The 277,232-nt window shown below is 47.2% G+C and overlaps 7 protein-coding genes, 2 long non-coding RNA genes, 1 other non-coding gene and 1 pseudogene across 20 annotated transcripts in view; 4 read left to right on the forward strand and 7 right to left on the reverse strand.

Moving 5' to 3' along the window:
* Positions 1-6,404, reverse strand: part of OSER1 (oxidative stress responsive serine rich 1) — a 14,786-nt gene extending 8,382 nt beyond the window's left edge. The window contains exons 1-2 of the mRNA XM_012467224.3: positions 6,300-6,404; positions 2,032-2,140 (exon numbers count right to left, since the gene is read on the reverse strand). Of these exons, the coding sequence (XP_012322647.2) occupies positions 2,032-2,108 (77 nt within the window). The 5' untranslated portion in view covers positions 2,109-2,140; positions 6,300-6,404. The remainder of the gene's footprint in view (positions 1-2,031; positions 2,141-6,299) is intronic.
* Positions 6,405-39,248: 32,844 nt separating this feature from the next.
* GDAP1L1 (ganglioside induced differentiation associated protein 1 like 1) lies at positions 39,249-69,702 on the forward strand. 3 transcript variants are annotated; one of them, XR_001109770.2, is made up of 7 exons: positions 39,250-39,467; positions 48,316-48,508; positions 49,655-49,828; positions 54,421-54,518; positions 55,638-55,752; positions 68,306-68,968; positions 69,070-69,702. XR_001109770.2 is itself a non-coding variant. In XM_012467225.2 (6 exons), exons 1-6 carry the CDS (start codon positions 39,288-39,290, stop codon positions 68,647-68,649), a joined length of 1,104 nt encoding a protein of 367 aa, XP_012322648.1. In that variant the 5' UTR covers positions 39,250-39,287; the 3' UTR covers positions 68,650-69,702. The 3 variants fall into 3 exon arrangements, 2 of the variants coding, with proteins under 2 accessions (XP_012322649.1, XP_012322648.1); XM_012467225.2 differs by having other exon boundaries at positions 68,306-69,702; XM_012467226.2 differs by lacking the exon at positions 49,655-49,828 and having other exon boundaries at positions 39,249-39,467; positions 68,306-69,702.
* Positions 69,703-79,911: 10,209 nt separating this feature from the next.
* On the reverse strand, positions 79,912-87,817 carry FITM2 (fat storage inducing transmembrane protein 2). 2 transcript variants are annotated; one of them, XM_012467232.3, is made up of 2 exons: positions 87,620-87,817; positions 79,912-83,988 (listed from the first exon to the last, which is right to left on the reverse strand). In XM_012467232.3, exons 1-2 carry the CDS (start codon positions 87,790-87,792, stop codon positions 83,373-83,375), a joined length of 789 nt encoding a protein of 262 aa, XP_012322655.2. In that variant the 5' UTR covers positions 87,793-87,817; the 3' UTR covers positions 79,912-83,372. The 2 variants fall into 2 exon arrangements, with proteins under 2 accessions (XP_012322655.2, XP_012322656.2); XM_012467233.3 differs by lacking the exon at positions 87,620-87,817 and adding an exon at positions 86,475-87,436 and having other exon boundaries at positions 79,912-84,065.
* A 70-nt stretch (positions 87,818-87,887) lies between these two features.
* R3HDML (R3H domain containing like) lies at positions 87,888-101,874 on the forward strand. The gene is given in 7 exon segments (XM_064382899.1): positions 87,888-88,068; positions 94,110-94,177; positions 95,263-95,381; positions 98,657-98,789; positions 100,923-101,038; positions 101,677-101,729; positions 101,732-101,874. Coding segments are annotated over 7 exon segments (813 nt in total).
* On the reverse strand, positions 98,043-98,161 carry LOC135277037 (5S ribosomal RNA; annotated as a pseudogene).
* Positions 101,875-105,674: 3,800 nt separating the features above from the next.
* LOC135276971 (uncharacterized) lies at positions 105,675-143,486 on the reverse strand. Its single transcript, XR_010344548.1, has 4 exons — positions 143,140-143,486; positions 111,668-111,890; positions 106,817-110,137; positions 105,675-106,551 (listed from the first exon to the last, which is right to left on the reverse strand). It is a non-coding gene; the product is annotated as an uncharacterized LOC135276971 (long non-coding RNA).
* HNF4A (hepatocyte nuclear factor 4 alpha) lies at positions 106,165-180,182 on the forward strand. 8 transcript variants are annotated; one of them, XM_021669094.2, is made up of 10 exons: positions 106,165-106,541; positions 154,616-154,790; positions 155,907-156,001; positions 162,915-163,021; positions 163,727-163,882; positions 167,572-167,659; positions 168,878-169,033; positions 171,993-172,229; positions 175,729-175,911; positions 176,867-180,182. In XM_021669094.2, exons 1-10 carry the CDS (start codon positions 106,493-106,495, stop codon positions 177,007-177,009), a joined length of 1,389 nt encoding a protein of 462 aa, XP_021524769.1. In that variant the 5' UTR covers positions 106,165-106,492; the 3' UTR covers positions 177,010-180,182. The 8 variants fall into 8 exon arrangements, with proteins under 8 accessions (XP_021524769.1, XP_064238531.1, XP_064238532.1 ...); XM_064382461.1 differs by having other exon boundaries at positions 106,300-106,541; positions 175,729-175,881; XM_064382462.1 differs by having other exon boundaries at positions 106,303-106,541; positions 175,729-175,851.
* Positions 180,183-195,293: 15,111 nt separating this feature from the next.
* LOC105727417 (uncharacterized) lies at positions 195,294-196,613 on the reverse strand. Its single transcript, XR_001109768.1, has 2 exons — positions 196,481-196,613; positions 195,294-195,576 (listed from the first exon to the last, which is right to left on the reverse strand). It is a non-coding gene; the product is annotated as an uncharacterized LOC105727417 (long non-coding RNA).
* A 12,657-nt stretch (positions 196,614-209,270) lies between these two features.
* LOC105727396 (uncharacterized) lies at positions 209,271-213,376 on the reverse strand. The gene is made up of 2 exons (XR_002478266.2): positions 212,946-213,376; positions 209,271-209,777 (listed from the first exon to the last, which is right to left on the reverse strand). It is a non-coding gene; the product is annotated as an uncharacterized LOC105727396 (transcript).
* A 10,808-nt stretch (positions 213,377-224,184) lies between these two features.
* On the forward strand, positions 224,185-244,518 carry TTPAL (alpha tocopherol transfer protein like). The gene is made up of 5 exons (XM_012467236.2): positions 224,185-224,261; positions 228,490-228,949; positions 233,156-233,349; positions 235,700-235,810; positions 238,362-244,518. The coding sequence occupies exons 2-5, from the start codon at positions 228,505-228,507 to the stop codon at positions 238,638-238,640; spliced, it is 1,029 nt and encodes a 342-aa protein (XP_012322659.2). The 5' UTR covers positions 224,185-224,261; positions 228,490-228,504; the 3' UTR covers positions 238,641-244,518.
* A 1,731-nt stretch (positions 244,519-246,249) lies between these two features.
* Positions 246,250-270,344, reverse strand: SERINC3 (serine incorporator 3). Its single transcript, XM_012467237.3, has 10 exons — positions 270,168-270,344; positions 260,937-261,098; positions 260,156-260,349; positions 258,627-258,706; positions 257,239-257,376; positions 254,148-254,317; positions 252,972-253,062; positions 251,932-252,112; positions 249,534-249,761; positions 246,250-248,884 (listed from the first exon to the last, which is right to left on the reverse strand). The coding sequence occupies exons 1-10, from the start codon at positions 270,204-270,206 to the stop codon at positions 248,746-248,748; spliced, it is 1,422 nt and encodes a 473-aa protein (XP_012322660.1). The 5' UTR covers positions 270,207-270,344; the 3' UTR covers positions 246,250-248,745.
* Positions 270,345-277,232: the final 6,888 nt, after the last annotated feature.

Genomic DNA, 277,232 nt, shown 5'->3' on the forward strand with positions numbered 1-277,232 from the left:
TATAATTTTTTTTAATTTCAGCTTTTATTTTAGATACAGGTGATATATGTGTAGGATTGTTCATGAGTGTACTGGACTCAGGTCGTGAACACAATACCCAATAGGAAGGTTTTCAACCCACATTCCGCTCCCGCCCTCCCCACTCCAGTACTCAGCAGGGTCTATTGTTCCCATGTTTATGTCCATGTGTGCTCAATATTTAGCTCCCACTTCTAAGTGAGAACATGCAGCATTTGGTTTTACAAATATATAATTTTTGACGATATATTTTAAAAATTTAAAAAACAATGTTTCAAGTAATTCTTAGGGATACCAAAATGACTTATTTTTACTTTTTTTGTTTGTTTTTTTTGAGACAGGGTCTCACTCTGTTGCCCAGGGTGGAGTGCTGTGGCATGAGCTCAGCTTACTCCAACCTCCACCTCCTGGGCTCAAGTGATCCTCCCGCCTCAGCCTACAGAGCAGCTGGGACTACGGCATGCACTACCACGACTAGCTAATTTTTTGTTTTTTTTCTGTAGAAAAGGGTTTTTGCCATGTTGCCCATGCTGGTTTTGAACTCCTGGGCTCAAGTGATCTGCCCACCTTGGCCTCCCAAAGTGCTGGAATTATAGGCCTGAGGCATCACGCCCAGCCTGGCTTAATTTTCTATTTCAACCTCTTAAAACATCAAGAAAAGTCCGTGTATTAAGAGTTACTTATGTAAATTTACACACTAAAAGATTTATATGTATAATTGTGTGTATACATGTCTAGTATTTTCCTGATTTAAAAAATCATTCCTATATAAGAAATCACAAAGGATATGCTGCAGCCACAATCTGCAACAATCTGCTTCTCTGCTTTGCTTCCATTTCCCAAGACAATTTATCAAAGTATTGATATGAACTGGCAAGATGACCATATTAGAAAACTATCAGGAGAAAAGGTATGTTTTTGAAGTATCATGAAAGCAAACATGAGCATCTATAACATCTACTGCGCAAATCTATCAGCAAAAAGCCGATACACCAAAAACAGTACCGCAATAGGCAAGTGGCTATAACAACAACTAAAATCTATTTAATTTTTACTTTGTGCTAGGTACTGCGTGCATTTCTTCATATTGTCTTCAAGGTACCACATAAAGGATGGTTAAGAGCGCAAGTTCTGCAGACAGGCTGTCTAGGTTCAAATCCTGGCTCTGCAACTTCTTACCAATGTGACTTTTAGCAAGTAATTTAATTTGTGTGAGTCTCATCTGCAAACTGAAATGACAAAAGTATCCATCTCCTAGGGTGGTAGTGAGGATTTAATAATGTCCACAAAGTACTTAACCCAGTGTTGAAGACAAAGTGAATAAGAAACATTAATGATTATTATTATAACTTGTGGGGTGTTCTACTTTGAGCTTTCAGTGTTTAGTTTCCATTCATGAAAAGAAAAATTCTTATATCCATTAAAAATGTTAGTATTTCTTTTGGCCTGGGAGAAAAAACTGGGGTGAGAAGAGTCTTACACAGAACATTTTGCAAAGGGTGAAACATTAATATTCAGACAGCAGCTGGTATGCAGGTGCTCTAATTAGTTTGGCCAAAGGGTCCAAGATTATTGATCTCTGTGACAGAACCCTACTGAATAGAGGTTTCCATAGTGATAGGCTAAGCAATCACAGACCATGAAATCTACAATGTCTTCGTACATTTCTATTGAGCCAACCACTTTAGTGAAAAATACTATGATTCCTTTGAGACACATGATAAAATCCCTGATGGGATACTGCTTGATAATCTTTGATTAAAAAACCCTCCTCAAAGTTAACAACAAAAAAAAAAACACCCAACTTAGGAGGGCAAATGAACTGCTACTTTTCAAATTTAACCAAAGGGTTTTTTATTAAAGTAAAACAATACTGTGCAGAATCTGGAAGATGTCACACTATTAGCATTTACATCTTCTTTGAATGAGAAATATTAAAAGAAGAGCTTTTTAGGGAAAAGTGACTATCTAAAATGTGTAAATAATTCCAAATAATAATACATATTTAGTTACCCTGATGCATCCACTCTTAATTTCTTGAAAGCAGTCTGTAGACTCTCCTCCTCTCCATCTTTGGCTTCGAATTTCATTGTGCAAGTTTTTACACTACTTATCGATGTTCCTGTTAACATTAAAAAAGAAAATAAAGTGAGCAAAGTAAAAACAGGTGGGATCAAAAGGATATCTTTTGTTAAAAATTTATATTCCTGTTACCATTACTGTTAGAAGAAAAAAAGCAAATTTGTATTTCTAAAAGGAAGTTTCAGTGTAGATAATTGAAGACTATAGGTTTCATTTATTAAGGGGAAACAAACGAAATAATACCAAAAAAATGGGTATGTACTATGACAGAATAGAAACTGTTCAAACACTTGATGCCAATATCCTATTACACAATTTTGGAAACCAGATGACCTAAAATCTATGCTTCAGTACACATACTTTTTAACAGGGGAATCTCCCCAGTTGGTCTAGAAACCTATGGACAAAATGATATCAGAAATAAAAGAGAATAGCTCAAACCATAGCACTCCGATTCTTTAAAATGACACTATTTGTCTGGCCTAACCCTAGTTGAGTATAACTTCATGACACATGATAGCATTTCTCTAAAGCAATCCTGACCCAGACAGCTATGTTCAGGAAGACATGTTTTAGAGAACAAGATGTTACCACTGTTAAAGCAGAATTAGAAATATACTCTACCAATAAGGTTGATACTTCCATTTGTGGTTTTTTTTTCCTCCATAGCCTGGAGTAGTGTAATTGTTAAACAATTAATGAACTACACTCGTGGCCCCCCAAAAAATTCATTGTGCACATGAGTGAAAAAGTTTCTTTAGCCAAAAGAAAGGTTGAAAGAAAAAAAATATAAGCTACTATTGTGTAGATGCACCATTAAATGATCTCTTAACTAGTGTGATTAACCAAAGTCCTCCATATTTTCTACCTGATTTTTATCTTTAAACAAAGAAAGGGAGAAGAATAATCAACCAAAGCAACAAGAAATGCAACAGAGAAGTCTGCTAATAAACCCTTGAATCTAGTCTCCAAATTATTTTTTTCACTCAGGGTTATTAGTACCAAATCCTGAATAAAAATTAAGCAAACCAGCATCTGTGAACATTATCAGGGAGAATCAGAAAGAAAAAGTACAACAAAAAAATAGAAATGAGTTTTTTTTTTTGTTTTTTTTTTTTTGAGACAAGAATCTTGCTCTGTCACCCAGGCTGGAGTGCAGTGGCACAATCTCAGCTCACTGCAACCTCCACCTCCCAAGTTCAAGGGATTCTCCTGCCTCAGCCTCCTCAGTAGCTGGACTAAAGGCGTGCGCCACCATGCCCAGCTAATTTTTGTATTTTTAGTAGAGACAGGGTTTCACCATTTCTAAGCTGTTACCCCCCACCCCTCACCCCACCCCGATTAGGCATTCTTAGAGGGAGCAATGCCTCTCCACTGGCCCTTGGGTCCTCTCTGATTCATATGTGCTGGTTTCTCAGGGTGGCTCCTAAGTTATTGTGAGACCGCTAATATTCCAAAGGTCAAGGTGTCATAATGTTTGATATAATGTAATCATGTAGTACCAGCAGCAAAATAAAGAGGCAAGGAATCAGGACTTCTCACTTATTTATTTGCAGAAGTTAAGGTATTGTAGGCAGAGCTCTCTGGGGAACACTGAAAATAGTCTCAAAATAATTCAGTTACAAAAAAAAAAAAAAAATCACCCAGCCTGCACCTCAACTTCTCAGGACAAAAAAAAAAATAAATACATAAATAAATACACTCTCCACATACATTTTGCTGGTTTATTTAAGCACATGAACATGAAGAAACACTATCCACACAATTCCATGCTTCACTAGTCTCTCATTCTCAATTTAGGGCAGGATCCCCCCTAAATACACAATACACTCCTATATACCTGGGGGGAGAGGTGAGCAATCACTTATTCCAGTATTTTCAAAGCTTCACATCATCTAAAAAAAGTACTATGGTAGGTTGTGGCCGGGCGCGGTGGCTCAAGCCTGTAATCCCAGCACTTTGGGAGGCCGAGGCGGGTGGATCACGAGGTCAAGAGATCGAGACCATCCTGGTCACCATGGTGAAACCCCGTCTCTACTAATACAAAAAATTAGCTGGGCACGGTGGCGCGTGCCTGTAATCCCAGCTACTCAGGAGGCTGAGGCAGGAGAATTGCCTGAACACAGGAGGCGGAGATTGCGGTGAGCCGAGATCGCGCCATTGCGCTCCAGCCTGGGTATCAAGAGCGAAACTCCGTCTCAAAAAAAAAAAAAAAAAAAAAAAAAAGTACTATGGTAGGTTGTAAACAAATTATTCCTGCTGGTAGAACTAAATTGAAGTTTGACTTACAGTGTTCAATTACCTTATGACCCCTTAGTCGATGTTCAGCCCTTACAGAGTTGGTAACTGTCATCTGAGCCAATCTCCCCAACTCGCAGACCCCACATAAAAGTCCTCTTTAACACTCTCTGGAAATCAGTCAACATATTTACGTACACATCAAATTTAAGTATACACTCCTGAATACTACAGGCAGAAATTCATTTCTTCCACAAATATTTACAGAATTCCTACCACGTGCATGATACTAAACTGAATGCTAGGGACAGAAGCCTAAACTCCATTTCTGTAAGTCCTAGAATCTCATTCCTGCCCTCCAAGAGCTTACAATGTAACACTGCGCTAAGAGGCTCTGAACCCATATATGTAACTTCTAATTATACCATGCTGACTAATAGCATGGCAGGTGATCACACTAGATGTTAATACAAACTTTAAATTCCTGTTGACACACTAAGAAAATCTATCATCTAAAAAGCAAAACAGGCCAAAATTACAATCTGGCTACAGACTAAACTTCAGGAATTAAATTCTGTCTAAATGATTTTCAGACTTTCAGCATTTTTGACTACTCGCCTTTTTTCTGTTATTTTAGCCCAGAGCAAAGGTGTTAGGCGTAACTTTAAGAGCTAGAGGAGAGCATGTTTGTAATTATAAAAAGCTCACTATGCCTCTTTGCATCCCCAGATCCCCATTCACTCAAAGCAAGGGCTGTACAACTAACTCTGGACAACAGATATAACTGGCTTGCCCTTCTTCATTAATACTAAATTCGTGGGAGACAGTCTTGGCGTTTTTACTGCAGTGAACTCTTCAAGTTGAACAATCTCCAAAGAGATGAATCTTTAAAGCCTATTGCAAGTTACTTTGTGTTAACTCAAATCACACCAGGCAATTTAACTGTGCCTCGGATTTTCCACCTTACGAAAATTACAAAGTTCTTCGAAGTTTCTCCACCAAAAGGACAAATTTCTGGTTTTTCTCTTTCAACGAAAGAAATGCGTCACAATCTTATTTGTATCTTGTCGTTTTAACCAAGACCTCCTTGAATCTCAAGTCTAGGTGTACATTTCCAGGCCTCTGAGAAGACCAGAGAACGATTAATAAGGGATGCGCGGGTAAGCGCTGTCATCACAACGTTAAAGATTTCGAAACTCCCAGACCACCAGGAAGCGTAGGGTACGGGAAAGAAAACCCTGCCCAGCAACTCGAAGAAGCAAACTAGACCGGGAGAAAACAATCGGCCCCCAAGACAAAAAACACATTCACACCTCCCTGTGCAAACTACTCATCCCTTTACACTCGCAGTGCTGCAACCAAAACACAAAGTTATTTCTTTTCACCCGGAGTCTGGGCCTGTCGCGGTTAAACATGAACAGAGGAAAATTCCTGGTCAGAACCCGGGGGGAGAGGGGGGGCGGAGAGGACCGGGCTGTCCAGGGGCTCCGCCCGCCCGGGGTCTCCAGCTGGAAAGTTGCGCTCCTCGGGAGATTCCCGGGGTCAGAACGAGGCTGGAGTCGGAGCGAGGCACAAGGGATGCGGGAGAAGAAACGAGTGGGACCGAAGAGGCAGCCAACAAGAACGGGGCTATGAGGAGGGCGGGAAAGGGCGGGAAGGGGCAAAGGGCGGCCAAGAAGGGCGAAAAGGGGAAGCTGCCGCTGGGCGGGAGACGGCGGAGGAGCGAGACGGGGCGGTGCCGCGGGAGGATAGGAAGGCGGGAAGGGGAGAGAGCGCGGAACTCGGAGCTCCAGCAGGTACAGGCCGCGGCAGAGGAGGGGGCGCGGAGAGGCCCAGGCCTAGCCCAGAGAGACGACGCGACCCGAGGCGGGCGGGCCCGGGGAAAGCCGACCGCGGTCCGGCCGGCTGTGGAGGCCGAGACGCGGTACCGCAGCCCCTCTCCGTCACATCAGGGCACTTACCTCCTCGCAGCTGGGACACTCGAGTGATCCGGCACCGTCAGTTTCAGAGCGTTTCTCCCGAATCTCAGCGCCCGACTGACCCGGATCCAAACTCGCCAAGGGGGCGGCCCGCGCCTCAGGAGTTGCACTGAGCCTGCGCATTCCCGCATGCGCCCCGCCCCCCTACTCATGCTCCTCCCACCCCAGTGAGTCGGCAGCGCGGCAGGCGACGGCTGCGCAGGCGCAGGGCGGCGCCCGCGCCTCTCTAATACCCCGCATCCGCCCCCTTCGGTAGCACGTGCGCCTTACATCATTTCCTGTTATTCTTCGGTTTTTCTCCTCCCAGTGGCGTGCGTTTGCTCCCAGCCTGCTTTTGGGGCGTGCCTGCTTCCTACTCTCTGTCAGGTGAGCGAGTAGGTGCCAGGCAACGCAGTCGCCCTCTGCCTCCACCGCCCTGGGCTCCTTGTGCTTGGTCCTCTACTTGAAGTCACCTATGCAGCGGCATTCCGCGGAGCGGGGACGAGGACAGGGTGCGGGGGTCTTTATGGCAGCGGATCCCCGGCTGAGCGCTTGGCCAGTATCTCAGTGATGCTAGAATCTGGACTGCCTGCGACCTTTCCTGGGCTCGGACACCAGCCTTCGCCTCCTGGTGATCTTTGAGGGCCTGCAGAGAAGCGAAGAGGTATTGAACGTGGCCAGGGCCATTCGTGAGAAGCCGGAATTATAATTGAATTGAATTGAAATGCCTTCGCTTTTGATACCGCTGCTGCTGTTTGTCTTGAGCCAATTGCTTTTCCTTCTCTGAGCCTCAGTTTTCCGTCTAGTAAGTGAGGAAGTTGGACCTTATCGGTGAATTGTTTTTTCAGATGTAGACTCCTTGGAGAATCTAGTGAGAACTGTAGACCCTCTTGCCAAAGAAATGCACCTACACGCCAAATTTTGCAGAAAGATTTAGGCAGTTCACCTAAGGAGATGAATTTTGGGGCTCTTTACATTTTTCTGATTCTGAATGTTGCTCAGGTGGCAAGCGGAAAACCTGATTTGTGCAACAGCTGCCACCCGCTCCATCACCAGGACTGGTTCTGCTGAGCTAGCTGTGCCTCTCCTCGCCTGCCAGTCCCTGGCTCCACGTCTGCACTTAACGCTTCATGAGAGCGGATTAATTTGCTCAATAGAGTCGGCTGGCGTTGATTGTCGCCCACCCCTAGAGTGACGGTTTTTCCCTGAACCAAACTGGCCCCTTCCACCATCATTCATTCCCCAATACTTTAGTCGTAGTCAGCTAACTAGATTGGCTGCCGAAGATGGTTTAACTGTGTCCAGCCTAACTACAGCCAGGCTTTGGAATGCCTGGCCTATGTCTGTAAATGAAATTTAGCTATTTATTGTATAAAGTTGTTAAACACGAAGCATGTAGTTGGCCCTGGGTAAAATATTTTAAATTCTCATCGTTCATACCAGAGGCTCAGTAACTGACGGGATGAAAGAAAACTGTTCATTGTATTCATTGTAACCTAATGAGGCTAATTAGATAGTATTAGATGACATTAGAGATTAGATAACTTGTTCTAGCTGCCTTTGTCCTTTGTCACATAGTTCTAGTAAGTCAGGATTTAAACTGCCTTTCTCAACATCTCTTGGAAAAGAAAAAGCGGGAAATATGAAGCATTTTTTTCTCAGACCTTGCCAAGTGAAATGTATCAGTACCAAATATGTGTTTTTAAGCTGCCACTTCAAAATATAGCTTCAGATAAAATCTCGTATATCCTTGAGAAGGCTGGGTGCGGTGGCTCATGCCTGTAATCCCAACACTTTGGGAGGCGGAGGCGGGTGGATCACTTGAGGTCAGGAGTTTGAGACCAGCCTGGCCCACGTGGCAAAACCCCGTCTCTACTAATAATACAAAAAAAATTAGCCGGGCATGGTGGGGCATGCACTTGTAATCCTAGCTACTCAGGAGGCTGAGGCAGAAGAATCTCTTAAAGCTCCTAGGTGGAGGTTGCAGTGAGCCAAGATCGTGCCACTGCACTCCAGCCTGGGCAACAGAGCAAAACTGTCTAAAACAACAAACACACACACACACACACACACACACACACACACACACACACACCCTCGTATATCCTTGAGGGGAAAGAATTGTCTGGATCACGATTGAATTCCCAGAGCTTAGCACAGTTCCTGGGGGTTAGTAGATGCTCAATACTGTTTTGGTGAATTTTTATTTTACCTGATTTCCGTCCCTAATGATATTAAATACTAAAAACTAAAAAGTTACAGCATTTCATTTTATCTAGGCACATGTCCATCATAAAGAGATTGATGCTTTCCAGGAATGTGATGCATTACTAAGGAGTACCTGGAAGATGAGAACCTCTTGTGAATACTGAAGTCTGTCAACTCACACACCTGACGTGGCCTGAAGTTTCAAGTCGTTATACATAGGACTGGCTCACAGTGTGGTACGTCATGACTCGGAATGACACAGAAAAGCTACAAAATGGGATCTGAGTGAACAAAAAGCCAGACTGGTGTCCTATACCAGCAATTCAGGGTCTTTTTTAATCATGGGGAAAAAGCCTGAACTTGTGTGTGGACTTGATATTCAAGAAATCAACTTTGTATTAATGTACATGGTAATGCCATTTAATTAAAAAGTTGTGGTAGATGTAAAATTCCTCTTAACAATGCTTCCTTCTTGTTACAAGTGTCCTGTACATGCTTTAGTAAGAGAAACTTAATTCTGAATTTATACTGCAAGAACAGTTTATATAGGAAGAAAACTTTGGAGAAGCCAAGTCCAAAGTAATAAAGAAAATTATTTCCCTAAGATTGTGGCTGCCATTATACCAGTTGGTAATCTGGAAAATATTCTGTTCTTATGTTTTAAGACTCAAATAAATTAATTTATTCCTTACTTCAATATAATTTTTAAAAATTATTTTGGGTAGGCCGGGCCCGGTGGATCACACCTGTATTCCCAGCACTTTAGGAGGCTGAGGCGGGTGGATCACCTGAAGTTAGGAGTTCAAGACCAGCCTGGCCAACGTGATGAAACCCCATCTACATATATATACATATATATATATACAAAAAAAAAAATTAGCTGGGAATGGTGGCACATGCCTATAATCCCAGCTACTTGGGAAACTGAGGCATAAGAATATCTGAACCCAGGCGGTGGAGGTTGCAGTGAGCCAAGATCATGCCACTGCACTCCAGCCTAGGCTACAGATCAAGACCCTGTCTCAAAAAAATAAAATAAAATGGCTTTGGGATAGAAGGTAGTGATAATGATTATTTGTCTTGATTTACAAGTTGTTAGCTCATGTAATCTTCATAACCAATTTGTGAAATGTACCTTTATGATGTCTGTTTTACAGCTGAGAAAACCAGGCTCAGAATAGTTAGATCACTTGTCCAAGGTTACATAACTTGTAAATGGCAGAACAGGGATTCCAGTCTAGGCAGTCTGACTATACCACCCTGCTGATCGATGAGTTACCCTGCTTTTCTTAGCCTCCCTACCTTCACTTCCTGTATGTACCCAGCTAGACCAGGAATACCTGCTTTCACCTGGAAAATACCACTGGGCTTGAGGAAATTAGCTGGCCCAGGGCCTAGGGCCGTTCAAGCCACACTTTCTTTGCACATATTTGAACCCAGCAGGCATACTTCCCTCTCAGGTCTTTTGTATTTGATGTTTCCCCTCCTGGAGCATTGTTTATCCACAGCTCATCTCTTAATCAAAGTCTCTCCTCATATCAGCTCCCCAGGGGGCTCTTTCTTGGCTACCCAAGTTCCCCCTTCACTCTGTGTCCCTTTACCCTGTTTGATGATAGCACTTATCACTACCTGACAATGTATCTTTATTTTTTGGTCCCCTCACTAGAATAGAAGCTACCTGAGGACAGGGATGTTGTGTCTTTTTTTAGTCACTATTTTTATTGAATTGAAGATGCACATTTTCCCACAATTTACTAATAGCAGTCTGAAAATCTGGATGTATCTTATAATCACCAGTGTGTGTTGGTTTAATTGGTAGTATTTTTTTTTCTCCTTTCTTACTTGTACCTACAATAAATGTTGAGTCTTTAAACTGATGGTATCTTAGAACTGATGAAAATACAGTGTATCCCCAGGGTCTAAACTCTTAATGTGGCAGGTATTTGGCTCTCAGTAATTACTTGTTAGAGGAAGGCATTGAGTGTTGTGTGCCAGAAACTATTGAAACTTTTTTTTTTTGAGGTCTCGCTCTGTTGCCCAGCCTGGAGTGAAGTGGCACGATCTTGGCTCACTGTATCCTCCGCTACCCAGGTTCAACTGATTCTCGTGCCTCAGCCTCCCGAGTAGCTGGGATTACAGGCGAGCACCACCATGCTCTTCTAATTTTTGTATTTTTAGTAGCAGTTTATATCATTCTAGCAGACTCTTAGAAAGTAGATGGGGAGGGTGGGGAATGTAAGAGAGACCAGTTAGATGATACTCGAGATCACCTGAGGGAAGGCTAGAATGGGAACCATGCCCATGGATGGTGAGACCAGCAGGGCTCCGCAGCCTGCTAAGCTATGTCGGGCCTGAGCCAAGCCAGTAGGTGGCACCCTTCACTAAAGAAGGGAATCCAAGAAGCTGGCTAGGTTTGGGGAGTTGGGAGGATTTGGTTTTGAATATAAAATTTCAAGTGCAGATGAAAGCAGGTATCAGGTCCCAAAGGCTTCGATGAGGGATTTATCCTGAGGTTTCTCCTAAGAACTGTGGGAGCTATGGAAGAGAAATGACCGGATTTTGGAAAGATGACTGGTTTCAGTGTGAGCCGGCATGGTGACCCAGGCCTGAGGTGATGGTGATCGAAGGGGCAGATGACTGTAAGCGTGGAGAACAAGCGAGCCGACTGGAGAGTTGTGTAGATAGGCTTCGGTGAGAGATTGACTATGAACAGGATGGGCAGTGAGACAAAGCTGACAATGATACTTTGCTTTCCAGTTCGAGCAACTGAATGGATATTGGTGCCCGTCTCAGTTAAACTCTGTTGAACACAGCTGACAGTGAGCAGAGGAAGAACTTTTAAATTGAGGATAATAGTTACTAACAGCTAATACATACTTTCTTTTATTCTTTCTTTTTTCTTTTTTGAGACAGAATCGCACTCTGTTGCCCAGGCTGGGGTGCAGTGGTACAATCTCGGCTCACTGCAACCTCCACTTCCTAATTCAAGTGATTCTCCTGCCTCAGTCACCCACGTGTGTTGCCATGCCCGGATAATTTTTTTTTTTTTTTTTGTAGGGACAGGGTTTTGCCATGTTAGCCAGGCTGGTCTCAGACTACTGGGCCTCAAGTGATCTGCCTGCCTCGGCCTCCCAAAGTGCTGGGATTGCAAATATAAGCCACCATGCCTAGCCTATGAGAGCTGATACTTTCATAGCTCTTCCTGTATGTCAGAAGACTCATTTTAGTTCTCGCCACAATCCTATGAGATTACCATTATCACCTTCATCTTCCAGATGAGGAAACTGAAGCAAAGAGAAGTTAAGTAACTCGCCTGAGGTCACACAGCTAATAAGAGGCAGAGCTAGAATTTGGACCTAGGCAGCCTGGTAGAGTCTGCTGTCACTGCCTCTCTGTGCTGAGATTTCTCTAAATGAGTTCAGTTTGGACAGAGTGAACCTGAGAGATGCGTGGGGCAGCCGTGTGGAGGTGTCCAGCAGGCAGGAAGATAGATGGTTCTGAAGCTCAAGTGGGAGGTAGGGACTGGAAATGAAGACTGTGGAGTCTGCATACCGGTGGCCATTGAAGCCACAGGAAAGGACAGGACCCTTAAGGAGAGGGTGGGAAATAACCGGAGGAAAGAAACAGTGGAGTCCTGGAAGGCAAACACAAGCATTCCAGTTGTGGGCAGGACATCATCCCTTCTGCACGCTAAGACACTGCACCTGGCCTCTAGATCTTCAGCTAATAGATAGTGAGTCCATCCCCCTGAATTTGTTTGGCTCTGGGTACCCTGACAAAGTAGAGTTTCTGGACCCACAACCCTACGGACCTGCCTCAGCGGTGGTGATCCCCACTCTCTTCTACAAGAGTCCACTTGGGGGCCTGTTGGCTTCTCTAGGCATCTGCTTTTTGCCCCTCCCACAACTAAAGAGCCTCCAGCTCCCCTGTCTACCACTGGTCAGCTTTGTCAGGTCAGGGCCCCTGCCTGTCGGGACCACAATAACACTTCACCTGGAGCTTCCTCGGATGCCTCCTGAACTTATGTTCAGCCCTTTACCCATACATTTCTTGTGTCACCTGCTAGCTTCTAAATTTCTGGAGGACAAGAAGAACCTGTTAGGTTGACTCTCTCTCCCCCCACCCCTGCTCCCCTGTGTGGGTTAAATGGCCCTAGGCCATTGTCCCATGGCACTTCACATGCAGGCCACCAGAATAGGAGCTGCATTTTGTGTCTCTGTACCTAGCACAGGAGCCAGTGAGTCCATCAGTCAGTCAGTCAGTCATCTCAGCAATTAATTCCAGTTGTCTACTGGCTTTCTAGAAACATGACTGGGACTGCTGACGCCTTTGACAGTTGATTTGAGCAGCAGAGCCTTTCACAACAGTCTCTCGTTTTTGTGGGAGGGGAATAGGCAAGGGTTAGGAAGTGGGAATTCACTGCTCTTTCTTGTCATTCTTTTCATAGCCCCCACGCTACTGTGGTCTGTTATTTTGATAGTTGCTTTCCTGAAATGTTGGGGAACAAGATGGAGAGTGAAGGAGGACTTTGTGATACCTTGGTAAATGACCCAGCCATGTGCTTGTGTGCCGATTCCCATGAAGCCTGCACCAATTTGAGTTCCAAGACTCCGGTCAATCAATCCTCAGAGCTCCAGGAGGGGAGGGGCAGTTTTTCCTGGTAGCTGCTGATCACCAGCAGAGGGAGCCCTAGGACTCTTTTCCTTACTAATGGTAAACCCTTCACTGTGGCTTCAAAGCTGTGGAGGACCCGGGATTTGTGGATCACTTGTCTTTAGAATGGAATCAAGAAGTAAAGCTACAGAAGAAAAGAATCTGTACATGGTGAGGATTGGAAGGGAGTGTTGAGGGGGCTTCTGGGGTGCTGGTAATATTGTTCCTTGATCCGATGTTGGTTATAGGAGTGTGTGCTGTAATGTAGTATATGTACATTTTTCTGTGTGTATAATTAAACTTCAATTAAAACTTTTTAAAACTTAAAATAAACCTCTGTACGTATACCACAAAATAGGTATTGGGTTAGGGTGAGCTGTTGTTCTTTTCCTTACAATTCTTAACCTTATCTGCATCACAAGACAGTCCCTTCCCCCGAGAAAGCCACAAACCATTGGGTAAGGACTTTGGCAGCAGCAGCCGAATAGAGAAAGTGAGCAAAGGACATGAATGGAGGGTTCACAGCAAAAGAAATACAAATAGCTCTTGAACGTGTGACAAGATGCTCAGCCTCAATTTTCAAAGAGAAATCCTTATTAAAAGTATACAGAGATACCATTTTTAACCTGTGAGATTGGCAGAAATCCCAAAGCTTGACGGCAGGCCCTGTGGATGGGGCTGGAGGTGGGGGAGTCAGGGGAACACATAGCAGGCCCTTTAATACGTTGCAAGTAGGACTGTGAAATTGACAGCCCTGTTGATTTGGGCACTATCTACCAAAATTACAAGTCTAAGAATTACCCTGTAGATGAATTTGTACATATGTATAATAATTTATGTAAAAGGTGATCCATTGCAACATTGGCTGCAATAGCAAAAGGCTGGACGCAATCAAGTCTCTCCGTAGAGGACTGGTCCAAAACCTGGTGCATCCATAAAGCAAAATACTGTATAATTGGGGAAAAGTCTGAGGAAGCTCTATGTGTGCCGAGGAAAGATCTCTAAGATATATGTGGAAAAAAGCAAGACATATGGCTAAGGATGTATGTTTGTATTGCTTCTATCTTCAGAAAGAAAAACTGATTAGTTACACAAGAAACGAGAAGTGTTTCAGGAGATGGTTGGGGGCCAGCAGGAGGGACCTGGCTTCTGAGTGTATACCTTGTGTTCTGATTTTTGAAATGTTAGTGTATTACCTGTGCAAAACAAAGCAAAAAGTTTAGAGTCCCTGCTCTAAGGCCGCTGAGCTAAGTTAGGCATTCATAAATTATTACACCTGCCCAATTGTAGAACAGCCAGGTCTGGTTTTTTAGTTTGCACCCAGCTGTGTCTTGGTAAGAGTCTTCAACTTACTCCACACTAGAACACAATTCAGGAAAATGTAGTGCAGTTTCCTGGTTCAGCCTAACTCTCAAGAATTCCTTCTTTCCCCTCCATGTGCTTGAAACCAATCTTGCCCCTCAAGTGTTGACACTCAGCTAGTTATCATTTTTCAAAGTATTTCATTTTCCACTTAAACATTCATGAGCATCTAACCTGCCTGAGGGGAAAAATAAAACGTTTTTACCAGAAAAGTACAATGTGTCTTCAGAAACCAATAGATGTGAAATCTTACTTTCTGTCCCTTATCTTTGCCTGTCTCTCTAGCCATCCTTTCCCCTTTCCCTCCCTGTGGATAAAAGCAATCCCACTTGAACACTGGTTCCCATCTCTCCTCCCTTCTCAGGAAACTCAGTTTCTTCCGTATATGCAAATACGCATCATGTCTTCTGTCATATTAAAACCAAAAACAAAATGAAAACAAAAAACAAACCCCAAACCCACACAGCCCCCTTCTACCCAGGTTCCCCCTAAAGCTCCTGTCCTTTTCTTCCCGTTGGTTGGAGCCTTAGCTAGTGGCTCTGCTTTTTCCCTTCTCCACCCACCCTCCTTAGCTCTCTCTCCCTCCTCCCTCTCCCCCTACCTCCACTCTACTGCAACCAGACTTCCATCCCACTAAAATGTTCCTTGCCAAGGTCATGGATAACCTCCTTGTTGCTGAATCCACCGGTCCTAGTTCCGACCCTGCCCGACACTGAACACAGCCACCTCCTCCACTCGCTGTCCTGTCCGCCCCTGTGGCCACTGCTCCCAGGGGCAGCCTCTCAGCCCCTCCTTTTCCATCTCCTCTGCAGGCTCCTCTTTTCTCATTGGTCTGCTGACCCTCAGGGGCCATACCTTGGCTCTCTTCTCATCTCACATTCACTTCCTGGATGATCCCGGGTTGGAGAATATGGAAAGGAAATCTGACTTGCTTGAGTGAAAAGTGAATCCACTGGAAGAATGTATCAGAAAGCTCACCCAACAAAAGCAAAAGCTGAACAGCCAGGCCTTATCAGCCTGGGAGCCAGACCGACCCTTTCCCAGGTGCCAGGAATCTCTAAGCATTGCCTCCAGGTGATTCAGTTCCACATATTTTTCTTCCTGAAACTGATACATCTCTCCGCATAAGATTCAGATTCCCAGGAAAGAAACTGCTTTCGTGGCAGGGTTATATCTGGCTCACTCCAACTCAGAGGGGGCAAAAACTACAACTTCCTCTATATTTTCTTTTCTTTTTTCTTTCTTTCTTTTCTTTTTTTTTTTTTTTTTTTGGAGATGGAGTCTCACTTTGTCGCCCAGGCTGGATGGAGTGCAATGGCAAAATCTCTGCTCACTATAACCTCCACCTCCCAGGTTCGAGCTATCCTCCTGCCTCAGCCTCCCGAGTAGCTGAAACTACAGGTGTGAGCCACCATTCCTGGCTAATTTTTGTATTTTTTAGCAGAGATGGGGTTTCACTATGTTGGCCAGGCTGGTCTCAAACTCCTGACCTCAAGTGATCCACCCACCTGGACCTCCCAAAGTGCTAGGATTACAGGCATGAGCCACCACACCCGGCCCTGTATTTTCATCTAATCTCATTTTCATCTCAAACTTCCATTCTCCCAACTTGAGGGGATACTTCAGTCTCTTCTGGTTCACAGCCCTCTCTTTTGCAGATACTCAATATTCAGGCTCCTCCTGTCTCCCATCTACTTCCATTCTCCCGGGGTGGCATCTGGGTATAAGGTCGCAGTTAGTGAGCTTTATGGCTTAGATGCTGTTCCCTGCCTGTTGCTGGTCTTCACTGCCATGTGGTCGCTCTGGACTTGTCCCTGGGCGTTATGGATTATGGTGGAACTTACCAAAATGGGGTGGGCCTCATTTAATTCCTAAGCATTACATAGACCTGCTTAGGAAATTGCACCTGTCTATAGCCATGAGGTCCTCGTGTGCCACAACCCTCACAGCTTGTCACCTGGCCTCTCTTTGTCCTTCAGTCTACTTAGCACATCACTGGGGCATGTGGACACGTCTGGATCACCTACATGGCACCCACAGGTCAAGGGAGTATGGGCTGCTGTTATCCACATGCTGCCTCACAGGGCCCCTGTGACAGCTTCGGTGCCAGCTTAGTGCTGTGGCGTGGTCAAGGGCGGGGGGGCTTCTCTGCCTGGGCTGTGCTTGGGAAAGTGGGATACTAGTGTCCCCCAAACCTGTCCAGATGCTTCTTAGTCCTACACAGGAGGAGGGTGGACCATAACACTTGCACCTGAACTCTTTCCTGCTTTTTCTCCTTGGCAGCACCGGAAGGCTCTTGTCCCCTCTTGCTGTACAGGAACTTGTCTTCACCTTATACTGTGTCATTTCCACACTGTGGTATATAGAACATCTCTATCCTCTCGTCCCCAGGTTGTCCTCTTGCTCTGTAAAAGGAAGATTTGGGAAGTTAGGAAAACTTTTTTTGCCTCAACGAAGTCACATTTTAACACTAATGTCTCACACTGTGGACTCAAGAAAATCTAACTTAAAACAGGGCCAAGCAATGGTCCCCATTGACTGAATGGCTGGAGGGAGCTGCTGGCTAACTGGGAATTAGGAATTATCCACAACAAAAGTGCATTTGGTTTTATCTCAAGAAATATCCTCCTTTACACCTGTCTTGGCAGATGTGCCCACTGCTTGGGTGGCAGGACACTGTGATTGTCTCACCAAGGCTGCATAGAAAGGGGTGAGTGCTTCTCCAAGGGAAAAATAGGCTGCTGTCACCCACAAAAGGGGTAGAGGGGAAGGGCAGTCAGAAACAGTAAATGTCTCCAGCTTCAGGTTAAGTCTGCCTGCTGCTGACACCACGTCCGGATCCGCGGCCCGTGTGTCTCCTCGATGCCAGGCCTCTGTCCACCGTCTTCCGAGTCAGTCATCTACGTGGATGTCCCTTTGACACCTGGTGAAACATGATGTGTTTCTAATTGAGCAGGTTATCTTTCCTCCTAAACCTAGTCTCCTGACCTTTCCCCAGCCCCTTCCAGTTTAACTGAATCAAATTGAATGTGATTCACCTCCTCCCATCCGTCTGGCTTCCATCTGTCTGGTGGTAATTATTTAATTACCACCCTCCCAACTTTGGAAATATTTTAATGTGTTAATATATTTTTCAATAAAAATAATTTTAACAAAAGAAAAATATACCTCTATAGAAAATTTAGAAAATATAAAGACTCAGGAACCTTATATTTTTTACCCCCTGGTTAGCCCTGGGAGGCAGGCAGTATTAGTTATCCCCATTTTACAGATGAGGAAACTGAGGCTCAGAGAGGAAAATGGCTCGCTGCTTTCACACAGGTCAGAAGGAGCTATGCAGGATTTGAGCCCAGGTCTTTCTGGTTGCGAGCTGGAGGCGGTCTTGTCTTTGGGACACTCAGTTGAGGGGCTTGGCCTTTGCCTCGGAACCACTTGACTTGTCCCCCCCGTCAAGGATGTCCCCTGGAAGCGTTTGATCATGGTGTTGCAGAGCGCCTAGGAGCCATGCTGACACTGAGAAGCCCTGCCTCACACACCCACCCCTCTGTGTGGCCGTGGGCACACTGCCCAAGCCTCTGAAAAATGGGGATAATGGCCGGGTGCGGTGGCTCATGCCTGTGATCCCAGCACTTTGGGAGACAAGGCGGGTGGATCACAAGGTCAGGAGTTGGAGACCAGCCTGGCCAATATGGTGAAACCCTGTCTCTACTAAAGATGCAAAACTTAGCCGGGCGTGGTGGCATGTGCCTGTAATCCCAGCTACTTGGGAGGCTGAAGCAGGAGAATCAGTTGAACCTGGGAGGCGGAGGTTGCAGTGAACTGAGATCACACCATTGCACTCCAGCCTGGGCAACAAGAGCAAAACTCCGTCTCAAAAAAGAAAAAACATGGGGATAATGATAGTACTCATAGGACTTACCTTAGAGGGCTAGGAGAGAATGAAATGACTAATGTGGTAGAACACTGCCTGGCTCATAGCATCCGATATGGTTTAGATATTTGTCCCCTCAGAATCTCAGGTCAAATGTGACCCCTAGTGTTGGAGGTGGGGCCTGATGGGAGGTGTTTGGGTCATGGGGGTGGATCCCCCAGGAATAATGAGCTCCCGTGGTAGTGAGTTCACCCCAGGCCCAGTAGTTAGAAAGAGCCTGGTGCCTCCCGCCTACTGTCTCGTGCTTCCCTCTCTGGCCGTGTTATCTGCGCAGGCCAGCTTCGCCTCGCATCCTGCCATGAGTGGAAGCAGCCTGAGGCTCTCACTAGAAGCCAAGCAGGTGCCGGTGCCATGCTTGTACAGCCTGCAGAACTGTGACCCAAGCAAACCTCTCTTCTGTATACATTACCCAGTCTCAGATATTCCCTTATAGCATCGCAAAACAGACTAATACAGCATCCAGCAACATTAGCTACTGCTACTATTATCATCGTATTTTAAGTGTGTGCACTTTTAATTGCTGGTAAACTGTGTGAGCTGGTTCGGATGTCTGTTCCCTCCAAATCTCATGCCGAACTGTAATCTCCAGTGTTGGAGGTGGGGCCTGGTTTGAAGTGTTTGGATGATGGGGCAGATCCCTCATGCTCGGCTTAGTGCCATCCCCGTGGTGATGAGCGAGTTCATGGGAGATCTGGGTGTTTAATGGTGTGTGGCACTTCCCCCATCTCTTTTTCCTGCTCTTGCCATGTGACACACGGGCTCCCCTTTGCCTTCTGCCATGACTGTAAATTCCCTATGGCCTCACCAGAAGCAGATGCCAGCACCCCACGTCCTGTACCGTCTGAAGAACCAAGAGTCAGTTAAACTTGTTTTCTTTATGAAGACACAGACTCGGGTATTTATTTATATCGATGCATGAACAGCCTAATACGCTGGGTATATGTGTTATATCCTGCTTTTTTTCAATTTACTATTATGAGCATTTTTATGTCACAAAATATTTCTAAAAACATTTTAATGACTGTATAATAGTCCATCATTTAAATGTATTCTTTTTTTTTCTGTAGTTAACCATTCACCTGTTTCTGGACCATTAGGGGTGTGTGTGTGTGTGTGTGTGTGTGTGTGTGTGTTTATTGTAATAAAAAACTCTAAGCCAAAAATCCTTGTCTGATTCTTTTCTTAGAATAGAATTTTACACCTGGAACTCCTGGGTGAGAGGGTATAAACCCTTTAAAGTCTCCAGCGACACACTAATAAATTGCTTAAAAGGGAAGTTCTCAACCGTTTACTCTCTCAGCAGTGTGTAATAGGGCCCTCCTTACCACACCCTTTCAAGCAGCGAGGTGAGCTTTTTTAAAGTCCACCTTTGTTGCTATTTCTTTACAAGGCAGGTTTTACTACATTTCTCCAGGATGGTGGGAATTGGTCCCATGCCCTAGATGCTTTTACCTATGTTGCCTGTTATATTGTTAATAAATTAGCTAACAGTCCCATAAACCCTGGGTGGACATAGTCACCTGTTTCCTTCCTCGTCTGTTTTCCTATGGGTGGAAATATTTTTCTTTTTCTTTTTTTTTTTTTTTTGAGACAGAGTCTTGCTGTGTCACCCAGGCTGGAGTTCAGTGGCTCCATATTGGCTCACTGCAACCTCAGCCTCCCGGGTTCAAGGAAGTCCCCTGCCTCAGCCTCCCAAGTAGCTGGGATTACAGGCATGCATCACCATGCCCAGCTAACTTTTTTGTCTTTTATGTAGTGACAGGGTTTCACCATGTTGGCCAGGCTGGTATCAAACTCCTGACCTCAAGTGATCCACCTGCCTCAACCTCCCAAAGTGTTGGGATTACAGGTGTGAGCCACCATGCCTAGCCAATACATTGTTTTTTGTTTCTCTGTTGCCCCTACCCTAAGATGTTTAGCATGTGGCATCCCTCCCTGGTGACAGCACAGTCCCAAAGCCCAGTAATAGATTCTAAAGAAATCCAACTCAGGTAAGGTACGAGCTTAGCTGGACTGACCCATTATCTGAAATCTGTGTGTGGCCTTCCCAACTTACATTGCCAATACTTGTGCCTGTTTCAACTTCAGATTTCTGTTCAGTGTAATCTCCCTTGAAGTTACCCTACTAGTGGTATCCTAACCTCCCAGAAAGAGAGCTAGAGTTTTATTTTGTTAAAGTAAAATCGATATTCCTCAGTGCTCTGTATTTTACAAAATGCATTCACATATGATTGCCTTGATCCTCAGAATGATTGGGAGTTAGGTATGTTTAGCTCCATTTTGCAGATGAGGCCCAGAGAGCTGAAGCCACTTGAGCTGGAGAGTGACAGATCTCAAGTCCCTGCTCTTTCTAAAGCATGCTGCCTTCAGAAAAGAGCCAGAAGGACGAAAATTACTTTAGAAAGAGGAATACCACCTTTGAAGGAATAAAAGCCAACAAGGAATTGAAGGAGCAGAGGCACAAGTTTGAACAGAGTTGTATGACTGGCCCTTGATTGTAAACGCCCATTCCTGCACCTGCTTCTGTTACTTGGGGAGTTGCAGCAGAAGGAACAGCAGCCTGGGACTCCAGAGAGCTGGGTTCCCCCTTAACCCTCCAGGGTCACCACTTCCTATGGGCCCTTGGGCAAGTCACTGCATTTTCTGAGTCTGTTTCCCCATTTTCAGAATGGAAATAACTACCCCTGTCTACCAACTTAGAAGAATTGATCTGAGGATCCGATAAGGTGGTGTGGATGCTGCTGCCATGAAGGCTGTAAAGTGTGGAGCTCAAGGAACCCCTTAAGTTGGGCTTGCTTACTCCAGGGGTGGGCAGAACAGGATTCCAATCAGAGCTCTTTTCTTTTTCCCCTTTTTTTCTTTTCCTAGCTCTTATTTTTATCCTTATTTTACAATGTCCTTGTAAGATGAAACGAGTGATGCTGAAATACTTTTTTAACTTTTATTTTAGAATTGGGGTACATGTGCAGGTTTGTTATACAGGTATATTGTGGGATGCTAAGGTTTGGGATACAAATGAATTAGTCACCCCAGTGGTGAGCATAGTGCCCGATAAATGGGATTTTTCAGCCCTTATTCCCTTCCCTCTTCAAAGTATTCCCCAGTGTCCGTTGTTCCCATTTTTATGACCATGTGTACTCAATGATTAGCTCCCACTTAGGAGTAAGAACACGCAAGGTTTGGTTTTCTGTTTCTCTGTTAATTCGTTTAGGATAATGGCCTCCAGCTGCATCCACGTTGCTACAAAAGACACAGTTTCATTCTTTTATATGGCTGCCTGATATTCCATGGTGTATATGTACCATATTTTCTTGATCAAATCCGCTGTTGATGGACACCTGGGTTGATTTCATGTCTGTGCTATTGTGAATAGCACTGCAATGAACACACGGGTGCATGTGTCTCTGTGGTAGAATGATTTCTTTTCCTTTGAGTATATACCCATTATTGGGATGGTGCTGAAATATTTAAAGTAGAAATGAAAATTCTCATGTGCTCCCCCTGCCCCTCCATTCTACTCTGCAGAGAGACAGCCGCTGTGTGTGGTTTATAATACCTCCTTCCAGGCTTTAAATAAACGAAGCCCATGCATATTTCTCCGAGTGTACTTTCTCAGTACATGTACACGTGCACTTGTTCATACAGTTTGTTCTTTAAATTTTATTAAAATGTCCTCTATACTGCATCTCGATTTTTTCCCTCATAATTTTAAGACCTTGCTGAATCAGCTACTTTTCTATTCTAGAAAGAAAGACATAGAAACTCTTTTCAATGCCTGGGAATTTTACAGGTATATATATTTAATGTATTATTTAATTTGGGTTATTATCAATTTTTATTATTTTAGTTAATTAGTTTATTTATTTATTTTAAAACAGAATCTCACTGTCACCCAGGCTGGAGTGCATTAGTGCGATCTCGGCTCACTGCAATTTCTGCCTCCCAGGTTCAAGTGATTCTCCTGCCTCAGCCTCCCGTGTAGCTAGGATTACAGTCATGCACCACCAAGCCTGGCTAATTTTTGTTATTTTTTAGTAGAGATGAGTTTTCAACCTGTTGGCCAGGCTAGTCTCAAACTCCTGACCTCAGGTGATCACCTGCTTCAACTTCCCAAAGTGCTGAGATTACAGGCATGAGCCACCATGCCCAGCCTCGTTATTATCGATGTTTAAAATATTACCAATGGTGCTGCATTAAAATGCTTGTCAAACAAATTTGTACTCTTGTAAATGTATTTTGAATGAAGTTGCGGGTAACAGATTGTAATATTTGGTAGACAGGCAGAATTCCCGGATTCCACTCCCACCAGTGGTGTTTGGGGCGCCCATTGGCCTACGGTGGTTCTCCGACAGAGGTGCTTCTTCCCCTGAGGTTCTGCCCCTGAGGGGACATTTGGCAATGCCTGGAGACATTTTTGGCTGTCACAACCTGGGGGATGGTGATGGAGATGCTACTGATATCTAGTGGATAGAAGCCACTAGATACTGCTTGACACCTTACAATAAACAGGAGAGTGCCCCACAACAAAGAATTATGTCAGTGGTTCCAAGGTTGAGAAACCCTGGCCTCCACCAAGATTGCCAGTGATGGACAGTGTCCTTCTTTCCAATCTTGCCAACCTGGTAGTTTGCAAAATGATAATTTATTCTGTACCTCTTCTGGATAATAGAGAGATCTCTATTTCTTCCTTTGTATATTACTTGAATTTGATATCATGAACATGTGTGATTTCTGTAATTCTTCTGAAAAGCCATTGAGGATTTTTTAAAAATCTACACCTCTTGGACCATTAACTGTTGACTGGCTTTGCCAGCTTGTTTTTCCCTGCTAAGGTATAGAAGAAGTCCTCAGTGTGGGCCTTGAGAAGCCACTGGTGCTTCAGGTTCCAGTCTCCCATACCCTGGCCTTCAGAATTCCTCTATTGCTCTTCCAAACCATTTTCACCTGGTGGACACCCAGACCCAGGGGCCATCTCCCAAGAATCATCTTGGCCCAGAGAGACTCCTTACCACTGATCAGGCCTCCAAAACAGAATGTACCTTGCGGCTGACCCTAGGAAACCCAGCACACACACCATGGACTCATCTGCCCAGGCGCTCATTTCACGCTCACACTCATGCTCATTTCCTAGCTTTGAAACCTGAGATCTATTTGCCCAGTGAACTTCTAGGGCTGTCAGAGCTGAGCCAAACTCCCTGGTGCTGCTGTGGAGCTGGAGCTGGGGCTGCTGGCATAGGCGCTGGTGGAGTTCACATTCCCTCCTCGTCTCCACTAGGTCCTATCAGAGTGGAAATGGAATGGAGCCCAGTCTTACCCTTGCCTGGCATGGCAGGGACTCCCGGAGCAGTGCCACACTCCTTCCACGTGGTGCAGAGTGAGCTAGAGTCAGCCTGGAGGAAGTATGCATGGGGAACTTGTTGGTATCACTTGGATATTCCCAAGAAAATGTCTCACGTGGTAGAAGTGGCATAGACTTGCCTGCAGCCATTGTGAATCGTGTGGAGCGGGCTCCTCCAATAGCTGACTTCCAGAGTAGGCAAACAGCTCCTGGCCCTGGTGCCGGGCACAGGGCTTCTGCCAGCATTTCTGAATGTTTGGTCTGCAGCCCAGTGTGGTGTTCCAGTAAAGCAAAGGCATATGTGGAGGCTGCCGGGTCTAACATCTCCACTCTCTAGAATCCACACAAGTCATATCAGAGGCATGGAGTGTCCAAGCTGCGAGGCCATGAATTCCTGAGACACTCGGCCATTGCTGACTTAGAGAGACAGAATCCACACAAGTCATATCAGAGGCATGGAGTGTCCAAGCTGCAAGGCCGTGAATTCCTGAGACACCCGGCCATTGCTGACTTAGAGAGACAGCAGGAAGAGAATCATGGTAGGAGGGGAGGGGAGGAGAAGACATAAGGAGATGGGCCTAAGTTCTCCGCCTGCCCTGCTGCCAAGATAAATCACCAGACCTCTTGGGCCTCAGCTTCCTCATTAACTAGTTATTGGAAGCATTCACCCTCTTTCAATCTGAAGTTTTCTCAGAAACACTGCCAATTAGGTAAAGCTGGCTAAAATGAACTAGAGATTTAAAGTAGAGTTGAGATTAAGTCCAGCTCCTGTCTCTTATTCTAAAGTAAGCAATGCTCAGAACAGAAAGGAAAAAAAAAAGAGAGAGAGATACAGTCAAGCAAAAAGTAATTCATAAAAAACGCCCATAATTCCACCCACCCAGAGGCCATGGCGTCCTGGTGGAAGCCTTCTAGATATGTGGTTCTTTTTTGTTTGTTTTATTGAAATGCCGTCTGGCTCTGTTGCCTAGGCTGGAGTGCAGTGGTGAAATCTTGGCTCACTGCAACCTCCACCTCTGGGGTTCAAGCAATTCTCCTGCCTCAGCCTCCTGGGTAGCTGGGATTACAGGCACCTGCCACCACACCTGGCTAATTTTTTTGTCTTTTTAGTAGAGAGGGTTTCACCATGTTGGCCAGGCTGGTCTCGAACTCTTGACCTTGAGTGATCCACCCGCCTCGGCCTCCCAAAGTGCTGGGATTACAGGCATGAGCCAGAACACCTGGTCGAAATGGGATTCTTAACTTGGATTAGTAGCCTGCTTTGGAGGAAGGGAGCCCCTGAACTCACTAAAGTTGTGTGTTTGGGTTCAAGTTTCTACCTCTCATTTAATTCAGAGAGGTTCTTGACTCATCGAAACAAGAACCAGTGTTTTAAGTATTTTCTTGACATATATATTTAAAATACCTTTCATGAGATCTGACCATACAGGCTATTTTGCAATTTGCTGTTGTCCCTTACTACTTTTTTTTCTTTTTCTTTTTTTTTTTTTTCTTTGAGACGGAGTTTTGCTCTTGTTACCCAGGCTGGAGTGCAATGGCGCGATCTTGGCTCACCACAACCTCCGCCTCCTGGGTTCAGGCAATTCTCCTGCCTCAGCCTCCTGAGTAGCTGGGATTACAGGCACGCGCCACCATGCCCAGCTAATTTTTTGCATTTTTTGTAGAGACGGGGTTTCACCATGTTGACCAGGATGGTCTTGATCTCTTGACCTCGTGATCCACCCGCCTCGGCCTCCCAAAGTGCTGGGATTACAGGCATGAGCCACCGCGCCCGGCCTACTTTTTTTTTTTCAATTTGCAATCTGCTATTTTGCAATTTGCTATTGTCCCTTACTAATAAACTGAGCTTGATTTAACAAACCCTCGTTTGTGGGCCCTTTAGGATATTCTAGTTGTATGGCTATTACAATGAGTACAGTGCATATATAAGCTGGGTGAAGAAGAATTAGAACATAATGAGAAATCAAGGAAAAAACATAAAATTTGAATGGCTGACAAAAGTGCTCTAAAGGGCATGAAAGGATGCCAAATTATCCTACAGTGATAAAAATTACCAATAAGAAACATGCAAGGGGCTGGGTGCAGCGGCTTACACCTGTAATCCCAGCACTTTGGGAAGCTGAGGTGGGCGGATCACCTGAGCTCGAATTCAAGACCAGCCTGGCCAACATGGTAAACAACCTCGTCTCTACTAAAAATATAAAAATGAGCCAGGCATGGTGATGGACACCTGTAATCTCAGCTACTCAGGAGGCTGAGGCAGGAGAATCACTTGAACCCAGGAGGCAGAGGTTACAGTGAGCTGAGATCATGCCATTGTACTCCAGCCTAGGCAACAAGAGTGAAACAACATCTCAAAAAAGAAAAACACCCAACGGGCCAGGCGGTGGCTCATGCCTGTAATCCCAGCTACTTGGGAGGCTAAGGCAGGAGAGTCGCTTGAACCTGGGAGGCAGAGGTTGCAGTGAACTGAGATCGAGCCGCTGCACTCCAGCCTGGGCAACAGAGTGAGACTCGGTTTCAAAAAAAAAAAAGAAAGAAGAAAGAGAGAGAGAGAAAGAGAGAAAGAGAAAGCAAGCCAGCCAGGGACTAATATTTTCAACCAATTCTATTTAAGTCAACAAATATTTATTGGGCAGATGCTATGAATATTATCAGCCAGACCTTCTGCCAGGTGTGCAGACTCAATAGGTAGCTGTCACTGACCTTACTGAGTGTACAAACTAGCAGAGACCAACACGGAAGTTATTTCACACTCAGTTTGTGTTTAACCAAACTGCCTTCATGCCCCGTGACCTCTGCCACAGCCCCTTCATTATAGAAACTGTCGGGAGGTCTGGGCATAGGCGTGTTTTGATGAATCAACGTTGGCAGGGAAGGACACAGAGGAACCCCGAATCATCTTGCTCCTGATGCTCTTGTCCTGCTGTGACCCGGCCTCCCTGAACGTTCCAGCCCTGAGTGGAGGCCCCCTTCAAGCTCACAACCAATCCACAGGTTCTCCCTGAAAGAAGGTCATTCAACCCCCCGTGTTCTTTTCAGAAACAGAACTGCCCTCTGTCTCAGCCCCTTCCTGCTTGTTTGAACCTTTTCCTTATATTGGAGTGCAACAGCCCTCCCTATAACTTCCTCTGATGGGTCCCAGAACCTCATAGAACAAGTTTGTCATTCTCTCCAACCTGCAGATGTAAAGACCTTTAGATCTTTGGGTGAAGCAGGCAATCCCATGGTCTGCTCCTTGAGTGGATGCCCAGGGTCTGTGATGCTCTTTCCTGGCGGGAAGGGCCTGTGAACCCCTGCTGATTCATCAGACTGCACATGCCCAGACCTTCCTACAGAGTATCCATGAACAGATGGCCACAGCATGGGGCAGCAAGGGCCAGATATTTGGGGACCAGCTATGCTGATGACACTGAAAAAACTTTTGCAGCTTCAAGAGCTGGGTGGGGAAGGAAGAGAAGATGGGCCAGCCCTGATTGGAGGATCTAATCTACTGTCCTCCCAAAAGGAGCCTGTGCACCTTACAGCAGAGCTTCTCACAGTTAAAGTGCATGTCCAGAGGCCAGGTGCGGTGGCTCACGCCTGTAATCCCAGCACTTTGGGAGGCCGAGGCGGTTGGATCACGAGGTCAAGAGATCTAGACCATCCTGGTCAACATGGTGAAACCCCATCTCTACTAAAAATACAAAAAATTAGCTGGGCATGGTGGCGCGTGCCTGTAATCCCAGCTACTCAGGAGGCTGAGGCAGAAGAATTGCCTGAACCCAGGAGGCGGAGGTTGTGGTGAGCCGAGATCGCGCCATTGCACTCCAGCCTGGGTAACAAGAGCGAAACTCCATCTCAAAAAAAAAAAAAGTGCATGTCCATCTCCTGGGAGTCTGCTGAACTGTGGGCTTAGGGCAGGGCTTGAGACTCTGCATTTCTTACAAGCTCCCAGTGATGTGTGCTGATGCTTCATACCATGCTTCAAGCAGCAAGACCGTGGGGCAGAGGGGTAATCACAGTCCTCTGGGAGACCTTTAAAAATAGGGAAAGTAGCTGGGCACGGTGGCTCACGCCTGTAATCTCAGCACTTTGGGAGGCCGAGGTAGGTGAATCACCTGACATCAGGAGTTCGAGACCAGCCTGCCCAACATGGAGAAACCCTGTCTCTACTAAAAATACAAAATTAGCCGGGCATGGAGGCGCACGGCTGTAATCCCAACTATTTGGGAGGCTGAGGCAGGAGAATTGCTTGAACCCAGGAAGCAGTGGTTGCAGAGAGCCAAGATCACACCACTGCACTCCAGCCTGGGGGACACAGTGAGACTTGGTCTCAAAAATAAATAAATAGGCCAGGTGCAGTGGCTCATGCCTGTAATCCCAGCATTTTGGGAGGCCAAGGCAGGCAGATCACTTGAGATCAGGAGTTTAAGACCAGCCTGGCCAACATGGTGAAACCCTGTCTCTACTAAAAATACAAAAATTAGCTTGTCGTTGTGGCAGGTGTCTGTAATCCCAGCTACTCAGGGAGGCTGAGGCAGGAAAATCGCTTAAACCCAAGAGGCAAAGGTTGCAGTGAGCTGAGGTCACACCACCGTACTCCAGCCTGGGCAACAGAGTGAGACTCTGTCTTAAAAATAAATAATAAATAAATAAATGTGGATTTTCAGGCTGTACCATAAACCAATTAAATCAGAATCTCTAGGGCTGGGTTCCTGGCATAGCTACTTTATAAAAGGCTTTAGTTAGTTGTAATGTGCACACAGGGTAAAACATCACTGATTGACACCCCTTCACTTCCTGCCACCTTCTCTTTCACTGCTTTAGTATGAAATCTCCACTGGGTGAGACTGATAACCAGACCAGTTTGGTTTGGAGCAGAAACAGTGGGCCGCAGAATCACCTGGGAGCTTTATAAAATGTTGATGTCAGGGTTCCTGCCCCAGACCAACTGATTCAGAATTTCAAGGTGTCAGGGCCAAGAGATTCTTGTTTCACAAAGATGGTGCTAAGGTTCCATTACCGTTGTAGAGCCTAATATAAGAATCATCTAGGATTACCACATTCTTTCCCAAACATTCAGATTCAAGGTCTGAAGCGAGGACCTAGATGTTTAACAAGTGCCACAGGTGATTCTCATGAGATACAAGGTTGAGAAACACAGATGGAGGAAAGATCCCTGGATTGGAGTCAGAAAGATAGGGCTCCTGGCTGTGTGATTGCTCACAGATCACTTACCCTCTCTGAGATTCATCTCTTCATCTGTGAACTAGAGATGATGATAACTGCATGAGGCAGAGACGGATCACTGTCGCCCACAGATCTGTGTTCTCAGTCCATAGGATGCAGTAGGTGTTGGAAAGTGACTGCCACTTGCCAGTGACTGCCTTTCCCAGCTCCGCTTTGCGTTGAGGTGGGGCGACCACATGACTGAGCTGTGGCCAATGAATGTGGTAGAAGTGAGGAATGCAGCTGCCCACAAAACCCCCATGATCCTCCACTCTCTCTTCCCATCTGCCCACTGGATATCAATGCCTACAGGAACTTGAAAGCCCCAAGGGAAGGTTGATAGAACTCCTTGTTCCTCCCCACACCTGCTGCCAACTGGACTTTATATGAGTGAAAAATAAACTTCTATTGTGTGAAGCCACTGGAGTTTGTATGTGTTACAGCAACGAGTGCTATGTTACCAAACATACTGTCTCTGGGAGTGTGGCAATAATTAAATGTGCTAATATGGAGGCTGCAAAGCGACAATGTATGGGCTTGAACCCACCCTGCAGATATGCTCTGTTATGCCTGCCCCAGTGTTCTTTTTCATATAAGTTTATCAATAAATTTTTTAAATTTATTTATTTTAGATGGTGTCTCCCTCTGTCTCCCCGGCTGGAGTGCAGTGGTGCTATCTCAGCTCACTGCAACTTTCACCTCCCGAGTTCAAGCAATTCTCCTGTTTCAGCCTCCCGAGTAGCTGGGATTACAGCCATACAGCACCATGCCTGGCTATTTTTTAAATTTTTGGTAGCGACGGGGTTTCACCATATTGGCCAGGCTGGTCTCGAACTCCTGACCTCAGGTGATCCACCCGCCTTAGTCTCCCAAAGTCCTGGGATTACAGGCGTGAGCCACTGTGCCTAGCCGAATTTATCAATAAATTTTTTAATGAGTAAATCCACACAAACATCCGGATTTCTAGATTCGTGAAAACCCGGAATCGGTGGCACCTGGGTTTGCGTTCCAGTGGCTGGAGCGGGAGCGGCTGTCCTGTTAGGTGGAACTTGTGCTCCGCAGCTTGCCACAGTCTCCACCATACACCGTTGCTTTAAGCCTGGTTTGCCTCACATTCATGGTGCTTCTCCCACGGCTGCAGCTTCTCGAGTCAGGAAACCCCGATGCAATAGATGTAGAAGTTCCGCGTTAGCTGTTAAGATTTTTTACAACGAAATTCAAGTGACTTCTTACTCTCAGGAAAGTCATTCTTGCCCAGAAGTTGGAAGCAAAATCTCCTGGGTACTCTTTACAGGCTGAAGGATGTTCCCCATCTCTACTGTACCCATATCTGTGGCGATTTCAGCATCCACTATATGGAGGCAGAGGTGTGAGATGGGACTAGCTCAGCTGGATTTGGGGATCAGATAGCTCTGGGTCCCAACGCCAGCTATGCTTGCTTCCTGGCTGGGGATTTGGGGTCAGGCATTTCTTGTTTTCTTTCTCTATTTATTTATTTAGAGACGGAGTTTTGCTCTTGTTGCCCAGGCTGGAGTGCAATGGCGTGATCTTGGCTCACTGCAACCTCTGCCTCCCAGATTCAAGCAATTCTCCTGCCCCAGCCTCCGAGTAGCTGGGATTATAGGCACTCACAACCATGCCCAGCTAAATTTTGTATTTTTACTAGAGATGGGGTTTCACCATGTTGGTCAGGTTGGTCTTGAACTCCTGACCTCTGGTGATTCGCCTGCCTTGGCCTCCAAAAGTGCTGGGATTACAGGCATGAGCCACTGCCCCAGGCTGGTATTTGTTGTTTTCTGAGTTGCTGTTTCCGTCCGTCAAATGTGGACATTAAGGCTCTTTCCACGAGATTTTGGTAACAGGTCTAGCTCAGAAGGACACTCAAGCAATGTGAATTTCCTTCCCTTTTGCTGCAGTGTGAGGACCAGGACTGGCTGCCTTCAGTGGTCACAGGGAAATTAAGCAGTATCTTTTTTTTTTCCTAAACAAGTTTGATTTAAAAAAAATTTTTAAAGATGCAACAAGGCACGTCTACCAAAAGTGTATTAGTCAGCTTGGGCTACCATAACAAAATATCACATACCAGGTGGTTTACTAAATCAAAGAAGTAGACACACACAAAAATCAGAAACTCATTTTCTCACAGTTGTGGAAGCTGCAAGTCCAAGATCAAGGTGCCAGCAGGGTTGGTTTCTGTTGAGGCCTCCCTTGCTGACTTGCAGATGGCGACCTTCTCACTGTGTCCTCGCAGGGCCTTTCTTGCGTGAGCACTCCTGTGTCTCTTCCTCTTAGAAGAACAAGAGTCCTGCTGAATTACAGCTTCACCCTTATGACCTAATCTAACCTTTATTATGTCCTCAAAGGCCCTATCTTCATATATAACCACATTAGGGATTACTTCAACATATCAATTTTGGGATGCACAATTAAGTCCATAACAGAAGGAAAACCAGAAACTCCAAATTAAGAAAAATAAACAACAGGCCAGGCTCAGTGGCTCATGCCTATAATCTCAACACTTTGGGAGGCCAAGGAGGGTGGATCATATGAGGTCAGGAGTTCATGATCAGCCTGGCCAACATGGTGAAACCCCGTCTGTACTAAAAATACAAAAATTAGCCAGGCGTGGTGACACATGCTCGTAATCCCAGCTACTTGGGAAGCTGAGGCAGGAGAACTGCTTGAACCCAGGAGGTGGAGGTTGCAGTGAGCAGAGATTGTGCCACTCTACTCCAGCCTGGGTGACAGAGTGAGACTCCATCTCAAAGAAAGAAAGAAAGAAAGAGAGAGAGAGAGAGAGAAAAAGAAAGACAACAAAAAACCCCACTCATGATCTCTTCTAACTCTCGTCTCCACCCATCTCAATATAACCACGTGACTCCTATTAAACTTTAATAACTGCTCTTCTACAATTTATGTCTTAAAATTTTGAATTGTATATACTTTTTTGGTAACCTGATTTTTCTCCTCTTTACATTTGGAAGATTGTAATAACCTAAACTAAACAGAGTTTTTAAAGTGCCTTATATAATCAATACCTGTTCTTAAAATTTAAACGTACCATTAAATCCTTCCTCGTATTTAGTGGATATAAATTATTCCATGGCCAAGCACGATGGCTCACACCTGTAGTCCCAACAATTTGGGAGGCCTAGACAGGCAGATCGCTAGAGGTCAGTAGTTCAAGACCAGCCTTGGCAACATGGTGAAACCTCATCTCTACGAAAAGTACAAAAATTAGCTGGGTACGGTGGCACATGTCTGTTGTCCCAACTACTCAAGAGGCTGAAGTGGGAGGATCACCTGAGCTCATGGAGGTCGAGGCTGCAGTAAGCCATGATTGTGTCACTGCACTGAAGCCTGGGCAACACGAGACCCTGTCTCAATCAATCCATCCATCCATCCGTGTTAGAGATATACTCTAATTTTTAAGTCAAATCCCCTATCATCTGGACACTCTAAAGTTCATTTTCTATGGACTTAGTGTTCATTGGCTCTTGACTTTGGGCTACTAACACTCATATCCAGATGAGCGTCAGTTTCCTGATGCATATTATCAGGATAATAACAATGTCTGTCTCAAGATACTGTCTGTAAAGTGCTTGGCACACTATCTGGCACATGGAAAACCCTAATAGCTGTTATTATGATTACTATAAATTTGTATAACCTTGTATACCTAGCCAACGGTTTCTATAGGACAAATTCCTAAAAGTTAAGCACATGTGATAGATTTCTGTTAAATTTCACCGAATTTTCTTCCCGAAAGGCTAGGCAAATCCACAATCTCTTATCGGAAATGAATTTTTGAATTCGGCTTTTGTGGGATTTTAGAAAGGTAATGTACTGCTATATTATATATCATGTGAAATTCCCAGTGGGAGCTGGGGCAGCACCTCATAATCAAATACATTAATATTTCTTCAGCGAGAGAGAAATAAAGATCATAGTCTCACATCAGTTCAGTGCAGATGTTGCCACTAAATGAGTTTGTCTTAAACTTGTAACTTGTAGTAAGGATAGAGAGAGAAAACTTCTGATTTTATAACTTTGGACTTTAAAATTGCAGTTAGGGAATGATTGGCTTTCACAACTGGCAAGTTTAGTGGGCCGGAGCTGTAGGGTTGTTTAAGGTTGCAACTCAGTTATTTCATCCAGAGGCCATTTGCTTCCACCTCAGTACCCTGTCACTTGGTGTCAGTTTCATTCAAGTCTGGCTCCCCTCAAGGATGGCTGCTGGGAGCAGTGGAGGTTACAAGCTTCCTGGCCAATGTCTAACAAAAGAGCAGCCACATCCCATGGCCTGGCACGGTGGCTCATGCATGTAATCCCAGCACTTTGGGAGGCTGAGGTTGGCAGATCACCTGAGGTCAGGAGTTTGAAACCAGCCTGGCCAACATGGTGTAATCTGATCTCTACTAAAAATACAAAAGTTAGCCAGGTGTGGTGGTGCATGCCTGTAATCCCAGATACTTGGAGGCTGAGGCAGGAGAAACACTTGAACCCGGAAGGCAGAGGTTGCAGTGAGCCAAGATCACACCACTACATCCAGCCTGGGCAACAGAGTGAGACTTCGTCTTAAAAAAAAAAAAAAAAAAAAAAAGCAGACACATCCCACAAGCACTGCACAAAAACCTGAACATTGCTCAAACAGGACCACCCCTGGACCACCAGCGAAATGCTCCAGGCTGACTGGCTCAGGTATTAGAAACAATCACTGGAACAAGGGAGGATGGGATTAATCTGATTGGCTTTGACCACTGGGGCAGGAGTCAAAGTAAGCCCCACCCCACTCCCTTGGCTGCAACATGAGGGGGTGGGATCAGGGACCATCTGCAACAGATGGATGTAGAATAGATGATGGACAAATAACCAGAGTGTCCACTGCAGATTTTAGTATGAATTGCTTGTTTCTAATTTTAACTACTACTTATTGATTTGTAGGACCTCTTTATATATGATGAATATTATGTCTTGATATGGTTTGGCTGTGTCCCCACCAAACTCTTACCTTAAATTATAGCTCATAATCCCCACATGTCCTGGGAGGAAATTGGTGGGAAGTAATTGAATCATGGGGGTGGGTTTTCACATGCTGTTCTCGTGATAGTGAGTAAGTCTCATGAGATCCGATGGTTTTATAAAGGGCACTTCCCCTGCACACACTCTCTTGCCTGCTGCCAAGAGAGTACATGTAAGACATGTCCTTGCTCCTCCTTCACCTTCCACCGTGATTGTGAGGCCTCCTCAGCCATTAAACCTCTTTTTCTTTATAAATTACCCAGTCTCAGGTATTTCTTCATAGCAGTATGAAAATGGACTAATACATGTTTTTATGTAAATTGTGAATATTTCTCCCAGTCTATTGCTTATTTTTAACGTTATTTTGTAATTTTTGTGGTACAAAATTTTTTAAGCTTTGTGTGTCAAATCTGTCAGCACTTCCCCTACTCTTTTAGTCCAAGCAGGATTTGAAGTGTTTTAGGGGGGATGGGAAAATGGTGGGGAGCAGCACTGCCCTTCAAAGACCTTGGAAATAACGTCACCCCTGGGAATTAAAACGACACCCAGGGAATGAGATTAGTGTTCTGGAAAAGAGAATTGAGAGACTGCGTAAAAGTGTGGTACGGAGACTTGAGGGTCACGACAAACTTCTATCAGGCTGACCGGAGGCCACCACTGGGAGCAGGCCAGGGGTCATTCATTGATTGACTTATTTGTTTAATACTGGGCACATACTTTGTGTCGGGCTCTGGGCCAGGAGCTGAAGGCAGAGGTGATCATTACCAAGTCTTTACCCTATGGAGCTTATATCCCTATTGGGGAAATAAATAATAACTATATGGCAGGCCAGGTGTGGTGGCTCATGCCTGTAATCTCAGCACTTTGGGAAGCTGAGGTGGGCAGATCACTTGAGGTCAGGAGTTCAAGACCAGCCTGACCAACATGGAGAAACCCTGTCTCCAATAAAAAAAAACAAAATTAGCTGGGCAAGGTGGCGCACACCTGTAATCCCAGCTATTTGGGAGGCTGAGGCAGGAGGATCATTTGAACCCAGGAGGCAGAGGTTGTGGTGAGCCGAGATCAAGCCATCACTCCAGCCTGGGTGACAAGAGCGAAACTCCATCTCAAAACAAAACAAACAAACAAAAAACTGCATGGCAGACTCCTGCTGGTAGAAAAATAGTCACAGAAAAGAGTGCTGGGTCAGAGTAGCTACCTCTTTTACGTGGGCAGTCAGGAAAAGTTCAGCTCATTCTAAGGTGGCATTTATACATGAGCAGAGATATGAAGGTGGTGAGGGAGAGAGCTTGGGGGAAAAAACAAACAGAAAAGAGCATGGCAGACAGTGGGAACAGCAAGTGAAGAGACCCTTAGCAAGGTGGAGGGGGCACCCGCTGCCTCTAGGGAAGAGTCAGGAGGCTGATGGGCTGAGGCAGTGGACGAGGGAGGGCGGAAGGAGATGGGGAGGTGTGACGGAGGCCAGATCCAGTAGCACCTTTAAGTCATTAGGACTTTGGTTTTCCTCTGCGTGAGATGAGACATCACTGGAGGACTGGCTGTGAGTCACTAAACATCCCTGAGATCTTTGTACTAAACCCTGCCTGGAGAAAGACAGGAGACAGATAGAGTCAGTGAAAAACTTGAAAAGGCAGCCCCAGAGAGCCCGAAGTCAGCCGTGTGTCCTAGCCAGGTTCAGGGAGGAGAGACACTGGCTGAGGAATCCCAGAGTGGGCCACCTGAGCCATCCATCCCCACATCAAGGTGATCGCAGTATCCACCTCAATGAGATGATGACAGCGTGGTGCTTAGCGGGGTATTGGGCACATGGAACATGGTCCCGGCTGTTATTATGTCATGATAACATAGGATCATATATGCTATCAGACTTTTTAAATACACAGTCTGCAAGTATAGGTCCAGGTGAGATGTTCCCCAGGGCGCCCCATCTCATTGTGCCCTGGGTTCACATTCAACAGCAACCTCTTGGTGGCTGAGTCCATTTCTAGGCCTCATGGAAGAAGGGGAGGAATAGTCCACCCTGTGAGGAACACGGATCTCAGGCCTTTTTGGATTTCTGACACCCAAACTAGACAATTATTTCCCTGCTTAAAATTCTCTAGGGGGCCAAGTGTGGTGGCTCACACCTGTAATCCCAGCACTTTGGGAGGCTGAGATAGGCAGATCACCTGAGGTCAGGAGTTCAAGACCAGCCTAGCCAACATCGTGAAACCCTGTCTCTACTAAAAATACAATACTAAATACTAAAAACACAAAATTAGCCAGGTGTGGTGGCATGTACCTTTAATACCAGCTATTTGGGAGGCTGAGGCAGGAGAATCTTTTGAACCCAGGAGGTGGAGGTTGCAGTGAACCAAGATGGTACCATTGCCTGGGTAACAGAGTGAGACTCCATCTCAAAAAACAAACAAACAAAAAAACACTCTTCAGGGACTTCCCAGTGCCCTTGGCACAAGGTGATGACTCCTACAGGTGTCCTAAGTGGCCTGGCAGGACCACCCAGTCTCACATCTCCACTCTGCCTCCAGCAGATAGGTGGCCATCAGCCCGTCAAGCACCTCTGGGCCTGTGTCTCTACCTGGAGTGTGCATCCTTTCCACCTCCTGCCCAGCTGGTTATGTCCCCCTCAACCCACAAGCCTCTGCTTCAAGTCTCTGAGCAGCTGACCCCCTAGCTGGCAGCACCCATGTTTATTGCCTGAGGGCTTTCTGTGGCCACTGGGACCCACTCTGCCAACTGCAGGGCAGGCCTGAAGTGCCAGGAAATTAAAACTTCTCTCAAGAAGCAGCCCTCAAACAATGACTGACAGGACTTGGTGTATAAATACCCCGACTGTCTCCCTCCTTGGGCAGCATAATGCTGAGGGCCTTCATGAGACTCGCAAAATTTGCCTGTGGGATTAAGCCCTGGTCACCCACAGTGGTAACTTGCTTGGCAGTACACCTTCTTTGGCTGTCTTTCCTGTCTCCTGTACTCGCCTCCCAAGATGTCCTTTTTCTCCAAAGTTAACTATGTGCCCTTGAATACGAATACCTGTCTCGGGGTCTGCTTGGGAGGAACCCGTACTGAGAGCCATTGCCCTGAATAGCCTTCCCTGGCATGACCAGTGCCTAGACAGGGGATCTAGATGTCCCCTTCTGGCTGTACCACACCCCTTTCACATCCCAGTCACAGCATTCCAGGTCCCCACAGAAACACAGACGATTCACTAGGAAAGAAGTTTAGTTGGCTTTTATTTGTTTGTTTGTTTTGAGACGTGTGTCACTCCAGTTGCCCAAGCTGGAGTGCAGTGGCACAATCTTAACTCACTGCAATCCTCCCATCTCACCCTCCCCCGTAGTTGGGACTACAGGTGCATGACACAACCCCTGGCTAATTTTTTGTATTTTTAGTAGAGATGGGGTTTTGGCATGTTTCCCAGGCTGGTCTCCAACTCTTGATCCCAAACAATCCACCCACCTCAGCCTCCTGAAGTGCTGGGATAACAGGTGTGAGCCATCACACCCAGCCTAGTTTTTAAACAGTTAAAGGAATGGTGAACTTCACTCATTTTTTTTTTTTTTTTTTTTTTTTTTGAGACGGAGTTTCGCTCTTGTTACCCAGGCTAGAGTGCAATGGCGCGATCTTGGCTCACCGCAACCTCCGCCTCCTGGGTTCAGGCAATTCTCCTGCCTCAGCCTCCTAAGTAGCTGGGATTACAGGCACGCACCACCGTGCTCAGCTAATTTTTTTGTATTTTTAGTAGAGATGGGGTTTCACTATGTTGACCAGAAGGTCTCGATCTCTTGATCTCGTGATCCACCCGCCTCGGCCTCCCAAAGTGCTGGGATTACCGGCGTGAGCCACCGCGCCCGGCCCCTAATTTCCTTTTTTTTTTTTTTTTTTTGAGACAGGGTCTCTCTCTGTTGCCCAGGCTGTAGTGCAGTGGCATGATCTCAGCTCACTGCCACCTCTGCCTCCCAGGCTCAAGCAATCCTCCCGCCTCAACCTCCTGAGTATCCAGGACTACAGGCACATGTCACCACACCCCATGGGCCATAGAGCATTTGTTACCTGGTAGAAAGAGGAACACCAGTTTCTTCTGAGCCAGGCTTACAGCCTGGGGGATGATATACCCAGGAGTCCTTAGTAGCATGATGGATGGGGGTGGGCAGTGGGGGGTAAGAGGGAGGACTGAGCTTATCTTCCTAGTACATCTATTTGCATCTGTTTTCTGCTTCTGTATTTCCTCAACGGTAAATGAATTAAAACACCGTATTTGTAGTAATAGAAGCATAGGTGTATTAAGGAACTTTCCTGAAGTTTCCATGAATGTTTAGGACAGACTTTGTGACAGCAAAGGCTTTCTTTGGGCTCATCTGGTTGTGCCTTGGTAGAAGATGTGACCTTGAACCAATGACTTGACATTTCTGAGCCTCGCCTTCCTCATCTGTGAAAAATGATTATTGTGCAGATGAAATGGGATGATGCATGTAAGAGGCTGGGTTGATAAACGGTTGCTGTGCTGTTGTTCATGGTGTTGTCATATTATCATGACCTTATGGCTAAGAGCACAGACTCTGGAGCCAGACTGCCTGTGTTCACATCAGCACCACCACCTAGGAGCTCGATGACCTTGGGCAAGGTCACTTAGCCTCTCTGTGCCTCAGTTTCCTTCTCTGTAAAATGAAGCTAATAGGACTATTGTGAGAGCTAAATGAGCTGATAGTTGTAAAGCCCTTAAAACAGTGGCTGAGCATAGAGTAAGTGTTATGGAAGTGTCTGTTAAATAAATCATAGTCTTTTCCCTCTGCCCTTCGAGGCCCTTCAAGGGAAAAGTTAGAAGATAACAGTTTCAAAGTGAGACAAGCAATTTTCAGATACTAATTTCTAAATGAATATATCTCTAGAATCCCAGTTAAGAGGTATTTGCTGCTTAGTGGACTGAGAGGCAGGAAAGCGTTGATGATGGTGGAATCTTTGGCAGGTGCCTGGACGATATGCTGAGCTGTTTGGGGGGCACGGCCCACTTCCTCGGGCTCCTTCCTCTCTTGTGGGGAGCCTGACACTGAGGGCTGGCGGCTTTTCTGGCGGGCCAGGGGGAGGAGGAGGAAGGAGCTCCCGGGATCCCCTCGCCCCCTCCCCCACCTGCCCGGTGAGTAATGACATTCACGGAGCGAGGAGGGAGGGAGGAGAGGGGCAGGCTCGGGGAAGCCATGTGATGCTGGGCGAGAGAGAGCCGCCGCGCCGGAGCCTCCTTCTTTCCTGCCTCTGATTCCGGGCTGTCATGGCGACCCCCAATAACCTGACCCCCACCAACTGCAGCTGGTGGCCCATCTCCGCGCTGGAGAGTGATGCGGCCAAGCCGGCCGAGGCCCCCGACGCGCCCGAGGCAGCCAGCCCCGCCCATTGGCCCAGGGAGAGCCTGGTTCTGTACCACTGGACCCAGTCCTTCAGCTCGCAGAAGGTAGAGCCCGGCCGGGAGCCGCCTGCGCCGGTGGCCGGGAGGCTTGGGGAGGGGAGCACCAGGGCTTGAGGGGTCTGAGCGCGGCGAGAGACTGGAGTGGGGAACCTGGGGTTTGGGGGTCCCAGAGGTCGGGGAACCAGGGGTTCCTTCCAGGGCTGGTCACCTGGAAGGCGACCAGCCCTGCCAGGGCCCCAGGAGCACAGTTCTCAATTTAGGAGCATCCTTTCTGCCTCTTTCCCTCCCAGAAATAGCCAGTCTGTTGGGGTGCGGGGTGGGGGGAGCTGAGAAGAGAGACAAAGGCAAGGGGAAGGGAATGGGCACTGCTGGGAAGGCGGCCTGGTGGGGTGGGAGTGCTGCTGCTGCGGGGAGGGAGAAGCGCTTCCTGGGGTCCAGCCCCGGCAGCCCCCCTCAGTCCCTCCCTGCCATCCCGGATACTGCAGCTCCCCCCCAACCCCCAACACACACACAGGTCACAGTTCCTCTGCCCCTCTGTCCCGGCTGCGGGCCTTCCTCTGGCTGGGGCTTGGAAGGTCTGTCCCCAGTCGTCGCCCGCCCCTAATTCCGTGTCTTGAGCTGAGAAGGAAGGAGTTAAACCATCCCCTTACTCACACCAGCTCGGCTCAGCCCTGAGCCATTTTAGGGGCTGGGGCCACTCTGTTCCTTTAAGAGCAAAACAGAGACCTGTTTTGCTTTTAAAGGCACAGAGTAGCCCCTAAAATGCTTCTAGAACTAGAGGAGCTGAGGGGTCGTTGGAAATCCAGTCTTACGCTGGAGTCTCAGGGTTCCCGCTTCCTGGGGGTGAGGCTTTGAACTGCACCCCTCAAACAAGGGCGCCTCTAGGGGCGCAATCTCCCACCCAGGGCGGCTGGCCAGTGTCTGGGACATGGATTCAGCACCATGGCCAGGGCCCAGAGGTGGGTCCTGCGGTACCGCTGCCTATCCCTCTGACTCCTCTTCTTCCTGGAAGACCCTTTTGTTCCATTCGCTCATTTTCCAGATGGAAAAACAGATTCCATGAAGAGAAGGGGCCTTGGAACCCAAAGACTTGGGTTTGAGTCTTGGTCTAGGCTCATTTCATCATCTGGAAAGCGGGATAATGATAATAACAACAGCTACTTCCAATCCCAACCCCTTCTCAGGGTTGCTGATAAGGTTGTTGAAGAAGGGGTATAACTTAGGAACTCAGTGTTACAGACTGGCACTACTCAAACTTGAGCGTGCATAAGAATCCCTGGATGATGCTGGTTAAAATCCAGGCTGCTGGATTCTACCCCAAGGGTTCTGGTCCAGTGGGTCTGGAATGGGGTCCAAGATGCTGCTTTTCCAACAAGCGACCAGGTGATGCTTTTGAAGCTGGCCCACCAATCATATTGCCCACTGACTCACTGTGGAGCTGTGGATAGGTTACTTTACCTCTCCAAAGCCTCAGCTTTATAATCTGTAAGATAGGGTAAATGCAGTAACTTCCTTGGAGGGCTATTGTGAGAGTGAAATGCTATATGATGCACAAAAAGTACGGACGGCAGTGCCTGGTGAGGGGTCAAGGCTCTGTTAATAATGCGTGTTATGATTTTTTTTTTTGAGACAGAGTCTTGCCCTGTCGCCCAGGCGTGTTATGATTTTTTTTTTTGAGACAGAGTCTTGCCCTGTCGCCCAGGCTGGAGTACAGTGGCACAATACTGGCTCACTGCAACCTCTGCCTCCCAGCTTCAAGCAGTTCTCCTGCCTCAGCCTCTCAAGTAGCTAGGACTACAGGCGCACACCACCACACTGGCTATTTTTTAAATATTTTTGGTAGAGACAGTGTTTCACTATGTTGGCCAGGCTGGTCTCAAACTCCTGATCTCAAGTGATCCACCCACCTCAGCCTCCCAAAGTGCTGGGATTACAGGTGTGAGCCACCACCCATGGCTGTTATGATGGTATTAAAACACGAGGGAAAGGAGGGGCCAGTTAATCCAGGTCATACTGGAATCATCCACAAATTCTGCACATGCTTACAGAGTACCTACTGCATCCCAGGCCTCATGCAAGAAGCCTGGGGATGGGGGCTTTGGAGATGAAGCAGACTGCCCTTCAGATTCTAGAACCTCCTCCAGTCTAGAACCTCAGGAAGCAGGCTCCAGTGGGTGGGACCAAACAGGGGGTAGGAGGGTGGCACCTCCCATAACCATATCATGAGGGACCCTCCTGTTCTTTATGACATGAAATACTTCCTACATGGCCTGAGCTCAGAGCTGAGGTGGCCTCATTGTCAGAGATGAGACTATCTGCTGCAGCCCCACTTTTGACCAAGTCTCTGGCCAAGGTAACCTGGGCATCCTTCTGTCTCCCATGCCAGGGTCTTTCCCGTACCCAGGGGCCCATGGTGGATTCTAGAAACAGTGTAGCTTGGCAGAAAGGGCATGGGCTCTGCAGTCATATAGTCCTGGGTTCAATTCTCATCTTGGCTACTTACTGGCTGAGTGACCTTGGACAAGTCACTTTACCTCTCTGTGCCTCTATGTCCTCATCTGGGAATGGGGATTTTACATCCTACCCTGCAGAATTCCTGGACTCTTTAGAAGACATAGGCATATGTTAACTGCCTGGCATGTCGTAAGAGCTTAGGAGGTGAGTTTTCTTCCCTCTTGCCAATCCTGAGGGGCCTTAATTGTATAGAGGGCAGTCCCCATTGTCAAGCCTCTAAATAGCCTGGGCCATTAATGGCATGTGAACTATTAATGAAGAAAAATAGCCCACCTCTAGGAGTGATGGTGGTTTCACTGGGCATCTGCAGATCATTCCAGACCCAGAGGGCAGCAGGACAGTGTGTGGGCCCAGGGCCCAGATTCTATGGCCAGACTGCCCAGGCTTCCATCTCAGCTCTACCACTGGCCAGCTGGGTAATCCCGTGCAAGCTGCTTAACTTCTCATGCCTCAGTTATCCACACCTGTAAATTGAGAACATTGGTGCCTCCCCAACAGGGTCATTGCAAGGATTCAGCAAATGTATTCATGTCAATCACCTAGAATAGCACCTGGTACATAGAAAGTGCTCTGTTAAGTGCTGGGTGCTGTTATAAAGGGATGGATTTTGGAATCAACCAGACATGTGATGAAACCCCAACTTTGCCATTTCCAGCTATGTGACTTTGTACAAGTATCTTCTTTACCTCTCTAAGGCAACTTTCTCATATATTTGGGGGAGAGGGCTGGGAAGATTGAGTGATATCATGCATGTTCCCACATTAGCACAACGCCTTTAACAATTGCCTGCTAATAGTGAGTTTTCAAGCACTATCGTAGGTCATGGTTTGGGGCCACAGAGTTTGGAGAAAGGTGTAAATGCATAGAGTTAATTGTAGGATGCTTCTGAAGCTGTCCCTGCCTCCAGCCTCCTTCTCCTTTGTGGGGAGGAGTGAGGCCAGGAGGGACAAAAACGCAGGGAGTCAGAAGACCAAGGTTCTAGTGCTGGCAGTCCCACTAACTGGCTGTGTGACCTGACCCTCACTGGTCCTCAGTTTTCCTAACAGGGAAATGAACTAGATGTTTGATACAACCTGCCTCCCTCCTCCTTCCCCAGGCAGGAAGAACTGCCTTGCCTCTCAGTGCCTCCTGCCTTTGGGGAATCCATCTGTCCTCTACCCGCCACTTTTCAGAAACCAATATTGCTACTTCCTAGCTGTGTGACTGGGCAAGTTACTTACAATCTCTGTGCCTGATTTCTCTTCTTAAAAGTGAGGGTACTGGAAGGTACTAGGACCTATCTCATTGGAATTCATAGGGATTAAGGTCTAATGCATGTAAAGCTCTACAAGAGTGCCTGGCACAGAGGTGATGCTAATAATTGGCTGTTGTTACTGCTGTTATTTCCACCAGAGTGAGTCTCTGAGGGTCATCCCTGGCTCCTTGCAGCAAGCCTGGTTCATGGTTCCCTTACTGCCTCCTCTCAGGGTCTGCCCTGTCTTAGATGTACCTCTGGAGAGCCCCCGGCCCAGCCTTCAGTTCCCAGGGACAAGAGACCCAAGTCTGGGGCCTGCCAGAGGCCAGTTCTGACACCCAGGCATGGCAGGAGACATGCAAGGGGTGAAGGATGAGCTCTCTCCCACCCTGCCCTTGCCTTTCAAACTCTTAGGCCTGGACCCCCAACTTGTCCATGCTGCACTTGACCATGTACTGCCTCCCCCTACCTAAGAGGAGGCCCATAGATGAGAGATGATGGGGACAGTAACAAGATACATCTCCCCACTTCTCTGCTCAGAAGGCTGCAGTGGCTCCTAGGTCCCTCCAGGAAAACGCCAGATTCCTCACAATGGCCTCAGGCCATTGCATCTCTCCTGCCACGCCGGGGTGTCAAACTGGCCTCTGGCAGGCCCCAGACTTGGGTCTTGACTCAAGCGAGGTTAGGTTAGCAGGGTCCTAACCTTACTTGAGTCAAGACCCAAGTTTCGGGGAAGCCTATGGGCACTTCTCAGAATAACGTTTTTAATAAAATAAAATAAAATCATAGGATTTTTAGGTTAGAATGAAAACCAATCATATTGAAGTACGGCGTTATATAATAATATTTATGTTTCCGTATTAACCCCTTATATAACACGGCCTGGTGGCTGGTCCCATAACAACTGTCATGTTGGAATCGTGATGAGTGTGCATGATATTTTGAGGCAACTGTAACAACTGTGAAGTGATGAAAATATCTGATTCCTAGTGGTGACAATATTGCAGGCGCTGCTAAATGCTACCCTACTTTATCGCCTACATTCATAATTGAAGAAAATGCTAACTGTCAGTTTGAGATTACTGAAAATAAACATGTAATTTTCCCATCCTAGTTCAAGGACTCCTTGAATTAATTCATGGACCCCTTGGCCTGGGAGTGTGGATTCAAAGATCCTGTGGATAAGCTGGCCAGGCACAGTGGCTCACATCTGTAATCCCAGCACTTTGGGAGGCCAAGGTGGGCGGATCACCTGAAGTAAGGAGTTCACCTGGCCAACAGGTGAAACCCTGTCTCTTTTAAAAATACAGGCCAGGCATGGTGGCTCATGCCTGTAATCCCAGCACTTTGGGAGGCCAAGGCAGTGGATCACCTGAGGTCTCGAGTTCGAGACCAGCCTGACCAACATGCTGAAACCCTGTCTTTTGCTAAAAATGCAAAAATTAGTTGGGCATGGTGGCCTGCACCTGTACTCCCAGTTACTCGGGAGGCTGAGGCAAGAGAATCGCTTGAACCTGGGAGGCGGAGGTTGCAGTGAGCTGAGATTGTGCCACTGCACTCCAGCCTGGAACACAAGAGTGAAACTCCAGCTCAAAAAAACCCAAAAACGAAAAACAAAAATTAACCAGACAAGGTGGTGCATGCCTGTAGTCCCAGCTACTTGGGAAACTGAGGTAGGAAAATCGCTTGAACCTGGGAGGTGGAGGTTGCAGTGAGCCAAGACTGCACCACTGAACTCCAGCCTGGGCAACAGAGTGAGACCCTGTCTCAAAAAGAAAAAAAAAAAAATACTGTGCACAACCCTTTCTGCTCCTACCGTCCTTGTCTACTCCTGACCACCCTGCTCCAGACACACTGGCTTCCTTGCTGTCTTTTGAGTATATCCGACATGCTTAGAGCCTTAGCACTGGCTGTTTCCTCTGCCCGAAGCTCTCTTCCCCAGGTTCCTGTGTGGACCACTCCCTCACTTCTTCCAAGCCTTTGCTCAAATGCCACCTTCTCGAGAGGCCTATCCTAATAGTCCACCTTATTTAAAATTGCCACCTGTCTCCCTGACACCCTGGTGCCCCGATTCCCCATCCCTGCTCTATTTTCTCTTTTTTGGGGAGCACTCATGATCTTTTGACAAACCAAATTGCTTATCATCTGTCTGCCCCCACTTACATGTCAGTTCCCTAGGTCAGGGATCTTTGTTTTGTTCACTGCTGTGTTTCCAATAAGATCTGGAACGTAGTAGGCACTCAGTAAAAAGTGGTGAAAAGCGATGGATTTGCAAGCTGTGAGGTGTTATGTTCAAAAGTCATTTGACTCTGTAAACGTAAAGCTGCTCTAAAAATAAAGCCTATTAATTAAAAAATAATAATAACGTGAAATAAACTGAGCTCAGAGATGCTGAGTGTCTTTTACAAAGTCACACCGCAACTAAATGACTAATCTGAGGCACCAACACAGGCCGTCACATAAACAAGGGCCTGGGTGAGGAAAGGCAGTGCCTGACCCACGACAGTGAGGCACCAGTGGGTGGTTTTCAGGCACCCGCAGGGAAGCTCGTTCACCCAGAGATGGTTGATGTCTGATCACGCTAAGTGGTGACCATGCAGGTCTGGCCCAGCCTCCAGGGGGCACAGATGGTTGATGGCCTTGGTAGCTGCATGCCCTTCCCCTAGGTTTGGCTTCCTCTCTGGGTCCCCCTCCCCGACAGGGTGACACATGGCTCCGGCCTGTAGCTTAGCTAAAGGTGAAAGTCTCCTTGGCCGCCTGCCAGGGTGACCCCAAAGCAGCTCCAAGCAGGATTATCATGCCTCTAAAGATAGTCCCCTCCCCAAATAGCAGTCCTATCTGACACCTTCATGGGAGACCCAGGACAGGGCATGGGAGCAGCTCCTGGAGGCAGGTGCCCTGCCAAGATGGAAAGCCAACTGTCTGGCCCTACCAAGGGCAAAGGCCTGGTTCAGGCTCTGTTTCCCCTGAGTCAGAGGTCCCAGCTTGGCCTGAAGGATGGAGGGCCAGGTAAAGGCAAGAGAAGGGGGCTGTCTGCTCCAGCCAAACTCCAGTCTCCACTACTCTGGGCTTCTCCAGGTCACAGGCCACCCATGAACTCAAGTATACACATGCATACCTGCTCCCACTCATGCACACTCACACTGACACATGCACACACACAAGGCACACACTCACATGTGCACACATGCACAGTCTCACATCCATGCTCACAGGCCTTGAATACTCACACTTATACACTCATCCATGCACACCCACACTCACACACACAGACACGTGCACACATTTGCTCACTCATACGCATGCACTCACACACACAGACCCAAACAGATGCCGCCCAGGGCTGCTCACTCTCTGCGACAGTCTTTCTCCCTCTCTCAGACAGAACCAGCAGCTCCCTCCCACTGCCGAGGAGGGCGGCAGAGCCAGCCCTGTCTCCTGCCTCCTGCATGGTTGTGAATGTAGTAGTGTCACTTGCAGCAGGGCTGCGGGGCACTCCGTGAACACTGAATCCAGCCCCCTTGTTTTGCTGATGAGAAAAAGGAGGCTCAGAAAGGGGGAGCGATAGCTCTAAGGTCACACAGCATTGCTATGGCAGATCCAAGATGAGGACTTGAATCCCTGCGTCCCGGTCCAGGGCCTCTACCTGCACCGTGTGCTCCAGCTATAGGACCTGTTCTTAGCTAGTGGAGCAAATAAGACTGTGAATGGATGTTGGGTATTTCAGGGTAAGCTACCTTTCCCTTCCCATGATCCACCAAGCAGGAGGAGGTGTTTCTGTTCACTGTGAGGGTGGGGCATGAAGTACTCTAGGACCCCCCCGTGTGTGTATGTGGTGTGTGTGTGTAATAAGTGATGTTAGAACTCATGTATTAACCTTCTATGCTGGGGCTCTCTCCACAACACCGCATTTCAACCTCAAGCTTGCATTCCTCACTTCACAGAAGCTAGAAATCAGAGAGAGCAAGTGACTTGTTCAAGGTCACACAGCAAATAAGCAGTAGAGCTAGGCTTCCAGGTCAAGGTCTGTCTGCCTCCAAAACCTGCCCTCATACCAGCAGCTAAGACACATTACCCCTACTGTGTTCCAGGCACCATTCCACAGGAACTAATGCATTTAATCCTCACAATGGGCCTCCGAGGCAATTGCTATAGGACTCCCATTGGACAGGAGGGGAAGCTGAAGCACAAAGAAGTAAAGCTGGCCAGGCGCGGTGGCTCACGCCTGCAACCCCACATTTTGGGAGGCCAAGGTGGGTGGATCACTTGAGGTCAGGAGTTCAAGACCAGCCTGGCCAATATGATGAAACCCCATCTTTACTAAAAATACAAAAATTAGCCGGGTGTGGTACCATGTGCCTGTAATTCCAGCTACTCGGGAGGCTGAGGCAGGAGAATCGCTTGAACCCAGGAGGAGGAGGTTGTGGTGAACCGAGATCATGCCATTGCACTCCAGCCTGGACAACAAGATCAAAACTCTGTCTCAAAAAAAAAAAAATTAGCTGGGCATGGTGGCAGGAGCCTGTAGTCTCAAATACTTGGGAGACTGAGCCAGGAGAATTGCTTAAGCCCAGGAGGCGGAGGTTGCAGTGAGCCGAGATCGTGCCATTGCACTCCAGCCTGGTCAATAGAGTAAGACTCTGTCTCAAAAAAAAAAAAAAAAAAAAAAAAAGTTTCTGTGACTTTCCTGGCCAGACCCGCTCCTAGGGGCCAGGCTCAGAATTCAACGGTGATAACGATGACCACAAAGTAAGTGCCAACTATTAGTCCCAGACACTGTGTTGGTACTGTTAATACTCCCATTTTTAAAATAAGGAAACTGAGACTCAGAAAGTTGAAGGACTTTGTCCACACTCACACAGCCAGAAATCCTATTCCGGGTGTGTCCAGCTGTCAAATCCAGCCCCTCAGCCACCAGGCAGCACTGCCCCTTGTCCCCCAAGCAGAACTGTGTTCCTCCCTCCACCAGGAACATGCCCCTGGGAGATATCCCCCCAAATCCAGGTGCCCAAGAATGGGCTGAAAACAACCGTGTCCCCTCCTGTGTGTGACCTCTGACCTCCCTCCCCGCACACCCCCACCCCACCTGGGCAGAGTGTCCCCTGTGTCCGCCCGCCTTCCCCGCTCTGACCCTGGCGCCTGCAGGTGCGGCTGGTGATTGCCGAGAAGGGCCTGGTGTGTGAGGAGCGGGACGTGAGCCTGCCACAGAGCGAGCATAAGGAGCCCTGGTTCATGCGGCTCAACCTGGGCGAGGAGGTACCTGTCATCATCCACCGCGACAACATCATCAGCGACTACGACCAGATCATTGACTACGTGGAGCGCACCTTCACAGGAGGTACGGCTGCCTCCCCACCCGGGACCCGCTCCACACCACAGATCCTCAGGGGCCCACACAGGCTGACAGGGTCCCAGAACTTTGGAAAGTCTGGGAACTTCACTGGGGCTATGGGCAAGGCCCAGTCTCCCCAAAAGGGAGCCACAGAGCCACAGGCAGGGTTCAGATGCCCCCAAGACCCCCAGAGCCATGGGCATGCTACTGGTCCATAAGGACCCCAGAGACCTCCCCCTCCGCTGGTACTGTAAGGGCGCAGCCCAGACAGCACCCGAGAAACGGTGGGGCTACAGCCCCTTCTCCAGAGCTATGCAGTCACAGACACGGCCCCTTCAGCACAAGCGGCCCCAGAACACCCTCTAGGTCCCCACAGACAGGGTCCAGATCCCCCAGGGGGATCCAGAGCAAGGGCAGGGCCCAGCTCCCTCTGGAACATAGATTCCCTAGGAACCTAGAGACATGGTCCCAGATACCCCAGAACCCTGAGACAGGGGAGGGCCCAGATATCCCAGGACCCCACAGGCAGGGGAGGGCCCAGATACCCCAGCACCCCATGGATAGGGGAGGATCCAGATACTCCAGAACCCTGAGACAGGGGAGGGCCCAGACACCCCAGAACCCTGAGACAGGAGAGGGCCAGATACCCCAGAACCCCACAGACAGGGGAGGGCCCAGCACCCCAGAACCCTGCAGAGCCCTCCGTCCGTTCCCCACTTAGGCCCTCTTCAGGCTCAGGAGCTCACTGCCCATCGCAGAGGCTCAGATAGCCATTGAGAGGTCATCAGGGCCCAGGTGTGCACTCTTTTAAAAGAATGTGAATCGATTGCCACGTTTAAAAGTCAAGGGGACCCAAGTGTTGCACACCTAGGTTGCAGCTTCTCTTGAATCCCACAACACTGGGCCTAGACCCCCACCTGGCAGCAAGTCTGGAGCTGAGAGGAGCTACCCCTTAGGAACAGCTTGGCAGAGCCCAGTGAGGAGAGGTGGCTGGGCCACCACTAGGATCCCCTGTCAGGCAGCAGCCGAGCCCGAGCATGGGTGGGCCTGGGGCCTCTGGACAGAGACATCCTGGGGCTCAGGGATGCTGGGGGCAGGTGGCCGGGGCAGGGACCTCTGGGTGCCCTGCCCAGCCCCTGGCGGTGCCCACAGAGCACGTGGTGGCCCTGATGCCCGAGGTGGGCAGCCCGCAGCACGCGCGGGTGCTGCAGTACCGGGAGCTGCTGGACGCACTGCCCATGGATGCCTACACGCACGGCTGCATCCTGCATCCCGAGCTCACCACCGACTCCATGATCCCCAAGTATGCCACAGCCGAGATCCGCAGTGAGTGCCGGGGGCGAGACAGCCCCTTTGCTTCGCCCTTCACTGCCCCTCCTTTTTCCAAAGGAAGCCCTCCCTCTCCTCGGCCTCCTTCCGTCCTCCCTCCGTCCTCCCCTTCTTCCTTTCTCTTGTATTATCCGTTTGTCCTCTTGCACTCTCCATTTGTCCCTGCTTCTCTCTGAGTGCTTTATGTTGGTTCCTGACTCTGCTGGTCTTTCTCTCTCACTCTTGCTGTCTCTCTCTGCCTCTTGCTTGCGGGCCCCGTCACCCCCGCCTTCCCAGCCTTCCATCTCATTCACCCAGTTTCTAACAGAATATGTCTCTCTCCCTCTCTGCCAGTCTCTCTCCCATCCCCCTCCCCTGCCCCCTCCTCTTGCCCTGCCCTCCCATACAGAGACTACGGGGCTGTCTGTCCCCACAAGGTTTGTTCTCCCCACATGAGTTTCAGCCTTAGACAGTCAGGGCTGTGCTTGGTGGCCAAGGACATCGAGTGAACTCAGGGTTAGGATTAGCAAGGAAGGCTGCCCAGATGTGGCAAGGCCCCCAGTGGGGTCTCGGATTGAAGGTCTGACACCCGGTGAATGGGTGTTGGATTAAATCAGATAATCCCTCAGCAGCTGTTTACAGACCACAGCCTAGGCTTTGAATAATCACCACGGGGTCCTATAGCCAAAAGACACCTGAAGATTCTTAGTAGATAATAGATGCTCGGTAAACAGTCCTGTCCTTCCCCTCAAAGGAACGTGGCTAACGTTCAAAGGCAGGGTTGCGGGAGGTGTCAGGTTGTAGAACTCAACCTGTCCCTTGAGAACCATTGCCACTGAACAAGAATCAGAATTTTTTCTTTCTTTTTCTTTATTTTGGTGAGACAGAGTCTCCGTCTGTCATCCAGGCTGGAGTGCAGTGGTGCAGTCTTGACTCACTGCAACCGCCTCCTCCCAGTCTCAAGTGATTCTCTGAGCCTCCCAAGTCGCTGGGACCACAGGCACATGCTACCACGCCTGGCTAATTTTTTGTATTTTTGGTAGAGATGGGGTTTTGCCATATTGCCCAGGCTGGTCTTGAACTTCTGACCTCAGGTGATCTGCCCGCCTCAGTCTCCCAAAGTGCTGGGATGAGCCACTGTGTGTGACCAAGAGTCAGGATTTATCTACACAGCCGGCTCCCAGCAACAGCCCCCTCAACAACATTTAAAGGACCCTGGGCGGGGGACTGGGGACAAACAGGAATAAATACAGCTTCTGCCATCCCAGGGTCAAGTTCCATGGAGGGAAAGACAAGTCACCAGGCAGTGGCAGTGCAGGACTAACTGATTTTACACAAGCTCTCAGGAAGGCAGCCTGGCACTCTATGTCAAACAAAACATAGCCCCCATCTTGGCGATTGCCCTGCAGTTACACTTGAACATGTGCACCAAGAAGTATGTGCAAAGGCAGTCACTGCAGCATAGTTGGCAAGAGCAAGAATATCGCTGGAAATAACCCAGCTGTCATGAATTGGGAACCGCGTAAATAAATTATGGGTACTTCCATACAATGGAATACTGTGCAGATGTTTTTAAAAATTAATAGGTGTATGGAATGCTCCCTAAGATAGATTAGTGAGTGGAAAAAAGTGAAGGTCAAAAAAAAAAAATCTAGTGTGCTATCATTAGTACTCAGAAGGGGGTTAAATGGACACACAGATGCTTGCACTGCAAGGAGTATTTCTGGAAGGATACACAGAAGCTGCCAATAGTATTTGTCTTTGGGGAATAGAACTAAGAGACTGCCGCTGGAGAGGACAGAGATTTACTTTTATAGTATCCTCTTCAATATTCTTTGAATTTTAACAATATATATGTATAACCTGTTCAAAAATGAATTCATTTAAAAATGTTTAATCTGGTGCCAAACTGTGTTGTGAGCAGGAGATCAGGGAGGTTGTGGACATACATGTGCTGGCCCCAGCCTCTGGGGCCACAGAAGGCTTCCAAAATGCAGCAATGACCAAGTATGTGTAGCAAGTAGAAGGGAAGGAAGAGGGAGAATTATTTCACGTTCTGGAGTAGGATAGGGTGTGGTGTGTTTGGGGAGCTGGGGGAAGTTCAGTGTAGTGCAAGTGTAGCCCAAGGTGGGGTGGAAATGGTCATGGTGTGTGTCTGGGGAGGAGGTCTGGCAGAATTTGGATTTTATCCAAAGAGCAGTGGAGAGACAGTGATGGGAAGTGACATAGTCAGATCTGTATTTTAGGAAGATCACTCCTCTGAGGGAAGAGTGAACGGGGCAGGCCCTGGCTATTGGTAGGTGGAGACTGACTGAGGGCTGGAGGCAGTCCCCAAGTGCTTCTGGGGGCTAGGACTACTCCCTCAATCTTGCCGTGAGCCATTTGAAGGTGCCTAGAAGGCAGTGGGAGTCCAGAGGAGACCCAGCCCACTCCCTCCCTCCCCGTCTTTCTCTGAGGAGGCAGAGAGGATCTCAGGGCTCCAGCCCAGCTGGGGGATGAAGGGAGGGAGGTCCCAGAGTGCAGAAGGAGTAGAAGCCAGCCTGCAGTGACCCCCTAATCAGCTTCAGGTCTTCTCTTGGGCTGGCTTGCCCTCCTGGAGTCTAAAGCCAGCCACATGGGCATCACTACATGGCAGGCAAGAAAGAAGATGCTGTCCTTGACCTTCACATTCATAAAACATCAAAGAGCCTTAATATAACCCTGAACCTGAAAGAGCTGGGAGTGTGTTTACTGGGATTTGTGCCAGGATAGGAGATGGGCGGTGGGTGGTGAAATCTCAGAGGACAGAAGCTAAATAACCTAAGTCACTCACTCATTTCATTCATTCATTCATTCATTCACTCATTTATTCATTCATTCAACACACTGAGCTCCTACTCTGTGACAGGTCTGTGCTGGGTTTTAAGGGAACAAAGATGAATCTGACATAGCCACTGCTCTCCAGAAGCTCAAGTGTTAGAGGGAGACATATATATTCAGCGATAACTACATTAGCACCAAAATCTCCATGTACAGCAAGCAACTGCACAAGTCCAGGAGGGCTCTTTTCATATAGACAGCAAGATTAACGGAGCTGTGAATGGCAGCTCTGATTAGTGTATTTGCATTCCCCGGCAGAAGTCTGTAGGGTATAAACTGGGAAGCAAAGGCATTGAGTGGGCAGACCTCCTAGAGGATCAGGAAGGGCTTCATGGAGGAGGTGATCTTCTGCTGGATCTAGAAGGAGGCTTTCAGGAAAGGAGGATAAGGCTATTTTAGGAAGAAGCAGTAGTATGAAAAGCCTGGAGGTGTGGAGTGGTCTGGCAGACTCAGGGAACAGCAAGCATGTGGAGTGGCTGAAATTTACATCTTAGGACAGGGACAGTTGAGGAAACTCAATGAAAGATGGAGCAGGTGAGAGGGAGAGGAAGCGGATCCTGAAGGCTCTTCAAAGGCAAGTTGAGGAAATACGATATTATCTGAGGGCAGTGAGGAGCCAGGGATGGGTTTTAAACAGGGAGTGGCATGGTCAAGTGTGTGAAGAAGGTATCTCTGGCAGGGGTGGGGAGAAGGGCTTGTAAGGGAGAGAGGGGAGATGGCAGAGGGTGGGTTGAATCACCCAGGTAAGACGTTAATGGGGTCTAAACTAAGAGATAGTCAGAGGGTTAAACAGAGGACGTTAAACGTGAGAAAATATGAGAAAGATGGAGGAGGATGAATCAACAGGACCTGGGACTGACTTGATGTGGGGTGAGGTGGCGGGAGGAGCTGGGAGTGAATCCCAGGCATCTGGCTGGGCTTTATGTGGGGGAGGGGATGCTGTAATTAGGGAAGAATGCAGGGGAGAAGCAGGGAGGCAGGGAAGATGACCAGGTCTAGGGTGGGGTCTATCGATTTCTGGCATCTCCTACTCGTCCTCAAGCGTACAGTCTCCTCCTCTGTGAGGCCTCTCAGCCCCTTGTGCCCCAGGCAGGCAGCCCCTGGGTCCCTCTGCCTTGTGTCCATTCTTCCCTACAGATTAATCATGCTGTGCCATAGAGTTTTTTTTTTTATTTTTATGTTTAAAAAATGTGTATTTTATAATATTGCTGATGTGTATTATTTATTTATTTTAGTATTTTTTTAGAGTCGGGGTCTCATTCTGTTGCCCAGGCTGGAGTGCAGTGGTACAGTCATAGCTCACTGCAGCCTCAACCTCCCAGGCTCAAGCGATCCTCTGCCTCAGCCTCCTGAATAGCTGGGACTAGAGTGTGCACCATCACACCTGGCTAACTTTTTTTTTTTTAAAAAAGAAGGGGTCTTGCTATTTTTCCCAAGCTGGTCTTGAACTCCTGGGCTCAAGTGATCCTCCCACTTCCGCCTCCCAAAGTGTTAAGATTACAGGAATGAGGCACTGTGCCTGGCCGAGATTTCTTTATGTGTCTGTCTCTTTCACCAGCCTGAGCTCAGGGCAGGATGACATCTCATCCATCACTACGGCACAGCCTGCAGTGCTCCCTAAGTGTTGGCTGTTGACAGTATTACTTCTCTGACCAATGTTTGGATGGAGCCTACTTCAACTTGTGTGAGGGAAGTGATGGGGAAGCAACCCAGGTATCAGAGGAATAGGACCTTTCCTATTCTCTCCCCAGGACATTTAGCCAATGCCACCACGGACCTCATGAAACTGGACCATGAAGAGGAGCCCCAGCTCTCCGAGCCCTACCTTTCCAAACAGAAAAAGCTCATGGTGAGTGCCCCTAGGCCTGCTGAGTCCCTTCCCTACCATCTCTTCCATGGAAATGAACAACAGGAGAAGCTAAGTAGAAGATCAGCAGTTCTAAGTAGAAGATCAGCTGATGATGTGAAATGGAAAAACCCCTGACTTGCTTTTCCAATCCTGTCTCCTGCCATTTACTAGCTGTTTGACCTTGGGTAAGCAACTGCTGACCTGGGGCCTCACTTTCCTCATGTCTTAGGGTGTGTCTTTAAAAGCAGGGCATTGGCCAGGCATGGTGGCTCATGCCTGTAATCCCAGCACTTTGGGAGGCTGAGGCGGGCAGATCACTTGTCAGAAGTTCAAGACCAGCCTGGCCAACATGGCAAAACCCCATCTCTACTAAAAATACAAAAATTAGCCAGCCATCATGGTGGGCACCTGTAGTCCCAGCTACTTGGGAGGCTGAGGCAGGAGAATTGCTTGAACCTGGTTGGTGGAGGTTGCAGTGAGCTGAGATCGGGCCACTACACTCCAGCCTGGATAACAGAATGAGACAGTCTCAAAAAGTAGTAGTAATAATAAATAAATAAATAAAAATAAATGCAAAGCACTAAATAGGGGTTCTTGGGAAAGGAGGAATTGAAGGAGTGCTCTGAGGGGGACCGCAGAGGGATGGGAGGGATAAGGAAGAACAAGCTGCAAAGCCTCATTTGATTCCACAGGAAGCTCTGGAGCAGAAATGGCACCACAAAAGTGGTTAACATTGAGGCAAGGAGTCAGCTTTTTATCTCCTCATCTCAGTGGGACATTGGCTACAGATTGTTGGAGGGAGGGGTGCAGACAGTAACCTCTCAAGTATTTGTGGGCAATGCAGCTCCTTATTGGCTGAGAAAAGGCGCAGCTGTGAGCCACTAGCAGCCAGCCCTCCAGCATCTGGGTGTATGAATATACCGATCTAGGCAGGACAGCCAAGCTCGCAGGACTGTTGTAGGCACCAGATGAGGGTACTTCATAACAGGAGGGGCATCCTATATACTTAGGGGGTATTTGGAGGTTTGCAGAAGGAGGTTAGCAAAGCTCCTTCCATCCCTGGACATGCTGGCTCTATTGAGGCCAACTCAACTTTTCTTGGCCCTGTCCTGCCCGCAGGCCAAGATCTTGGAGCATGATGACGTGAGCTACCTGAAGAAGATCCTTGGGGAACTGGCCATGGTGCTGGATCAGATCGAGGCCGAGCTGGAGAAGAGGAAGCTGGAGAACCAGGGTGGGTGTCAACCCCGGAGGGCGGGGGGTGGGGGGTGGGAAGGGGGCTGCAGCCCACCAGCCTACTCTGGCTCTGCCCAATCTCAGCCTCTTTTTTCCCCAAAGGTCTCAGAGGACCTCCCCGGTGGTTAGAAGCATGGGCTATGGCCAGGCGCAGTGGCTCACGTCTGTAATCCCAGCACTTTGGGAGGCCGAGGCGTGTGGATCATGAGGTCAGAAGTTCAAGACCAGCCTGGCCAAGACAGTGAAACCCCATCTCTATTAAAAATACAAAAATTAGCTGGGCATGGTGGCAGACACCTGTAATCCCAGCTACACAGGAGGCTGATACGGGAGAATTGCTTGAACCCGGGTGGCAGAGGTTGCAGTGAGCCGAGATCATGCCACTGCACTCCAACCTGGGCGATAGAGTGAGACTCCATCTCAAAAAAAAAAAAGAAAAGAAACACCGGCTATGGAGTAAGATTAAGGTTCAAGTCAGAACTTGGTCACTTCCTAGCTAAGTAACTGTGGTCAGATTCTCCCCTCTCTGAGCTTGAGTTTCCCATCTGTAATAGTAAGACCTACCTCAAGGAGCTGTTGAGACATTGTGTGAAATAATATACGTACAGTGCTTCGATTAGGGCTTAGCACATAGTAGGTATTTAGTAAAGGGAGGTGAAGATGATGATGAGAGTGATAATGGCCACTACCCACCACACCATCCCACTTGCCCTGCCCAAGAATGCATTATGGCTCCTTCATGCTCCAGCCAGACATCATCCACCCAGACTCTCCTTGACCTTGCCTCTTCCTGTTCCCAGCTGGGCCTCTGGACTTTGACATGCCAACTTTATTCAAATTCTACACTTTTGCTCCCACAGCCCCTCCCTAGAGTACCCTTCTGCCAGCACTCCACTCCATTTTGCCTGTTACACACCATCTTTGACACGGCCCTTCTTCAAATCTCATTCTGAGCCTTCCCTTCTTGCTCTGTTTAAGACCTATGAGTCTTGTCTTCTGAATAATTTGAATTTATGGAGCATTTGCAACAGCTTCCTGCATATGCATGGCTTTGTGTATGGGAAGGCTGTAGAGCCCAGGGTCTAAACAGACAGGGTCTAAGAACATCTCAAATTAGAGTTCCAGCTTTGCTGCCTGAACTATGTAAGCCTGGACAAGTTGCTTTCCCTATTGGAGCCTCAGTTTCCTCATCTATAAGATGGGATGTAATAATACAACTTAATCCTGTCTTGTTGGACTCCTGTGAAAATTCAACATGCTGAGTACTGCCTGTCTCATTACGAGCTTAATAGATATGACAGCTAAAGTCACACACATTCTCCAGATGAGAAAACTGAGGCTCAGAGAGATAAAGTGAGTTGCCCAAGGTCAGGCAGCTCATAGATGTCATCGTTAGGGCCAGAACTGGTTAATTCTCAATGAGTCCAGTGCTGTTTCCAGCATCTCACAACTGACACCACTAGCACAAGACACACATGGAGACCTTATGTCCCAAACAGGAACATCATCATGCATCCTGAAGCCAGCTGCCTAAATCCTTTCTAGAAACAAAGCCTGGTATGACTAAGTGAGTAAAAAATAATAATACACCTCAAAGAGGAACTTTTGGCTGGGCGCAATGGCTCACGCCTGTAACCCCAGCACTTTGAGAGGTCAAGGTGAGTGGATCACCTGCAGTCAGGAGTTCGAGACCAGCCTGACCAACATGGAGAAACCCATCTCTACTAAAAATACAAAAATTATCCAGGTGTGGTGGCACATGCCTATAATCCCAAAAAAGCCCTGATTCCAAATACACTCTCAAAAAAAATTCTGAGATTCTAGTGCAGGGGTGTCCAATCTTTTGGCTTCCTTGGGCCACATTGGAAGAAGAAGAATTGTCTTGGGCCACACAGAAAATATGTTAATGCTGATGATAGCTGATGAGCTTAAAAAAAAAAATCACAAAAAAATCTCAAAATGTTTTAAGAAAGTTTATGAATTTGTGTTGGGCCACATTAAAAGCCATCCTGGGCTGCATGTGGCCCACAGGCTGCAGGTTGGACAAGCTTGTTCTAAGGCTTAGGGCTTCAACATGTGAATTTTGTAAGAGTCACAATCCAGCCCAGAAAAATCTATATCTTTAATAGACCTTACTGTGTGTCAGGCACTGTTCTAAGTGTTTCACAGATTTCAACTCACTTAATCCCCATAACAACCCCAGGAGGTGAGTCATATTGGCGATCCTGTTTAACAGATGAGGAAACTAAGGCACAGAAAGACTCAATGACTTTCCTGAGGCCACACAGATAGCAATGGTGGAGCCTGGATTCAAACTTTGGCTCCTGGAATCTGAGTTCTTAAGCACTAGCTCTGGGTTCTTTCCTGTTCTATAAAAGGGTGATAGGCTGGGGCGTGGTGGCTCACGCCTGTAATCCCAGCACTTTAAGAAGTTGAGGTGGGTGGATCACTTGAGGTCAGGAGTTTGAGACCAGCCTGGCCAACATGGCAAAACCCCTTCTCTACTAAAAATTCAAAAAAATTAGCTGGGCATGGTGGTGGGCACCTGTAATCTCAGTTATTTGGGAAGCTGAGGCAGGAGAATCACCCGAAACTGGGAGGCAGAGGTTGCAGTGAGCCGAAATTGTGCCACTGCACTCCAACGTAGGCAGCAGAGCAAGACTCCATCTCAAAGAAAAAGAAAAGCAGGGTGTGGGGGTGTGAATGAGGGGAGAGCTGGAGCAGGTGAGGTGAGATCACAGGCCTCAGAGCCTACATTTACAAGTTTGGATTTTATACTAAGTACAGTGGGAAGCCCCTGGATGACTTTGAGAAGGGGCCTGTATCAGTTAGTTTCTGCTGCATAACAAACCATTCCAAATCTGAGTGACTTAAAAAGAAGGGCCTTTTATTTGTTCATGATATGTAGCTTGGCGGTGTGGGCTAAGCTCAGCTGGGACGGTTTGCCTCTCCCATGTGGGGAATGGCTGACCTCATTCCTGCATTTGGAGCCAGCAAATTTAAGACAGTACATCTTGAGTACTTTGCACAGTGCCTGGCTCAAAGTGACATATTCTTTTTTTTTTTGGAGACAAGTCTTGCTCTTCTCCCCACGCTGGAGTGCAATGGTGTGATCTCAGGTTCAAACAATTCTCCTGTCTCAGCCTCCCAAGTAGCTAGGAATACAGGTGCCTGTCACCATGCTGGCTAATTTTTGTATTTTTAGTAAAGACGGGGTTTCACCATGTTGGCCAGGCTGGTCTTGAACTCCTGACCTCAGGTGATCTGACTGCCTCAGCCTCCCAAAGTGCTGGGATTACAGGCATAAGCCACCGTACCTGGCTGACATGTTCTAAAAATTATTATTATTACCATTCTTTTTCATTCATTTATTCAAATATTTATTGAATATCTCCTAGATGCCAGGTCCTCGGGATAAATTAATGAGCAAAATCCAGACCTCGTTCTTGCTCTCATGGAGTTTGCGGTCTTAGAGAGGAAAAAGAAAACCATGAGTCTTAGCTGGCAGGAGCAGCAAAGCTATCAAGAGGCACACATTGCAAAGTGGCATGCATACAGGAACGGAAGGAATGCATGGCCCTGTTTGCAGTCTCCATAGGGCTGAGTTGTTCCAGTTTGAGAGGATTCCAACTGCTGTGTAAAAATGAACTTCAAGGGAGATCGAGGGGAGGCCGGTGCAGCAGCCCAGGGGAGAGATGATGTTGGCATGGACTGAGAGGGTTGCAGTGGAGATGGTGAGGTGTGAATGGACTTGAGAAGTATTTTGAAGATAAAATGAACAGGAACTTGCAGGGAGGTTAGGAGTGAGGTAAAAGACAATCAAAGGCAATTCTTGGGGCTTGGACCAAGCTACCTAATGGTACCATTTCCTGATATGGGCAAGGGGGACCTGAGAGATCAGTTTAGGAGACAGTGAGTTTGAGACACCTGAGAGAGGATGTCACAGAGGCCATTAGACATTCCAGCCTGACTCTCAAAGGAGAGGTCAGAATTTGGAGATTCAGGAGTCCTCAGCCAATACATGGTGTTTAAAGCTATAGAATTGGATGTTTCCATTGAAGAAGAGAGTGGAGAGAGACAAAAAGAGGAATCGGGACTGCTGTATTAGTTCTCTATTGTGGCATAAGAAATTGCTGTCCACCTTAGTGTCTTAAATTTAAAATTTTTTTTTTGAGATGGAGTTTCGCTCTTGTTGCCCAGGCTGGAGTGCAGTGGTGCCATCTCAGCTCACTGGAACCTCCTCCTCCTGGGTTCAATTGATTCTCCTGCCTCAGCTGGGATTATAGGCACCTGCCACCACATCCGGCTTATTTTTTGTATAGTTTAGTAGAAATGGGGTTTCACCATGTTGGCCAGGCTGGTCTTGAACTCCTGACCTCAGGTGATCCACCTGCCTCAGTCTCCCAAAGTGCTGGAATTACAGGCGTGAGCCATCACTCCTGGCTTAAAATCATTTACTATGTCCCACATTTACTGTGGATCTGGAGTTCTGGAGCAGCTGGGCTGGGCAGCTCTGAATCAGGGTTGCATGATGCGAGTTGCCTTCAAGTTGTCAGCTGGGGCTGCAGTGATTTGAAGGCTTGACTGGGGCTGGAAGATCCACTTCCAAGCTGGCTTATTCACGTGGTTCTTAGCTAGAGGCCTTTGTTCCCTGCTGGCTGTTGGCAGGAGACTTTAGTTCCTCACCATATGGGCCTTTCAATAGGCTGCTCAGTTTCCTTTACAGCATGGCCACTGGCTTTCTCTGAGCAAGTGATCCCAGAGAAAGGGAAAAAGCAGAAGCCACAATGTCTTTTATGATCTACCACTGGAAGTCACTGCCCCATCATTCATTAGAAGTCATAAAATATGGCCGGGCACAGTGACTCACGCCTATAATCCCAGCACTTTGAAAGGCCAAAGTGGGCGGATCACCTGAGGTTGGGAGTTCAAGACCAGCCTGACCAACATGGAGAAACTCCATCTCTATTAAAAACACAAAATTAGCCGGGCATAGTGATACATGCCTGTAATCCCAGTTACTCGGGAGGCTGAGGCAGGAGAATTGCTTGAACCTGGGAGGCAGAGGTTGCGGTGAGCCAAGATTGTGCCATTGCACTCCAGCCTGGGTGACAGAGTGAGACTCTATCTCAAAAAAAAAAAAAAAAAAAGAAGTCATAAAATGTAGCCCCTATTCAAGGGGATGAGAATTGGGCTCCACTGAAGTGGGGAGTAGATCAAGTAATTTGTGGGTGTACTTTAAAATTACCACACCTGGGCCAGGCATGGTCATGTACGCTTGTAATTCCAGCTACTTGGGAGGCTGAGGCAGGAGGATCACTTGATCCCAGGAGTCTGACACTAGTCTGAGCAACATGGTAAGACTCTGTCTCCACAAAAAAAAAAAAATACAAAAATTAGCTGAGTGAGGTAGTATGTGCCTATAGTCTCAGCTACTCAGGAGGCTGAGGCAAGAGGATTGCTTGAGCCTGGGAGATTGAGGCTTCAGTGAGCCGTCTTCTGGGAGACAGAGTGAGACCCTGTCTCAAATAGTAATAGTAATAATCATCATAATCATAACTACCACATCTGTGCAGAGGTTCTCCCACACTGAGTGGGGATCAGGGCAGAGGAGCCAGCAAAGTCCACTGAGGAGTGGCCAGTGAGGTAGGAGGACCCTCGTGTTAGGAGGAACTGCGGGAGGATGGGGTTTTAAGGAGGCAGAATGGTGTCAGTCCTGCTGGAGCTTGAGCAAGCCAGGATAGGAAAGCATGCCCTCAGCTTTCTACCATGGATGTCAGTGGTGACCTTGCCAAAAGCATTTTACTGAAACCTGGGCAAAAGCCAGATTGGAATGGGCTGAAGAGTACATGGGAGGCAAGGAATGAAGGCGGTGAGCACAGATACCTCTTTTGAGAAGGGTAGAGGCCAACAGAGAAGGGGATGGTGGCTGAAGAAGGACATGAGGTGACAGGAGGAATTGTTTTTAGGCAGGAGATGTACAAACGTGTTCTCATGCTGGTGGAAACAGTGCAGTGGAAAGGAGGACAGTGACGCAGAGGCCACAAAGACAAGAGGAGTGTGGTTCAGGCAGGGGCCTGGTAGAAAACAAAGGACTTCTGCAAACAGGGGAAATGGAAGAGGGCTCAAGAGAGGGGCTGTTTACCAAGGCACAGTCAGGATGCAGGGACACCCCAAGGCAGAGAGAGGAGTACCTCAGGCCTGAAATCTTGAGATCACGGGGTCAAGAAAGCAGATTCAGATACCTGGACAGAGGTGGTCGCTGCTAGCCCGTGGTGACTTGCAGAGAGGAGCTGAGGGAAGTCAGTCCGATGTCACTGTTGCCCTCCTGCCTCTCCCGCCCCTGCTTCCTACTTGCCTAACTTTCCAGAACCAGAGGGCATGAGCCCCAGGGGGTGTAGCCAGCAAATCAGTTTCCTAGGGTGCAGAACAACATAGAGAAGGGGGAGGAGGACCTAGAAAGGCAACCTGAAGAGATGCGGAGACGTGCTGCGGAACAGGTGCAAAGGACCCGTGGAGGGCTTGGCTGCGGGGTAGGAGGCGCCCTGCATTGTGTCCGCATCGGCAGCATGGACGTCTGCAAACCAGGGAGATGGAAGATTGCTCCATAGAGGGACTGTTGACCAAGGCACAGGCAGGATTCAGGGACACCCCAAGGCAGAGAGGAGTACCCAGGCCTGGAGTCTTGAGATCACGGGGTCATGAGCATCGAGGTGGGGAGCGTCGGCTTTCACGTCTGAAAGCTGCTATCTTCTGAAGGAAGCATGAGGTGATGTCATTGGCTGAGAGGGACAGGGTGTGAGAAGCATGAGAAGAGAGGGTGAAAAAATGCAATTGTCTCCACAGGGAGCAGGAAGCACTCAAGAAATATAATAGGACCCTGGAGAGCACTGAGTGCCCTCCTGAGCTTTGTGGTCCTGACTTTAAAGTGTAACCCGTTGGCCTCATTGTGAGATGATCGCCTCCAGCTGGCAGACCCAGGGAAGTGCAGTTGGGGCTCACCCAGGCCTGGGGTTTGCAAAGGGAACACACAACTGGAAGAGAAGGGAGGGGGGCAGAGAAGGGGTCACATGTCAGATCACTTCCCACACACAAACATGGACCCACATAGAAGGCCATCAGCATTTGCCTGCAAACATAAACACAGGCATGAACATAACAGTGAACATGTCTGCGGCAAACATCCAGATGCGCCTGGGCTTACACTGCAATCACACGTGTGGTAATCCCACAACACATGGACACAGATGCCCATGGGAGTGGATATCCACATGCATATCTGCTTACCCTCCTCAGCCCTCCAGCCACCTCCCCCACATCCTCACTCACAACCGATCACTTTAGATTAGTGCAAAAATATTAAAAGCAATGGCAATACGTCACTGAGAAAATCAAAGCATTAGAAAGAGATCTTCACAGCTCTGTAACTCATCAATTCTGAGATGCATCTTTGTTAGACCACATCTTAGCATCTCTGAAATTGGAATGTTTCTTACAGTCATAGTTTAGTTCTCCTTTCTTACTTTTGGGTAGTGTCTTACATTTAATAGTAACTTAGATTGGATGAAACATGGTAGCACATCTGCCCTCTTGTTACCAAGGAGGCACTGTTCTTGTCCTTGTCCAAGGATGGAGGGGATTGTCCTTTAAGACCAGTCCCTTCCCTAGTGCACTAGATCCCATCCACTCTCATCCCTGTAAGAACACCACATCCGTAATTCTATCCACTCTTCCCCGTAGAATCTTTTCCCCTCTCTGCAGCATCAGCTCCAAACACATGCTGTTTTATTCCTCCCAGCTTATGAAAATGCTCTTGACTTGTCTCTCCCCATTGGCCCATCCTCCCCATTCTAGCAAAACTCCTTGGAGGAGTGATCTTTGTTCACCATGTCCAATTCCTCTCTTCTCTTTCTCTTTGAACTCCCTCCAAGCTGGCTCTTAAGTCAGCATTCTATTCCAGCTGCCTTGCCAGGGTCGCCAGTCAGTTTGCCAGTCAAACCAGTTCTCAGGCCTCCTATTTGACCTCAATGCTGCATTTGAACACAGCAGAGCACTGTCTCCTCTTCAGAACCCTGTCCTAAGTTGGCTTCCTGGACATCACTCTCCTGGTTCTTCGCCTGCCTCAAAGATGACTCCTTCTTATCTGTGCTGGTTTCTCTTGGTGTCAAGGGAGGCCTCGGGTTCAGTCCCTTCCCCTATTCCCAAGTCTGTCTACACTGATACTGTGTACTCTCCCGGCTTTAAATACCACGTCCATACTGACGGTGCTTCCCTGAGCCTGGAACCTGCATCACTAACTCCCAACTCATTATCTCTCCTCAAGGGCCCATCAGGTGTCTTGTTTGTTTGTTTGTTTTTGGTTTTTGAGACAGGGTCTCACTCTATCACCCAGGCTGGAGTGCAGTGGTGTGAACGAGCCTCACTGCAAACTTGACCTTCTGGGTTCAAGCCATCCTCCTGCTTCAGCCTTCCTAATAGCTGGGACCGCAGGCACACATATTCGGCACACACGCTACCATATTCGGCTATGTTTTAAATTTTTTGTAGAGAAGGGGGTCTCGCCATGTTGCCCAGACTGATCTCAAACTCCTACGTTCAAGCAATCCTCCTGCCTTAGCCTCCCAAAGTAAAGGAGAGAGATGTGAGCCACTGTGCCTGGCTTCATCAGGTGCCTTGAAGGTTACCTATTCAAGGATAAACTTCTGATGAGAGCCTTCATTACACTTTGCCCCCTAGCCCCATGACTGTGAGCCTCTTGAGGGGAGACACTGTTGTGTCACGTCTTCATGCCCAGTACGCACTGCCAGGTAACCACTTGCTGAATGAATGAATCAGTGACCAAGAAGATGCCGAGCAGAAGGAGGGGGCTCAGGTTTTGAGGGTGGGAAGCACTGTATTCATGGAGTTTCTGAACTGAAAGGAGCAGCCTGTTCAAAGGTGCAGAGGCAAGCTCCCCAGGAAAGCAGCCCTCACAGGAAGTGAAAGGAGAGGAGAGCATTCTGGGCATGGGGTACAGCAGGGACAAAGGCCCGGAGGCTGAAGTGGGCAGCTTGTTGGGGAAAACAGTGGACCAATGGGCAGTTCACAAGAAGTCAAGATTAGAGACATATATTAGAGCTAAGCTGACGCTTGAAAGGGCTTGACAGCTCGGCACAGAAACTTGGACATAGAGGTGTAGTCAGTGGGGAGAATTAAAGATTTTTGAGCAAACAGGCAACGTAGGAGAGCAAAGGCACTCCAGAATTTCAGGTCAAAGCAACTGGGAGGAAATATTGCACAAACAAGTGTTTCCTAAAAGTGCACACTAATTTTTTCCTTCTTAATCCCAAATGTGACAGTCAGGCTAAATTTAGATGACACAGAGGGAGGTGGAGGCTAAAAAATAAAAATAAAAAAATAAATTTAGATGACACAAAAACTGGTGATAAGTAATATAAAACCACATTGTGAGAGTTATCCTATTTTGATTACATCAAAGAGTATTAGTAAGATGTTAGTGCTTAACCCCTTTATAATATGTATTTAATATCTGCCCCTTTCTTAAAAACAAAATGAGGCCAGGTGTGGTGGCTCACGCCTGTAATCCCAGCACTTTGGGAGGCCGAGGCAGGCAGCTCGTCTAAGGTCAGGAGTTTGAGAGCAGCCAAAGTGGCAAAACCCCATCTCTAGTAAAAATACCAAAAACAGGCGTGGTGGTGCACACCTGCAGTCCCAGCTACTCAGGAGGCTGAGGCAGGAGAATCATTTGAACCCTGGAGGTGGAGGATGCAGTGAGCCGAGACTGTGCCACTGCACTCCAGGGTGACAGAGCAAGACTCTGTCCAGAAAGAGAGAGAAAGAAACAGAGAGAGAAGAAGGAAGGAAGAAGGGAGGGAGGGAGGAAGGGAGCGAGGGAAGGAAGGAAGAAAGAAAAGAAATAAACCAGTCTTGGGCACAGAGACTTTGATGGGCAGTAGTATCCAGCTGGAATTTAATCGCATTTGTTTTGTTTTTGTTACGTTTACTTTTACCATTATAGATAGTTTGTAGCAAATCGTTTAATGCTACTGTTAATGATACAGTTTAGTTTTTTATTCATCAATCATTCAGTAAGGATTTACTGAGCACCTATTGTATGCCAGGCACAGTTCTAGATGCAGAGGATATAGCCACAAACAAGACAGACCAAAATCCCTGCCCTCATGGAGTTTCCACTCTTGTAGAGGACAACAGACAATAAACAAAATGAGTACGTCAAGTAGATGGTGCAATGTGGCGCTACGTTCCGTGGAGGAAAGCAAAGCAGGGAGGGGAAAGTGACTGCCGGGGTAAGGTCTTCCTCCATCTCCTTCGCATCTTCACTCACGTGCCATCTTCTCCTGGGCTTCACAGCTACCAATTTACCATTGCCATTTAAAACTTCCATTTTAGCCAGGCACGGTGGCTCACACATGTAATCCCAGCACCTTGGGAGCCCGAGTCCAGCAGATTACAAGGTCAGAAGTTCATGACCAACCTGGCCAATATGGTAAAACCCTGTCTCTACTACAAATACAAGAAAAATTAGCCGAGCATGGTGGCACATGCCTGTAGTCCCAGACAGAATGAGACTGTCTCAAAAACAAACAAACAAACAAAAAACCTTCCATTTTATTCTTTTATTTTTATTTATGTATTTATTTTGGGACGGAGTTTCATTCTTGTTGCCCAGGCTGGAGTGCAATGGCTCAATCTCAGCTCACTGCAACCTCTACCTCCCAGGTTCAAGCAATTCTCCTGCCTCAGCTTCCCAAGAAGCTGGGATTACAAGTGCCCGCCACCACGCCTGGCTAATTTTTGTATTTTTAGTAGAACCACTTAGGCCTCCCAAAGTGCTGGAATTACAGGCGTGAGCCACAGCACCCGACCAAAACTTTCATTTTAAATCGGTGGTCTGGGAAGCCCAGGAGAAGATGGCAAATGAACAAAGATGTGAAGGAGGCAGAGGAATGAGCTCCGTGGCTACACAGAAGACTGTTCCAGGCAGAGGGAACAGCAAGGGCAAAGGCCCTGTGGTAGGAATGTGCCTGATGGGAGGAGCTGCAGGAGGCCACTGTGGCTGGAGAAGAGTGAGGAAGGGGGAAGGAAGCAGAATCTAAAGTCTGAAAGGGACCTGGAGGCCAGATCACAGAGGGCCTTACAGGGCATGGAAGGGCTTCTGCTTTTCCTCTGGCACAATGGTGCATCATCAGAGGGTTTTGAGAAGGGAGAAGTGACATTATCCGGCACTTAAATTTTAACATGACCACTTTGGCTGCTGTGCTAAGAATAGACTCCAGGGGACAAGGGCAGAAACAGGGAGACCTTTTTAAAGGACATTGTGGTAACTTAGAAGATAACGGTTGTTTGGACAAGGACAGTAAAGGTAGAGGCGGTATCAGATTCTGGATGTATTTGAAGATAACACTGATGGAAATTGCTGACAAATTGTATGTGGGGATGGAAGAGAATTCATGGTGGGGCTTGATGCAGTAGGTCTCGCCTGCAATCCCAGCACTTTGGGAGGCCGAGGCAGGCGGATCACCTGAGGTCAGGAGTTCAAGACCAGCCTGGCCAACATGGTGAAACCTCATCTCTACAAAAAATACAAAAATTAGCTGGACATGGTGACGGACGCCTGTAATCCTAGCTACTAGGGTGGCTAAAGCAGGAGAATCGCTTGAACCCAGGAGGTGGAAGTTGCAGTGAGCTGAGATCGTGCCACTGCACTCCAGCCTGGGTGACAGAGCAAGACTCCATCTCAAAATAAAAGGAAAAGAATGCATGGTGGCACCAAGGCTTTTGGGCAGAGCAACTGCAAGGGTGGAGGTTCCATTACTGAGATGGGGATGAGCATGGTGGCTCTGGGGGTGACAATCAGGAATTCCATATTCAATTTGAAATGCAGAGTGGACACCAAGTGGAACTGTCAAAGGGGTAGTTGTATATGTGTCCAGAGTTTTAAGACACATATTTGCGCTTTATTTATGTATTTATTTATTTGGGATGGAGTCTCACTCTGTTCTCCAGGGTGGAGTGCAGTGGCACAGTCTCTGTTCACTGCAACCTCCATCTCCCAGGTTCAAGCAATTCTCATGCCTCAGCCTCATGAGTAGCTGGGATTACAGGTGTGCACCACCATGCCCAGCTAATTTTTATATTTTTAGTAGAGATGGGGTTTCACCATTATGGTCAGGCTGGTCTTGAACTCCTGACCTCAAAAGATCCACTCCCCTCAGCCTCCCAAAGTGCTGGGATTACAGGTGTGAGCCACCACGCCGGCCACACATTTGCACTTTAAAAGTCAGCTGATGTATCAGGTGTAAAATGAGAATAAGAAAAAAAAACAAGGAAAAAAAAAAGTCGATTTAAAGAAAAAAATAATAATAGAAGTAGTATGAGTATACGGCAAAAATCACTGAAGCTGTACAGGAATTAGTAACCCTCGGGAAATCCTCGGGCAGGCATGCAAAAGCCAGAGGAGCTCATGGAGAGAAGTAAGCATGTGTGTTAGGGGAGGTTGATCCCCTTGCCTCCTCTCTCTTCATCTCTAGGGCAGAAATGCGAGCTGTGGCTCTGTGGCTGTGCCTTCACCCTTGCTGATGTCCTCCTGGGAGCCACGCTGCACCGCCTCAAGTTCCTGGGACTGTCCAAGAAATACTGGGAAGATGGCAGCCGGCCCAACCTGCAGTCCTTCTTTGAGAGGGTCCAGAGACGCTTTGCCTTCCGGAAAGTCCTGGGTGACATCCACACCACCCTGCTGTCGGCCGTCATCCCCAATGCTTTCCGGCTGGTCAAGAGGAAACCTCCATCCTTCTTCGGGGCATCCTTCCTCATGGGCTCCCTGGGCGGGATGGGCTACTTTGCCTACTGGTACCTCAAGAAAAAATACATCTAGGGCCAGGCCTGGGGCTTGGTGTCTGACTGTCAGTGTCTCTGTGCTGTGTGATTCCCCATGAGCTCTCAGTAACTCACTGTCTCATGAACACTTGGACAGCCCTCCCCGCCCTTCATTCTGAGTAATAATATCATCAGTGTGAAAACCTTCCATAGTTTAGAAGTAGACATTGCCGATACCGTGACTCAAGGCCACGGCTCTACTAAAAGAGAGAGAGGAAGCAAGAGAGAGAGAACAAAAACCAGAAACAAAACACGAATGCCTTTTCTTTCGATTCAAGGTCTCAAGACGGAATTGTGGGGACTGGTTAGGAACTGAGGTGAGTCCCAGGAGGTTTCATCCACCAGGGCCCAGATTCTGGGAGGTGCTGGGGGCTCAGAGGGCCTGACCCTCGCTCGCCTCCCCTTCCCTCTTGCCCAGGGAACTCTTCCACAGGACAAAGCCAACATCAAGACTCAACTCCTCTAACCGGTACCTCTGAATGGGGCTGGAGAACCGGAGACCCCATGGGAGGTCCCTGAAGATCAGAAGGGGCTTCACGCTTCTCCTGGACATGGACTGAGACAGCACTGGCTTGAGCCAAGGCAGTGACACCCAAAAACCAGGCCATGGTGGGGACGGACACCATGAGCACACCCTCTCATTGCCCTTCTGATTTGGCCCGTGTGTTGGGTTTGGCTTTAATAGAAACCTCTGAAAGCAGCAGCCACCATCCTCTTCCTACCTTGAGTTTTTCCACCCTGTGAGGTGAGACTTTCACTAAAAGCCATGTTGACCTTCTCTCAGAGGGTCAGTCCAGCCCAAGTGCAGGGGCGGATCTGGAGGGGACAAACCTAGGTCCCCCTCCCAGCCTCTGCCCAAGTCATCTCCTTCAATACCCACCCTTCCCGTCACTCCCGGGGCTGCAGTCTCTACATCCACGCCACCCGCCCTGGTCCGGTCTCACTTTCCTGTGCCTTTTGCATGTTGGGAAAGGGTCTTGGTGTCACTGCTGCTCATGCATAGAAACCACCGAAAGTCCCAATAAAGCATCCAGGAGGAGCAGTTGCTTTTCATTTCTAAACCTGTGTTGTCCATCCAGTTCTCACTGCCAAGGGCTGGAGCCGGCAGGATACAGATGTGAGGTCTCAGTCTCAGTTCTTCACAAGAGCCAGCAAGAGTTGACTCCCGGTCTCAAGCTGCTGGGTCTGGGGCTGGCTTCCACATTGACTTTCCAGGGCTCTGACCTTGACATTAACCCAGCTCATTCAGGACAGCATTTCACAGGTTACGGGGCATGCCTACAACCATTTGCTCTCATTAACCTGTGCAAGGGACAGGTGTAGTGACTCACCTCTATAATCCAGTGCTTTGGGAGGCTAAGGTGGGAGAATTGCTCCAGGCCAGGAGTTCAAGACAAGCTTGGGCAACATAGTGAGACCTCATCTCTAGAAAATAAAATAAACCTATATATGGACCTCGGGGGTATTCAGGGCACTTGCCCCCCAACCCAATTTCCCAGAGAGAAAAGTATGTTTAAAATGCCCAAAGAACATTAAATCAGGAGTATAATGTACAGAATATAGGGGATAGTTTTATTTACTTTGCAAAAAAAGTAATAAGAATTTGCACATCTTTTTTCATCAAGGTAAAAAGAAAGCTTAGTCATCTAGGGTCAAGACAGGGCGAAAGTGGAACTTAGACACCATGAACACTGTCGGGCACCATCCATTTCCTCGGCTAATCAAACATTCACACAGATCCTGCCCACGCTACATTCAACTTCCACTCAAGAACATCATATTCAATCCTAACAGGATCTACTGCCTTTCTGGAATGAGAACATGCTAAGCCTTTCTCCAAAAATGAGACTCACAAAGCCCCATCGGCCAGTAACATCACTCTAGATCACGCTGGATTCTCTTCTCATTCCTCCTCTAGCTCCAGAGATCACACCCATACCTCAATCTACTATAATACACCAATGAAAACATAAATTTGACCATCACTAGCATTCCTTATATTCAATTACACACACACACACCCCCCAAGCAAAGAAGAAAATACTCATAGCGGCTATAGGTCTCATTTCTGTAATTGATTCCAAGGCCACCGTTGATATTTATAATTTCTCTTTATTCACTAGCTATTCTAGGTTCTCTTTGCCCTCAGCCAGCATCTCAGTTAGTTGGGGTGTTTTACCTGGTGACGTGACTCAGACTCTGGTGGTCCTTGGATTGCTACAGTCTTCCATTACTATTGGATGTGGAAGTATGAGGGGGCACCGCAGACAATCCCCTATTCTTCCATGCTATCACTGTGCAGGAGCAACCCACTTTACCCCTTGTAATCAGCTCAATCATCCCAGCATGTAGAGAAACACACTACTTTGCCTGTAGTTTCAAGGGTATGAGGAGCTCAAAATGGCCAACAGCAGTTTCAACTTCTAACTTCACTGAATTGTTCCCCAATAGATGTACTCCGCTCTTAGGAGCTATAATTTCTTCCTCTTCTCTGTGATGGAAGGGGTTCAGTGGGATCCATCTGCCATGGATAGCCGGTTCCTATGGCGAATTGTGTCATACTAGGAACTGCGCACACTGGGCATTCAGCAGTGGTATTCACTAAATCAGCCTTGATTCGCTAAATCAGAGGAAATCCGAGTTGTTGTATCTATCTATAACCTCTAGCTCAATTACTGTGGCCCTTTTGTACATAAGCCTATTGAGCAAGCACTAGAGTGGCTGGGGAAAGAGAACGACAGACAAGCTACAGAACAAGGCATCTTGTCTATAGGTTTATTGAGCAATGGTTTCTTCCACAGTGGGTACTTTCTGGGGAAACATGCATCGGACACAAATATCCTCTCATTCTGTGTCCACTGTTAGGGGCCCATCCACATTCCTTCTCCCACAGAGCTCCTTGCTACCAGTCTTCCAATCTTCTTTCCATGTTCATGAGCATCCAGCCAAACCATCCGTCCCATGCATATGTACAGATTTGTATTCCTGGACTTCTGTCTCTATCTTGGTGAGGCAGACAAGCAGACATACCGCTTGCAATTCTGTTCACTGCGAGGATTTGCCTTCTGCAATGTCTTTCAGGGCATTCCTGTAGTGCTGCAACCATCCACTTCCAGGTGGCGTCAGGCATGAGTTTTTTCTTCCTCTGTCAACTGATCATAGGGAATTTGCCATGAGGACTCTGGTGTTGACTGAGGAAGAGGCAGCAATGTGGTGGAATAGATGCCATTGTCTGAGCTATATCACTTTCACTTGATGATAGAATGTTGCTGTATATGCTTAGCTTTATGGCTTGATGGATCAGATGATACCCAGTTCATGATGAGGAGAGCAGGTTGTATAGTCACCTGGTGTCTCACGGTCAGGTGTGCAGTCTCTATCAAGGCCCAGTAGAAAGCCAGATACTATATCTTGGCCTAGCATAGTGGCTCATGGCTGTAATCCTAGCACTTTGGGAGACCAAGGAGAATGGATCACCTGAGGTCGGGAGTTCGAGACCGGCCTGGCCAACATGGTAAAACCCCATTTCTATTAAAAATACAAAAGTTAGCCAGGCATGGTAGTGCACACCTGTAATCCCAGGAGGCTGAGGCAGGAGAATTGCTTGAACCTGGAAGGCAGAGGTTGTGGTGAGCCGAGATGGCGCCATTGCACTCCAGCCTGGGCAACAAGAGCGGAACTCTGTCTCAAAAAGAGAGAGAGAGAGAGAGGGTAAAAGTTCAGTTATCTTGGGGAGGTTGAGGCAGGAGGATCGCTTGAGCCCAGGAGTTCAAATCCAGCCTGGGCAACAAAGTGAGACCCTATCACTAAAATCTTTAAAAGGAGTGGGGGGAATTCAGTTATCTCTCATTGACAAGCTCAGTGGTGCAGACTGGCCAGTGTCTCCATTCACTGCCTTCATTCTTTCCAACTGTTACTTCACCTTCCAGTGCATTGTCTTCATCTGCATGGTCAAAACTTGGTCATGAGAAGCCTGGGTTTATGTGTTAGGACAGGAGAGGAAGGAGGAACACATGCCCAATAGTTTAAGACCTAGACTGGAAAGAATGACATATCACTTCTGCTCACAGTCCACCTGTAAGAATGGAGGGCCATACCCTGCTGCAAAGGAGGCTGGGAAATGTAGTCTCTGGTTGGGTAGCCTATCGCTAAGGAAGAAGAGAACAGATTTTGGTGGACGACCAGCAGCTTCTGGCTTAAGGAATAACTGTGAATGAGAAGAGGATCAGGTAGGCCGCTGGAGAAAAAGGCAGACTCTGGCCAGGCTTGGTGGCTCACGCCTGTAATCACAGCACATTGGGAGGCCAAGGTGGGTGAATCATCTGAGGTCAGGAGTTTGAGACCAGCCTGGCCAACATGGTAAAACCCCGTCTCTATTAAAAATACAAAAGTTAGCCAGGCGTGGTGGTGCATGCCTGTAATTCCAGCTACTAGGGGGAGGCTGAAGCAGGACAATTGCTTGAACTGGGAGGCAGAGGTTACAGTGAGCCAAGATCATGACACTGCACTCCAGCCTGGACAACAGAGTGAGACTCTGAGAGAGAGAGAGGAGATAAAGAGAGAGAAAGGAAGGAAGGAAGGAAGGAAGGAAGGAAGGAAGGAGGGAGGGAGGGAGGGAGGGAAGGGAAGGAAGGAAAGAAAGAAAGAAGGAAGGAAGGGAAATGGTAGTCTCAGTCTGGACTGGAAGACATTAGAAACCCTCACTCACCTGTTCTACATTTGGGATACCAAGGCCCTGCATGGGGTGATGTCTGGTTTGGTCAGGATCCCATTGTAAGAGGGCTAGAGCCCCAAGAGTCCTTTCCCTGGTCCCATTATCCTCATTTTTATTTTTTTAAAGACAGAGTCTCGTTCTGTTGTTGCCCAGGCTGGTGTGCGGTGGTGAGATCATAGCTCACTGCAGCGTCAAACTCCTGGGCTCAAGTGATCCCCCCACCTCATCCTCCTGAGTTGCTGGAACTATAGGCGTGCACCACCATGCCTGGCTTCTGGTCCCATTCTGTCTCTCAGAACATCATGGAGAAAATCTAGAGTGGGAGACAGGAAGTGTCAATACACAAGCATTTACTCAGAAATCCGTCAGCTGCCTAGCCTTCTGAGTTGCCATCAGGGGCTTCAGAAATGAAGAACACGGGGCTATCAGAGTTCAGTAGTCAGGAAGACAGACAACATTGCCAAGACTGTGGTAGTGGGCATCCCCACAATTTAGACTGTTAAGAAAGGTCTCCGTCATTGCAGAAGAATTCCTTCAGGGGAGGACGGTAAGGGATTCTAAAGGGCATATTTTCTTTAGCTCATTGGTTCTTCACTGCCAAAGTCACAGACTTCATCACTCAGATCCCATCAGCCTAGCTCCAAAAACCTGTTTGGTTTCTTTCTAGCAACCTACATTACCTAAAGGCCTTAGTTTTCTCATCTCTGAAATGGAGCTGACAATAATAGCTTCCATTCGTTGACTACTAACTATGCAGTCTGAAATTTATGTAAATTATTTCTTACCCTGAGAAGTGTAGTTTTTATGTTTCATGGATGAGAAAACTGAGGCTTAAAGAGTTCAAGTACTCAAGGTAAAAGTAGTAGCTTAGACTATTCATGTTCCCCAACTGGATTATACATCCTGGCCTTTGACATGAAATTTTGCAGGACCCCTCACTGTCAGTAGAGTTTGTTCCCTGCTCCATTGATGGGGCGCTTGTTCATGTGACCTTCTTGGACCCATAGAATGTTAGATGAAGGATGTGACAGGAGCAGAGTATTTATTTATTTACTTATTTATTTATTTATTGAGACAGTTTTGCTCTTGTTGCTCAGGCTTGAGTGCAGTGGCATGATCTTGGCTCACTGCAGCCTCTGCCTCCCTGGTTCAAGCGATTCTTCTACTGAGTAGCTGAGATTACAGGTGCATGACACCACATCCAGTTAATTTTTTGTATTTTTAGTAGAGATGGGGTTTCACCAATGTTGGTTCAAGACAGGGTGGTCTCAAACTCCTGGCCTCAAGTGATCTGCCCACCTTGGCCTCCCAAAGTGCTGGGATTACAGGCATGAGCCAGCGCGCCCAGCCAAGCAGAGGCTTTAAATGTGCTGTATGGTTTGGCCAAGGCTTCGGTGCCCCAGTGGCCATCATGAGAAGAGCATGCCCCATGTAGTTGCTGTCCTTTAAGTCTGGACACAAGAATGAAACAAGTGGAACAGCAGAGCCAAGTTTGTGGCCTGGAGCCAAGCGCAGCCAACAGGCAGCCTGATGCAGAACTCACAAGCTGAAGATAGCCCATACCAGCAGAGCTGCAACTGATCTGTGAGCATTTGTAAGCCCATGAATTTGGGGGTGGCTTGTTACAAAGCATTACTGTAACCCAGTTATAAAAATTACCTGGGCATGGTGGCACACACCTGTAATCACAATGGGTTCACCTTACCCACACCTAGACAAAGCCGATTTATCAAGACAGAGGAATTAAATTAAGAAAGAGTAATTCATGCACAGCCAGCTGTGCAGGAGACCGAAGTTTTATTATTACTCAAATCAGTCTCTCAAGCTCAAATCAGTCTCTCCAAGCATTCAGGGATCGAAGTTTTTAAAAATAATTTGGGCCGAGTGCAGTGACTCACACCTGTAATCCCAGCACTTCGGGAGGCCGAGGCGGGCAGATCACCAGCTCAGAAGATGGAGACCATCTTGGCCAACACGGTGAAACCTGGTCTCTACTAAAAATACAAAAATTAGCTGGGTATGGTGGCATGTGCCTGTAGTCCCAGTTACTTGTGAGGCTAAAAGCAGGAGAATCGCTGGAACCTGGGAGGTGGAGGTTGCAGTGAGCTGAGATAGTACCACTGTACTCCAGCCTGGTGACAGAGGGAGATCCCATCTCAAAAATAATAATAATAATAATTGGCTTGCCAGGCACGGTGGTTCACGCCTGTAATCCTGCCCTTTGGGAGGCCGAGGTGGGTGGATCACCTGAGGTCAGGAGTTCAAGACCAGCCTGGCCAACATGGTGAAACCCCATCACTACTAAAAATACAAAAAACTGGCCGGACGCGGTGGCTCACATGGGAGGCCAAGGCGGGTGGATCACAAAGTCAGGAGTTTGAGACCAGCCTGGCCAACATAGTGAAACCCTATCTCTATATTTAAAAAAAAAATCAGCTGGGTGTGGTGGCATATGCCTGTAATCCCAGCTACATGGGAGGCTAAGACAGGAGAATTGCTTGAACCTAAGAGGCAGAGGTTGCAGTGGATGACAGAGCGAGACTCCATCTCAAAAAAATAAAATAAAAAATAAATAAGAAAAATAAAAATAACTTGGCAGGCAGGGGCTTGGGAAGTAGGGAGTGCTGATTGTCTCAGGTTAGAGATGGAATCATAGGGGACTGAAGTAAGGTTTTCTTGCTATCTTCTATTCCTGGGTGGGACAGCAGAATTTGTTGGGCCAGATCACCTGTCTGGGGGGTGTCAGCAGAATGTCTCAAGCACTGATCTTAGGTTTTACAACAGTGTTGTTGTCAACAGGAGCAATTTGGGGAGGCTCAGACTCTTGGAGACAAAGGCTGCATGACCCCTTAACTGTAATTTCTAATCTTATAGTGAATTTGTTAGTCCTGCAAAGGCAGACTGGTCCCCAGGCAAGAAGATGGTCTTTTCGGGAAAGGGCTATTATCAATTTTGTTTCAGAGTCAAACCAGGAACTGAATTCCTTCCCAAAGTTTGGCCTATGCCCAAGAATGAACAAGGACAGCTTAAAGGTTAAAAGCAAGATGGAGTCAGTTAGGTCTGATTTCTTTCACTGTCATAATTTCCTGTTATAATATTGCAAAGGCGGTTTTATTATTACAGCAATCTCTGACTCATACAATGGCAGAGCTAGGATATGAAGCATCAGATGTGTTAGGAGCCAAAGACTTTGCTATTTTCTCTATGGTCTAGGTTGTTGGTAACTACAGGTGAGAAAATACAGTAAAAATGTCAGACACTAAATTAAAAAATCTAGAACAAATGCTAGTTATTAATATTATTCATTGTTGCTTTCTTTATTATTATATTGATGATACTAGTCATTTCAGGGTTGTTGGGGGATATTTAGGAGCTATAGTGCCCAGGCTTCTGAGAGAGACATCCTTACGCAAAACTATAATATTATGTAGCCCCCAGAGGTGCTGAGGTGCTTACATTTTCCAACCCGTGACTTCATTAAGACAGTTGAAGACTAGTGCAGCAGAAAGTATTATTCTCACTTCGTAGTTGAGTAACCAGCTCAGAAAAATGAAGTGATTGGCCCAAGATCGCACAGCTGAGTCGCTGATCGGCAGAACTGGAACACAGTCTGCCTGGCTCCAGGTCAAGTGCTTCTAATAACTCCAGATGAGAGTCCACTTTGTCCCCAACCATTCACCCACAGCACTCCCCAGCAGCTCAGGGGGGTTCTGGCACATGCAGCATGATCAGGAAATGCAGGCAGAAGGCAGGAAGGGGTGAGAGGAGTGGAGGGTGGGAAATTAGCTACGGCAGCTTCTTAGGGCAGGGCCCCAATAACTTTTTTTTTTGAGATGAAGTCTCACTCTATCACCCAGGCTACACTGCAGTGGCACCATCTTGGCTTATGGCAACTTCCACCTCCTGGGTTCAAGCAATTCTCCTGCCTCAGCCTCCTGAGTAGCTGCGATTACAGGCGCACACCACCACACCTGGCTACTTTTTGTATTTTTAGTAGAGACAGGGTTTCACCATATTGGCCAGGCTGGTCTCGAACTCCTGACCTCAACTGATCCACCCACCTTGGCCTCCCAAAATACTGGGATTACAGGCGTGAGCCACCGTGCCTGGCCTACTAGTAGGTCACCATCTAAACAGATGGTAACAACTTACCTCCCTTTCTCCTAAGGTATGAAAACACCTGTTTTCTGTACTGTGTGTTCAACTTTAAAACTCCCCAGAGACTATATTCAAGGTTTTTGGGACGGTTTCTAAAGGTGTTTAAACTGTGAAGGGTTTCTCCTAACAGAACCTACCTTCTTGACAGCTATCAAAAATGTTTTAATTTTGGAGATTTTGAGATGCTAAGGTGGGTGAATCACCTGAGGTCAGGAGTTTGAGACCAGCCTGGCCAACATGGTGAAACCCTGTCTCTACTAAAAATACAAAAGTTAGCCAGGCGTGGTGGCGCGCATCTGTAATCCCAGCTACTCGGGAGGCTGAGGCATGAGAATCTCTTGAACAAGGAGGCGGAGGTTGCAGTGAGCTGAGATTGTGCCACTGTGCTCCAGCCTAGGTGACAGAGCAAGACTCTGCTCAAAAAATCAAATAAATACTAAAAATAAATACATACATACATAAATAAAAGGCCTCTGCAGTTTATTCCTCTGGGAATTAGGTCCAGCTCCCCATGTCCAGTAAACCCATGTGAATGTGTGCAACCAGACCTGGCCTGCATTTGTGTGTTGATGCAGAGAAAAAGGAGGCAGGGCTGCAACGAAGTACACCCAGAGGTCTGCTCCCCCATCACTCACCAGGAAACCAGCTGCCACCTCAGCTCTGAGTGGGAGTTTCTTTTCATGCTGTTTCCAAAAATAAAAGCTACAGTCAGCTTGGGAAGAACTTTTCATCAAGCGGAACAGAGAAACCAAGTAGAAAAGATTCAAAAGAGTTGGTGAGATTATCCAGTCCACCCCCATCGTTCATTACAGGAGGAAATTGAAACCCAGAGATGTTGAGTAACTAGTTCAAGGTCACACCACCGAAGAGTGGAAAAACCAGCAGCAGAACTCAGCTCAAACCCAGCTCGAAGCCAGGTGCTCTAACTTCTAGCTGAGCGTCTTAGTCCTCTTCTTCTATAACAGAAGACCATAGACTGGATAACTTATAAAAAACAGTGACTTACTGCTTACAGTTCTGGAGGCTGGGAAGTGCAAGATCAAGGGACTGGCATTTGGCAAGGGCCTTCTGGCTACATCATCCTGTGGTGGAAGGCAAAAGGGCTAAAGGTTTTGCGGGATAGGAGGACAAACTCATCCTTTATAAGGATGCTCTTCTCAAGGTAATAAACCCATTCCCAAAATAATGGCGTTAATTCTGATTAATCCTCATAACGTGACTACCTCTTAATGGTCCCATCTCTCAATGCTGTTGCACTGGGGATTAAGTTTCCAGGACATGAACTTTGGAAAATACATTTAAACCACAGCACTGAGTGCTCTTTATGTTATAGCAGGGAGTATCTATGATCTCCACTCACAGTCCTTTAAGACTGCCTTTCTTCCTATCTCGGTTGATTTTTAAAATGATGGAAAAGTGAGGCTTCTTGAAAAATGGATGTCTGCATAAAAATCATGGTAACATATCTATGTGCCTTTGTGTGTGCTGTCCCCACTGCCTTGGATTCCCTTCTCTGCCTAACTGCTTGAACTCCTCCTTATCCATCAAAACCCCAAAGAATTGCTGCCTTCTGTGAAAATATTCCCTGGCTCTCCAGGGCCGCTGGTTGTTCCCTGCTCTATGTTCTTGGCCCTGACCTTGCCCCAGCACTCAGAACACTTTATGGTGGAACTGGGTCTTCTCCACGAGAGTGAAAACTCTACAATGGCAGAGATGTACCAAATTCACCAGCACACAGCTTAAGCTACAAAACGATGGACTTTGAACCACAGTCTCCATGAGGGAGGGAATTTATCGTTCCACCCCAGCTCCCAGCTCACAGTGTGAGCCCAAGGAGGGTTAGTTATTACTGAAGGACTCTGAACAGGGACGTTCTACAACGGGAGGAGATTCTAATCCTGGAGCCACGGAGCTTTCGACAGACACTTCCTGGACATGCCAAGCAGGTCAGGCTGACAAATGACTGAGCACTAAAAGGCACAAGAAGCTCTCACATGTGTATAGGCCTCCAGGGCTACAAAGCACTGGCAAAGGGGACCTCATCTGAGTCAACTCTGAAAGTGCTCTTCAGCGCTGCTTCCCTGAGGCCTACTTCACCTTCTGCCAAGGGACCACTGCTCCCAAGTCTGGCTGACCCTGACCTCAGGACTGTAAGACACGAAGGGGCACAGAGGGAAGGAGTAAGTCAAGCTAAAAATACATGACTGAACATGCATTTATATTACAAGACTTAAGGGGAAAAATAGGAGCAACTCCAGCCGTAAAGTAACCTGTATACGATAAGTTAAATTGAGAAAGAATTACCTACTTTCACAAAGTGGGCTGCGGTTTACTGGGCTCTGCACTTCCTTAAGAGCATTAGAAAAGAACACACAAAACACCGAAGTGTGGGATTTCGTTATCTCCAGTTTACTTTAATTTGCTTGTTTACACATATGATCTGTGTATACATAACAGCGGCAAGAGCCATTCTCTAAATACAATCTGGTACCCAGACCATGACAGATGCACGTGGAAAATGAGGCGTCAGTGAACTGATCTCAACATAGGTAAAATAAGCACGGCAGTATTCTATGATCACAGATGCTCCCAGAGCCTCTTGTTCAGCAACTGGGGGTGACAGACACTTTTCAACACAATACAGGACAATTTTAACAAAAGACCCAGACTCCAAATGGCGCCCAGAATATATTCATTTCTCTGCCTTCTCTAAAGGAGGTGGAAAGTTCTAAAGGCTTACTCAAGAGAAAGGAGGCAGGAAGACTATCGCCTGCCAAGCAGATGCTGAGCACTGTACAGGCACCATTTCCCTTCATCATCTCCACTTGACGGGCGATGAAAACGAGGTTTGCCATGATCACACAGCCAACAGGAGTGTTGCCAAGATATGAACCCACATCTCACGTCTGCTTGAGCCCAAATCCTTTCTCTATGTCAGTCATGCTGTCTCACATAGGAATAGAAGGCACACTCCCAAGGAAGAGGGAAGGGTGCTCAGCATGGACAAGTGGCGGAAGTCTCATCGATACAGAAGGCTCTGCAACTGACACTTTCCACAGAGTTAATTTAGTGCAGAGCCCGAATCAGACCCACATGTGATAAATATCTGGAGATTTAAGTGTCACAAATGAACTTCTGGAGTCACCTTTGCCTATTCCCTTTTGGTGTTGAACATGACACTTAGAAGACCTTTTTGGGTTTTTTGTTGTTGTTTTTGAGATGGAGTCTCACTCTGTCACTCAGGCTGGAGTGTAGTGACATGATCTTGATGATTTCAGCTTACTGCAACCTGTGTGCTCCCGGGTTCAAGCGATTCTCCTGCCTCAGCCTCCCACGTAGCTGGGATTACAGGTGTGCACCACCACACCCAGCTAATTTTTGTATTTTTAGTAGAGACGGGGTTTCACCATGTTGATCAGGCTGGCCAGGCCTCAAGTGATCCTCCCACTTTGGCCTCCCAAAGTGCTGGGATTACAGGTGTGAGCCACCATGCCTGGCTTAGGAGAGCTTTCAATCCCTTCAACAAGCCCCTGCCACCTACTCCGAGGCCACTCCCACCACTGGCTTATGAATGTAAGCAACAGAGGGTCACATTGTGCCAATGCCTCCAAAGCACCATGGCGCCACCTCTCATATCTCATCGCCTGTGTTTCTGCCCCTTTTGGGTGCAACGTATCATGACACATTGTGATCGACAAAGTTAACCTGCAACTTGATGGGATATGAAATATTTAAAATATATCTTCATAAAAAACTTTACATCGAAGATTCACCCTCAACCAGCCAGTCAGGTGTAGTGCTTCTCAGTTATTGCTACTATCAGGCTTGACTGGAGAGAGGGGCAGCAAGGCAGCTTGAAGGGTGATTACCCCAACAGCAAGGGGCTTGGTTTGAAAGGCTTAAGGAGATAGTCTGGGAAAGAACAGGAGACATCTTATCACAGGGCATGAAACTGCTTTTGTGGATGGAGGCGACAGGATTTCTAACCCTTCCCTGCACTGTCACAGCAAAGGCCACAGAATGACAAAGCTGGAAACTGAAAAATGCTGCGAAGGGGAAAGAAACAGTAAACTGTTTTCAAGGCCAGTTGAACAGGCCCAGGTATGATTTGGTTTGGTTGGTGATGCAAATTAACAGGAGGGAGGGGCCACGGTCATGCCACCTTTTAATAAGGGTGATTTTGCAAACAGGTTGGCTTTTTGCCATCTGAGGGAGGCATTTTACTTCACGTCTGAATTATCATAATCTTGTCCAAAAGGTACAGATGCCCTGGGCCACAGCAAAGTGATCAACATACTCAGCACATGATCCTATAGCAAACTGTTCAGTCTGTGCCACTGATATGTGGTCAGAGGAGTTTCAGTGCAAGCATGCATTCTGCAAAGTCACCCTGACTCACCTTAAAATTCAGCAGGCTGTTACCAAAATGCCTGCTTTCTGGTTTTATTATCGTATTTATTTATTTTTATTATAGAAACGGGGGTCTCACTATGTTGGTCAGGCTGGTCTCAAACTCCTGGGCTCCAGTAATCCACCCACAGCAGCCTCCCAAAGTGCCAGGATTACAGGTGTGAGCCACTGCACCTGGCCCAGCTTTCACTGTTAACAGAGAAAACAGCCCCATGAGGTGGAATTTACGACTATCAGCCCAGAGTTTGGTTTATAACAAGTAAATTAGTGTTCTAAACCAACCAGCCAATCCTCAAAACAATCTACGTGCCAGAGTGCAGCACTGGAGTTGTGAGTTATTTTCAGGAGTTTTACCAACAAAGAACAAATGCCATAGTTCTTATCAAAAACTGTAAAGGATTCAAACAGAAAAAAAGATAATCTTATTGCTCCAAAAAACCAGCATATAGTAATAGAAAACACGGACAGAAAATGATCATAGTCCATTACATACGAATTCATCCAATACTCGGTCGGAGAGGCACTGCATGTTAAAGGGCCTGTTTCAGTAGCTAATCACAAGCCAGTTGCAATATTTAAACATTTCATGGATGAAACAAATACTATAACCAGAGAGTGTCCTTCAGGCATCAGAGTGTTTTATAAAGAACCCTGCCTGAAACAGATGCCCATGCAAAATTGACCAGAGGGAAATACTGTTTTTTTTTGTTTGTTTGTTTTTGGAGATAGAGTCTTGCTCTGTCGCCCAGGCTGGAGTACAGTGGTACAATCCTGGCTCACTGCAACCTCCACCTCCCAGGTTCAAGCAATTCTCCTGCCTCAGCCTCCTGAGTAGCTGGGATTACAGGCGCATGCCACTATACCCAGCTAATTTTTGTATTTTTAGTAGAGACGAGGTTTCGCCATGTTGGCCAGGCTGGTCTCCAACTCCTGACCTCAGGTGATCCGCTTGCCTCAGCCTCCCAAAGTGCTGGGATTACAGGTGTGAGCCACTGCGCCTGGCCAGAAATACTGTTAAGTAACAGCAGTAAGAGCCATTAAAATCTAAAGACAACTAGAACCTGGGAGAAGGCAGCAAAGGAGCCCCAAGGCTCTGGCCTCCCTTTTAGCCACACCATAGAGGCTTTCCTGATTCTGCCCTTTTGCTGAGCCTTAGCTCCCCACCCTAGGGACAAAAGGAGTGTTCCAGACAAAGGTCAAGCCTTGCCAGGGACAAAAAGTGCCTAACTGGGAATGGTGGTGCTTACGACACTGGTGATGTTGCCAAGAATAGTCTGAGGACTAAACTCACTCCCCAGACTTCAGCACCACCCACCAAAACTGCCTGGTACACTTTCCCTCTGAAGTAGGATCAATAATTTAGCCAAATAACTAAGCAAAATATATTTTAAAAAAAATAGATTCGTCATTGTCCTTCTGTCCCCACTTTTGTTACTCTTTTACTTCTTGTAACTGTCTTGCTTCAAATTCAAACTACAGCTCTGGGGAGGAAGTCCTGGGGAGAAGGCTTTCAGATACCAATACCCATATGTCCCGTACCAGCCCAGCAAACCGAACAAGGTGCCAAACACCTTCTGGGACAAGTTGTGGAAATAAACAGCTGTGCACAGAAACATCAACACCCAGATGAAAGTCAGAACGCCTAGGGCCACCACCAGGGTGGTGATGGCGGTGTGGAGGCAGTGGCTTCGGTCCGTCTTCACCTCATGCATCACAGACATCTCTTCCACAATCATGAGGGCGCAGAAGGTCAGCAGGAAGGAGTGACCTGAGATGTCAAAGCCATGCCAAAAGCCCCCTTCCCGGTGGCACTGCTGCTTGCTCTGGTGCTCCTTTCTGACCCCCTCTAGGGCCGGGGACTGGTAGCAGGTACCCGTGTAGTGTTCAACGTTGGAGAAGATGGAGGTGCAGACGTACCAGATGGCCGTGCCCACAAGCAGGGTGCTCAGCCGCCGCAGGACCAGGCCAGCCTTGCCGGTCAGGTGGTAGTTGGTGAGGGCAATGAAAGGCAGGAGGAGACAGAACGTCCAGGCCCAGGCCATTTTGACAAAATACCTGACAGAGGAGGAAAGCGGAAGTGAAGAGAGGAAACACGGCGGAGAGGACACCATGTCAGGACTCAGGTCTCTAGACTGCCAAGGGAGGGAAAATGAGAAAACTCATCAAAGCTACAGATCACAGCAACTATCATGTTTTAAATACTTACCATATGCTTCACTTACTAAGTACTTTTTTTTTTGAGATGGAGTCTTGCTCTGTCACCCAGGCCAGAGTGCAATGGTGCGATCTCAGCTCACTGCAACCTCTACCTCCTGGATTCAAACAGTTCTCTACCTCAGCCTCCTGCATAACTGGGATTACTGGCACGGCCACCACACTCAGCTAATTTTTGTATTTTTAGTAGACACAGGGTTTCTCTATCTCGGCCAGGCTGGTCTTGAACTCCTGACCTCGTGATCCACCCGCCTCAGCCTCCCAAAGTGCTGGGATTATAGGCGTGAGCCACCGCGCCCGGCCTAAGTACTTTATTTTTAATTATTATTATTATTTTTTTGAGACAAGAGTCTCGCTCTGTCGCCCATGCTGGAGTGCAGTGACGCAATCTTAGCTCACTGCAACCTCTACCTCCTGGGTTCAAGCGATTCTTCTGCCGAGTAGCTGGGATTACAGGTGCACATCACCACACCTGGCTAATTTTTGTATTTTTAGTAGAGACAGAGTTTCACCATGTTGGCCAGGCTGGTCTCGAACTCCTGGCCTCAACTGATCCAGCTGCCTCAGTCTCCCAAAGTGCTGGGATTACAGGCATGAGCCACCACAACCAAACCACCCCACAACCCCTGTGTAAGTACTTTAAATGTATTAACCAGTTAATTTGTAAACGACTCTATGAGGTAAGTACTGTTATTATCCGCATTTAACAGAAAAGAAAACTAAGACACAGGGAAGTGCCAAACCCAAAGTGGAGGAGCCGGGATTCAAATCCAGGACCTGTGGTCTTAAGCACTATGTTATTTACTTAGGAAAATAATAATAATTCAGCATCTACCAAATGCCAGGAGCTTTCACACACATTCACTTTCCCACAGAGCACTCTCATTTACCCTGGGAAGAAGGTACCATTGTTGCATTTTATAGACAAGAAATCTAAGGCTCAGAAAACTAGTACCTTGCCAGGGTCACACTCATATAACCAGCAAGCACAGATTCAACCACGATTTGGACAGCCCCAAAGTCCACATTATTTCTCCCATACCATGTGTTTTTTTTCTTTTTCTTTTTCTTTTTTTTTTTTTGAGACAGGGTCTCACTCTGTCACCCAGGCTTACATGCAGTGGCACAATCATACCTCACTGCAGACTCAAACTCCTGGGCTCAAGTAATCCTCCCGCCTCAGCCTCACAAATAGATGGGACTACAGGTTTGTGCCAATGTGCCTGGCTAATTGTCTGTGTGTGTGTGTGTGTGTGCCCGCACGCACATGCGCACGCACAGGCAGAGATGAAGCCTTGCTATGTTGCCCAAGCTGGTCTTGAACTCCAAACCTCAAGCAATTATCCTGCCTCAGCCTCCCAAAGTGCTGGGATTACAGGCATGAACCACTACACCCAGCCTGGTTCTTTCCCAATAGCACAGTCTTGTAACAATGAGCTTTACTTTAAGCCAAAGACCTGGGTTTAAATCTTGACTCTGACTTATTATACCTCCTACCTCTTCAGCCCTCAGTTTCTTCAGCTATGAAACAGAGCTGGGGACCAAATGATTTTTTTATTTTTGAGACAGAGTTTCACTCTTGTCACCCAGGCTGGAGTACAATGGCACGATCTCGGCTCATTGCAACCTCCGCCTCCTAGGTTAAAGCGATTCTCCTGCCTCAGCCTCCCAGGTAGCTGGGATTATAGGTACCTACCACCACACCCGGCTAATTTTTCTATTTTTATTTATTTTTATTTATTTATTTTGAGATGGAGTCTCACTCTGTCACCCAGGCTGGAGTGCAGTGGCACAATCTCAGCTCACTGCAGCCCCCACCTCCCAGGTTCAAGCAATTCTCCTGCCTCAGCCCTCCGAGTGGCTGGGATTACAGGCATGCACCACCACACCCAGCTAATTTTTGTATTTTTAGTAGAAATGGGGTTTCTCCATGTTGGCCAGTCTCGAACTCCTGACCTCAGGTGATCCGCCCGCCTAGGCCTCCCGAAGTGCTTGGATTACACGTATGAGCCACTACGCCTGCTATGGCTCTTTCCTAATGGCAGAAACAGTCCTGTAACAAAGTTTTACTTTAAGCCAAAAGACCTGGGTTCAAAGCTTGACTCTGACTTAACTTACTATACCTCCAACCTCTCCAGACCTCAGTTTTTCAGCTATTAAACAGAGCTGGGAGGACCAAATGATTTTTAAGATCCCTTCTAGATTTAGATTCACTAGTTCCCTCTCATTAATCAGCACAGAGGCTTGGAACAAAACTCCAGGATCCATGGCTACCCCCAAAACAGCAGGGGCGTGTTGTCAGCCAGGCCACTTGGCTCCCAGCTTACCTAGGCCAGAGGAAGCAGCAGCTGCCTTGTCCGCCTCCCCTGTGCTCATGAAGGGTGCTGACCTAAACGCGGGACAGAAACCTGGGGCCACTACCACCCTCATGACCTATTCTTAGCCCAGTCTCTCAGGGTGGGTGAGGAAGGACGGTGGGCCAAGGACAGAAGGACTCTTTTCTAGGTTCCAGTGGCTTCTAGGGCACCACTCCAGGGCCTGTCACTAAAATCTTCACTGGGACTGATAAGGAAGATCTCGCCAGAGCCAAGACCCGTCAGGCATTTGAGGGAGCTGCCTGTGAGAGAAACCAGGGTTTTAAGCAGATAACCAAAGTTGGGCTGACTTTCAGGACACGCTGGAGACACTTATTCTGGAAGACACTTAGGCTCACGTCAAGGGAGCAGTTTTATCTTTCAGAATTCCCCTTTATGTCTGGAACAGTTTTTGTGCAATAAACTTACTGGCCGGGAGTTTTGAAAAAAGAAGGCAAGCAAGCAAAGGAGTGGATGGGTGGAGCTAAGGCGCTGTCTCAAAGCCCCGGCTGGGATTGCTTTTCTGGGCCACTGCCATGCATTCTGAGTGGCGGAGATAATCCAAGGAGATTCAGGGGAAAGGGCACAGACTAGGGGGTTCCACTCCTCTGTGAGTATCTCGGAGCGGGGGCTCTGTCTGTCACAGGCTAGGGCGAAGCTCTTCCACAGGTGGTGATGGGATTCTGCCACACGCCGCAGGGATCTGATTTGGCGCAGGGTGGGGTCTGTGCGGGGTCTGACACAGGCAGGCAGGACAGTGAGGTGGCATCTCCCAAACAGGTCAGGGGCCAGCTCCTAACTCCAAGGGAAGGCGAGGGAATGGCGACATGGGCTGTTTCATCCCCACCCCACTGCACACCCTACACTCAGAGACACACACGACCCCGCTCGCCACCGCCTGCCCAGTCAAGCTCAGGCTGCCCAACGTGAGTCTGCAAACACGAACTGCTAGTGACACCCGCTACCCCGGGCCCCCCAGGAGCGACACGCGTGCAGATGCTGCTGTCACGGCTGGGAGGGGGACCTCCCCTCCAATGACTCGTCCACCACGGCCTGGCTGCGCGAGGCGACAACGGGCCGGCTCTGGCTGGGACAGCAGAAGACCGGGGTGCACTCACATGTTGAGGACGTTGCGCTTGTTGCTGAGGTAGCTCTCGGGCAGCGGGGACAACTCCTTGAGGAGGGAGCCCGCCAGCATGGAGGCCACCAGCGCCCAGGGCAGATAGCGCCGCACGGCCGCCCGCACCAGCGTCCCCCGGAGGAACCACGCACAGCGCTCCAGATGCTCCATTCCCTATCTTGTCGGCCACCGTCCGCTTCCTTGTGCCCTCTCGGCCACCGTATTGCCCTTCGCCCGGACCAGCGCCTCCGCCTTCCTTCGGACGCATGCGCGCCGCCCCCGAGTCCCACCCCTTGCGACGTGTTAGGACTCCGGAGCCCGCGCGCTCCCCCTCGTGGCCGCTAACTGCCTCTGCAGCGTGCCGGTCCCCGAACTCCTGGCTCCTCTCTGCTCTCTCCTGGCCGCCCCCGCGCCCCCAGGCCACACACTGGAGTCTTGCAGGTTCCAGTAAGCCTCTGTGTCTTGCTCTGGTCTGGGAAAAAGCGCTTGTGAAAGTATTTGCTGGAGGCTGGAGGAGGATGAATGTAGCCCTGGAGATTTGGAACAGTCGTCACAGCATCATTAAGTCTTTCTTGGAGCAAAATCTTTGGGCAAAGAGTTTTTTAAATTTGACCCTGAAAGTACAGGCAAGAAAAGCAAAAACAGGCAAAGGGGATTACATAAAAATGAAAACCAGTCCCGGTGTGGTGGCTCACGCCTGTAATTCCAGAACTTTGGGAGGCCAAGGCAGGAGGATCACCTGAGGTCAGGAGTTGGAGACCACCCAGGCCAATATGATGAAACTCTGTCTCTACTAAAAATACAAAAATTAGCCGGGCGTGGTGGCGGGCACCTGTAATCCTGGCTACTGAGGAGGCTGAGGCAGGAAAATCACTTGAATCTGGAAGGCAGAAGTTGCAGTGAGCTGAGATCCCCCCACTGCACTCCAGCCTGGGCGACAGAGCAAGACTCCGTCTCAAAAAAAAAAAAAAAAAAAAAAAAAAGACAAAAGATAAGTGTTGGTGAGGATGTGAAGAAAAGACAGCGCTTGTACTCTGTTGGTGGGAGTATAAATTAGTACCGCCGTTATGGAAAACTGTACCGAGGTTCCTAAAAAAACTAAAAACAGGATTACCATATGATCCAGCAATTCCATAAGAGCTGAAATCAGTATGTCAAATAGATGTGTGCACTCCCAAGTACATTGCAGCACTATTCACGGCAGCCAAGTTACAGAATCAGCCCAAGCGTCCATCACTGAGTGGATGGATGGATAAAGAAAATGTGGTATATACACCCGCTGAAATATTATTCAGCCTTAAAAAAAGGAAATAAATTCTGTCATTTGTGGCAATGCGGATGGAATTGGAGAACATTATACATAGTGAAATAATGTATAGGGACACAGAGACAAATACTTCGTGGACAAAGGCAATACTTATATGTAGAATCTAAAACAATCAAACACATAGGAGCAAAGAACAGAATGGTGGTTACCAAAGGCTAGGGGGTGAAGTGGGAATGGGGAGATGATGGTAATCGGGCCAAAGCCTTAGACAGGAGGAATAAGTTTTGTTTTGTTTTGTTTTGAGGGCTATTGCATGGCATGATGAATGTAGTGCATTATAGTGTACTATGTTTTGCTTTTTTTTTTTTTTTTTGAGACCGAGTCTCACTCTGTTGCCAGGCGGAGTGCAGTGGCGCGATCTTGGCTCACTGCAACCTCCACCTCCTGAATTCAAGTGATTCTCCTGCCTCAGCCTCCCGAGTAGCTGGGATTACAGGCGCCCACCACCATGCCCGGCTAATTTTTGTATTTTTAGTAGAAACGGGGTTTCACCACATTAGCCAGGCTCCTGACCTCGTGATCTACCAGGGTGCACTCATGTGTTGAGGACGTTGCGCTTGTTGCTGAAGGAGCTCTCGGGCAGCGGGGACATGAATTCAGCTGGGCGTGGTAGCTCACGCCTATAATCCCAGCGCTTTGGGAGGCTGAGGTGGGCGGATCACAAGGTCAGGAATTTGAGACCAGCCTGACCAACATGGTGAAACCCCATTTCTACTAAAAATACAAAAATTAGCTGGGCATGGTGGTGGGTGTCTGTAATCCCAGCTACTCAGGAGGCTGAGGCAGGAGAACCGCTTGAACCTGGGAGGTGAAGGTTGCAGTGAACCAAGATCACGCCATTGCACTCCAGTCTGGGTGAGACAGGGTAAGACTCCGTCAAAAAAAAAAAAAAAAAAAAAAAATCCATGGGTCTATAGTGGTACTTGGAAAAACTAATGGCCACTTTCAGAGGAACTAACTCATTATTTTGAAAACTAGTAAACAAAAGTAAAGAATCAAGCATTTTTTTTTTCTGTCTTTCCTATGTGAACTAAACCACTGAGCAACCAAGCAGTGGCAGTAGGTGAGTTTCTTTTTACAGAAATATCTCAATAAATGAAGAAGGAATGATAGAATGTCACCATATGTAACATGCAAGTAAAATTTAAGTTTGTGATAGTGGTGAGTCACAGTCATTAAAGAAGAGTGCGTTGCAGATATTCATAAACAGAAAACTCTTTTTTTGTTTTTGTATTTGTTTGTTTGTTTGTTTTTAGATAGGGTCTTGCTCTGTCATCCAGGCTGGAGTGCAGTGGCAAGATCTTGGCTTACTGTAACCTCTACCTCCTGGGCTCAAGTGATCCTCCCACCATCATGCGCCACCCCACATGGCTAATTTTCAAAGCTTTTTTTTTTTTTTTTTTTTTTTTTGTAGAGACAAGGTCTTACTATGTTGTCTGGGCTGGTCTCGAACTCCTGGGTTCAAGCAATCCTCTTGTCTCAGCCTCCCAAAATACTGGAATTACAGGTACAAGCCAATGCACCTGGCTGAGAAAAATTTAATAAATTAATTTCAGCAGCACTTACTAAATCTCTAAAAATTCACCTTAAGGCCAGGCGTGGTGGCTCACGCCTGTAATCCCAGCACTTTGGGAGGCCAAGATGGGTTGATAACCTGAGGTCAGGAGTTCGAGACCAGCCTGGCCAACATGGTGACACTTCATCTCTTTTTTAAAAAAAAAAAGAAAAGAAAAGAAAAAGAATTCACCTTATAAGTTTTAAATTTTAAAAATCAGATCATCAGAATTTTGATCTTTGCTCAAAATTTTATATTTTAGTCTTCTTAGCGTTGGATTTTGCAGAAGCCCCGTGGCTTCACATTTACTGTGGAAATGAACTGTAACCAAAAAATCCATCTGCCTCAGAAAAGTAACACATTCTTTTTTTTTTAGATGGGGTTTCACCATGATGGCCAGGCTGGTCTTGAACTCCTGACCTCAGGTGATCCACCCACCTTGGCCTCCCAAAGTTCTAGGCATGGTGAGCCACCACACCTGGCCGAAAAGTAACACTTTCCTATTGCTAACTGTAATTTCGAACTCCATATATATGTCACTTGTTTTGCAAGAGTAGACTCTGAGTCTCTCTTAAGCAAATAAATACTCTTTGAGTTTTTAAAAACTCTCACTTGTCTCTTTATTGTGATGGCAGTTTGAGTTTTTGAAAAACATAAAATCACTAACTTTGTGGAATTGTTACATGGAAATCATCTGAGGCTATGATTGTGCTTTGGCCACGTTGGACATATATATATATATAATATTAGGTATTATCAATATATTAATATATAATATATTAATTAGTATGTGTGTGTATATATAAAGATTAAAGTAAAAGGAAATTTAAGTTTAAAATGCCTTCTCATAAAGAATTTTTCTCGCCGGGCGTGGTGGCTCACACCTGTAATCCAAGCACTTTGGAGGCCAAGGCGGGCGGATCACCTGAAGTTGGGAGTTCAAGACCAGCCTGACCAAAATGGTGAAACCCCCGTCTTTAAAAAAAAATAAAAAGAAAAAGAATTTTTCTCTTTTTTTCCCTTAACTCAAAGGAGCATATCATAAAGAATTTTGGGGCTGGGTGTGGTGGCTCACACCTGTAACCCTAGCACTTTGGCAGGCCAAAGTGGAAGGACTGGCTTGGACCTAGGAATTTGAGACCAGCCTGGGCAACATAGCCAGACCTCATCTCTCTCTCTTTTTTTTCTCGAGTTGGAGTCTCCATCTGTCACCCAGGCTGGAGTGCAGTGACACAATCTTGGCTTACTGCAACCTCTGCCTCCCAGGGTCAAGTGATCTCTTAAAAAAAAAAATTAGGCTGAGTGAAGTAGCTCACACCTGTAATCCCAGCACTTTGGGAGGCCGAGGCGGGAGAGCACTTGAGGTCAGGAATTCGAGACCAGCCTGGCCGATACAGTGAAACCCAATCTCTACTAAAAATACAAAAATTAACTGAGCATGGTGGTGCACACCTGTAGGCCCAGCTACTCAGAAGGCTGAGGCATGAGAATCACTTGAACTCAGGAGGCAGAGGTTGCGGTGAGCTGAGATCACATCACTGCACTCCAGCCAGAGTGACAGAGTGAGACTTTGTCTCAAAAACAAAACAAAGCAAGACAACAACAAAATTAGTCAAAGGGGTGTCATAGATGCCTCGCTACTTGGGAAGCTGAGGCCAGAGGATCACGTGAGCCTGGGCGGTCCAGGCTGCAGTGAGCTGTGATTGCCCCACTGTGTCTTGCATGGGTGACAAAGTGACACCTTGTCTCAAAAAAAAATTGTTCTTTATATCTATATTAGGTTAAAATGCCAGTGATTCATAAGGGGATTAAATTCTGCTAGGGCAGAATACTAAAAAATAAGGGTGTTTATTTCCATTTTAAAGTAAATTGGTGGCCGGGTGAGATGATGCACGCCTGTAATCCCAGCACTTTGGGAGGCTGAGGTGGGCGGATCACTTGAAGTGAGGAGTTTGAGACCAGCCTGGCCAACATAGTGAAACCCCATCTCTACTAAAAATAAAAAAATTAGCTGGGCATGGTGGCATGTGCCTGTAGTCCGAGCTACTTGGGAGGCTGAGGTACGAGACAGAATCGCTTGAACCTGGGAGACAGAGGTTGCAGTGAGCCAAGATTGCACCACTGCACTCCAGTCTGGGTGACAGAGTGAGATGCTGTCTCAAAAATGAAAAATAAAGTAAATTGGTTACAGGAAGCTATGATTCCACCATGCACTCCAGCCTGGGCAACAGGGCAAGACCTTGTCTCTAAAATACATAAACAGACAAACAAACAAATAAATAAATAAAGTAAACTGGCTTGTATCACTTGGTTAAATGGCAAAATGTAGGAGTTCTTTATGGGTTAGGAGTATCCATCAAAGATTCCATTTAAAATATCCTTTAGGCTGCACGCGGTGGCTCACACCTGTAATCCCAGCACTTTGGGAGGCCGAGGCGGGTGGATCACGAGGTCAAGAGATTGAGACCATCCTGGTCAACATGGTCAACATGGTGAAACCCTGTCTCAAAAATATGTATATATATATCCTTTATAATGTACTTGTTCGTGTATCTTGTTTCTGTCTCCCCTAGAATGTCTGTCTTGCTCATTGATGCATCCCAAGTGTCTAGAACTGTGTCTGGCAACCACTAAGCACTCCAAACGTGATTTTGTCGTTGAATAAATTAAAGAATCATTATTAACACAGTGATCTAAAGGAACTCGTTTTTAAATTTAGATTGCTTCTTTACAACCAGAAGAGAAACAATGGAAAATAATAAAAATTATGAAATTATTATTTTGGGGTGATGCAAAAGAAAAAGAAATTATTGAAGAAGGAAAAAAATAAATGATTATGAAGAAGAAAAAATATTTTTTTTAAAAAAGAAATTATCATTGTTTCAATCTTAAGGTGTTCCCAAGATTATACATCTCTGGGAAGGGGGTTTTCTGGTCTATCACGTCTGAAAGATGCTGTGATAAAATGACAATGGGTTAAGTAGAGGGTGCCTGGGGTCAGGGAAGAGTTCTTGGAAGGGATGATTTCTATCTAAGCCGAGATCTGAAGGACTGGCCAGGGGAACAGTGGGAAGTGGTCATTCCAGGAAAAGCAACCAGCAGGTGCCTTTTGTTGGCTGGTGTGCATGAAATAATTCACTCTGGGTTGGGAGCCAGGGGCGGCAGCCCAGGAATTCTCCCAGTGGGAGGCCCTCTTTGTCCACAGCTACTGGCCAGTGAGCAGGAGGATTCATCTCCAGCACCAACTCCTTCCTTCTGCGCTCTCCTCTGCAATGCTTCCCCCTCTGTTAACCTCTAGCCACCTTTCCTTTTGCCTGGAAGGGACGACTAGCCACTCCCTGGGGTGAGGCAGCTGAGCAAAGCTGGTGTCTGCCAGAGCCCAGGCTGCCTGACTGCCCCACTGGGAGGGGCTTGTCTCCACTGGCTGTTCCCTGAAACACACACAAGCCCAGGCTACCCATCATCTGGGCCCATCAGGGGCACAGGCTCAGCAGGGCTGGTGGCTTTACTCAGCTGCAGGGTGAGTGGCAGGGGGTCTCCTGGGACCCTACACATCCCTGGCAGCCTAAAGACCCTCCTGCTCCCTCTGATCACTGTCTCCTGCAGACTCCAATACTTCCTATCTCAGGCAGGTCATGGCCTGGGAGGAGAGGAAGCTTTTGCTACCTGAAATGGTAGGTCAGGCGAGGTGGCTTATGCTTGTAACCCAGCACTTCGGGAGGCTGAGGTGGGAGGATCACTTGAGCCCAGGAGTTCCAGACCAGTTTGGGCAGCAGAGACCCTATCTCTATTAAAAAAGTTTTTTTAATTAGCTGGGCTTGCCAGGCACAGTGGCTCACACCTGTAATCCTATCACTTTGGGAGGCCAAGGCAGGCGGATGTCTTGAAGTCAGGAGTTTCAGACCAGCCTGGCCAACATAACAAAACCCAGTCTCTGCTAAAAATATAAAAATTAACCAGGTGTGGTGGCATGAGCCTGTAATCCCAGCTACTGATGAGGCTGAGGCACAAGAATTGCTTGAACCTTGGAGGCAGAGGTTGCAGTAAGCCAAGATCATGCCACTGCATTCCAGCCTAGGTGACAGAGTGAGATTGTCTCAAAAATAAAATAAAAATCTGGGCATGGTGGTGTATTCCTATAATCCCAGCTGCTTGGGAGGCTGAGGAAGGAGGATTGCTTGAGCCCCAGAGCTTGAGGCTGCAATGAGCCATTATCATGCCATCGCACTGTAGCCTGGGCAACAGAGCAAGGTGGCTTAGGCCTGTAATCCAGCACTCTGATAGGCCAAGGCAGGCAGATTGCTGGAGTCCAGGAGTTCGAGAACAGCCTGGGCAACACGGCAAAAACTTGTGGATACTGCTGGGAACAGAATGGACAAAGCTCCTTCCTTCACGGAGCTGACAGTTTCATGGGAATAAGAGAAAACAAACATCGGCAGGATCTTAATCTATATAAGATAATGTCAGGAGGCAATAAGGTGTTGAGAGGGGAGGGAATGGAAGCCAGGATGGCAGGCAGCTAGAGCACAGGGGAGTCAGTGACTTGTTCACTCATTCCTTAGCACCTAGAATGCCCTCCATTTTTCAAACAAATGGCACATTTATTGAGCACCAGTTGTGTGTGTGTGGCACCTGCCCCAACAGGTGTTTAATGATTGCAGGTGGCATGGAACAGAGGGTGCTAGACGTCTCACCAGGGACACGGTTGTGATGATGGTGGCTGTTTCCCTGGAGAATTTCACTGCCATTCTTTCCCCAGGTCTGGGATGAGCAGCTGGCCAGGGCTGCCGAGGCCTGGGCCACCCAGTGCATCTGGGCACACGGGCCTTCACAGCTGATGAGATAAATGGGCCAGAACCTCTCCATCCATTCTGGCCGGTGAATGACACTCTGCCCTTAATTCACTCAGTCATTCAACAAACACGCATTGAACACTTACTCTGTACCAGGTGCTGCACTTGACACTGGGATACCATGGTGAACAAGGCAGACAAGCTCTCTACCTGCAGGGAGCCTGCATTCTAGTTAGGAGGGGCGGGCAAAAGCCTAACAAAGTTGTGTGCACATTGAATTGAGGCAAGTCTTGTTTTGTTTTGAGAACAAATAAGTGCACAGATTCTCATGGAGAGTGAGGAGGGATTGGGAGGCTTATAATGTAGGATAACGGGGCCTGGCGTGGTGGCTCACGCCTGTAATCCCAGCACTTTGGGAGGCCTAGGTGGACGGATCACTTGAGATCAGTAGTTCAAGACCAGTTTGGCCAACATGGCAAAACCCCATCTCTACTAAATATACAAAAATTAGCCCAGCGTGGTGGTGCATGCCTGTAGTCCCAGCTACTTGGGAGGCCAACGCAGGAGAATCACTCGAACCTGGGAAGTGGAGGTTGCAGTGAGCAGAGATTGTGCCATTGCACTCCAGTCTTAAATTATTAATTTTGAGACAAAATATAATAATAATAACAACAAATCAACAAAATAAAATAAAGATAAGTGGGCCAGGTGCGGTGGTGCACGCCTGTAATCCCAGCTACTCGAGAGGCTGAGGCAGGAGGATCACTTGAGTCCAGGAGTTCTGGGCTGTAGTGCGCTATACCGATCAGGTGTCTGCACTAAGTTTGGCATCAATATGGTGACCTCCCGGGGGCGGGGGACCACCAGGTTGCCTAAGGAGGGGTGAACCGGCCCAGGTCAGAAACAGAGCAGGTCAAAACTCCTGTGCTGATAGTAGTGGGATCGCGCCTGTGAATAGCCACTGCACTCCAGCCTGGGCAACATAGCGAGACCCTGTCTCTGAAAAAAAAAATTAAAAAAAAAAAAGAAAAAAAGATAAAGAGATGAGCAGCATGGGGCATAGAACTTAATTTTTTTTTTTTTGAGATGGAGTCTCGTTCTGTATCACCAGCCTGGATGCAGTGGCGCAATCTGGGCTATAGCATAGTGGTGGGGGTGCTGGAGGGGGGGCATCAAGCCAAGGGTGCCCCACCAAAGTGTAAGAATGACCAGTCAAGGGCCCTGTCTGCATATTTCCACTTTATAAACTTTCTAAACCTTGGTGCCCCTGTTTGTAAAACAAAGTGTTAGCCTAGCTCAGTTCTTTCCAGACTTGTGGATTTCTTAAGCCTATAAAATTGCAAAAAGACATCTGTGAGACTGCCACGTGATTGTCAGATTTTTATTTTGCCAAATAAGGATGTTAGAAAAACAACTACCTTCTCAGCCTCGCCATTCTGCCATCACCCCGGGGAGAGTGGGAAAGAATTAAGGCCGGTCCTTTCAAGTGAGCTCAGTGGGAAGTCAGGGCCCTGTCTGCATTTTTTCATGTCTTTAACTGGTCACGACCAGCACCAGCCTCTGAGAGCCATGAATAGTCCCTCAGAGCCCTACAGAGCAGATACCGAGTGATTCAGTCCTGCCTCCATTTCACATCCCCTCTCCCCTGCCACTGAACTCTTCCTGCCAGACTCCACCCCTACCCATGGCCATCACTCAAGGGGCTCACAGAGAGAAAGAAATCAGTGTTAGAGGCTGGGCACTGTGGCTCATGCCTGTAATCCCAGCACTTTGGGAGGCCAAGGCAGGCGTATCATGAGGTCAAGAGATTGGGGTCATCCTGGACAACATGGTAAAACCCCGTTTCTACTAAAAATACAAAAAATTAGCTGGGCGTGGTGGCATGCACCTGTAGTCGCAGCTACTCGGGAGGCTGAGGCAGGAGAATTGCTTGAACCTGGGAGGCGGAGGTTGCAGTGAGCCCAGATTGCACCACTGCACTCCAGCCTGGTGATAGAGCGAGACTCCGTCTCAAAAAAAAAAAAAAAAAAAAATTAAGAAAGCAGCGTTAGAGACAAAGCTGTGCTGCTGTAAATTATGAATGTGCATTTTTCCAGATTTCCTCCCTCATTGGCCCTTTTATGTATGTTTTTGTATATTTGTGCCTCTGTCAAATATGTGTGATCGAAAAAGCCCTCAAAGGCAGGGCACAGTGGTTCACACCTGTAATCCCAGCACTTTGGGAGATCAAGGCGAGCAGATCATCTGAGGTCAGGAGTTCGAGACCAGCCTGGCCAACATAGTGAAACCTCACGTGTACTAAAAATACAAAAACTAGCCAGGTGTGGTGGTACACACCTGTAGTCCCAGCTACTTGAGAATTTGAGGCACAAGAATTGCTTTAACCCAGAAGGCAGAGGTTGTAGTGAGCCAAGATCGCACCACTGCACTCCAGCCTGGGCAAGAGTGAGACCTCGTCTCAAAAAAAGAAAGAAAGAAAGAGAAAAAACCCTCAGGTCCCCCCAGATGGCTTTTCAGACTGCAGAGGGTGTCTAAGGTTGACACACCAGTATCTGCCTTCTCACATCTCAGACAGCCCAAGGAGCTCTTCCTTCCCTAAAAATGCAAACGCTTAGGAGGCCGAGGAGAGTGGATCACCTGAGGTTAGGAGTTCAAGACCAACCTGGCCATCATGGTGAAACCCTCATCTTTTATTTTATTTTGTTTTATTTATTTATTTATTTATTGGAAAAAGGAGGGAGCCAAAAGCCTACAGCACTCGGTTTTCCCAGACGGTCTCCCATCCAAGTACTAACCAGGTCCGACCCTGCTTAGCTTCTGAGATCAGACGAGATCGGGCACGTTCAGGGTAGTATGGCCATAGACTATTTTTTATTTTTTATTATTATTATTTTTTTTAAGACGGGGTTTCACCATGATGGACAGGCTGGTCTTTAACTCCTGACCTCAGGTGATCCACCCACCTCAGCCTCCCAAAATTCTAGGATTACAGGCGTGAGCCACCGCGCCTGGCTGAAACCCCCATCTTTAAAAATAAATAAATAAATTTAAATTTAAAAAAAAAAAAAGAAAAAAAAGATGCAGACGAACCTGTCTGAGATGCCCACCTCCTGCCCGGCCCTCTGCATGAAAGTAACACGTATGCTTTCTATGACTTACCATGTGCCAAGTACAGGGAGGCACCTCACCTGGGTTCAGAACATCCCTGTGAGGCAGGGGCCACCGCCCTCCTGCTCAGAGATAGGAAACTGAGATGAGGGAAGGGAAGCAAAGTGACTCACCCAAGGTTATCAGCAAGTTGGAGGCCGAGCCACTTTTCCATCCTCTCACCCCGCTTCGTCTGTGTCCCCGCCTCCCCAGGTACCACTCTGTGGTGGATCTCGTGAAGTCCAGGTCCCAGGAGAAGCGGCATTACTTGTTTCCGGCCCCAAGGGACTGTAACCCACACCGCCCCTGGCGCTGCTTTGGCCCCGTCTGCTCCCACTATACCCAGGTACTCCTCCGTCAGGGCTGAGGGCCCCTGGGGTACACATGCTGGTGCCTTTGAGGAAAGGAATGTGTGGAGCAAAAATGAGAATGCGAACAGGTACCGTTACGGGCTTCTTTTTACCAAAGAAGCATATTCCCGGAAACTCGTATGCACACTGAATAGTGGTGAATCTTGTTTTTTTGTTTGTTCATTTGTTTTTTGAAACAGAGTCTTGCTCCGTTGCCCAGGCTGGAGTGTAGTGGTGAGATCTCGTCTCACTGCAACCTCCACCTCCCAGGTTCAAGCAAGTCTCCTGTCTCAGCCTCCCAAGTATCTGGAATTATAGGTGCATGCCATCACGCCTGGCTAATTTTTGTATTTTTAGTAGAGACAGAGTTTCGCCGTGTTAGCCAGGCTGGTCTTGAACTCCTGACTTCAAGTGATCCACCCACCTCAGCCCCTCAAAGTGCTAGGATAACAAGGGTGAGCCATTGTGCCCCACTATGAATCTTGTTTTGTTTCAAGTATCTTAGGTATTTTCTGTTTTCTCAGGCTCCCTTTCTCCCACTATCTTAAAAAAATATAAAATAAAATAACAAAAATTGTAGTACTTTGCCAGGTACAGTGGCTCATGCCACTTTGGGAGGCTGAGGTGGGAGGATCGCTGGAGGCCAGGAGTTGGAGACTAGCCTGGGCAACATAGTGAGACTCAAAAAAAAAAAAAAAAATGCCAGGTGTGGTGGTGGGTGGTGCATATCTGTAGACCCAGCTACTCAGGAGGCTGAGGCAGGAGGATCACTTGAGCCTGGGAGGTCAAAGCTGCAGTAAGCCTTGATTGGGCTACTGCACTCCAGCCTAGGCAACAGAGTACGACATTGTCCAAAAAAAAAAAAAGCTGTAGTGTATTGAGTGCCAATATCGAATGTGTTAACACTTATTATATAGAAAAATACAGTGCAACATACTGTCGCAAGTACTAGGACAGAAACTTCCGATTGTATGACGACAAATGTCTTCTTTCAGCCCTGTCTCTCTGTGACTCAAAGATAACGTCAAAAGCCTAAATGTGAGAGCTTCTAGGAAACGTGACACCTAAACCAAATGTCCTTCCTGAGTTTCCATGATCCATTATTACCTTCATTTTACTAGTGAAGAAACTGAGGCACAGAGAGGTTGAGTCAAAGTCACACAGGTTGTGTGAAAGTCACAGGGACTTCTGAATCTATGTGAAGTCACAGGGTGGTCAAAGTCACACAGCTGGTGATATTGAGATTCTGATCCAAGTCTGTTTGACTCAAAAGTTCGTGTTTTAACAACAATACAACAATGATTTTCAAAGCTTGGTCACTAGGTTAAAGAAAAAAAGATGCCGGGTGCAGTGGTTCATGCCTGTAATCCCCGCACTTTGGGAGGCCAAGGCATGTGGATTGCCTGAGCTCGGGAGTTCGAGATCAGCCTGGGCAACGTGGTGAAACCCTGTCTCTACTAAAAATACAAAAAATTAGCCGGGTGTGGTGGCGCATGCCTGTAGTCCCAGCTACTTGGGAGGCTGAGGCAGAAGAATCACTTGATCCTAGGAGGTGGAGGTTGCAGTGAGGTAGGAGACTCACTTGAATCTGGGAGGTGGAGGTTGCAGTGAGCCGGGATATCGTCACTGTATTCCAGCCTGGGTGACAGTGAGACTCTGTCTGCAAAAAAAAAAAAATTATTAAAAAAAATTAATATAAACATCAGTGACTATCCAAAAAAAAAAGAAGAAAATATATTGGCTAGTCCGAAGGTAGTGAGTTCTCCCGATGGTTTACTGTCAGTTACGGATCCAACTTCCTTCTCACTACTGCACTTGACTAAAGATGAAAGAAAAAAAAGTGTCACACATGATAACATGATAAGGCTACTGATTCATGAAACTTTTGTTCAAATTGTGTGTGTGTTTGTACACCTGTAACGATATAAAAATTATTCCTTACTGTTGGTCATAGTAAAAAAAAAAAAAAAAGAAGAAGATTGAGAAACATCATATTACAATATTAATGTCTCCGTTTCCTTCTCCAGCTGCTCCCAGGAAGACTTCATCTAATATAACTATACAACCCCAGGGAGCCTGGGTTCCACTGAGTCCTTCTCATAGCCTCCTCTGTCTCTGTCCTTCATCAGATGGTGTGGGCATCCTCCAATCGACTGGGCTGCGCCATCCACACCTGTAATAGCATCCGCGTCTAGGGCAGCATCTGGCATCAGGCAGCATACCTGGTCTGCAACTACGCCATTAAGTAAGTGCCTGCACCAAGGCAAAGGGGGCCCTGGGGCAGGAGGGTGGGTTCTGAGAAATCAAAGAAAGAAAAGTAGATTCCATATCCCTTCTTCATTCTAAATGCCCTCAATACCGTACAATTTGGGTATGGTATGTGATCTTTGCTGAATCCCTTAGAGAGAGAGGAGGTCTCTCGGTTTTACAGGAGACACCAAGGCTTACAGGTTGGGCACAGTGGCTCATGCTTCTAATCTCAGCACTTTGGGAGGCTGAGGTGGGAGGACTGCTTGAGTTCAGAAGTTCAAGACCAGCCTGAGCAGTATAGGGAGACCTCCATCTCTGCACACAATTAAAAACTTAGCCAGGCATGGTGGCATGTGCTTGTAGTCTTAGCTACTCAGAAGGCTGAGTTGGGAGGATTGCTTGAGCCCAGGATGTCAAGGCTGCAGTAAACTGTGGGTCAGAGCAAAACCCTGTCTCAAAAAAAAAAAAAAATTAAAAACAAAAAGGGAAAGGAAAAAAAGAGAAACCAAGGCTTGCAGATGTGACTCGGCCCAGGTCCCAGGGCTAGCGAATGGCAGCACTGAGATCTGGACATCTGCGTGAAGGTTGCTCACCTAACGCTCCTCTGTCTCCCTGGGACCTTTTCTCTTCCAGGGGCAACTGGATTGGCGAGGCCCCATACAAAATGGGAAAGCCGTGCTCCGCCTGTTCCCCAGTTACCAAGGCAGCTGCAGTAGCAACATGTGCTTCTCTGGGCTGAAATCCAATAAGCTCTTGAGCTTGAATTTTCTCTGGGCTTTGGTGCGTCTCCAGCTGGAGCTGACCCTCCACGTCCTGCCTTCAAAAAACTAGGTGGAGGAGTAATTTTTTCTTTAAAGGATATGAGTTAGAATCATCCCTATTGAACTTTCCCTCCTAGATTCCCTTTCTTAAATGTCCAACATGTGTCAGAAGAAGATGACCTCCTTGCCTTCCTTCTTTCCTACTTGCGTCTTTCTTTTCTTGGGCCTCCAGAAAAGAGCCCTGAATGTTTCATTAATCCAATTCTCAGAGAACCAAGGTTGGAAGGCATAGAACTGGTGCCTTAGGACCGGGGATGATGGCTCACACCTATAATCCCAGCATTTTGGGAGGCTGAGGTGGGAGAATCACTTGAGTCCTGGAGTTGGAGAACAGCCTGGAAAACATGGCAATACCCCATCTCTTTTTAAAAACAAACAACAGAAATCCTGGCACCTTGGTTTTGTGACTCTCAGGCTTTGTCAAACCCAAATGACTTTGTCCATCCAATGAAAGGAATTCTGCTGAGTGTGGCGGGTCACGCCTGTAAACCCAGCACTTTGGGAGGCTGAGGCAGGTGGATCATATGAGTTCAACAGTTCGAGACCAGCCTGGCCAACATGGTGAAACCCCGTCTCTACTAAAAATACAAAAATTAGCTGGGAGTGGTGGCTCACTCCTGTAGTCCCAGCTACTTGGGAGGCTGAGGCAGGATAATCTCTTGAACCTGGAGGGCGGAGGTTACGGTGAGCAGAGTTGGAGCCACTGCACTCCGGCCTAGGCACAGAGACAGACTCTGTCTCTTTAAAAAAAAAGAAAGAAAGAAAGATAATCTGCCGTCATTCATCCAATAACAGCCAACCAGTTTATGGGCAGCCTTTGAAGACTTGTGATTCCCTCCCTGAATTGGGCACACTTCAGACCCATGATTTTAAAAAACAATGAAATTGGCTTGTGGACATCCCACCCGACTCCCACTGCATGGTCTTGGAGCCACCACGGAGTCCAGGCCCCCCTTTTTACAGATGGGTACACTGAGGCTCAGAGCAGGGTGTAACTTACCCAGAGCCGCACAGCTTGTCTTTGATGGCCAAGGTTAGAGCAGAGTCTCTGACAGCCCCTTCCTGCTTCCTAGCCTCTCAGAATTGGGAAGTGAAAGCCAGTGTTGGCCTGAGGGGACTCTCGGTCTCTCTCTTTCATCTACTGCCTGTTCTATCTTTGCCTGGTTTTCTGTTTCAGTCTCTGTGTCTCTCATTCTTTTTCTCCCAGACAATCTTACTCTCATTCCAATAAGCCATTTCCCCTCTCCCCACCCCATCCCACCCAGTGATCATAGCACACAAAAGTCCTTTTGTCTGCAGAGATAGTAAAATCTCCTCCCTCAGACCTTGCCCTGGGGCCCACTCCCTGCTTGGCTGGAGAGCGCCTCCTTTGAAGACCCGGGTTGGAAAACAGTCTCTTTCTCTTGGATTCCCTACATTGTCCTGGATGGAGTGAGTTTTCTCAACCTGTGTGTCACACCCTCCCATCCCACCCCCAGTAAAGTCCTTTGAGATCCAGTGCAGTGGCTCTTTCTGGTTCCTCCCTCTCTCTGCTCCGAAGAGGGTCAAAAGATGAAAAAGGGGAACTGGCTGGGGGAAGATGGGTGAAGGGAAAACCAGCTCAACTGGAAGACCAGGGGAAGGAACTAACAGCGCTTTGGGCCCTTCCAAATATACCATTGCTCCATTTTACAGATGAGATAAATGAGGTGTGGGTGAGGACCAATTTCTAAATGCCGGAAATAAGTGAAATAAGAGAACTAAAGAGGCTGGGCGCAGTGGCTCACACCTGTAATCCCAGCATTTTGGGAGGCCAAGGTGGGCAGATTACTTGAGGCTAGGAGTTCGAGACCAGTCTGGGCAACACGGTGAAAACCCGTCTCTACTAAAATTACAAAAATTAGCCAAGAATGTTGGTGCATGACTGTAATCCCAGCTACTCGGTAGGCTGAGACATCAGAATTGCTTGAACCCTGGAGGTGGAGGTTGCAGTGAGCCAAGACCACGCCATTGCACTCCAGCCTGGGTGACAAAGCAAGTCTGTGTCTCAAAAAAAAAAAAAAAAGACCGAGTTCATATCTTCTTAGACTATGTCTTTCCTACTTTAATTTTTGGAATGGGCTCTTCTTGAAGACTGTATCAGAAATGGAAAACCCAAGAGATCACCTAGAATTCCCATCTTACAGTGGCAATTTTTGCTTAATTGTCTCTTCCTTTGTGCATCTCCGGAGTTTCTTCCCTCTTCTGAGCTGAGAGGCAGGAGTGAAGGGGTTAAGACTTGAGCTTTGGTGTTATATAGAACAGATTCAGCCTAGTGCGGTGGCTCAGGCCTATAATCCCAGCACTTTGGAGGGCTAAGGCAGGTGGATCACATGAGGCCAGGAGTTCCAGACCATCCTGACCAACATGGTGAAATTCCATCACTACTAAAAATACAAAATTAGCCGGGTATGGTGGTGCAAGCCTGTAATCCCAGCTACTCAGGAGGCTGAGGCAGGAGAATTGCTTGAACCCAGGAGGCAGAGATTGAAGTTAGTGGAGATTGCCCCATTGCACTCCAGCCTGGGCAACAAGAGTGAAACTGTCTCAAAAAAAAAAAAAAAAAAAAAAAAAAAGAACAGATTCAAATGAAGCTTCTTGAGCCTCAGTTTTTACATCCGTAAAATGGGAATACTGACTATGACAATTCAATGACATTAAAAGCATAGAATGCTGACAAACTAAGTTCATAAATGCCAACAGTTGTCATTCTCATCATCCTGGTGCTCAGGAAGGCAATGTGGGACCCATTGAAATAGCACAGGCTTTGGGGTCAGAAGATGCTGAATTCCAATTCTGTGTCAGCTCCTTCCTGGTTATGTGACCTCATGATGCCACTTCATGTAGGGGTTCACATACCACTTAAACTTCCAGAACATTTTGGGAAATTGGCATAGGGTTAGCAAACCTCCCCCGCCCCATATAAAAATATTAATACTTTTTTTTTTTGAGACCGAGTCTGGCTCTGTTGCCCAGGCCAGAGTGCCATGGTGCGATCTCGGCTCACTTTAACCTCTGTCTCCCAGGTTTAAGCAATTCTCCTGCTTCAGTCTCCCAAGTAGCTAGGGTTACATGTTTGCCACCATGCCCAACTAATTTCTGTATTTTTAGTAGAGATGGGGTTTCACCATGTTGACCAGGCTGGTCTTGAACTGTTGACCTCAAGTGATCCACCCTCCTCTGCCTCCCAAAGTGCTGAGATTACAGGCATGAGCCACTGCACCCAACCAAGAATATTAATACTTTAAATAAAAAACCTAACATTTATTATCACTGTTGTTTTACAAAAGAAAGGACATTTTAATACAATCCATGTCCATCAATAGGGGCTGAAGGTCCCTCTGGGGTGGTTGATCAAGCTGAAAAAAGAGACTATGGGGAGAGAGGAGGAATATATCCATTAGCTCTTTTAGAGGCGGGGCAAACTAAGAGCTAGGTATCGCTATAATGAGATGAAATAATTTACCAAAAAACATACTGCAAGAAAATAGTGGAGCTGGAGTTACTGATTTTTCTGAGGCCAGAGTTTATTTCACTGCTTCTCATTTGAGCTCTCTCTAACAGGATAAATGACCTCGATTTCAGAATCCTCAAGCAGGTGGTGAGATCCAAAATTAAGACAAAAGAAATGGGGCTGTTCAAAAAAAAAAAAGGCAGGTGGCAGGTGTCTAACACACTGGGGAGCTAAAACAGGGCGTGCAGGTTTCAGCAGCAGGTTGAATTTAGAAGGGGGAAGGAGACCAGAGGAGGGGCCAGACAGGATGACTCTGGCCCACTGGCCTGGAGGCAGACCGGCGTTTCCCAACCTCTCAAATCAACCACCAGTTTGTAACACTATCTTTGAATGACGATCTGATTAAGGTCCGTCTCCTCCATTAGTCCACAAGTTTTGGGGGTACATCTCTACCTTGCTTATTTCCATATCACCAGAGTCTAGTACAAGGCCTGGCACATAGTAGGTGCTCAATAAATATGTTAGATGAAAGGAAGATAACACCCCTATGGACTAGCGGTGAGACTCCAGGCCCGCAATTTCTCTCTGTGCTTCAGTCTCTTCATCTCAAGGTTTCAGTTAAATGTGATAACGCCCGTATGCAACTCCCAGCATCCAGTAGGCACTCAATAAACACAGTTCTCCACCCTCCTTTTCTCCTCTGCCCCTCCCTCAGCTTTCCCACTACTTCCTGCATGGTGACACACCCATAGTTTGGAGCCATAAAACCCAACCCAGGTTGGACTCTCACCGCTCCAGTTCCTTCTGCTCGGGCCCTGTCCTCAAACTGGGGGGCTGATGTCCCTGTACATCTGGCTCTCGGTTCCCCTAACCCCATAATGCAGAACTGGGGCCCGAGTGGACCTCAGGTCTGGCCAGGTCGCCATTGCCATGGAGACAGCAGCAGTCCCCAGCCACAGGTTCCCTAAGTGACTGGTTACTCTTTAACGTATCCACCCACCTTGGGTGATTAGAAGAATCAATAAGATAACCGGGCGGTGGCAGCTGGCCACACTCACCGCCTTCCTGGTGGACTGGCTCCTGGTGGCTCTGCTGCTGCTGTGTGCGGGCCCCTGCTCCCCCATGCCCCCGGGTCTCCGGCTGGGTGGACTTGGCCATGGTCAGTGTGAACGCGCCCCTCGGGGCTCCAGTGGAGAGTCCTTATGGTAAGTAGGGCTGGGGGGAGAATGGACAGGGCGGGGCTGCGGTCAGGTTTGGGAGGCCATGGGATACCTCCCTGTGTGTTTCTGACGGACCCAAAGCCCCCCCTAGAGCTCCCCTAGAAGGGCACGAAGCCCCACGGAGGCATGTGACTTGCTTCCCTAAGCTCTCAAGCTCAGGCATGGCCTGCCTGGTGGAGAAGTGCTGGGAGGGGTTGTAGGAGCCCTGAGGCAGGGGCTTGGCTCATTTTGTCTGTCCAGAGGCCTTCCTGGGAACCCACCGCAGGGGGACTTTCCAAATTTCCGCAGAGGGTGGGACTTGGAAGCACCATCCTGCTTCGCTGTGGGCAAATTGAGGTCTGCAGAGAAAGCCTTGCTGGGCCTAGGTCATGTCGCTGGAGCATTGTCAAGCTGGGCATGGGATCCAGCCTGGGTCCCTCCGCACCTCCGTGGGCTCTGGATAATGGGGAAGAGATAGAAAACGCTGCATAGTGCGGAGCATTGGAAAATGATAATATCTAGTGCGGATGTGTGAAACTTAGATGCAGAGCTAGAAAGAGAGTGTTATTGACGGTGAAAGGCTCAGGCTCCCTGCTTGGGGTGACCCCCACATTGGAAGTAACCCAAAGTCCCTCAGCAGAGGGAAGATGGGTAAATAAGGCGTGATGCGTCTCTACAATGGAATGCTCTTCCATTGTTCAAGGAAAAACCACTTATCTGTGTGTGTGACAGGGAAGAATCTCTCAGTTACATTAAGTTAAAACGCTACGCCGAAGAACTGTATAGTTTCTGATAGCTAAACGGATTCAGATGGATATATGTACACACGCGTTACAGACATATTATGTACACATGTACATATGTACATTCCACGTATAGAAAATTCATGGAATGACATGAAGAAATTGGTGACAGGTTTGTTTCTGAGGAGGGAGATTCAAGAGAACGTTTGTCTTACCTTTTGGGGACACATTTTGGATTTTTTAAAAAGTTGGGTGCATTTTATAAACCTGTTCAAATCACACACCTGCACAGAACTTGGCCTCTGGAATCCAGAAAACCTGGGTCTAGTTGTGACTCTGTCACAGGACTCAACATTCATGCACCTCTTACTTTCTTTCTGAAGTGGAGACAGGACAAGGATGTGTCTTAGGATCACGGTGAATGCCGTGGGGAGCGGGGGTGTAAAGTGCTGATACCACGCGCATTGCAAAGACGCAGTGAACATTTATGTCATCAGTTGCTGAGGACAGGGGGCCAGTGAATGACAGAATTAGGACCTGATCTCCTGACTCTAGTCAGGGAGAATCTTCTTTGCTTTGACCCCCGTCAAACAGGAATATGGCAGAGGCTGAAGAAACAAACAGCCTGGGAACCCATCCCACACACCCGCTCGGTGACCTTGGGCAAGACACTTACCCTGTCTGAACCTATTTCCTCATCTGTAAAATGAAGATAATAACAGGACCTATTCTCCCCGAGGGCGGGGGATTAAAGGAGATAGCATAGCTAAAGGATGAGGCCGCCCTTAATCCACAATTTTAAGGCCTGGTTTAAAAATGCCAATGGATGACTTGGTTGAACCTGTGGCCAGAGGAAGACACTGTCTCTCAAAGGGACCAGAAAGCCTCTGGGGAAGGACAGCCCAGATCATAAGGCTAAGCAAGGGGTGAACTGAAGGCCCCATAGTATCTCTTAAAGGATGATAATAATATAACCTGACAGCCTTCCACTGTCTCCCAAGTCTCTGCACCTTGTAGGACATCCTCATGTCTCTTCTTCTCTGTCCCAGTGTCGTACTCATTCTATGAGTACAACATATAAATAAAAGCATTCAGCAGTTATTCGCATGGTTGCATGGATGGATGGGTGGATGGATGGATGGGTAGGTGGGTGAATGGATGAATGAATGGGTGATTGGATATTCTACTATTATCTCTCAGACAGCTCTTTCACTTTCCCAACAGCCTTCTAAGATAAATAATATTGTATCTCCAAGGAAGAAGAGAAAACTAAGGTTCAAGATTTAAAAAAGAAAATCATCTGACTCCAGACCTGACACAGTCTAGCCATTGCCAGCCCTCTGCTCTAGGCCACAGATCTGTCTGGGCAGAGAAAAGAGAACTCTAGTGGCCTTGCAGGGCATCCACAATGAAGCACTTGTGTCCCGGGGCAGTGGAACCTTCGCTGCAGTACATGTGTGCCTGTGTATATGTGTGTGAGAGTGGCTAAAAGAGCCTGATTTGATTTTTTTTTATAAAATACATCTGGGTTAGCATCCTAGCATCCTAGATCTACCTGTCTTAAAAAAAAAAAGCTGTGTCGTCTTATGAGTCAAGTCATTACCCCTCTCTGAGCCTCACCTATTTTATCTATAAAATGAGCTAGTGAAGTCTGCTGTGAGAGGCTCCAGAAAAAAAAAAAATTGCTTTCTGAGAAAAGAAACAAGTGCTCTGAGGAAACAAAAGCCCTCTCCTAGGCTGGAAACAGTGGCTCACGCCTGTAATCCCAGCACTTTGGGAGGCTGGGGCAGGCAGATAACTTGAGGTCAGGAGTTGGAGACCAGCCTGGCCAACGTGGCAAAACCTCGTCTCTACTAAAAATACAAAAGTTAGCTGGGCGTGGTGGCATGCATCTGTAATTCCAGCTACTTGGGAGGCTGAGGCATGAGAGTAGCTTGAACCTGGGAGGTGGAGGTTGCGGTGAGCCGAGATCACTCCACTGCCACTCCAGCTTGGGCAACAGAGCAAGGCTCTATCTTAAAAAAAAAAAAAAAACTCTCTTCTGAGGTCCCCTAATGGGGATAACATTAATCATCTCCTAAGATGACCATAGCAGAGGTGCATTGGTGGGTCAGGGACATGGCACATAGAGGAGCCTGTTAGAGGCAGAGGAAGACACGGCTGCTGTGAGGATCAGATGGAGGAATCCATGACTGCTTAGAACAGTGCAGGGCCCAGAGTCAGCGGGCGGGAAATCCTAGTTGTGGTTTCATGCTTTTGAGCTTCCTCAGGACTCTAACGAGCTGCCCTTTGGTGTGGTGATGCTGGGTGAATTTGACCCTCCTGGACTTCCGGTGCTTCTGCGGCACACTGCATTTGGCTTTGCAGTTCTTGTCATCGCTCTGATCAGATAGTTGTTGGTATAAATTGTGGTGTCTGGCTCCCCCACCAGACTGTAAACTCCATGAGCTCTGGGACCTGGTGGTTTGTTCAGCCTTGTTTGTCTCACAATGTCTCACACGGTGACTGACACAGAAGAAATGCTCAACAAGCATTTGTTGACGAGTGAATTGACGGGCGTAAGAAATAGTGCCACAGGCTGGGCACGGTGGCTCACGCCTGTAATCCCAGCACTTTGGGAGGCCGAGGAGGGCGGATCACGAGGTCAAGAGATCGAGACCATCCTGGTCAACATGGTGAAACCCCGTCTCTACTAAAAATACAAAAATTAGCTGGGTGTGGTGGCACGCGCCTGTAGTCCCAACTACTCAGGAGGCTGAGGCAGGAGAATTGCTTGAACCCAGGAGGCGGAGGTTGCAGTGAGCCGAGATTGCACCACTGCACTCCAGCCTGGAGTCTGGCGATGGAGCAAGACTCTGTCTAAAAAAAAAAAAACAGCGCTTACAATGATGATCATCAGTGCAGCCGGATCCCGTGACCTTCCCTTCCTTCCTCTCTGCCCTCCTCACTGTGTTGGCTTTGGTCCTTGTATTTGCCCCATCACAACCCAAATTGGCTGTTCCAGCATGAGGTGTGGTGTCTGCACTTACATGTCTGAAGCTGGAGGCAGGAGTTGAAGGGGTTTTTCTCAATGCCCTTGTTTCTTTTACCCAAAAGCAAAACTTCCCCAGAAACTTCCTGGCACACTCCCCTAGTTCAAGGAAAGTTGGGAAGTCAAGTATGTAGTGGGAAGAGCTAGGAAAGCCAAGACGGGCCTGGACCAGTGATTCTTCTCTTGGGGTGTGGCACACTACTGCTCCAAAGAGAACTGAGGTTCTGATGTAAGTGAGTTTCTCAGCCTCAGCACTACTGACATTTTGGCCTGGAAGACTATCTGTGGCGTGGGGAAGGGGGACGTCCTGTGGATCATAGGATGTTAAACAGCATCCTTGGCCTCTGTCTACTCCCCAGGTGCCAGTAACATCTCTCCCCATCAGTTGTGCCAACCAAAAATGTCTCCAGAAAGCCAAATGTACCCTGGGGCACATATAACCCCAGCGTGTTATAGGAGAATGGGGTATTCTGGGGAGTGTCTACCACAATGGAGTGGCCTGTGGCTCTTGTGTTGTTCTGCCTTGAGTGCAGGATCTTGCTCAGTGCCAATTTGGGACTACCCTGAGCAACTGTGAGGACGAGATGCTAAGTGTGCACATCTGTGCGCTAACCTGACTCCTGGCCTTATTATTTTCTACCCTTATTTTCCTTTCAGCAAGTTTCCCTTGGTTATTTATTTTGCTTGTTTGGTAGTTTCTCGTTTCTGTAAGTACCTTGAATCTCCTTGAAGAAAATATCTGTTTCTATCTAATTCTTTTTGTTATACTCCAGCCTTTGGCAGGGCCTGGTCCCATGTAGACCTTGATTGAAGGTTAATTGAGTGGATGAATGAAGGGGAAGGCGGATGGATGAATGAATGTATGTCTGGGTGGGTGGATAGGTGGATGGACTGATGAATGAACGTAATGTGATGGATGGATGTGATAGATGGGCGGAGGGATGCATGCGTGGAATAGATGGAGAAATGGCTGGATGGATGAGACAAACAGATGAATGAGTAACTGGGGAGATGGCTGGGTAGATAGATGGGTGGACGGATTAAAAAAAGATGTTATGAGTAGATGGGCATGTGTGGAGGGTGATGAGTGGATGGGTAAGTAGATGGATGGAAAGATATGTAGGTACGTGTGATAAATGAGTGAATAAGTAGCTGAATAGATGAGTAGGTGGTTAGGGGAAGGATGGATGGATAAATGATATGACGAGTGGGTAGATGAAAAGATGGATGGATGGATGGCTGGATGGATGAGAAGGGGGTGCTGAGGTGGACTGGAATAGCAGCGCCTTCAAGTGCTCTAGACAGGACAAGTGAGGAGATGGGGGATGTCAGCAATCTTCCATCAGGGGAATACTTACATCTGTTTTTAAGTGCCAGGTGAGCCTAATTTTTCCTAGCTCTGTAGGCCTAGTCCCTTTCACCAACAGCATCAGCTTGAGGACAGATCAGAGGCCATTGTCAGAGGCAGTGTGATGATGTGGCTCTCCACCTTGAAGCTCTGTGATGATGGTGCTTCAGCTATCTGTTCCTCAGTTTCTTCACCCATCAAATGAACTGTTGTTGTTATGAAGATTCCATGAGCTAATGAAAGAGAAAAGGTAATAGAAGCTATAATGAACATGCTGTGTCCTTGTGAAGGATGGATAGGCCTAAAGTTGAGTAGGACCCCAGATGCTGGCTGGCTATGGGACTGTGTCCAATATCAGGCTATGGCTGCTCCCACCCTTCATTTCCAAAATATGATCCTTTTCCAGCCCCTCCCCATCTCCCCTCCCACATCACCTTCCCATCCTACCTCAATTTGTTCTTCATCCTCTATGGTTCACAAACCTGGTTGCACATAGGAAAGTGGTTTTTTTTTTTGAGACAGAATCTTGCTCTGTCACCAGGCTGGAGTGCAGTGGCACAATCTCAGCTCACTGCAACCTCCATCTCCCAGGTTCAAGCAATTCCCCTGCCTCAGCCACCTGAGTAGCTGAGACTATAAGCATGCACCACCATGCTCGGCTAATTTTTTGTATTTAAGTAGAGATGGGGTTTCACCATGGCCAAGATGGTCTCGATCCCCTGACCTCATGATCTGCCCACCTTGGCCTCCCATGAGCCACCGCGCCTGGCCAGGAAACTTTTTAAAACAAATTTTGGGGCTCCACTCCAGACCCAATGAATCAGAGTCTCCTGGGGTGAGTTCCAAGAACATGTAACTTTTTATTGAGCTTCTTATGTGATTTAGGGTATGCAGTTCAGCTGCAGTATGGAAACCACTGCCTTACTTTGTCCCATTTAGTGAAGAGAGGAACTAGTTACCCAGAGTGCATCTTGCCTCCATCTAGAATCCTCCTGTATTCATTAATTCTCGTTCGTTTGTTCATCTCTTCAACAAACTTCCACTGGAGGCTTATGGTATGCAAGACATTTTGTTAGGCACTGGGGGAACACAGGAGGATAAAACTTTGCTTCACACGGTGACTCACGCCTGTAATCCCAGCACTCTGGGAGGCCAAGGTGGATGGATCACCTGAGGTCAGGAGTTTGAGACCAGCCTGGCCAACATGGTGAAACCCTGGCTCTATTAAAAATACAAATATTAGCTCCCTACTGGGGAGGCTGAGGAAAGAGAATCTCTTGAACTGGGAGGTGGAGGTTGCAGTGAGCTGAGATCACGTCACTGCACTCCAGCCTGGATGACAAGAGTGAGACTCCGTCTCAGAAAAAAACAACAAAAAAAAACCCAAAAAGAACAACTTTGCTACAGATCTTAGTGCCCAATTTGGTGTGTAGACAGACAAGCCAGCAGCAACCAAAGACAGAGTGCCATGATAAGGACAGAGAAGGTGCTGTGGGATACAGAGGGACTTAGGAGAAGGGGAAGGGTCACAGACTTCTTGACCCTGAAGGAGCAGACCGATACATCTAAGCTGGAACCTGAAGGTTAGCAGGAGTCAGCCAGGAGAAGAGATGGTGGGGAAGAGTGTTCCCAGCTGAGGGAACAGCATATGCAAAGTCCTGGAGCCTGGCCACACACTGCTCTGATTTTACTTATGTTTTACTGCAATTAATTCCATCCTTTATTGAAAGTATTTTGAGACTTGTCTGGTTGTTTCATGATGGATTAATCTTGTTCTAAAAGCATGCTGAGTCTGGGTATGGTGGCTTACATGGTAATCCCAGCACTTTGGGAGGCTGAGGCGGGCAGATCTCTTGAGGTCAGGAGTTTGAGACCAGCCTGGCCAACATGGTGAAACCCCATCTCTACTAAAAATATGAAAATTATCTGGATGTGGTGCCAGACGCCTGTAATCCCAGCTACTCGGGAGGCTGAGCCAGAGGAATCACTTGAACACAGGAGATGGAGGCTGCAGTAAGCCGAGGTTACACCACTGCACTCCAACCTGGGCAACAGAGGGAAACTTGTCTAAAAAAAAAAGAACAAAAAAGCATGCTGAGATGCTTAAGTGAAGGAATTGTGCCTGCCATTTTTCCTGACTCATATGCCTATAGCATAAGGATGGGTCAACAGCAAGGAAAGAAATTGAGTTTCATTTAAGCCCCTTTTATGTAATGGGCAAGATGCTGGCGATTTGTTATGTTTTCTCCCTTTGAAGCCTTGCAATAACCCATCCAAATAGGAAGTATTATCTCCATTTTATGGAGAAATTGAGATTCAGAGTTATTAAGTTGAGTTTCCCTGCATCTCCCAGCAAATAGGTGATTAAATCTAGTCTGACACCAAATCTTCATTCCTTCAGCTATCATGTCATAATAGCGTTCAAGGGGGCTGGATAGCATAGTGGTTAGCAGCTCAAGTCAGGCTGCCTGGGTTCAGACTACCACCTACTAGCTGTGTGACCTCAAGTAAATGACTCAAATTTTTTTTTTTTTTTTTTTTGAGACGGAGTCTTGCTCCGTTGCCCAGGCTGGAATGCAATGGCACGATCTTGGCGCACTGCAACCTCCATCTTCTGCCTCAGCCTCCAGAGTAGCTGGTATTATAGGTGCCCACCACCATGCCTGGCTAATTTTTTGTAGTTTTAGTAAAGACAGGATTTCACCATGTTCGCCAGGCTAGTCTTAAACTCCTGACCTCAAGTGATACTCCCGCCTTGGCCTCCCAAAGTGCTGGGATTACAGGCGTGAGCCACCGTGGCCGGCTGACTCAATCTTTTTTGCCTCAATTTCTTCATTGTCAAATGGGGCTGATGATAATAGCATTTGCTTCATGGGGTTGTTGTGAGAAATAAATAAAGTCAATATGTGTAAAGTGCTGAGTGTTGAGCCCATAGAAAGTGCTATGTGAATCTGAACTATTCTTATTATGCCTATAGAGTGTGCACCTACTACATGCAAAGGACTGGATGCTTACTAGGTGCTAGCATCATTTTGGCTGTTGTAGAAGCAACAGAGATGAATGAGGAATAGGTAACTGCTCCCAGGATGCAACTGTCTGGTTGGAGAGTTAGGACAAGGCTTTGTTGCAAGTCTTCTGGGGCCCTGGGATGCTGGGGTCTCCTCTTGGGGGTGCTGGTTCATATATGTGAGTCTGTTTGGCTCCTTCACAGAGGAGGAGGCAGATGAGAGGCATAGAAAGGGAGGGGACAGGCCTATCCTCATCAGAGACCTGGGAGATGGCTCTAGCTCTGGGCCTGAGTGGCTATTTGTGACTTTACTCAAGTCCTTCTCCTGCTGCTTCTCCATCTCCTCTTTTTTTTTTTTTCTTTTTGAGACAGAGTCTCAGTGTTACCCAGGGGCACGATCTCTGCTCACTGCTGCAACCTCCACTTGCTGGGTTCAAGCAGTTCTCGTGTCTCAGCCTCCCAAGTAGCTGGTATTACAGGCGCGTGCCACCACACCTGACAAATTTTTGTAGTTTTGGTAGAGATGGGTTTCACCACGTTGGCCAGGCTGGACTCCTGGCCTCATGTGATCCGCCCACCTCAGCCTCCCAAAGTGCTGGGATTACAGGTGTGAGCCACTGCACCTGGCCTCCATTTCCTCTTTTGAGAAACGGAGGTATGACGACCACCTGGCTCGGTGGTTGTCACACAGTATTCCCTGGGTCCTAAGAGTGAGGAAAGATGCTGCAGGTTCACTTTGAGGATGATGGGGGAGGGGCGTGTTCAAACGGCTAGGGCTTAGCCTCCTCTAACCCTTCAACCTCTGTTTCCATCAGAGACACTTCTTTTTGACTTTTGTAGATTTCTTTTCATTTTATTTTATTTTAGAGACAGGGTCTTGCTATGTTGCCCAGGCTAGCCTCAAACTCCTGGGCTCAAGCAATCCTCCCGCCTCAGCCTCCCAGTCCCTGGGATGGTTCAAAAATATCGGGAAAATCAGAAGACCACATCAGTGTGTTTTAAACTGCAATCTTAACCCAGGGATAGATCAAGCAATTTGTTGGGATTGTATTAGTTCAGGCAATCTAGCTCATGTAACAAGCAAATGAAAACTTTAGGTTAGAAGTTTGCTGACTTCTGTGGCATGGTTATCCAGGGACCCCTTAAGTCACCCTAGCCGAGAGAGACACTTGCACTTCTACTCACATCCCATTGGTGAGAACTAGTCACATGGCCCTTGCCCAATGCAAAGGGGTCTGGAAGATGTCCCTAGCTGGGCGGGACTTCCTCTAAGTCTGGAAAGGGGAGCATGGATTTGTTGGTACATAGTTGATCATCTCTGCAATAGGGTCATGCTCACACACACATCAAATATGTATAACAAGTGTAAATATACAATTTACAAAATTATCTTTATTGTTTTTGTTTGGTTTTGTTTTGTTGTCGTTTTTGAAACAGGGTCTTGCTTTGTCACGTGGGCTAGAGTGAGCCACAATCATGGCTCCCTGTAGCCTCAACCTCCTGAGCTCAAGCAATCCTTCCACCTAAGCCTCCCAAGTAGCTGGGACCACAGGTGCATGCCACCATGCCCAGCTAATTTTTTAATTTTTTTTATAGAGACATGTCTTGCTATGTTGCACAGGCTGGTCTCCTACTCCTGTCCTCAAGCAATCTTCCTGCATCAGCCTCCCAAAACGCTGGGATTACAGGCGTGAGCCGCTGTACCTGGCCTTTACAATTTTTTTAGATGAAATATTTCAATTAAAAACTGCATAGATAGATACAGGGATAGCAATAAAGCAAATGTGACAGAATGCAACCAGTTGGTGAATTCAGGTGAAAGGATACATCAGTGCTCACTATACTAGTCTTTCAAAGTTTAAAGTTTGACATTTTTCAAAGTAAAATAATGGAGAAAATGAAAATCTTAAAATTTGCTAGACCTGGGCTGGGTGTGGTGGCTCACGCCTCTAATCCCAGCACTTTGGGAGGCTGAGGTGGGAGGATCGCTGAGGTTGGGAGTTCAAGACCAGCCTGACTAACATGGAGAAACCTCATCTCTACTAAAAATACAAAATTAGCCGGGTATGGTGGTGCATGCCTGTAATCCCAGCTACTCTGGAGGCTGAGGCTGGAGAATTGCTTGAACCTGAGAGGCAGAGGTTGCAGTGAGCTGAGATCATACCATTGCATTCCAGCCTGGGCAACAAGAGTGAAGCTCAGTCTCAAAAAAAAAAAAAAAAAAAAAGGCCAGGCACAGCGCTCATACCTGTAATTTCAGCACTTTGGGAGGCTGAGGTGGCAGATGATCACAAGGTTAGGAGACTGAGACCATTCTGGCTAACACGGTGAAACCCTGTCTCTACTAAAAATACAAAAAATTAGCCAGGCATGGTGGCTTGTGCCTGTAGTCCCAGCTACTCAGAAGGCTGAGGCAGGAGAATCACTTGAACCTGGGAGGCGGAGGTTGCAATGAGCCAAGCAAGATCACGCCACTGCACTCCAGTCTGGGCAACAAAAGCAAAATTCCATCTCAAAAAAAAAAAAAAAAAAAAAAAAAAAACAGAAAAAACAATGAGATATAATTAGAGTAAGATTTGGCCAGGCGCAGTGACTCATGCCTGAATCCCAGCATGTTGCGGGGCTGAGATGGGTGAATCACTTGAGCCCAGGCATTAAAAACCAGCCTGGGCAACACGACAAAAACCCGTCTCTACAAAAAAATGCAAAAATTAGCTGGGCATGGTGGTACACGCCTGTAGTCCCAGATACTCAGGAGGCTGAGGTTGCAGTGGGCCGAGATTGCAACACCACACTCCAGCCGGGGTGATAGAGGATAATCCTAGTGCTTTGGGAGGTCAAGGCAGAAAGATCACCACCACACCTGGCCTTAAATATTTTTACTGAACTATAACATTCAAAACAGAAAAAGGCACAAATCATCAATGTATCACTTTATGAAATTTTACATTTTACCAAAAGAATGAAATAAAATTGAAAATATCATAGAACATTTCACGTAGTAAGAGTAAAATACGTATGTCTTCGAAACTTTTGTTTTATTTATATATGTTTATGGGTTTGTGCTTGTGGTTATGCTAATAGCCAGGTAGAATTTATGGAGTACTTACTAGGGCTTTACACATATTAATTCTTAATTCTTAAAATGTCCCTGTGGGTGGGGCACAGTGGTACACACATGTAATCCCAGCTCATCAGGAGGCTGAGGTGGGCAGATCACTTGAGGTCAGGAGCTCAAGACCAGCCTGCCAACATGGTGAAATCCCACCTTTACAAAAAAAAAAAAAAAAAAAGCAAAAATTAGCTGGGCATGGTGGTGCACACCTGTAATCCCAGCTACTCAGGAGCTAAGGCAGGAGAATCTCTTGAACCTGGGAGGTGGAGATCGCAGTGAGCCAAGATCATGCCACTGTACTCCAGCCTGGGCAACAGAGTGAGACCCTGTCTCAAAAACAAACAAAAAACCCAGCATACTTTTTATTAGGTGAACCCACAAAGTACAGGGGCCGATTTTAGTTAGTCCACAGACAAGACAAGCACTTTTAAATCTTTGTGCATTTATTGTAAACTAGAAAAATTTACAAATAGCCTATTAAGGCATTAATAGAAAACATCCCTTAAAAAATAATGTATGTCTTCAAAAGAAAAGAAAATATCAAGTAAACAATTATAGATAAATGAAGTACAGGTAACAGGCAGATGTGATCACAATTGGATGAAGAGGGGCTGGGCGAGGTGGCTCATGCCTGTAACCCCAGCACTTTGGGAGGCTGAGGCAGGTGGATCACAAGCTCAGGAGTTCAAGACCAGCCTGACCAACATGGTGAAACCCTGCCTCTACTAAAAATGCAAAAATTAGCCAGGCATGGTGGCACATGCCTATAATCCCAGTTACTCAGGAGGCTGAGGCAGGAGAATCACTTGAGCCCAGGAGGTGGAGGTTGCAGTGAGCTAAGATCACGCCATTGTACTTCTGCCTGGGTGACAGAGTGAGACTCTGTCTCAAAAAAAAAAAAAATTGGATGAAGAGGAATACAAATGTCTAGGACTTGGGGGCCACACACTGAACCTGGCATCAGAAGGCCCAGATCTGGGACTTGGCTAATTTGTTTTCTAGTGCTAGGTTATTTCATCCTTGTATAATACCATAGGCTAAGCACTATTCTAAGCACTTTATAAAAATTAACTCCTCAGCCAGACATTTTGGCTTACACGTAAATCCCAACACTTTGGAAGGCTGAGGCAAGAGGATCACTTAAGGCTAGGAGTTCAAGACAAGCCTGGGCAACAAAGTGAGACCCTGCCTCTCCATAAAAAAATAAATAAATAACTCTTTTAATCCTACAGCTATCTATTGAGGTAGATACTGTCATCATACCCATTTCTCAGGAGAGAAAACAAAGTCTCAGAGAGATTAAATAGCTTATTCAGAACCACACAGGCCATGAGAGGCAGCGCTAGAATTTAACACCAAGGATTGTATTAGAAATGGCAATACTAGCTGATCAACCCAAAACTCGAGAAGAGAGTTTATCTCCTTCATGCAGTTACCCAGGGTCCCCACTCCTTCCCCTCAATGTGGAAGAGAATGAGCTTTTTTTTTTTTTTGAGATATAAGTGTGTGTGTGTGTGTGTGTGTGTGTGTGTGTGCGTGCGTATGTTTTGAGACAGGGTTTCGCTCTGGCCCAGGCTAGAGTACAGTGGTGCGATCATGGCTCACTGCAACCTCTGCCTCCTGGATTCAAGCGGTTCTCGTGCCTCAGTTTCCGATTGTGTCACCATGCCTGCCTAATTTTTGTATTTTCAGTAGAGATGGGGTTTTACCATGTTGGTCAGGCTGGTCTCGAATTCATGACCTCAAGTGATCCACCCATCTTGGCCTCCCAAAATGCTGAGATTACAAGCATTAGCCACTGTGCCCAGCCAGGAAGATGGATTTTATTTGAACACTGGGCCCTACTGGGATCAGCAGAATTTTCTGTATTATTCTGGGATCCACATCCTTCTCTGAAAATGGGTTTAATAATGCTAGTTCTGTTTATCCCTCAGGGTAGCTCTGCTGCTCAAGGGGATAGAGGCAACAGTGTCCTGCAAACTGCAAAGAATTTCTTGAATGTAAAATGTTAGTACGTATTGTTAAGATGTTGATCAAAGCTGTGTTATCGTGTTACAGTGCGGATGAATTGAAACAGTGCATGGGAAGTCTTTGGTTCACATACAAAGTCAGCTGTGAATAATCGCAGTAATAGTAATGTGGTTACGCAATTGAAAATATTGATTTATCTGGCCGGGCTCAGTGGTTCATGCCTGTTATACCAGTACATTGGGAGGCTGAGACAGGTGGATCACCTGAGGTCAGGCATTCGAGACCAGCCTGACCAACACGGAGAAACCCTGTCTCTACTAAAAATACAAAATCAACCGGGTGTGGTGGTGTATGCATGTCATCCCAGCTACTCTGGAGGCTGAGGCAGAAGAATCCCTTAAACCCAGGAGGCAGAGGTTGTGGTGAACCAAGATTGCATAATTGCACTCCAGCCTGGGCAATAATAGCAAAACTTCATATAAAAAAAGAAAATATTGATTTATTGATTTATCTCCAGATTGGGATATAGTTATATAGGACCTTTCTTACTAGCAGTGAACACATTACATCTGTAACTGAAAAATCAAGAAGTCTGATTTCTTGAGCAGTCAGTATAATCATGATTTTAAAATACAATCAAGAGGAAAGCACCAGTGGGGAAAACCCCAGCTAAAATAGTTGCCAGTGGTCGCCTCTGGGTGCCAGTAATCAGATCTGGGAGAGTGGGTGGGCAGCTGCTGCTGTTATAATCCTTGTAGGATTTGACTTTTTCAACTGTGTACATATACAGCTTGGATTAAAAAAGAAACAAGGATTAAGTGGGCGTGGTGGCATTTACCTGTAGTCTCAGCTACTAGAGAGGCTGAGGTGGACAGATTGCTTGAGCTCATGCATTGGAAGCTGCAGTGAGCTGTGACTGTGCCACTGCACTCCAGCCTGGGTGACAGCGTGAGACCCCCCATCTCTATAAAAAAATTAAAATCAGGCCAGCTGCTGTGGAGGAAGCATCTAGGATCACTTGGGCCCAGGAGTTGCAGCCTGCAGTGAGCTATGACTGTGCCACTGCACTCCAGCATAGGTGACATAGTGAGCCCCCAGCTCTATATAAAAAAAAGGGGGGGGCCGGGCGCGGTGGCTCATACCTGTAATCCCAGCACTTTGGAAGGCCGAGGCAGGCGGATCACGAGATCAAGAGATCGAGACCATCCTGGCCAACATGGTGAAACCCCGTCTCTGTTAAAAATACAAAAATTAGCTGGGCATGGTGGTGTGTGCCTGTAGTCCCAGCTACTCGGGAGGCTGAGGCAGGAGAATTGCTTGAACACAGGAGGCAGAGGTTGCAGTGAGCTGAGATTGTGCCACTGCACTCCAGCCTGGCGCCTGGCAACAGAGTGAGACTCTGTCTAAAAAATAAATAAATAAATAAAAAGGGTCAGCCACAGTGGCTCATGCCTGTGATCCTGGCATTTTGGGAGGCTGAGGTAGGGGAACTGCTTGAGCCTGGAAGGTCAAAGCTGTAGCGAACACACATCACGCCACTGCACTCCAGCTTGGACGATAGTGAGACCCTGTCTCAAAAAAAGAAAAAGAAAAACGAAAATTTAAAAGCAAAGGGAATAATTAAACACTATTCCTTTTTTTTTTTTTGAGACAGAGTCTCATATTGTCACCTGGGCTGGAGTGCAGTAGTGTGATTTCGGTTTGCTGCAACCTCCGCCCCCCAGGTTCAAGCAATTCTTACCTCAGCCTCCCATGTAGCTGGGAGTATAAGCACCTGCCACCATGTCTGGCTAACTTTTTTGTAATTTTGGTAGAGATGTGGTTTCACTGTGTTGACCAGGCTGGTCTCGAACTCCTGACTTGGTGATTTGCCCGCCGCGGCCTCCCAAAGTGCTGGGATTACAGGCATGAGCCACCTCGCCTGGCCAAACATTATTTCAATCAACCTCAAATGTACCTGGAAACAGTTGGGTTGGGAAGTAATGAATGGGCAGAGTTAGAGAAATCAGGGTACAGCCACGTTTCACATCCCAGCTGGAACTCCTCCAACACCTTTGGATCGCCCTTCAAATACAACCTAAGCTCTTTTCTTCTCTTTTTTGAGACAGAGCCTCACTCTGTCACCCAGGCTGGAGTACAGTGGCATGATCTTTGCTCACTGCAACCTCCGCCTCCTGAGAAGCTGGGATTATAGGCGTGTGTCACCAACCTGGCTAATTTTTGTATTTTTAGTAGAGCCAGGGTTTCACCATGTTGCCAGGCTGGTCTTGAACTCCTGATCTCAAGTGTTCCGCCCACCTTGGCCTCCCGTGAGCCACTGCACCCAGCCGTGAGCTCTTTTCTTTCACCGAAATGCCCCCACAGGCTCCGACTCTCATCTTTCTCCCTTTTGCTTACTGCAGGCAGCCATACTGGCCTTTTGACAATCCTTCAATCACACCAAGCACATTCCTGCCACTGGGACTTCGTATCTGCCAGGAATTCCCTCTTCCAGGAATGCCTTCTCCCAGATCTTCACATAGCTGATTTCTTCTCATCGTTGGGGCCTTAGTTCAAATGTCCTTCACCCAGAGCAGCCTACCTTGAGCACCCAAATCGAAGCCTGCCCCACCTCCATCCCTCACTAGCAATTCCATTATCCTCTACAGCACTGAAATTACACATTCCTGATCTGTTTATCACCTGTCTCCTTCACAGGAGGTCCATGCCAGCAGGGAGTTAGGCTGTCTTGTCCCTGCTGTATCCCCAGCACATATAACAGTGCTTGGCACACAGTAGGCGCTCTGTAAATATTTGTGGAATGAGCAAATACAGATGAGGACAGCTGAGTCAGCAGGGTGAGCAGCTGGTCAGGCCAGGGGTGGAGGGAGGAAACGGCAGCCTCTGCCTGGGCCTTGCCCTGGGTAAATAGGCCTCCTTCTGCCCAGACAGTCACTATTTGACAACTGTCTGCCATGGACCTGGCTGAGCCTGGGCTGCCAAACTGCCAACAAATTCCCTGGGACAAGCAGTGGAGGCAGCCGTACCTCCAGGAGAGTTCTGAAGGAGCAGGTCAGAAAGTTGTCCAAACAGACATGAGGAAGGGTGGGGAAGGTGAGGAGACAGGGAGAGAGCAGGGCGCCCTGTCTTGGGCAGAGCCAGAGAAGCTGGAGGGAGGCCTGGGTGCTCCCCGGGCAGCTTCCCAGGTGAACTCAGCTGCCTACAGGGTTCAGCGCTGGGAGCAAGGAGACCCAGGCTGTGGTTCCAGCTCTAGTCTTGACATGCACAGGGTCTCTGCCATCTGTAGGTCTTAGCTTCCTCACTTATAAGTTAAGAGGCTATGGCAGATTAGTGGCTTTCAAACAGTTTTTTAAAAGGCACTGAAGGGCTAGGTGTGGTGGCTCAAGCCTGTAATTCCAACACTTTGGGAAGCCAAGATGGGCAGATTATCAGAGGTCAGGAGTTCAAAACTAGGTTGGCCAACATGGTGAAACCCCATCACTGCTAAAAATACAAAAATTAGCAGGGCAGGGTGGTACGTGCCTGTAATCCCAGCTACTCCGGTGGCTGAGGCATAAGAATTGCTTGAACCCAGGAGGCAGGAGTTGCAGTGAGCTGAGATCGCGTCACTGCACTCCCGCCTGGGCAACAGAGCAAGACTCCATCTCAAAAAGAAAAAAAAGGCAGTGAAGGCTTCCTTCAAACATAATTTTCCCCAGCAGCCACTTCACACGAATGACACATGGAGGTGCCTGGGTGAAACCAGGGGCACAGTCATGGAGGCTGCCCACCCTGGAGCCCCAGGGTGAAAACCATCCAGCTTCCTGGTTTCAGAGTTTCTTCAGCCTGGTTGGGTAGAAGGGGATGTAGCAAGAAGCATCTAGAATCTGGTAATCAAATGCAGACACAGATTCAAGCCCCACTGCATGATCTGGTGCAATTTACCCCACTTTTCTGAGGCTTCTTACCCCCTCTCTCTAAACCTGGAATCCTAAAGTATCTGTCCTTTGTGGGGTTTTCCTAATACGTCCTGCACAAAACTTGCCATCTAGTAAACTCTCGATAAGAACAGCAAAAACTCCATGTTTTTTATTTCATAGCAGAAATGACCTGGAATAGAAACCTAGAGACAGTTTTTGATCTTCTTTGAGATGGGAATGTATTTAACCACTCTGAACCTCAGTTTCCTCCTCTTTTAAACATGGTCAAGGGTTTAAAGGAGACCAGAGGTGAAGATCCATGCCACCTAGGTGTTTTTGTGTTTTTGTTTTTGTTTTTGAGATGGAGTCTCCATCGGTCGCCCAGGCTGGTTTGCAGTGGTGCCATCTCTATTTTAAGATTAAATTTAAAAAAAAACTAGGGGTCAGGCACGGTGGCTCATGCCTGTAATCCCAGCACTTTGGGAGGCTGAGGCAGGCGGATCATGAGATCAGGAGTTCAAGACCAGCTTTGCCAACATGGTGAAAGCCCATCTCTACTAAAAATGCAAAAATTAGCCAGGCATGGCGGCACCTGCCTGTAGTCCCAGCTACTCAGGAGGCTGAGGCAGAAGAATCTCTTGAACCCAGGAGGTGGAGGTTGCAGTGAGCCAAGATCATGCCACTGCACTCCAGCCTGGATGACAGAGCAAAACCCTGTCAAAAAAAAAAAAAAAAAAAAAAAAATCCCAACTTTCACCTCCTTAAAAAAAATTGAAGGCTCTAGCAACACTGATACCCCATGAAGCAGCAATCTCCGGGAGCTACTTTAGATACGCAGCTTCCTCTGATTTGCCATAGTCTCCACTATGCCTTAGTGTCCCCACACTGAAACTTATTAATGAACATAAATCAATAGTTTGCTGCATAGCTCTTCTTACGGGAACGGGAACTTTGCTCATACCCTATCTGTTCCACTTATTTCAGTTACTTCTCTGGGTATTGAGGGCGATTGAATTTGGGATCCCTGATCACTGAGACCAAAGTGAAGTTCATTTATTTGCACGAGCAATCTTTCTGTTTCATAGATTTACCATGTTTTTAAGCAACTACAAGAAAAGTGTAAATTATGTCTGTGGCTCACGTTCTACTTCGATTGGCCGGCACTGGCCGAGTCCCTTGGATTCCACAGCATCGTACAAGTTTGCTGCTAACTCATTCTGCCTCCATTTTCCATTCTTGCATAGACCAAATGCAGTCAAATCTCTTGGGTTGGTGTCTTCTCCCCACCTCACAATTACCTTTGGTGTCTCCACCTGTCTGTCCAGAGGATCCAGACTCCAGAACTCCAGGCATGTCTTCTAGAATTCTCCAAATGGGAAATCTCACTCCCAGCCCCCAGCTGGCAGCCATTCTGTTTTCTTTATCAGATATTCACATAAAACAATACTCAATTTGAAACTTAAGTACACATCGAATTCTTCAGTCTCCAACCTCAAATCCAGTGATTTGTGGGGTGAAGTTGGTGGGAGAGGCTTTTTTTCTCTTCTCCAGGGAGAGTCATATAGTTTTTCTGGAGATAAGCCGGACTGAGTTTGGGGGAAGAACGCAGGTCCGTCTACAGTGAAGGTTCTGACTTTGTTTTGGGAGGAGATGATGTCATGGCTCCTCTGGGGAGATGAGATGAGAAAATCTTGAACACCTAGGGGGCCAGGAGGAAAAGGAATCTTGGCAGTGACAAAGACGCCTTCAAATGAGGGGCTAATACAGTAGTGGCTGAGAATTTGTGCTGCAGTCAGGAGGGCTTTGGTTAGAGCTACAAACACAGTATGACCTTGGACAGGTGACTTTACCTCTCTGACCCTCAGTCTCCTCATCTGTAAAATGAGGATAGGAATGGGCCAGTCTCAGTGGCTCATGCCTGTAATCTCAGCACTTTGGGAGACCGAGGCAGGCCGATCACCTGAAGTCGAGAGCTCGAGACCAGCCTGACCAACGTGGAGAAATTCCATCTCTACTAAAAATACAAAATTAGCTGGGCGTGGTGGTGCATGCCTGTAATCCCAGCTACTCAGGAGGCTGAGGCAGGAGAATCGCTTGAACTCAGGAGGTGGAGACTGCGGTGAGCCAAGATCGGGCCATTGCACTCCAGCCTTGGTAACAAGAGTAAAACTTTGTATCAAAAAAAAAAAAAAAAAAAGAATAGACTTGACTTGCACCTCATCGAGAAGTTAAACAAGATATCCTAGCACTGCGCTAAAGTTTTAAAATTTTCTGTAGAGATGAGGGTCTCACTGTGTTGCCCAGGCTGGTCTCAGACTCCTAACCTGAAATGATCCTCCCAATTTGGCCTCCCAAAGCACTGGGATTATAAGTGTTAGCCACCACACCCAGCCCAATTTAATTCTTGTTTTATCATTCTTCTCTGCATTTTGTAATTCCTCTACCATGAACCTGCTTTAGTTAAGTAAGAAACAGTTAAGTGGGAGAGGAGAAATAAAACTAAAACCCTAAATAAGCCCCTAAATGTAGGGTCCAACGTGAGGTTTTACAGCTGGGAAAAGGTAAGAGATCCTGTAGTTCAAACTATAAATACCCATTTTTTAATTAAACTTTTTTAAATTTTTATTTTGTGTTATTTATTTAGAAACAGTCTTACTCTGTCTCCCAGGCTGCAATGCAATGGTATGATCTTGGCTCACTGCAACCTCTGCCTCCTGGGTTCAAGCAATTCTCCTGCCTCAGCCTCCCGAGTAGCTGGGATTATAGGCATGCACCATAATGCCCGGCTAATTTTGTATCTTTAGTAGAGATGGGATTTCACCATGTTGGTCAGGCTGGTCTTGAACGCCCAAGCTCAGGTGATCCGCCTGCCTCAGGCTCCCAAAGTGCTGGGATTACAGGAATGAGCCACCACGCCTGGCCTCCCGCTTTATTCTTTTTGCTTAGGATTGCTTTGGCTATTTGGATTCTTTTTTTGGTTCCATATACAATTTAGAATAGTTCTTTCTTCTTCTGTGAAAAATGACGTTGGTAGTTTGATGGGAATAGCATTGAATCGGTAGATTGTTTTGGGCAGCAGGAACATTTTAATGAAATTGATTCTTCTAATCCATGAGCATGGAATGTTTTTGCATTGTCGGTATCATCTCTGATTTATTTCAGCAGCACACCATTTAATAGCTTAACAAACTGAGGCCCCAAGAGGAAAGGTGATTCGGCCAGTCATACAGTAAATTAGTGGCAGAGAGACTAGAATGGTGGACTGTGGGAGCTGGAAGGGAGCTTGGAGGTGGTTAGGGCAGCCTTTCCTGAGGCAACTCCCCTCAGACGAGAAGGAGTCTATTGTTAGATGTTTGAAAAGTGCTGAAGTAAAGAAAGCTGCACAAATTTTATTATCCGAGAACTTCTCAGAGTTTTTCTTGTTGTTGTTGTTTATTTGTTTGTTTGTTTGAGACGGAATTTCACTCTTGTTGCCCAGGCTGGAGTGCAATGGTGCGATCTTGGCTCGCTGCAACCTCCACCTCCGGGGTTCAAGCGATCCTCCTGCCTTAGCCTTCTGAGTAGCTGGGATTACAGTTGTGCAGCACCACTCCCGGCTAATTTTGTATTTTTAGTAGAGACAGGATTTCTCCATGTTGGCCACAGTGGTCTTGAACTCCCAACGTCAGGTGATCTGCCTGCCTCGGCCTCCCAAATTGCTGGGATTACAGGTGTGAGCCACCTCACCTGGCCCTCAGAGTTCTTGACACATGACAATGCCTTGGCTACTCCAAGAAATGCCTGCAGCATGTAGGGCCCCGAGTTAGTTTCAAGAGCCCCTTGAAGGACATTAACACCTATTCAAGCCCTCCCTGCTCTTAGACAGAGAAATGCTATACCTTAGATAGACTCCTAGTTGCTTTTAAAAAACAGGTTTCTAGATTTTTTTTCCACAGTTGCTTGTCATTGTGCAAATTGTTGTCATTGTGCAACTTGTATGATTAAAAAAATTTTTTTTTGAGGCAGTGTCTTGCTCCGTAACCCAGACTGGAGTGCAATGACGCAATCTTCAGCTCACTGCAACCTCTGCCTTTCAGGTTCAAGCAGTTCTCCTGCCTCAGCCTCTCGAGTAGCTGGGATTACAGGCGCCCGCCACCGAGAGCAGCTAATTTTTGTATTTTTAGTAGAGATAGGGTTTCACCATATTGGCCAGGCTGATCTCAAACTCCTGACCTCATGATCCACCCACCTCAGTCTCCCAAAGTTCTGGGATTATAGGCATGAGCCACCGTGCCAGGCTGATTTTTAAAATTGTACTACCAAATTGTCTGTAGCTTGTATGTAGGAAGATGGTTGACTTCATAAATCTCATTTCTCCTTTTTTTAAAGAAGTATTACAAACATGCAGAAAAGTATAGAGAATAACATGAACGTTGATGTATCCACCACTCAGTTTTGTCAGATCTTACTACACGACCCTGTTTTCTTTGGATTTTGTTTGTTTGTTCGTTTTAATGACAAATTAAACATTACACTTAGAGTTGAAGCCCCTTTTCTTCCTGATCCCATCACCCTGCCACCCTTCTCAGGGGTGATCATGGTCACCATTTGGTATTTATCATTACCAGACACATTTTCACAATTCTACCATACATGGCTACATAAGCAAAGTAACATACTTTGCTTATTTGGAAAGCTTATTTTAATGGTATCCTGTATATACCCTGCAGCAAATTCCTTTTATTACTCCTCATAATAGGTTTCTGGATCTTTTCATGATGATACAAGTTGCACCAGATCACTCATTTAAAATGCTGCCTCCGAATTCAAGTGATTCTCCTGCCTCAGCCTCTCCAGTAGCTGGGATTATAGGCGCCTGCCACCACGTCCAGCTAATTTTCATATTATTGTTAGTAGAGATGGGGTTCTGCCTTGTCGGCCAGGCTGGGTGTGGTGGCTCATGCCTGTAATCCCAGCACTTTGGGAGGCCAAGGCAAGTGAATCATGTGAGCCCAGGAGTTCAAGACCAGCCTGGGCAACATGATGAAATCCTGTCTATATCAAAAAATTATAAATAAAGAAAATGCTGTGTATCCATGAAGTGCTATGCAGCCATAAAAAAAGAATAAAATCATGTCCTCTGCAGCAACATGGATATGGCTGGAAACCATTATCCTAAGCAAGTTAATGCAGAAACAGAAAACCAAATAACCTGTGTTCTCGCCTATAGTGGGAGCTAAGCATTGGGTGAACATGGACATAAAGATGGTGACAGGAGACACTGGGGAATCCAAAAGGGTGAAGGAGGGAGGGGGGCAAAGGTTGAAAAACTTTCTATTGAGTACTGTGCTCATTAACTGGGTGATGAATTATTTCATACTGGAAAACTCAGCATCATGCAATATACCTTTGTAACAAGCCTGTACATGCAACTCTTGATTCTAAAATAAAAGTTGAAATAACAGGCCAGGCAATGTTTAAAAACACATTCGGCCAGGTGCAGTGGCTCACGCCTGTAATCCCAGCACTTTGGGAGGCTGAGGCAGGTGGATCAGTTGAGGTCAGAAGTTTGAGACCAGCCTGGCCAACATGGTGAAACGCTGTCTCTACTGAAAATACAAAAATTAGCCAGGCTTGGTGGCAGGCACCTGTAATCCCAGCTACTTAGGAGGCTGAGGCAGGAGAATCACTTGAATCTGGAAGGCAGGTAAAAAACAAAGTTGAAATAACAAAAAATAAAATAAAATAGCGTCTATATATACCTCGAGTATATTTATTCTGTTGTGTTTGTTTGTTTGTTTGTTTTAAGACAGAATCTTACTCTTACTCTGGCTAGAGTCCAGTGGCACAATCTTGGCTCACTTTAACCTCTGCCTTCCGAATTCAAGCAATTCTACTGCCTCAGCCTCTCAAGTAACTAGGATAACAAGTGCCCGCCACCATGCCCAGCTAATTTTGATATTATTAGTAGTAGAGATGGAATTTCACCATGTTGGCCAGGCTGGTCTTGAACTCCTTACCTCAAGAGATTGGCCCACCTCAGCCTCCCAAAGTGCTGGGATTACATGTTTGAGCCACTGCGCGCGGCCTATTCTATTTTTTTGACAATGGATTTGTTTCCGGTTTGTCACTATCTCAAACGATGCTCCAAAGAACATTCTTATACCCGTGGATGAGAGTTTCTCTAGGTAACACGTAGAGATGGAATTTCTGTATCCTAGACAGTGGGTATTGTCAGTTTTTTTTGTTGTTGTTGTTGTTGTTGTTTTGAGACAGAGTTTCGCTCTTGTTACCCAGGCTGGAGTGCAATGGCGCGATCTCGGCTCACCGCAACCTCCACCTCCTGGGTTCAGGAAATTCTCCTGCCTCAGCCTCCCGAGTAGCTGGGACTACAGGCTGCGCCACCATGCCCTGATAATTTTTGTATTTTTAGTAGAGACGGAGGTTTCACCATGTTGACCAGGATGGTCTCAATCTCTTGACATCGTGATCCACCTGCCTCGGCCTCCCAAAGTGCTGGGATTATAGGCGTGAGCCACCGCGCCCAGCCGGGTATTGTCAGTTTTAAGAGATGTTACTAAATTGCTCATTCTTGACTACCAACTTCATTTCAAACAATAGTTGCGGAGTTCTGGTTGCTCTACAACCTCACCAGCACTTGCCTTTGTAAGATACTGAATGTAAAATTAAACTTCACTTTCAAAATTGCATTTCCTCTATTACTAGAGAAGGAGAGGCTCTCTTTGTCATTTGGGTTTCCTCATTATGAGTTGCTTGTTCATATCTTTGACCATTATTTATCTTTCCTTATCAAAATTTGTAGGCACTTTTTAGCACTCTTAGAAACATTTTTCATGCATGTATTTTTTTTATTTTTATTTTTTTTGAGATGGAGTCTCACTCTGTCACCTAGGCCAGAGTGCAGTGGTACGATCTCGGCTCACTGCAACCTCTGCCTCCTGGGTTCAAGTGATTCTCCTGCCTTAGCATCCTGAATACCTGAGATTACAGGCATGCACCACCGCACCCAGCTGATTTTTGTATTTTTAGTAGAGATAGGGTTTCACGATGTTGTCCAAGCTGGTCTTGAACTCCTGACCTCAGGTGATCCACCTGCCTCAGCCTCTCAAAGTGCTGACATTACAGGCGTAAGCCACCACACCGGCCACATGTGGTTTTTGTTTGTTTGTGTGTGTGTGTTTTTTGTTTTTATTTTTTGAGACAGAGTCTCACACTGTTGCCCGGGCTGGAGTGCAGTTATGCAATCTCGGCTCACTGCAACTTCTGCCTCCCAGAATCAAGCGATTCTCCTGCCTCAGCCTCCCAAGTAGCTGGGATTACAGGTGCCCACCACGATGCCCATCTACTTTTTTTGTATTTTTAGTAGAGACAGGGTTTCACTATGTTGGCCAGGCTGGACTCGAACTCCTGACCTTGTGATCCACTCACCTCGGCTTCCCAAAGTGCTGGGATTACAGGCGTGAGCCACTGCACCCAGTGCCACATGTGTTTTTAAACAATGCACTACATGCACTACAGTGTGGTTAACACAACCATTTACTGAAATAATCCATTCTCAATGCAGTGCCAGAATTTTTTATTCTTGATACTAATCCTTTCTCGGTTATATTATCAGAAAATACCTTTGTATTTCAGACTGTAACTTGTATTTTCACTCTCATTTGAGGGTCTTTGGTATACAACAGTTTTCAATTTTAATATAGTTACGCTTTAAATTATAAATAAGTTTATTAAATTTAATAATCTTCTCTGCAGTTTGTGCTTTTTTGAGGGGGTTGGGGGACAGGTTTTTCTCTGTCCCCTAGGCTGGAATGCAGTAGTATAATCTTAGCTGACTGCAGCCTCAAACTCCTGGGCTCAAGCAGTCCTCCTGCCTCAGCCTCCTGAGCAGCTAGGACTGCAGGCATGTGTCATTTTGCCCGACTAATTTTTTATTTTTTGTAGAGATGGGATCTCACTGCATTGCCCAGGCTGGTCTTGAACTTCTGGCCTCAAGGGATCCTCCTGCCTCAACCTCTCAAAGTATTGGGATTATAGGCATGAGCCATTGTAGTGAGCCTTTTTATATTTTGTCTGTAAAAACTTCCAGTGTGCCAGGCACAGTAACTCACCCCTGTAATCACAGCACTTTGGGAGGCCAAAGTGGGCAGATTGCTTGAAGCCAGGAGGTTGAGGCCAGCCCGGCCAACATGGCAAAACCTCATCTCTACTAAAAATACAAAAATTAGCCAGGTGTGGTGGCACATACCTGTATGGGGCACATACCTCATCTTGTTGGGAGGCTGAGGCATGGGAGTTGTTTGAACCCAGGAGGCAGAGGTTGTGGTGAGCTGAGATCACACTACTGCATTCCAGCCTAGGACAAGACTCTGTCTCCAAAAAAAATAAAGAAAGAAAGAAAAAAAAAATTTGCAGTTCCCTGAGATAATAGAGAGATTATTCTAAAATAAATCGAAGTAAAAAGAAATGAGTTAAAAAGAAGTGGGTTGATGTAAGAAAAATGTTACAGATATGAAAAAATCATAATGGTCATAAAAAACTTAGTGAAGCTTTGGAAAGACGGTGTTGAGTTAGTGAAGTGAAGTTAGGCTGCAACCCCAAGTCTCAGTGTCTCAAACAGCAGAACTGCTCACCTACAGTACATGCCCAGCAGGGGTCGGCAGGGGGCGCTCCACATCGTGGACTGATTCATATCTACACTTGCTTCCCCAACAAGGGTAGCACAGCCCTTGAAAGCTTCTGCCCCGGTGTGACACAGGTTGTTTCTGCTCACATCTCACTGGCCAAAACAAGTCACATGGTCACATCTAATTTCAAAGGAAGCAGGAAAATGTAATCCCATCATGTGCCAGAAAGGAGAGAAACAGAATAGTTGAGAACAGCCTAGATAGACTTTAAGTAAGGGAGTCTAAAAGCTGGGCTGAGTCATGACTCATGGAATTTTCTCACTTAGACCGCGGTGGCCCACCCTTCCAAGTGGCCAACATTTGTTCCCAGAAAAGGGAGTGTGATGATCCCCCAGAAAGAACACAGTCTGACAACATTATTCTGAGGAGCAGACACTTCTCCCAGGCTGCGACTCAGGAGTCCTTTCGGGCCGGGAGGTGAGATGCTGGTAGTTCCTCAGTGGTTTCAGCTGAACTCAGTGATCTGTTTTTGCCTGTTTCCAGAAGGGAGGTGAGGCAATTTGGGCTTTGGGTGTGCTAGGGTTCGGTTCTATCTCTAGTTTGAAAAGATATCCAAGGAAGGGTAATTGGAAAGGAGAGGAATTCAAGGAGAGGGTCCTGGGGGGTAGGGAGCCTCACACAGGGCTTGGCGATCAGGAGGCCTCCTGGGGGAGTTTTCAAAGTGCGGTCTGAGAGTGACTTGTATCAGAAATACCTGGAAGCTCATTAAACATTTGGGCCAGGTGCCTGGTGGCTCACACCTTTAATCCCAGCACTTTCTGAGGCTGAAGTGGGAGGATTTGCTTGAGACCAGGGGTTCAAGACAGGCCTGGACAACATAGCAAGACCCTCGTCTCTATTTTATTTATTTATGTGTTTGCTTGTTTAAGAGATGGAGTCTCACTCTGTCACCCAGGCTGTTGCCCAAGCTGGAGCATAGTGGCGTGATCTCCTCTTACTACAACCTCCGCCTCCTGAGTTCAAGCAATTCTCCTGCCTCAGCCTCCCAAGTAGCTGAAATTACAGACATGTGCCACCATACCCATGTATTTTAAGTAGAGATGGGGTTTCACCATGTTGGCCAGGCTAGTCTTGAACTCCTGGTCTCCAGTGATCTGCCCACCTCAGCCTCCCGAAGTGCTGGGATTACAGGCATGAGTCACCATACCCTGCATCTATTTGTTAAAAAATTAAAAAAAAAAAAGACGACATCTGATGACTAGGCCCACTGTTGGTCCCGGCACCTGGAGGTAGGACCCCAGGCATCTGATTTTTGTTTTTGTTTTTGTTTTGAGACAGGGTCTCACTTTGGTGCGCCGGCTGGAGTGCAGTGGCACGATCTTGGCTCACTGCAACCTCCACCTCCCAGGTTCAAGCAATTCTCCTGCCTCAGCCTGCCGAGTAGCTGGGATTACAGGTGCACGTCACCACACCCAGATACTTTTTTTTTCTATTTTAGTAGAGATGGGGTTTCACCATGTTGGCCAGGCTGGTCTTGAACTCCTGAACTCAGGTGATCTGCCTGCCTCCCAAAGTGCTGGGATTACAGGCATGAGCCACCTCGCGCAGCTGACATATGAATTTTTAATGGTCCCAGATGATTCTTAGGGACACTAAGATTTGAGAAGCATTGAATGACTGAGAGAAAATTTCTTGTAAGGGTAGAGGCCTAGCACCGTGCTTCTCAGTATAGAGAACTTCAACCCCCGACGGACATTTATCAATGTCTGGAGACAGTTTTGGTTGTCACACCTTGGGGATAGGGGGAAGTGCTGCCGGCATCTAGTGGACAGAGGTCGGACATGCTGCCAGGGACCATGTACTGGACAGTTCCCACAACAAAGAATTCTCTAGCCCAAATCTCATTAGTGCTGAGGTCAAGAAACCCTGGTTAACAATTAAGAGTTTGAACCTTTCTAAATGTTGGAGCATATATGATTTTTAAATCTTCAATTTTTATTTTATTTATTTTAAGACGGGGTTTCACCATGTTGGTCAGGCTGATCTTGAACTCCCGAACTCAGGTGATCTGCCCGCCTTGGCCTCCAAAGTGCTTGGATTACAGGCGTGAGCCCCCATGCCCAGCCCAATTTTTATTTCAGTTTCCAAAATTTCTACTATAAGCATAGAATCCTTTTCATTGAATACCTGCTATGCACCGAGCACTTGAAGTTTACATCACTATCAATTCTTCCTGAAAGATCTTTTCATTCATTCATCCAACAAATATCCATTAAACATTTATTAAAATGTATTCCAAGCCAGCACAGTGGCTCACGATTGTAATCCTAGCACTTTGGAAGGCCGAGGTGGGTGGATCACCTGAGGTCAGGAGTTCGAGACCAGCCTGGCCAACATGGTGAAACCCCATTTCTATTAAAAATACAAACATTAGTTGGGCATGATGGCAGGCACCTGTAATCCCAGCTACTTGGGAGGCTAAGGCAGGAGAATTGCTTGAACCTGGGAGGCAGAAGTTACAGTTAGCCAAGATCACATCATTGCACTACAGCCTGGGTAACAAGAGCAAAACTCCATCTTAAAAAAAAAAAATGTATTCCAGGCAGAGGGCAAAGTAGGTGCAAAGGCCCCCAAGACTGGAAAGAAAAACTTTTAAGACGGCTAGTGTGGCTGCTGCTGATAGGTGTGGGGGCACGTGGAATGAATGAGGTTGGAGTTGGAGGGATATAAAAACAAGGGCGTGAATGGCCTCACAGTGTAAAGCAGTTGTATGAGTTTTCTTGTAAATGCATAGGAAGTCGTAAAAATTTAAGCAGAAGAGAATCTGAGCCAATGTACATTTGTACAAGGTCACCCCTGGCCCCTGGGAGAAGAGTGGGGGGGTAGGGGAGCCACAGTGGAAAAAAGTGAAGGGGCGAGGCAGAGGTGGGGGGTGGGGGGTGAGGTGTAGGGGGAGATTCCCTCCCCCACTCTGGCAGGTTTTTTTGTTTTTGTTTGGTTTTGTTTAAAAAAGGAAGACGTGAAAAGACTTTTGCAGACCTCCAGAGATAATGCATAAGGTAGGCTAGGGCGGAGATGGAAAGGCGATGAAAAAGCTAGGTACTGTTTGGAGTTGGCAAGAACTGAATTTTCTGAAGAACTGGAAGGGAAGAGAAGGACACCACCAAGACTGTGACTTGCAGGACGTTGGCTTGAATAACTGAGAGAATGTGGGTGAGGGCATATGACATACAGATATTACTATTATTCTCTTTTGAGCCCGAGGAAGGGGAAGTGAATCGCCCTACTTCACAAAGATAGTATATGGGCTCCAGGTGTGTCTAACACAAAGTTCATACTTTTTCCACACTCCCATATCCACACATTAATTTTATTTTTTGATTGAGACAGAGTCTCACTCTATCATCCAAACTGGAGTGCAGTGGTGTGATCATGGCTCACTACAGCCTCTGACTCCTGGGCTTCAGCCATCCTCCCACCTTGGCCTCCCAAAGTGCTGAAATTATAGGCGTGCACCACCACGTCCCGCCTACCTTCATTTTTAAAATGGGGATGACATTTAATGATAGTAGTATCATTATAAATGCCCCTACATGCTGCCATCTGCTTCCACATGGAAGCGGCACAAAGCCTGGGACCTTCCTCAGAGGCCCCTGTACGTTGGAACAAGGTGCTGGGAACAGAAGTTTAGTAGGTGGTGGAAGGGCAGCAGCTGCCGGCCTAGGAAGTGGTTTTAAAATCTTGCGTTATGAGTGCTACAGCGGCCACGTGCTGGTGTGTGATGGGAGATGTTTGTCTAGGTAACTGAACCCAGAGAGCTGCGATTGGTGATCGAACCGAGCAGGCTTCCTCTGGATTTGGAGAGACGTAGTGCGTTTGGGCCTGTGATTGGTGGGATGCAGTGTGGCCTCCGCTGTGACTGGTGAAGTCCCTAAGGCTAAACTTCTGAACAACAGTTCCCGCATTGGCCACAGGGAGGAGCCCGCGGAGCGCAAACTCACCACCGCGGAGCGTCTCGCCGGCCGCCTCCCGGACGCCCGCCGGCCCAGCGCGGTGCTGGCCCTGCCCTGCGCCCTGGGGCAACCGCGGGACGAGGTGGGCGGGAAAGGGTGTCAGGGCTCCCAGCTGTGGCCCGGGTGGCCACGCTTCTCTGAACAGTTCCTTTGGCCTCTTCCCCTGGCTCCCAGCCCCGCAGAAGACATTGGCTGAACCGAGGGGTGGGGCTGCGGGTTCGCGAAGGTTTGTGAAGGCCCAGATCCAAGCTGCAAGACTGTGGAGTCTATCAAGTGAGATTTAGCAGCCGCCTCGCCCCCTGAGGGACGCCCCCTGCCTTCCTCAGAGTCCTTCTCTCAAATTTAGCAGCCTCCACCATACCCTTTAACATCCTCAGAGAACTTTTGCAAAGTGGCCTCTCACTGGAGCTAAAATGACCTGTGCAGGTAAAGGTCCCTAGCTCAGGGGCTCGCCCCTGCCCATCCCCAGGTGCTATCACATCGTGCTGTGCGTCTTCACTGCACTTAACTACTGTTTGTAATTTACTTTGCTTTTCATGTATTTACTTGCTTCTGTCTGCAACCCGCCTCTCCATCAAAATGCAAGCTCTGTGAGGGAGGGTGTGGGGTTGCCTGCCGCAACACAGAACACACAGTTTCATCTGAGTGTGAGATGAACAGCACATTTTAAGAGTATAAGTAGGTCCTATGCATTATTTGGGACACACTCATACTAACGAAGTATTCCTCGTGTATCTTAAATTCACATTTAACTGGGTATCCTGTATTTTTATTTGCTCATCTGCAACCCTCTGGGGAGGGGGTTATTTTGCCCATGGTCTTCACTGCTGCATCTCCAGCACCCACAATGATGCACACGGAAGGTGCTGAATAAACATTGAATGTTTTGATGGATGATTTCCTTCCTTCATTCACTCAGTTATCCATCCAGCCTATTTATATCAAGTGGGTCCTGGGAATACAATGGTAGATGGGACATAGTCCAATGGAGGAGGCAGACAACCGGTCTAACTACCATCTGACTAAACTATGATGATGTAAAGCTTTGGGGGCGGTGGGGGGGGACAGAAGAGGAGCCCGGAGTTCTGTTTCCTGAAGGAAGATGACTGAAATGGGACTTGGAGGGTGAGAAGGCAAAGAAAGACAGGTGACAGCTCTGCTTGAGATCATGGGGTTCTGGAAGCTGCAGGTGGCTGGGGAGGGTGAATGTGCAGTGTGGGCGGGACCGTCAGGAAGAGGTGAGGAGGAGACTCCCATTCACTAGGTGTTACCACCCACCGGCCAGGCACAAGAGGGATGCCATGTTGCTGTTGTTGTGCCCATCACACAGATGAGGAAACTGAGACTCAGGGAAGTGAAATGCCTTGCCTACGTTTGCAGTCTTAGAGGGAAAAGCTGAGCTTCAAACTCAGGTCTGGCAGACTCCGAAGCCTGCACTCTTCTAGCAAAGCCACCGTGTGAAGGATTACAACCTCAATAGGGACATGGAGAAACCAAGGCTCAGAAGGGTGATAGGGCTTTCCCTGTGAATACAGCTCTGTCCAGTTGAGCAGAATCCTGAAGCAGTGCAAGAGTTATGGTTTTTTTTCAAGCCCTCCAGAGAGACAACAGGAAGTCCAGAGCAGGACCCAGGAGTCCAGACCACTGTGTCTCCCATTCCTGTTCGGGTTGGCTCTCTAGGAGCCCCTTGTAGAGCCCTGGGGCTAATTCCTTGCATGGGTCCTGGACAGGTCCGCAGTTTCCATGGAGACCGCCTCCCACCATCCCTGAAATCTCATTGTGACCAGTATTAAGGGATTAACTCTGCCCAGCAGCCCTCGCAGGGTCTGGGGTGCTGGAGGAGGGGGGCAGCAGGAGCTCCCTCAAGGATGAAGAGGTTGTGCACTGTGCGGGACCCCATAGCAGCAGGAGGAGGATGTCGGACTGGGGCCAGGGCCTCCCCCGGGACCCACCAGGTATGGTCCTGACTCCACATCTGCCTGGAAGGATGGGATGGTAGGACAGAGACACAGGACCAAGGGGGAGGATTCCAGACTGGGAGCAGTGTGGAGGATTTGTAAGCTCATCCCCTAGCCCAGGAACGGCCAGGGCCCTGATGGGTGAATGACGTTCTGATCAAACGAGGATCCAGATGCCCTCAACAAGGTGAGAGGAGCCCCGTGGAGTCTTAGGGGTACTCCAAGGCCGCCTAAAGACCAGATCTGTAATATCTCCCATTTTGCAGCTGGGAAAACTGAGGCACGGAGAGGGAAAATGACTTGACCAAAGTCAGTGAGTCAGTGAACCGAAGCAGGTCAAGGATCCAGAGGGAACCCTGAAGTTCCCTGAGCAGAAAACAAGCAGTTAAAATCTCATTGCCACTTCTGCCTTCAAATCCTCCTCTCTGAGCTCCAGGCATGGGGTCCCCTCCGTCTCCTGCACCCAGGGCCTGTCTCCTCGGCCATGCTTCCCTCCCTGCCTCTCATCCTCCTCCTGACTTCCCCTGCCACCTGCACGACCTGAGGCTGGCAGAGAGTTCCTGGCACATTCTCTAATGCTGGCAGGCACAGCCACCAGGTCCCCACTGTTCCATCCAGGGGACACCCTCTCTTAGGTCCCTATCTGGATGACTTGGGACATTCTTTGTTCCATACTTCATCCTCTCTTTGGGGTTTCTGGATCCAGACACAGTGAGGACCCTGACAGCCCCCTCCCCACCTCTTGTCCTGAGAAGGCCAGGCCTGCATGCCCAAAGCTCTCTCGGCTGGATTTTGTGGAAGGCCACATCAGTGCATGGGCATAAACACCAGCTCTGGAGCCAGGTAGAGGCAGTTCTAACACCACTGCTTTGGCTCACTGGGAAAATGATGTCAGTTTCCTCACCTGTGATGGGAGACAATAACCCTTGCTTCCTCAAAGATTGCTCTCAGCTGCTATGGAAAAATCTCCAAGTTGTGATACTAAATGAAACAAACAAGATACAGAACTGTGTAAGAGGCAGAGGCTACTCATGTATGATCTTACGTGCTGCTCGGTCTGTATAAAGAAACCTTGGCCAATACATCTGTAAAGGATATGGTCCCCTGTAGTGGGGAAGTCGGGGAGAGCAGGTGAACAGGAGACAGGGCTGAAAGCAACACTTCTCAATTTACACCTTTTATGTTTTGATTCTGAACCATGTGAATGTAGCACCAATTCAAAACTAGATGGAAAGATGTCAACAAATTGAGATATTAAATAATAATAATAACACGTATCTCAATAATATGACAGGTGTGCAGCCAAGAGTTAGACCCAGCTACTAGAAACTGACTCAAAGGAGCAGAGAAGGCCTGTCTTCAAGTCACTGAATCCTTGGCCTAGAAAGGCCCTTTATTTTGTCAATGTCAAATAGCCGATAACAATAATAATAGTCTTGGTAGCAAGAACCAGGAGCCTCCTACCTGGAGAACACGGTGCCAAGCACTGTCTGAATATTATCTCATTTAATTGGCATTTGGATTTCGTGAGGAAGCTGTCATTCCCACTTAACAGATGAGAAAACTGAGCCTCGCTGCAGTTTTCAGTAGTAAGTTATAGTAAGTGGTAGAACTTGGATGCCGTCGAAGACTTTCCAGCTTCAAATTTCAAGTCCCCCTACAGTGGGTCTCGATATTGGCTGCACAACAATACAGCTGCCTGGTGCCTCCCCACCCCTATCCTAAGATTTGATCATTGGTCTGTGATAGGACTGGGCATCTGTATTTAATTTAAAATATCTTTTTTAAAAATAGACACAAGGTCTGGGTGTGGTGGCTCACGTCTATAATCCCAGCACTTTGGGAGGCTAAGGTGGGTGGATCACCTGAGGTCGGGAGTTCAAGACCAGCCTGACCAACATGGAGAAACCCCGTCTCTACTAGAAATACAAAATTAGCCAGGTGTGGTGGTGCCTGCCTGTAATCCCAGTTTAGCTACTCGGGAGGCTGAGGCAGGGGAATTGCTCGAACCTGGGAGGTGGAGGTTGTGGTGAGCTGAGATCACATCATTGCACTCCAGCCTGGGCAATAAAAGCAAAACTCCATCTCAAAAAAAATAGACATAGGGTCTCACTATGTTGCCCAGGCTGGCCTCAAACTCCTGGGCTCAAAGCAATCCTCCCATCTCAGCCTCCCAAAGTGCTAGGATTACAGGTGTGAGCCACCACGTTCAGTCAACATCTGTATATTTTAAAGGTTTCAGATGATTCTGTTTCACCTTCAGGGTTGAGTCTGCTTTATATTCGACAAAACTTCTCCAGTGGGAAACCAAGGCTGGGGAGGGAAATGACCTTGCCCAAGGACACACAGTGGCTGGAGCCAGAGCTGGGGCAGGGCACCCAGCAGCTCACATGAAGCCCTTGTGCAAATAAGAAAAAGGGATCCCACTCTGGGCAGGCAGAGCTCTATGGGTACTTGGCTTGGCAAGTGGAACAAGGGCTGGATTTCCACCCCCACTTACCCTCTTGACTGGAGAACCTTTGTGCAGTGAGTAACCTGCACAACTGTACAGGGCAGTGACTCTGGCCTGAGCCTCAGGACTTCAAAACACCTCACCTTAGTGACCTGGAAAATCCCTGGGGCCCCTCAGAACAAGAGTATGGGGAGACCGAGGGTGGCTTCTGGGATGTGGGTTCCTCCCTTACTCCCCAAACCAGAGTCTGGGTCAGGCAGGGGCTACTACCATCAATCATCAGGCCCCGCAAAGTCTGGGAAGGCCACATCTAATTTCCAAGGTCACCCCTGCAGATAAATTCAGGAACATAAACAGGAGGACAACACCACCCTCGGCCCAGATGTCACAAGCCACCTGGCAGGAGGCAGCCTGCAGGGACGCCCCACCCACACAGGCCCAAGTCCTCCTGGCTTCCTTCCTGATCATTCTCCAGACCACACTCTTTGCCCTCCCTCTGGAGCCTTGCAGTCAGCATCTCCCACAGTGCCCTGCTCTCTGCCCTTCTCCTGGCCACCTCTCACTGGTACTTACCATGTGGCAACCGGGGAAGGGCAGGGTAGCCCTGGAGTTAGGAGCACAGACTCTAGAGCCGGACTGCCCAGGTTCCAATTCTATTTCTTGTTTCTCATCAGCTGTGTGAGCATGGGTATATAACTCAACCTCTCTGTGCCTCTGGTGTGTAAAATGATGGTAAAAATGTTGCCTCCCTCCCAGAGTGGCTGGGAGGATCAAGAAAGTAACAGGCACAAAGCCCCTGAAACAGCTGCGTAGCCATTGGCCATGATGATCAGTGTGTATATTTTGCCCCATTTGCATTCTCATGACAACCCTAGAAGTTAAGTAGTATCATTCCCAATTTACAGGTGAAGAAACTGAGGCTCGGAGAGGTTGAAAGAGTCAGGGCAGGACTCTGCATCTTTCTCCAGGGTCTGATGCCTCCAGAGACAGGATGTGGCTGAGATGGATTATAATTGTAGTCTCTGGTTTGCAGCACATGGCTGCTGCTCACATCCTCACAGGGCCCATGGGACACAGAGCCAGGTGGATTCCCCTGGCGTGGGCCTTCCAGTGGCTCTCAGGCACTTCTCTGCTTCCAGCCAGCCCTGGGAGGAGGGGAGAACGGCATGGCAAGGCATTTGCAGAGCCATCTTGTTCACCAGTGTCCTTCAAGGCATCGCTCAGGTCTATAGAGAGCCCACCATATATTCCCATGCTTGCTGTAGCCCAGAATACCCAGGTGACCTTCTGTCCTTGGACAAGTCACTTCCCCCTCTAGTCTCCACCTCCTCATCTGTGCAATGAGGGGATGAGGCTGCATCAGTGGTTTTCCAACCCTCAGATAAGATCTTAAGGAAGATTACATATAAAAGGGAGTCGCTGGTTGAAGCTGGGTCTGTGGATACATACCATATAGCTCCTGGGAGCCTCGGAACGTGGCTTGACAAGCCCAGCCCACATCCTCCCAAAGATTCTCCCGGCTCTGACACTGCAGAGTTCTAGAACCCCAAGCTCAAAGCTGCCGCTTCCCATCCCTGTTTGGGAAGCTTTCCCCCAGCTGCCTTTATCTCTCTTTGGTAACAGAGCAAATTTGCTCAGGACCCAGCACAGGGGGAACAAGCAGACTGTTGACTCTTGAGCAAAACCTCCTCGTTGGAGGGCAGCCGAGGTGGCCGTGGGATATGCATTGGGAGGCCAGCGGTCTCTTGCATAACCCTGGAGGCCTCCTGCCCACCCAGGCCTTTTCAGGGTTAGGGGTGAGCAAAACCGCAAACTCATGCCCAGTTAATTTTTTAAGGCAAAATCAACAGGCTCAGCAATGATTAGCAGCTGGGTAAGTTGGTCTTAATCAGGCTTGAGGAGAGGGAGGGAGGAAGGAGGCCAGTCGAGGCCCAGGGATGGGGCCCGGTTATCAGTTAACCACATGAATGTTGCTTCCTTCCAAACCCACTGGCCTTCAGCCCCGAGCTCCCTCATCTTCCTCTTGGAAATACTCCTGTGGCAACCCAGTGGCCATCGTCATCGGGTGAACAAACACAACGCCACTCACGGTCGGTAGGAGGTGCTACCAGGGCTCATGAGGGTTGCGATGAAGCAGAAAGGGCTCATTAAGATGACGCTCACCCCACCACCACTGCGTGGCTTTCAGTAAGTCCCTTTCACCCTCTGAGGCTCCCTGAGTGGCTCCAAGTCTATGGTTAAGTCTGTGGCCAGCTACCATTCCCCTGATGGCTCAGTGTTTCCGTCCACAAAATGGGTGGGTTAGTTGAGGCATCTCTTCCGGTCTTGAAGTTTTGTGGGTGCCTGATTTGATTAACCCACAGTGGCCTGCGCCTAAGATGCAGAGGGTGGTATGAGCAGCATTTTAGGAGCTCAGGGAAGAGAAAGGGAAGGGACCTACCTGGTATCTGCCGTTGGTATCAGCAAGCGCCAGATCCCAGCTCCGGGAAGAGGGCTGTCCTCTCAGATGGGAGACAGGGGTGCTGTGGGGTGGCTGTGGCTGTGACAGAGCCCCGAGGTGGCCCAGACCCCCTGTTCCTGGACCCTGGAAGCCGCTAAAGGAAGCAGCAAGGCCAGGCCAGCCTCGGGCCAGGTGGCTGCCTGGACTGGAGTTTGGTCAGTGGTTGGGGACCTATATTGTGAGATAGTTAGGACTTTGTCCACAAACTGGAATTTGAAATTTCAAAGGGGCGAAACTGAAGGGCCCTACCCCACAGTGGAGATGGCTCTTGGCTTCTTTCCTCCACGACTTTTGTTCTTCGTCTTGATAAGTCCCAGTTTTCCCTACAGCGCTCCCGGAGTGGCAGGTGGGGAAGACAAGACAGGAGATAGCGGCGTGGTGAGCACCCAGGGAAAGCGAAGGTGCCGGGCAGCCCTGGGAGGCCAGGTCTGTGGAGGATGCCCCTGCACCTGCCTTGCCTGTGCCCAGGGACAAGGTGCTTTACTTCTCAGGTCCCCAAGTTCCCCTGCAAGACCAAGGCAGTGAAGCCACCAGCCCCAGTGCCCTAGAATTCTGAAGTCCTTTCTGGGATTCCAGGAGTCATGATCCAAGTAGGGCATAGAGGGGCGAAGCCCTCAAGCTCTGTAAGCAGGACTCAGGTCCAAATGACAGCCCCTCCCTTATGAGCTGTGTGGCTTTGGGCAAGTCACTTCACCTCTCTGAGCCTCAATTTTGTCATTTTTAAAATAGGGATGACAGGCTGGGTGTGGTGGCTCACGTCTGTAATCCCAGCACTTTGAGAGGCCAAGGTGGGCAGATCATCTGAGGTCAGGAGTTCAAGACCAGCCTGACCAACATGGAGAAACCCTGTCTCTACTAAAAATACAATATTAGCCGGGCGTGGCGGCGCATGCCTGTAATCCCAGCTACTTGGGAGGCTGAGGCAGGAGAATCGCTTGAACCCGGGAGGCTGAGGTTACACTGAGCCGAGAACATGCCATTGCACTCCAGCCTGGTCTCAAGAGCAAAACTCCATCTCAAAAAAACAACGAAAAAACGGGGATGACAATAGCCCCTATCTCAATGCGCAGATAATATGAGAAGAGTAGAAGGTTTTTGGCACCAAGGCTAGTACAAAATTTCTCTGTAAATATTAGACCTTATTAAAATGTAAAAGAGAAACAATATGGTTCCTAGCAGCAGCGCCCTTACCACTGTCCACAGCGGAGGCACGAGCTCTCTGCTCCTGCCTCCCCGACTGCAGGCTGCCCAGGGCAATCCCTCCTTCCCATCTCATTTAGATCTCTTGGTGAGCTCCGAGGTCCTTTGCTATCTCCCAGGATCTGCTGCCTCTTGAGCTGGGGCCTGACAGCCCAAAGCAGGTGAGCAGAGAGGTAAAGAACGGCTGCTAAGTTGATGGCACTGAGGCCAGAGCTTGTTCCTGGCTGGGCGTGCGGTACCTGGAGCTGTCCTAAGCAGGAGTCCTGATTCCGACTGATTATGTGGCCCGTCAGTGTGTCATGGAGTCCGTGACCAATGACAGTAACTGCTACTGTTGTACTGTGTGCCTACACTCCGTTGTTTAATGCTTGAACCATCCCTATGAAGAAGGTATCAACCCAGTTTTTCTGATGCTGAAACTAAAGCCGAGAAATGTGGAAACTGAGGTCACGGAGTTTGGTACGTGGACACTGCCTGGATTTTAACCCAGGTCTATCTAACTTCAACGTCTGTGTTTTTTTCCCCTAAAGAGAGGTCAGGAGGAAGGGAGGCTAAGAACCTTATTCACTCCATCATTTAATCTTCACAACGAACTATAAGTTAGACCCATTTTACAGAAAGAGTAACTGAGGCTTCTAAATAATAACTTGCTTTGTGCAGACTGCTGGCCCTGGGCTTGGAATATAAACAGCCACTGGTATACAGGACCAGAGACCAACACCCACCGGCTCACATCCGTTCAGTCCACAGAAAAAAGCTGATTTTTTTATAAGCATAGAAATAAAAACCAAACCAATACTGTGACATTGGCTCTGTGACTTGCTGTATTTATTGTATGCTCATATGAAAGCATCTGAGCATTGTCGGGATCATGTTCTTCCTCACTAGAGGGTGTTATGAAGTTGCTTTCTTTTCCTCCATTAGTTAAAAACAATTCCCTTGGAGGAAGGGAATGAAACTTTTTATAATTGATACATAATAATTATATATGTATGGAGTTCATGTGTTTTGATACATGCATATAATGTGTCATGATCAATCAAAGCGTTTAGGATATCCATCACCTCAAACATCTGTCCTTTCTTTGTGTTGGGGACATTTCAGATCTTCTCTTCTAGCTATTTTGAAATAAACAATCAATTATTGTTAACTGTGATCACCCTACCGTGCTATAGGCACTAGAACTTATTCCTTCTATCTCACTATATTTTTGTATTCATGAACCAACATCTCTTCATCCCCTGAATGAAACATTCTTTAAAAAAAAAAAAAAAAGTCTTGCTCTATCACCCAGGCTGGAGTGCAGTGGTACAATCTCAGCTTACTGCAGCTTCCACCTCCCGAGTTCAAGCGATTCTCCTGCCTCAGCCTCCCAAGTAGCTGGGACTACAGGCACATGCCACCACGCCTGGCTAATTTTTGTATTTTTAATAGAAATGGAATCTCCATGTTGGCCAGGCTGGTCTTGAACTCCTGACCTCAAGTGATCTGTCCACCTTGGCCTCCCAAACTACTGGGATTACAGGCGTGAGCTACGTCGCCTGCACTGAAACTTTCAAGATCTCAAGATACCATACATTTAAAGCACCCCAATCTCTTCCTTTTCCATGTCCCATTCTTTCTCCTCATCTAACATGAAGAACATTGTATTAATCTGATTTTTAAGGATTTTTTTTTGTCTGTTATGTGTTAAGGATTGTTTGGTATCCCAATGGAAACATTCTGCATTGCAGACCGAAGTCTGCCTATTTCAGGGGCATGAGATCATTTCATTCCTAGCCATTGTCACAAAATACATGGAGTCGTATTTAAAATATAAAGTGGTGACATACATATGTTTAAAATGGAAATACAAAGCAAAAAGATGGATGTGCAATGTCATGTGTATTAAGTTCTCTGTACTTATGTAAATGTAACTGACTTGTCTGTCTGTTACTGAACTGTGGGTGCAAGGACACATCTCCGGCTACTTTGCATCTGTAATCCACAAAGGTTCTGGGCAGCTGCCACCTCAGTCTTCTCTGTATTATCATAGCTTGGTTTAAATAAACTATGCAGTAACAATGAACAAAAAGAACAAAAGAAATAATAGCTTGCCTGAAGTCACAGAGCCAGCAGATCTTATAGGTGGTGCGTCGTTTATATGAGGAGTGTGTAGCTAGAACATATTGTTTGGCGTTGACTAAGGGTGGAATGACTCATGTATGTAAGAGGTTATGCAATTTCCGTAATGAGTGGATAGATTTACTTACGGGGTAGGTTATAATGTGGTGGGATGTGAATCCAGAACGTGCCTCCTAGGCAGTCATGCAGGTTGAGCATTCGGTAAGTCAGGTATGTCGTGGTTCGTGTATCTAGTAGCTCATCATTTGCAGGCTGTCTACCTGGTAGTTCTTGTGTATAACGGGTCAAGGCTGTGGCATGGTGTTGATTCTAGACCTTATTTGATTGATTCTAAGATATCATCTATAGAAAAATGCATTGTTATTTTTGTTATCAATGAAATACTGACATGCCATTGATCACATACCCCCACCTTTTGTTGTTGTTGTTGTTGAGACAAAGTTTCGCTCTTGTTGCCCAGGCTGGAGTGCAATGGCTCTATCTCGGCTCGCCGCAACCTCTGCCTCCCAGGTTCAAGTGATTCTCTTGCCTCAGCCTCCTGAGTCACTGGGATTACAGGCATGCGTCACCACGCCTAATTTTGTATTTTTAGTAGAGATGGGGTTTCTCCATGTTGGTCAGGCTGGTTTCGAACTCCCGACCTCAGGTGATCTGCCTGCCTCGGCCTCCCAAACTGCTGAGATTACAGGCATGAGTCACCACGCCCAGCCTCACATTCCTCTTTAAGCAATGTGGAAGTGTGCCTCAGAGTGGATGAGGCCATGTATTACTGGGTTGTGTGGGCAGTAGCTGTGCCTGTGGCCTGCCGTTGGTGCCAGGCAGGTGGCAGGGACCTGGGCTCGGCTCCTGGAGGCTCCTCCCGGAGCTGCCCTCTACTTCTCTTCTGTGTTCATCCCTTAGTCAGATCTTCCCTTTCTGCCCACGTCTGCACTTCCTCCAAGGCCGGTGGAGCCAGATCAGATATTCCCGAGGTAGGCGTGGGAGAAACCCACCAGTATTTGATCTCTTTCAGCCCCTTATCAAATCTCAAAGTGTGGGTTGTTGGGGGCTGCCTCTTGCTCCCTCCCTCAAAGTCTTCTCCTGGCCAATAGAAAACTAAGCCAAGGTCATCTTTCCATTTTACAGAGGGAGAAATTGAGGCCCTGAGAAGAGATAGATGTAAATAAATCTATTGGAATAGTGACTGAACTAGTTCCTAAACCCAGGTCTCCTGGCACCAAATCTAGCCTCTCTTCTCCTCCAGAACAGTTGCTCCCTCTCCCCTTTCCCTGCAGGAAACAGCACCCGCCCCCCTACATCATCTCAGCTTCAGAGGTCAAATCAAGTGGGGAGAATAAAGCCAAGCAGGGCAGAGAAAGGGCTTCCAGCAGTGGGAAGAATGTGGAGAGGATGCCTCCTCATACCCGTCAAACACACATGCCCTGACTCCCGATTTGCTAACTCATTAATTCACCCATACATTCAATCATTCATTCACTCATTAATTCACCCACTCATTAATTCACCTACCCATTTGCTCATTCACTCATTCATTCACCCACCCATTTGCTCATTCATTACTCAGTAACTTACCCTCTCATTCATTCATTCACTCACTCAATTCATGTATTCACTCAACTTACTCATTAATTCACCCTGTCTCTAATTCACTCGCTCCTGATTCACCCACTCATTAATTTCCTGCCCCCCCACTCACTCATTAACTGGTGCTCCCACTCATTCACCCACTCTTGCTCACAGGTGTCACCGAGTTCCTCCAACCTGCCCTTCCAGCCAGTAGCAGAGGACAGGCTCCCAGGCCTCCCAGGCCTCAGGTTTTCCTTCCTCTGCTCTCACTCTCTGCCTTCTACATCGAGACTTTACTTCCCCAGATAGATTAGCAGCTCTTGAAAGTGTCTGCACAGAAAGCAGTGAGGACTGGAGGGAATGAGAAGAACAGCGTGTACCAGGAGCTTCACAGGCAGGACCAGCTGTGTAATTTTCAGGACCCCGTCCAAAACAAGAATCACAACCCCTTGTTCAAAAGTCATGATGAATTTTAAGACAACCACAGCAGAGCACTGAACCAGGCACCAGGACTTTCTAGGGTTGGGCTGCCTGTGACTGCACTGGCGATCCCCCCACAAAGCCCACTTTGAAGATAGGAGGTGGGTGGAGAGAAACAGAGGGATGGAAACGGGGATACAGAACAGGGAGAGGGAGGAGGAAGAGGATGGACGTCTGCCAGGCCCCACTTGGTGTTTTTTATGCCGTCTCATTTCTTTCCCAAACCACCCTTTCAGGTTGATTGTACATTTTACAGAGAAGGAAACTGAGGCTCAGAGAGAAGAATCATTTACCCAAGGGCCCACTTAGCAGGTGGTAGGTGGGGCCTGAATGTAAATCCAGGTCTCTGTCTGCTCTGGGAGGGGGTGGGAGTGAGGGAAACAGGAGAACGTGAAGGGAAAATCTGAGATGGAGTCTGTCTGGGCCAGAAACCCTGGGAGCTGTGGGAGATGGCGGGGGACAGGGTGGAGTCCTAGGGAGCAGGATGGGGGAATTGGAGATGAGTCTGGCCCTCCCAGCCTTCCAGTCCATTCTGCTCCCAGGGGAACCAGGAAACTGCAGGGAAACTGAAGGGAGCTCCCAGAACAAGGATCCAGAAGATTGGCATCTGAGGCCTGGGATTTAGGTTTCTAAATCATGGGCCATGGGGCAGCCTTATCTCTACAAGAGCACTGAGGGTAGAAGTCAATGATTTGGGAAGTTATTGAATGAGGGGATCTCGGAGGGAGGCCGTCAGTGCCTGATAGTATCAGTTAGAATGCCCGACTTAGGATGACAATGGCTTGGAGGGGCGGCTGAGTCAAGGGTCAAATGAGTGCCCGTGAGTTACGATGCCTGCCTTGTACAATTGATAACTGAATATCGGTGAGTTAGGGCCCCAACAGTTGTAATTAGCACTCCGGGTGTCAGCCAGAAACCAACAAACAGCCAAATCCCTGCAGCCCCGCCCAGCCTATCCACCGGCGGGGGACCGATTAACCATTAACCCCCACCCCTCCCTGGCAGAGCCTCCACCCCTCCGCAGAGGCTAGGCCTAGACTCCCAGCAGATCTTCCCAGAGGACGGTTTGAAAGGAAGGCAGAGAGGGCACTGGGAGGAGGCAGTGGGAGGGCGGAGGGCGGGGGCTGGGGCTCAGCCTTCGGGGTGGGCGCCCAGGGTAGGGCAGGTGGCCGCGGCGTGGAGGCAGGGGAGAATGCGCCTCTCCAAAACCCTCGTCGACATGGACATGGCCGACTACAGTGCTGCACTGGACCCAGCCTACACCACCCTGGAATTTGAGAATGTGCAGGTGTTGACGATGGGCAATGGTAGGTGGGGGCAGGTGTGCCCAGGTGTGCCAGTGGGGGCAGGTGTGCCTGGGTACAGGAGCGAATCTTTGGTACTCAACCTTGGGGTGGGAGGAGAATGATAGAAAATGGTAGGTTGGTCCTACAGGCTAGCACAGGTATTGCCAGGTGAAGCCCATGTGCCCAGGTATAGCTATCACAGGCATTCTGGGTGAAGGGAGGCCTGCAAGGGCCAATTTCCAGCAGAAGTCAACCCTGGCTGTTCCTCCCAGGCCCTTCCGGTCCCCATTGTCCCTCAGCAGCTCTGCTTGGTGCTTGGCGCAGTGACGTGATGGTGAGCTCCCTTTCGGTGCCCAGCTCCAGCGATTCAGCCTGGCACAGCCCCTTCTTGAACCTCTCGGGCCTAGGTTCAGAGAGATGGCAAGGGGCATTGTGTCCCTGGAGGATGGTGGTTGGAGACATATATCTGCATTTCTCTGTGTCTTTGGGACTTCCCTAGGGGAACTGGCACTTAGGGAAAATGGAGTTCTCAGGGAAGTTTTGCTAACTACAAAGCCAGCTCAGCACTGTGTGTGTTGTGTGTGTGTTTGTCTGTGATCATGAGTTTCCTTGTAAGTTGTATGGGTGGGGTGATGCCTTCAGGAGCACATTTGCATATGTGCGTTCATTTGTCTCTGTGTGTGAGTTCTGTGCCTATTTCCCTTTGTATTTATTGAGCGGGTCTGTGTTTGTGTCTCTTGGAGGTGCCCATGTTGATCTTGCTTGTGTATGTAAGTGACTGGGTGTACGTGTGTCTGTGGATGTTTGTACACGTGTGCTGTGTGTGGGTCATACAGCACATGCGTTTGTGCATGTGGACCTGTTGGAGTGCTGTTCTTCCTGCATGCTTATCCTGTGTGGGTGTTTTGTCGTGTGCCCATATTTGTACCTGCTGTGTGCACATGCAGCCCCCTGTACCTCGGGTGAGGTCAGCGGTCTCTGGTGTGCATGATTGCCAGACCCAAGTGCAGGATTCTGTTGTTGCCATTCACCAAGTGAGCTTCACATCAGCAACATGTCTGTTTATCTCAGCAGATTTTGTTGCCGGCTTGTCTCTCCAGATTTATGTGTCCACTCTGACCATCACTGGAGCATATCTGGAGGAGTGGGCTGTTCTCCTCCACAGGGAGGTAGGGGAAAGGAGGGGGTCTGGAAACCCCTCCTGGAGGGAAGGGCCCCATCGGGTCCCAGGCCAGCCTCAGAGGAGAGGTTGAGGTCAGCTAGCTGAGGTCAGCCTGCCACCCCGCTTCCTTCTGTGTCTTGGAGCCACACGGCCAGTATCAGGCTGCAGCTCCAGCTGAGGCCTGGAAGCTTGTGGTCAGCTCAGCTAGAGCGAGGAGGCAGCCGCTGGGCATTGCCTGTGGTCAGCTCAGCAAGTGTTCGACTGCCCCTGCCGTCCAGTCACTGTGTGACTTTGGGCATGTCACCTTCCCTCTCCCGGCTTCTGTATCTTCTACAAAACGGGCTTCATTCCCCCAGGCCTGGTGGCTGGCCAGCTTTTAGGCCTGTCTGAGGACCACAAGAGGAGCTCAAGGCAAAAACGCCCTGGAGATGCTAAACAAGTTGCTGCCGCAGGAGGCAGAGTGTCCAGAGTGTCGTGTGTCCCCAGGAGGATCACTGCCCGGCCCTGGCTGCTCCCTGCCCCCATCACTTTTTCAAAGACTAGGAACTGTGTGCTCCTGAGGCAGAGGCCAAGCCCCTGAACTGGGTGTCCCAAAGACAAGACCACCTCCAGCTCTGGAACCAGAAAAATCTGGGCTCAAATCGGGCATGGATCCTTCCAACCTGTGTGAACATGGCAAGGCAGTTTCCTCTCTGAGTCTCAGTTTCCTCTTCTGTAAGATGGGAATACATAATAGTGTCTGTCTCCCAGGGCTGGCCAGAGGATAAAGATAAGGTGCCTGGGTGCTGAGCCCTGGTAAAGGGTCCTGGCCCCAACATGGGTCATCTCAAGGGCTCTGAGCATCTGTAAGCAGGGTCCCCAGTATTCCTTGCTGGAGTTTGAAGTGTTCTGAATTAGGGTTATGTGACGCTGTCCTCCAAAGTGTTTTGGGTACATCCTGGGCTGGTGGTTCAAAGGCTCAAAGGATATTTCTCCCTCACCCACTCCCTACCCCAATGCAGCAGCGGCCCCGGGGGCTCCTTGTTCATTAGAGGCCCCAGTAGACACTTCAACATGTGTGGCTCTGGCCGGAGTCGTCCAGCACACCTGGACCATAAGCCCATGCCTCTGCTTTACTGCAAGCAGTGTGATGACACCAGGAAGCCACTTGTCCTCTCTAAGTCTCAGTGTCCTCACCTGTGGAATGGAGGTGCTCAGCTGACCTCAGAGGGGAGATGATAGAGCTGACAGCCCCCAGCCCATCCTGCCCCTGAAGTGGGCGCTCCTTCCCCAGTCTCCTGCTGAACAGCCAGGAGCGTGGGGTCAGCTCTCCCTGGGGGTCGGGGGAGGAGAGGCTGAGGGAGAAAGGGCACCTATGCAGCTTAACAATTATCGCCATCTCCAGGAATAATTCACCAAGTGGAGGGGGACCGCACTCCTGGGGACACCCGGGAGTCTGAGATGGCAGGAATGAGACGTGGCAGTGTCTGCTTGTGCACGAAGCCTGGAAGTCCTCTGCTCCGAGAGTTTTCTTCTGCAGAAAAGTTTTATTTCACAAACACTGATATAGTGCTTACCACATGGCAAGCACTTCACATACACATATGAGAATTCACCGAATCCCCATAACAAACCTAGGAGAATGTCATGTTCCCCATTTTACAAGTGAAGACACAAAGGCATAGAGAAGTAAATGAACACAGCCAACGTCACATGGCTAAAAAGTGGGCAGGCTGGGATTGAACCCTGGGCAGAAGACCTTCAGGGGCTGTGGTTACCTACAGCGCATGGCCCTCTCCAGGTCTTAACTGGATGACCCCGAGGAATACAAGGTCTGATTCAGGATTTCTATGAATACATGTGTGTGTCTGTATGTAGGTGTACATGTGTGTATATGTGTGGACTATGTGTATGTGTGTATATGTATGTGTGCACACACGTGTATATATGTGTTTGTTGATATGTGTATGTGTGCATATTGTGTCTTCATGTGTGTATGTTGTGTGCACATTTGTGTGTGCACATTTGTGTGTAGACTATGTGTCTGTGTGTGCACATGTGTGTGACTGTGTGTGTTCATGTGTGTGTGGACTGTGTGGGTGTGTGCATGTGTGTGTGGGTGTGTGTGGACTCTGTGGTGTGTGTGTGGTATGTGGTGTGTGTCTGCATGTGTGTGGACTGTGGTATATGTGCCTGTGTGTGTGCACGCATGTGTGCACCTGTGTGTGCATGTGCGTGTGGACTGTATGGTGTGTGTGGTTGTGTGTGGACTGTGTAGTGTATGTGGACTGTGGTGTGTGTATGTGACTGTGTGGTGTGTGTCTGTGTGCATATGTGTGGACTGTGTGGTGTGTGTGTGTGGACTGGTATGTGTTTGTGTGTGTGCATGTGTATGTGACTGTGTGGTGTGTGTCTGTGCTTGTGCATAGCGTGTGTGTGTCTGCGGACTGTGTGGTGTATGTGGACTGTGGTATGTGTTTATGTGTTTGTGCGCATGTGTATGTGACTGTGTGGTGTGTGTCTGTGTGCATGTGTGTGGACTGTGTGGTGCGTGTGTGTGTGCGCTTGTGTGTGACGTGTGTGTATGTGGCGTGTGTGTGTGTACTGTGTGGTGTATGTGGACTGTGGTGCATTTTCCTGTGTGTGCGTGCATGTGTACGTGACTGTGTGATGTGTGTCTGTGTGCATGTGTGTGGACTGTGTGGTGTGTGTGTGTGTGCTTGTGTGTGGCGTGTGTGTGTGGACTGTGTGGCACACACACTTGCGTTTTTCCGGGGGCTGACCCATTGCATTTGTTATCTTCTCCAAAGGGGTCTATCTTTGGCGAAAGATTTGCTGACAAAAAGGGGGTTCAGCTGCTGCTATTTTTTAAACTTTGGAAACAGACCAGTCAAACTGCTCCCTTTTATGGTTAGAGAAACTGAGGCCCAGAAGAAATTGAAGCAAGGAGAAGAAGTTGCCCAAGTTTACAGGCGAGTTAGTGACAGCATCAGCACTAGTGCCCAGGACTCCTGGCACCCAGCCCGAGATCCTCTTTGCCACCTGCCTCTTTGGCCCCCCTCACATTTGTGTAGATGCAGTAGCTTTTGCCTGTGGGATGAGAGGGATGGGAGCCATGTCCAGACCCTCCCAGGAGGCCACATGAGTGAGTGTTCTCGGCCCAAGTCTTTCCTGTTCTCCAGAGAATTTGCGGGGCCCCTGGGCACGCAGCTGAGATCCACCCAGCCTTGGTGGTCACTGGGTGAGAACTGAGGGACAGGACCTGGTTCTGGGGAGAATGTTTCTCCCTTCCGCAGTCCCCTCCCCAGTTAGGAGCAGGCTCTCATCCTGGAAGGTGGCCAGGTTTTCATGCCTGCCTAGAGACAGCTGGGGCACGTGGCCTCCACCACAGGGAGATGCACACCCTCAAAATCAGCTCTGTGAAGTCACCACCAGCCCCAATTTACAGGTGTGAAACTGAAGCTCCAAAAGTCAGGAGGTCCCTGAGCAGGGAGGCGATGGAGTGGGAACAGCCCCCGGATGTCTGAGGCCGAAGCCCTGGAGAGATCCCCAAAGGGCTCCCTTAGATGCCTGCCTTTCTGTTCTTCCTGAAGCCTCACTTCCTTCTCTCCTGCCACAGACACGTCCCCGTCAGAAGGCACCAACCTCAACGTGCCCAACAGCCTGGGTGTCAGTGCCCTGTGTGCCATCTGCGGGGACCGGGCCACAGGCAAACACTACGGAGCCTCGAGCTGTGACGGCTGCAAGGGCTTCTTCCGGAGGAGCGTGCGGAAGAACCATATGTACTCCTGCAGGTGAGGAGCCTCAGTTTCTCCAGCTGGGAAATGGGCACACTTGGGCTCATGTCCCCAAGGTCTGTCTTCTCCCCGAGTGGGTCCCAGAGACAGCTACCCTTCAGGGCTTTCAAGGCTCTTCAGGTTTTGTAGACTTTGTAAATCCAAAGAGGGCATCTATTCTAGGAACCACATTTACTGATGATCATCAAGCTACTGGCCACCCTTTATCAAGCTCTTATCCAATGCCAGGCACCATACTAAGGCTTCGTGTGTATTTAACCATCCCCTTAAGCCCATTGTCATTTTTCCCATTCCACGAGGCCTCAGTAGATGAACCCATCTTCCCGTCTGGTGCTTTTTCTGGGACAAATAGGAGATTGAGCCCTACCTACCCCAAGGGCTTCCACCAACCCCAAAGTCTACCCAAGGCCCTGGAGAGCCCTCTTTCGAAAGCATCTCCTGTTCTGGGTAATCACAATAATAAAATCATGGCAACTGTCAACTGTGAGCCCTTGTCATGTGCAGATACTGTGCCCCACCGGTGCATGACTTCATTTCACCTGCCAACACCCCTGTGAGATGGTTACTGTCGTTATCCCATTTTATAGAGGAGGAAGCTGTGGCTTGGAGGGCTAGGCATCTGCCCAGGGTCAACCAGCCTGAGTCCATGGCAGAGCCAGGGTTGACACTCAGGTCCCCATCCATCAGCACTGTGTGACTCGGCCTCTGCTTCCTATCCCCCTCCAGAGAGAGGCTTATGTGAACCAAGCATTAACTCTGACCATAACCAGGAGCCTGCTATGGGTTCCGGGCTTTTATAGGATGTGGTGGAAATAGCAGGGCTCTGGTACTCGAGAGGTCAAGTTTCCCAACTCAGCTCTAACCTCAACCAGCAGAGTCACCCAGGACCACACGTTGCCTCTCTGAGCCTCAGTTTCCCCTTGTTTAGCAGGAGAGGACTGGAGTCTTAGGTCGTAGCACCTCTCCAGCTCCTGGTGGGTTCAAGGGAGAAGTCCTGGGATGAAGGGATGGCAGCACTGAGGCTGGCGGTCCACTGGATAGCCAGGGCCCTAGTTCCGTCCTAAGAGGAGGAAGTTGTGTCTTCTCCATCCAACCATCCCAAGCCCTCCCCAGATTTAGCCGGCAGTGCGTGGTGGACAAAGACAAGAGGAACCAGTGCCGCTACTGCAGGCTCAAGAAGTGCTTCCGGGCTGGCATGAAGAAGGAAGGTGAGCCTCGGCCCCCTCCCCACTGCCCCGCCTGCACCCACAGCTCCCCGACAGCCATTTACAACTGTAGCCACACTTTATGACTCAGTGCCAGGCCCCAGCGTGACTGGCTAATGGCCGAGAAGAGGGAGCGCCTGGAAATCTGACCATAGGGAGCGGCTGGGCTTGGTCTTGAGAAAGATTCAGAGAGATAAGCTCCCACTCTTGGCTCTTCAGGCTCCCAGCAACCACCACCCCTGCCTGCCTGCCTGTCTGTGCCACCACAAGGCAGCCACGTTGGGTGTTTGTTTTTTTAAATATAATATTTCGAACATTAGGGCAAGCATAGAGAATGACATTGCAAACATCTGCGAACTCACCACCCCAACTTCACAAAGAGGACAACCAGGAGAGCCCAATTCCTGAACTTCTATGCCAGGGACAAGCACCCCAATTCCCTTACTATTCATCCATGGGTATCAGGCAATTTCCAAAATCTTCACATTCTAGAAAATTGGAACAAGGCTGAGCGCAGTTGCTCATGACTGTAATCCCAGCACTTTGGAAGGCCGAGGCGGGTGGATCACAAGGTCAGAAGTTTGAGACCAGCCTGGCCAACATAGTGAAACCCTGTCTCTATTAAAAATACAAAAAATTAGCCGGGAGTGGTGGTATGCGCCTGTAATCCCAGCTACTCAGGAGGCTGAGGCAGGAGAATCGTGTGAACCCAGGAGGCAGAGGTTGCCGTGAGCCGAGATTGTGCCACTGCATTCCAGCCCGGGGGACAGTGAGAGACTCCATCTCAAAAAAAAAAAAAAAAAGAGAGAAAGTGGAAACAAGACCCCAGAACCATCCTGGACGAAAGAGGGCGAGAAGACCAGAGCACAACATTTATTAAGGTCTTGCCAGGCCTCCTGCTACCAGGAGGTATCAGTCACTGGGCTGGGCTTTTTCCACACTTCAATGGGCTGGGTTCCTTTCGTTTTCGTGACAACCCTATGTGGGAAAACGTCATGAAAATGAAATGAACCCAGCCCATTGAACCTATTACAATTCCTCCCGTTTCGTGGATGAAGGAACTGAGGCCCACAATTTTTAAACAACTTGCCTAGGGTCCCAGAACTGATGCTTGGAAGGTCTGAGGTTGAACCCAGAGCTTTGTGCTGCTTGGACCACATGTGGCTGCTGGTTACTTTATGCCCTCCAGATCCCAGGGATGTTTAAAATTGCATTCAGCCCGTTGCCAGTGAGCCAAGATTGTGCCACTGCACTCCAGCCTGGGCAACAAAAGCAAAACTTCATCTTAAAAAAAATAAATTGCTTTCAGCCCAAGCAAGGGAAGCAGAAATTTTTTTTTTTGGAGATGGAGTCTTGCTCTGTCACCCAGACTGGAGTGCAGTGGCAAGATCTTGGCTCACTGCAACCTCCACCTCCCAGTTCAAGCAATTCTCCTGCCTCAGCCTCCTGAGTAGCTGGGATTACAGGCATGTACCACCACACCCAGCTAATTTTTGCATTTTTTTAGTAGAGACAGGGTTTTACCATGTTGGTCAGGCCCCCTGGTCTCGAACTCCTGACCTCGTGATCCGCCCACCTCAGCCTCCTAAAGTGCTGGGAATACAGGCGTGAGCCACTGCACCTGGCCACAAAAATCTTTTAACTGCTTTAAACTAACTTAAGGCCAGGCTCAGTGGCCCACACCTGTAATCCCAGTACGTTGGGAGGCTGAGGTGGGTGGATCATTTGAGGTCAGGAGTTTGAGAACAGCCTGACCAACATGGTAAAACTCTGTCTCTACTAAAAATACAAAAAAATTATCTGGGCATGGTGGTGCATGCCTGTAGTCCCAGCTACTCAAGAGGCTGAGGCAGGAGAATTGCTTGAACCCAGGAGGCAGAGGTTGCAGTGAGCTGAGATCATGCCACTGCACTCCAGACTGGGCAACAGAACAAGACTTTCTCTCTCTCAAAAAAAAAAAAGTAACTTGAGTTTATTTTCCAATCTGTTCATTTCCTGCTCCTCTAAACACAACGCTTCTCAGCTCTGTGACCAGCCCCAGACCTTTGCTTCTAGCCCACAGCCAAACCTTGGCCTAGTCCTGCTATTTTTGTACAAACACCCCCCACTCCCCAGCACATCCCAGAAGCAGGAACCTAGGACCCAGCTTGCTCCGGGGCCCACTGAGAAGGAGGGGAGGGGAGGCTTTGGTAGCCTCTCTTTCCCCTGCATCTGCTCCTGGCCCCCTGTTTTCTCTCCCCTCCCTTGGAAATACCTTCTATGTCTCATCCTTATAGGACCTTAGTTTGAGTTCATGAGCTGTCTTGGAAAATCTGGGCTCGCTGAGCCCGATGCAGGAGCGGGTGGTCCCCAAGGCCTGCTCTAAACACTGCAGTTCTAACATGTAGACCTCAGTGGTGTTCCAAGAGCAAGAGGGGCTTTTTCAAGCTGCAAATACTCCTTCTTCTCCCCAACCCAGTTTTCAATGGGGTTGAGCCTCTCTCATCCACTTCAGCTTCCACTTTGTGGACTGAGAAAAGTAATGAATGAGAACATGATGCACGTGTGAACATTTGGAGGCAAGAAAACGATTGAGAACTACAGTCTAAGGTTCTGACATTTCTGTGGTTGTAATAGTCCGCGATTCCATTATCCCCAAAGCCTGGGATTTTAGGTACTATGATTGCTCATAGGTGTCATCCAGAGGGCACTGGTTTGAGAGGAGGACTCTCACAATGGAGGTTCAGGTCTGTGACGGGCAGGTGGGAGAGGAGTTGGCAGCCCTCCTGAGTGGATGGCTACCCACCTCCACTGCGTGTGGCCCGGTCCTGCGTGTGGTCGGTTGTTACAAATAATGTCTCTTATTTAGACATCCAGAGTCATTTTCACTTGTGTAATTTAGGGACATTTCTGTCCCTTCTGGGCTCCAGTTTTCTCATCTATAAAATGAAGACATTGGATGGTGAACCCTTCAGCCCTATGAGTCTCGATCCTCACTCCCCACCTACCTGCACAAGTTCACACTGCCCACTAGGGTGAGTGTGTTTGTTCCCTGGTCCGATCTCGGCTCACTGCAACCTCTACCTCCTGGGTTCAAGTGATTCTCCTGCCTCAGCCTCCCAAGCAGCTAGTATTACAGGCGTGTGCTACCACGCCTGGCTAATTTTGTATTTTTAGTAGAGATGGGATTTCACCATATTGGCCAGGCTGGTCTTGAACCCCTGACCTCAGGTGATCCTCCCACCTCGGCCTCCCAAAGTGCTGGGATTACACTGCGCCCAGCCCCTGGCTCTCTCTTGAGCTGCTGCAAAACTAGCAAACCTCTTACCAGGCTCCTGGAAGGGGGATGAGAGCGTCAGACCGTTCAGCCTTAGCTCAGCCTTGAAAATAGCTGCTTGCTTCCTGGCCCAGGGAAACTGACATGCTGGCTGGAGGATAGGAGAGTTGGCTGATGGCAAGTGAGTATGGGTTAGTCAATGTTGTTTACATGCCTGAGTTACCTGGAAGATCATGACACATGCAGTCACTTGGTTGTTTTGAGAACGGGCCAGATTGGCAAAGTGCTCAGTTGCCACTGTGGTGAAGCCGTGGGAAGTGAGGATATTCCTAGCTCCACCTAAGTCTTCTGGGCCCCACCACTCCTTCTCAGCCTGCCGGGAAGCTCCCGAAGTCAAAAGAAAGTCCTGGTGGAAGTGTCACTGACCAGGAGAATTGGGACAAGTTTTCATTTCTTTTTCTTGATAACCTTAGGAGAATTTGGGGACTAAAACCCAAAAATAGTCCCTGAGAACCAGAAAATGTAAGCTGGGAAGGTAGGATTTTGAGACCAGCTGAGTCTATAAGAGGTCATCAAATCTGCCTGCTCCCCAACTTTACAGAAAAGGACACTGAGGCCAGAGAGGTGAGGTGACTGGTCAGGGATGGAGTCAGGTCTAGAACTCAGGCTCCCCAGATCTGAGCAGACACCAAGCTCCCTGGAGTGAAACTTGCAGTGATCAGTGTAGGAAGTACATTTCTTTTCTTTTCTTTTCTTTTCTTTTTTTTCTTCCACAAGTAGAATCTCTTAAGGAGGTACATTTCTTGATCTGGATTGCTGAAACTTTCTCTCGACCACAGAGAGGGGCTCCAGGTCTCATGGGCCTGTAAGTCTCTGCCAGAGGATAGTCCACCATGGCTGGAAGGGGCTCCCTGGAGGGACAAAGACTCCAGGAACAACCCCGGGGGGTCAATGGGCCAACAGCAGTCCAAGAATTCTTTCCTGTAACCCAAAGCCAGGGGGACCGACACCTGCCTGGGCTTCAGCTGTCAGGCCTAGGACAAATACCCAGCTCCTGACATCAAAAACCCAGCCCAGAAAGCAGACCCAGGGTTGCAGGAGGTGAGCGTTGGTGATGGGCCAGAGGCCGTCTGATGGGACCTTCCTCGGAAGCCCCGGCCCTGCTCCTCACCAGTTTTCAATGGGATTGAGCCTGTCTCATCCAACTTCAACTACCCAAGAGTTCTCTGGGAAGACACGCTCATCTCCTCTCTGCCTCTGCCCAGGTCGGTTAATATTCAATAGAAGTTACATTAGGTCCCCGACCCTGCTAATACTGAGCAAACATTTGGAAAACATCATTCCGTGACTGAGCTCGCGCCGGGCACTGATAACGCCCGCCTAACCTTGAGGAGCCCTATTCGCAGCTGCTGACAGCAGCCCTTTCATTCCGCCCGCCGGCCACTCGGCGCCCTGGTGGGTGGGTGCAGGCGCTGGCAGGAGGCTACCATGGGAGGGGTGTGGGGGACGGGGCGGACAGCCTGGGCAGGGGAGCCGTGCTCTGAGCTGGCCCCATGCACGTGGTGGGTCTGAGAGGAGGTGGCTTGCCTCTGGACTTATGTTCTATCCCACTGACTCCCCAGCTCCGTGCAGATGATTCAACTTATATTCTCTGATTTTAACAATGTGTCAACATCAAGAGAAAGTTGAATCTCGGGGTGTCAATGTTCCCTGGAGAAATAGGGGGCTTATAAGAATGAGAGTTTATGACTAAGCTTGGTGCCTCACACCTGTAATCCCAGCATTTTGTGGGGCTGAGTGGATCACTTGAAGCCAGGAGTTCGAGACCAGTCTGGGCAACATAATGAGACCCTCATCTGTCTCAAAAAAAAAAAATTATCCAGGCATGATGGCACACACCTGTAATCCCAGCTATTCGGGAGGCTGAGGCAGGGGGATCACTTAAGCCAAGGAGGTTGAGGCTGCAGTGAGCTATGATCGTGCCACTGCCCTCCAGCCTGGGCAACAGAATGAGACCCTGTCTCGGAAAAAAAACTGAATTAGAGCTTGTCTCCTCCAACGCCTTCTTTCTCTCACTGCACAAGTATTTACTGAGCACCTACTTTGTACCAGGCTCTGTTCTGGTGGCTGGGACTATAGCAGTGAACTAGAGGGATGGAGTTTTGACCTTCTGAAGCTTTCCTTCTCAGAAAGAGACAGATGGTAAAGGAAGTAACAAATAATTCTACAATAAGTCCCTCGAAGAAAAACAAACCACAGTGGGGCAGGGCCAGGGTTGGGGGTATGCTGTGTTAGACAGGGTGGCCGGAGAGGGTGTCTGAAGGGCCACATTTGCACAGAGGCAGGAGTGAAATGAAGACACAGCAGCGCTGTGCGGGAAAGGGAATCCCAGGCAGTGACAACTGCAGCCCAGCAATGTGCGGATGTATCCAGGCAGGAGGCGGGTTTTCCGGGACAGAGTGGGTGGGAGGAAGCCCATAAAAGTGGCAATCAGAGAGGAGAGGAAGGACCTTGAGGACTTGTGAGGTTGGAAGGCACTGGTTTTGAGCAGCAGGGGACATGACTTGGATGTTTGAATGGATCCCTCTGTCTCTGAGAGGAACACAGACTGCAGGCGCAAGGCAGAAGCAGAGCCCAGGAGGAGGTGGCTGTAATCCGAGAGACAGTCGCCAGGAGCAGGGAGGGAGCAGTGGGTCTGTTTGTCATGATCACTGACAGCACTGGGGTGTGAGGGGAAGCCGAGGAAGGCGCCCAGGCTTGAGGGACTGGAAAAACCAACTGCCGGTCCCTGAGATGAGACAGAGTGCAGGGAGCTGGCTGGGAGAGAAATGCCTACAGGTAGGGAAACTGAGGCCCAGAGAGAGGCTGTGATTGCCACGGGCACCCAGAGTGGCAGGTTCCAGACAGGACGCCAGACCTCATGCAGCTTCGTGCTCCCTCCTTTCCCAATCAGCCAAACCTCATTCCACAGTGAAGCCTCTTGGACTCCAAGGGCTATCCCGTCCACTGTTGGGACGGTAGAAGGATCATCTTCTATCTCAGGCCAGGACTGACCCAGATGGGGGCGGGCAGTGGAGCCTGGGGCCCCAGTGAACAGTGCCCGGAACAGAGCAGTGGTGGGAGGGAGGGAAGCGCCTGGCCTTGCTGACGCTGGGAAGGTTAGTGTGGAGTACAGGTAGCTTCTGCGGATGGACAAAATCATCAGGGCAGTTGGAGCCCTCAGATCCCCTTGTTCAGGAATCCCCAGGCCGGCTCCGTGTCGCCCAGAGCAATTTGTTTTGCTTGCCTTACTCACTTTCATTTGGAAAGAAAGGGACCGTTTTGTAGACCAGAGCTTGAACATCTTTAATCTGGTCAGATCCCCTCCTCAATGCTCAAGACCCATTTTAAGCCCATAGCTCAGTCATCACTGGCTTGCATGCCCGTGATGATGGGTAGATCACTCCTGTAGCCTCTCCATTGTGTGTGGGGCAGCTCGGATATGCGGAAAGTTCTTCCACCAGCTGAGTTAGAGCCCGTCTCCCCTCATTCCACATGCTGATGTGGATCTGTCTTCTGGACGCCCCCGCCTCCTGTTCCCACTCCTCATCAGTCACAGACACCCCCACCCCCTCACTCCACCCCTGCTCTCCCTGCTCACCTCTCTCTGCCTCCTCACAGCTGTTCAAAATGAGCGGGACCGGATCAGTACTCGAAGGTCAAGCTATGAGGACAGCAGCCTGCCCTCCATCAACGCGCTCCTGCAGGCAGAGGTCCTGTCCCGACAGGTACCAGGGTGCCCCTGCTGCCCACCCAGGGATCCCCCACACTACAGAGGAGCTTACCTCCTCCACCTCCGTTCTCCCCAGTCAGGCCCTGGAGCGGCTGATGAGAGGGCCCTCAGATATTACAGAAGGGACACTGAGTCCAGTGTCACATGACCCAGTTAGCAGCAAAGGCGGAACTCGAAGCTGGCGCCCTGGGGTACTTTCTAGTTCACTGTGCTGCCTGCCTCCCACAGGCCAAGCAGAGTCTTCACGTTCACTGGGGGCCTGCAATCAGCTCAGCCCCGAGAGAACAGAGCAGTGGGTCATGCACAGAGGTGGCAAAGTGGGGCCCAGCCCATCCCTTGCTGTGTGACCTCGGGCAAGTCACAGCACCTCTCTGAGCCATGGTTGCCTCGTTGTCAGATGAGGATGACCATTTTTTGCCCTGCTTCTCCTCTAAGGCTGAGAGACTCCTTGGAGCTCTAAAGCTGTTAGAGGAGGAGGCAGGGGGAAGGTAGCAAGTGAAGACCCAGAGGGAGCCCCTCTCCCTCATCCCTGCCTCCTCCCTCCCGCCGTTGTTCCCTCGAGCTTCCTTCGGAGCTGGAAGGTACCCACTGTCCAGCTTCCTCCCAACACCTGACTCCAGGGAGGGGGCTCTATTCCAGGGGCAGAGAGTGCAGGAGGGCCCAAACACCTCCAGCATTTTCTTCCCTGTATCTCTCGAAGATCACCTCCCCTGTCTCCGGGATCAATGGCGACATTCGAGCTAAGAAGATCGCCAGCATCGCAGATGTGTGTGAGTCCATGAAGGAGCAGCTGCTGGTTCTCGTGGAGTGGGCCAAGTACATCCCAGCTTTCTGCGAGCTCCCCCTAGACGACCAGGTGAGGGTGGGCGTGGATAGTGGGCAGTAGTGGGCACCGGGCAGCCAGGATGCGGCTGGCTCACCTGGGATACGGCTGCGGACTGGCTTGATTTTATTTAACAAAATGCGTAGTGCACATATGTGTCTGAAACTTGAAATCACCTTGCAAATATTAACTCAGTTAGCTCCTCCAACAACTCTATGAGGTAGATACGAAGGGACTATTATTACAGCCATCTTATAGGCGAGGAAATTGGGGCACAGAGAGGTTAAGCAACCTGCTCAAGGTCACTAGATACTGTCCAGCACAGCTGGGATTAGAACCCCGGCAGGGAAGCTCCAAAGTCCAAGCTCCTAAACCATTGCACCATGCGGCACTCCCAGGGGGATGTTGACAGGAACCCTGGGACAGGGATCAGGAGATTTTGGTTTAAGCTCTGGCTCTAAGACTGGTTGTCTGGGTAATCCTGGGCAGATTACTTCTCTCTCAGGCTCAGTGTTCTCTTATCTGCCAAGTGGAAATGGTAATAGCCACTTCAGAGTGTGGTCGGGAGGACTGAGGACATTACTGCCTGAAAAGTGCAAAATTAAGGTAATGGAGCGAGCTGCACCGTGGCTGAACCACAGCCGCTCTCCCTAAACATGGTTTCTTCCTTGTTTCCCAACAAAGCAGTTGAACTCCACGTCATAGTTCCCACCATACTTTTTTTGGAATACTAAAACATCCCTGGGGGAAGAAAGGGTTGAAGAAGGTGGCGTGTGTCTGAGGACAGGTGAATTTCAGAGATGCCACCTACGAAGCTCCTGCCCAGAGCACGCCTTGTTTCCTGTTGGAAAGAGGAGCTGGGCTGGGCCACCTCCCCGGCTTCGGAGAAAGCCTCTGGTGCATTCGCTTACCTGTTTTGCACCTTTGCATAAGACACTGACAATGCGTACCGGCCTGTGAAAGCTTCTGAGAAGCCTCGTCCAGGCAGTTGTTTGACTTCACAGACACCAGGGCTTCCCAAACTCCCAAGGCCCCAAGATCCTCCTGGAACACCTATTAAACCTGCACATTGGGACACTGTGAAAACGCTGGTTTGGCTGGTCCCCAGCCTCATGCAGAGGCTGGACCCGAGGCCCTCTTCAGTGACTCCTCCCTCTGTTAGCAGAATCGACGGGGCAAGGATCTTGGACAATCAGCCCCTACCCTCTCCCCTGCTCCTTGTGCTCTGGCCCCAGTCCCCTCTGCTGGAGTCTCCACATTAATGTTTAATCCCTCCTGTTCCTTCTCAGGGGCTTAGCAGGGCAACAAGATACCCCCAACTTGAGCAATTGTTAACCTCGATTTCCCACCCAAACCTCCCTGGCTGGGGCTCAGAGCATTCTCAGAGAGCAATGATGGGTGGCCAGTAGCACAGGACAATCATTAACACACCACCCTGACCTCCCGGCCCACCCCCAGAACAGCTGCCATGTCAAGGGGTTGAACCTGGGACCAGAAGGGTTCTCAGCTCCCCATTCCTGGTGTATGAGGAGCCCAGTTTGCCCAATGCAGGTGGGGCACCCCGGGGAAAGTCAGGGGCATTGTCCTCCAAAGGGCCCCCCAATTCTGTTGACATTGCCCCAGGAACTAGATTCCCAGTTTGTGTGCTTCTTGGGGCTGGATACAATTGGAGAAAGAGATCGGGGCTTAGAGAGATAAAGCAATTTGCCTGATGTCACAGAGCAAGTTAGCCCCAGAGCTGGAACTCAAATCCAGGTCTTCTGCCTCACGGCGTGAAGGCCGCTCGGGTGACTGATGAAAGCCTTGCACAGTGCCTGGCGCGGGAGGCGCTCGGCAGTCAGCATCCTTGGCCTCCCTCCATGCCAGTCATGGAAAGTGGGTTTCACCTCCCAGGCAGTTTCCTCTTTTTCTGTTTTCCTCACAAGCTTCTAACCATGGAAAATAGAAGGGGCGAGCACAAGTGGCTGCCCAGGAGCAGCTAGAGCGAGAGAGGAAGTCAGCTTGTTTGCTCATTCATTCATTTCCCCTTTCCTTCCTTCCTTCATTCAAATATTTATTGGAGGCTTATTTTGTGCCAAGTACCTTCAGGCAAATCTCTTTTTCCCTCTAACAATTTCACCTCCTTAGAGGCCTTCTCTGACCTCCCCATCTGACGTAGCCATTCTCGCCCCATTGCTGCCATCATCCTTTCTACTCCCCTCCCTCCCTTCTTCCCTTGCTCCCACTTTTCCTCCTTCTTTCCTTCCTCCCTCTCCTTCCTTCTTTCCTTTGTGTTGTGATCATCCTCTGTCCTGTGCACTTATTTGTTCTAAATTATCTGTTCCACCCCCTCCCCTATAAAATGTGAGTTCCATGAGACTAGAGACCTTGTCTCTCATTTTTAAACATTGTGCCTCCATTGTCTTAAAAACTGTCCGGGATTTAGTAGGCGTTTAGGATTTGATAACTGAAAGAATGGACAATCAAATGAATGAACAAACAAAGGTATTTTAACCTTCTGGTTTGGCTTGCTATAGAACTTTCAGACTCCCTAACCCAACCCTGAAGATAAGATCCTTGAGGCTACTGGTCCAGCATTTTCCTTTGGTCCTTAGGTAAGCACAAAAGCAGATGGCTCTCAGTGGGCTGGCTCTGTCCTTCGTGAGCTTGCTGGGCCCCTAAGACTCCAGTCTTTGAAGTCTTGCCTTGTACATCAAGCTGATTCTCTGCCAGGGACCAGTGCTCATACCTTTGCCTTGAGAAGGACCAGCCCTGAGACCCAACATCCACTTCCATGTTCTTGTAATGCCCTCTCTGCATCCTGGAGTCCTGCAGTGTCGAGTGGGCATATCCCCGGAGGGATCTGCCAGACCAGCGATTTCCCCAACAGAATTACGCTTCTGAGTCAACTGAGGCGCTTACTAAACACAGATCCCTGGACCCACCCTAAACATACAGAATCAGGATCAGAATCTCAGGGCCTAAGAATCTGTACTTTCAGGCCGGGTACAGTGGCTCACACCTGTAATCCCAACACTTTAGGAGGCTGAGTTGGGTGGATCACCTGAGGTCAGGAGTTCGAGATCAGCCTGGCCAATATAGTGAAACCCTGTCTCTACTAAAAATAAAAATTAAAAAAAAATGGCCAAGCATGGTGGTGTGCACCTGTAGTCTCAGCTGCTTGGGAGGCTTAGGCACAAGAATCACTTGAACCTGGGAGGCGGAGGTTGCAGTGAGCCGAGATCACGCCACTGAACTCTAGCCTGGGCAACAGAGTGAGACTCTGTCTCAAAAAAAAAAAAAAGAAAGAATCTGTATGTCTACAAAGCACTCTTCATAATTCCCCATAGCTGGCCCATGGGTAGGAATTTGGAACCCACAGTTTTGAAACATTTTGGGATCATAGACCCTTTTGAGAATCTCAAAAAAGAGAAAAAAACACACAGAATTTTGCTTACCCTTTCATCAGCACACAGAAGGCGGCCAGTGTGAAGCAGCTTCTTGCCCAAGGACACGGCAGTTCAAGGGCAGAGTCAGCGTGAGGTCTCTCTGCTCTGAGCACACATTCTTTCCCCTTCCAGGTTTCTAGTTTTATGGGCAGTCGTTTTATGATGCCCATTTCACAGTTCAGGCAGGTAGAGGCAGAGGGGAACATTAAGCTGACTTGCCCAACGTCATTGAGTTAGCTACGGGCAGCCTTCCCAAGGGTGCAGATGCCAGACACGGTTCCTTTTCTCTTTCAGGTGGCCCTGCTCAGAGCCCATGCTGGCGAGCACCTGCTGCTCGGAGCCACCAAGCGATCCATGGTGTTCAAGGACGTGCTGCTCCTAGGTGAGGAGCCTGTCTGCCCTGGCCAGGGTTCTGTGGAGGACGTGCCTAGCATGGCACTCACCCAGCAAGGAGATTCACATGGTGGCATGCAGGGGCAAGGGAGACTGGTCAGGAGTGGCCCTGTCCTCAGGCTTGCAAATGGAGGATTCCAGGACTCAGTTCTCAACCGGATACGCCACTCAGATGCAAGGAAACATGGACGCAAGGCATCAAATTCCCAGCATTAAAGTCGGAGCACAATCAGGGTTGTCCCTGGAATTACCTGTGCATCTTTTTTTTTTTTTTTAAAGACAGAGTCTTGCTCTATCACTCAGGCTGGAGTGCAATGGTGTGATCTCGGCTCACTTCAGCCTCCGCCTGCCGGGTTCAAGCAATTCTCCTGCCTCTCACTCTCTGGAGTAGCTGGGACTACAGGCACATACCACCACACCCAGAAAATTTTTGTATTTTTAGTAGAGACAGGGTTTCACCATGTTAGCCAGGCTGGTCTCAAACTCCTGGCCTCAAATGATCCACCTGCCTCAGTCTCCCAAAGTGCTGGGATTGCAGGCGTGAGCCACCGCACCCAGCCTACCTGTGCATTCTGATGTTCTTTCTGGAGTAGGAGCAAGAGGTGGTCAGGAACGGCACAAAGCCCCAGCCCATGTCACCTGGGCCTTCATGGCATATTTATTATTTGAAATGCTTGTGTGGCACACACTGTGTGCCAGAGACTGTGCTCACTGCTTTGGAAACACTACCTATTTTATAATACAACAACGCTATGCGGGAAGCTCAATTATTCATCCTCATCTTAGATATGAGAAAACTGAGGCACAGAGAGGCTGAGTAACTTATCCAAATATACCCAGCTATCAGGGGCAGAGCCATTTAAGCAGGGCAGTACACTTCCAGAATCTGGTCCCTTCACCTTGATGCTTTGGTGCCCACCAGGTGGCCTTTGAATGTCATCGATCTTGTGAATCATGTTGGTAAATGGGGCTTGGGTCATGTGAAAGGGGTCCTAGAAAGCCAAGCTCCAAGCTCAGCTAGATGACTCGAGGCAGCTCACCTTCTGAATCTGGGCCTCAGTTTCCTTACCTGTGAAATGGGAGTGATCATCCCTACAGGGCCTCCTCCCACAGGCACCAGCTATCTTCCCAACTTAAAAGCCAAAACCAGAGGAGAGGGCTCAACCCAAGGTGACTTCCCATTCTCTCTCCCTCCCAACCCTTCCAGGCAATGACTATATCGTCCCTCGTCACTGCCCGGAGCTGGCGGAGATGAGCCGGGTGTCCATGCGCATTCTCGACGAGCTGGTGTTGCCCTTCCAGGAGCTGCAGATCGATGACAATGAGTATGCCTACCTCAAAGCCATCATCTTCTTTGACCCAGGTACACTGCACACCTCCTAAGCCATCCCCGACTCTCTCTCCAGAACCCTCTGTCAGACTTCTCCTATTGGGTTATGTACACTGAGTTCACAACCCCATCTCCTGTTAACGACAGCCAGGAGAGGCCGTTTTCATTTAACACATCAGGCAAGTCAAGATTCAAAGGGAGGATATGGCCAGGCATGGTGGCCCATGCCTATAATCCAGCACTTTGGGAAGCTGAGGTGGGTGGATCACCTGAGGTCAGGGGCTCAAGACCAGGCTGGTCTTCATCGCAGGATGAAGATAAAGCATTCCTACCCTCTCCTGTGGCTCTCGGCTCTCCTCTCCCCATTCTGTTGACTGACTTTTGCATCTGCATTTATACAGAATGCCTTTGTCATCAGTCTTTGTGCAAAACCTGCCTTTGTTTCCTACTGTCAAAGGTGCCTGAACCCTGGAGGTTTGCTTGCCTTCCCTGCTTACATGTTAGAGGGGACCTACTGTGTGCCAGGCACTGCCCTTCACACCGCAGATAGATTACCTCTAGTAATAATAGTGATGAAAAGGCCGGGTGTGGTGGCTCACACCTGTAATCCCAGCATTTTGGGAGACTGAAACAGGCGGATCACCTGAGGTCAGGAGTTGAAGACCAGTCTGGTAAATGTGGTGAAACTCTGTCTCTACTAAAAATACAAAAATTAGCCAGGTGTGGTAGTGGGTGCCAATAATCCCAGCTACTCCGGAGGCTGAGGCAGGAGAATTGCTTGAACCCGGGAGGTGAAGTTTGCAGTGATCCAAGATTGCACCACTGCACTCCAGCCTGGACCACAAGAGAGAAACTCTGTCTCAAAAAAAAAAAAAAATATATATATATATATATATATATATGCATATATATATAGTGATAAAGAGGAAGATGAGCAGCATGTATTGAATGCTCACTAAAGAGCTGTTTTTAAACACTTTGTGGATTATCTTGCTTACCAACATGATACCTGTGAAGTAGGAATTATTATCTCCACTTTACAGATAAGGAAACTGAGACATGGTTAACTTGCCCAAGGTCACATAACCAGAAAATGGCAGAGCTTGAACTTCCAACCACCTATCAATCCCAATTTCTCTCTCTCCCAAGCCCACATTCTTACCCACCACATGCTATCCCGCACTTCCCAAAAGGTGAGATTTCTAGTTCTGGTTCCCTCCAGAGCCTGGCCCAGACCGTATCCTCTGTAGTGCTCGGCAGGAGGCTGGACTGGCAGAATCGCTCTGCAAAATGGGCAGGATCACTGATGCTGAGTCAGAGGCAGCTGCCTCCAGCAATTTGAAGAGGCGGGGACCTAGTTCAAGGCCTGGCATGCAGGAGATGCTCAATAAATGTTTGTGGACTGAATGAAATAATGAACAAACATGATTCAGTGGAGAGAGCCCACTAAAAATGTGGGTGAATGTTCTTTCTGCCACTTCCTTTGTCCATGAAAGAGGAAATAAATGCATTACCTCCATGAAAGTTGAGATTAAATATTGGATGACCTCTTAAGTTCCCTTCTAGGCTAAGGATCTAGAATTTAGTCACTGATTTTTTCATTCATTCTTTCACCCATCTAAATATATATATATATTTACATATATATATTTGTATGTATAAATATATATATTTATGTAAATATATATATATATACGCACACGCATATTGTCTGTCACCCAAGCTGGAGTGCAATGGCACCATCTCAGCTCACTGCAACCTCCACCTCCCAGTTTCAAGCAATTCTCCCACCTCAGCCTCCAGCGTAGCTGGGATTACAGGCATGTGTCACCTCGCCAGGCTAATTTTTGTATTATTAGTAGAGATGGGGTTTCACCATGTTGGCCAGGCTGGTCTCAAATTCCTGGCCTTAAGTAATCCTCCTGCCTTGGCCTCCCAAAGTGCTGGGATTGCAGGCATGAGCCACTGCATCTGGCCCTATTCAATAAATATTGACTATGCATGGTACTAGGTGGTGGGTTTAAAATGGCAAAGGCGTGATGGCTCACACCTGTAATCCCAGCACTTTGGGAGGCTGAGGCGGGCAGATTACTTGAGGTCAGGAGTCCGAGACCAGCATGGCCAACATGGTGAAACCCCATCTCTACTAAAATACAAAAATTAGCTGGGCGTGGTGGCGTGTACCTGTAACCCCAGCTGCTCAGGAGGCTAAGGCAGGAGAACCACTTGAGCCCAAGTGGGGGTTGCAGTGAGCTGAGATCGCACCACTGTACTCAAGTCTGGGCTACAGAGGGACACTCAGTCTAAAATAAAATAAAATAAAACATAAAATGGCAAATAAACCATATGCCTGCCCACACAGAGCTCACAGTTGGACGGCACAACAGTTACATCCTGTGTGGTCAGCAGTGATGGACGAGCCACAGAAATCTGGAAACAGGAGGAACACAGGATACAGACATAGGAGGGTAGAATGGAGACTTCCTGGAGGAGGTGAAACCTAACCTGAGTCCCTAAGATGATAGGAAACAGGGACCAGGGAAGGGGAGCCTGTTCTAACACAGTAGAAGCAGCAGGTGCTTGAGGTCGGAATAAAGGGACCTCAACTGTGGCCAAAAACCCCAAGTTCCCATTGTGGCTCTGCAAACAACCACTGGCTGTGTGACACAGGACAAGTCCTTTCCTTGCACTGTGACTCGGTTTCCCCATGTGTAAGATGAGGAGGTTGCTAGGTGCTTACTGGGCACATTCCTCAAGTCCCGCCCTCCATCTCCTATTCCCCACTCTTCTGGCTTAGTCCCTTAGGAAATGTGGCAGGAATCTTTTTCCGCCTGTGTCTAGGAAATCACAGTTCATGCTGGCGTACCCTGGTTGTTGAGGTCCCTGAATCCTTGCGCCCCCCCCCGCTGAAGCTCCTTGTGGGCCACAAGTCAGGGGACATCTGGATCTTGACTCCCTGCTGCCCTCCCTTGCCTACCCCCTTCCATTGTAGATGCCAAAGGGCTGAGTGATCCAGGGAAGATCAAGCGGCTGCGTTCCCAGGTGCAGGTGAGCTTGGAGGACTACATCAACGACCGCCAGTACGACTCGCGCGGCCGCTTTGGCGAGCTGCTGCTGCTGCTGCCCACCCTACAGAGCATCACCTGGCAGATGATCGAGCAGATCCAGTTCATCAAGCTCTTCGGCATGGCCAAGATTGACAACCTGCTGCAGGAGATGCTGTTGGGAGGTCCGTGCCAGGCCCAGGAGGGGCAGGGTTGCAGCAGGGACTCTCCAGGAGATGGGCCTCACACAGACCTGAGCTCACCCCTCAGCTCCTTGGCTTCCCCACTGTGTGGCTTTGGGAGAGTTGCTTAACCTGTCTGTGCCTCAGTTTTCTTGCCAGAAAAATGGCAACAAGGACAATGGTCTGTTTTTTCAGGCGCCAAGAGCCTTGCACGTGCCAGTCACTGTTCCAAGGCTGACGTGCAGTGGCGCCATCTCAGCTCACTGCAACCCCACCTCCTAGGTTCAAGCAATTCTCCTGCCTCAGCCTCCCAAGTAGCTGGGATTACAGGTGCCCGCCACCACACCTGGCTCATTTTTTAAATATTTTCAGCAGAGACAGGATTTCCCCATATTGGCCAAGATGGTCTCTAACTCCTGACCTCAAGTGATCATCATGCTGGAATTAGAGGTGTGAGCCACCATGCCTGGTCCAGACTAATGTTTTAAGCAAACCACTCTGACTGTTGGGTAGACAGTGAATTGCAGAGATTCCTGAGAATGTCACCGTCTCCAATCATGTGATGGATGATGGAGGCTTAAACCATGGACATGGAGCAGTGATGATAAACCTGATTGTCTATTTGGAGGAAGAGCCCACCCACAGGATTTGCTGATTGATCAGATGTAGGGAGTAAGAGGAAGAGAAAGAGTCAAGGACAAAGTCTACGTTTTTGCTTTGAGTAGCAGGAATGATGATGGAGTCATTTATTGAGATGAGGAGGACAGAATAAACAAGTTGAGGCTGGGTCTGGGGGTGGTAGTGAGGGGTGACTCCAGAGATCCATTGTGGACTTCTTTTTGAGACAAGATCTCGCTCTGTCACCCAGGCTGGAGTGCAGTGGCTCAATCATAGCTCACTGCAGCTTCAACCTTCCAGGCTCAAGAGAGCCTTCCACCCCAGCCTTTCGAATAGCTGGGACTACAGGTGTGTGCCACCATACCCAGCTAATTTTTCATTTTAATTTTTTGTAGAGATGGGGTCTCACTCTGTTGCCCAGGCTGGTCTTGAACACCTGGCCTTACGCAATCCTTCCGACTTGGCCTCTCAAAGTGCTGGGATTACCAGCATGTGAGCCGCCATGCCCAGCCTTATTGTGGACTTTCATCAAGCATGAGATGACTATTACAGCTCCAAGTTATCGAGGAGACAGTTGAATGTACAAGTCTGTTGCTCAAGCACAAGATTAAAGGCAGCTCTGTGGAGTCAGGGGGAAGATGGAACCATGGAGGGAAGGGAAGAAGACTGGCCAGAGGGGTAGGAGAAAACAGGGCAATTCCAGAATCCAAGAGAAGAGCGTGTTTGAAGGAGGACAGAGTGTTTAATGGTGTTAAACTCTACAGAGGGACAGAAGGAGGGAGGAAAGGAGAGGTGAAGGGAGAAGGCAAAGAGGGAGGAAAGGGTCCATTGGATTGGCAGCTGGAGGCTCTTGGCAATTGTGTTGAAAGCAGTGTCAGAGGGCTAGGAGAGTGGAAACCAGATTGGAGAGTGCTTCAAAGACAGTGAGTGGGAAAGTGGAGATAGAGTAGATGACCCTTAGAAATGGTTTGACTACCAAGGGGAGTATGAAGGGGTTAGGATGACTGCAAGGGAGTGATTAGAATGATAGATCATGGAGTCTTGACTGCACTCAAAGAAAAACAAAGATAGAGGCCGGGTGAGGTGGCTCACATCTGTAATCCTAGCACTTTGGGAGGCTTAGGCGGGTGGGTCACTTGAGGCTAGGAGTTCAAGACCAGCCTAGCCAGCATAGCGAAACGCCATCTCTACTAAAAATACAAAAAAAATTAGCCAGGCATGGTGCATACTCCTGGAACCCCAGCTACTCAGGAGGCGGAAGTAGGAGAATCACTTGAACCTGGGAGGCGGAGGTTGCAGTGAGCCGAGATCGCACCACTGCACTCCAACCTGGGCGACAGAGCGAGACTCCGTCTCAACAACAACAACAAAAAGGATGGGGTGATAGTGAAAAGTGGGTGCCAGCGGATTGACAGCCTCAGTAGGGCTGAAGAATTTTTTTAGTGATGGTACTAAGTTAAGGGAGCTGTAAGGACAGAAGGTGAAGTCAGAGTGGGGATCTTGAATTCGAGGTTTTGGAGGCGTTTCATTGACTGCAGATGACAAGGCGAGGGCAAGGTTTCTCAACATGGGTCCGATTGATACTTGGAACTGGACAATCCTTTGTTGCATGGGGCTGTCCTGTGCACTGTTCAGCTGCATCTCTGGCACCATAAGGTGCCAGCAGCACTTCTCCAGTGGTGACAACCAAAAAAGTCTTCAGATATTGTCAAATGTCTCCTGATGGGCCAAAATCATCCCCAGTTGGGAACCATTGTCATGTGATAGCTCATTTCATTCTCACTTTGACCCTGTGAACATGGGGTTAGTATGAATCAGGTGTCATTGGGATCAGGATCAGGAGCCTGTGGTCTGTTGCCAGATAAACTTGAGTAAGATCTCTCTGGGCTCAGTTGTCTCATCTGTAGAATGGGCTAATAATAGTAACCATCCTGCAGGACCGCTGTAAGGATTAAATTATGTAAAACATGAAAAGTGCTATTCAACAGTACCTGGCACATAATAATTGTTAATTATCAATAATCGTTAGTTATCACTGAAATAGATGTACTGTAGAGATCTCTTGCAAGCATTGAAATTCCATCATTGTCATATTACTCACCATAGGCTATTATTAAACCATACCCCATCTGTTATTTTTACTCCCTGACACATGTTTGAAGTAGTTACTGTGTTCCAATCTGCTAGGCCCTCAAAGAAGAAAAATACATCTGAGATTGTAATGCTAATAGACAGAAGAAGTGATTGTTGCTAAAAGTTGTGTTACAGATAAATTACTATGAGAAGTCCAAGGAAGGAGAATGAGGAGAATCAGAAGAGGCTTCTAAAGGGAGGACATATATGAGCTGAGATTTGGGCTTATGGACATGGAGTGGGGGTGGGGTGGAAAAAACATCTCTGATGGAAGCACCAATGTGAGCAGAAGCATAGAGACAGGAGAGCACAGGGGACACACAGACGCTGTGAGCAGGTCAGCTTGGCTGCAGCAGAGATGTGGGGGATGAGGCTGAAAGGTGAGGCAGGACCAAACGGTTGAAGGACTTGCATGCCAAGGAGCTGCGAGAGCCATTGTTTACATCTGTTATGCTGCTACGTGACCGATACCCTACTCATTAGAACATTTAAGTGATCTCAGAGCTTCCTTATATGCACCTTGTTTCTTTCAACTCACTTTTGTTCTTTTGGTTTGTGGGAGTTCTCTTAACGCCCTCATGAAGGCTACGGATGGGAATGGCACACCCTGTTTACTAACCCAGGAATAAGTACCCAACAGGCACTGCCAGTATTGGATGGGCAGGTTGATTGGCCACACCTGAGGAAGATGACATCCCAAGGCCTGGGGTCTGCATCCCAGATGCTCCATCCTGATCTTCTCTACCTGCAGGGTCCTCCAGCGATGCACCCCATGCCCACCACCCCCTGCACCCTCACCTGATGCAGGAACACATGGGAACCAACGTCATTGTTGCCAACACGATGCCCACTCACCTCAGCAACGGACAGATGTGTGAGTGGCCCCGGCCCAGGGGGCAGGCAGGTGGGCAACTGGGGCTCTACCCTGCAAAAGGTGAGGATGGGGCTTAAGAGAGGAGGCAGGAGAAGGCGGAGACTAGAAGGTAGAACAAGGATGCAACCGTTTTCTAGGCTCCAGGGTAGGGAACGAAGGGCAAGTTTGTCCGTTTGTTGGGGCGTTTATTAGTAAGGTGATTGACAGCCTTTGTTGGGATGAGGAAATCCACTGGATGAGGTAGTCCATTGGGTGAAGATGTTCTGGAGTGAGAATTCCATTAGTCAACATTGTCCATTAGGTAAAAGTGTTCACTGCAATAAAGCTGCTCATCCATTGGGTCAAGATGTCTGCCGGGCTAGACCATCCTCTGAAACCTCCAAAGTGCAAACTTGTCACTGGGCAAAACTCTTCCAAGAATAAGATTACCAATGGGATGAGATGGTCCACTGAGATGAGATGGCATTTTTCTGATGTTCTTGGGGAAAGTTGCCCATTGAACAAAGTTGGTCAATTGGGTCAAAGTCATTCTCAAACCTACCATAAGAGTGAGGCCAATGAGTTTCTATTACTCATCTCCTAAATCTCCAAGAAATGGTATTTTTTGAGCCAGTTGGCCCTGGGTCTCACCAACTGCTGCTCCTTCTCCCAGGAAGGAATATCCCTGTCACCCATCCCACTGCCCTTGGGGACAGCCAGTCCTGGGCCTTGGTTTGGGAGAAGCAGTCCAAGTCTGCATATCAAATAAATGATGGAGGAGATGGGTGGTAGGACCTTCCAGACCTCATACAACTTAGGCTTTGTCATCTTGGACTCATAGAAGGTCTGAGCCATAAAAGGCCTTAGGGATTATCTGGTTTAATTAATTCTCTCATTTTATAGAGGAAGAAATTAAGTCGGGGCAGGGGTAGGGGCGGCGGCAGGGAGGGGGAGGAGGGCAGAACTTCCCAGGGCTCTTCGTTTACTCCCCCAAAGTCCGGAATTTTGAGTAGCCCCTGTCTGTTTGTCCTTCCAGCCACCCCTGAGACCCCACAGCCTTCACCACCAGGTGGCTCAGGGTCTGAGCCTTATAAGCTCTTGCCAGGAGCTGTCGCCACGATCGTCAAGCCCCTCTCCGCTATCCCCCAGCCAACCATCACCAAGCAGGAAGTTATCTAGCAAGCCGCTGGGGCTTGGGGGTTCTGCTGGCTCCCCCCAGCCCCCTCCGAGAGCGCCTGGTGATCACGTGGTCACGGCAAAGGAAGACGTGACGCCAGGGCCAGTCCCAGAGCAGGAATGGGAAGGATGAAGGGCCCGAGAGCACGGCCTAAGGGCCACATTCCACTACCACCCTTGACGCCCTGCTCTGGATAACGAGACTGACTTGGGGAGACCCCACTGGAAAGTCCTCTACTGCCTTGGACAACTTTTCTCATGTTGAAGCCACTGCCTTCACCTTCATCCATGTCCAACCGCTGACTTCACCCCAAAGGACAGTTGTCTGGAGATGACTTGAGGCCTTACTCAAACCCAGCTCCCTTCTCCCCTAGCCTGGTGCTCCTCTCCTAGCCCCAGCCATGGTGTCCAGACAGAGCCCGGTGAGGCTAGGTCCAATCGCGGCACTTGGGGCATCTCGCTCCTCCTCCTTCTGCTGCCCCCACCTCAAACGCCCCCCTCTCTCTGCTGTCACTTGCTCTGCCATCCCGTCTTCTCCAACACCACCTCTCCAGAGGCTGAGGAAGACTTGGAAACGATTCCCCCAGTCATTCTGGTAACATGTTGTAAGCACTGACTGGGGCCAGGCAGGGTATAGAAGGCTGTGGCGAGGGAAGACGCCTTCTTCCTCCAACCCCAACGCACCCTCCTTCTTCAGGGTCTTGGGTGGGTATTCGGGGTGAGGATCTCTGCAGGCTTTTCACCTGAGAAAACAAGCCCAGGTTGGCAACTGCAACAGGAACTTGGAGGGAGGCTGGAGTGGAGAGGAAAAGCATCAGAAAGAAGGAAACCATGCACTAGGCCTTTGAGAAAGGGGAGAATTCTGGCTGGTAGAGCAGGAGAGATGGGACATTCCAAAGAACAGCCTGAGCCAAGGCCTCGAGGTAGGAAGAATCTAGCAAGGACCGAAGAAGAATGATGTGGGGGAGAGACAATGAAGAGAGAGAGGGCCCGCTGGAGAGCGTAGGGTCTGGAATACCAGGCTGAGGTCCTGATCAGCTGCAAGGGGTATGCAGGGAGCTGGGCTTCTGGGAAATGAACATAGCAGTTCTGCAGAGGATGGGAGACTGGGAGCTGGGCGGTCAGGTAGGGTGGCTGATATAATGCGGGTGAGAGTAATGAGGCTTGGGGCTGGCAAGGACAGAATGGTAAACCTTCACATCAGAGTGACATCCAGAAGCAATGATCTCCCAAGGCCTGTGTCAAGTGCTGCCTTACTCCCAGGCACAATCGTAAGGCATGTGACGTGCATCATCTCATTTAATCCTCCCTTCCTCCCCATTAACCTAGAGACTGTCTTTGTTTTTTATTCTCCCCCTCCCCCAGCCCTCACCCACCCCACCCCCTCCTAGAGATTGTTACGGAGGATGAAATTGTGTTCTACACATGATCTTAGCCAAAAGAGGTGAAGTGATTTTTTTCTGAAACTCACGTAACTAGGAAGTGGCTGAGTCAGGACTTGAACCCAGGTCTCCCTGGATCAGAACAGGAGCTCTTAACTACAGTAGCTGAATAGCTTCTCCAAAGGCTCCCTTTGTTCTCACCGTAATCAAGTTGAGGGGTTTCCGGCTCCCTTCGCCAGCCTCAGAAACCACCACTCGTTCTTCTGGGAGTCCTGCCCACTCCCAGGACTAAGACTGGCCTGAGGCTGCACCAAAATTCACTTAGGGTGGAGCATCCTGTTTGCTGATAAATATTAAGGAGAATTCATGACTCTTGACAGCTTTTCTCTCTTCACTCCCCAAGTCTAGGGGAGGGGCGGCAGGGGTCTGTTTCCTGGGAGCCAGGCTCATCTGACCTGTTGGTGTGGGGGTGGGGCAGTGTGCCCAGTGGGGGACAGGGGAGGACTAAGCAGGCCTGGGTTTGAGGCCTGCTCTGGGGACCGTCACTCCAGGCACATTCTGGAAACATTAGACCCCCTGATGGTGCGACCAGCATGTCATCCATGTGGAATCTTGGTGGCTTTGGGGACATTCTGGAAAATGCCACTGACCAGTGTGAGCAAAAGGAATGTGTCCTGGGGCTGGAGGTGTGATTAGGTAGGAGGGGAACTGTTGGGCTGACTCCTGCCCCCCGATCAACACTGACCCCTCTGAGTGGATAGAGCCAGTGCCCCATCCCCAGAAATCCCACCATTAGTGATTGTTCTTTATGTGAAAGAGGCATGAAGAAGTATTGGGGCGATGGGTGAGAGAGGAGTCGCCACACCCCTAGGACAGTCCCAGCCAAGCCCCCAATCCCAGGAGAGACTGCACGCCTCTCAGAGCTCCCAAGACTTCCTCCACCACCTCGCTAAGTGCCCCCGAAATCCCCGCCAGACAGCTCAGCCTGGTCTGCGGCAAGGCAGGGAAGCTGGAACCATTTCTGGGCATTGTGGTCATTCCGCTCTCTTCCTCCTCCCCTCCCTCCAGTGTTGCTCAGGCCTCTGTCACGGGAGCAAAGTTGACATAAGAATGTCCCATGGAGTGCAGTGGGCACAGTGGCCCTTCATGGGAGCAATCTTTTGGAGCAGGGGGTCAGTTCTCTGCTGGGAATCTACCCCTTTCTGGATGAGAAACCCATTCCACTTTTATAACTTTATTGTAATGTGAGAAACACAAAGTTTACTTTTTTGACCCAAACTGACATGACATTAGAAAAATCTCTTTTTTTTTTCCTAACTGAATTGTGGTCCTAAAACATAAAATCTGATGGACTAACAGAGGGTTGATGGAGGGATAAGCATCGGCACAACACTTCCTGCACCAAGACACCCCAATCTTCAGGCAGGTCTCAGGAGCTTCTAAAATCCACATGGCTCTCCTGAGAGTGGCCAGAGGAGAGGAGAAGGTCAGAAAGGAATGCTCTTCTGTTTCTTGTCATGACCAAGACAATTACTTTTTGCCAAATTTTTCTGCCATTTGCCCTGATTAAGATGAATTGTGACATTTACATCAAGCAATTATCAAAGCGGGCTGGGTCTCATCAGACCGACCCACATCTTTCTGTGGATGTGAATGTCATCAGGTCCTGTGCTGACCCCTGAGCCCCCAACACTGCTGCCTGATGGGGCAAAGAAACAAAAAATATTTCTTACTCTTGTGTATTTTAACAAAAGTTTATAAAACAAAATAAATGGCACATATGTTTTCTAAGTCCTTGGATGAGTATCTTTTCTTTCTTTCAGGTGTCAGAAATAAGACAGTCTTCTGGTTCTACTTGGAGATTAAAAAAAATGTTTTAAAGGAAGGATGAAAATGGTTTTATAGTTTTTTGTGATGTGCAGAATGTTTCTGTATCCATTATAATTTTTTCAGTCTTCACATCAAGAGGTAAGCAGTTAGACATGATTATTCCCTCTTCTCAGATGAGGAGACTGAGGCTTGTGGAAGTGATTTATCTTGAGAGGCAGAGGTAGACATCTAGCCCTGGTCTCCTGACTCCAAGTACATAGTATATGAAGGAGTGAAAGTTGATTCTCCCTCCTCAAGAGGGGCGTGATGAGAGAAAGTACGGTGGAAAGATCTGGAAGAATCGCAAGAGGGTCCAAGGGTCTGTCATCCTCCACCAAGGTCCAAGACGGAGCCCTTTTCTGGGTCACCTCAATCTGCCAGGATTGGGAGATGAGTAGACTTGGCGGCATTTCCTAAAAGCAAATGAATTTGTTGTTGTTATTGTTGTTCTGTTTTTCGAAGGACAAGGCTGTGTATAGTGGCTCACATCTGTAATCTCAGCACTTTGGGAAGCTGAGCCAGGAGGATCACTTGAGCTCAGGAGTTTGAGACCAGCCAGAGCAACATAGGGAGACCCCATCTCTACAGAAAAATTGAAAATTAGCCATGTGCAGTGGTGTGCACCTATAGTACCAGCTACTCTGAAGGCTGAGGAGGGAGGATTGCTTCCGCCCAGGAGTTCGAGGCTGCAGTGAGCTATGAACGCACAACTGCACTACAGCCTGTGTGAAAGAGCAAGACCCTGTCTCAAAACAGAAATAATAAGTAAAAAGAATAAAAGCAAGGGATGCACTTGAGAATCTCCAGCCAGACCTGTAGCCACTTAGGTCCTCTCCATGGCTAAACCATTATAGAAGGTGGTCTTGTGTCTCGGCCACCACAGACCATGGCATCACATTCACTCAGGATCGTACTGGAGCTGGCTTGTGAGAGCTGACTACTAGCTTCTCTTTCCAACTCAATGTTTGCCAATGTCATGCTGATAGCTTGAAATTGGCTATTGCTGGAGTCGTTGCTAGTCCGCAAGGACTAGCAAGCTATACAGAGCAGGGCTTTTGTTCCTGGAGAGCCAGTTGTTAACATTCACCAGCACACCACAGCATTTGGCAATAGCTGGACCATGGGATGCCTGCATACAGGGACATCTTCATCGGGGATGAAGGTAGAGCAGGGTGATCCTTTTAGCTCTTCCTTAAAGGAGGGGACAAAAGTTCTGTTCTGGGAGGCACACGTCTTGCTGATCACTGTAAACTTGGGCAGTTCACTCTACCGCTCTGAGCCTCATCTGCAAAGTGGGAATGATTGCTCCCTACAGGAAAGATGTCAAAATTCAATGGAATGAAATCACAGTAACTGTGAGAGCTCCCGTTACATGGGCAGTACAAGTGAACTCTTCACGTGCCCCTTTCTAGTGCGAGGTTAACCATTAAGCTCTCCAGCCTCCAGAGCACCCGTTCGCTGTCTGCCTGATCCCTGGGGCCCCTCCCGCCTTCCCCTGTGCCTTCCTCCTACTCGTCAGCACCAGGAAATGTTTTCGATAACGTGGCAATGGAGGCCTTGTCCATGCCGCCGCCATCAGGGACGTGGGGGAGTGGGCGCCAGAGGAGACTATTTCAGTCCTAAATTGTGCTTAATAAATCCATATCAAAACCATAAACCCTGGGCTGCCATAAATTCCTCTACCCTTGGCTCCTCCACCTCATCAGCCCTTTGCCCCGGTTAATCTCAAATCTCAGCACAAGCAGACAGAGCTTCAGGCTTGGTTTCTATTTCAATTGCTAAACAGCATCAGCTCAGGCGGCAAACAGTAAAATTCCCATTTTGGAGATGATGAAACTGAGGTTCAGAAAGGTGAAGAAACTTGTCCAAGGTCACAGAGCTAGAGACCCCAGCCGAGACCTGAGCCCACGCTTCTACCACCCAGGTGGCCTGATTAAGAAATGGGAGTTCTTGGCTGAACATGGTAATTCACGCCTGTAATCCCAGCATTTTAGGAGGCCAAGGCGGGCAGATCACCTGAGATCAGGAGTTCAAGACTACCCTGGCCAACATGGTGAAATCCTGTCTCAACTTAAAATACAAAAATTAGCTGGGCCTGGTGGCACACGCCTATAATCCCAGCTACTCAGGAGGTGGAGGGAGAGGTGGCAGTGAGCCGAGATCATACCACTGCACTCTGGCCTGGGCAACAGGGCAAGACTCCATCTCAAAAAAAAGAGAGAATTCTCAATTCTCAAGCTTCTTGGGAAGACAGATTTGAGGTTCCCTCTCATGTCCTTGTTTGGTGGCCCTACAATTAAACCTCTTTCTCTGCTACAAAACATTGGAAAAAATACTTGGAATTTCTAAGAAGGTGCCTCTTTTTTTTTTTTTTTTGAGTCAGGTCTCACTCTGTCACCCAGGCTGGAGTGCAGTGGTGCCATCATAGCTCTCTGCAACCTCTACTTCCAGAGCTCAAGCAATCCTCCCACCCCAGCCTTTTGAGTATCTGGGGTACAGTGTGCCAGCACACCTGGCTAATTTATTTTTTATTTTTTTTCTAGTAGAGATGAGGTTTTTGCTATGTTGCCTGGGCTGACCTCTTTTTAGGTCTTCTGAAAGCTTGTTTCCCCAAGCCATGCTACTACTAGAAGCTGCTTATTCCACCATCCCATCATTGCTCAGAGTGGGGACCAGAAGTAGAAGGGACCCTGGCTGACAGGCTGCTTGAAGATCCAAAGAATGTTCCCTGCGGTGTGAATGGCCTGTCATCCCACATTGGTGAGATTGTCCTACTTCCTCATTTGTGGAACCCAGATAACCTTTGACCTGCGTTTCTCAAATCCACGTATCATATGTAAATTCCAGGATGTGATCTCAGGGACCTGAATCACAGGATCCCAGGCAGCTGTTTGACGATGGTGGAGCTAGACACCAAATTATGATGCCAAGGACATTCACTAGGCTCTTCCTCTTTGCCAAACATGGCTGGACATAATTTAATCCCCACAACACCCTCTGCAGTCATCATTCTTGTGGCTGTGTTTCACAAATGAGGAAACAAGGCCAGCACCGTGGCTCACGCCTATAATCCCAGCACTGTGGGAGGCCGAGGCAGGTGGATCACCTGAGGTCAGGAGATTGAGACCAGCCTGGCCAACATGGTAAAATTCTGTCTCTACTAAAAGTACAAAAAAATAGCTGGATGTGGTGGTACATGCCTGTAGTCCCAGCTACTTGGGAGGCTGAGGCAGTAGAATTGCTTGAACCCAGGAGACAGAGGTTGCAGTGAGCTAAGATTGTGCCACTGCACTCAAGCTTGGGCAACAGAGTGAGACCCTGCCACAAAAAGAAAGATAGATAGATGGATAGAAAGAAAAAATGAGGACACAGGCTGAGGAGGAGACAGGAAGGGCCTTGCCCAAGGTCCGCAGCTGGTCACACTCCATAGCTGGTGTGGCCGCTGATCCAATGCTCACTGTCTGACTCCAAGGGCCAATGTGAGGCTTTGAGGAAGACACTGGTGACTCCGTCACTGCGTGGTGGGCCCAGAAGTAGTGTGAGTGGTGGAAAGTTCATATCACAACAAATGTCGACGGGCAAAGCCCTGTGCCAAGCGCCCGGGATCATGGAGAAGCAATAGCCCGAGGCGTCTCCCTCCTAGAGCTTCAGTTTCCACAAGGACAGAGGGAAATAAGAAGCAGCCGACAACAAGAGCCAAAGGGATGAGGGGGACAGCTGGTGAGGTGGTAGGGAGGGCGAGGTGACTGCACTGTGGGAAAGGGAGTGGTGTGTGTTTTGAAGGAGGATTCAAAGGCAATAATGAGGCGAGACAGATGTGCACTCGAGGCTGAGGAGTGAGCAGCATCAGGAGGAGGCAGCAGGAACTCTGTGGATGGGGCGGGAGGGGGCTGGCATTTTCCAACCTCGGTGCACAGGCCACCTTGACCTCTCCGTGCCCGAGGACTGCTGTAACTTCCATGACTTATTTTTTATTAAATCAGTTCACAGTGATTCCCTTTAAACTTCAGGTCACTGACATCGGTAGGACACCAGCATCATTTGCCGTAAATAAGAGGTGATTGCAAAATTAGTGGAAAAACAATGTTCTCCAGCTGTCGCCAGGTGGAATTGCCTCAGGGAAAGCTCTGCTCTTTCTTTTGTATTAAAAGGGAAAACTGGCAAATAGTACAGAGATGTTAAAGGCATACGCACACCCAATGGAGACTTTCTCCTTTAAGATTGCAGAGAGAAGAACTGTAAAGGACAGACTTTGCAGACGACATCACTTAATACTTTCCAGTATGTTTCTAAAACTTCCCCAGTTTCACTGGAGGCCCTCATCCCACTTTTGGAAGCCTGCTCACTTGGACAGCTGGTCCGCATACAGGTGGTAGGAACCTCAAATACTAGACAGAGGAGTCTGGAATTTCCTCCGGGGCGAAGGAAGCCACTAGAGCTTTCTGTTTGTTTGTTGGTTTGTTTGTTTGAGAGGGAGTCTTGCTCTGTCTCCAGACTGGGGTGCAGTGATGCGATCTTGGCTCACTGCAACCTCCACCTCCTGGGTTCAAGCAGTTCTCCTGACTTGGCCTCCCAAGTAGCTGGAATTACAGGCGCATGCCACCACGCCCAGCTCATTTTTGTATTTTTAGTAGAGAAGTGGTTTCAACATGTTGGCCAGTCTGGTTTAAAACTCCTGACCTCCTGTTGCGGGGGAGTGGGGGGGACAGCGGGGGGGGAGTTGGGGAGGGATAGCATGGGGAGAAATGCCAGATATGGGTGAGGGGGAGGGAGGCAGCAAATCACACTGCCATGAATGCACCTATGCAACAACTTTGCATGTTTTTCACATGTACCCCAAAACCTAAAATGCAATAAAAAAAAATAATAATAAAAAAATAAAATAAATAAAACTCCTGACCTCAAGTGATCTGCCCACCTCAGCCTCCCAAAGTGCTAGGATTACAGGTGTAAGCCACCACGCTGGGCCCATTGGAGGTTTGAAAGCAGTGAAGGTTGTGGGCAGATCTGTATATATATACACAAATATATATATATATATTTGTTTTAGACTGGGTCTCCCTCTGTCACCCAGGCTGGAGTGCAGTGGTACAGTCATAGCTCACTGCAACCTCCATCCTCTGGACTCAAGTGATCCTCTACCTCAGCCTACTGAATAGCTGAGACCACAGGCATGCACAACTTTTTTTTTTTTTTTTTTTTTTTTTTTTGTATTTTTAGTAGAGACGGGGTCTTGCCATGCTGTCCAGGCTTGTCTCGAACTCCTGAGTTCAAACAATCCGCCCGGCTTGGCCTCCCAAAGGGCATGGGATTACAGGCGTGAACCACTGCACCCGGCCAGATCTGTGTCTTCAAAACATCACCCTGGCTACTTTGTGTCAGACAGTGGAAGAGGTGTAACTGTCAGCCAGGAGACCAGTAAAGACACACAGGTACTGGACCAGGTAGTAACACCCAGGTAGTAGAGAAAAGAACCAATCCCGAGACCTTCATTCACGCATTCATTCATTCAACAAATATTTAGTGAGTGCCTATGATGTGTTGAACATTTTTCTGAGTCTGAGAGGTGGGCAGGGTTGAGACCAGAGAGACGCTTCCAGGCCATGAGAAAGATCTTGGATTTTATTGGTATAGTAGGAAGCTCTTCGTTTTTGAATAGAGTGATATTCAAAAGTGATATGAGGCCAGGTGCAGTGGCTCATGCCTGTAATCCCAGCACTTTGGGAAGCTGAGGTGGGCAGATCACGAGTTCAGGAAATCGAGACCATCCTGGCCAACATGGTGAAACTCAGTCTCTATTAAAAATACAAAAATTAGCTGGGCGTGGTGGCATGTGCCTGTAATCCCAGCTACTTGGGAGGCTGAGGCAGGAGAATTGCATGAACCCGGGAGGTGGAGGTTGCAGTGTGCTGAGATCGCACACCACTGCTCTCCAGCCTGGTGACAGAGCGAGACTCCGTCTGAAAAAAAAAGTGATATGATCTGCTTGATGTTCTGAAAAGGCCACTCTCTGCTATATAGAGAATGGACTACGTGGAACAACAGTGGAAGCACAGAAGCCCACAGGTGGCCTGTGCCGTGGTCCAGGTGAAAGATAATGGCAGCATGGTCTAGGGTTGTGTAGTGGGAAGAATTTTTTTTTTTTCCTGAAACGAAGTCTCACTCTGTTGCCCAGGCTGGAGTGCAGTGGAACCATCTCAGCTCACTGCAACCTCTACCTCCTGGTTCAAGCGATTCTCCTGCCTCAGCCTCCTGAGTAGCTGGGACTACAGGTGCCTGCCACCACGCCCAGCTAATTTTTGTATTTTTAGTAGAGACAGGGTTCCAATGTGGCCAGGCTGGTCTGGATCTCCTGACTTTGTGATCTACCCACCTCGGCCTCTTAAAGTGCTGGGATTACAGGCATGAGCCACTGTGCCCCGCTAGTGGGCAGAATCTTTAAGATACACCCCCAAGATACCTGTCCTTGGTGAATACACACCTTCTTTCAGTTATTCAATTAGGCATGAATCTAGGTGCTCCTGTGAAGAGATTTTGCAGATGTAATTAAGGTCCCAAACCAGCTGACTCTGATAGGGAGATATTCCTTGGTGGGCCCGGCCTAATCAGGTGAGGCCTTAAAGGGAACTGGGCTCTTTCTGTGAAATTAGAAATGTGAGAAGGATTCCACATAAGGGAGAGTCTCTGTTGCTGGCTTTGGAGACAAAGGGGGCCGCATGGCAAGGAATGCAAGTGGCCTCTAGAAGCTGAGAGACCCCTGGCTGACAACCAGCAAGGAAATGGAGACAGGGTGACAGGGTGACGGTCCAACAACCATGAGGAACTGAATGAAGGCAACAGCATGAATGAGCTTGAATCCTTCCCTAAGCCCTCAGGTAGGCACCCAACCCAGTTGTTTAAGAACTGGAGCGGGGAACCCAGTCACGCCATATCCGGACTGCTGTTCCATAGACCTGTGAGATCACAAATGGGCAGCAGTTTTCTTTCTTTCTTTTTTTTTTTTGAAATGGAGTTTCACTCTTTTTTCCGAGGCTGGAGTTCAATGGCATGATCTGGGCTCACTGCAACCTTCTACCTCCCGGGTTCAAGTGATTTTCCTGCCTCAGCCTCCCGAGTAGCTGGGATTGCAGGCGTGCACCACCATGCCCAGCTAATTTAGTATTTTTAGTAGAGACGGGGTTTCACCATGTTGGCCAGGCTAGTCTCAAACTCCTGACCTCAGGTGATCCGCCCACCTCGGCCTCCCAAAGTGTTGGAATTACGGGCATGAGCCACCACACCCAGCCAACAAATGGGCAGTGTTTTAAGCATCTACATTTGTGGCAATTTGTTATGCAGCAATAGAAAATGAATACAGGTGGTGGTGGTGAGAGGCGGTCAGAGTGGAGTGTTTTGAAAGTAGAAGAGCAAAGAACTTGCTAAGGTGTGTGAAGAGAAGAAGTAACTCTGGGGCAGGTGGTGCTGTCCATTGACAGCGGAAGACTGGAGAAGCTACAAATTTGAGTGAGAAAACAAAGAGCTTGGTTTTGGACGTGCTGTTTGAGATGCCAATTAAACATCCAGGGACTCTTTGGATATATGAGTCTAGAGCTTGGGGAAGAGTTGGGGCTGGAGCTAAAAAGTCCAAGTCGTAAGCATAGATGAGAACTTTAAAAGTCAATGGGGCTGGGCACGGTGCTTACTTCTGTAATCCCAGAGCTTTGGGAGGTGAAAAAGGGAGAATCACTTGAGGCCAGGAGTTCAAGACCAGCGTGGGCAATATAACAAGACACCCTGTCTCTACAAAAAATTCAAAAAGAAAAAATATAGCCAGGTGTGATGGCACACACCTGTGGTCCCAGCCACTCTGGAGGCTGAGCCAGGAGAATCATTTGACCCCAAAAGTTCAAGGCTACAGTGAGCCATGGTCAAGCCACTGCACTTCAGCCGAGATGACAGAGTGAGACCCTGTGTCTATCAAAGAAAAAAAAAGTCAACAGAAGATTGCTCAGCAATAAAAAGAAGCAAACTACTGAAACAAACAACATGGGGCTAGGCATGGTGGCTCACGCCTGTAATCCCAGCACTTTGGGAGGCTGAGGTGGGAGGATTGCTTGGAGCAATCCTAGGGTGTCTAGGAGTTCAAGACCCACCAGGGCAACATAGTGAGACCCCCATCTCTGCAAATATAAAACAAATTAGCCAGGCGTGGTGGTGTGAGCCTGTAGCCCCAGCTACTCTGGAGGCTGGGGCAGGAGGATTGCTTGAGCCCAGGAGTTCGAGGCTTCGGTAATCATAATTGCATCGTTGCACTCCAGCCTGGGAGACAGAGTGAGATTCTGTTTCAAAAAATAAAAACAAAAAAGATCAATATAGTTGGTGAATGAAAGGGATTCTAGCAAATTTGCTGTGGATCTACCAGGCGCTGTGTGTGCTGGCTACTGGCCTTACCCACTCACCTTGCTGAGATTGCAGGGGAGGTGAAATGGACTAGCCCTGCTATACAACTGAGAGGAAAGTGGCTCGTGCTGGGTCCGCCCACAGCATAACTGTGGCGAAGTGAGAATATCCACACTGGTGTGTCCTGCACGCTATTCCCTTTGCATAGAATGAGTGGGAGAATGAAGGAATGAGCATCACTGCAGGTGCTGAGGTTTCTCTAGCAGATTCCAGCTGAGGATCTGAGAACGTGATATTTTTAGCGAAGTTGGGGCCATAAAACTTGTTCCATTTCCCAACTTGTGCAACGCCCAGCCCCTCCCGCTCTGGCTCTGAGATTGCTCCCCGGCCTTGGGAAGGGCTCCCCAAGCTTATCTCATGGGGGGAGAGTGAAACCGTAAAAGCCTTTATGGCTTTGAGATCACGTCTGCAAGGGGCAGTGATTGTCGCTATAAACCTGAGCTGGCCCTGCAAGGGAGGGCAATACCCTGGGCCAAGAGTAGTCAGGGAGAGTTCAGCAATGCCAAGGGAACAGCCCGTGCTGAGCCGAGCACTTTGGGGCCTCTGGTCAGGGACCATCCTTCATTTACCTCATTTCAGCTTCACATAAAACCCTGTGAGATTTTTTTCTTTTTGAGACAGAGTCTCGCTTTGTCACCCAGGTTGGGATGCAGTGGCTCAATCATGGCCCACAGCAACCTCGACCTCCTGGGCTCAAGCAATTATTCAGCCTCAGCCTCCTAAGTAGCTGAGACTACAGGCACATGCCACCATTCTTGGACAATTTTTAAATTTTTTTGTAGACTTAGAGTCTTGCTATGTTGCCCAGGCTGGTCTCAGACTCCTGGGTTCAACTGATCCCCCACCTCAGCTTGCAAAGTGCTGGGATTGCAGGTGTGAGCCACTGCATCTAGCCTTATTGCAATGTTTTTAAAAATTCTCTGACACGCCCTTTTTCACATTCTAGTACCTCTGAAATCAGGATGTGTGTTTAAATCAGTGGCATCCCACAATTGCTACGGGTTGGATCAGGTGGTGGCCCTGACCTAATTGGTTCTGGTCATTATTTCTGGTGGCCTAACTGGACAACGGCACCCCCTTTGTATTTCATCAAAAATGACTTAAGGACCATTTGAGGAAGGGACATGGAGTCCTGCTTGTTTCCCAAAACCTTCCATTGACACCTTCTGATAAGATCAAGAAAGCACCTGGGCAAAACCTGCAGAACAGGAGTAAGCGGGTTGGGAGGAAATCCAGGAAACGATAGTGGAGCGTTCTTTCAAGAAATGCTGCATGAGCAAAGCGTTTAATGGAATGGAAGATGATATTGCATGAAAACATATGGACAATGAAGATTCGAGCAGAAAAGTGACCTCGGTGGGCTGGATGCTGACTGTGAAATTTTGAAAATCCTTACCTAATCTATCTTACCCAGATTTTCTTTTTTATGAGGACACAAGGGTGATATATAATTTTCTATTTTCTTCAGACAGAGTCTTGCTCTGTCACCCAGGCTGGAGTGTAATTGCATGATCTTGGCTCACTGCAACCTCCGCCTCCAGGGTTCAAGCAATTCTCCTGCCTCAGTCTCCCGAGTAGCTGGGACTACAGGTGCGCACCACCACACCTGGCTAATTTTTGTATTTTTAATGAAGATGAGGTTTCACCATGTTAACCAAGCTGGTCTCGAACTCCTGACCTCAAGTGAACCACCCACCTCAGCCTCCCAAAGCGCTGGGATTACAGACATGAGCCACTATGCCCAGAGATTTTTTTTTTTTTTTTGAAATGGAATCCTACTCTGTTGCCCAGGCTGGAGTGCAGTGACCAGATCGCAGCTCACTGCAGACTCCACCTCCCAGTTTCCAGTGATTCTCCTGCCTCAGCCTCCCAAGTAGCCTGTATAAAAGGTGCCCACCACCATACCTGGCTAAGGCTAATTTTTTGTATTTTTGGTAGAGACAGGGTTTCACAGTGTTGGCCAGGCTGGTCTCAAACTCCTGACCTCCTCCCACCTCAGCCTCCCAAAGTGCCGCGATTACAGGTGAAAGCTGCCGTGCCCAGCCAATATATAATTTTAAAAACCATGTCTAAGTCTCAAAGAGCCTTTTAATAAATAGAAAATACTTCTAAGTGATAAGGAAGCATTGTCACAATTAATTGGCAGTGCATTTTCTTTCTAGGTGGTACATAAAATGCTAGTGCTGCTTACAGCAGAAGCATCTCCAGTCAGATTCCCCCATTTCACAGATGAGAAAACTGAGGATACAAAGGCCACTGGGCAAATCGGTGATGATGCCAGGGCTTTCGCTGACAACAGATCCTGTGCTCTAACACCTGAGGCTGACTTGGATGCAGATTAGCCCCCTGGCTCTTCCTTCATCAAAGTTCTTGCACATAGCCAGACAACTCCAACTCCACCATCCCAAGGACCTCTGGGAGGCAGTGAGCCTCCCCTATTGTTCAAAACTCAGGCCAGTGTGGTGGCTCACGCCTGTAATCCCAGCATTCTGGGAGGCTGAGGCGGGTGGATCTCGAGGTCAGGAGTTCGAGACCAGCCTGGCCAACATGGTAAAACCCCATCTCTACCAGAAATACAAAAATTAGCTGGGCGTGGTGGCAGGTGCCTGTATTCCCAGCTGCTCTGGAGGCTGAAGCAGGAGAATCACTTGAACCTGGTAGGCGGAGGTTGTGGTGAGCCAAGATCATGCCGCTGCACTCCAGCCTGGGAGACAGAGCAAGACTCCATCTCAAAAAAAAGAAAAAAGGCCGGGCATGGTGGCTCACATCTGTAATCCTAGCACTTTGGGAGGCTGAGGCAGATGGATCACGAGGTCAGGATTTCAAGACCAGCCGGCCAAGATGGTGAAACCCCGTCTCTACTGAAAATACAAAAATTAGCCGGGCATGGTGGTGTGCGCTTGTAATCCTGGCTACTCATGAGGCTGAGGCAGAGAATTGCTTGAACCCGGGAGGGGGAGGTTTCAGTGAGCTGTGATCATGCCACTGCACTCCATCCTGGGTGACAGAGCAAGACACTGTCTCAGAAGAAAAAAAAAAAAAAACATCAAGCTGAGGAGGGTTAGCAGGAAGCCTTCTGCCCAATGCACCAGCCACCCGTACTTCCCATTGCTCACCTCAGCAACCCCAGTCTGGCCAAGTCCACCCCAACCCATGCTGCCACACGCCCTTCATGCTCTTCCTAGGACATTTAATCACCTGGCCTCGGGCCAGGCAGACTAGACTCTCCTCTCATTTTACAGACAAGGAAACTGAGACCCAGTGAGGCTGCCAGACTCTTAGGCAAGTTAGGAAAGGGGATGGTCTGGAACCCAGGGCTCAAAATTCAGTGTTCTTTCCAACTTCACAGATTTCTTAGATCCAGAAGAGGCAGGCTGGCAAGGGATAGCAAGGGACTCGGAGTGAGTCAAAAGAAAGGACTTCCAGGTCAGAGGGATGGGTAAGCCTGAACATGTAATCATGGGAGGAGGCCAAAGGTCTTTACCTGAGTCTTGTCAGGACTAACAGGTTCTGGGACAGCTGCATTCAAGAGGCCCGTAGAGGCACCATCTTGCTCAGAGAATGAGGCAAAACTACACCAGGCATCTCTACCATCCGCATCAGATCCGACCTCTCCCTGCTTAAAACCCTCCAATGGCTTCCCATTATTCTTGGAACAACTTCAAACTCTTCCCCAGGGCCCGAAGGTCCTACAGACCTGGTTTCTGATCATGCCCCTGAGATCACCTCCCCATGGTCACTCCATTCTGGCCCCCTGGAGCTCCTTCCTGTTCCTCAACACACTGAAGCTATTCCCATTTCACAGTCTTTACCCTGATGTTCCCTTTATCTGTAACATTCTGTCCTCAGCTCTTCCCATGGCCACTTCCTTCTAAACATTCAGGTCCCTACTCAAACGTTGCCTCTTGGAGAGGCGTTCCCTGATCATTTAGCTAAGTACATGCGGCTTTGCAGGATATACGGTCCCTGCTGCAACTCCTGAAGTCCGCTCTTACAGCGTAAAACAGCCCTAAGCAATATGTAAGTGAACGGGTGTGGCTGAGTTCCAATACAACTTTATTTACAAAAGTAGGCAGCAGGCCAGAGGTGGCCCATGAGTGAAATTTGCTTACTCCAGCTCTAACTCATTGTTTTGTTTGATTGTCTTCCTCTATCCTTCCCTCCCTAGACTGTTAACTCCGTAAGAGCAGAGACTGAGTTTTATTCAATGCTGCTGTGGTAGCCAGCCTCCGAGATCTCCCTCAGTGATCTCCATTTCCTGGTATTTCCACCATTATGTACTCCCCTCCCAAACTGAATAGCGTTGTCCTGTGTAATCACTAGGATTTGTGAAAAAGAGGGAGTGTGACTTTTGAGGCTAGATGATAAAAGGCATTGTGGATTCCATCTTGCCATCTTGAATCCCTTGCTCTGGGGAAGCCAGTGGCCATGTTGTAAGGACACTCAAGCAATCCTACGGCAAAGTCCACATGGGAGGAACTGAGGCCTCCTGCCAACTGCCAGCCATGTGAATGAGTCAAACTGAAAGTGGATTCTCCAGCCCCAGTCAAGCTTTCAGGGGATCATGGTCCCAGTTGGTATTTTGACTACAACCTCATGAGACATCTAAGCCAGAACCATCCAGCTAAGCCATTTCTGAAGTCCTACCACACAGAAACTACGATAAAATACATGTTTGTTGTTTTAAAATCAAGGTAATGAGTTATGCAGCCATAGATGACTCACATAGTTGCCTAGCACAGTGTCTGGTCACAGAACAAACAGGCTCAATTAATATTGGTTAATAAATAAGTTAGGTGCTTAATAAACATAGAAGGACACATTATAAAAATAAACGTTTGAATCGCTGCAGTGAGTGCATTCCCACTCATTAGATGCCAAATAAACTTTTATTCAAATAAAATAAATGTTTGAAAGACAAATGTAATATAATGTTTATATAAATAAATGTAAAATATATATATTAAATAATATAGAAGGGCACAATTAACACTTTCCTAATCCACTGATAGTCCTTGGACAAGATGCCTATATGAGAATTCTTTCAACCTTGAGATCCTAAGCTTTGGAGATTCTGTTTCTGTGTATAATTAATACTAAGTCTAGGATTATATAACTCTGAGACTAGGCTTCTGTTTCACCAAGTCCATGGTTCTAAAAGCTTGTGATTCTAACACCTTATGATTCATTTATCAACATATATCTTGGGCTGGGCGTGGTGCTTATGCCTTTGGGAGGCTGAGGAGAGTGGATCACAAGGTCAAGAGATCAAGACCATCCTGGCCAACATGGTGAAACCCCATCTCTACTAAAAATTAGGCAGGCGTGGTGGTGCACACCTGTAGTCCCAGCTACTCGGGAGGCTGAGACGGGAGAATTGCTTGAACCCGGGAGGTGGAGGTTGCAGTGAGCTGAGATCGTGCCATTGCACTCCAGCCTGGTGACAGAGCGAGACTCCATCTCAAAAAACAAAACAAAACAAACAAAAACATATATCTTGGCTGATATATGTTCTTCTCTGCCAGGCACAGTGCTAGGTGCTAGGGATTCAGTAGAGAAAAGATGACCCCAGTATCTGCCCTCCTGTGGCTTATGAGTGGATGGGAACACAGGCAAACACACATGGGCACACATGATGCAGTAATCTCTGTCATGTGGGGAAGCACAGCAGCTGGGGTGGGGAGTGTGGTAAAGGAAGGGACACCAATCCAGACTATTCAGGAGAGATGTGAACAGAAACTGTCCCAAAAAGCAAACAGGAAAAGAGGGTACTTCAACCAGGGAAGAAAGCGCTGTTATAGACTGTGTTCCAAGTAACTGGAACAGCCATTGCAAAGGTCCAGGGGTGAGGGGAGAGAGCCAGCATCCAGCACATCTGGTGAAGCAAAATGAGTTCAGTATGGGTTGATGTAGAGTTGGGGGTGAGAAGCGGTAGAAGAGGGGCGGAGTGGCCAGAGACTGTGGCCAGATGACTGAGAACCTAGTAAACCATGTCAAGGAGTTTGAACTTTATCCTGAGGGCAAAGGGGAGCCAGGGAAGGGTTTTAAGGGGCAGCAGAGTGGTGCGATCTGGTTGGTAGTTTGGAAAGATGTCCCTGGCTGCTGTGCACGGGTTTAGAAGAAGGAGAGATGAGAGACAAGTTTGGAACAAGACCTCAGGTGAGAGAAGAAGACGCCAGAGTGGGTAGGAGGTTGGCCTGAGAGAAACATTTCATTTACAGTGTGAGGAACAGATGGCGGGTGGTGGCAGTGTGGGTTATACTGGTAACCTGGGAGCCCAGGACTCCTGGATTTTATGATTCTAAAATTCTTGGCCTGGCACAGTGGCTTATGCCTGTAATCCCAGCATTTTGGGAGGCCAAGGTGGGCAGATCATTTGAGGTCAGGAGTTCAAGATCAGCCTAGGCAACATGATGAAACCCCATCTCCACTAAAAACACAAAACAATTAGCTGGGCCTGGTAGTGCACACCTGTAATCCCAGCTAGTCGGGAGGCTGAGGCAGGAGGATCCCTTGAACCCAGGAGGTAGAGATTGCAGTGAGCCGAGATCACACCACTGCATTCTAGCCTTGGTGACAGATGGAGACTCCATCTCAAAAATAAAGTAAAATAAAATAAAGTATCTGATTCTGTGTTCAACATGCCATCATTCAACACAAAATGTCCAATGATATCACCATATGTGTACAATGCCCGACCTTACCGCCCTTCATCTCTCCTTTCTGAGCTTCAGTTTTTCTTGTTTACAAAGTGAGGATCATTAACACTGTCCTTGCAAAGCAGCCATGGGAGTGGGGGCTGGTGTGTACTCAGCATCTGCACAGAAAGGGGCTCTGCCATGGCAGGTGTGTTTGCCCTGAAGTGCTCAACACACAGGCACTTCAGGAAAGAGCTGGGTGTTGAGAGAACAAGAGAGATCAGAAGGGAAGAGCAGGGCAGGTGAACAAGAGCCTGGTCCTTGCCTGCTCCTGGAGACCTGGACTGCTCTGGCCTCCCAACTTCTGCCTGGGCTTCTGGTACCCAGATTTGGTCGTTAGCTTCTAGGCACCAGCAAGTTCACATGCTGGTTGTGGGGTTCCCCATTTCTGCAGCTGGCCAGCTCTGCCAGCTCCTTCTCCTGGCCCTAAACTCCCCCAAGGGCTGCAGACACCAGTTGGAGGTAGCCAGGCAAGATCTGGTCTTCCCTGGACTGATCTAAGCCAGGTCAAGTCCCACAAAGGTGACTGGACCCAATCTGCTCACACTCGAGCGCCCCCTCTAGGTCACGCTATAGGTATTCCCTTCTTAGACAATTGTCCATTGGCTCCAGCAAGAGCAAGTCTTTGGAGACAGAACCCTCACTCTCCCCAAAACACGTGGTCTTCTGAACCACACCCAAGGTTTATGTGTGCTCCTGCATTATAATTTGCTTCTTACCAATGGTTCAGTTTTAATTCAGTTCAATCCACAAAACATCAGTTGAGGCCGGGCACAATGGCTCACACCTGTAATCCCAGCACTTTGGGAGTCCAAGGCGGGTGGATCACTTGGGGTCAGGAGCAGCCTGGCCAACATGGTAAAACCCCGTCTCTACTAAAAATACAAAACTTAGCAGGGTGTGGTGGTGGGTGCCTGTAATCCCAGATACTCGGGAGGCTGAGGCAAGAGAATCACTTGAACCCGGGAGGGAGAGGTTGCAGTAAGCTGAGATCGCACCACTGCACTCCAGCCTGGGCAACAGAGCAAGACCCCATCTCAAAAAAAATAAAAAATAAATTGAACAACATAACTGTGGCAGGCCTACCCGTTGCTTGGAGAAAGAGATGGGAGGCCAGCAGTGGTGGGTCTGAAGGTGCACAGTGCTTAGTGGGTCAGAGTTGGGCTTAGGGTGTGAAGCCAGAGAGCTCAGATCATTTCTTTGCACACAGTAGGGGCTCCACAAACACCCATGAAATTAAATCAAATTAGGAGTTCAGGTGACACAAGTCATATACATTTACTGGCCAGCATGTGCACCAACTACTTCTGGAAGGCGATGAGAGACTGGAGAGCAAGATGGCTTCTGGGAAGGTGGGCTGGGTAACCAAGATCAGGGGTGGGAGAAAGATCTGCTTCCCACTTTATGCCCTTTTGGACCTTTTGAAATGTTTTATTTTCACCACGTGCACACAGAGCAAAGTCAATCAAACAAACCATCACAATTAAATAAACAATGCAGGGAGCCAGGCTGTCTTGGCGCTCCATGGCGTCATGCATGCTCTTCCCCCTGGTGAGATACTCCTTCCCAGCTTTCTCCAGCTGAAGAAGTATGCAAATGTCCTGTCTTCTGGTGCCTGTCCCTGCCTCCCTGTGACGGTTCTTCTCTGCTTATCCACACACACGCAGTCCAATCTCCATCCCTGTCTGTCCTGCTCTGTAGCCTGGAGGCAGCTGTGCCTTCTGAAGTCACAATGCATTCAGCCAAGGGGAGGAATCTGCAGAGATAAAAGGGCAGGATGGGGGAGAAGTGGGCGTGTTGATGCCATCCCCAGCTCCTTCCCTGTTTTGCCTTAGCTTGGTCAGAGGCTGAATTTCTCTGTGGCCTCAACTCCTGCCTTGACCTCACTTCTATGGCTCCAGCTATCTCTGCATCAAGGAACAACATTCTCTCTCTCACCCCTTTGGCTTGGGGTGCTAATAGCTCCCCGCTGTTGCAATCCCTGTGTGCCTCACCTCTGCACTTTCTTCATTAAGTTTGCTTCAGTTAAGCCAGCGGTTCACAAGCTGGGGTGACTGCCCTCAGGAGACATTCGGCGGTGTCTGGAGACACTTTGGGTCATCGTGACTGGTAGAGAAGATGCTACTAGTGAAGGCAACAGATAGTGCTAAACAAGGCCGGGCGCAGTGGTTTGTGCCCATAATCCCAGCACTTTGGGAGGCTGAGGCAGTTGGATCACCTGAGGTCAGGAGTTCAAAACCAGCCTGACCAACATGGAGAAACCCTGTCTCTACTAAAAATACAAAAAAAAATTAGCCAGGCATGGTGGCGGGTGCCTGTAATCTCAGCTACTCAGGAGGCTGAGGCAAGAGAATTGCTTGAACCCGGGAGGCGGAGGCTGCGGTGAGCCGAGATTGTGCCATTGCACTCCAGCCTGAGCAATAAGAGCAAAACTCCGTCCCCAAAAAACAAAAAGAGATATGCTAAACATCCTACCCTGTACAGGACATCACCCGCAACAGAATTAGCCAGCCTCAAATGTCAACAGCACTGAGACTGAGAATCCCCCATGAGTTTTTGGGACCCGCACTGCTCCCTGCCTGGAGCTGGATAGTTCATGGTGAGGATCCTGGACTCCTGCTGCCCTCCCTGCACTGTGGTATGATCTGCCAGTTTCCACACCTGCTGTTGATCATCTCTCTTTCACAGAGATGAAAAGACCCCATCGTTGCCCTCAAGCCAGCCATGGTGCAGTGGAGAGAGACCCTGGTGAACAGGGTTCTCCAGCAGCCTTGAGTCCTTGAGGGCAAAGTCTCTTTGTCGGTCACCATGTAGCCCCAGTAGTAGGAGAGCAGCAGACATTCGCTGATTGAAACAAATGGTTCTTTTAAAATATCTTAAAATAAGGCTGGCATGGTGGCTTATGCCTGTCATCCCAGCACTTTGGGAGGCCAAGGCAGGTGGATCACCTGAGGTCAGGAGTTCAAGACCAGCCTGGCCAATATGGCGAAACCCCATCTCTACTAAAAACCCAAAAATTAGCCAGACGTGGTGGTGGGTGCCTGTAATTCCAGTTACTTGTGTCCCAGTGGCATGGGGGTTCTCTTTGCAATGATTCATTGAGCTGCACACTTGAGTTTTGTGCATTTTTTGATGTCTGTTTTTTGGTTTTTGTTTTTAGAGTTGGGGTCTCACTTTGTCACCCAGGCTGGAGTGCAGTGGCACCATCACAGCTCACTGCAGGCTCCACCTCTTGCGGCTCAGGCCATCCTCCCAAGTAGCTGGGACTACAGGCACGTGCCACGATGCCTGGCTAATTTATTATTATTATTTGTAGAGGCAGGGGGTCTTGCTATGTTGCCCAGGCTGGCCTCCAACTCCTGGGCTCGAGTGATCCTCCAGCCTAATCCCAAAGTATTGGGATTACAGGCATTAGCCATCATGCCCAGCCATATGTGTGTTATACTTCAAATTTTATGTAAAATTTTTTGAAACACATATACAGAAACCATTACCATCTGGAAATATTTCTCTGGACAAAGCAGGATTGTGTTTGGATAGAAGGGAAACCAAATGAGGAAATAATCCATTCCAAGTACAGGAGGTTATCTGTCTACCCTTTGCCGAACAGGTGAAAAGAGTATAATTGTCAGGACTGGGCTTGGTGGCTCACATCTGTAATTCCAACACTTTGGGAAGCCGAGGCGAGCTGATCACTTGAAGTCAGGAGTTCCTAGCCAACACGGTGAAACCCTGCCTCTACTAAAAATACAAAAATTAGCTGGTCATGGTGGTGCACGCTTGTAATCCCAGCTACTTGGGAACCTGAGGCAGGAGAATCACTTGAACCTCGAGGCAGAGGTTGCAGTGAGCCGAGATCACACCTCTGCACTCCAGCCTGGGCCACAGAGCGAGACTCTGCCTCAAAGAAAAAAAAAAAAAGAATACAATTGTCAGATATGCCCCGATTTGAAATTGTGGTGCTTAATAAAACAGCCTCTTTTTTTTCTCGACAATTGCTGTATATGATGATATCGGTGTTGAGATTCATGTCTGTTTCACTCTCCTGTTTTTCCTGAATTCTCAGGCATTTGAAGTTACAACTTTCTATGGATTTTATATGTCAAGCTTTCATGGGGAAGAAAGTTCCACCACGGCAAAGAGAATATGAGAATCTGACGGTGGGGTTCTAAATCCTGCGTATCAGAAGCAGGCTGCAAATGGCAGGTTGGGTTTGGTGTTGATTCATGTGACTGGGATTGGTGGGAGGGAAGTGCCCATGGGGGACGGGCAGAATCTAGCAGGCAAGAGACTGCTGCAGCCATCTCTGCAAAGCTGTGTTCCCATTTACCAAGGGCCTCTCCACCCTCTAGTCCCCTAAGGCCCACTCCATGCCAGGTTACAGTGGGGCGGCATGCATCCAACCACAAAGACGGAGTGCTGGGAAGGAACTTGGAGGTTACGCGACGCAGCCTGGAGATAAGTGGGTGGGGTTGGGGCTGGGATTGAGCATCTTCTGATTAGTGTTTTACACAAACACTGCAGAGAATGAACTCAGGGGCTGGAAGGGGGGCAGGAGGCCAGCGAGAGAGTGGAGTGTCCATAGGGGGCTAGTTTGCCATGTGTTTGCCAAGGACTGACTAGAGGGTGGAGAGGCCCTTGGTAAATGGGAACACAGCTTTGCAGAGATGGCTGCAGCAGTCTCTTGCCTGCTAGATTCTGCTCATCCCTCAAGGGCATTTCCCTCCCACCAATCCCAGTTACGTGAATCACCCCCCAAACCCATCCTGCCATTCACATCCTGCCACATGACACCAATGGCAGCCAGGTGTCATGAGAGCCCATGGCCCCGACACCTAGACTCAATCCCACCTCCAAACAACCCAAACCGACCACTTCCCACCGCCTCACTCCTCCATCCCAGCCCTGGTGCTCACCATCACCTGACACATAGTAGGTGGTCACAAAATATTTACTAAAGCCCAGCTACCTCCCGGCAGGTCTCCTGCCCCACTCTGGCCCCTGAGTCCATTCTCTGGGTGTTTATAAAAAATCACCAGATTAGTGTTTATAAACTAATCAGCAGATGCTCAGGCTTAGTCCCCAGCCCACCCAGTTATCCCCAGTCCACATGGAGTAACATGCAAATTTCTTCCCACATGCAAATTCTTTCCACCACCTGCAGGCCTCCAATCACCAGCCCCCATGGCCTCTGCTCCCCACTGTCACTCAGTGACGCCTGTCCACCCTCAGGGCCTTTGCATTAACCACCACCACCGTGTCATTCTGCCTGGACTCCTTTTCTCTCACATCTTCAAAACAGCTGCTGCTTCTTATGACTCAGATGTCGCTAATGTCACCCACTCTCAGGAAACCGGCAACACAGGGCCTCTTGGGAGGAAGACTGCAAAGCTGGGGACAAAAGGGCCTGACGTCGTGGCAGCACAGCTGCTTGAAATCGCACCATGTGCATATTCAAATACAGTATTAATTAAAATGGAAGCCTCAGCTGGGAGCAGTGGCTCATGCCTGTAATCCCAGCACTTCAGGAAGCAAAACAGGAAGATCACTTGAGCTCAGGAGTTCAAGACTAGCCTGGGCGACACGGCAAAACTCTGTCTCTACAAAAAATACAAAAATTAGCCAGGTGTGGTTGCGCACGCCTGTGGTCCTAGCTACTCGTAAGGCTGAGTAGGGAGTATTGCTTGAGACCAGGAGGTGGAGGTTGCAGTGAGCCAAGATCACACCACTGCACTCCAGCCTGGACAACAGACCCAGACCCTGTTTCAAAAAAACCAAAAAACAGAAGTGTCTCCTTGGAGAGGCCTTTCTAGGAAGCAACCTTCCCAGTTACTTCCTCTTAGGGTACTATAACTTTCCCTTGGGAATGCTGATTATAGTCTGCAATTGTCTTGTCTTTTGGAAGGTTTTCTTTTTTCTTTTTTCTTTTTTCCTTTTTTTTTTTGGAGATGGAGTCTTGCTTTATCGTCCAGGCTGGAGTGCAGCGATGCCATCTCTGCTAAGTGCAACCTCTGCCTCTCAGGTTCAAGCGATTCTCCTGCTTCAGGCTCCAGAGAAGTTGGGACTACAGGTGCCCACCACCATGCATGTCTATTCTTTGTGTTTTTAGTAGAAATGGGGTTTCACCATGTTAGCCAGACTGGTCTTGAACTCCTGACCTCAGGTGATCCACCTGCCTCTGCCTCCAAAAGTGCTGAGATTACAGACGTGAGACACTGTGCCTGGCCCTTTTCTTCTTTTTTTTAGTTTATTGTCTATCTCCCCTTCATGAAGACGAAGGCTTTGCCTGTCTTTTCCAACACCTGGCACATAATAGGTGGTCACAAAATATTTACTAAGTAACTGAAGAGAAGACAGGAGGGAGGGGAGGAGGAATACTGGGTGGAGAATTGGGTGTTAACAAGGCAAAGCTGGGGTGGTTGGAAGATGTGAAGAAGGCTGATGGGACTAGAGATGAGAGACCCAGGGGTGCAGCAGGCAAGATGATGCCCATTTCACAGATGAGGCATCTGAGACTCAGAGATGGCAAGGGGCATGGCCAAGTCATCCAGTGGGACAGGTCCTGGATGAATCCAGTTTCCAACTCAAGAGCCAATAGACCCTCAGTTCCTGAGCACCCATCTATACTAACTGATGAGGTGAGTACTGTAATTACTTCTGAGGCACAGCCAGGCTCAGTGGCTCATGCCTGTTAATCCCAGAACTTTGGGAGGCCGAGACGGGTGGATTGCTTGTGGCCAGGAGTTCAAGACCAGCCTGGGAAACATAGCAAAACCCCCATCTCTACCAAAAAAAATGTTTTTCAAATTACCTGGGCTTGGTGATGCCTGCCTGTAGTCCTTGCTGCTCAGGAGGATGAGGCAAGAGGAACACTTGAGCCCAGGAGTTCAAGCCTGCAGTGAGCTATGATTGGGCCGCTGTACTTCAGCCTGGGCAACAGAGCAAGATCCTGTCTCTTGAGAAAAAAAAAAAGAAAGCGAATGTTTGAGTGACTTGCCTAAGGTCACACAGCTAGGAATAGCCATGCCTCAGGGCTTTCGTTACTCTGAGTGGCTATTCTCTACCACTTACCCTGCCTTGCTGCAAACTCTCAGCTTGAACCACAGCACAGGCTCTGAGTTCAAACCCTGACCCTCTCTAGAGCTTTGGGCAAAGCCAGGAAATTCCATGAAACCCCTTCAAGGCCTGGGTTCCGGTTCCCCCAACTCCAAACCGAAAGACAGCAAAACTAGCCCTCCTTGAAAGGCTGCTGTGAGAAAACAGCGATAAAAATTAATTATAGGACTTGTATGTAATAAAAATAATTGCAGGGCTCCTGGCAAACAGCCCAGCTGTAGAGATACGGACTGATGATAGCAGGTTTTTATGGCCCTGTGGCCCAGCCTTCCTGAGGCTGGGGTGATAGGAGCCGGGTCACAAGGTGGGGGTGGTCACAGGCAGGAAACTCCCAGCAGCCCTTGCCATGGGGAGGACTGGGCCTGTTTCCGATGTGGCCTGCACAGTGATTTCAGGGGTGCTTGGAAAGTCACTCCCCTAGCCTGATGGGCCACCATTCATCATCCATCTGGTTGGGTCTGATGTCTCTTGCTGTTTGTCTTTCTAAAAATCTGCCAACAAGGTCGGGCATGGTGGCTCACACCTGGAATCCCGGCACTTTGGGAAGCAAAGGTGGGTGGATCACTTGAGGTCAGGGGTTCGAGACCATCCTGGCCAACATGGTGAAACCCTGTCTCTACTAAAAATACAAAAATTGGCCAGGCACGATGGCTCATGCCTGTAATCTTAGCACTTTGGGAGGCCAAGGTGGGTGGATCATGAAGTCAAGAGATTGAGACCATCCTGGCCAACACGCTGAAACCCCATCTCTACTAAAAATACAAAAAAATTAGCCAGGCGTGGTGGCACTCGCCTGTGGTCCCAGCTACTCAGGAGACTGAGGCGGAAGAATCGCTTGAACCCAGGAGGGGGAGCTTGCAGTGAACCGAGACTGTGCCATTGCACTCCAGCCTGGTGACAGAGCAAGACTCCGTCTCAAAAAAAAAAAAAAAAAGTAAAAAATACAAAAATTAGCCAGGCATGGTGGCGCGAACCGGTAGTCCCAGCTACTCGGGAGGCTAAGGCAGGAGAATTGCTTGAACCTGGGAGGCGGAGGTTGCAGTGAACTGAGATGGTGCCATTGCACTCCAGCCTGGGCCACAGAGTAAGACTCTGTCTCTAAATACATACACACATATACACACATATACCTGTAAACAATGAGCACTTTACATTGACTTCATTCATTCATTAATTCTCAAGGACCCAAGGAAAGGCACGGAGCTAATTTTGATGGTGGTGGAGATGAAGCAAGGCCCAGAGGAGACAGTGACACATTCTTCCTCTATCCAACAGATGTTTACCAAGGCCCACTTTATGCCACATGCCTGGCGGGAGGAAGGTAGTGACAGGGACACCAGGGACTTGCCCAGGATCATAGGAGGCCCTAGGGTGCGAGGAAGTTAGGGTTGGCCCCTGGGTCCCCAACACCAAGGACAGTAGTTTCACTGCCACAAAAAAAGACGGAGTGGCTTGTCCCTTTGGCAAAATGACTCTCTTTTAGGATCCTAGCCCTCCCTGCAGGCATTCACAGCTAATTCTTAAAGGCATCAGAAATCCACATTAGAACTCTAGTATTTTTTTTTTTAATGAAAAAGGAACCTACTTATCACAAAAGCGCAACCAATAAAGAGAAGTACAAAGAAGGTTTGAAACGTGCAAATTTTACTACCCAGAGAAACATACTGTTAGCAGAGGCAGCAGAGCTAAGCGCTCAAGAGCAGACTCAGACCAAAGTGCCTGGGGCCACGAGTTGGCTTGCAACCTAACTGTGCTAGAGTGTGGCCTCTCCCCTGCCTGTTTCTGCACCTGCAAAGCTGTATAATGGAAGCACCTGTCACACACAGGGTGTTACATGTTAGGAGCATGAAACGAGCTAACCATTTGTGGAGTGCTTAGCACAGCACCCAACACAGAATAAGTGTTGCTTAAAGGGTTGTCCAGTGTATCCTCAGACAGGGCTCCATGAAGACATACCACACCTGCTTATAGTCTTAGGACCTGATTAAAAAAAAAAAAATATATATATATATATATAAATACACACACACACACACACACACACACACACACACACACTAAACAAGATATCCCAGGCACCTTCCCATGTCTATGAGCTTCTTTCTTTCTTTTTCTTTTTTTTTTTTGAGACAGAGTCTCACTCTGTCACCAGGCTGGAGTGCAGTGGTGTGATCTCGGCTTACTGTAACCTCCACCTCCTGGGTTCAAGTGATTCTCCTGCCTCAGCCTCCCGAGTAGCTGGGATTACAGGCATGCGTCACCATGCCCAGCTAATTTTTTGTATTTTTAGTAGAGATGGGGTTTCACCATGTTGGCCAGGATGTTCTCTATCTCTTGACCTTGTGATCCGCCCGACTTGGCCTCTGAAAGTGCTGGGATTACAGGAGTGAGCCACCGCACCCTGCCATAAGCTTTTTTCTATAAGTAAGAATTGATTTAGGCTGGAGACAGTGGCTCACAGCTGTAATCCCAGCACTTTAGGAAGCCGAGGTGGAAAGGATTGCTTGAAGCCAGGAGTTCAAGACCAACCAGGCAACAGCAAGACCCTATCTCTACAAAATAAAATAAAATTAACTGGGTGTGGGGGCATGTGCCTGTAGTCCCAGCTACTCAGGAGACTGAGGTGGTAGGATGGGTTGAGCCCGGAAGTTTGAGGCTGCAGTGAGATACAATGGTGCCATTGCACTCCAGTCTGGATGACAGATCAAGACCTTGTCTCTAAAAAAACAAAAGAAATTGATTTAGAGGCTTAGCAACGGACACATTCAGAAGCCCCCTCTTCACTGTAGATCAGCAGTAACTCCCTTGATTGTTTATTTCCTGCCTGTAACGGCATTGACAGCTTTCTGTATAATCCTCTATCACAAAGGTATAGGAACTAGGGCTCATAGACAGCCAAAAACTTGCCTGAGGTCCCACAGCTAAGCCTTGAACCCCAGACATGTGGAATTCAGAGGCAGAGTTGAATCCTCAAGCTGTAGCCATCCCCCTCTCCTTGTCCATCAGAACTGAAAACCCTGCACTGAGAAATCCCGAGGGCTTTGGAGTCAGGTGGCCATGACTTTGAATTCCTGCTATGCCACAGACTGGCTGTGCTTTCTTGAGTCAGTTCCTCACCCTCCCGGAGCATCAGTTTTCATAACTCTAAAATGGGGCTGCTGATACCCATCTCCCAGCATTTCTGTAGATATTGCTACTACCTGGCTAGTTGCTGCCATTTCTGGAATGGTGTTGCATGTGGGGCTCCACGCTAAGTTCTTTTCAGACAATATTTCATTTAACTGAAAATCACAGGTCAAGTGTCCGGCAGGCGAACAGGAATGTTAGCTTCCCTAGAATGTGCATTTCAGGCCAAGTGCGGTGGCTCATGCTGGTAATCCCAGCACTTTGGGAGGCCGAGGCAGGAGGATCACTTGAGCCCAGAAGTTTGAGACCAGCCCGGGCAACTTAGCTAGACCTCGCTAAGGCACCGCAGTGTGCAACTGTAGTCTCAACTACTTGGAAGGCTGGGGTGGAAGTATCAATTGTGCTGGGAGGTAGAGGTTGCAGTGAGCCAAGATTTTGCCACTGCACTGCAGCCTGGGCAACAGAGCAAGACTATCTCAAAAAAGATAAAAAGAATGTACATTTCATATTAGTAGAAACTTTTGGACTGTCACAGGACCTAAAAGAGTGCTTGGCACATAATATATGCTCAAAAAAAATTGTTGAATGAATGAATGACTCTAATTTAGCCAATATCCATGACAAAGGGATCTGTTACATACTGGGTATGTGACCTTGAGCAAGTCTCTTCAAGCCTCTGAACCTCAGTTTTCTCCTACGTTTAATAGGTATGACACAGACAACATCTACTGAGTTAAGTCTGTGCTGGGCCCGATTCGAAGTGGTTTATATGGAATATCTCCTTTAAACCTTACAACAGCATTTGAGGCACTATTATTAGTCCATATTAACATTGAACTAACTGAGGCACAGGGAGATTAAGTAACCTGGCTAAGGTCACAAGTCAGAGGTAGAATTAAGAGATAAATGCCCCAGGCCTCTGATGCCACAACGTACCCACTTAACACCACTCTACACTGCTTTTCTAAGATAACCCACCCTTGTCACTGACAGTAGAAGGAATAAATATATGGTGGTATATTTATGCAATAGAATACAAAACAGCAATTAGGCTGGGTGCCGTGGCTCATGCCTGTAATCCCAGCACTTTGGAAGGCTGAGGCAGGTGGATTACTTGAGCTCAGGAGTTTGAGACCAGCTTGAGCAATATAGCAAGACCCCATCTCTAAAAAAAGAAGAAGAAGAAGAAGAAGAATACTATGCAGCAATTAAGAAGAACACATTGAGGCCAAGTGAGGTAGCTCACTCCTGTAATCCGAGCACTTTGGGAGGCCGAGGCAGGCAGATCACTTGAGTGCAGGAGTTCAAGACCAGCCTGAGCAACATAGTAAGACCCCTGTTTCTACAAAAAACACCAAAAAATTTAGCCAGGCATGATGGCATGTGCCTGTAGCCCCAGCTACTCAGGAGGATGAAGCAGGAGGACTGCTTGAGCCCCAGAGGTGGAGGTTGCAGTGAACCAAGATTGCAATACTGTACTGAAGCCTGGGTGACAGAGCGAGACCCTGTCTCAAAAAAAAAAAAAAGACATTATTGATGACTGCAACATGGGTGAATCTCAAAATTATGCTGAAAGAAATTCAGGCACAAACGACTACTAGAGTTGCTAAATAAAATACAGGATATTCGGTTAAATTTGAGTTTTAGATTAAATATTGAATAACTGTTTCAGTGTAAGTCCCAGGAGCAAGTCAAATGTAGATGACATCTGGGCTGGGTGCAATGGCTTATGCCTGCAATCCCAGCACTTTGGGAGGCCAAGGAGGGCAGAATGTGAGGTCAGGAGTTCGAAATCGGCCTGGCCAACATGATGAAATGCTGTCTCTCCTAAAGATACAAAAAAAATTAGCCGGACATGGTGGTGCACACCTGTAATCCCAGCTAGTGGGAAGGCTGAGGCAGGAGAATTGCTTGAACCTGGGAGGTGGAGTTTGCTGAGCTGAGATCATGCCACTGCACTCCCGCCTGGGTGACAGGGTGAGACTCTGCCTCAAAAAAAAAAAAAAAAAAAATGACATTCGGGATTTTTATATGCCTAACCTGGCAACACTAAAGTTTGCATATGTATGATTCCATTTATGTGAAGTTCAGGAATAAGCAAAACAAATAAATGGTAATAGAATCAGGAGCATGGTTGCCTTGGGTGGGAGTAGGAATGAGTGGAAAGTATATTAGAAAAGCTTTATGTCTTGATCTGGATGGAGGCTACCTGTGTGTATTCATATGTAACAATTCACCAAGCTGTACACTTAATGTTTTTACTTTTTATAACGCTTGTGAGTTACAACTCCATAAAAAATGTTTTTAGGACAGTTGCAGTGGCTCACGTCTGTAATCCCAGTACTTTGGGAGGTCAAAGCAGGAGGATCACTTGAACTTAGGAGCCTGGGAACATGGCGAGTCTCTACAAAAAAATTAGCCATGTATAGTTGTGCACACCTGTAGTCCCAGCTTCTGGGAAGGCTGAGGCAGGAAGATCGCTTGAGCTCAGGAGATCTAGGCTACAGTGAGCTGCGATTGTGCCACTGAACTCCAGCCTGGGCAACAGAATGAGACCCCGTCTCAAACAGAATTATATGCATATATATAATACACAAATTTTTTAAATCCCACAGAGTGATATGCCCTATTACAAAATCTTTGATAATAATATCTAATTGATGGGATATTTGCAAGGTTAAAATGTGATAAAGTTTATGACTCTCTTACTACATTTTAGTCTCTCATAGTAAGAACTCAATGTTGAATGTAAATAGCATTGTTAAATGTAAAGCAGCATTCATACATCATCGTTATTATCGCTGCTTTTTTAATTTCTCTGTATTGCCGATAGATTGGAGCGCCCTCAAGTGTTTAATTTATTACAGCACTTCAGTTATTACAAAGAGCATCCTAAACCCGAGTTTGTAGTCTCAATGCCAAAGGGTAATGCTTTTCTTTTATTTCACTCTAGGGCCACATAAAAAAGGACCAACACATGGCCTCCTGGGAGTGAAGAGCCACCAGGTTGCCTAAGGAGAGGTGAACTGGCGCAGGTTGGAAACAGAGCAAGTCCAAACTCCCGTGCTGATCAGTGGTGAGATCACGCCTGTGAATAGCCACTACACTCCAAACATTGAGACTCTGTCTTAAAAAAAAAAGAAAAAAGAAAAAAGAAAGAAAATGAAATAAAAAAAGAAAAAGTACCAAAATTCACATCGGATCAATAGGTCTCAAGGCCAAGTCAAGCTGTGCCCATGATCGCTCCCTGAAATGTGTCAGAGGAAAGCAGAAGGGAACACGCCGGTCTACCTCCCTTCGATTCAAGTACATTGCAGATATCACCTAGTTTCACAGGAACTCACATAATATTTGAATGTGGCATCACACGGGCTACAAAAATGCTTTCATATTAATAATAGTCACAGCTAGCTTTCAGTGACTGCTTCCTGTGTCCCAGGTACCCTACTAAGAGCTAGATGTCCATTGTTAGCTTTGAACTTTAAAATGACCTGGGAGGCAGATATTCTTTTGTAGCCTGCTTTTTTCCTTCAGCAATACGCTTTGGGCATCTTTCCATGTCGATAAATAGAGCTGGGTCGGAAGTACCCGATTCAAAGGCTGAGAAACAAACAGTCAGCAGCCACTGCCCAGGTGAAGATCAATAATAGGTAACATTTATTGAGGGCTTTATTACACACCAGGCCCTCCACTAATTGTTTAAGGTGAACTCTCTCGCATTTGATCCTTGAGGCAATCCCAAGGTAGCTTCTATTACTATTCAGATGAGGAATCTGAAGCCCAGAGAAGCAAAGGAACACAGTCAAGGTCAGACAGCTGGTGTTTAATGGCAGAGCTGGGATTCAAACGCAGGTCCCTCTAATTCTGGCGCTGGGCTCTCAGCCAGCACATTTGGAGGACAACATGGAGGAGGATGTCAGTGGGGAAAGGATCCAGTGACAAAGCCTGAAGACGGGCAGTAGGGTGGTGAGAGCCCAGGCCACCATCCTCCATGGAAGTGACAGTAAGGCTTCCCTGAGGTGACACCATTTGGATTAATTCTACATCTCCAGCCAATAAAGGAGGTCTTTTTTATAACTTACCAGTTCCTAGGCATATGTCCAGTGAGACATATGTGGGTTCGAATCCTCATTGTGCCACTCTAGTTTAAAAAAAAAAAGACTGGGCACGGTGGCTCACACCTGTAATCCCAGCACTTTGGGAGGGCGAGACAGGTGGATCATGAGGTCAGAAGTTCAAGACCAGCCTGGCCAAGATGGTGAAATCCCATCTCTACTAAAAAACAAACAAAAAAAATAGCCAGGCATGGTGGTGGGCACCTGTAATCCCAGCTACTTTGGAGGCTGAGGCAGAGAATTGCTTGAACCTGGGAGGCGGAGGTTGCAGGGAGCCGAGATGGCACCACTGCATTCCAGCCTGGGCAAAGAAGTGAGACTCCATCTCAAAACAAAACAAAACAAAACAAAACAAAACCGGGCACGGTGGCTCACACCTGTAATCCAAACACTTTGGGAGCCGGAAGAGGGTGGATCACCTGAGGTCAGGAGTTTAAAACCAGCCTGGCCAACATGATGAAACCCCGTCTCTACTAAAAATACAAAAATTAGCTGGGCCTGGTGGCACACACCTATAATCCCAGCTACATGGGAAGCTGAGGCAGGAGAATTGCTTGCACCTGGGAGGCAGAGGTTGCAGTAATCAGAGATCGAACCATTGTACTCCATCCTGGGTGACAAGAGCAAAACTGTGTCTCAAGAAAGAAAGAAGGAAAGAAGGAAAGAAAGGAAGAAAAGAGGAAAGAAGGAAAGAAAGAGAAAGAGAAAGAAAGAAAGAGAAAGAAAGAAAGAAAAGAAAGAAAGATAGAAAGAAAGACAGACCAGCATTATTGCCAGGTACAGTGGTTCATGCCTATAATTCCAACACTTTGAGAAGCCAAAGCAGGCAGATCACCTGAGGTCAGGAGTTCGAGACCAGCCTGGCCAACATGGTGAAACACCATCTCTACTAAAAATATAAAAAAATTAGCTGGGTGTGGTGGTGCATGCCTGTAATCCCAGCTACTTGGGAGGCTGAGGCAGGAGAATCACTTAAACCCGGAAGGTGGAGGTTGCAGTGAGCCAAGATCATGCCATTACCTTCCAGCCTGGGTGACAAAGCGAGACTTTGTCTCAAAAATAATAAAAATAATAAACAACATTGTTGAGCTATAACTGATGTTCAGTAAACTATACATACTTAAATTGAATAATTTGATGAGTTTCAACATATGTACATACCCAAAGAACAAACACCACAGTCAAGATGCCAAACGTTTCCATGGCTTCCAAAAGCTTCCTCGTGCTCCTTTATACGTCATTCCCCATTCATCCCACCCCCATTCCCAGGTAACCATCATCACTATAGACTGCCTTCCTTCACTATAGATGGCTTTACATTTTCTGGAATTTTATAGAAATAAAATCATGTAATTGACAGAATCTCTCTGTCACCCAGGCTAAAGGGCAGTGACCCAATCTCAGCTCACTAAAACCTCCACCCCCTGGGTTCCAGCAGTTCTCCTGCCTCAGCCTCCCTAGTAGCTGGGATTACAGGCATGCGTTACCCCACCTGGCTAATTTCTTTTTGTATTTTTAGTAGAGACAGGGTTTTGCCATGTTGGCCAGGCCAGTCTCAAACTCCTGACCTCAGGTGATCCGCCTGCCTCAGCTTCCCAAAGTGCTGGGATTACAGGCGTGAGCCACCATGCCCGGCCAATATGTACTCTTTCTGTGTGACTTCTCTCATTCAGTGTAATTATTTTGTGATTTGTCCATGTTATTGCATGTATCAATAGTTTGTCTCTTTTTATCGCTAAGAGGATTGAGTTGTAGATGTACATATATTAGATTGGTGCAAAAGTAATTGTGGTTTTCGCCATTACCTTTTTTTTTTTTAATACAGGGTCTTGCTCTGTCACTCATGCTGGAGTATAGTGGCACCATCCCGGCTCACTGCAACCTCCAACTCCCAGGTTCAAGGGATCCTCCTGCCTCGGCCTCCTGAGTAGCTGGGATTACAAACATGCACCATCACGCTCAGCTAATTTTTGTATTTTTAGTAGAGACAGGGCTTCACCATGATGGCCAGGCTGGTCTAGAACTCCTGACCTTGGGATCTGCCTGCCTTGGCCTCCCAAAGCGCTGGGATTATAGTTGTAAGCTACCGTGCACAACCTGCCCTTTTTAGTTGTGGTCATTTTAGATGCACTCATTTTTTTTACCCTGTGGATCTGAAAGATGGTTTCTGAGACTGTCTGAGCCTCAGCTCTCTCCTGTGTAAAATGGAGATAATTAAATCAGCTGTGAAAGGTAGTGAAGACAGAGTGAACTAGCACATATGCAGCACGTGGAACAGGGACTAGGCCATAGTAGGGGTTCCATAAGGGGTGGGTTTTTTGTTGTTGGCTTATTCATTTATTTATTTTTTAAGATGGAGTCTCATGCAGTGGCGCAATCTCAGCTCACTGCAACCTCTGCCTCCCCGGTTCAAGTGATCCTCCTGCCTCAGCCTCTCAAGTAGCTGGGATTACAGGTGTGTGCCATCACACCCGGCTAATTTTTGTATTTTTAGTGGAGATGAGGTTTCACCACGTTGCCAGGCTGGTCTTGAACTCCTGACATCAGGTGATCCACCTGCTTCTGCCTCCTAAAGTGCTGGATAACAGATCTGAGCCACCACACCTGGCCAAGAGTGATTATTTCATTACAACTGAACTGCAGCCGTCCTATAATCTGGCCACTTACCCCAGGATACAGCATCCTCAACTAGATGGCAAAAAGCCACTTCCTTTGCACTTGTCAGTGCCGTCAGCCTGGAGGAATAACAATAGCACCATCAGCTGTGCCAGGCACTATCCCAGGTGCTCGTGTTGAATCCTTGCGAAGCCCTGGGGAGTGGGTCAGTGTTTGCCTCTGTATTACAGATGAGAAAACTGGGATGTAGTAACCAGTCATTGGCCAGGGTCACAGAGCAGTGAAGTAATGGTGCTGTGATTTGGACCTATGTAGTTTGATTTAGGATCCAGAAGTTTCACTAATGGATTACCTAGCTCAGAGCTAGTGAAATAGCCCAGTCACAAAAGTACCTCCAGGTGCCCAGAATCATCTTCAGGTCCTCAGACACAGAGCCAGAGGCAAGGATTAGGTACTGTGTGATTTACGAAGGAAAGAACCCATAAGGGATGAAGGGAAACAAGACGGGGAGGGAACCAAGCAAAGATGTGGTCTCAGGTAAAGTCTAGGCTTTACCTGAGAAGGCTGGCTTTGTGTACCTCTGTACGAGTCAGCTGTTGGCTGCGAGCCTCCCTGTGGGTGAGGGGAATAAACTCCAGGATGAGGTGATTCCTGAGATGGCAGTTCTCAGCAGAAGGGGAAATAGTAAGCCATTAGAAGTCAACAATGGAAGCATCTGGGAGGGGTGGTATGTGAGCCCATGAAGGGCTCAAGAGGTTCCCAGAGGCACACTTCTTGCCTGCCTAATGAACCAAGTTCTAGAACATTCTGGAACATTCACTTCCTAGACTTGTTTTGGAGAATTCTCCTCACTGCGACCAGCATGTTGAACAAACCCGGCCTGTGACATGATCAAAGCACACCTTAATTTTTATCTCCTAGTGTCCCTTTGAACATGTATTTGGTGGAGAAACATCTTCCCTGACACTGAGTGAAATCCCCCCATTACTTTCCTGCACATTCTGAGGAAACAGACAATTCTATGGTCACTTCAATTCACAAACACAACCTCAATTTAGAAATTAGAATGTCCAGGCCGGGCACAGTGGCTGACACCTGTAATCTCAGCACTTTGGGAGGCCAAAGCGGGTGGATCACCTGGGGTCAGGAGTTTGAGACCAGTCTAACCAACATGGAGAAACTCTGTCTCTACTAAAAATATAAAATTAGCTGGGTGTGGGGACACATGCCTGTAATCCAGCTACTCAGGAGGCTGAAGCAGGAGAATCGCTTAAACCCAGGAGGTGGAAGTTGCGGTGAGCTGAGATCACACCATTGCACTCCAGCCTGGGCAACAAGAGCTAAACTCAGTTAAAAAAAAAAAAAAGTAAGAAAGAAATAAATTAGAATGTCCAATCAAGCTTCTAACCAAAATTCCCAATTTGATTTGGGTTTAAACCTTCTCCCCTCTCCCAGCTCAGGCCTGCTGCAGGGAGATGGTGTGCGTGGCTCCTTCTCTCTCTCTCCTTCCCTCACCCACACATGAGGCACAGAGGGGCCATTAGAGATGGCAAGGGGAGAGAAAGGGTCTCCCTTGAGCTGCCACCATCCTGGCTGGTTTCGAGCTGCCCCTTTCTGTTGTGGGCCGCATGGAGACGGCCATTGCCACAGGGGCCCTCCCTTCACCCTGGGGGATGTACCTCTCCTTCCAGGGGTCCCTTGCAAGTCCTTCATCAATCCTCAGGAACCCAATATCCAACTCAAGCTTCTCACTGCTGCCACACCTCTGCCCCTCAAGGAGGCCCTAGGGGACAAGACCCAAGAGGACCCCTTGTAGGTGCTCTCTGCCAGCATTGGTCCATGGGAAACACTCCAGCAGCCTGTGCCTTGAAAGGCCTGGGAGTGTGGCTTACCTTAGCACGCCCGCACTGTGGCTACCTCACTGATTCAGCCGGGCAGCCCGCTTCTCTCAGCCTCTAGACATCCATGCCCCCATGAGAACACTGGGCCCTCATAGTGGCCACACATTCATCTCTCCAAATAGCGGCCCCACTCATGCAGGAGCCCCATGACCCCATTCCTCTTCCCATCCTAGGAGGACGTGGTGGATACAGGGGTAATAAGAAATATAGGGGTTTTACGTAGTCATGGCCAAATTGCAGCAGCTGTGGGTTTGGACTGGGATCTTGGAAAAATGGTTACTGGTTGTCAGAGCAGAGCTTTCTGGAAACATCGCCCAAGTCATGTCCACCATCCAGAGCCTCAGTTTTTTTCATATCCTTATGGGGGGTGACAACACCTACCCGATGGATTTGTGGTGAGGGCTGAGTAAAGTAGTAAATTTGCAGAGGGGACACGCCAGGATTCCACAACCATGCACCTGCAATTCCATCTCCAGGGGACCATGTACAAGCGATGTGGCTTCTCTGAGTCTGTTTACTCCTTTGTTCAATGGTGCTCAGAAGAGCCTCGACTCCACTGCATCTCTGTAAGGTTAGTTAAGTGCATACACATGACATGCTTAGCTCGGGACCTGGCACCTGGTAAGAACTCAGTCCGTGCTGGGCGTTATTAATACAATGGCAGGTGGGCTGGTACTGATGGAGGCGATGTTGGATCTCCACCCCTTCCATTTCCCTCACTGTTCCAGGCCCTGTTTTGGAAATGCTTCAGCCAGGCTGGGATCCAAGGACCCTGGGAACAGAGAGAACGCGCTGTACCTCCAAGCGGCCATGCTGACTCAGGTTAGGAAATCAATGCGTGACCACAAAAACACAGCCAGGCTCTTCCCACTTCTGGGAAATCCACACAGCCAACCCATGGGCATCTCTTTACCCCTCTCCTGAGAGGTGGCCAGCTCCATTCTAGGTTCTGATTCTGCAGCTTAGGAGTACAAGGCTGGCACACTGAGGAATAGGGGCCAGAGACTGGCCCCTTAAGGAGCCCCAGGCCCAGGGGTCACAAGTTTTGCACGACCCTCTGATTGGGATCAAGCATGTCTGGTGTTTGCCAAGCCTCTGACTTCACCCAGCCCTCATCTGGACACTTCTCAGGCCAAGCCAGGCTCCGGACCACTGGTTGGGCAACGCATGACCTCAAACTGGGTCAGACCCATCAGATGAGCATCTGTTTAACAGTATAGGACATTTTGTTTTTTAGAATCCCAAGGGTCAGAGTATGAACCCTCCCCATCCCTAATTCAAACTCCTCCCCCTCTCTCCCCCACCTATTGCCATTTACTTACTCTGTTACTTTGGGCAAGTTCTTTCAGCTCTGAGTTCTGGTTTTCCCATCCACAAAATGCAGACTAACAAGTACCTTCACCTTCCAGGGTTGATGTGAGATTCAGGTAGTGAATGTCAAAGGATGGCACACACATTGGCAGGCACTTCATAAGGGGAGTTATTATGCAAACAGAGGCACTAGATACCAAATAAACAACCGTATGGGCCAGACAGGGTGGCTCATGCCTGTAATCCTAGCACTTTGGGAGGCCGAGGTGGGCAGATCACAAGGTCAGGAGATCGAGACCATCCTGGCTAACACGGTGAAACCCCGTCTCTACTAAAAATACAAAAATTAGCTGGCATGCGCCTGTAATCCCAGCTACTCAGAAGGCTGAGGCAGGAGAATCGCTTGAACCCGGGAGGCGGAGGTTGCAGTGAGCCAAGATCATGCTTTGCACTCCAGCCTGGGCGACAAAGCAAGACTCCGTCTCAAAACAAACAAACAAACAAACACCAGTATGGTACATATGCTACAGTGGATGACAGGACAGAGCCGAGAATCAGACTGCCTGGGTTCCAAACCAGGTTACTGGGCAGGCACGGTAGCTTATGCCTGTAATCCTAGCACTTTGGGATGCCAAGGCGGGTGGATCACTTGAGGCCAGGAGTTCGAGACCAGCCTGACCAACATGGTAAAACCCTGTCTCTACTAAAAATACAAATAAAATTAGCTGGGCATGGTGATGGGAACCTGTAATTCCAGATACTCAGTAGGCTGAGGCAGGACAATCGCCTGAACCCGGGAGGCAGTGGTTGCAGTGAGCCAAGATTGTGCCACTGCACTCCAGCCTGGGCCACAGAGTGAGACACTGCCTCAAAACAAAACAAAACAACAACAGCAAAAGAAACAGGCTGCTCTGCCACCTCCTGTGTGGCCACAGGGAATCTCTCTAAGCCTCAGTTTTCTTCTCCATAAAATGGGAATAATCACAATACAGTTAAGAGGATGCAATTAGATTATTCACACTGGAAACAGTGCCTGGCACATAGTATCACCTAACAAGCATTAAAAGTTTTTTATTTTATTTTATTTTTCAAGTCTCTGCCCCAGTTGGGAAACATGAACAATTTTTAATTAGCCACACATGTGAGTGATGTCAGTAATGGTGCTGAAATCACACATGTCAAGTTTTGAACAAAATTCATGGGGAAGTCGTATTTAGTGAGCATCTACCGACACACCTGGTGCTAACGGAAGCCACACATTTATATACATGTATATACATATGCACACACACGAATGTGAAGTAGGTACTTCTGTCTTCATTTTTTAAAACCTTTATTTTATAGAGCAAAACAGATGCAGAAAACCACACAAATTAAATTTGTAGCAGCCAGGTGCAGTGGCTCACACCTGTAATCCCAGCACTTTGAGAAGCCGAGGTGAGCAGATCGCTAGCGCCCAGGAGTTTGAGACCAGCCTGGGCAATATGGCAAAACCCGAAACCCCATCCCCACGAAGAATACATAAATTAGCCAGGTATGGTGGTGTGCACCTATAGTCCCAGTTACTCAGGAGGCTGCAGTAGGAGGATTACTTGAGTCTGGGGAGGTCTGAGGCTACAGTGAGCTGAGATCACACTACTGTACTCCACCCTGGGCGACAGAGTGAGACCCCATCTCAAAAAAAAAAAAAAATGTAGCTTAGTGAGTTATAACAAGGCAAACACTCTGTAATCACCACCCAGGTCAAGCAACAGAACTTTTGCAGCCACCTCAGGGTTCCCCTCTGCACCTCACCAGGTACTCCGTATCAATCACAGCCTCTCCCCACAAAATAACCACTAATCTGAATATTAATTATTTCTTTGCATTTCTTCATGGCTTAATCATCTGAATGTGCATCCCTAGATTGTATTGTTTAGTTGTGTACACTTTTTATTTTTATTTAATTTTTTCTTGAGACAGAGTCTTGCTCAGCCGCCCAGGCTGGAGTGCAGTGGCACAATCTCGGCTTACTGCAACTACCATCTCCCAGGTTCAAGAGAGTATCCTGTCTCAGTCACCCGAGTAACTGGGATTACAGGCACCCACCATCATGCCCGGATAATTTTTGTATTTTAGTAGAGACGGGATTTCACCATGTTGGCTAGGCTGGTCTTGAACTCCTGACCTCAGGTGATCTGCCAGCCTGGGCCTCCCAAAGTGTTGGGATTACAGGCATGAGCCACCATACCTGGCTGTATTCACTTTTTAAAAGCTTGTTTTTGTTTTTTGGTTTTTTTTTTTTTTTGGAGACAGTGTCTCACTCTGTCGCCCAAGAGGGAGTACATCAGTGCAGTCATAGCTCACTGCAGCCTCGAACACCCCAGGCTCAGGTGATCCTCTCACCTCAGCCTCCTGAGTACCTAGGACTACAGGCACGTGCCACCACACCTGGCTAATTTGTGCATTTTTTTGTAGAGACAGGGTTTCACCATGTTGCCCAAGCTGGTCTTGAACTCCTGGCCTCAAACGATCCTCCCATTTCGGCCTCCCAAAGTGCTGGGACTACAGGCGTGAGCCACAGTGCCCGTTCAAAATCCTCTTTTATCAATCCAAAAACCTCTTTTTAAAAATAATCTACAGGTTCTCCCTTCCATCCTTTGTTTTTTCCTTGAAGTTTATCTGTTGAATTCAGGCTGTTTTACACGTAGTTTCTCAGAGTCTGAATTTTGTCAGTTGTATCCTTATAGTATGATACAACATGGCCCTCTGACCTCTGCATTTCCTGCAAATAAGCAGCTGGGTTAGACTCAAGGTCCATCTTTTTGGCATAATTATAACTGGTGCTGGACTCCTTTCCAAGCAGCTCCTGCAAGGTTGGAGTTTGCTCTTTTTTTTTTTTTATGTCAACTGCCATTGTGTACAATGCCTAGATACGTCAATTCACTGTAAATAACAAAATGGCAATATTGTATCATTTTGTTTTCATGTATTAGCTGTAGTAAATTTATAGGGAGCTTCTTTCCTTTATTATTCGGTTACCCAGTGCTACAATTCATTTAGGAAAGGCGGGAGAGTGACTAGATCCTTTCTTTTTACTTACCTACTTTGGAAGAATATAATTTATTTCCACGCCATCTTCAGAAGGTGATCAATTTGCTGGATATCATTATGAATCCAGGGTTTTAAACATATTTGATGAGTTTCAATCAACTTCAAGTATCAGCTTTGTTGCAGCTAAAATTGTTTCATCTTCAGGTTGGCTTCTAAGTCCTTTTGATGTGACCCTGCTAGCCTTTGATAGCTTTCTTATTATTTGGCATGACAAGATATTCCAGGCTAATTTTGTATATTTCTTGCTACAGATCTGGAACGAGAAATTTCTTCAGGAAGTCTTCTTTTTTTTTTTTTTTTCATTTTTTGAGACAAAGTCTCACTCTGTTGCCAGGCTGGAGTACAGCGGTGCGATCTCGATTCACTGAAACCTCTACTTCTCAGGTTTAAGCAATTCTCCTGCCTCAACTTCCTGAGTAGCTGGGACTACAGGCACATGCCACCACGCCCAGCTAATTTTTGTATTTTTAGCAGAGACGGTGTTTCACCATGTTGGCCAGGATAATCTCGATCTCTTGACCTTGTGAACCACCCGCCTCAGCCCCCAAAGTGCTGGGATTACAGGTGGCAGCCACCACACCCGGACAAGAAGTCTTTTATTTTTATTAATCAAAAATATTATCTGGGTACAAGGTATGCTCATTGCTACAAGACCACGGTTTAAATCTTTTTAGTAGATGGAACAAGGTGTCATATATATGAATACATGCATATACATTTCCTTTAAAAATAGTCCCGAGTTCACACTGATATATCCAATGCAAATAGTTTTATAGGATGTTTATGGAACCTCTTCTGTATTACATCTGTAGTTCCTTTCTTCCACACTTGAAATCTTTTGTTTACAAGGACACAGCAGCTGATAAAATGGGAAGATGCTATCATTACTGGTTAAAATGACTCAGGAATTCATAAGGGTTAAAAACTCCTTTAAGCCTTAGGTTGTGTGGCAAATACCTTGCACTCATCCACTACTGCAGTTGGCAAAACGCTTTCCAGTTTCAGCTGCTGTTTTCCCAGCAACACGTGAATCCACGTTGCAATTTCAGCACTCTCCACTTCTCAGGTCCTTCAGACGCCTTGCCGCTTCCCGTCTATTTCTGCTGCACGGAGATGCCAACGGCATGCAGGCCTTGTAGCTGTTGCTGATTTGTTCCCACTCACTTGTTTTTTGGAGTTCATGAAGATGCCTTGTCATCTAGTTTTGTGGTAAATGTGTTTATGAATTTTTTTCTATTTTTGGGGGAAGATTTGGGGAGATTCAAATCTATGCTAGGCATTATTGCCTCCATCTTTCCAGAATTCCCCAGCTGGTATTATTTTCACAGATGAGAAAACTGAGCCTCAGGGAAAAACCTGATTTGCCCAAGATCACAGCCAGTGACAGCACAGAAATGTATGTGAGGTCACATGCTTTCAGCAAAGGTACAGAGAAGATGCCTAATATAGACCACTCCCTCCTCATCTTCCTCCCTACTTCCACTGGTCAGTGTCCTTGCAGGATTCTGGAGGTTTTTTGAGGGGGTATTTTTGTTTGTTTGTTTGTTTTTTGAGGTGGAGTCTCACTCTGTTGCTCAGGCTGGAGTGCAATGGCACAATCTCGGCCCACTGCAACCTTCACCCGCCGGATTCAAGCAATTCTCCTGCTTAAACCTACTGCATAGCTGGGATTACAGGCACCCACCACCATACCTGGCTAATTTTTGTATTTTTTAGGAGAGATGGGGGTTTCACCATGCTGGCCAGGCTGGTCTCGAACTCCTGGCCTCAAGTGATCCACCTGCCCCGGCCTCCCAAAGTGCTGTGATTACAGATGTGAGCCACCACACCCAGCCCCAGGATTCTGTTATTGGCAATCAAAATGAGATTATCCATGCAAAGAGCTCAGCAGTCTACCAATGAAAGCATTCAACGCCTGGTAGCAGTTAGTATAGGATTTTATGGTTGATGAAACCAAGGGTTAGAGAGGCAGATAATTGTTCCAATGTTACACAGCTGGTGAGTGACACAGGATTTAAACTCAGGTCTGTCTGACCAGAACCCAACGTTCTTTCTCCCACAATAGTAGTTCTTAATTTGGAGCAGCTTTGTCTCCCAGGTGGTATTTGGCAATGACTGAAGAGATCTTTGGTTTTCATCACTGTGAATGTGGAGTGCTACTGCCACCTAGTGGGTAAAGCCTAGGAATGACATTAAACATCCTACAGACCGACAGATTACCATCTGGGCTCCACGTACCAGCAGTAGGTCCTAGGTTTGGGATTTAGGAAAGAGGCTTATTCCAATACCTAGGAAAACATGGTTAGGACAGGGTCAACCCTCACCATTTGCCACAAGAGCTGCTATTGGCAGGGCGCAGTAGCTCACACCTGTAATCCTAGCACTTTGGGAGGCCGAGACAGGCGAATTACCTGAGGTCGGGAGTTCGAGACCAGCCTGACCAACATGGGTAAACCCTGTCTCTACTAAAAATACAAAATTAGTTGGACATGGTGGCACATGCCTGTAATCCCAGCTACTCGGGAGGCTTAGGCAGAGAATCGCTTGAACCTGGGAGGAGGAAGTTGTGGTGAGCCAAGATCAGGCCACTGCACTCCAGCCTGGGCAACAAGAATGAAACTCTGTCCCCCCCACCAAAAAAAAGACTAGCCTGGCCAACATGGCAAAACCCCAACTCTATTAAAAATACCTGGCTGGGTGCAGAGGCTCATGCCTGTAATCCCAGCACTTTGGGAGGCTGAGGCGGGCAGATCACGAGGTCAGGAGTTCAAGACTACCCTGGCCAACATGGTGAAACCCCTTCGCTACTAAAAATACAAAATTAGCCTGGTGTACTGGCAGGCACCTGCAATCCCAGCTACTCAGCTGGGGCAGGAGAGTTGCTTGAACCTGGGAGGCGGAGGTCGCAGTGAGCCAAGATTGCGCCACTGCACTCTAGCCTGGGCAAGAGCAAGACTCCTTTTCAAAATAAATACATACATAAATAAAAATACCTGTTTACCTGGCGTAAGAAAAGGTGTAAATTCATTTATATGGTTGTAAGTTAATCAGCTTTTTGCCCATTAAAAACTGGAGGCTTCAGGAATTTGAGTGACTTGGCTAAGGTGGCACAGCCAGGATTAGGGATGCCAGATGGTAGGCTGAATAATTCCTCCACACCACCACTAAAAGATGTCCTCATGCTAATGTCTGAAACCTGTGAATATCCTACCTTATGTTTTTGGGTTTGTTTTTTGTTTTGAAACAGAGTCTCGTTCTGTCACCCAGGCTGGAGTGCAGTGGCATGATCTCGGCTCACTGCAACCTCTGTTTCCCAGGTTCAAGCCATTCTCCTGCCTCAGCCTCCCGAGCAGCTGGGATTACAGGCGTCCACCACCATGCCTAGCTAATTTTTGTATTTTTAGTAGAGATGGTGTTTCACCAGGTTGGCCAGGCTGGTCTCGAACTCCTGACCTCAAGTGATCCACCCACTTCAGTCTCCCAAAGTGCTGGGATTACAAGTATGAACCACTGCACCCAGCCTTACCTTCCGTTTTAAAAGAGACTTCACAGATGTAATTAATGTAAGGATCTCGATATGGTACCATTATTCTGGATTATCTGGGAGGGCCCAATGTAATCCCAAGAGTCCTTATATGAAGCGGGAAGCAGGAGGATCAGTCAGTAGTAGATGTGACAACAGAAGCAGGAGGTTGAGGTGATTCAAGGAGGGGGCCATGAGCTAAGGAATGCAGGTGGCCTCTACAAACTGAAAAGGGTGGAAAGAAATTGATGTCCCCAGAAAGAATGCAGCCTTGCCAATACCTTGACTTCAGACTTTTGACCTAGAGAACTGCAAGAGAATATATCTGTGTTGTTTCAATCCATGAAGCTTGTAGTAATTCCTTGTAACAGTAACAGGAAAATAATACATGGATTTAGCATACAAAACAAAACAAAACCCATGATTCCCAGCAGCTGAATTTGAATTTCCTATAAACAACAATTTTTTAAGTATAAATATGTTCCAAATGTTGCATAAGACATATTTATTTTTTATTTTTTAAATTATTTTTTTAATTTTTAGATTTATTTTATTTATTTATTTTTTTGAGATGGAGTTTTGCTCTTGCCCAGGCTAGAGTGCAATGGCGCCATCTCAGCTCACTTCAACCTCCACTTCTTGGGTTCAAGCGATTCTCCTGCCTCAGCCTCCCAAGCAGCAAGGATTACGGGTGCCTGCCACCACGCCCAGCTAGTTTTTTTTTTTTTTTTTTTTTTTTTTTTGTATTTTTAGTAGACACGGGTTTCATCATGTTGGCCAGGCTGGTCTCAAACCCCTGACCTCAGGTGACCCACCTGCCTCAGCCTCCCAAAGTGCTGAGATTACAGGCATAAGCCACCATTTCAGGCCTATTTTTTTGTGTTTGGAAAGGAACATATTTACATGTTTATCTGAAATTCAAACTGTAGTGAATATTCTATATTTTTTCTGTAATTCCTAGAAGCGATGAAGCTGACAGCAGGAGTCAAAACTCATGATTCCCAGGTCCCCTCCACACTGCCACCCCCTGCCCCTCAATCTAGCATCTGGCAGAAACTGCCATGTTCTTATGGCCCTCATGGATCACTTCCCATCTTCTTGGGACTCCTCCTGCCCCTGGGGTAGAGAAACGAAAAGACTATTTAAGGTCGTCTCTTGGGGCTCAGAGTTCTCCTGGACCACCAGAATTTCTCTCTAGAAATGGCTTAGAGTCTACTCTGCCTCAGAGGGACCTAGGAGATTTGTCTAAAAGTTGCAGTTGCACAAAATCCTTGCGGGGGGGATCTTGAGGGACTGGGATGGGAGTTAGTCATGTCTTTGTCTGGAGGGAACTTTATGAGCCCAAAGCAGGAAAAAAGTAATTATTGAATCAGGCTCCGGAGCAAGAATCAGGTTTCAGATGAGGAAACAGAGGCCCAAGGAGGAATGGGGACTTGCTCCAGGTCACTCAGTTAATGACAGACAGACGTCTCCTGGTTTGGAATCTCCCCTTTTGGAGCAGACAGTTCTGATAGCAGCCGTAATAGAGGAAAGTCTAGAATGCTAATCCTGAGATCTGGGTTTGAAGCCCTTTACCGCCTTGATTGCCACTTTCCTTTTCGTGAAATAAGGGAATTGCGTAAATATGAGGAGTTAATGAGATCATGGATGTGAAACAATAGGTACATGTTAGCATGTTCTTGGAAAATGGCAGCTTCAGTTTCCCCATCCATAAGCCGGGTTTGACAAGCGGCTGGCGCCCCAGCTCCTCCAAGCCACTCCGGGTCCGCAGCGCTGAGTCCCGGCCGCTAGGTGGGGACAGAATGCCGGCGTTGCCGGGAGGTGTCGCACATGCGCGCTCCTAGGCGAAGCCCCGCCTCGCACGCCCTGGCACGTCACTTCCGGCGCGAGGGGCCGGGCCGGCCGGGCCGGGAGTGCGGGTCGTTTCTGCGCGTGCTGCCGGACGAGGCTCCCGCCGCCGATTGACCCGCGCTCCGCCCATAGCCGGGCCGGTGAGTGCCCGCGAGCCCGTCCGTGTGCCCTGGGGGCCGAGGAGAGGGACCCTTGAGAGGGAAGGATCACCGGAAGTGGGTACCAGAGGCGCAAGAGACCCTAGGAAATGGGGACACCTGGGGAGGGGGTGACAGCCGGAAATGGGGGCCTCGGAAGGTTGTCCATGAGATGTGGGGTTCGGGGGCTCCAGGAGAGATGGCCTCCTGACCTCTGCTTGTTGAGAGGAAGGGGTGGAGAGGAAAGTGATGCTCCGGAAAGCGATGGGCTCCAGGTGGGGGGAGATCCCCGGCTTCACCCGTAAGTGGTGTCTGCATCTCACTCATATGTCCGCCTGTCAGCTCATTCATCAGCCTGTGACTGAACCCTGCTGGGCGCTCGGCACTGCTGAGGCCCTGGAGAGTCAACAGGAAGCTCCAGGTGGAGGGTAGAGATGAGGAGCCCAGGGTGGGGCTAGACGCATCCTTGCTCTGCCTCATCAGGTGCCCCTTTGGCGCATTGCTTAACCTATATCCCCCGCTGGTTTACAGGACCACTGCCATGTGTCAGGCACTGGGGGTGGCAGCGGACGTGGCAGACAAGCACTCTGCCCTCGTGGAACTTACATTCTAAGAGGCAGTGCTCCTTGTCCTTTTTAAAATGGTAACATTAATAGCGCTCTCACCAAATACTGTGAAAATAAAATGAGGAAATGCATAAAGGGCTAGCAATGCTTGATATATGGTAAAATGCTCAAGTGTGCATTATCTTCATTCTACTGTGATGTAAGCTTCATAAGGCAAGGAATTAGATTGTTTGTATGTGCGTTCCCAGTGCCTGTGAGCACAGTGCCTGACATATCTGGTAGGTGATCAGTAATTACTGGATAAATGAAAGGGTGGTGAAATTGAGCCTGGTTTTATGTAAATGCCCATGCCATTGGACTGTAATTTCTAAAAAAGAAATAGGAACCTAGTTTTGTGGAAAACTGGAGGGAATCACCCTCAGGTAGTTTGAGAAGGATTCAGAGAGGAGGTAACATGGCAGCTGGGTCTTGAAGGCAATTTGAGCTGTCTGATTAGGAACAAAGAAGAGAAAATTTCGGGTAGAGTGTATCAGAAGTGCACGAGGTGTTCCAAGGACGATGGGTCATCAGTTTGTTTTGACTGGCATTTAATGTGCATCAAGGTGGGGTGAGGTGGGAAATGAGGCTGGAGGTGAGGCCTATACCTTGTGAACACTAGTTTGTCTCAGGTAGACACTAGATTGCGATTGCAGGCAGCTCTTGATGACTTCCATAGAAACAAAGCCATAGTTGTTCCATTCTTCACTTAGCATACCTCTGTCAAGCAGACCAACGTCATTCAATAAATATTTATGGAGTGCAGACTATGTGTCTGACACCACGTTACATGCTGGATTTAAGATAATGAAGAAGACATACTTGGATGTTGCTCACAAATTGCCAACAGACAATTGCAACAGAATGGGAGAAGTGTAGGGGAGGCACCTCCCTTGGCCCGGGGATCAGCAAAGGCTACCTGCTCCAGGCCACCAGCATCTCTCTCCTGGATTATTACAATAACCTCTAAATGGCCTCTTTGCTTCAGTCCTCACCCACTTAGAGTCCATTCTCAAGACAACAGAGTGGTCCTTTTAAAATATATTTTTATTTATTTATTTGAAATGGAGTCTCACTCTGTCGCCCATGCTGGAGTGCAGTGACATAATCTTGGCTCACTGCAACTTCTGTTTCCTGGTTTCAAGCGATTCTCCTGCTTCAGCTTCCCAAGTAGCTGGCACTACAGGTGTGCGCCACCATGCCTGGCTAATTTTTGTATTTTTAGTAGAGACAGGGTTTCGCCATGTTGGCCAGGCTGGTCTCAAACTGCTGAACTCAGGTGATCCACCTGCCTCAGCCTCCTAAAGTGTTGGGATTACAAGTGTGAGTCACCATGCTCAGCCTGAGAAAAAAATTTAAAAATTAGCCAGGCATGTTGGTGTGCGCCTATAGTCCCAGCTACCTGGGAGGCTGGGGCAGGAGGATTGCTTGAACCCAGGAGTTCTAGGTTGCAGAGAGCTATGATTGTGCCACTGCACTTAAGCCTGGGTGACAGAGCAAGACCCTATCTCTCTCTTAAAAAACAAAAAAAGTATGGCCGGGCACGGTGGTTCATGCCTGTAATCCCAGCACTTTGGGAGGCTAAGGCAGGTGATCACCTGAGGTTAGGGGTTTAAGACCAGCCTAGCCAACATGGTGAAACCCCATCTCTACTAAAAATTCAAAAAAATTAGCTGGGCGTGGCAGCAGATGCCTGTAATCCCAGCTACTCGGGAGGCTGAGGCAGGAGAATCACTTGAATCCAGGAGGCGGAGGTTGCAGTGAGCCGAAATCATGCCATTGCACTCCAGCCTGGGTGACAAGAGCAAGACTCCATCTTTAAAAAAAAAAAAAAGTCCAGGCACAGTGGCTGAAGCCTGTAATCCCAGCACTTTGGGAGGCCCAGGTGGGCAGATCACAAGGTCAGGAGTTCGAGACCAGCCTGGCCAATATGGTGAAACCCCATCTCTACTAAAAATATAAAAAAATTAGCCGGGCATGGTGATGCATGCCTGTAATCCCAGCTAATCAGGAGACTGAGGCCAGAGGCAGGAGGCTCACTGGCGCCCGGGAGGTGAAGGTTGCAGTGAGCTAAGATTGTACCACTGCACTCCAGCCTGGGTGACAGCAAGGCTCCATCTCAGCAAAAAAAAAGTGCGTGAATTCAGGTCCTCTAAGAAGCAGACACTAGAATGAGATTAGACATGCTAGAAATTTAGAGGCAACCCCTGTGAAGAACAACACTGGGAAGGGAGCGGGAGAAGTCAGGAAGAGCCACTGACAGTGATGCAAATCAGCTCCTGTGAAGGAGCTTTGGGCAGCAAGTCTCTTCCTGCAGGGCAGTCCCAACAAAGGTTTGGCCAGGCCCTCAAGCCAAAGCTGCCTGTTGGAGTCCCATGTCTCACTCAATCAGTGCTACGAGCAGTGAGGCCACAGAGGGCTGTGGGAAGTTTTGGCTTCCCCTGGAGAGTGGATCTAGAGGGACAGCCACTGGGGCCCTTTATCAATTACGTTTTCCCAGCAGGAAATCTGATGGGCACATATTCCCAGCTGCCACGATAAGTTACATGGGTATGTGATAAAAAATTCAAACAGTACAGTAAAAATCCCCTTTCTCATCTTAAATGTTCACTTCTACAGTTATGTTCCCTAGAGGTAACCATTGGTAAGTTTCTTATATCCTTCCAGAAATTTTCTGTGCATTCACAAGTGTATATGTGTGTATACATTAAAAACATGATTATTTTCTGTACACTATTCTACAAGTTGCTTTTTTAACATGTCAATTCATAAAGAGCTGCCTAATTCCTTTTCATGACTGACTAGTACCCCATTCATATGGTAATATTACTTAACCAGTCCCCCCATCATGGGCAGTTAAGGTGTTTCTAATCTTTTATCATTATATTCAATACTTGTGAAGGCCATGTGCATATTTTGCACATATGTACAAGTATATGTCTTAGAAATGGAATTGTTGACCAAAGGGCATGTGGGTTTACATTCTGAAGATATTGACAGCTTCCCTCCAAAGAGGCTATGTCAATTTGTACTCCCAGCAGCAACAAGCATATCAGAGCACATTTTTTTTATTTTTGCCAATCTGAATCTCACAGTTTTTTTTTTTTTTTGAGACTGACTCTTGCTCTGGCTGGAGTGCAGTAGCATGATCTTGGCTCACTGCAACCTCCACCTCCCCGGTTCCAGCAATTCTCCTGCCTCAGCCTCCCGAGTAACTGGGATTACAGGCATGTGCCACCATGCCCAGCTAAATTTTGTGTTTTTAGTAGAGATGGGGTTTCACCGTGTTGGCCAGGCTGGTCTCAAACTCTTACCTCAGGTGATCCACCTGCTCGACCTCCCAAAGTGCTGGGATTACAGGCATGAGCCACCTCACCTGGCCTCAGAGTTGTTTTAATTTACATTTATTTAATGATGAATAAGGTCGAGCACCTATTCATACATTTATAAGTAAGGCCCTGGTGTTCATTAGGGAGTGTATAGTCTGCTAGAGCTGCTGGCTACCTCCCTGGGGATGCAGCCGGCCTGGGGTCAGACGTGTGTATGGTTTAGATCCAGTTCATTGCCCCCAGTTGAGAAACGCTGCTCTGAGGTTACTTGGCTTTTACAGGAAGTGTTCCTGTCCCCTGCACTGTGCTGCCCTGGGATTTGGAATAAGCACTGCTAAGCCTTGTTAACGTGGCTTAGGGCTTCTCTGTTGGCAGGGACCCTGGTAGCTAATGTCAGAAGAAAGTGACTCTCTGAGAACCAGCCCTTCTGTGGCCTCACTCTCTGAAAATGAGCTGCCGCCACCACCTGAGCCTCCAGGCTACGTGTGCTCACTGACAGAAGAACTGGTCACCAAAGCCCGGGAAGAGCTGCAGGAAAAGCCAGAATGGAGACTTCGAGATGTGCAGGCCCTCCGTGACATGGTGCGGAAGGAGTACCCAAACCTGAGCACATCCCTCGACGACGCCTTCCTGCTGCGTTTCCTCCGGGCCCGCAAGTTTGATTATGACCGAGCCCTGCAGCTCCTCGTCAACTACCACAGCGGCAGGAGAAGCTGGCCCGAAGTCTTCAATAACTTGAAGCCATCAGCCTTAAAAGATGTCCTTGCTTCCGGGTTCCTCACTGTGCTGCCCCACACTGACCCCAGGGGCTGCCATGTCGTCTGCATCCGCCCAGGTATGTCCCTAGACTGTTGTGGGGTGTGCGTGTCCAGTCTTTCTGCAGTGTGTCCATTCAGCACCCTGTCCTCCTTTCTGAGTCCCTTTTTTACCCCTCCTTTGTCATAGTCAAGGCTGTTTGGATTGCAGATGACAAAAACCTACTCAAACCAACTTCAGAAAAAAGGAAGGATTTAGTCTAAGGAGACAGGAATATATCCCAGAACCAGAAGAGAGCTGAAGGTGTGGCAGCTCTTACTAGGGCCTAGAAACAAGAACCAGAATACCACCAGGAGCCAAGACAGCCATTCTCCCTGTCTCTGCCCGATGGGCTGTTGGCCCTTAGCCACGCATTTCTGCCTTTTGCACATCTTCTTCACACTGTTTTCTGTGTATGGCTGTCCTCCTCCAGTGCATGTAGTTAAATCTGGCACCCCCTCAGCTCTCAGGTTTGCCTGACCACCCAATTAAGTGCCTCAATTCAGATTCCAGATTTCTAGTGGGGAGCATCTGGTGGGGCTGAGGAGCCTGCCCCTGGCAGCAGGATACAAGCATGGCTGCCAGGGCCCTCCCTGAGTCCTCTTTGTGGGTAGTTTGCAGTACAGGTATCAGTGCAAGGGTGTGGACTTGGCAGACACCTGGAAAGGTGCCTCCTCTGTGCCTCCTCCAACCTTTGCTTCCTTTCCTCTGTTTTGTTGAGCCACTGACAGGATTCACTTTGGATTTGTTTTTTGATCTTAGCACTTCATGGCAGTAATCAGGACACCTTACATTTCTTTGTCATGGTAGTTTATGAATGGGGGCTCTCTGCCACTAAAAGAGCATTTAGAAATACTCCCCAGCCAGGCACAGTGGCTCATACCTGTAATCTCAGCACTTTGGTAGGGCAAGGGAGAAGGACTGCTTGAGGCCAGGAGTTTGAGACCAGCCTGGGCAACATGGTGAGACCCTGTCTCTACAAAAAATTTAAAAAAAGAAAGAAAGAAATGCTCCGCAGAGAGCATTTCAACACAGTGACCAGGGGCTGCCAGAACTCAAGATTTCTGATTCTTAGGCCTGTTCTCTTCCATGACACCAAAAGCATTATGAACTTTAGAATGTTCTGCTCCACTCCTAGCTTCCATCAGACCAGAGCTGAGAGAAAAATGGAAAGTAAGATGCAGTGTTCTCCCCAAGTAAGCCAGGGAATGAGAACACACTGGTAGCCCTCTTTTGCTCATGCATGTAAACGCCCTGTTGAAGGGAAGTTTGACGGGGAGTTGACGCCTCCATGCACTTTCCTCTGCCTTTAGTCATTCCCCAAACTCTGTTTAGAGGCTAAACCATTCTCTTCAGACTTTACTGTGTATGTACCAAGACCACTGTTAATGGCTTACCTGCTATTGTAGGTACTTGCCAAAATTAGTGGTGTTTATTTTAAAATAAGCAATGCAGTGCAGATTTTAGGGCACCAGGAGACCTAGAAACCAGTCAGCAGGTTTTTCGGCTTCTCTTTACTCGACTCCTAAGAATATTACAACACAATCAGCTATTGCAACACCGATTGCACCTTTGCTTGCATGGTTTCAACCCTTTGCTCGTGAGTGAATTTTTTCCCCACATGCCTGGAGCAGATATGGACTCCTTCCCACCAACCCAGGCTTTTAGGAGGAGGCATACACAGAAACATTTGTTTTCAATTGGGCATCAGCTTTGCCTTTGTTAAAGCTCTTTTAAGACGTGATTGAAAGGAATAATATCCAGTTAAACAGAGGCAGGTTTAATTGGTAGCAATGTTAAACAGCAAGCTGGCACAATTTGGGCACAAAGATCTTTCATAAGAATTTTGCACATATCACGTATCTCATTGTTGGCAAATGTGAAGTTTTATCTTTTTTTTGAGACAAAGTCTCACTCTGTCGCTAGGCTGGAGTGCAGTGCTGCAATCTCAGCTCACTGCAACCTCCGCCTCCTGGGTTCAAGTGAGTCTTCTGCCTCAGCTTCTCAGGGGGCTGGGACTACAGGCGTGTGCCACCACGCCCATCTAATTTTTTTGTATTTTTAGTAGACGGGGTTTCACCATGTTGTCTAGGATGGTCTCAATCTCTTGACCTTGTGATCTGCCCTCCTCGGCCTCCCAAGATGCTGGGATTACAGGCGTGAGCCACTGCCCCCAGCTGTGAAGTTTTATCTTTTAAGAAAGAGGCACACAGATTTTTGCTGTGATTTTCTTGAGAATAGTGGTTAACAGTAAAAAAGGGCATTTTCATTTTTTCTTCCCCAAAGAGAGGAATGAGTCATTAAATACATGGAGCGTGTTAAAGAAGTATTCACCTTAGAAAGAGGAGTTTTATGAGGGAACATAGCACTATGCTTCATCCTCACAGTACTCCCCTCAAGGTTGTGTATGAGTCAAGACTCAGTTTTTTTGTTTGTTTGGTTTTTTGAGATAGAGTCTCCCTCTGTTGCCCAGGTTGGAGTGCAGTGGTGCGATCTTGGCTCACTGCAACCTCCGCCTCCTGAGTTCAAGTGATTCTCCTGCCTCAGCCTCCCAAGTAGCTGAGACGACAGGCATGCACCGCCATTCCCAGCTAATTTTTGTATTTTCAGTAGAGACAGCGTTTCACCATGTTGACCAGGCTTGGTCTTTAACTCTTGACCTCAAATGATCCACCTGCCTTGGCCTCCCAAAGAGTTGAGATTACAGGCGTGAGCCACTACATCTGGCCAAGACTCAGTCTTTGGGTGGCAAATGACAGAAAGCCAACTCACATTGGCCGAAACAAGCAAAAAACACAGTTGCTCAGATAACTGAAGTCCAGGTGAAACTGGATTCAGGGGCCCAAACTCTGGCACTGGAAAGCTATCTCCACTGCTGCTGTCCTCAACAGGGCCTTCATTCCCAGGCCAGCTCTTTTGCTTCCTGGGGCCTGTGAATCTCGGACTCACAGCCTCAAAACTACAAGAGGAAAGAGATCTCTTTCCCAAGGGCCAGAGTCCTAGAATTAGTCTCCTCGACTCTGCTTGACCTGGCTTGGATCACACACCGTGGCCAAAAGGATGTGCTGTCAGATTGGCCAATCGGTCCCTAGTCACTCACTCCCCTCTGAAGTCAGGAGTCAAGTCAGTTCTATCCAAACTGCATGGCTAGAGTGGGAGGAGGTAATTCCCTAAGGAAAATCAGGTTGGTACTATGAAGATAAGGGGAAATACATGACGGCGTAAAGCACAGATGTCCATGAAGGCAGGTATTATCACCCTATTCTACTTATGAGGAGATGAGGGCTCAGAGTGAGGTATTGAAGTAACTTGCCCACAGTTACACAGCTAGTAACATTCAGACCCTAAGGTGCGTCTGACTTTAGAATGCATATTTTTTTTTATGAAATGAGTCTCACTCTGTCACCGGGCTGGAATACAGTGGCACAATCTCAGCTCACTGCCACCTCCGCCTCCCGGGTTCAAGTGATTCTCCCGCCTCAGCCTCCGGAGTAGCTGGGACTACAGGTGTGCACCACCACACCGAGCTAACTTCTGTATTTTTGGTAGAGACGGGTTTTACCATGTTGGCCAGGCTGGTCTTGATCTCTTGACCTTGTGATCCACCCGCCTTGGCCTTCCAAAGTGCTGGAATTACAGGTGTGACCCACTGTGCCTGACCCAGAATGCATGCTTTTTACTTCAGAGAGAATACTTTTTACTTCAGAGAGCATACTTTTTTTTTTGAGCCAGGGTCTCGCCCTGTCACCCAAGCTGGAGTACAGTGGCATGATCATGGTCACTGCAGCCCCAACCTCCTGAGCTCATGTGATCCTCCCACCTCAGCCTTCCAAGTAGTGGGACTACAGGCACACCCTACCACACCTGGCTAACGTTTGTATATTTTGTAGAGATGGGGTTTTGCCATGTTGCCTGGGCTGGTCTTGAATTCCTGAGCTTAAGCAATCCTCCCACCTCGGCCTTCCAAAGTACTGGGATTACAGGCATGAGCCACTGTGCCCAGCCAGAGCTCATGCTTTTAACCTCAACACTCCATTGTATTTGCATTGCAAAATGTGCTGCTGTTTGGAGTTAAGAAACCAGCTGCTGCTTATTGTTCCATTTGCTAACCTAAATAGAGACACGGCTACTAGAACATCTTTCTTTTCCATTTTGAAACAACAGTGTTAGAAAGGAGATAAATCTTTGTCTGATCACTTATTTATATTAATTTCTGTAACATACTGTCAATCTCTTACAACCTTAGACAGATGGATACCAAGCAACTATCCAATTACCGAAAACATCCGAGCCATATACTTGACCTTAGAGAAACTCATTCAGTCGGAAGAAACCCAAGTGAATGGAATTGTAATTCTTGCAGACTACAAAGGAGTGAGTTTATCAAAAGCATCTCACTTTGGCCCTTTTATAGCCAAAAAGGTGATTGGCATCCTGCAGGTAAGACCCCCTGTCTGTCCTGCCTGTTTCGTGGTGGCTTTGGCTTTCCCCAGGGCCTGTCCGTTTACTGTGGGTCTCACATGATACACAAACCGCACATCCCACACCTGCAATCTGAAAAACACAAAAGCATTATGGGAAGAAATTTAAAAGTCCTATTTACCACTTGTTCTTATCAGTCTCTCAAGTACCCTCTGGAGTACGTACTTCATTGTCAAGGCAAGAGTCCAAAAAACTAGGGAACTGCTTTTTGCCTTTTTTTGGTCTGGAAGGCAGAGGAAAAATTCTCCTAACAAACAAAACTGGCTGGGCTTGGTGCCTCACGCCTATAATCCCAACACTTTGGGAGGCCAAGGCGGATGGATCACTTGAGGTCAGGAGTTTGAGACCAGCCTGGCCAACATGGTGAAACCCTGTCTCTACCAAAAATACAAAAATAGATGGGCGTTGTGGTAGGTGCCTGGAATCCCAGCTACTTGGGAGGGTGAGGCAGGAGAATCACTTGAACCCAGGAGGCAGAGGTTGCAGTGAGATGAGATCGTGCCATTGCACTCCAGCCCAGGTGAGAACTGCAAAACTCTGCCTCAAAAAAAAAAAAACCCCTAAGAAATTATGTTTCTGCCCAAGATGCTGGAGCTCCTCCTGCCCTCTGTGGACCTGGGGGATGTGGTGCTCTATTGGGCTGTATTTTGGTCAGATGCTTCATACTTCATGTTCTGTGTTTCAGAACATGAGTCACTGGGGTCTGTGGGTTCCCTACATATCTGCACCACGTTTAACAGCTTGCACAGTGCTTTTACAGCCATCAGGGCCCATTCAGTCCTTCAACGAGTCCTCTGAGATAGGCAAGGCAAGAACTATTTTTCCTTTTTGATAGATGGGGAAACTGAGACCTAGAGAAAATATAGCCTGTCACAGGTGTGACAGGTTTTGATTATTTGTTCATTCTGACCCGCCATGTGGGGTGTTGTCTTTTGTGAACTATGGGGCACCAATGATATAGTAGGTCTTCTCGCTGGCTTCCACAAATGTTTCAGTCCCTGTGGTGCACCAGGTTTATTATTTAAAGAAATCAGTGCATACGTCCAGGCGCAGTGGCTCATGCTTCTAATCCCAGCACTTTGGGAGGCCGAGGCAGGCGGATCATGGGGTTAGGAGTTCGAGACTAGGCTGGCCAACACTGTGAAACCCCATCTCTACTAAAATTACAAAAATTAGTTGGTCATGGTGGCGGGTACCTGTAATCCCAGCTACTTGAGAGGCTAAGGCAGGAGAATTGCTTGAACCTGGGAGGTGAAGGTTGCAGTGAGCCAAGATCTGCATTCCAGCCTGGGTGACAGAGCCAGACTCCGTCTCAAAAAGAAATCAGTGCACATTTGGACATTATCATAAATTTGAATTCTGACTTTGAGCCGACCCTGGCTTTCCTTCACTGGCACTCCTTTTGATGCTTCCTGCTGAACACCATGTAGTTTCAAGTGTCAGGATTAAGAGTGTAGATCAGTGTCCATCATCTAGCAAAGGGAAAAAATTAAAAAAGTTTGGGAAATGTGGTATAGCCTGTCCCTTTCTTGTAAGTTTCATTGTAAGAATTTACATGTTAAAGGCTCTGAACAGGACTACAGTTAAGGAAACCCACTTGGTTGTACTTAGTGGACTGTGTTTCTCAAACTCATTTGCCTGCTGTGGAGCCCTGTTTTGTATAACCTCTAATATCCTGAGAAATATACTTTGGCAATACTGATCTAGAAGGTCTGATATCTGCCAGATCCGTGCCTATAGATTCAGACTGTTTTCTGCTATAAGAGCAACAGCTCTTCATATGTTTGCCTCTCTTCATTTTTTTTTTTGAGACAGAGTCTCAACTCTGTCATCCAGGCTGGAGTGCAGTGGCATGTTCTTGGCTCACTGCAACCTCCACCTCTTGGGTTCAAGCAATTTTCCAGCCTCAGTCTTCCAAGTAGCTGGGATTACAGATGTGTGCCACCATGCCCAGCTAATTTTTGTATTTTTAGTAGAGATGGGGTTTCACCATGTTGGCCAGCCTGGTCTCAAACTCCTGACCTCAAGTGATCCGCCTGCCTCAGCCTCCCAAAGCACTGGGATTACAGGTGTGAGCCACCACACCCAGCCTCTGTTTGCCTCTCTTCTTACCCAGTCTTGGGTCCCAGGGAAGAATTTCCCTAAGGTCTGTCTTCCTATTTAGGCCCCACGTGGACTGTTGTTGAGACAGCCATGAGGATCAGATCAGACTTATGTATTGGAGCTGAAGATGAAGATTTAACTGTGGGGGAGGAAGGTGTGGAAAGACTCTGCAGATGTTCTAAACCCCTTTGCCTTTCCCACACAGGATGGTTTCCCCATTCGGATAAAAGCAGTCCATGTTGTGAATGAACCTCGAATATTTAAAGGCATTTTTGCCATCATAAAACCATTTCTGAAGGAGAAAATAGCAAACAGAGTAAGTGATGATCCTATTGACTTGAGATTTCTCTTTCCTCCCTCCATTGATTTATTTGTGACATCTGGAACTTGTTTATTTTTGCCCTGGGACTACTAATTTGGAAAGTAGTTACAGATAAAATAAATGAACAGTCCCTTTTTGTGAGGGGAAGATGGAAGATGAAATTAGTAAGAATGTAATATTTGCCAGTAGAGTGAGCACAGCCAGGATTTTTATTATAAGATCCTCCCAACCTCAGCAGTGTAGCAAGATCCCAGCTCTAAAAAAATTTTTTTAATTAAGTGGGTGTGCCTGGGCACAGTGGCTCACGCCTGTAATCCTAGTACTTCGGGAGGCTGAGGTGGGCCGATCACTTGAGGTCAGGAGTTTGAGACCTCTCTGGCCAACATGGTGAAACCCTGTCTCTACTAAAAATACAAAAAAATAGCCAGGTGTGGTGGCACATGCCTGTAATTGCAGCTACTTGGGAGGCTGAGGCACGAGAGCACTTGAATCTGGGAGGCAGGGATTGCAGTGCGCCAAGATCATGCTACTGTACTCCAGCCTGGGCAATAGTGAGACTCTGTCTCAACTAAAAAAAAAAATGAGGTGGGTGTGATGGCACGTGTGTAGTCTTCACTACTCAGAAGGCTGAGGTGGGAGGATTGCTCAATCTCAGGAGTTTAAGGCCGTGGTGGGCTGTGGTCTTGCCACTGTGTTCTAGCCTGGGTAACAGCAGAACACTGTCTCTAAAATAATTTTTCTTTTAAGTTACAGTCATTAGCACTGTGGGGCTTAAAAAATGCTGCATAAGCCTTTCCATTTGTCTAATATGTTGTCCCGCTGTGTAGTTTGTGGAGCAATTCAAGGTTTATGAGCTAGGTGAGTTTTTAGCTTACCTCTTATTTAAGAAGGGGTGAAGGACACTTTGAGTCTTCCTTTCTGACCCAGAAGAGCCACCTCTCTCTTCCCTTTCCCAGCACCACTCATTGAAATGGGATGGATGGTATTTTTCTCCTTCCCAAGGCCTAGGATGATCATTTCAAAGACGGCCATGAATTTTACTTGCTTTTTCTTTTTTCTTTTTTTTTTGAAAGAGTCTGGCTCTGTTGCCCAGGCTGGAGTACAGTGCTAGATCTCAGCTCACTGCAACCTCTGCCTCACAGGTTCAAGTGATTCTCCTGCCTCAGCCTCCCAAGTAGATGGGATTACAGGTGCCCACCACCACACCTGGCTAATTTTTGTGTTTTTAGTAGAAAGGGTTTCACCGTGTTGGCCGGGTTGGTCTCAAACTCCTGACCTCAGGTGATCCACCGGCCTTGGCCTCCCAAAGTGCTGGGATTACAGGCATGAGCCACCGTGCTGGGCCCTTGCTTTTTCAAAGAAGTAACATATATAGCTAGAAAATCTCAAAGTTTTAAGGGAGGGAACTTGAAATCCAGCTCCGGATTCCTAGGCTCTTTCCCTGAAGATTTGATTCATCAGCTCAGGGATCTGTGCTTTAAGATCCCCTTAGGAGATTCTGATGCACAGCTAGATTTGCAAACCACTAATTCAGTGGCTTCCCTGCCTGTGTGTGAACCCATGTGGGTCCCTAAAGATTCTGTTTGGAACTTTTACCAAAGCAGCCTTTGGACAAGTCTTTTGACATCTGTGAAATGCCCCTCTTTGGGGCCCACGATGTTCTTCCTTTGTTCCTTCATAGGTTCATTCATTCAGAAATATCTATTGATCAACTCTATGTGCAAGCATGTTCTAGATGAAAAAAACAGACCAAAATCCCTGCCCCTAGGAAGCTTATATTCTAAAGAGAGCCACAGTGAATTATGTTGTTGAGTATTAGAATGTGGTAAGTGCTACAGAGAAAAATAAAGCAGAGAAAATGATAGCATGTGTGAGGTGGGAAAGGTTGCAGTATTTAACTGAGTGGTTAGAGGTAGCGGCCTTGAGAAGCAGACATTTGAGCAAAGACTTGAGAGGTGAGGGAGTGAGCCATCTAGGTATCTGAGAGGCCAGCAAGGGCATGACCCTGATGTGGGAGCCTGCCTGGCATGCTGGGAGAGCAGCTAGGTTGGCGCAGCTGGGTCAAAACTGGAGGGGCAAGTGGTCAGAGGAGGACTCAGAGAAATAACAAGGCAAGATTGTGAGGGGCCCCTGAGTCTGTGAGGTGGGAGTGCTGGAAGGCTGTACATAGAGGAACAACCGTCAACTGACTTTCATTGAAAAGAACTTAGATTGCAGAGGGACAATAGTGGGGGTAGGGAGACCAGGTAGGTGGCCACTGAAGGAATCCAGGGGAGAAGCGATGCGACATGCTGCCATTAGTGTGGTGGTGAGGTGGCTGGATCCTGGATACATTCTGAAGGTCCAGCCAACAGGGCGTATGGTTTAAGGAAAAGAGAATTAAGGACACTCCAGGCTTTCTGGGCTGAAAAAGGAAGGGTAGGGTTGCCATTAACCTTTCTTTTCTTCATTCAGCAGACATTTATTTGGGCACCTGCCACAAAGGAGATTTCTGCATTCCTGATTAACCTAAAAACATATGTGTTATCATTTCATTTCCCTTTAGTTCTTCCTCCATGGGTCTGACTTGAACTCTCTCCACACAAGCCTTCCAAGAAGCATTCTCCCCAGGGAGTACGGGGGCACGGCTGGGGAGCTGGACACTGCCACCTGGAATGCAGTGCTGCTGGCTTCAGAAGACGACTTTGTGAAAGAGTTCTGCCAACCTGTCCCTGCCTGTGACAGCATCCTGGGCCAGGCGCTGCTGCCTGAGGGCCTGACCTCAGATGCACAGTGTGATGACTCCCTGCGAGCTGTGAAGTCACAGCTCTACTCCTGCTACTAGCCTGTCCCCCAGGGTCACCATCCTTCATTCTTTTCCTTTTTTTCTTTGGAGAGGCACAAGAATTTGAGGTGCCTTGAGTCTTGCTCCTTGTAATTAAACTACAAGATGCAGGAACAGCCTGTGAGATATGAGGGGAGCCCATTTTGGGGTTAGCCTTTGGTTACTCGAATTACTCCATGGAAGACAGGGAAAATGTCCCCACTGATTCTTAAATATTTGGGATCCCAGTTTGCAACTATTAGTCTGGAGGCTCTATCTGTTTTGTTTTGTTTTTTTGGGTTGGGGGGTGGTGATCTGGTTCTTACACATCTTGAAAGCAAGAAAAATCAGGACCAAAGTCACTTTGATCCCAGTTTCCAGGAGAAAAACCCTTTTTGGCCAGTCAGAACTACTTCTATGAAATAATTTGGCCAAACCTGCAGTGTGACCAAATGTGATACTGGGAGTTTGTGTCTTTCACAGAAACCCTAAGTACAGACCTCTGCTGCTCATCGGGAAACTTAACTAGAGATGCGGGCCCCAGCTGCTGTCACTGGGTTTGGAAAGCATCTTAACTGAATCATGCAAGCATCAGGACATAAGCAGCACTTTGTGGTCAAATGTGGAAGCCGGAAACTTCAAAGCACCTCTGGGACTCATTGGTTGAAGCTTGCAATGGAAACTTAAGTTTTCCCAAATCCACAAAGCCTTAGCCCTGGTTCTCAATAGAATCATACAGGGACCTGGCAGGAAGTGATTTTACTCAACCGAAAATACTGGATTCCAGGCCCATGTAGCTACAAGAATTCTGGTCTAGAAATCAGAAACCTGGATCCCACCCAAGTATGCAACTATAGACAAGACATGGGCCTCTGTGGGCCTCAATTTTCTCTGCAAAATGAGGCTGGATGAAATGTCGGCTAGGGCCCTTTTGGCTGTTGGGCCTCTGGGATTTGGTTTAGTTACTGAATGTTAGATTTTCTGCCTAGAAAGGTAACTATCTAGATACAAGTGGTTGGATCCTGTGGGTTTTGTTTTGTTTTTTGTGGTACACCTGTCTTTGCAAGAGAGATGTGTCACCAATTAGCCCTGCCTTTAAAGAAACTATTATGTGTATTCCTGGGACTCAGTGATACCAATTTCCTTTTTATAGTGACAGTTAAATTTTGAAAAGATGGCTTTTGTGAGGCCAGGTGAAGCGACCAGGATCTTGTATGATGAATTCCTTCCATCCCTAAGACTCTGGTACTATATTGTAAACCTGGCTATAGTAGTTAATTACTTGAGATTTTTAAATTTTGGTCTCTGGAAATGAACATAGGGGCAGGTTATTGCTGGGTCACTTCTGGGCCCCCTGCCCTCCCAGCCCCACTTGAGTTTCTCTCTTTGGTCTGGGTGAACCAGCCAGCCTGAATGTTCTGCATTTCAGCACTTTAGAACTTCTCTGTCAAGATTTTAGCCTTAGCCCAAGCACCAAATTAGATGGTTCACATGATAGCTTTCTACCTATTTCCTTTCAGATATATTCCATGTGATCATGGTGTTAAACAGTGACAAGTATTATGTGTTGTGCGTGCACCTTGTCTGTGCATTTATTAGACTAACCAGTCAAGGCAGATAGCTCAGTTAGGGAGAGCACAGTACTCTGAAATTTGAAGGCCAGTCTGTTGCTACTAAGTTGTTGATCTCTATTGCTTTTTTAAATGTCTGGAGAAGTTGTTGGTAGAAATTAATTTACTTTACCTCATTAATACAATTCTAGAGTTCTTTTCACCATGGATACTAACCCTGGATCCTCTAGGGTCCTGGCTGAGCTGGAAGTGCCAAAAAGCACTCCTGGCTGCTTCTAGTACCATCTGATGATGATGTGACCAGCATTGCTGAAAAGGCCCAAGTAGGGCAAGTGGGATGGCTGAAGGAGGGGGTTCAGAACCCAGTGGCCTGGATGGGAGAATTGGGTGGAGGCTTTCTTAGGTCCAAAGAGGGAAGACAGATAAACAAAACAAAAAACTAGGTAAAGAGGAATGACTCACTCAGCCCTGGGGTTTAAATTCTACACTGCATTCCTGGCCTCTGTCTTAACGTAGGCATGGCCAAAGCTCTCCTAGAGAATTATCTCAAAGACCAGACTTGGAGAGGCTTGTTCCTTAGGTTTTTCCAGCTGGACAAGGAAGGAGTGGTTTCACTCAGCTTCTGGAAGAAGTCGGAGCCTAAGTCATCTGCCTCCAGGAGCTGCTTGGTTTTTTTTTTTGGCTCCAAAGAGATATCAAATAGTTTTGACACCTCAGGAGGCTTGAACCAAGCTGTGAAACCACGACCTCCCTCGGTGAAAATCAAGGTGGTCTCCTTGTGGCTTCACCTGGGTGTTTGTGTCACGTTGCCTCAGCGGGGTGGGGAATGACCAACGAGGGAGCACTGTGAGCATTTCTCAGTAGAGGGGAGCACACCGGTGAGACAAACACATGAACCTCAAGAGCTGGGAGTATTTTCCTTCAGGGAGAAGTTCTGCCCCAATGTACAAACACTTGGAAATTAACTTCCCTAAATTCAAGGTAGTGTGGTGTCAGGAAATGGGACAGTAAATTAGGAGACCCAGGCTCCACCTTTACCTCACTGTGTGGCCTTGGATGAGCTGTTTAACATCCCTGAGTGATTCTGTGAGAAAGGAGATCTATACTCCAAACTTTATTCCTGGTTATCTAGTTGACTTTACTGCCACAGAGACACTGTACTCTCTCTTTTTAGAAGCTTTTTCCTTTTTTCCCCCCTCAACTGTCCTGTTATTTAGGAAATTTAGGTCTGAATGAATTGGTACCTAAAAGCTTCCAAATCAATCTGTAAGTTTCAGAATATGGGAATTTTCTTCCTCTTCTTCCCCCACATCCCATGCACATTTAACTTTTCAGGGATTCTGGAAAGTTAACATGGAATTCTGGAAAGTTGTGCCTCTTCCTAGAATCCTATTCTGCCTTCATGGGGGAGAGACTGGATGAAATCTACAGAAACCACCAGAAGTGCCACCCTGGCTTCATGTCTTGATTTTCTAACTTGCTCTTGGCAAACGTTGCTTTATTTTTAAAATTTTTTTCTTGCATTTTTTTTTTATCCTATTGCTGCTGCACATACCAACACAAAAGTAGCTTTAGAACTTTTGTATTTCATCCTGGTTTCACAAGGAGTCACTTAGCTTAAGAAGTTTACAAGTCAGGTTAGAAGACCGGGCACAGTGGCTCATGCCTGTAATCCCAGCACTTTGAGGGGATGAGGTGGGTGGATCACCAGAAGTCAGGAGTTCAAGACCAGCCTGGCCAACATGGTGAAACCCTGTCTCTACTAAAAATACAAAAATTAGCCAGGCGTGGTGGTGAGCGCCTGTAATCCCAGCTACTCAGGAGGCTGAGGCAGGAGAAAGGTCACACCATTGCACTCCAGCCTGGGCGACAAAACTCCCATCTCAAAAATAAATAGAAATAAAAAATAAATGAGCTTACAAATTTTTCCAGAAATGTGACAGTAAGAGTCATTTCTCTGAATTCCTTTATATTGAGCCTTTCTGAATTCTCCCTGGGTGGGCAATTTCTTTAAATGCTATTTGACTGTCAGCTCAATTGTGGGATTTTTTTTTTTCATTTGGGTAGCAAAAGCTAGAGTACTGCCGTGGTGATTATAATACCTTTTAAAAGTTTTACCATTTTAAAGTTGCCAGCATCTAAGGTTTTCCTTTAAAGCCTCCTTTCATTTAGGGAGTAAAATGTTAGCTAAACCAATTATATTCATGTGGCTGTCCTGTGGCCATGAGAGGTGTGGAGATACCGAACAGAAACGTGTCTACTGTTCAGGAAAGATGTCGGTTCTGGTAATGACTCTCTGCAGTGGGATCTGTTAATTTTGTAAATCTAAATTATTCTGCTCTCGGCCAGGTGCGGTGACTCATGCCTATAATCCTAGAACTTTGGAAGACCGAGGGAGGGGCAGATCATTTGAGGTCAGGAGTTCGAGACCAGGCTAGCCATCATGGCGAAACCCCACCTCTACTAAAAAATACAAAAATTAGCTGGGTGTGGTGGTGTGCACCTGTAATCCCAGCTGCTTGGTAGGCTAAGGCAGGAGAATCGCTTGAACTGGGGAGGCAGAGGTTGCTGTAAGCCGAGATCGTGCCACTGCACTCCAGCCAGGGCAACAAAGCAAGACTTCATCTCAAATACATACATACATACATACATACATACATACATACATATATACATATGTAAATTATTCTGCTGCCCTGAAATAAATTCATTCATTCTTCTGCTCTCCTGACTTGGAGAAATGGTTTACTTAAAATGCTAGTAACAAGCCATCAGTAGAGTCTATAGGAACTTGCTTCATGGGAAGGATCGATGTGATTTGTGAATGGAGATGATGGTGATGAAATTCCTACTTTTCACTGGGCTGTTTTTCTTTTCATCTCACTGGGCAGCAGGTTTAGTGAGGCAGTGAGATGCTGCTGCTGTGGATTCTTGTGGCTGTGCCTCTGCTTCTTGGCATATTAGGTAGGAACCTGTTAAAAGTGAAATACTTGAAATCTCTCTGACCAAGAGCCACTGATGGAGTGGGAGGTGAGCTAATTTTCTGACCAGCTTGGGCCATCATTTCAGCCACTGGTCACAGTCTTTGCTTCAAACTGAAATTCAGTTTGGCTTTGCGTATAGGGATACATGGTGGATTCATGTACTTCAGTGTTTGTGTCAACCAAAAGTTTATTTTTCTAGTGCATTTTCTAAGTCAAAGTGGTGAAAATATGTAATTTTAGTATGCATGACTGGGTCTGAAACAATAAAAATCCCTGAAAAGTTAAATGTGCATGGGATTCTTTTGTGATGATGGTTTGGATAAAGGTTCCAAGGTTCATTATTCACAGCCGGGGGAGAGAGAGGCTCCCCTGCAGGTGAGGGAGGGAGGGGCACTGTGATAGGACAGTGCATCCTGTAGATGCCCTGGCTGCCTCTGAGGATCATGCGCATTTAGACTGCTGCAATATGAAGAGAGAATGCAGCTAGTTACACAGAGTGGTAGAGGTGATATGCAAATTTGTACATTCTTGAGGCCCAGCTATACTACTTGGACTGGCCTTGAATCTTTCTAATGAGAGCCAGCCATTTCCGGAATGTGCATGTGGGTGGGCACACGTGTGGTAATCTCATTTAACCTTCAGCTACCCTTAATGCAGTCATGTTATTGTCCCTGTGGGGAAATTGAGGTACAGAAAAGTAGCTTCCTTGATGACATACAACTAGCCAAATACTAAGGATGGGATTCAAACCCAGAAGTGTGACAAGCCCACTATTTTCTCTGATGGTTGAAGACAAATAACCAGTCCCCAGATAGAAGAGAGAAGGTAGGACTCTTTCAGAGAGTAAGAAAGTACAAGAAATTGACTTTTTTTCCTGGCTTTTTGAAAACAGAAGCAGTGGTTATTAACCTCTGAAACCCAAATTGTAACTGAACATTTTATTCCAGAAGTAAGCCCAGACTCTGGAGGGGTAACTGGAGCATGGCTTGACCAACTCTGGTCCCATGCTTGCTAAGAGAAGCAGGCACTCTGTGCCCCAGAGGAGACAAAACTAGGTCCCCATGGTAGCTCTGGTGAGTTGATGAGTCAGTTGAGACACTCTAGCACAGGAGGTACACTTTTGGTGATGCAACAGGTTAAGTACTTAACATTGCAGCATAACCAGCCCCTTAGGTCAGCCTTCCCGAGGAAGTTGTGGAACTTCAGTCTGCTTCTCACGTATGGAAAAATGAAGCTAACTTCCAATCCTTTTCTCTCACAGCAGTCTCATAAGCCCCTTTGCTATGAGTCAGTATTTTCTTGATGCCCCCTGCCCCCTCCTTACACAGTACTGGTTTGGCACCCTTACACTCAGTGGCAGCAAAGTTTCACATTATTGCCTTTAAAGCTGGTGAGTAATAAGACCCTTTAGAGTACCACTCTTCTGAGGAAAATTGCTTTTAACCAAATACTCATGCTCTTTCCTGAGTAGGTGCCAGCCACTAGGAATATGCTGACCTAGTAAAAGACATGAGTCACTGCCTTCAGTTGACTAACTTTACTTTGTTAGTGATGGGTAAAGGAACAAGCACTCTGGGCCCCAGAGTAGACAAAAACTAGGTGCCCATGGGAGATCTGGTGAGTTGGTGATGAGTCATTAGCGGGCCAGATGACCCCTACACGTCTCTACATCTTGTCTCTCATATCCTTATGGGCCAAGAGACAATGAGGTCTAATTGAAAAAAGAACTCTTAAGCCAAGCCCTGGGTTTCTCTGTTTCGCCTCTTACTGAGTAACCACAGGCAAGACATTATCTTCTCTAAGCCTCAAACTGACATATAAAAGGAAGGAGGGAGGGAAATAATCACCACCTTACAGGCATGTGAATACTGTCTATTTAATGCTTGTACACGTACCTATCTATGTGGTTTCTATCATTCTTCTTCACCTGAGGACATAGGCATGGTGTAGCCTGAGTCATCCACCAGTAATCTGGACATCACTGAGTTGGGTGCCTAGGTAACAGCATGGATAGACCAACACAAAAGGGGTAGAGATGAAGAGCAGCTTCCATTAATAAGCATAAGCCTATCTGTTATCAATCTGCACAGATCAAGTGCATGACTCATTATGTGAATACTTGCTTTGGCCTGAATGTGTAAAAAGAAAACAGCCGGGTGCAGTGGTTCACGCTATAATCCCAGCACTCTGGGAGGCTGAGGTGGGTGGATCACCTGAGACCAGGAGTGTGAGACCAGCCTGGCCAACATGGCGAAATCCCACTTCTACTAAAAATACAAAAATTAGCTGGGCATGGTGGTGTGCGCTTGTAGTCCCAGCTACCTGGGAGGCTGAGGCAGGAGAACTGCTTGAACCTGGGAGGTTGCCATGAGCCAAGATGCTGGGTGACAAGAGCAAAACTCTATCTTGGGGAAAAAAAGAAAAAAAAAAAAAAGGAACCAGTTACAGATTTCTTTGTTCCTTCTCCATCCCTCACTTGACTAGCCAAAAAGAAAAAAACAAAACCTCTATACTGAGAACCAGCTCCACGGCTACTCTTTGGCAGTCTGTCTCTCTGATTATCAAGACAAAGTTTTACTTCCCAACCAGGTACCTTGCAAGACCAACCTAGAAAGTAAAGGAGTCCAGCATGGACCTAGAAGCTTTCTCCCAGCTGTAACTAGGTAAAAACGGCAGCCACTGCTGTTGCCTTTGATGAGTTCCTACAGCATGTCCCTGACCTGAAAGCCAGGGTCCTAACTTGCATTCCCCAAGACTAGACAAGCCTTTTCATAGTGATGAAATACTATGTATTTCATCTGGTACTCATCTGGAATGAGATGCCACCCTGAGATCTGATGACTCACAATACTCCCCTGCTTTAAATAATGATCCTGACCTTACTCAAAATGCTGGCTTACTTATGCTTGTGTATAATTTAGCACTCGTGTTTAATTCACTTGAGTCTTCATTAAACTACTGGGTTTCCTACTAACAAGCAGACTTCACTAATTCTTAGGGTAGGACCAAGCAAAGCAGGGACACTGCCTGCCAACTTTTAAAGAGTGTTACTTCAAATTAATATCAAAGTTATCATCACGAGAAAAAAATAAAAACTTTATTGGACTTTGTTACATTTATTTTACATTTAGTATTGTTTGTATTTTGAATTACATTAAGGCGGAGGATGGGCACTGTAATGTTTTTGAAGTTTAGGACCTTTAAAGCTCTTAAGCTGATTCCCCTACTGTAAAGAAAAGCAGGGTATCTGCTTTACTCTGGCAAAATAAGGGGCTACATTTCCCCATCTGTCCCTCAAATCCCTTGCATTGCTATACCCTGACATAAACCACTGGTTTAAAAGACAATGATTCCAATAATTGATATCAAGTCCTGCTTCCCTACCCCCTATCTCCACCCCAACTGAGCCTGTCCCCTCTGTGTTCCTGTGTTTAATTCTGCAACATCTGAAATCCAGCCTCCCACAGATTCTGGCTAAACATCTCTGACCTTTGAATATTGTTTTATTTTAGCCCATAATGAGATTAGCAGCTACTGCCAGTGCTAAAAATGGGTTACACTTTGCAAGATAACTTTATTCTTTAAACAGTCTTATATACTAGACACCAACACTGAGGCTCAGCTGCCCAAGATCATAAAGCATAGTATGTACTCAACAAATATTAGCTGACCAGTTTCACAGCCAGAAAATGGCAAAGCTGGGATGCAAACCTAAATAGTCTGACTCCCAAGCCTCTCAACCATTCTTAAAAGACCACCTACATCTGCCACCTAAATAAATGGAACCGCTATCCACCCAGATGGTGAAACCAGAATCACTCAAAAATCTGCCTCTCCCTCATATTATTCATAACTGCCAGTGGTAAAATTCTAATTGCTAAGTAGCCCTCACCTGTCAATTTCTCCCCATCCCTACAATTCCACTTCTCTATTTCACATCTCATATAGACTGCTCCTGGTCTCATCTCTCAAAATCCATCCTCTATATATCAGCCCAAGTAACTGAAGATAAAATTTGTTCATGACACTATGAATGTTTTCAGCTGCCCTCAACATAAGGTCCAAACTCTTTCCCAAGGTTTATAAAGCCCTTTATAACTCAGTCCCTGTCTACATTTCCCGCTTCCAGCTTTACTGAACTTTTTTTTCCCCATCTCCCTGCCTTTACCATGCAGTTTTATCCACTTTGCAATGTCATCTCACCTTCCCATTTCTCTCTTAGCTAACTTCTAAGAGTTCTTGGCTTAAACGTCACTTTCTCCAGAAAGCCTACCATGACACCAAATACCTCTCCTTTGAGTTCACTCTAATTCCTAAATCACAACACAAATTCACCATATTAGAACAATCTGTCAGCTCATTTGCACTCTTCTCTCAAATACTAAAGTCCAAGATGGCAGGGCCTCTATCACATTTAATGTTGTACCCCAAAGCCTACAGGGCCTGATACAGAACAGACAGTAAATCTTTGTTGAAAGAACTCTTTTATTCTACCTTTTTGCACATCACCTCTCATGAAAATATTTCTTGACAATGCCTTCCCTGTCTCTCATTTACCAAATATCTTACTTAGAGGAGATATTTAGGACAACTTTTTAATAAATTCAAGACTTTGCTCACACACCAGACCATAATTTTAGAAGGAATAGGAGCATCCTGACTAGAAGCTGATAAAACCTGACATCCAGAAAATAGAGAGTGGCTGCTAACTCATAAAAGCTGTCGGAAGAAAGGGCCTTAAAATCTTAAAAGTCTTTCTCTTTTAATCAAATACCTTTACAGTGCAAATAAAATAAATTCACATGCATTTTACTCTTACATACTCATAACAAGATAATTACAGACTAAAGTTGCAGTGTTTTCCCAAATGAATCTTCATTTTAACCAAACTCACAAAGCATTTATTGAAATTAACACATCTGGCAAAGCACCAGACTTGAATCAAGCAGCATCAATGCTACAGTGTAAAAAAAGTAAATTAAAAAACTCAAGATGTAGAAGCAGTAGCCATATCAACAAACAATCTTCTAGGGAAGGGACCCATATATACAATCCTTCCCCAAGAACTTTGATGCTACCCCTCCAAAGAAGTTAAGCACAAAACAGAGTGCTTGTATCATATAAGTAAGGACTTTCACAGAGGAAAACTGTCATATAAATGCATTTTTTTTTTTTTTTTTTTTTTTTGCTTTTAAAGGATACTGCAATAGAAATATATTAAGCATGGCCTCAAATATCCAACATTTTCCTATCTTACACTTTAAACCAAAACTGTAAGAACCTACAGTCTTTATAAAGAACTCTCTTCACAGCACAGCTGTAGTTCACTTTAAACAAAAGTTTCCTTTGTGCTATATCCTTAGAAGTAAACATAATGTACAGATAAATGAGAAGTATAGATTCTGCATCAAGCATTTTTCAATCTCGCCTTCTGATATAAACCTGGATACAGTCAAATTTGCAAAGCATTCACTTAATATTTTAGTTGAAGCAAACTTAAAAGGTAAATGAGTTTTCAGTGAAGGAGACCTTTGTGAGTTGCAGTGGTGTCCTTGGCACTCAGAGACTCGTTCAGCTGAAGTCCCGATTGGTGAGGACAAGTGGAGCCACAAGGGTCCAGACGTAAAGCAGGAGGCAGACCCAGCTGGTGCTGATCTTGACCCATACAGCCGGCCACTTGCTGGTCATGCTCTGAAACTTTGCATCAGGGCTAAGAAAACAAGAGAGAGTCAGGTAGAAAAGCCTGGTCTACCTGACTTCTATCAGCCTCCTGCAGTGCCCCTAGCCAAGGCCAAGAAATTTTCCAGTGAAACTTGGCTGGTACTACCCCCCAGTAGGTTTGTAGAGAAGACTGGAGGAAGCTGCTATTTTCAGTGTTTATGACCAAGAACTAAAGAACTCATTGACTCTGCCTCTCAAATGACTTTTCTTCTTGCCAGCATGAAAGACCCCGACTAACAGGAAGAAGTTCTTTAGATGTTCCTAGTTATTGGCAAAAGTCTAGATTGAGATAGCCTCCCTGAAACTTTCCTTCCTTAGTACATTATTACTTGAACCAGAATGGTCTGACATGGCCATCTCTATACACAGAAAATTAGTGAACAAAGATGGGTCAGATTGCTTTATGTCATGATTTTCTCTCTCAATTAACTCAGCTCTGTAAGAGCTCCTAGTGATTTGCACTGCAAAGAATTCCAATGGGTTTTAAATGCTAGAGGAGATAAAAGTCAAGAATATTTAACCCAAGGTAATTCATTATATGAGTAAGAGCAAGGGTTCTGAGGTCAGGACAATGAATGAGACTTTACAGGCCACCACGGTTTCAGTGCTCTTTAGTCAGTTTCGTCTGTGCCTCCTACCTGTACCAGCCAGTCAGGGTCATCATGATGTACAAGGAAGCCAAGCAGAGCATCAAGTGGAAGAAGAAGTAGCTATACTGCACCCCCTCTTTCTCATTGTCCACAGCCCGCCGAGGCTGTCCATCTTCTTCATCATTGGCACCACTGGTAGCCGTATCACCAAGGATCACGCTGTCACTCCCTGACAGCGTCAGCTTGTCTACTTGGCTATTACTGGAAGTGCGGATGCTAGAAAATGATCACAAAGAAGACAAATCAGAAAGGGGTCATGAAGAAGAACTGCTGTCACTGGCCTGTATACATGACACTTATTGCTGAGCTGCTCCTACTTTGGAGACTGAAAGCTTTCTGAAGATCCTGCTTAAAGTTCTGAACTGTTGTCTGTCATCATAAGACTGATGGCACTGTCACCAGTTACTACTTGATGTGGTGGCTTAATTGCTTAGGAATTTCACAAAACACACCATGTTCTCAGTGTCTGTTTCCCTGACTTCACAAGTGCCGCGTCTATGATTGGAATGTACCACGTGCCAACCTCCTTCCAGCTAACTTACTCATCCTACACTTCTCTGACTTGCTGTCATGTCCTCTGGAAGGCCTTCCCTGACATCACCCCTCACTAGGCTAGGTTACGAGACACTCCTCCAACTTCCCACAGCTTCTTAGCTTCCTTCTGCCACTGCACTTATCACTCCTGTCTTTCCTGCTATTCAAAGAACGCCTTAACAATGATCTTACTCTATATATTTCTAGCACTACAGAAACACTAAAAGTTAAATGACTGAATAAAAACATAAATACAATTAAAGAAGAAAAATTACATGATCGTTTCAATAGATACAGAAAAAAATCTGACAAAATACAATACCTTTCCATGATAAAAAAAAAAAGTCAAAGTAGAACTTCCTCAGGCTGACAAAATAAATAAATGAAAAACTGAGAGCCTACATCATACTTAACAGTGAAAGGTTTTTAAAAATCTTTCCCCTGAGATCAGGAACAAGACAAGGATCCTACTCTCACCATTTCTATCCAACAATGTAGTAAAGTTCTAGCCAGACCAAGAAAAAGAGATAAGATATCCAGATTAGAAAAGAAGTAAACTATCTCTAACTGTAGATGACTTCTTCTTGTATATAGGAAATCCTATGGAATACATACACATGCAAACTATTAGAACCAATAAGTAAGTTCAGCAAAGTTGCCGGATACAAGATCAATATACAGAAATCACGACTGGGTGTGGTGGCTCATGCCTGTAATCTCAACTACTTGAGAGGCTGAGGTGGGAGGATCACTAGAGGACAGGAGCTCAAGATTGGCCATTGCTGTTTCTAAAAAACAGCAAGACTGTTTCTTAAAAAATTAAAAATTAGCTGGGCATGGTGGTGTGCCCATAGTTTCAGCTACTCAGGAGGCTGAGGAGGGAGGATCATTTGAAACCAGGAGCTTGAGGCTGTAGTGAGCTATGATCACACCACTGCATTCCAGCTTGGGTAATAGAGCAAGACTTAATCTCTTAAAAAAAATCAATCATATTTCTTTCTTTTTGAGATGGGGTCTCACTCTGTCACCCAGGTGGACTGCAATAGTGCAATCACAGCTCACTGCAGCCTCGATCTCTTGGGCTCAATTAATCCTCCCACCTCAGCCTCTCAAGTAGCTGGGACTACAGATGTGTACCACCACACCTGGACGAGGTCTTACTATGTTGCTCTGGCTGGTTTCAAACTCCTGGACTCAAATGATCCTCCCAAAGTGCTGGGATTACAGGCATGAGCCACCATGCCTGGTCACCAATCATACTTTTATACACTAGCCATAAATAAACCAAAAGTTAAGCTAAGAAAACATATACTCATTTATAATACCATCAAAAAGAATAAAATACTTAGAATTTTATTTAGAATAAAATGCTTAAAAACAAAAGAAATTTTAGACTTGTATACTAGACCAGGCACGATGGCTCACACCTGTAATCCCAGCACTTTGGGAGGCCAAGGTGGGAGAATCACCTGAGGTCAGGAGTTTGAGACCAACCTAGCCAACATGGTGAAACCCCATCTCTACTAAAAATACAAAAATTAGCTGCACATAGTGGTGGGTGCCTGTAATCCCAGCTACTCAGGAACCTGAGGCAGGAGAATCACTTGAATCCAGGAAGTAGAGATTGCAGTGAGCTGCGATTGTGCCACTGTACTCCAGCCTAAGTGACAAAGCAAGACACTGTCTCAAAAAAATATATGTACACAGCTCTGTAACTGAAGCAAGTAAAGGACTTTTCATTAAAGGGAGTAAAGTTTGTTAATTCCTCATACTGCTTTTTGAAAGCAGAATAGCTGCTTCACTTTATAAACAACCTCCAAGAAAATCTTGTTCTAGGTACCTTTTAACTTACCTAGAATACACAAGGCAGCAAACAAAAACAAACAGTCCAACAACATTATCTGAATCCAGTAAAGACCCACTCTTTGATGGTGGAATAGGGGTAGGGATCACAGCAGTTGAATTTCCAGGAGCCAGGGTTGGTGCAGTTATGCGTGTAATAAAGCTCATCAGGCTGGGGTTGCAGGAACGATCTGAAAATGAGAAATTTTTTATTATCCTTGGTTACAACTCATCTTGTTTCAAGAAAGGATTTGAGGAGTTCCTTACATATCATTAAGTCGTGATGTGAAACATGGGAAATCTTTACTTAAAAAAATCTGAAACTTAACAGTCAGTAACATATTTGGTCACAATCAATGACTTAGAATTAGGAAAAAAAGAAAAGAAACAACAGAATCTGTCAAATTTCATAAACATCATTCTTGATTTTAACAGAATCTGTCAAATTTCATAAACATCATTCTTGATTTTATCGGTTTTGTAGTTTAACTGACAAATCTTTTCAATTCTATAGTTTAGAAGGGTTTAAGCACAGAAGTTTATTTCTATTTTGTTTTTCACATAGTTACTTAAGAACAAAATAGTTATCATTGGGAGAGGGGCGGTCTGCATTGTTTTCCTTTAAAAGAAGCCCACAGAATATTCTACTGAGAAACAAGCCTATAATAACTACAAAAGGAGACTTCCTACAGCTGTTTCTTCTAGAGACTGTGACATCAAACTAAAATTCAGTCAAAACAAAGGGCCAAAACAAGGGTGCCCTTGACCAGAGCTCTTAACTAGTTTGACTCAGCCTAGGTTAGGTAAAGCTTAGACCATCTAAAGGGACTGTGACCCTTCAGGCTATCAGTTATAAATAGCTATGAACAGATGTGGGAACTAAAATGTAAAAGGTAAATACCTACAAATCTACAGTGAACACTGTATGTACATTTAAGTTTTGTTTGTTTGTTTCACATTTGCTCTAACTCTAGTTTTTGTACCACCTATGTAAGGGCTAATTTCCAACTTTCTTGTTATCAACTGAATGTGCTATTGGTATTTCCTTACCAGGTTCATTGGACATGGCTGACCAGGTGAGGTACATAGTATAGAGGGTGATGATGGAGGACTGCAAGAGGCCAGAGCGAGGCTGGTGTTCCTATGGAATCAAAAAGAAAACAGTGCCACAGGGATTGCCAAGGGCTGACTTTCCAAAATGCAGCACACTTCTCTGGGATTCACTCAACTATCAGTAACTGAGAACTTTTGGATTCTGCTTGGAAGTTGAAAGATGACAAGCAACCTTTCAGACAGCCTGCTAAAGAACCAAGAAAGGCGACGCAAGTACTACTGGTTCTCAAGGCATTTCTTAATGCTAGAAATTCCTGTTTATCACACAAGGCCTTTGATTTTCTAATCCCTTGGCGTAGTAAAAAGATCTAAGATCAGCTTTGCAACTAATTAGTAGCTGGGTGAGGCCTATCACTTCTTTGAGATTTGTTTTCTCACTTTTAAAAAGAACAGTGATTTCTATACAATTTTCATATTTCATATCTGAACTCCATGAATTTTTTAAAATTATGGTTTGCTTCCTTTTTTGAGACACAGTTTTGTTCTTATTGCCCAGGCTGGAGTGCAATGGTGTTATCTCAGCTCACTGCAACCTCTGCCTTCAGGGTTCAAGCGATTCTCCTGACTCAGCCTTCCAAGTAGCTGGGATTACAGGCATGCACCACCATGCCTGGATAATTCTGTATTTTTAGTAGAGATGGGATTTCACCATGTTGGTCAGGCTGATCTCGAACTCCTGACCTCAAGTGATTCCCCCCGCCTTGGCCTCCCAAAGTGCTGGGATTATAAGCCACCACACTTAGCCTAAACTATATTATTTAAAACTCAAAAGCATGAGTTTTGTTAAATGTTAAAAATCAATGATTTTTCACAATTTAATTCCCCTAAAATATCCTAGCTAATGACTCATAAGAATCATTGCCATGGCTTAAACACTTTATAAGAACTATAAATTCTCAAGTTACCTAGGTTTTTTTTAATGATAACGAATTCATTTAATTATGATATAGGCATGAAATGGTAAACTGTATACTTATCATTATGAGAATATAATATAAAAAATGTTCGAGTGGATAAACTTAGACATAAATTCATAAGAAAGGTTACCTAGATTTTTAAGCTGAGAACTAAATAAAAACCTTTCACAGAGGAATAAGCAGTAAACAATCATACCTGAATTTTTGGGTGGATTGATATAATAGAAACCACAACGCAAAGGATCAGGTTAATACTGATGAAGAACTTGTTTTCTGTGCAGCCATCTGGTTTGGTGTAGTACGTATAGAGGAGCCCGACACAGATGATTGACAGGATATAAAAGGCGCTTGTGAAAGACAGTAAAGCTGGAGAAAGGGAAACCAATATGAATGCCCACAACTATAATAAACTTATAGTGAAGACCAATTTTCTTCCACTCCATATAAAAATGAGGAGACATTATTTCACTTTTCTGGGGAAATTCACAGTAAAATTACAGAGACTTCAAAAAGTATCAATGCTGTATTCAATTGGCTTGATGTTAAATTCCAAAATCCACCAAGCAACTGAACTCACTTCCTAAAGTACCTAATATGATTTCATGGGTTGAATTACCAGACGTTTGATCATTCCAGCTAGATGGAACTGCTAACTATATGTTAACTATTGTGTATTGCAAGCTTTTCTTAGGAACCTAGATGATTCCTATACCCTCAAAATGACCCAGCTCCACACCAGGATGGTGTTAGAGGAAAACAGGATAGACACACAGGTATCTTTCTATGCCAGTTTTTCCCTATGCAGCCACTGGCTATCTAAACCCATTTCCCATCACAATGAGAGTACATCCCTGAACTGGGAAAGTAGCTCATTTGCTATTTTTCATTATCTAAAGTCAGGTCCTTTCCATTCACTAGCAGCTGTTGGCTGAGCATGGTGGCTCACGTCTGTAATCCCAGCACTTTGGGAGGCCGAGGTGGATGGATTGCTTGAGCCTCTGAGTTCCAGACCAGCCCAGTCAACATGGTGAAACCCTATCTCTACAAAAAATGCAAAAATTAGCCAGGCACGGTGGCATGTGCCTGTAATCTCAGCTACTTAGGAAGCTGAGGCAGGGGGACTGCTTGAGCCCAGAACATAGAGGTTGCAGTGAGCGGAGATAGTGCCACTGCACTCCAGCCTGGACAACATAACAAAACCCTGTCTCAAAACAACAAACAAAACAATTTGGTTGTGCAGCTCTGAAAATCAGAAAACACGAAACAGCACATATAATACACTCAGATCAACTGCAGGAATGATAAGCTCAGTTAATTTGTATTCAAGTCAAAGTCCAGATGTAAGAAAACTAGTTTTTACTTACCTCAATGAATTTTGCATGTCTAAAATTAAATGATGTACATTAAGTTACGAGCACACTTCTTAATGTTTTCCCATCTGAATATACGCGATTTTTCTACACTTAGTTACTATAAAGTATGACCGATTTGCAACTCATTAAATTCTTCTAGAGTTGTATGATCCAAATGAATTAAAGAAAATAACAGCCAGGCGTGGCGGCTCACACCTGTAATCCCAACATTTTGGGATGGCAAGGCAGGTGGATCGATTGAGTCCAGGAGTTCCAGCAACATGGAGAAACCTTGTCTCTACAAAAAAACACAAAAGTGAAGGGGAGGGCGGTGGGGTGGTAAAAAGAAAAGAAAAAAGAAAAACCCACAAAAGTTAGCCGGGCATGGTAATGTAGGTGTGATGGTGTGCACCTGTAGTCCCAGCTACTTGGGAGGCTAAGGTGGAAGGATCGCTTGAGCCAGGAAGGCAGAGGTTGCAGGGAGCCATGATTGTGCCACTACACTCCAGCCTAGGTGACAGAGTGAGACCCAATTTCAGACAAAAAAAAAAAAAAAAGAAAGAAAGAAATAGGTAAAAATAAAATAGTCATTACAAAAATTTAAACGACCAACAACAGGGCAAAGGTTAAATGAATTACAATATACTCTGCCATGGAATGCCATGGAATTGTATGGAACGGAATACTACGCAGCTTACAGCAAAGTCCATGTCAGGAGCTTGAATGCAGGTTAAATGAGTAAAACATACCTACACTCACTGGTCGGGAGGATATTCATCATGTAGGAAGTGAAAAGAGTGAGTCATGGAACAATATACAGTACAATCTTGTTTACATTTAAATACAAAAGCAAGGTGAATGCATAAATACATAAAGGTCCACAAGAGTGGCTACATCTGGAAAGGAAAATGGGTTGTAGATAGATGAAGATTTGCATGTTTTACTCTTTATAAAGTTAAAAAGTTCTACCATTTGTTTTTATGGTAAACATAGTATTTTTAAAAATACATGTAAATATTTTTTAAAGTAAACTAAATAAATAAAATGAAAATAAAACTGGGCAACTTGATAATATGTACTGAAAGCATTCTAAAATATTCATACACTTTGACTTTTCTCTTTCTGGGAATTTGTCCAAAGGAAATAATCAGAAATGTGTGCAAGTATATATTATTAGGTAGTTAGTGCTCTACCATAATATATTCACAAGCTACTGTTAACTCCTATTCTCAGCCTAGAAATTCTAAGTGCTCCTTTCCCACCAGAAAGTTTTTCATAGCAGGTGTGGGGTCCCTTTCTGAATAAGGCCATAAGACTACTTACTCCTATCTGCCTAAAATAGGTGGGCAGCTGCCCCATATGTTGAACCCATCTGAGTTTCCTCTCCATGGAAACAAGATTATCAAAACCAGAAGTCACTAAATACAACTGTTTTTCCTTATCTTAACACATGTAATTACATTATGACTCTCAAATAAATTGGAGAAATCCAACAGTTGATATTATCTGTGCTACTTTATTTCAGTAATGCATATAACTCAGAGCCAAATTCAGGAAATTATAGATATTTTTCCTTTTATTTATTTTTATTAATAATTTTAGAGACAGGGTCTCCCAGGCTGGAGTATAGTGGCGTGATAGCTTACTGCAGTCAAACTCCTGGGTTCCAGTGATTCTCCTGGCTTAGCCTTCCGAGCAGCTAGGACTATAGGTGTATGCCATTATGCCCGGCTAAGTTTTTTTTTTTTTTTTAATGTAAAGATGGAGTCTCAATATGCTGCCTAGGCTGGCCTTGAACTCCTGGATTCAAGCCATTCTCCCACCTTGGCCTTCTGTTTCTGAGGACTCTAGTTGCTGGGACTATAATGATGATTTTTACTGTACACCCTCTGTAATGTAGCAGTATGGCTAACATAGGTGAGTAGAGATACCTACCGGCATACCACAACCTTGGGTTTCCTTCTTCCATTCGATTTACCCATGATTCATTCCAAGAATGAGCAAAGTCTACCAGTAGCACCAGCTGAATAAGGATGAAGAAGGCGGCCCCTGCCATGCCAACAAAAAACCAGGCTACAAGAATCAAGAGAGCAAAGTTATTCTCTACCATATAGTAACATTTCAGAAGGTCCAACATTCTGAACAGATTTCAATTAAAACAAGACAGAGGTGGTAAAGACATTCTGTCTCCAGCAGTATAGCAAGATTCCAAACTCAAAGGCATTCTCTTAAAAGCATTCTACTGGGTCTCAGACCTTTTAAAACATGTTTTAGCTTGTGCCAAGGGGAGCCTACAACCTGAGTTCCAAGTGATTCTGTAAGTCTTTTCTTTTTGAGGTGGGAAAATCACAGAAGAAATCTAAAGATGTCACCTGATGCCAAGCTAAGGAAGTAGGTTAAGACAGAGATAGGAGAGCACAAGAGCTGTAAGCCCTTATTTTGATAGGCTCTCCAATTAGCTTTGCATTGCAACAAGTGAGAACACAAACAATTAAGATATTGGCAATGTATGGGTCCAGAAAACCTGAGAGGTGCAGTGAATGCCTCCTGACTTTAAATCCACATACTGAGTTGCGGTGGAGTATGGTGGCTCACACCTGTAATCCCAGCACTTTGGGAGTCCAAGGCAGGTAGATCACAAGGTCAGGAGTTCAAGACCAGCCTGGCCAAGATGGTGAAACCCGTCTCTACTAAAAATACAAAACTTAGCCGGACATAGTGGCAGGTGCCCGTAATCCCAGCTACTCGAGAAGCTGAGGCAGAGAATTGCTTGAACCAGGGAGGTGGAGGTTGCAGTGAGCCAAGATCATGCCAGTGTGCTCCAGCCTGGGTGACAGAGCAAGACTCCATCTAAAAAACATATATATATATTGAGTTGCAGGTACCAAGTCATATTAATTGGACACCATCTCATTTAATTGCCAGTTCTGCAAAAACGTAATTAAAATGTGACTTCCTTTTTTTTTTGAAACAGAATCCTGATCTGTCACCCAGGCTGGAGTGCATTGGCATGATCTTGGCTCACTGCAACCTCCGCCTCTTGAGTTCAAGCAATTCTGCTGCCTCAGTCTCCTGATTACCTGGAATTATGGGCGTGCACCACCATGCCTGGCTAATTTTGTATTTTTAGTAGAGACAGGGTTTCACCACATTGGCCAGGATAGTCTCAAACTCCTGACCTCAGGTGATCCACCAACCTTGGCCTCCCAAAGTGCTGAGATTACAGGCGTGAGTCAGTGCACCTGGCCTAAAATGTAGCTTTAACTCAATCATCTATAAAATTTATATAGCTTAAAATTAACCCCCTCCATGGTGAACCCTACCTGAGCTGAAATAGCCCCCAGGGATGTAGAAAGAGCCAACCATGATTCCAATAAGGGCAGCAATTTTGAAGAACCAAAACCTATTAAAATATAAAAATGCATTTATGAAATGTTAAGTTTCACCTTTATACTGAGAAAAATTCATTTCTGAAATGCAAAAATAATAGCTTTTTCCCCAACATGATTGTCTGGACTATTTTCTTCATTTGACATGAGGCTAATTCATTTAATATTTCATACAATTAAAGGACAATATTAGCACAGAGAATAAATCATTCATATTTATAATCAGAAAAAAACTAAAAATTTAGAGCTTCCCTAATTTTAGCACTTAAAGGTAGGCATTTTTCTAATATTCTGGGAGTTCTAAAATAACAGTGGTAGCTACCCACAGAGCCATTAACTGCAAAGTCTGGATGAAAAGTGATCACGATGTGGCGGGGCACAGTGGCTCACGCCTGTAATCCCAGCACTTTGGGAGGCTGAGGCGGGTGGATCACGAGGTCAAGAGATCGAGACCATCCTCAACATGGTGAAACCCCGTCTCTACTAAAAATACAAAAAATTAGCTGGGCACGGTGGCGCGTGCCTGTAATCCCAGCTACTCAGGAGGCTGAGGCAGGAGAATTGCCTGAACCCAGGAGGCGGAGGTTGCGGTGAGCTGAGATCGTGCCATTGCACTCCAGCCTGGGTAACAAGAGCGAAACTTCGTCCCCAAAAAAAAAAAAAAAAGCAACACAGGGCAGATTATCTTGTCCACAATGACACAGCTCATCACTGGCACCTGATTTTCAGTTCATGATCTTTAATGACTGCCTCATATGACAGGGTGGAAAGAACCAAGCTTTGGGGCTGAACAGACCTAAGTTTCAATCCTAGCTCCAACCTCCAATTGGTTAACAGATCTCAGGCAATTTATTTAACCTTTCTGAAATACAGTTATTGCATGTGTAAAAAGGGAATTGTAATATACACTAAGTTTATAAAACTCTATTCAGTCTTTAATTGAGAATTAAAATTTGGGCCGGGTGTGGTGGTTCACGCCTATAATCCCAGCACTATGGGAGGCTGAGGTGGACAGATCACCTGAGGTTGGGAGTTTGAAACCAGCCTGACCAACATGGAGAAACCCAGTCTCTACTAAAAATACAAAAATTAGCCAGGTGTGGTGGCACATGCCTGTAATTCCAGCAACTCGGGAGGCTGAGGCAGGAGAATCGCTTGAACCCCGGAGGCAGAGGTTGCAGTGGAGCTAAGAGCTTGCCATTGCACTCCAGCCTGGGCAACCAGAGCGAAACTCAGTCACAAAAAGAAAAAAGAAAATAAAAAGACAAGACTCCCTATCCCTCCATGTTACAGGGATCTAATTAAAAATGACATTAAAAAAATTTCATGTGTAACAGACCAGAAATATATCTGGGCCATTCATTTACATATTCCATTGATTCCATCAGAATGGCAACATTAACTGCTGAAGGGAAGGAAGAGCCACACCATAATATAACAAGTTAATCATAAATCTAACATACCCATTGTGTACTGCTGCTCGGGGATCTTTACTTGTTTTTACTTTTATCATGAGCAGAGAAAAGACAAAGAAAAAGATGGCCATGGCAAAGTTGATCCGATACACAGCTTTATAACCAACCAGCACATCACAGTCTTTATCCACATTTCTATCAGCCTCATGGATTTTAAATCCCCCTTCACAAAATCCAGGAATCTGGAAAAAAGCAATTTCAATGCTATGAGAATATCTACATTTAGAGAGATTCTACTCTACCACAGGAAAGACTGGATTTAGAAAATTAACTACTTTAACAACTACAAGACTGACTATGGAATTTTTCTCTTTGCCTTCCAATTCATTTACAATCTTGTTACCAAAGAGTATAAACAAACTGCATTTTAAAAATAAAAATGCTATCTCTTCTTTGCTCTTTTATGCTGAAGAGGCTGTCAGCCATTTTCCCATTAGATTTTCCAGCCATGAGTGACTCCTTCCAAAGGTGAAGAACTAGTCCAGTTTAGATGCTTCGATCTTAATACATAAGGAAAGAAAATGTTTTGGAGCCACTCTTCTAATGCTTTCTCTTAGTTGTTAGACTAGAGCCTAAAGATGTTCACTGCGTATTTCTGGAAAAGGACTAACGTCCTCATATTTCTGTGTTTTGACCACACCCCCATATAAGTAAAAAGTCTCCAAATTACAATGAACGTGATTAACAGTGAAGAAATAAAAAAAAACTAGCATTTTGCAAAATATAAAAATAAAATAACCAACACATCAAGTGCATTGTTGCTTCTTACCTTCTTCAGGTAAGGTTCCATCTCTCTTCTCTGCATGATATAGGATACAGCAGTGCTCAGGATAAGAATGAAAGCATAAATGAGGCGAGTCACCGTGGAATTCTTACTGTTAGGACAGCAACTACACAGCAAACATGACGCACCGCTGCAGAGGCATGGAACCTGAAATGAGCACACCATGGTCACCTGAGACCTCCTTTAGTAGACTCCTTTATGACACAGATGTCACAGAAGAGAAGACGAGGTAAATCGGACTTTACAGTTTTAACTGAGAGAATCACGGCTGGGATGAAGTGGTTAAAAGCATGGGCTCTGAAGTAAGTATTACTTCTGCCACTTTGTACCCCAGCAAGTTATGTACTCTTAACCCCATTTCACCAGCTATAAAATGAACTCAATAATAGAATTTTCCTCCCTCAGCCTTTGCTGTATTAAATGAACACTCAACACTGCCTAAAACATATTAACAGCTCAATAAATGTTGATTACATTCTGAGAGCATCATCTGTTTTAAAATATGAGAAGAAAACAAACAAACCTAACTCCACTTGCTATTTACAGTGAATCCAAGTTACCAAAGCTGATATTACAACATAAAGCAACACTACATGGAAACCCTCTGATAAATAGTAACAGCAAGGGCCATTTAGCTCAATTCAAGAGGAACTAGGTTCCTCATAAAGTTAAACATAGAATTATCATATGACCTAGCAAGTACATACCTGACCCCAATAGCTATCTTGTTTGAAACAGCTATTCAAACCAAAGCTTTTACAAATGTTCACAGCACTATTTACAATCACCAACATGTGAAAACAACCTACTGTCCACTAATTGATAAGTAAACATGGTCTAAGTAAAATATGGTGTATCTGGCCAGGTGCAGTGGCTCACACCTGTAATCCCAGCACTTTGGGAGGCTGAGGCAGGCAGATCACCTGAGGTCAGAAGTTCGAGACAAGTCTGGCCAACCTGATGAAACCGCATCTCTACTAAAAATACAAAAATTAGCCGGGCATGGTGGCTCATGCCTATAGTCCCAGCTACTAGGGAGGCTGAGGCAGGCCAATCACCTGAACCCAGGAGACAGAGGTTGTAGTGAGCTGAGATCATGCCACTGCACTACATCCTGGGCAACAGAGTGAGACTTGGTTTCAAAAAAAGAAAAAAAAAAGGGCATATTTATACTACGCTAACCTAACCTGTGTTAGCCTAACTGACTCCTTTTTAGCTGAGAGCTGGACAGGCTCCATCTTAGTCTCCCCCTTCCCACTATACCCCTCCCCTGAGTGCATAGCTAGGTCAAGCAGTACTCAAGGGCACTCAGGAATGCACTTACTGATAAGGTCAAGCTGTGCCATCCTCGATTAGGAATGCACCTACTGATAATATGAAAAGCCCCTACATCTGCAACCGCTATCTTTTAACTTTTGCTTGTTCTGCTTCTGTAAAATTTGCTAGGCTCCTCCTCCCCTCCTTTAAGCAAGGTATAAAAGGAATCAAGCAGTGGGAAGGAGGCAGGAAAAAAAAAAAAGCAATCAAAAGCCCCTTCGTCGGTAGAGAATTTTGTGCATTAGCCATCTCTCGGTCGCCGGCAATAAAGGATTCCTACTTCAATCTCAGAGTGTGGCGCTTTCTCTACAACTTGCTGGGTTACAACAATACAATGGCTTATTCAGATATAATCGATAGATACATGACAGAACACAGGTGAACCCTGAAAACATCATGCTAAGGAATTCCTGAGTTCAAGCAATCCACCCACCTCAGCCTCCCAAAGTGCTGGGATTACAGGTATGAGATATACCTGGCCCACTATACACTTTTAAATGATTAACTTAATCTTATGTAAACTTTACCTCCTTTTTTTTTTTAAGAGTAACCTAGATCTTTAGTCTGCTAAAATTTGTTAATGACCACACTACATGAGAGAAGACATAATTTTCTTTCTTTTTTTTTTGACAGGGTCTCACTCTATCATCCAGGCTGGAGTGCAACAATGCCATCTCGACTCACTGCAACCTCAGCCTCCTGGGCTCAAGCAATTCTCCTGCCTCAGCCTCCTGAGTAGCTGGGATTAAAGGGATTACAGGCATGTGCCACCATGCTCAGCTAATTTTTGTGTGGAGACAGGGTTTTACTATGTTGGCCAGGCTGGTCTTGAACTCCTGACCTCCAGTGATCCACCCGCCTTGGCCTCCCAAACAAAGTGTTGGGATTACAGGCATGAGCCGCTGTGCCTACCCTTTTTTTTTTTTTTTTTTTTAAAGAGACAGGTGTCACTCTGTTGACCAAGCTGGAGTACAGTTGTGTGCTCATAGCTCACTGCAGCCTCGAACTCCTGGGCTGAAGCGATCCTCTGGCCTCAGTCTCCTGAGTACAAGCAAGCGCCACCATGCCTAGCTAAGAGAGGATATAATTTGAGACATTATGCTTGATTATGAAACTGCCTGAATTGCACTTGATAATGTGACATTATCAAATCACATTACAAGGACAGGCTAACTCAGAATTAGCAGATGTAAACGATGAATAACTCTGGTCTTACAATATGGTCCCAGGAATAATCTTAATTTTTTTTTTTTTTGAGACGGAGTTTCGCTCTTGTTACCCAGGCTGGAGTGCAATGGCGCGATCTCGGCTCACTGCAACCTCCGCCTCCTGGGTTCAAGCAATTCTCCTGCCTCAGCCTCCAGAGTTAGCTGGGACTACAGGCCTGCGCCACCATGCCCAGCTAATTTTTGTATTTTTTAGTAGAGACGGGGTTTCACCTTGTTGACCAGGATGGTCTCGGTCTCTTGACCTCATGATCCACCTGCCTCGGCCTCCCAAAGTGCTGGGATTATAGGCGTGAGCCACCGCGCCCGGCCTAATCTTCATTTTTTATAAATGGTACTTCATTTTTTATAGATGTGTGGACTTTATGATAATTTTGTGTGGTTTGCAGCATGGTGCTAACATTCTAAAAAAGCTCAGTTTGCTAATCTGTAAAAATGAGCATAATACCACCTACTCGAACAGGGTTATTGAGTAAAGAATGAGATGATGTCAGGAATACAAAGCACCTAGTATAATGCCTGACACATAAATCAGGCTCAATATATCGTGGTAGCCGTTATTATTTATAATTGCAACAGCAATGGGAAATTGATCAGCCAGTCTCACTCTCCAATTCTTAACTACAATACAGGCCAAACGCTGCAGAGGCATGTCCTCCACAAATTCTTATGTTGAAGTCCTAATCCCCAATACCCTAGAACGTAACCTTACTTGGTCACTGCAGAGGTAGTAAGATGAGATTATACTGGAGTAGAGTGAGCAGCTAATCCAATATGACTAGTGTCCTTATAAAAAGGGGAAACTTGGACATAGGCTTACAACACAGGGAGAATGCCATATGCCATGTGAAGGCAGAGATCTATGAGCCAAGGAACGTCAGAGACTGCCAGCAAACCATGAAAAAAAAAGCTAGGGGAGAGGCATGATACAGATTCTCTCTCACCACCCTCAGAAGAAACCAACCCTGCTGATACCTTCATCCTAGACTTCCAGCCTCTAGAATTCAGAGATAAAAAATCATTGGGTTTAAGCCACCGGCTCTGTGGTACTTTGTTATGCAGCCCCAGCAAATTAATAAACTTAGCCTGTCTCTAAAAAAGAATGTAACTATCTCGAAGGGGAGACTACTTTTACAACATATATCTTTTGCACCTTTACAGAGCAGGTACTCAGTAAATATCTGTGCAACAAATCTGTCCTACTATATGTTACGTCATTTTCCTATTTCAGTGAATAACAACTCTCTTCTTCCTGTTGCTTGGGCCCAAAACCTGGAGTAATCCTGGATGCCTTCCCTTTTCCCAAAATCCTCATCCAATCTGCCAGTGTATCAGCTCTATCCTTAAAATATATGCAGAATCTGACTATCTTCACAGTATCCTTAGCTATTGCCTTTTGTCCAAGCTACAACTATTATATCTCATCTGGATTAAGTGTGATAGCTCCCATCTCACTGCTGTAGGGAACCCATTCAGAAGCTCTGAGTTGGCCGGGCACAGTGGCTCACGCCTGTAATCCCAGCATTTTGGGAGGTCAAGGCAGGTGGATCATCTGAGGTCAAGAGTTCGAGACCAGCCGGGCCAACATAGTGAAATCCCATCTCTACTATAAACACAAAATATTAGCCAGACATGGTGGTACATTCCTGTAATCCCAGCTACTAGGGAGGCTGAGGCAGGAGAATCGCTTGAACCTGGGAGGCGGAGGTTTCAGTGAGCCAAGATGGCGCCACTGCACTCCAATCTGGGCAACAGAGCGAGACTCAGTCTCAAAAAAAAAAAAAAAGGCTAGGTGCGATGGCTTATGCCTGTAATCCCAGCACTTTGGGAGACCAAGGCGGGTGGATCACAAGGTAAGGAATTTGAGACCAGCCTGGCCAATATAGTGAAACCCCATCTCTACTAAAAATACAAAAATTAGCCAGGCAAAGTGGCGGGCGCCTATAATTCCAGCTACTCTAGAGGCTAAAGCAGGAGAATCACTTGAACCTGGGAGGTGGAGGCTGCAGTGAGCCAAGATCATGCCAGAACACTCCAGCCTGGGCAACAGAGCAAGACTCTGTTAAAAAAAAAAAAAAAATTAAAAAAGCAGCTCTGAGTTGTCATAAAGATTATTTTAAGCTGAAGGTATCTGATATTCAATAGATGCAGTTAAAAAAAAAGTCTTCTAGGAACTTCCCTTATCTAACTAAAAGCAGCAACTTCTGGGAAATGAGGCTGCCATAAATTCCCTCTCCAGGGAAGCTTTAAGGCCATGGAGAAGCTGGAAAGACCCCTCATACCTGCATAAACAAGTACCACCACAAACTTTCTTATTTCCTATTTATTTTCCTAAAAACAAACTTGTCTTTCCTAAAGAAACCTATTTGTTCTTCTTATACTTTCCTTTCTCCCAGCTTCCTTTTCCCTGCTAGATTAGAAAGCCTTGGCTGGGCGCAGTGGCTCACACCTATAATCCCAGAACCTTGGGAAGCTGAGGTATGTGGATCACCTGAGGTTGGGAGTTCAAGACCAACCTGACCAACATGGAGAAACCTTGTCTCTACTAAAAACACAAAATTAGCCAGGTGTGGTGGTGCATGCCTGTAATCCCAGCTACTCAAGAGGATCACTTGAATCCGGGAGGCAGACATTGCGGTGAGCCAAGATCGTGCCATTGCACTCCAGCCTGGGCAACCGAAACTTGATCTCAAAACGAAAAAAAAAAAAAAGAAATCTTCGAGTTCTAACGACCCCCTTTGAGTTACTATTACTAAGCACTCCTGTGTGTACATGTCTTGCATGCATAAACAAACTCTTATTTCTCTAAATAATCTGTTTTGTCAGTTTAATTCACAAGTCCCCTGAAGCAGAACCCAAAAGGCTGGTGGAAGATTTTTCCCTCCCTATACTGCTTTACCCTTACTTTTCTACCATCTATTCTCCAAACAGCAACTAGAATCTACCTTGTTAAAACACAGGCCCAGATCACATCACTCCTTTTTTCAGACTCTGTAATGGATTCCCATATAACTTAAGAGTAAAAGCCAAAGTCCTTAGAAACCTACAAGACCATATAATGGGTATAAACATGATTTTGCTCTCTATCTTCCTGATTTCACTTTCTATTACTCTTTCCCTCACTCATTCTATTCTCTGGTATATAGAACTCCTTAACGTTTCTATTGGATAAAAGGGATTAATAAATATAAAAGTACCATATAGATAGAAATGCTTGGATGGCATCGATTCAAATCTTAGCTTTCAATCAAAGCCAAAATGCATTTCCAGTTACCATGATAGAAAAAAAGTTTATTTCAAATTAACAATTCACTCCTGAGCCAGGCATGGTGGCTCACACCTGTAATCCTAGCACTTTGGGAGGCTGAGGTGGGTGGATCACCTGAGGTCAGGAGTTCAAAGACCAGCCTAGCCATCATGGTGAAACCCCATCTTAAAAAAAAAAAAAGAAAAAAAGAAAAAAAAAAAAACAATTCACTCCTTATCTAATGACCTTAACTACATTTTTAAAGAATGTGTGTTATAAATAGTGATTTTGAACCACTAGTGGATTGTAAAAATCAACTCACTAGGATTTTTTGAGACAGTCTCTCCCTCTGTCACCAGGCTGGAGTGCAGTGGCGTGATTTCAGCTCACTGTAACCTCCTCCTTCAGGGTTCAAGCAATTCTCCTGCCTCACCCTCCTGAGTAGCTGGGACTAGAGGTATGAGCCACCATGCCCAGCTAATTTTTTGTATTTTTAGTAGAGACTGGGTTTCACCATGTTGGCCAGGATGGTCTCGATCTCCTGACCTTGTGATCCCCCCGCCTCAGCCTCCCAAAGTACTGGGATTGCAGACATGAGCCACCACGCCTTCAACTGACCAGGATTTTCTAATGTGATAGAAGACAAAAGAAAAATCGTATAGTAGATGGTAAAGGATTATTTCATAAAACTTTGTCTCTTTATGGGTGCATCAGATCAACTATGCAAAATCTTTCTTTAGGTCAAGGTCAGAAAAATTAGAAAAATACTGTTCTCAACAAAGTCCTTAATAATGGAACACTCTTTTTTGATTTAGGATCAATAACCTTAAAATACATTGTTTCTAAGAAATGGTGGAAGGAAGTCAGGCATGGTGTCATACACCTGTAGTTCCAGCTACTGGGGAGGCTGAGGCTGGAAGATCACATGAATCCAGGAGTTCAAGTCTGCAGTGAGCTATGATTGAGTCACTGCATTCCAGCCTGGGTGACAGAGCAAAACTGTCCCCCTCCAATAAAAAAAAGCAGGTAGAATGAGCTGAAACAGAATCCCTGGTGTAACACAGTGAAATATATGTATGTTTGGTGCCCATTTCCTGGCATACAATTCCTAAAATCCTTGGAATAACCAATGTCTTTTTGTATGCTAATGAGATAAGTGGTGACTGGCAGCCCCCAGGTAGCTTCATGACGTGGGCTGGTCATAGGAGGAGGCTGGGACCTTTCAGTCTCACCCCTGAACTTCCAAGGAGGAGGAGTTGAAGGTTAGGCCAATCACCAAAAACCAGTAATTTAATCAGTGCTGACTACATAATGAAGCCTGCAAAAAAGCCCAAAAGGACAAAATTCAGAAAAATTTTTGGCTGGGAGTGGTGGCTCACACCCCAGAAGTTCAAGACCAGCCTGGCCAACATGGTGAAATCCCATCTCTACTAAAAAGACAAAAAGTAGCTAAGCATGGTGGCGTACATCTATAATACTAGCTACTCGTGAGGCTGAGGCACAAGAATCGCTTCAACCCAGGAGGCGGAGGTTGCAATGAGCCGAGATGGTGCCACTGCACTCCAGCCTGGGTAACAGAGTGAGACTATCTCAAAAAAAAAAAAAAAGAAAAAGAAAAAAGAAAAGAGTTTTTGGACAGCTGAACACATGGTTTCTGAAGAGTGGAACCTCAGACACCCCAGAGAGTGCATGAAAGCTCCAGACCCCTTTCCCTATACCTGGTCTTACATATCACTTCATCTGTATCTTTAAAAATATATTAACAGTAGCCATAAAAAAGAAGAAAATCATGTCCTCTGCAGCAACAAAAATCAGCTGGAGGCCACTATCCCAGGTGAATTAATGCAAAAACAGAAAACCAAATACAACATATTCTCGCTTACAAGTGGGAGCTAAATACTGGGAACACACAGCCACAAAGATGGCAACAATAAACAATGGAGATTCCAAGAGTGGAGAAGGAGGAGGGGAAGGGGTTGAAAAACTACCTATTGGATACTACGTTCACTGCTCAGGCAACAGAATCATTAGAAGCTCAAACCTCAGGATAAGGCAATATACCCATGTAACAAAACTGCCTATGTACCCTCTGAATCTAAAATTAAAAATACGTAAATACCCAGAATAAAATACTTTTTTTTTTTTTTTTGACACGGAGTCTTGCTTTGTCGCCCAGGCTGGAGCACAGTGGAGAGATCTCAGCTCACTGCAACCTCCGCCTCCGGGGTTCAAGGGATTCTCCTGCCTCAGCCTCCCAAGTAGCTGGGACTACAGGTGCCCGCCACCATGCCCGGCTAATAATAAAATGCTTTTATAATAAACCCCAGCAAACATGTTTCCTTGAGTTTTGTGACCAAATTAATCAAAGCCAAGGAGGGGGGTCATGGGATCTCTGATTTATAGGTGGCTGATGAGAAGCACAGGTAAAACCACCTGAGGCTTGCCATTGGTCTTGTGAGACAGAGCCCGCAACTTGTGGGATTTGATGCTATCTCCAAGTAGAGAGCTTCAGAATTGACTTGCAGGGCACCAAGCTGGCATCTCCTGCAGAACTGATTGTTTGCCTGATGTTTGGGGGGAATCCCCCCACACCACACATCTGGTGTCAAAAGTGTGCTATGAGTACAGTAGGAGAAACTGAGTGTGTTTTTTCTACACACCTGGTCAACTACATCTGCTGGGAATGAGGAATTAAGGAATCAAGCTCCTCTGAAGTGGGTAAATAAAGTAACTCAAGCATATTCTTTTACGGGCCCTAAAATTTTATCTTTAAAATGTTTACAGTTTACGAAGTGATGAAACCCATTTACTCACTTCACTGTCATAACCTTTCTCGAAGAGAGGAATGCTGGGGTGATTATCCTCGGATAAATGACTTATAGCAGTACCCAAATATTCAGGCACTGGTTTCCAATTTCGAATAACAATCTACAAGGCCTTATTTCCCTTGCACCCAGAATTGCAGACAAGCCTCCGCTAAAATCCGAGTTTTGCCACATACTCTGTAGCTTTGGCAAATCCCGTGCTAGGGGACAAAAATATTACTTGAGCCACCCAGAATTAAATGATGCCACCTTAAGAGGTGCCTAGCGAGGAAGCGGAGCCCCAGCGCTGGGAGCTCTCATTCCTTGGTCCTACTCCAGTTCCAAAGGAACCTACATTCAGGAAGTCTTGCAGGGCGGGGCCATCCGAATTGTAAACAATGGCGGCCTAGCCTCCTCGGTTCCCCGACGAACCCGGAAGGCGAGCCGCCTGATCCCGACCTGAGGGTATCGCGGATTTGGGCCTGGAGCCCCGGAAACCCTCTGTAGCCCGGAGCCTCCTGACATCCCGAGGGCCTCTGGAGCCACGGCCTGCGCAGTGCTGGGCTTGAGGCCTTTTCCCCAAAACCGCAGGTCCGGCGAGGACTCGGGACCCCAAACTCACCCAGCTGGCGAGGGAGAAGACACCCAGCACAGTCCCCATGGTGACGCCAGTGATGGAGGTGGCCGGTCCTGAGGCTGCTTTCTGATGTGGTGGTTAGTGCCAGCTGAGACGTCTCCCCAGAAACGCGACGGTATCTCAGGCCGGAAACGCGGCCCTCCACTGACGCACTGATGCATCACGACGTGGCCCCGCCCACCATCCGCGACAGGAGCTGCCGAGAGGGAGCCTGTCATTGGTTGAAGGGGAAGGCGGGGCTAAACCATTCTGGGGTAAACGGTGAAGGTATCATTCCTTACATCATTTGTATTCATTGATCACCCCTTATGTGCAAAGATCTGGAGCCTACAGAATTGCACACAGAGGCACAGTATCTGCGCTCAGAATTTATGGTCTAGTTAAGAGGAGACTTGACAACATAAATGCACCATGCCCTAATGTAATGAATACTATGAAGGAGTATGGGGGGGGATACTCTTTCAATAAAGGTGTATTTAATGCCTATTATTGTAAGGGGAAAGTAATTTAATTGGTCAGTAGTCTTGGAAACCTCCTCTGAAGGATTTTTTTTTAAATCTGCGAACTAAAGGATAAGTCCAAGTTAACTAAGAGACGACAGGAATCGTTTCCTAAAATGTGGGATGTACCCCATTTGGGAGAAATGGATGAATCTAAGGGTACATGAACAGGACAGTACGCGATTTGAAAAAGCAGAGTGAGAACGTCCCATTTCAAACCAACAGGCTAGATGTTTGAGGCCAGTATGGTATTTAACATCTTTCTAACGTTTAGCTCCCTATTTTTTTTTTTTTTTTTTTGAGACGGAGTTTCGCTCTTGTTACCCAGACTGGAGTGCAATGGCGCGATCTTGGCTCACCGCAACCTCCGCCTCCTGGGTTCAAGCAATTTTCCTGCCTCAGCCTCCCGAGTAGCTGGGATTACAGGCGTGCCCAGCTAATTTTTGTATTTTTAGTAGAGACGGGGTTTCACCATGTTGACCAGGATGGTCTCGATCTCTTGATCTCGTGATCCACCAGCCTCGGCCTCCCAAAGTGTTGGGATTATAGGCGTGAACTACTGCGCCCGGCCGTTTAGCTCCCTTTTTAACAGAGTAAAGGCTTCATTTTCTAAATCTCTACAACAGGCAACCATTCCTGCAGTTTTAAAACATCATTTTGTTTTGAGGTGTGTGTTTGCAATAACCTTTCCATTTCTACCAAGCAATGCTGATTCCCCGATTAAACGTTGATGTAAATATTCCTTTCGAAAAATATATGAAATTTGAGAGTTCACTTGAAGAAAATGAAAACATTATTTACTTACATATATAATAGTTTAGGTGGAATGAGACAAACAATGATGATGTCTGGACAACGAGGTGTCACACTTCAATCTTTTCTCCTGTAGTGTGTTAATCTTCCCTGACTGACAAAACTCTCTGGAAGGGGATTCATAATTGAATTTCTTCTGGATTATCAGCCTTTAGTCTGATAAGGGAAATTCATGAAAAGCCCCTCTGGGCGGGGAGAGGTGGCTCACGCCTGTAATCCCAGCACTTTGGGAGGCCTAGGAGAGCGGATCATCAGGTCAGTAATAGATCAGCCTGGCCAACATAGTGAAACCCTGTCTCTACTAAAAATATAAAAATTAGCCAGGCATGGTGGTGTTCACCTGTAGTCTCAGCTACTCGAGAGGCTGAGGCAGGAGAATCGCTTGAACCTGGGATGCAGAGGTTGTGGTGAGCCAAGATCATGCCACTGCACTCCAGCCTGGGCAATCATTTGAACCCAGGGTTCAAAGGAAAAGCCCCTCTGTGCATGTGCTGTTCCTCAAGTAATCATCATACCAATGTGAAATATTTGGGATGTTATTTCCTGGATTCCTTGAAAATCTAATCCAAATTCATCTTGTACAGAAATGGAATGAAGCTCAAAGGCCATGAAAAGGATTGATGAAAGAAGAAAGAGAACTACTCACATTTAATCATTCCTCTCTCTCTTTTCCCAGATCCCTCTCATCATGACACATACACAAATACCAGTTCAAGTCAGGTTGCTTCAGGACCACTGCACTTTCCAGGTAGCCCTTAACATTCTTGCTTCTTCTTGTCTGGGTATTGCTGGTCTGGACTTAAGACAGCTGAGACTGTGATAAATTTCATAGATAAAATTCTACGCAAAACATGCCTGTACTCAAAAAGAATTAGTTTTACTTAGCTTGTTCAGAAAGGGAGAACACATACCAGAGAAAACGTAAGGTGTCTTGGTAAGAGGTAACTTCGGAGGACTTATTTTAGGATTTGGGTTTATGCTGGGAAACTCTAAGGAGAGTTCAAGGAGGTGAGGAACAGTTTTGGATTAGACACAGTCAAGAAGTAGAGGCGAGTGGGAAGAGTGGGAAAAAAAAAAGAAGTAGAGGCAGTTCAGTGATTAGGTATCTTAAAAATTTTCATCCAGGTGGTAGAAGGATTAAAACAAGGCTAGCTTTGTCCTTGGAAAAGAAGCAGAACCCACTCATATTAGTCAGAATTGGAAGATGTTGAGTCCTATTTGTGATACAGAGTGGCCTTGTCTGTATCTTGTTCCAACTGCATGGTGGTCTTGTCTGATCCTTGTTTATATTCTGTGATCACTGTTTATGTTCAGTTAGGAACATTAGGTCTAGCTGTCGGCTGAACAGTTCTTACCTGCAAGCATTTGTCCTCCCAAATGTAGGATCCCACCCATCTCTTACTGTTTCTGGCCCTAACTGGTTGAGTGTGTCACCTCTACTTGGCCAAAGGGAGGAGAGCAGATCTTTGAGATCATTTACTGCAATTTCCCACCTCACACAGGAGCCCCTCAGCAACATCTCTTCTAGGGTAGGACACTCGCAGCCACCCAAGGCAGCTCCTCCCATCTTTACACGTCCCTTGTCAAACCTAGGTTATTTTATTTTTATTATTATTACGTATTTATTTATTTTTGGAGACAGAATTTCACTCTTTTTGCCCAGACTGGTGCAATGGTGCAATCTCAGCTCACTGCAACCTCCACCTCCCAGGTTTAAGCAATTCCCCTGCCTCAGTTTCCCTAGTAGCTGGGATTACAGGCATGCGCCGCCACGCTCGGCTAATTTTGTATTTTTTTAGTACGCGCTCATGCCTGTAATCCCAGCACTTTGGGAGGCTGAGGTGGGCGGATCACCTGAGGTCAGGAGTTCAAGACCAGCCTGGCCACCATGGTAAAACCTCATCTCTACTAAAAATACAAAAAAAAATGAGCTGGGCATGGTGGTGGGCACCTGTAATCCAAGCTACTCAGGAGGCTGAAGCAGGAGAATTGCTAAACACGGGAGGCAGAGGTTGCAGTGAGCCGAGATGGCGCCACTGCACTCTAGCCTGGGCAACAGAATAAGACTCCGTCTCAAAAAAAAAAAAAAAGGATCATTCTGGCTGCTGGTTGGAATAAAGACTGGAGCAGGGATGGGTTAGGGTTGAAGGTAATAGTAGAAGCAATGGTGGGACTAGTTCGGAGACTATTGCTCCAAACTAGTATATATAGCTGATACCGCCTTTGCAAAATTATGACTGAGACAGTGAAAAAGATCTAACCTAACTGACTCCATCTTGGTTCTAATCTTTAAGCTGTCTTTGTTCCTTCCTGGATGTAGGCTGAACTAACTTTGAGAGGAACTTAGTTTATAGTTTAAAACAAAGATAACAGCCCTTTCACAAAACAAACCTTCCTCTTACCTGGGGACTAGACTGCCTTTGTAGGACTAACAAATTAGCTACAAGATTAGAAATTATGGTTTAGGAGTCATGCAGCTGGAGGCTATAAGATTCTGACCCTCCCTAAACTTCTCCTGAGATCAGTGCTTGAGATATTTTGCAGACTCTGAGCTTGATGGATCAGCTGGCACCACACAGACTGAAAAACTGGCTCATCTGATCTGTGGCCCACACCCAGGAACTGACTCAGTACAAGAGGACAGCTTCAACTTCCCATGATTTCATCTCCTACCTAACCAGTCAGCACTCCTGGCTTGCAGGCTTCCCCCCACTCACCAAATTGTCCTTAAAAACTCTGATCCCACCAGGTACGGTGGCTCATGACTGTAATCCTAGCACTTTGGGAGGCCCAGGTGGGCAGATCACAAGGTCAGGAGTTCGAGACCAGCCTGGCCAACATGGTGAAACCCCATCTCTACTAAAAATACAAAAATTAGCGCATGGTGGCAGGCACCTGTAATCTCAGCTACTCCAGAGGCTGAGACAGGAGAATTGCAGAGGTTGGAGTGAATGGAGATCACACCACTGCATTCCAGCCTGGGTGACAGAGCGAGACTCTGTCTCAAAAAAAACCAACTCTGATTCCCAGCCTAGCGTGGTGGCTTATGCCTAGCACTTTGGGAGGCTGAGGCAGGTGGATCACTTGAGGCCAGGAGTTCGAGTCCAGTCTGGCCAACATGGTAAAACCTCCGTCTCTACTAAAAAAATACAAAAATTAGCTGGCCGTAGTGGTGCATGCCTGTAGTTCCAGCTACTCTGGAGGCTGAGGCAGGAGAATCATTTGAACCCTGGAGGTGGAGGCTGCAGGGAGCCAAGATTGTCCCATTGCACTCTGTTGCCTGGGCAACAGAGTGAGACTGTGTCTCCAAACAAACAAACAAAAACTCTTGATCCCCAAATGCTCAGGGACACTGACTTAAGTAATAATAAAACTCCCATTTCCTGCACAGCCCCCTCTGTGTGAATTACTCTTTCTCTATTGCAATTCCCCTGTCTTGATAAGTCAGCTCTGCCTAGGTGGCAGGCAAGACGAACTCACTAGGCAGTTACATAGTTGGAAGAGAGTTCTGTACCTAAACTGTAGCTACGTCTATATCTACCTTGGTCCCTCTTAATTCTTACTATAGTAATTATTTTATTTTATGGATGTATCATAATTTTTCCTCAATTCCCTAAGGATAGGGATTTTTTTTTTTTTTACAGGACCCTCTGTCACCCAGGCTGGAGTTCAGTGGCACAATCTCTGCTGACTGCAACCTCTACCTCCCAGGCTAAAGCCTCCTAAGTAGCTGGGACTACCGGTGGCTAATTTATTTTTTTAGAGGTGAGGTCTCACTATGTTGCCCAGGCTGGTCTTAAACTCCTGGACTCAATGATCTGCCCCCTTCAGCCTACCAAAGTGCTGGGATTGTAACCGCCCAAGGGGTTCAACTTAATGCTGCATAGATAGAGCCGATTAATCAAGAAGGGAGAATTGCAATAGAGAAAGTAATTCACACAGAGCCTGCTGTGCTGGAGCCCGGAGTTTTATTATCAATCAATCTCCCAGAAAACTCAGGGATCAAGTTTTTTGTTTGTTTGTTTCTTTGTTTTTTAAGACAGAATTTTGCTCTTGTTGTCCAGGCTAGAGTGCAATTTCACTCTTCTTACCCATGGAATTTCGCTCTTGTTGCCCAGGCTAGAGTGCCTAGGCTGGTCTCAAACTCCCAACCTCAGGTGATCCATCCGCCTTGGCTTCCCAAAGTGCTGGGATTACAGGCATGAGCCACCACGCCTGGCCTGAGATCAGAGGTTTTAAGGCTAATTTGGTGGGTAGGGGGGGCCAGTGAATCAGGAGTGCTGATTGGTTGGCTCAGGGGTGAAATTATAGGGAGTCAAAGATGTTCCCTTCTGCTGTGTCAGTTCCTGGATGGGAGCCATAAAACTGGTTGGCAGGTACAGTGGGGCCATCTGGTTGTTAGAAATGCAAAAACCTGAAAAGACATCTCAAAAGGCTGATCTTAGGTTCACAGTAGTGATTTTACCTTCAAGAGTAATTGAGGGTGGGACACAGTGGCTCATGCCTGTGATCCCAGCACTTTGGGAGGCCTAGGCAGGCAGATTACTTGAGGTCAGGAGTTTAAGACCAGCCTGGCCAACGTGGCAAAACCCCGTCTGTATTAAAAATACTAAAATTAGGCCGGGCGCGGTGGCTCAAGCCTGTAATCCCAGCACTTTGGGAGGCCAAGGCGGGTGGATCACGAGGTCAAGAGATCGAGACCATCCTGGTCAACATGGTGAAACCCCGTCTCTACTAATACAAAAAATTAGCTGGGCACGGTGGCGCGTGCCTGTAATCCCAGCTACTCAGGAGGCTGAGGCAGGAGAATTGCCTGAACCCAGGAGGCGGAGATTGCGGTGAGCCGAGATCGAGCCATTGCGCTCCAGCCTGGGTATCAAGAGTGAAACTCCGTCTCAAAAAAAAATACTAAAATTAGCCAGGCATGGTGGTGGGACCCTGTAATCTCAGCTACTTGGGAAGCTGAGGCATGAGAATTGCTTGAACCAGCAAGACAGAGGTTGCAATGAGCCAAGATCATGCCACTGCACTCCAGCCTGGGCAACAGAGCAAGACTCTGTCTTAAAAAAAAAAAAAAAAAATCTTGTGACCTCTAGAATAAGAATAATGGCAGGTAATGTTTAGAATTCCAGCCTTTCTCATCTTGACTTCGTGGCCAGTGGCCTGTGGCCTTTCATTTGTTTTACAAGAATAGGTTAGCTTTTTGGAAAGGGCTATTATTTAAACTATACATTGAATTCCTTCCCAAAGCTAGTTTGGCCTACACCCAGGAATGAACAGGACAGTATAGAGGTTAGAAGCAAGATGGGTCAGTTAGGTCTGATATCTCAGTTACGATTTTTTGCAAAGGTGGTTTCAGGATGACAGGCGTGAGCCAACGCACCTGGCCCCTGATAGATATTTGGACTGGTCGAAACCCTTTTCCTTTTGCAAAAATGGAGTCATGAATATATCCTTTGTGCTCAGGTTCCGGCATATCTGGAGTTATTCCAAAAAGTGTAATTGCTAGACACGAGGAAAAACAAATTATTCCTCAAATTGAAATTAAATCTGCTGATCTAATTCTCCATCAAAGAAACCGATTTATTCACTCTTTGCCACACCACCCCTTCAGAGACTATAAAATAGAGGAATCTGCCACCCCTCCCACATCAGTTTTCTTGTCTTTAAATATTCCCAGTCTTGGCAGGGAGTGGTGGCTCACGCCTGTAATCTCAGCATTTTGGGAGGCCCAGGG

The sequence above is a fragment of the Aotus nancymaae genome, unplaced genomic scaffold (genome assembly GCF_030222135.1).
Source record: "Aotus nancymaae isolate 86718 unplaced genomic scaffold, 86718_ANA_hifiasm-v0.15.2.pri h1tg000029l, whole genome shotgun sequence".
Lineage (NCBI taxonomy): Eukaryota > Metazoa > Chordata > Mammalia > Primates > Aotidae > Aotus > Aotus nancymaae.

Bases quoted from the DNA above. Each gene is read 5' to 3' on its own strand.
- SERINC3 (XM_012467237.3), bottom strand. From the start codon at position 270,206: ATGGGGACTGTGCTGGGTGTCTTCTCCCTCGCCAGCTGG. The intron at 254,318-257,238 runs GTAGGTATCTCT...CCCTTTCTCCAG, and splicing joins CCCAAGGTTGTGGTATGCCG to CTTTACTGTCTTTCACAAGC. The intron at 252,113-252,971 runs GTAAGGAAATAC...TCTCATTTTCAG, and splicing joins AGCCATGTCCAATGAACCTG to ATCGTTCCTGCAACCCCAGC.
- TTPAL (XM_012467236.2), top strand. From the start codon at position 228,505: ATGTCAGAAGAAAGTGACTCTCTGAGAACCAGCCCTTCTGTGGCCTCA. The intron at 228,950-233,155 runs GTATGTCCCTAG...TTACAACCTTAG, and splicing joins TGTCGTCTGCATCCGCCCAG to ACAGATGGATACCAAGCAAC. The intron at 235,811-238,361 runs GTAAGTGATGAT...ATTTCCCTTTAG, and splicing joins AGGAGAAAATAGCAAACAGA to TTCTTCCTCCATGGGTCTGA.
- HNF4A (XM_012467227.2), top strand. From the start codon at position 149,762: ATGCGCCTCTCCAAAACCCTCGTCGACATGGACATGGCCGACTACAGT. The intron at 156,002-162,914 runs GTGAGCCTCGGC...GCCTCCTCACAG, and splicing joins GGCTGGCATGAAGAAGGAAG to CTGTTCAAAATGAGCGGGAC. The intron at 167,660-168,877 runs GTGAGGAGCCTG...CAACCCTTCCAG, and splicing joins CAAGGACGTGCTGCTCCTAG to GCAATGACTATATCGTCCCT.
- FITM2 (XM_012467232.3), bottom strand. From the start codon at position 87,792: ATGGAGCATCTGGAGCGCTGTGCGTGGTTCCTCCGGGGGACGCTGGTG. The intron at 83,989-87,619 runs GTGAGTGCACCC...CTCCTCTGTCAG, and splicing joins AAGCGCAACGTCCTCAACAT to GTATTTTGTCAAAATGGCCT.
- GDAP1L1 (XM_012467225.2), top strand. From the start codon at position 39,288: ATGGCGACCCCCAATAACCTGACCCCCACCAACTGCAGCTGGTGGCCC. The intron at 54,519-55,637 runs GTGAGTGCCCCT...TCCTGCCCGCAG, and splicing joins CCAAACAGAAAAAGCTCATG to GCCAAGATCTTGGAGCATGA. The intron at 55,753-68,305 runs GTGGGTGTCAAC...CTTCATCTCTAG, and splicing joins GAGGAAGCTGGAGAACCAGG to GGCAGAAATGCGAGCTGTGG.